This window comes from Pleurodeles waltl, chromosome 7 (assembly GCF_031143425.1).
Source record: "Pleurodeles waltl isolate 20211129_DDA chromosome 7, aPleWal1.hap1.20221129, whole genome shotgun sequence".
Classification (NCBI taxonomy): domain Eukaryota; kingdom Metazoa; phylum Chordata; class Amphibia; order Caudata; family Salamandridae; genus Pleurodeles; species Pleurodeles waltl.
The window spans coordinates 1082246669-1082535026 of NC_090446.1; the positions used below are offsets into that span (position 1 = coordinate 1082246669).

Genomic DNA, 288358 nt, shown 5'->3' on the forward strand with positions numbered 1-288358 from the left:
CTCTGTATAATGTGTGTGTGTGTGTTTGTGACATAAAGTGCTCTAACACTCTACATTGGTGTGAGTAGTGCTATACAGCAAATGAAGGTGTGTGAGAGAAGGGCATTCAATAGATGAAGGATACTGTTGGAGGGTGGTAGTGAGCAACTCCATGAAGAAGGAGGTCATTGGGTGGGTCGCTGAAAAAGATTGTCGCACGTGCACCATCATAGGCGCTATGGAAATAGTGTGTTGATCATCCTGGAAGCATACCATTTATACCATGAGCTCAATGTTTGATAGTGCTGCTTCTTAGAGATTTGTACTTATCTCATCTCAAGTCAGTTGGCACTTTTTCTTTTTTTGTAAACAAAATGTAAACAATTTGCAAAGGGTTTAATAGTGCCCCATCAATTGATGTGTGAATTCATAGTTTGAATATATGATTTTTGAAACAAAATATATAAAGTTTTTTATTTAAAATTGAATAACTGTTTTTATCTTAATGTAGAATTATCATTGTTCTTGCCATTGATCTGGGCTGGGCCCTGTGCACCTGCCAACAGCCACAGCTAGGGCTGGAAGAGCACAGCTCCAAGATCTGTTTGTGCTCTGTGCCTTTTGGGAAGGGGATGGGAGGTGTGATCGGTCAATGCTAAAAGAATTAGGGTTTTGCCTATAAAATAAATCATTTTTCCCCAACAAGTATCCCAGAAGAACAGGAATCTAGTCCAAGTCAGACTAAAACTCCAGATTCCTGCCCCAGTACTACTTTTAGCGCTGATATCACTGAAGTTCAAATAAAGACAGCTGTGCAGTATTTAAGGACACAAGGCAGTATTTGAGTAGGTCTGATAAGGCCGGCTCTGCTTAGAGCTTCTCAGTTATGTCTAATCCACTGCTGAGGCTTCGGCCCCAGCCTCTCCCCTTGAGGGTGCCCTTTACTCAGCCACCCCACCTCACCCCGTTACCTCTTTTCTCCCACTGCCAGCAGCATCTCGCTCATGCACTATCTTCCCTCCACTCCTCAGAGTCCATCATACGTAAGGGCATCATAGAAGGGGCAGGAAGAGGACGGCACATGTGCGTGATCTTGTCAAGAGTTTCAGTGTGTTGTGGCAGCACCAGACTCGCAGAGGGCAGGTTGGGGAGAGCTCTGTTCTTGGAATAGTGAGCAGGATTAAGGAGAAGTTTGGGCTTGGTATGTAAGGTAAGCCTTTCATCTGAAGTTGATAGACTGAGCACCAATGATCTGGGTAACAGTTCCTCAAGGTATAACGTTTAGCTGTCCGCTTCTGTGCAAATGAGAATGAGAATGAGTAGTGAGGCATACAGTAGTCCTAACCCATATGAAACAGAGATACGAGAATCATTCTGCTCTCACTAGAGCGCAGGAGTCAGCACTGGAGGTAGAGTTTGGAAGGCTGAGGCTCAGAGAGGGCATGTCAGCACAGGGGCAGGGGTTTGAAGGACTTATAGGCTGGCTTGCAAGGATCGCAGAGAAGAAGTATGTCAGTACTATGGAGAAATCAGAGTGAATGGGGACATCAGCACTGGGCTCTGGAGAGCTCAGTGAAGAAACCTTAGCGCAAATGGATAGAGTTACAGCTCTGAGAAGAGGGGGGACTCAGCACATGGGTCCTGAAGGCAGATTTGCACTCCTACACACTGCTCTTCACGTGTTCCATCTGGTGAAATGCAGGGCATGCATGTGCGTACAGTGAGTTTAACTTGAATAGAGGGGCCTTCTGAGGACTGGCACAGGCTGAGGGAACCCCCAGATGCATTGTAGCCAACAGGAGCCGGCTTGCAACCCAGGGCCCATATACCTACAATGGTTGAAAGCAGGTAACCTGAGGTCAGGAGGTGCAAGAGTTTGGGTCATGTTGCATAAGAGCCAAAGGCTATTCTGAATGGGGGAGGTCATCAGCGATGAGGGTTCTCATCTCGAGTGCACAGGCCAAACATTTGTTCACCGGGTTTGTGGAGGGGCTTGTCATGAGATAGAAAAGAAACAGGACAAGAGGACAGGGTGGAGGTTGATATATAAGATGAAAAGCCAATGGAAATGAAGAAAAGCAGAAGGTTGGAATGTAGTAGTTCTGGATAGAAAGAGGTGGCAACTATGAAGGAGTAATATTGAGGAAGGAAATAAGAAGGGGCACAGAAAGGTACAGTGAGAATGGGATATGACATAGAGAGAACAAAGTCATGAGAGTCCTAGTGTTTGAAAATGGACAAAGCATGTAGGAAAGCCAGAATGATAAAGATGGGAGAGTAGAGAAAAGAAGAAAAGATAAGAACGGGGGACTGGAAAGAAAGAAAAGGTGCAGGTTAGGAAAGCAGATTAATAGGAAAGGCAAAATTAATAGAAAGATGGAGAGGGAAGAATATTTAGAGGAGAGGATGAGGGAAAGAGGGATTTGAATGTAAAGAGAAAAGGGGGCATGTAAATGTGAATAAGTAAGAAATGCTGAGGAAAAGATAGAAAAGGGGTGTGAAACATAAAAAGGAGAGAAAAAAGGAAAAAAGAAGGAAGGACAATAAGAACAAACAAAAGGTGATCGGTAATCAGAGGGGAGGCAACATGATTGAAATGGACAATTAGAAGACTATCAGGGCAAAATCAGTGCACTAGTTCAATAGGTTAATCTCCTAGGTAACAAAATTAATTAGTGCAGTAGTTCAGTGGTTTTGCACATGATTGCTGCCTAAGAGCTGTCATCAAGAGGGGGGGGGGTTGTTTTGAGTTGTATTCATCAAATGTAACAAATTGAAAACTTAAATAAAACTGATTTAAAAAAAAAAAGGACATAGATAGACAAAGACGACAACCAAAGAGGTCGGAGATAAGAAGAAAAGCATAGTCAAGATATTGATTTGAAAGGGTAGAAGGAGAGAGAGCACATGGAGATTAGAGAGAGTTTGGGGAAGAGAGAATGGGAGGATGTAGATTGAAGAAAGAGTAGGCAGGATGAGGGAGTAGTAGAGTAGAATGGAATGGGAGAAAGAAAAGTGGGGAAGATAAGGTGCAAGGAGACAAGACAAAAACGTTAGAAAAGGAGAGGAATGAGGTAAGGACAAGTGAGAGAGATAGACTGGAAGTGAATAGAGATAAGAAAAGGTGCGAGGAGGAGATAAGAGATTCATGACAACAGCAAAGTGACAGGAATGGTACGTAGGATCGTTAGGGTCGCAAGATTTAGTATCACCAGTGCTTAGAAGTGCAAGGAGCTCACTGTGACCCTGTAATGGATCTCTTTTAATACCAAGCCAAAGGTGAGGGGAGGTCATTTATTTCTGGTTTAAATTAAGGCTGATGATACCTTTGCTGTGCCACTGAATTTGGTAGCTTGCACACAGCACATACTTGCGTAATAAATTGTTGCTTTCTTCAGTGCACGCCGCCTTTACTGTAGTGCACGAAGCACCTTTATTGGAGCTCATAAAAGAAAAAAATTAGAGGGAACATTGGTCATCAGACCACCATGTCTGTGACTGTGTTTTCAATAAAGCAATTCTTCGTAAATTCAGCTAGTTTACCGTAAAGGAAAATAGGATGCATTTAAAAAAAACAAAAAATGAAAAGATTCCTTTTAATTTTATCAGAGTAGACAGTGGTCCGTAGGACCACTGCCTGCTCGGAAAAAATGTTTGCACCCCCATTTACAAAGGGGAAGTCCCTCGGGGACCAATTTGAAATTGGTGGTAACTGCATCTGTTTTGTGACCGTATTCCCATCGCCAAACAATCATACATCCCCTGTGCATCACTATTAGGAAGGAACGCCCTTGGCATGCCCCTTCCTAATAGCAAATCGCAATCTCTATTTTGTGGGTCGGTTAGTGACATGCAAAATAGGGATGGCACATGGTACAAAGCCATTTTGCATTCATAAAATGCAAATTTCGCCGTTTGCCACAGCAAACTAGCTTTGTACACCTAGCCCTTTATTTTGAACATGTGTTTCAATACAGGGCTGATGAAGTTCCAATAAAAAGGGTAGGAATTGTTGAATCCATAGGCTTCTAGTACAGGTTGAGCTTCTCTTTTCTAGATAACCTGTCAAAAAGTCGGTACAGTGAAGTCTCAAGAGAGCAATCACTGAAATAGCACATTTTCTCCCATTAAACAAAGGAAGGATATTCTTCAGCAGTCCAGGGTGGCTCAAGCAAGAGGATATCAATGTGGATGCCTGGTTAGCATGCATACGTTCATTATTAATCATTAATCCCAAGCTCTTGACAACCTTTAATGGGGTTGGATGGGTATTTATGTTTATATGTATGTATGTGTTTTTGTATAACCCAAACCTAACCAAAAAACACTAGAGCACTGTATATGGTCCAAGAAAAACACACAGAGAAGGTATGATTGAGAGAGCTAGTTACTAAGAGCGAAAGTTGATTGTTACTGTGTATTGATGTAGTTATCATTAAACAGTTGTGCCTTCAGCTCTTTCTTAAATTGGAGCTGGGTTAGGGCAGTCCTGATGCAAACAGTAATGTTTTTTCAGATCCTGGGTGCATGGACTGAGGAGGTCTGTTGACTTATTTTTGCACTTCTTCATCTCCAGTCTAATGGTGTCTTGGGTTTGGGTGTGCCGAAAGCCACTGGAAATGGCAAGCTTTGAAGCTAGATTTCAGTGATGTCAGTCATGATGGCTTTGTAGATTACGCAGCTGATTTTGAAGATGGTGCCGGCTCACAAAGGTAGCCAGTGGAGTTTGATCTGGGTGGTGTGATCTAGTCATATTTCTTTAGGCCCCTGATGAGGTGTGCTGCTCCATGTAGGATGCCCTACAAGGCTCTAGTGTGTAATCCAGGAAGCCATGGAACAGAGTATTGCCACCATCCAGATGCATGACTGTGGGACTTGAATAGCAGTTTCGAAGAGTTGCTTTATGGGAGAAATGCTTTTACTCTCTTCAGTAGAGATGGCTGGTGCCAGGCCCTTTCTTTTCTTCCTTTCTTGATACTTTATTCCTTTATGGTGATATCAGTGTTGGGGGTGAATCTGAGAGACTTGGCTTTTGGCAAAAGTTGCTGTTGGAATCTGTCCAGGTTTATGCCTTTGAGACAGATTTTAAATAGTTGTTGCTTGTTCTGGGTGAACAGTAACAATTCTGTTTTAATAAGGTTAAGCTTTAGGTAGATGCTGGACATCTAGGGAAGGATGATGGGCAAGTAGTGGGTGACCCATAAGGATCATGGGGGCAGGAGGAATCAAACCATAAACTACACTGAGCTTTAACAACTATCACCTCTGTTTTATCTGCATTAACCTTAAGACAGTTATTGCCCATTCAGTCCCATATGGACCTCATACATTATGGGAATTGTAAGCTATTTGGAAGGTTACCATCCAGCTAAACAAGTAACTGAGTGTCATCAGCATAGATATATAAATTGACAAGTTCTGGGTAGAGTAGTCTTGCTAATGGGGGAACCTAGAAGTTAAAAAGATTAGGTGGTATTCCTTATTTCTGATGGACCTCTGGTGTTTTTAGGGAGGCAAATTCAGAGCCTGAATATGATTTTCCATGATTGAAGAGAATCAGTCCAGGGTGGTGCCAGTAATTACAGCTGCACGTAAATGACTGTTTAGAACTCTATTGACTGCAGTATCAAATAGGTCTAATAATAACAGCAAGCTTAAGCTCCTTCAATACACTTCCCATCTTAGGTCATCACCAGTGGTCAGTAGAACAAATTATGTGCTATCTGGAGGGCTAAAACATGCATAAGTCCTAGTAGGTGTGTAGATACCATATTTGTGTTTTTTTGTTTAGTAACATAGCTTTCCAATACTTTGGCAGCTGTCAGTAAGAAGATACAGTAAAGTTTTTTCATTATTGCGGAATCAGTCCCCGTCTTCCTATGAATGAGTGTGATTGTTTTCAGTTTAACAGATTTGGGAACAATGTCTTGTTCAAGAGAAGCTTTATTAGGCTTTTTAGATAGTCAGTGCCTATTTTTTCAACTGTTTGAAAAGGCATACTGGGCATGGATCACAAGGGGCTCTTGGTTTCAAATTAGTTAAAGGCAGCTGAAGGGACTCAACTGTGAGAAGAGCAGAATAATAGAGAGGAGACACAACAGAGCAATTGTATATAGTAGCTGGTAGGATGTATTCACATGCCTTATCTGCTGAGTTTTATCAAAGAAACAGCCATTGCGGTCATTACATAAACTTTGGGATAGACGACTTTTGGATGGCCCTTGAGTAACCTGAAAATCCCTTAACTATTCCAGAACTTTCCTTTTGGAGTATAGGGAGGCTGTGATCTTGTCTGAGTAGAAACTTTGTTTAACTGTTTTTACTATGGTTTTATATTCCATCATGGATTTTTGTTGTGATTACATTCTTTAATAGCTGTGTCTATATGCTTGAAGACACTAGTGTTTCATTCATGGATAAACACAACTTTTTTTCCAGAGATAAGCCATTCAACTACTTTTCACTTGGAAAGAAACTACATGGTTTACTTCATGATAAAGAGAAAAAAGCTGCATTGGTAGTGCGGTTCTGTGATCTTGAATTGTTAGAATGTCTTTGCTTTTCCACTATAGGAATGTGGTAAACAGATTTTGGGGAGTGTAATCTGCACAGCTAGCTCCCTGGATATAACTAGTGTTAGACTTAGCATCTTTGGCGTGGTCTCCCCTAACGTTTTGCCTCTGCTTCCCAGGTTGTTGATGTGTGCTGGACTCTGTTCTCGCTGTTTTTGATACTCCGGGCACTTTACCACTGCTAACCGGTGCTAAAGTGCAGCTGTCCCTGTGTAAAATGTATGTGTAATTGGCTAACCGTGATTGGCATATTTGATTTACTAGTAAGTCCCTAGTAGAGTGCTCTAGAGGTGGCCAGGGCCTGTAAATCAAATGCTACTAGTAGGCCTGCTGCACTGATTGTGCCTCCCACATAATTAGCCCTGTAAACGTGTCTCAGACCTGCCACTACAGTGTCTGTGTGAGCAGTTTTAACCTGCCAATTCGACTTGGCAAGTGTACCCACTTGCCAGGCCTAAACCTTCCCTTTTTACACATGTAAAGTACCCCTAAAGTAGGCCCTAGGTAGCCCCATGGGCACGGTGCAGTGTATGTTAAAGGTGGGACATGTATTGATGTGTGCTGCATGTCTTAACAGTGAAATACTGCTCAATTTGGTTTTAACTGTTGCAAGGCCTATCTCTCTCATAGGCTAACATTGGGCTACCTTTAAATATTATTTAAGTTCAGATTTTCTTTGCTAGCAGACAGAAATTTGGAGTTTGGGGTCTCTGAACTCACAATTTAAAAATACATCTTTTAGTGAAGTTGATTCTTAGATCGTTAGTTTGAAAATGCCACTCTGAGAAAGTAGGCATTTTCTTGCTTAAACCATTATGTGACTCTGCCTGTTTGTAAATTCCCTGTCTGGGTCAGTTTGATAGTTGGGCTGTTTGTGAATCTCCTCTAGACAGTGAGACAAAGGTAGCGGAGGTGTAGCCAGCATATCCTGATGAGCCGTCTGTGCTAAAGTGGAGGGAGGAGGGGTCACTTACACCTGAATGGGCTGTGCCGGCCTTTTCACAATGAAGTCTCCAACCCCCTGGTGTGTGTCTGGGGCCTGGTCTGGGCAAGGCAGGATCTTGCAAACAAGAGAGACTTCCCTTTGAAGTTTACCAACTTCAAAGGCAGAAAGGGGGATAAGTATTGGACCCAAAGCCCCTGAAAATTAGATCACTTCTGGAACCAAGAGGAACCTCTGTCAAAGAGAAGAGCTGAAGAGCTGAGGAGAAGTGCTGCCTGTGACTGTGCTTTGTTGGGCTATCCTGCAGTTGCTGCTTCTGACTGTGAAAGGGGACAAAGACCGGACTTTGTGTTTTATTCCTGCTTGTGAAGAATCTCCAAGGGCTTGAACTGAGCTTGCCTCCTGTTTTGAAGTCTCAGGGCCATCAAAGACTTCCTCTGCTAAGTCTGCTGAGAGTCCTGCCCTGCTAAGTGGTGTCCTATCCAGTCCCTGGGCCATTGAAAGGTGAAGCTGGCAGAACAAGAGCGGAAAATCCTTGCACAGAACGCCGTGTGGGGAAATTTTCAATGCACAATTTGCAACGCAACTGATAAATAACAATCTGACGGCTTTGCAGTTGAAAACGACTCTCCACCTGCATCACGGCTGGGAGGTTGATGCATCGCGGTTGGAGAAACGACGCGCAGCACCTGCTTGCGGCTCCTGATAAAACCTCATCGTCCCTGGTGGTCAAAGTCATCCTGATTCTGTATGAATCTGAGGTGAATCATCCGGAAATCGACACTTCACCCTCTTGCGAGGGAGAAAGACGATGCATCGCCAACGTGTCCAGAGAAGAAACGACACATGGACTCCCTTGCGAGGAAGGAATTGACGCATCGCTGCCTTTTCTGATAGACGCTAACCTGTGCGGCTTGGTTTTTGACTTTAACAGGTACTTTGTGCAAAATCATTGTTTCCATTGTTTTCTATGGAGTCTTTTGAAAATTCATATTTAAACTTGTGTATGTTGGAATTTTGTTGTTTTGGTCTTGTTTGATTTAGATAAATATTGCCTATTTGTCTAAACCGGTGTGGTGTCCATTCTGTAGTGCTTTCACTGTATTACTGTGTGTGTTAGTACAAATACTTTACACATTGCTTCTGAGTTAAGCCTGTCTGCTTGTGCCAAGCTAGCAAGGGGGTGAGTGGGAATTAACCAGGTGTGTTTCTCCTTTGCCCTGACTAGAGAGAGGGTCCTATTTGTACAGGGGGTAACCTGACTGCCAATCAAAGACCCCATTTCTAAAAACTGGCAATAGATCTGTTGCACGTTTGGCATACTGACTTTCTTCTCTTTCACCAATTTGCAGTATTTATTTGAGAACAAGTCTTAACTTCTGCTTCAGGCTGTCTACATAACATGGCAAAATGACAGAAAGAGGTCACGCATTCAGTTTGGATCTCCTTCAATAAGTGCCTGCATGTAAGATGTTACTGTTAGGAAGGGATAAATAACTTCTTGTGATCCCTGTTTTTTCCTGATGACTGAAAGGTTGAAACTGACCTTTTTCAGGAACCCGAGGAAGACTGTTGTTACTCATCCAATTTTTTTCACAACAATCTGAGTGCAGAAGTATGTAAGAAACGTGCATTTTTCTTCCTCCTATGCACTTACTGTAGCGCTGTGCGCTTTGGGAATGAATGTAATTTCCCTTGTGCCTTCTTCCCTAATCACTAATGAGGCTGTGTGTTCAAATAATTCTCCCTCATTGAATTTCAGGCCTTGAAAAATCATAAAAATGTTACAAGGACTGGAGGTCTGGTGATAGGAATAATCTACTCTTCTCGCTGTAATGCACTTTGCCCATAGGCCGGTCTCAAATTGTGTGATCAAAGGCAACTAGTTTATTTCACCAAGTTGCTTTTTATTCATTACCACATGTGAGAGCACCTTCAAACATGTGGATTCACTATGTCTGCTGTACAAAAAACTATTTTTTTTTAATGTAATAAAATAACTAAACTTTTGCCTAATGTATAAAAGAAACCTAGCCTACATAAAGAATATAAATGACCCCTGATTTGCTTCTTAGTTCATAGCATTAGCATTGTCACCAGGGCGGGACAGGAATGTTTCTCAATTCATGTTTACAAACTCTCAGTTTTAATAAATATATTACTAAGGCATGATGTGGCAGTGCACTGTTATTTACAGACAGCATGTGCTCCATTGAAATGGCTATAAACTTTCCCACTGACACGCAGTTTTACTGACAAAACTATATATCGTACAAACAATAATGTACGGAAATCATGTTTCATTAAGTAGTTATCATTTGCATATCATCAAGTAAAGTCTCCTGATTTATTTTGATCCTATTAAGTTCTTTGTTTCCATCACACTTAGCCTAACTGCTGGTATGTTTTAAAAAATCAATATAGTTAATTTCCAAGCTATCTGAATGTTGTGAGTTAGAAAAAAACTGACGTCCTACAGCCTTTCATTTCACACTCCCTGCACCCCAGCATAATTGTCAGACACTTCACTTTACAAAATCTTCTATCTTTCCAGACAGAGAAAAAAGTAAACACCAATCTCCTGGTTAAAATAAAAAGCAATTTTTAAAAAGACATAAGCTGACATTTGGACACACAGCAAATGCGATAAGATAAAAAGAAGATTTAAAGTCATCTTTATTGCTTAATCACTTTTTGAATGAAGGGAACACTTGTTCTTTGCCGACTTGGGCTCTTGCCAGAATGGGCTCATAAAATAGCTTGCCCTGATAAAATCTCTCTTGTCATAGAGAGTGGGTGAGTAGATTTTTCGAAGCCAGCCTGTATACTGAGCATATGCACATTTCCCTAGAACTGTTGCTCTCCACACTTTTTCTTCCTACTAATGACATTACTGTAGGCCTGTAAGTCCAGAAGGGCACTTTTTCTCAAATGCTTATGTCTGGCCTGTTCCTCATGTCTTTGGGTATTCAACAAACACTGCACAATAATCTGGAAGATATTGTCAGTTAACCCACTGTCATGCCTGGTATTGGGGCTCTTCTCAAGCCCAAAAAGATTCTAGTTTAGCCTCAACCCTCAAGTACAACTCTTGAGCTGTCAATGGTAAATTCAGGGGTAGGTGGTATGATCTGGATTAGCAATTAGGCTAAAGTGTTATACCATCAAATAAAATCCACCAACTTTCCAAGTCAAGGCAGTGCTATATTTAAAAAAAAACATAAGTTACACAACAGATGTTTGAGGATTTGGGTGTATTATATGATATGGCTATGGGGCCTTATTTTTGAAAACACTCTAAAAAACTGCCTTGTGTTTAGTCAGGCTCGTTTGTACAATCTTTAGTTCAATCCTGGGTAGATGTGGATTCAAACAGCAAGGCTTAACAAAGGAACTTAGTGTAAAGCATTTAGCAGTACGGAATAAGAAAGCCACATAACACAAAAGAACCAGTCCACCAATTTATATAAAACTAGAGTACATTTTTATGAATTTTCTGAGGCCTTCATGAGGAAAATCCACAAAAGAGGTCTGGAAGAAACAGATTTTAGAAGATAGTATTACATTTAAATGCAACTGCAAACAGGCATTGGTCAACAAAACGTTTGGAAACGTTTGAAAAGTTTGAAAGAGTTTTTTTGGCAACTCTGACCTAGGCAACCGATTCTGACAGGACACGGGTTTAGTAGGCCCGAAAGGATACTTTGGACTGTTGTGTAGTCATTTTAGTTATAGCTCCATGGATGTTATTTTAGCATACTAGGCCTGCCGCTGTGCACTTTAACCTAGATATATTTTATCCAGCTTAATTTTATTATTCTTACACTAGCCACTTTTGCGGTCTTGTTTTATTTCTCTCTATCTAGCTGTTTTTGCCTAGGCCAGCCCTGTGTTCTCAAACAAGACATGTGTAGTATTGTTATTTAATTTATTAGCTTTATATTTTCTTGTTGTCAATAATTCTCTTTACTCACAATTGTATTGTAGCTCTTATTTTCCAAAATGAGGTAGGGAATTCCAATCTCATGGAAAAGAAGATCCAAGATAATTAGAAGTGAATCATCTCAGAATTTATTGAGTTCATTTACAGGAAAAAGAAACTCTATCCACACCTGCAAGTAGCTTTCTGTCCACTAACCGACTCCCTAGAACACAGCAACATTCTAGACCACTGCCCTGAAAGCCAGTACAGAGGGATATGGAACATACCATAGAAACATAAAATAAGAGCTACAATACAATTGTGAGTAAAGAGAAATATTGACAACAAGAAAATATAAAGCTAATAAACTACATAACAATACTACAACATTCTTGCTCACTCTATGTTTCTATCAAGGCTATAAGATAGGTTGCCCATGAACGTGGTATAAGTTTTGTCTCTGACATTCACAGAAAAACACACATCCTTAGGTAGGGACATTTCTCAGAACATCAGCTGTTTGATTATAAAAAACACTTCCCTGTCCCTTACACGTTAGAGGGAGATTCCAGCCAGAGAACCACGACTGTATGCTGATTGCTGAATGCTTCACTACAGCTGCTTATGCAGACTTCAGGCCTTTGCTCCGGTTTGGGGGATGATGTCTTCCCAGGGGAACCTGAAGGGCAGAATTAGAGCTTAACACGCTGTGCTCTACTATAGCTTAGGTAGGAATTAGTCAGTTGACTCTAGTGACAATATGGTAGCGTTATTTCTATGCTTTACTCTCCTTGTCACAATTTTAATATTGTCATGCTGTATCGTCCTGGTTATTGCAGGCCATGCTTTGCTATCTAAGGTGCAGTCACTTTATTAAAGCATTAATGAAACCTATACTTCCTCTGTTTGTCATTGTGTATGTGAGCCTAATGTAACTGAGAGAAACGGATTAGACCTGAGTGACCACGATTTCCCTTAGAAATCAATTATGTCATGCTCTCGGCTGCCCAATCATCCCTGCACTTGGGTAGAGATGAGGCACTGCTAGTTAGCCTGATCAAAACCCGGACTGGAGCGACAGGTGTCACCTGTAGTGGGTCAGACTCAGTCTCCCACACCGCAGGCGATTCTGCCACTCAAAATCAAGTAGTTTCATTAGAATAATGAGAGTCTACGCGACCAGAGAATTTTAAATGTCCAGTTCCAAACTTTGCCGGGCGACCTCCATGGACTTCAATGGAGTGGTCTTGATGCTGTGGATACAGGGTGAAAAGATGCTCAACGATGCTCCGGTTGAGGTGCAGTCCATGGGAATGCCTTTGAGGTGAGTACTCAGTTCACAGGTGATGTGGGATAACTTTCGTCACACTGGTCGGCGTCCCACAAAGGTATCTTTGAGGCAGTAGCTGGCCAGCCGATGTTGGGTACTGGTCTTCTTGCATTGCCGTTGAGGCAACATACTTTGGTGCGGGCAAGTGCTCCTCTTAGGCAGTGAATCCAGACTCTGACAGCATTCCCAGGTCCAGCAGACTCAGGTGCAACTTTTGGTTGTCAAGGATTGGTCACTTTGGGCACCTGGTAGCAGATGCAGCAAAACTTCTGCAGTGGCTACCAACTTGCCAGATTGAGCTTCAAACAACTTTGATGTCCCTGGTGTTGTTCCAGGATGCCAGCTGACCGACCCTCGGAGTCACTGTTTTGATCTGGGGCTGGGAATCAACTTTTCCCTAAGCCAGAACTCACAGGCACAGTCCAAACTTCACTAGCCCAAAGGGCAGCAGGTGAAGTCCTTCAGAAACTGCAGCCTCTCTTCATGTAATTTCAAGGGCAGCAAGGCAGTCCTGAGGTCCAAGGTGCCAGGGGTGCCATAGTTGTCCTAAAAAACTACCCCAAGCTGATAAAACGGTCATTAGCCAGTTGGCTAGTAGGTCCCCTCCTATTTAGTGACAAAGGTCCAATGATGTGTGGCATTTGGCAATCCCAGAGTGCCATATTCTTGCTATTCTTAAGATGTCTGAACCTTCTCCCAACTGTGAGGAGCTTGGTAGCCCATCTCAGAGGTGTGGTTATCTAAGGGCTACATGCCCACGTGAAAACCAGTTTGGGGATGAGTTTTCCCTCTCTGGTCCTGTCTTCAACTTGTCTACCAGGACAAAAGGCAGCCGTTGCGAGTGCTAATGCCATTTGAATGTAGGAGGCTGGACTGGCTTGTAGTGAGTACCAAGGGGTACTTGCACCTTGCACCAGGCCCAGTTATCCCTTATTAGTGTATAGGGTGTCTAGCAGCTTAGGCTGATAGATAATGGTAGCTTAGCAGAGCAGCTTAGGCTGAACTAGGAGACGTGTGAAGCTACTACAGTACCACTTAGTGTCATATGCACAATATCATAAGAAAACACAATACACAGTTATACTAAAAATAAAGGTACTTTATTTTTATGACAATATGCCAAAGTATCTTAGAGTGTACCCTCAGTGAGAGGATAGGAAATATACACAAGATATATATACACAATAGCAAAAATATGCAGTATAGTCTTAGAAAACAGTGCAAACAATGTATAGTTACAATAGGATGCAATGGGGACACATAGGGATAGGGGCAACACAAACCATATACTCCAAAAGTGGAATGCGAACCACGAATGGACCCCAAACCTATGTGACCTTGTAGAGGGTCGCTGGGACTATTAGAAAATAGTGAGAGTTAGAAAAATAACCCTCCCCAAGACTCTGAAAAGTGAGTGCAAAGTGCACCAAAGTTCCCCAAAGGACAAAGAAGTCGTGATAGGGGAATAAGGCAGAAAAGACACAAACCAACAATGCAACAACGCAGGATTTCCAATCTGGGGTACCTGTGGAACAAGGGGACCAAGTCCAAAAGTCACAAGCAAGTCGGAGATGGGCAGATGCCCAGGAAATGCCAGCTGCGGGTGCAAAGAAGCTTCTACTGGACAGAAGAAGCTGCGGTTTCTGCAGGAACGCAAAGGGCTAGAGACTTCCCCTTTGGAGGACGGATCCCTCTCACCTTGTAGAGTCGTGCAGAAGTGTTTTCCCGCCGAAAGAATGCCAACAAGCCTTGCTAGCTGCAAATCGTGCGGTTAGCGTTTTTGGACGCTGCTGTGGCCCAGGAGGGACCAGGAGGTCGCAAATTGGACCAGGAGGTAGAGGGGACGTCGAGCAAGACAAGGGGCCCTCTTAGCAGCAGGTAGCACCCGGAGAAGTGCCAGATACAGGCACTACGAGGATGCGTGAAATGGTGCTCACCCGAAGTTACACAAAGGAGTCCCATGTCGCCGGAGACCAACTTAGAAAGTCGTGCAATGCAGGTTAGAGTGCCGTGGACCCAGGCTTGGCTGTGCACAAAGGATTTCCGCCGGAAGTGCACAGGGGCCGGAGTAGCTGCAAAAGTCGCGGTTCCCAGCAATGCAGTCTAGCGAGGTGAGGCAAGGACTTACCTCCACCAAACTTGGACTGAAGAGTCACTGGACTGTGGGAGTCACTTGGACAGAGGTGCTGGATTTGAGGGACCTCGCTCGTCGTGCTGAGAGGAGACCCAAGGGACCGGTAATGCAGCTTTTTGGTGCCTGCGGTTGCAGGGGGAAGATTCCGTCGACCCACGGGAGATTTCTTCGGAGCTTCTAGTGCAGAGAGGAGGCAGACTATCCCCACAGCATGCACCACCAGGAAAACAGTCGAGAAGGCGGCAGGATCAGCGTTACAGAGTTGCAGTAGTCGTCTTTGCTACTATGTTGCAGGTTTGCAGGCTTCCAGCGCGGTCAGCTGTAGATTCCTTGGCAGAAGGTGAAGAGAGAGATGCAGAGGAACTCGGATGAGCTCTTGTATTCGTTATCTAAAGTTTCCCCAGAGACAGAGACCCTAAATAGCCAGAAAAGAGGGTTTGGCTACTTAGGAGAGAGGATAGGCTAGCAACACCTGAAGGAGCCTATCAGAAGGAGTCTCTGACGTCACCTGGTGGCACTGGCCACTCAGAGCAGTCCAGTGTGCCAGCAGCACCTCTGTTTCCAAGATGGCAGAGGTCTGGAGCACACTGGAGGAGCTCTGGACACCTCCCAGGGGAGGTGCAGGTCAGGGGAGTGGTCACTCCCCTTTCCTTTGTCCAGTTTCGCACCAGAGCAGGGCTAAGGGGTCCCCTGAACCGGTGTAGACTGGCTTATGCAGAATTGGGCACATCTGTGCCCAAGAAAGCATTTCCAGAGGCTAGGGGAGGCTACTCCTCCCCTGCCTTCACACCATTTTCCAAAGGGAGAGTGTGTAACACCCTCTCTCAGAGGAAGTTCTTTGTTCTGCCATCCTGGGTCAGGCCTGGCTGGACCCCAGGAGGGCAGATGCCTGTCTGAGGGGTTGGCAGCAGCAGCAGCTGCAGTGAAACCCCAGGAAAGGTAGTTTGGCAGTACCAGGGTCTGTGCTACAGACCACTGGGATCATGGGATTGTGCCAACTATGCCAGGATGGCATAGAGGGGGCAATTCCATGATCATAGACATGTTACATGGCCATATTCGGAGTTACCATTGTGAAGCTACATATAGGTAGTGACCTATATGTAGTGCACGCGTGTAATGGTGTCCCCGCACTCACAAAGTCCGGGGAATTGGCCCTGAACAATGTGGGGGCACCTTGGCTAGTGCCAGGGTGCCCTCACACTAAGTAACTTTGCACCTAACCTTTACCAGGTAAAGGTTAGACATATAGGTGACTTATAAGTTACTTAAGTGCAGTGTAAAATGGCTGTGAAATAACGTGGACGTTATTTCACTCAGGCTGCAGTGGCAGGCCTGTATAAGAATTGTCAGAGCTCCCTATGGGTGGCAAAAGAAATGCTGCAGCCCATAGGGATCTCCTGGAACCCCAATACCCTGGGTACCTCAGTACCATATACTAGGGAATTTTAAGGGTGTTCCAGTAAGCCAATGTAAATTGGTAAAATTGGTCACTAGCCTGTTAGTGACAATTTGTACAGAGAGAGCATAACCACTGAGGTTCTGATTAGCAGAGCCTCAGTGAGACAGTTAGTCACTACACAGGTAACACATACCTATAGGTCACAAACTTATGAGCACTGGGGTCCTGACTAGCAGGGTCCCAGTGACACATAACAAACATACTGAAAACATAGGGTTTTCACTATGAGCACTGGGCCCTGGCTAGCAGGATCCCAGTGAGACAGTGAAAACACCCTGACATACACTCACAAACAGGCCAACAGTGGGGGTAACAAGGCTAGAAAGAGGCTACTTTCTCACACAACCCCCCCCCCCCCAAACGAAGGACAATAAGGCCAACCTTGGCCAGTTTAGACTTTATTGTCTAAGTGGTGATAAGTAGAGAGTAGCTCTGCAATAGACTGGTTACTCCCTTTATCATCCACTATATGGTTACTTCCCTGTGGGGATGTAAACCACCCTGTTTGAAGTTTTTTAGCTAAGCAACAATGTGAAGATGTATTTTCTGAGTTTCTATCAGTAAGTTTTAGTTTAGAGCAGTGGGAATTGTCCACTGAACCTATTTGTAGTGATGGAAATGCCAGACAGGGATGCTGTCTCAGTAAAGCCATAGCTGGGCAAAAACTTTGTCCATATGGCTGGAAGAGAGAACAGGGATGCTGTTTCTCTTGATTTGGAGCAGGGCAGGGATGCTGTCCTATGAGCTCCACACTAGGGCAGGGATGCTGTCCTGAGTGTTGTGAGGCAGTGCAGAGTTTCTGCACTAAAGTTTCTCTGGGAGGGTTGGAGGGATGCTCCATGTTAACTAAAATGGTGCTCTTTTTCTCACCAATGTTAGTTATCCCACAGAGAGGTACTTCTACCTCAGGGAGTACAGCTTTGCCAGCTGATGCTTCCCTTGGAACAGGTGCCATCCCAGGAGAGGTTTCTCCCACCACAGGAATGGTATCCTGAATGGCAGGGTGGTTAGGGAATTCTGTGATACCCTTTTTACCTGTTGATGGAGAGGGATCCTGAGTTTTCAGGCCTTCTCTCCTTTGCTTTTTCATTTCAGTAGAAATGAGAGGGAACAATTCCTCTGGGATGCCCACCATGGCTGCATGGGCATAAAACTCTACATCAGCCCAACCTGAGGCCTCTAGGTCATTACCTAAGAGACAGTCTACAGGTAAGCTAGGTGATACCACCACCTGCTTAGGGCCAGTAACTCCACCCCAACTAAACTGAATTATAGCTAAGGGAAGAAACTTAGTGGAGTTATGGACATCAATACTCTTATACTGTTGTCCAATGATGTGTTGATTAGGGTGCACTAGGTTTTCAGTCACCAAAGTGATGCTGGCACCTGTGTCCCTGTAGGCCAAAGCCTCAACACCATTTATTGAAACTGTCTGCCTGTACTTATCCATTGTAAGGGGACAAGCAGCCAGTGTGGCAAGGCCAATGCCACTAGGTGTGACAGAAACTGTCTTGGGACTGACTACCCCAGTTTCTACTATGGACCCATAAGTGAACCCAACTACACCCTTAACTTGACTGTTGCCAGCAGTCCCACCACTAGTACCACTATTGCTAGGGGCATTAGAGCTTGATGTATTAGTGGTGGTAGGCTCAGGGGGTTTACCTGGACAGGACTTATCCCCTGGCCTATGGCCTCTATTTTTACACACAAAGCACCAAGGCTTTTTAAATTGTGTAGGTTGAGAAGAAGAGGAAGAATTTGTTTTATCCCCACCCCCTGAAGAGTGTTTAAGATTTGAAGTGGGATCTTTGGTTTTACCCTTATCCCCATGCTTATCTTGAGATTTTTCACCATCTTTCTTCTTATTGTTCTCTTTGTCACCCCCTGTATGAACTTTTCTGTTCACCCTTGTTCTGACCCATTTGTCTGCCTTCTTTCCCAATTCTTGGGGAGAGGTCAGATCAGAGTCCACCAAGTACTAGTGCAACAAATCAGACACACAATTATTAAGAATATGCTCTCTCAGGATCAAGTTATACAGGCTGTCATAATCAGTAACTTTACTGCCATGTAACCACCCCTCCAAGGCCTTCACTGAATGGTCAATGAAATCAACCCAGTCTTGTGAAGACTCCTTTTTGGTCTCTCTGAACTTTATCCTGTACTGTTCAGTGGTTAAGCCATAACCATCCAGGAGTGCATTCTTAAGAACTGTAAAATTATTGGCATCACTTTCTTTCACAGTAAGGAGCCTACCCCTACCTTTTCCACTAAATGATAGCCATAGGATAGCAGCCCACTGCCTCTGAGGGACATCCTGTACAACACAGGCCCTCTCACGTGCAGCAAACCACTTGTTAATGTCATCCCCCTCCTTATAAGGTGGAACTATCTTGTGCAGATTCCTGGAATCATGCTCTTTTGCAGGATGACTATGGGGAATACTGCTGCTGCCACCATGGGTTTTTAAACCCAGTTTCTGTCTCTCCTTCTCTACTTCTAAAGTCTGTCTATCCAAATCCAGCTGTTGCTTCTTGAGCTTCAGTCTGGTTTGTTCCACTCTCAATCTATTGAGCTCCCTTTCTAACAATCTGTCATCAGGGTGGGTGGGAGGGACATGCCTTGAAACAGAAGTATGGTGAGAATGGACAGAAGGAGACCTGTCCCTTACAGAGGGCACCCTAACAGCTTGGCTAACAGAAACATCAGTACCACTGTGGTGAGAATAAATGCTTTTGCTATGATGTGAGACAACACTATTTGTATGGTGTGGTTCTACATCATTACCAACTATGCTAGACTGTCTAGTAATGGGCAGGCTAGGAAGTTTCTTTCCTGAATCTTTTCCTGGGGGAGTCCCTGGATCAGATTGGGAACCATTAGCTACGTTTTCAACAGATGGGGCACTTCTTGCCTTATCTTGTTCTCTAAGCATGTTAAGTAACAATTCCAAGGAAGGATTCTTCCCTACACTCAAACCTCTCTCTATGCAGAGACTCCTTGCTCCTTTCCAGCTAAGGTGATCATATGCAAGTTTGGACAGATCAACATTTTGGCCTGTGCCAGACATTTTTAGAGAGAGTTAAAGTGATAGAAAAAGAGAAAAAAGTTTGTCAGAGCTTTTAGAAAGACAGAGAAAAAAAACTTTTTAAACTTTTTAGAACTTTTTTGAAAGTTAGAAGTACTTTTCAGCACTTAGAAAAGAGTGAAAAGAGGAAATGCTAAACTTTTTGGCTATGTGTATATACACTGAACTTGTTTTGTATATTTTTCTCTTATGAAAAGTACAATGACAAGAGTGGTAAGTAGTCTCAAGCACTTATCCCACCGCTGCACAACCAATGTAGGAGGCTGGACTGGCTTGTAGTAAGTACCAAGGGGTACTTGCACCTTGCACCAGGCCCAGTTATCCCTTATTAGTGTATAGGGTGTCTAGCAGCTTAGGCTGATAGATAATGGTAGCTTAGCAGAGCAGCTTAGGCTGAACTAGGAGACGTGTGAAGCTACTACAGTACCACTTAGTGTCATATGCACAATATCATAAGAAAACACAATACACAGTTATACTAAAAATAAAGGTACTTTATTTTTATGACAATATGCCAAAGTATCTTAGAGTGTACCCTCAGTGAGAGGATAGGAAATATACACAAGATATATATACACAATAGCAAAAATATGCAGTATAGTCTTAGAAAACAGTGCAAACAATGTATAGTTACAATAGGATGCAATGGGGACACATAGGGATAGGGGCAACACAAACCATATACTCCAAAAGTGGAATGCGAACCACGAATGGACCCCAAACCTATGTGACCTTGTAGAGGGTCGCTGGGACTATTAGAAAATAGTGAGAGTTAGAAAAATAACCCTCCCCAAGACCCTGAAAAGTGAGTGCAAAGTGCACCAAAGTTCCCCAAAGGACAAAGAAGTTGTGATAGGGGAATAAGGCAGGAAAGACACAAACCAACAATGCAACAACGCTGGATTTCCAATCTGGGGTACCTGTGGAACAAGGGGACCAAGTCCAAAAGTCACAAGCAAGTCGGAGATGGGCAGATGCCCAGGAAATGCCAGCTGCGGGTGCAAAGAAGCTTCTACTGGACAGAAGAAGCTGCGGTTTCTGCAGGAACGCAAAGGGCTAGAGACTTCCCCTTTGGAGGACGGATCCCTCTCGCCTTGTAGAGTCGTGCAAAAGTGTTTTCCCGCCGAAAGAACGCCAACAAGCCTTGCTAGCTGCAAATCGTGCGGTTTGCGTTTTTGGACGCTGCTGTGGCCCAGGAGGGACCAGGAGGTCGCAAATTGGACCAGGAGAGAGAGGGGACGTCGAGCAAGACAAGGAGCCCTCTCAGCAGCAGGTAGCACCCGGAGAAGTGCCCAAAACAGGCACTACGAGGATGCGTGAAACGGTGCTCACCCGAAGTTACACAAAGGAGTCCCACGTCGCCGGAGACCAACTTAGAAAGTCGAGCAATGCAGGTTAGAGTGCCGTGGACCCAGGCTGGACTGTGCACAAAGGATTTCCGCCGGAAGTGCACAGGGGCCGGAGTAGCTGCAAAAGTCGCGGTTCCCAGCAATGCAGTCTAGCGAGGTGAGGCAAGGACTTACCTCCACCAAACTTGGACTGAAGAGTCACTGGACTGTGGGAGTCACTTGGAAAGAGTTGCTGGATTCGAGGGACCTCGCTCGTCGTGCTGAGAGGAGACCCAAGGGACCGGTAATGCAGCTTTTTGGTGCCTGCGGTTGCAGGGGGAAGATTCCGTCGACCCACGGGAGATTTCTTCAGAGCTTCTAGTGCAGAGAGGAGGCAGACTACCCCCACAGCATGCACCACCAGGAAAACAGTCGAGAAGGCGGCAGGATCAGCGTTACAGAGTTGCAGTAGTCGTCTTTGCTACTATGTTGCAGGTTTGCAGGCTTCCAGCGCGGTCAGCAGTCGATTCCTTGGCAGAAGGTGAAGAGAGAGATGCAGAGGAACTCGGATGAGCTCTTGCATTCGTTATCTAAAGTTTCCCCAGAGACAGAGACCCTAAATAGCCAGAAAAGAGGGTTTGGCTACTTAGGAGAGAGGATAGGCTAGCAACACCTGAAGGAGCCTATCAGAAGGAGTCTCTGACGTCACCTGGTGGCACTGGCCACTCAGAGCAGTCCAGTATGCCAGCAGCACCTCTGTTTCCAAGGTGGCAGAGGTCTGGAGCACACTGGAGGAGCTCTGGACACCTCCCAGGGGAGGTGCAGGTCAGGGGAGTGGTCACTCCCCTTTCCTTTGTCCAGTTTCGCGCCAGAGCAGGGCTAAGGGGTCCCCTGAACCGGTGTAGACTGGCTTATGCAGAATTGGGCACATCTGTGCCCAAGAAAGCATTTCCAGAGGCTGGGGGAGGCTACTCCTCCCCTGCCTTCACACCATTTTCCAAAGGGAGAGGGTGTAACACCCTCTCTCAGAGGAAGTTCTTTGTTCTGCCATCCTGGGCCAGGCCTGGCTGGACCCCAGGAGGGCAGATGCCTGTCTGAGGGGTTGGCAGCAGCAGCAGCTGCAGTGAAACCCCAGGAAAGGTAGTTTGGCAGTACCAGGGTCTGTGCTACAGACCACTGGGATCATGGGATTGTGCCAACTATTCCAGGATGGCAAAGAGGGGGCAATTCCATGATCATAGACATGTTACATGGCCATATTCGGAGTTACCATTGTGAAGCTACATATAGGTAGTGACCTATATGTAGTGCACGCGTGTAATGGTGTCCCCGCACTCACAAAGTCCGGGGAATTGGCCCTGAACAATGTGGGGGCACCTTGGCTAGTGCCAGGGTGCCCTCACACTAAGTAACTTTGCACCTAACCTTTACCAGGTAAAGGTTAGACATATAGGTGATTTATAAGTTACTTAAGTGCAGTGTAAAATGGCTGTGAAATAACGTGGACGTTATTTCACTCAGGCTGCAGTGGCAGGCCTGTGTAAGAATTGTCAGAGCTCCCTATGGGTGGCAAAAGAAATGCTGCAGCCCATAGGGATCTCCTGGAACCCCAAAACCCTGGGTACCTCAGTACCATATACTAGGGAATTTTATGGGTGTTCCAGTAAGCCAATGTAAATTGGTAAAATTGGTCACTAGCCTGTTAGTGACAATTTGTACAGAGAGAGCATAACCACTGAGGTTCTGATTAGCAGAGCCTCAGTGAGACAGTTAGTCACTACACAGGTAACACATACCTATAGGTCACAAACTTATGAGCACTGGGGTCCTGACTAGCAGGGTCCCAGTGACACATAACAAACATACTGAAAACATAGGGTTTTCACTATGAGCACTGGGCCCTGGCTAGCAGGATCCCAGTGAGACAGTGAAAACACCCTGACATACACTCACAAACAGGCCAAAAGTGGGGGTAACAAGGCTAGAAAGAGGCTACTTTCTCACACATTTGCCATCAAAAGCGGCTTCCCCTTTAAAGCTCTCCTTTTGGGCCAATTCCCCAAGTGGCTTCCTACAAGGGGGAGGTGACACCTCTCCGTACAGTGGGCTGCTACTGTTTCTAAGCTTAGGAGTCATTCACACGTCTCCCCAGGCAGGCAAAAAGGGTATCTGTTGACAAGAACCCGTGTGAGGCTACTAGACTAGCTGGGGCACAGAGTGGCAACTTTCTAAAAGTTGCTTAACTTTATTAGTGACATTAAATTTGATCTGGGTATCAGGTCGGGTTTAATGCCATAATTAATTTGATACCTTACAGTATTCAGTTAGGTAGTCTCATTTAAATGTTCGCCCAGCTGGGATGCAAGCCGGTAACCCCGTATTAGCCAATGGGGCTCTTAAACTTTCCACAGCAAAACAACAGTTTGGGATTTGTTGCTGCTGAGACATATGAACAATTTATGTCTCAATAATATATAGTTCACTGCCCGAGGGTTCTATAGGCATTTCTTAGGGTGGATATACATATATTGTTGAGGAAATGGTGGATTTGCCATTGGTTTAAATGGCAAAGTCGAACGTGCAATGAAAACACTGCCCTTCTAGTCTGCTGTAGCAAGCTGGGGGTCATTTGTGTCACATACAGGGTGGCACAATCAGTGTTGCTGCCATGTTTGGACACTCTGCTTTCTACGCCCTGAATACCATATTCCGGGACTTACGAGTAAGTCTGAACTTGACAATTGAGTGGAGCCCATTTGATATATACTTTGTAAGGGGTTAGCACACTGGCACAGAGGTATGGTTGGCAGGCCTCAGTGCACTTTCAAAGTAAAAAACCCAACAGCTAATAGTCCTAATGGGGGCAAAAAGTGGGGGAAACAATCATAAAGCCTGTTTCCTTACAAGATGTCCTTCCAAGATAAATAATATGGTAAAAATGAAAGACGACTTGAAGGACTTGCACACTCTGAGTCTGAAATATGACCCAAGAGGTTATTAAAGTGTGAATGCGATTAGGAAGTAAGGATGGTTTAACCTTGAGTCCTGGGAATAATAACATGGCTAGAAAATTGCTGATCATGATTAACATTTCCTGTGCATTGGGCCAGCGACACATGGCTCCGCTTTAGTTTAATGATATGGAATCTAACTGACAGCGGTTTGGTCACGAAAAAGAAAACTTAGAAGGATCATGTTACTTGGAAACAGTGACTTCAAAAAGGAATTAGTATAACAGTGTCTATAAACTGTAGTTAAGAAGCTCAGGACAGGGTCAGTGTTACACAACCCAATGCTTGTCAACACTCAAGTATCACTGGGTCTTTTCTGTTATGGCTTCTAATGGACTATTGATATATGGTAGAAAAAGAATGTCAAGTAGAAAAATATCCCACATATACAGCCTGATTTAGATTTAGGTGGTTCATTGTGAGGAAAGAGGTATATTTTAGACACATAAAGATAAATTGGAACACTGGAGGTAAATCTAGTGACTAGTTGCAACGACTAGCAGCTTTGACATTTATTTGGGTGCCGCAGCAGTACACTGGGCATTTTCCCGGTGTTCCACACAGGAAACAAAGGAGGAACAAATGAACTGCACTACATGGTCTGTAACATACCTGCAAAAACAGGAGAGAAAGAATGTTTTGATGGCTGATTTAACCGAGGAACATTCTGCCACCTGTCTGAGCACACGTGGTACAACTAGACAGAGAAGCACTGGATAGGGTCAAAGGCAAGATTAGAGTTGAGTGATTGAGGAGGTAGCTGAGGTCTGTACACAGAATTTTACTGATATTGCATCATGATTTAAGGTTCATTAAAGAGGTGCGTCTTCATCTCTTTCCTAAGTTGGTCGGGAAATTCTGATGGAAACAGGGAGGTTGTTTCAGACCCTGGGTTTTCGCTGAAAAAGGCCTGCTGCCTTGCTTTTCTTTTTTTACATTTCTTTGTCTCCAAAAAAATTGAAGGATGCATATCCTGAAGACCGGCTCATGCCTGTCAGTTAATGTGCTGCCTGTCTGCAAAGAGGAGAAAGTTCACCTTGAGACTGATTCAGACCTGCAAGATTATTCCCAAAGTCTGCCAAAACAAAGGTGAGATCTTTCCTGACAGCTAGCAGAACCCTGGGGTTTTCAAGGCCACTTGCCTTAAAACCCCAGGGGGTAAGCACGTTCTGACAACCTATTCATCCCTCAGACTGTGCTACTTATCTGCTGCTAAACCTGACAGCCTTAGGGTGGTCATCCCCCAACTTTTTGCCTGCCTCCCTCCATTTTTATGACCCTGCTTTTGATGGTTTTAGGACTGTGCATTTTACCATTGCTGACCAGTGCTTACGTGCAGATACTCTCTCTGAACATGGTAACATTGGTTCCAACCTAATTGGCATATTTAATTTACCTGTAAGTCCATAGTAAAGTGCACTACAAGTGCACAGGGCCTGTAAATTAAATGCTGTTATTGGGCCTGCAGCAATGATTGTGCCGCCCTTATAAGTAGTCCCTTAACCATGTCTCAGGTCTGCCATTGCAAGGCCTGAGTGTGCAGTTTCACTGCCACTTCGACTTGGCATTTAAAACTACTTGCGAAACCTTAAACTCCCCTTTTCTACATATAAGTCACCCCTATGGAAGGCCCTAGGTAGCACAGAGGGCAGGGTGCTATAAAAGTAAAAGGCAGGACATGTACTTATGTGTTTTACATGTCCTGGTAGTGAAAAACTCACCAATTCGTTTTCCACTACTGTAAGGCCTGTTCCTCTCAAAGACCTGCATTAGGACTGCCCGTAACTACTTTTAAGTGGTAGATTCTGATCTGGAAGGAGTAGCCCTATCATGTTTAGTACTGCCAGAATGGTAATAGAAAATCCTGCTTACTGGTGAACTTGGATTTCATAATACTATTTTTTTAAAAGCCACTTTTTACAAAGTGGGAAATTCTCTGCACTTATTGCGATCTGTGCCTCACAGCCCTGTCTCCAATCCACATCTGGTCTGTGCTGGTTGACAGCTCCCCTTGTGCATTCCATCCAGACAGCCATAAACAGAGGACACTCAGTCACATCTGCATTCATCTGCATAATGAGTGGGTTTCCATGGGCAGGAACGGTGGAGGGGCTATCTCTTACACTTCAAAGGCCAGTGGCCTGCCCTCACACAAAGCACTTATTACCCCCGACAGGGATCCTGGCAGACAAAACTGGGCCGAAAGGGGAACTTGTGCACTTTAAAATCACTCTTTAAAGTTTCCCCCACTTCAAAGGCTTTTTCGGGCATATAAACTGTGTCTCTGACCCCACCAAATCAGAAACTTCTGGACCTACACCCAGACACTGTCAGAGAGACTGCCTGGCTGTCCGAAGGACTCATCTGGACTGCTTTGTTGAAGCACTGCTTCAATGTGCCCTGGGCCTGTAAATTAAATGCTGTTATTGGGCCTGCAGCACTGATTGTGCCACCCTCATAAGTAGCCCCTTAACCATGTCTCAGGTCTGCCATTGCAAGGCCTGTGTGTGCAGTTTCACTGCCACTTCGACTTGGCATTTAAAACTACTTGCCAAGCCTTAAACTCCCCCTTTTCTATATATATATATAAGCCACCCCTATGGAAGGCCCTAGGTAGCCCAGAGGGCAGGGTGCTATAAAAGTAAAAGGCAGGACATATAGCTATGTGTTTTACGTGTCTTGGTAGTGAAAAACTCACCAATTCGTTTTCCACTACTGTAAGCTCAGTTCCTCTCAAAAACTTGCATTAGGACTGCCCGCATATACTTTTAAGTGGTAGATTCTGATCTGGAAGGATTAGGCCTGTCATGCTTAGTACTGCCAGAACAGTAATAGAAAATCCTGCTAACTGGTGAACTTGGATTTCATATTACTATTTTTAAAAAGCCACTTTTTAGAAAGTGGGCAATTCTCTGCACTTACTGCCATCTGTGCCTCACAGTCCTGTCTCCAATCCACATCTGGTCTTGTCGCGTAGGCTCTCATTATCCTAATGAGACTACTGGATTTAGAGTGGCAAGATTGTTCACAGTGTGGGGGACTGAGTCTGACCCACGGTGGATTACACTTGTCACTCTAAATCCGGGTTTTGCTCCGGCTAACTAGCAGTGCCTCATCTCTCCCGAATGGAAGAGACAATTGGGCAGCCGAGCGCATAACATCTTAGTACTTCTCAGGGAAGTCGTGGTCACTCAGGTCACAACCTGTTCTCTCATACACAGTACGGTCTCATATATAAATGACAAAGGCAGTTTAAGTTTTAAAGATTGGTTTAATAAAACGACTGCATTTTAGATAGCAAAGCGTGAGCTGCAATAACCAGAACTATACAAGACAGTAAAATGAGAATAGTAACGATGAGAGTGAAGCACAAGAATAAGGCTATCATAGTGCCGCTAGATTATTTTCTCTCTAAGGTATATTTCGAGCACAGCATGTGAAGCTCTAAGCCTGCCTTTCAGGTTCCGCCGGGAGGACATCAACCCTCATAACTGAGCAAAGGCCTGTATTCTGCATCAGCATCTGTAACGGGGCATTCAGCATCTCATTGTAGGTCCCTGGCTGGAATCTCCCTCTTGACATGTACTAGGACTAGGAAGTGTTTTTATAACTAACACGCAGATGTTCCAAGAAAATGTCCCTACGTAAGGATGTGTATTTTCTACGAATACTGGAGACTAAACTTCTACCACATTTACCGGCAATGTACCAGACTGTAGCCTTGACTGAAGCACAGGGCGATCAAGAATCCATTATTTGAGAACACAGTGCTGAACTAAGCTAAACAGTGTGATAGAAGAAATTAAAACAAGACTGTAAAAAAAAGGTTATTGTAAAATAACAGTGCAAAGTTGAATAAAATATATCTAGGGCAAAGTTCACATCGGCCTAGTATGTTAAACTAACGTGCATTAAGCTATATTAAAAATGGCTACACTACAGTCTGTGCTGGTTGACAGCTCTCCTTGTGCATTCCATCCATACAGCCATAAACAGAGGACACTCAGTCACATCTGCATTCATCTGCAGACTGAATGGGTCTCCATGGGCAGGAAGGGTGGAGGGGCTCTCTCTTGCACGTCAAAGGCCAGTAGCCTGTCCTCACACAAAGGACTGATAACCCCCCCACAGGGATCCTCCTCTGCGGCCCTCGTGCATCGTTATTTTTTACGTAACCCAGGTACTGTGTGTTACAGGGTTACCACTACTGTTTCTTAAGAATTGAGAGTCTTTGGAACATTTAAAAATTCATATTTCAACTTGTACTTTTTGGATCTTTGTCGTTTTGATCTTATTTTATTCAGATAAATATTATCTATTTTTCTAAACCTGTGAGGTGTATTTTTGTGGTGCTTTTGCTATGTTACTGTATGAGTTATTGCACACATACCTTACACATTGTCTTCTAAGTTAAGTCTAACTGCTCAGTGCCAACCTACCAGAGGGTGGGCACAGAATAATTTGGATTGTGTTATGACTTACCCTGACTAGGATTGTGGTCCCTTCTTGGACAAGGGTGTATACCTCTGCCAACTAGAGACCCAATTTCTGCAAAACCAGGGAACAACGCATGTCTCAATGGCTGATTCAGCTCTGTCGTAATAGTCTACCAGTCTGTAAAACTGGGAAGCAAGTACATAGTGACCATTGACTGTCAATGTATTGAATCAAGACTGAATGATAGGGCATCACTAGAGTTTCCAGATTATTTTAAAGAATCAGATTGAAAATCAATGTACTTTCAGTTAACGCTTGTCGGACTTGGGACCATTCCAAAACATGACAGCCAAACTGAAATGCGAAGAGGAACTGGACTTTCCTCATGCAGCAGTATGGAGAAGAACGCTTTCTAAAGGTCGATAACAGGCCTCAAATGGAATCTGAAACAAAATCACAGTTGAATTTGGTACCATGGGTAACAAGGAACTACAGTTTTGTTGATCTTTCTTAGGGTCCCGGGCGGTACTTGCCATTGGGCTTCCGCAGACCCATGATGGGAGAGTGACATGGTCTCCCCATAATCTCATTTAGAATCCCTTGCTCAATCATTGAGTTGATCACTGGAGTAATCCCAGCAGTAATTTCAGGGTTCAGGTTAAATTGTGAGATTCTAGGATACTCATCATTTGGCGTCACAGTTATTAATACAGGTTCAACACCTTTGATGAGACCCATGCCTTTTCCTGAAAAATCCAAGACTTCAGGTAGTACTGTTTTTCTCAGATCTGTAGGTAGAGCATAACTTGTTCATATGGGGTACTGTCTGACATCTGGGGTTTGATTCACAATTTTGAATGCAGCATCTTTGTCGCAAGTCTGGAGTTCTGTAGCTCTTACAGTACAGTAGATAGAACACTTTAATTTATACAGGCCATGTCCAAGCAGACTCATTGGACTTGAATCACACACCACAAATCAATGATTCTGCTCAAAGGACCCTATTTTTAAAGGCACAGCTTCTTTGACTGGGCTAGTCAATTGTTTATTTGGCACAAACGTTTTGCAGAGGGGGGCAGGTTGGGAACCTCTGCTGTTCTCACAGTAGAGCGGGTAGCATCTGTGTCAATTATGATACGGGGTGGCCATTCAGTTCACAATCCATGAATGGACCACTCCTGTTTACCTCTAAGGATGCCCCAAGTATGCAATCCTCTTCCCACCTCAGGCACCATCATTGTGATCAGTCAGAATGGTAATCTTCATCAGTTGGGATCATGGGGTACTGTTGGGACATTCCCTAATTCATATAGGGATTACCATTTGCATTCAGATCCTGACTTAAATTAGATCTGGGAACAGTTACCTTTTGTTAGGGCAATGAAGCTTGTGGTACCAGTATCAAGTTATTTTATGGACACTGTTACAGTGGGGTAGGTGATAAGAAGGACTCTGAGGCTCAGGTGGGTGAAAGGGTGGATTTATTTATAGATTCTGATATTATTAACAGTGTGGGTTGGTGTCCTTTGTCCCGTAATGTGTCTCTCCCAATTTTTCTTCCCAGCTCCCCTCTTGACTGGCGACTAGTGTTTGACAAGAAGGGAGAGAGAGAGAGAGAGAGAGAGAGCCCGGGTGAGAGTGTGGTAAGGCAGGAATGATATTTTGTGAATACAGTCACCCCTCTGTGTCTTGCTGTGTAGAATGTCTTTAAACTTTTAAGGTCTCTTTAAGGTAAATCTACAACCAATAGTAAAATTGGTTCTAATGCCCTGTACGTTCCTTCTCCCGTCACCTCCCTGCCCCCTCCCAGCTGCTCCCTTCTCCAACCCCCTCCGCACTGTCCCTACCCTCTCCCCTCCTGCCACCGTTCTCCCGTTTTAGCCGTATGTTGTCCTTTAGAAAGGATCGTACCTTGGTCAGCCCCGCCCCTCCTGGGACATGGCAGCCTCTGAGCGTGTCCTCACTCCTTTCCTGCTCCTCAGGGTCTGCTGCTTCTCGGGGAACACCAGAGTCCCCAGATCTTCTGTCGTTGTACTTCGGTTCACCGCTCTCCATTTCTGCCGGTTCCACCGCGTCTTGCTCCTCCGCCCCGGGCTCTAGTCCGTCTTCAGTATTTGATTTCCCCAGAACAAATCCAGGTTCATGGGGCAGGCGCCGGCCTCCTGGTCGCCATGGCAACGGGGAACGCTGTCCTCTGTAGTGCGCAAACAGCGCCAATCGGAGGTTTCCGGAGCCGCATTGGAAGACAACCGGCTACACACCCCATCCCAAGATCGGGACTGATACAGTACCGCAGGATCTGGAAAACGGGACAGAAAGTCAGCGGGACCTTGCTGAGAACCCGTAATATGTCGGATCTGAAAGGAAAAAGGCTGGAGTTCCATAAACCAGCGAAGCACCCGGGAGTTGGAGTCTTTACGCGAAGCCAACCAAGTTAAGGGGGCATGGTCCGTGAACAGTACAAAAGGGCGACCCAGTAGATAATATTTCAGGCTATCCACTTTCCACTTAATAGCTAAGCATTCCCGTTCGATAATGGGACAATTACATTCCCGGGGAAGCAACGTCCTACTGATGTAAACAATAGGGTGGTCCTGTCCCTCCTCGCCTGGTTGCGTGAGCACTGCCCCTAGCCCAACATTGGAAGTATGCGTGTATAAATGGAACGTTTTGGAAAAGTCAGGACATTGCAAGACTGGTTCAGTAGTGAGGGAATTCTTTAATTGGTGAAAACTGGATAACTGTGTATCTGAGAAGGGAGGTAATTTCGACAGGTATTGTTTCTTAAGGAGATCAGTGAGGGGAGCGGCTAACGTTGAATATTTGGGAATAAAACGACGATAATATCCTACGAGTCCCAAAAAGGAGCGCAGCCCATTCTTAGTAGTGGGAATGGGCACCTGTAGGATGGCTTCCACCTTATTTTTTTGTGGCCGTAACTGACCCTTTCCTATGAAGTATCCTAGGTATGCAATGTTATTGTTCCCGAGATTGCACTTCTTAGGATTGGCCATGAGGCCAGCTTGATGCAAGGTGTGGAAGATGTTATGTAGGTGTTTTAGATGTTCTTCCCATGTATTGCTGAATATTACAATATCATCTAAATATGCTGTGGAAAAAGATTGGAATGGTTTTAGCAGATGGTCCATTAATTGTTGGAACGTGGCAGGAGCCCCGTGTAGTCCGAAAGGAAGAACTGTAAAGTGATAGAGCCCTGACTGAGTGGAAAACGCTGTTTTCTCCTTATCTGCGGGTGCGAGAGGAATTTGCCAATATCCCTTTGTTAGGTCTAGGGTTGACATATATCGTGCTTTCCCCAACTTCTCTAGTAAATCGTCAACTCGGGGTATGGGATAGGTGTCAAATAGGGATATTTTGTTCAGTCGATGGAAGTCAATGCAAAAACGAATGGATCCGTCGGGTTTTGGCACTATGACCACTGGGAGCACCACGGGCTAGTTGAAGGCTCTATAACGTTTAATTTTAGCATCTTTTGTACTTCCTCTTCAATGAGGTGTCTACAGGCCTCAGGGATACGGTAGGGTCTTAATCTTATTGTTTGTCCCTCAGGGGTCCTGATGTGATGCTGGATTACATTGGTTCTTTCGGGGCTTCCTGAAAAGAACTGTTGATGTGTTTTTAATAAACCCACAAGCTGGGTCTTCTGACCCTCTGTAAGATCGGTATTGATGTGTGGAGTTTCCTCTATCTCCTCCTGATTTGTAGGAAATAGTTCTATTCCTGGGGGGTTCTCAGGGGTTACTAAAAAACCTGTAGCCGCCGTTGTTGGGGTCTCATTGGGTTCTTCCCATTTCTTTAATAAGTTGACGTGATATATCTGTGTTCTTTTGGGGTGTTGGGACAGCTCAATCAGGTATCTGACTGCGGATATGGTTTTTAAGATGGTGTATGGGCCTTGCCACCTGGCTAAGAGTCTGTTATCAGAACAGGGCCTTAATATTAGGACTCTATCGTTTGGTTGAAAAGAGCGGGTTCTGGCTCCTTCATCATAATATTTCTTTTGATTGATTTGGGCTTTTTCTAAGTGTTTACGGACATCTTCCCACACAGACTGGAGCTGAGTTTTTAATTTGTGTATATATTCTAACAGGGGTCTCTCCTCCCCGCCCTCTTCTTCCCACAGTTCTGCTGCCATGTCTAAGAGATTGCAGGGTTGTCTCCCGAAGACCAGTTCAAAGGGGCTGTGTCCGGTGGAAGCCTGCTCGTGGGTTCTTATGGCATATAGGACTAGAGGAAGTTTCTGGTCCCAATCCCGTCCCGTCTCAGAGACTGTCTTCGGAGTAGTGTCTTGATAGTACGGTTGTAGCGTTCGACTAGGCCATCCGTTTGTGGATGATAAACCGAGGTTTTTAATTGCTTGATCCCAAGGATCTTACAGATATGGTTCATTAGGGCGGACATAAAAGGTGTTCCCTGGTCCATCAGGATTTCTTGAGGAAACCCCACTCTTGAAAAGAAAGTGATCATCGCTTGTGCCACTGCCTTCGTGGTCATGCTAGAGAGGGGAATGGCTTTGGGTTACCTCGTAGCATAATCAACTAAGACTAATATATATGTGTATCCCTTGGTGGAGGGTAATAGGGGACCTACCAGATCCATACCGACCCGGGAAAAGGGAATATCAATAATAGGAAGGGGTTGAAGTGGGGCTTTCCTGTGGGGTCCGGGATCGATCAGTTGACACCGAGGGCATTGTGCACAATATCTTCTGAGTTGGCCATAGACCCGGGCCAATAAAACCTTCTTAGTAGGTATTCCTCGGTCTTTTCCCTGCCATAGTGGCCCCCCCCGGTTGGTTGTGTGCCAAAAAAAGGACCTGTACACGGTATGGTTCTGGTACTACTAGTTGTTTCTTTTCAATGTTGTTGGATTTTATGACCCTATATAGAAGGTTATTTTGGATAAGAAAGTAGGGACCCACCTCATTCGTGGATTCGGATTTTGCAGTCCTCCACGCATGATATAGTGTTGGGTCTTCTCGTTGACTAGCTCAAAATGATGGTGAAGGAGTGATGATATTGGCCACTACTTTCTCTGTGACCTTTCCTTGTCCAGTGGCCAGATATTTCTGTTTTGCTTTTCTCGTCTCGTCAGTCTAATGCGACATGGGTTATTTTCGATGTGGCTGTTATGAAAGGGTGCTTCTGTCCACCAGTCGGTGGACAGCCACCAGTCGGTGGACAGGGTGCGAGATTTGACCTTGTCTAAAAGCTCAGAGAACCGTATATAGTCTGTTCCCAGAATACACTCTTCTACTAATCGGTCCATGACCCCAACCGGTAGGAGGTCCTGATTCTCTTCCCATTCTACTTGAACTAGTGCCAAAGGGTAGTTGTTTTTGTCCCCGTGGATGCAACAGATGGACACTCATTGGTTGGTATGTTGGTCTGAGGAATTTAATATCTCTGCTCGCACCACCGATTGACTGCACCCCGAGTCTATGAGAGCCAGGATAACTCATCCATTTATTTTAATGGTTTGTTTGTACTTGGGATTACCCTTACAGGTACACAAGACCCTCCCCCTAGTGACCCCGATTTCCATGGGCTCCGCTCTTTCTCCCTTTCTCGGGCACAGTCTGGCTATGTGGCCCCACTCCCCACAGCTGTTACATTGTGGTTGTTGCATGGGAGGGATATCTCCGCTGCGGCCAGGTCCTGTCTCTTCTGGAGATCTTCGGGGAAAGGACTTGAAGGGTATAATAGTCGGTTTGGTTGTTATCTTAGGGCTGGGGTTTTTTAAATCGACTGACCTATGGTAGGCACAAGCCAAATCTACCGCCATGTCTGTGTTCACATTTGGGTGCTGTCTTATCCAACTCCGGGTGGATGAGGGAAGAGATTCCAGATACTGTTCCAATATTACTGCCTTGATTACATCCTCCCTCTCCGTTCCCAGAGGTCCTAACCACTTCAACCTGAGGTCTTTGACTTCAAAATAGAAGGTCAGGGGGTCCTCGGTCTGTCCCCACTTGATCTTCCGAAATCTCAACCTATAATATTCGGAGTCATGGATTACCCTTTCTAATATACTTCTTTTAATCTCTTTGTAGGGCGTGGTGCCTCCCGGATTGGCGGCTTGGTAAGCAGTTTGTAGAATGCTGGTTAAAAGCGGTGCAATGTACTGTCCCCAACGTTCTTCTGGCCATTGGGCAGAGGAGGCCACCCGTTCAAAGTTCGTGAAGAACGCGTCTGGATCCTCCCCGTCTTGGAATTTCTGCAGCAAAGAGCTAGGGACATTAGGGTGCACTTTACTCGCTGCGATGGTATCCGTCAGCTTCTGTAGAGCCGTCTCGTGCACTAATTGGTTATTGGCCATGATGGTGGCTTGGCTCTTTAGTGTGCTCTGTAAGGCTTCCCGATCTTCCTTCACCTCTCTCTGGTGCGCCTCCCATACTAGCTGAAGATGCCTTTGCCCCTCGGCTAGTTGCTGGATCATGTCCTCCAGGGTGGGCTTTTCCCCCATGTTTTCCGTGTCTCCTTCGTATCACCTTTCAAAATCCCACTTCTGACACCATTGTTACAGTGGGGTAGGTGATAAGAAGGACTTTGAGGCTCTGGTGGGTGAAAAGGTGGATTTATTTATAGATTCTGATATTATTAACAGTGTGCGTTGGTGTCCTTTGTCCCGTAATGTGTTTCTCCCGTCTTTTCTTCCCGGCTCCCCTCTTGACTGGCGACGATCCTCTGTCAGACTCCCAGACGCACTGGAAAAGGAACGAAAGGAAGGTAAGTCAGGGAATGTATTTACACAGACCGTAACTAGTGTTAGACAAGAAGGGAGAGAGAGAGAGAGAGAGAGAGAGAGAGAGAGAGAGAGAGAGAGAGAGAGAGAGAGAGAGAGAGAGAGAGAGAGAGAGCCTGGGTGAGAGTGTGGTAAGGCAGGAATGATATTTTGTGAATACAGTCACCCCTCTGTGTCTTGCTGTGTAGAATGTCTTTAAACTTTTAAGGTCTCTTTAAGGTAAATCTACAACCAATAGTAAAATTGTTTCTAATGCCCTGTTTGTTCCTTCTCCCGTCACCTCCCTGCCCCCTCCCAGCTGCTCCCTTCTCCAAACCCCTCCGCACTGTCCCTACCCTCTCCCCTCCTGCCACCGTTCTCCCGTTTTAGCCATATGTTGTCCTTTAGAAAGGACCGTACCTTGGTCAGCCACGCCCCTCCTGGGACGTGGCGGCCTCTGAGCGTGTCCTCACTCCTTTCCTGCTCCTCAGGCTCCGCTGCTTCTCGGGGAACGCCGGGGTCCCCAGATTCTGTTGTTGTCCTTCGGTTCACCGCTCTCCGTTTCTGCCGGTTCCTCCGCATCTTGCTCCTCCGCCCCGGGCTCTAGTCCGTCCTCAGTATTTGATTGCCCCGGAACCCGGAAATCCGGGTTCATGGGGCAGGCGCAGGCCTCCTGATCGCCATGGCAACGGGGAACGCTGTCATCTGTAGCGCGCGCGAACAGCACCAATCGGAGGTTTCCAGAGCCGTGTTGGAAGACAACCGGCTACAGACACATTAAAATTTTGCAATCGCTGTCTCTATACATGCTGTGACTGAACCGGGCTGTTTCCCCCATTCTGTACCTGATTCTCATTTGCCACATTATTCAGGTCAAAATTACATTCTCTCTTCAAATGGCTCACCTTGCCGCAAACGTGACAAGGATTAGTCATTGTCAAAGTTGCCACATTCACTCCTGTATTCGGGTCTATTAGAACACCTCGTCCTCTACCATGCTGTTAAAAACCATTACCTCCTTGCATCATCTGAACTTCCTGCTGATAGACTCTCTGCATAGCACCAATATTCCCTATAAACTGTGGATTCTGACTCCTTTGTGCAGCTTTCATCTGTGTCACTAGCACGTTTCCCATCAGTTTCTTCTGTTTCATCTCCAATTCATCGCTACAATATTTAGAATATCTCAGAATGTCATCAATTGACTTACTCAGCCAACAAATCAAATACTGCTGAATAATTGTGCTAAATTCAGGTTTTAATCCAAGTACAAATCTGAACATAAAATGCCCCAGGTCTTTAGTCTCAATCTTCTCTGTTCCACTATACTGTTTAAATGCCTGCAACAGTCTCTCATAGTAGGAATGTATAGACTCTTGGGTCTTTCTGTCAATCTTGACCCAATCAATGTCTTTAGGAGACACTTTTGATTTCAAGAATGTAATCACCTGATGATACCTTCTTGTCACCACTGGTGACAGGGCCATTGTCACTGGATGTCTCATAGGTTCTTTCTCAAGCCACTCAACACCTATGTTGCATTCAACCCATATTTTGCATTCAACCCATAAATCACTTGGAATGACAATCTCAAACAAGGTGTTCAAATCTACCCATTAGACCTTGGAAATATTCACAAATTGGTCAACCTGTCTCTACGATGCCACAGAACTCTCTCTCGACTATTGGAAATCATTTGTGAATGATGCAAGATCACTCCTATTCCAAGGCACATGAACAAAGCCTCTGCCATGAACTTCTCTCAGTGGAAGCAATGGGATATCTCCCTCATCCTCATCTGCTACAGCCGGAAGAAGATCTAACTTTACTTTCTTTGGCTTCATCTTGTTTACCCATCTTCTCTCCCATCTATCTGTCTCACACCATTTCCAAATGTAGCCAATTAATTCTCTGATCTGTAATTTCATTCCTGACGGTTTCATATTAGAAAGTTCTCAACAATTAAAGCTCAAGCAATAACTTCTCTGTAATTCTTTGGACTTATTCAAATCAACTTCAAATCTTTGTGCTAATTCTGCCAATCTCTCATGTGCTTGTCCTGCACGTCTTGTATTGCATTTACATACAAACAATAGTTCATCCCTTAGGTCTAATTGGGACACATTGAGTTCCAAGTATCATTTAATTAAATTATTATTTAAATGTAACCACGTCTACTGTCCTCCCACTGAATCCCGAACTAAAAGTTCTGCTGGGGTATTAAGTATTATCTCTCCTCGGTGAGTACTTGGATTTATATTGCCTGGGTTATTCACAATGGACATTGCAGAGTTTGGTGTATTCAAAGGTATTCCTGTCCTAGGAATTCTGCAGTTAGCATTTGGGGCAGTGTTTGTTCTGGTTGAGAAAAGGTGGTGATCCTTGAGGAATCCTTTCATTTGGGGAAAATCCTGTTTGGCTTGTTGTCGGATTTGTATTTGAGATGCATGTAGTGTTTCTTTGTGTTGAAACTGTATCTGTCAAAAAAACGTCAAGAACATCAAGACAGAGTTGATATCCATTTTCAGCAGACAAACTGTGTCTTTGAGGTCCATAGCTCATCTGGTGGGGCTTTTGAATTGTCGATACGGGAGATTTCCCCAGGGCTTCTTCATTTCCCACTCTTCAACGCCTCAAAATCCAGCATCTCCGCAAGACTCTTTCCTACTCGGAACAGATCATTCTGTTGGAGGAAACCAAGACAGAAATATCTTGGTGGTTAGACCACATGGAAGCGTGGAATGGCAGAGCGATATTTGGCTTGAATCCCGGAGATGATAATAGAATCCGATGCGAGCCATTGGGGGGCCCACTGCGGCCTGATCTCCATGGGGATTCACTGATCCAAAGCAGAGCTGAGTCACCACCTAAGTTGTCTGGAACTCCTGGATGGGTCCTTTGCGATTCAGAATGTTTCTCTGGGGAGAGGGAGGTATTGTATACTTCTGTGCAAGGACAACATTTCCGCAGTCCACTATGTGAACAAGTTAGGCGGGCCCACATCAGGACTACTGACGGAGATAGACAAAGATTTTTGTCTTCAAAATCATATGTGAGTAACAGTGGAATAGCTCCCAGGACAATACAATATAATTGCAGATTGGCATTCACAACATCTTCGAGACTTCAGCAACTGGAGACTTCACCCAAAAGTCTTCCATGTACTTCAACGACATTAGGGCCCATGGGCGATAGACTTATTCACATCTCACCTCAATCGTCAAATTCCGATATATATCAGCTGCTGTCTGGATCCGGGGGCAGGAGATACAGGTGCGTTTCTCCACGACTGGACCCCTTTCCTGGGTTATGCCTTTACCCTATTCATGATGGTACCGAGAGTTTTGACACAGCTGAGATGCCAGAAGGCAGAGATATTCTTAGTGATTTCTCTGTGGAGAGCACAAGCGTGGTTTTCAGTGCTCCGGAATTACTATGTGCTTTTCCTATTCTAATTCTGTGGTAGTGGAACCTCCTTTTGGACCCGGGCGGGGTTCCACACCCACTGATCCAATCAGGTAATCTCTCTCTAGTGGCCTGGAGAGTTTCAGGGAAAGAAGGAGTCTCCCTGGACTTCCATGAGAGTCTAACGACTACATTAGTCACCCGTGGTCTTCAGGAACACACAAAAGATATGTTTCAACATGGAGACATTGGTATAGTGAGAGTAGAGCAGATCCTTTTGGAGCAGATTACAGTGTAATAGTAATTTTGTTTTTTCTTGCTAGCCGTGTCAGCATGCAATATCGGTAAGTGTACAATTTTAGGTCAACTATTTCTTAGGGTCATTCCCTAATAGATGGCAGATCGGATGGAAAACATCCTGTGGTGTACACAGTATTAAGAGGTATTCAGCTGGTAAAACCTCCTCAGCCTAAATATTTGGTTTTAAGGGATATTAATATAGTCTTGCGATTATTAGATTCTTGGCGGGACAATAGATATCTTTGTAGAAAACAGTTATCACCCAATTTGACCATGCTATTATGCCTCATTTTCTGTAAACGAGTGTTGCATGTGAAAGCATTAAACCTGACAGAACAACTTTTCTCTCCTGAGGCAGTTTCATTTACCATTTCCAGATGGACTAAATGTAATTCTAGGTCAGTATCTTACCAAGCCTTTCCAGATAATCCTAAACTTTGTGTAGTGCAATGTCTGAAAGAGTATGAGGTAAGTACCATTGAATCGCATACAGATATGAGTGGTCAATTGTTGATTGCCCACTCCAGGAAATACTTCGCCCGTAACACCCTCTACTTCAGCAAGATGTATGCGCTGACTGTTAGCGAAAGCAGGTATTGACGTTACTGTGCTTGGTGCTCATTCGGCCAGAGGGGCCCTTATTTAGGTACTTTAAAAGTGCCTTCTGTGGTGGTTGCTAAGCTTTAAACAAGAATAATCGGAGCCTTCGGTCCTGACATAGAATAATTTTCGAGCATTTGCAACAAGTATTTTCAATTCTATTAATAGCATGGAGGCAAGGATTATCCCACAGATATATACATATATCTACATATATCTATATCTATGTATATATATATATATGATTCGTACAGTTGGTATATGATAAAGATTTGTACATGATAAATTATTATTTCCTACCCTGAGAGGAAGTTGTTTATAATGTTTAACGGTATTGGAGCAGTGTTTACAGCTTTGATACGATACTTCCTTTCAGGAAACAATGAGAAATGAGTTGGTTCATGCCACTGTCAAGAGTTTTATAAGAAAGGCCCATGTGCATGCCCTGGCGCATTGTGTGAGGATTCAAATCCCTTTGTCAAAGGGAAGCATTCCATTAATGAATCCAGATGTTCGAGCAAGGTTCCTGTTGGAATAATTGGTAGTTTTTTTCCAGAGAGTTGAAGAGCCTAATATTTTGGGAGCCTGGACTGTTTAACTGTTCTATATTCTGGAGCAAAGAAAGAGGAAGCTGTATTGCAATATAGTGGTTATATAGGACTATGTGCTCTATGTTTGGGCATGTGACTATGGGGTGTTAATGGGATATGTGGATTTGAAAAAAGTTTATTTGATACTATTCTAAACTTTGGCAACCTTTGACCTATTTTCCCACCTTGGAGCAGATGTTGCTCTGCTGCTGGTTTGATTCTTTTACCCCGGGTTGGACCAGGGCCTGGCACGAGGAAACTATGGTGCCTTTGTCGGGGGAGAGGACATGGTGGGGCCCAATTCTCATTTTCCAAGCTCACCCGGGACCCCATTCCCTGGGCAGATTTATGTTAAAGGGGTCTGGGACCACATCCCGGACCCCCGAGTACTTTCTGATGCAAGGAAGCATCATTGTGCTTCCCTGAGATTTTGAGGATCTGGAAGTGTCGTCATGCTCTCCCCGTAGAAGCCGGGAGAGACCCAGGACCCAATCGCTAACCCCCGAATCACTTATGAAGACAGGGCAGTGCCGCCACCCTCCCTCCTACACACCCAACGTGGTCCACTCCCCCCCATGTCCATGGGGAGCAGAAAGCAGCCACACACCAGTGCACGTCTGCCCGCTGAAGCAGGCAGACACCAATGGTCATTGCCTGCTCCTGTTGCAGCACATGATCATGCTTTCGGCACGGGGAGCCAGCGAGGCCTTTTGTATGGCCACGTCCAAGAAGGCCTACAAATGTATAAATGCAATGTTCATGTGGTTATGCCTTCCAGGGGCTGCCTGTATGGTTGCAATCCAATGCTTTTTCACTGCAATGTGTGGTATTCACGCAAGTCCACAACAGGAACAAATTTAGAAACAACAGAGAGCGATGTGCTGAAGATTTATTTCAAGTATAATCCACAAAGGAAACTTAATCCACAATGGAGAACAAGACCATCCACTCCACTCCCAAGGTCCTCTAGAGACTCCCAAGGTTCTACATTCTGAAGAGTCCAAGAGGACAAGAGATGGAAGGGAGAGAGGTGGGAGCTACCAACTAGGATAAACCTAAAACTAGGGGAGACACAATTATAACCTGGAAAGATACAACATGTAATAAATATACAAATACAATAGAAGATATGTTTAACACACCACACTATCTTCCCCCCTTTTAATTATGAAAGACAGAAGGAAAAATCCCATTTACACTTTGACAATTCTGTTCAAATTCCAAATGCGCCCATCATCCACTTTGACAGCCCCCTTAAACACTCTGATAACTTTGAAGATTTTACTGTAGCGAGAAAATCTTGTATAAATTCCTTTAGGTAGCTTAATCTTGACAGAATCTCCAACTGCAACAAGAGGTTTAACAGCTTTACAAAGATCACGTGTTAACTTCCTCTTCTCTTGCAGAGTCTTCTCTTTGGCTACAGCTAGTTCTTTAATTTTCTCGTGATTCAACTCTTTCCCAATATACTTACTCACCCAGGGGGGACTTATTTAGTGTTGGGAACTCTTTTCTTGAACAATACAAAAGGAGACTGACCAGTGCTGGTATGTGGTGTGTACCTATAACTTTCAATTTTGGATTTGACTGTATCCATCCAACTTTGCCCTGTCAATTTGGCTACTTGAATGGCTTCCTTTCACGTCCTGTTAAAGCGCTCAACCATTCCATTGGTTTCGGGATGGTATAGGGCACTTCTCTTATGTATGATACCTCTAGACGCTAAGAACTCACCCATGTGTTTCGAGGTAAATTGAACCCCATTGTCTGTAATAATGCACTTGGGGTTTCCTTCCCTAGAAAATACCCCTAAGAGGAAATTTATTATTGACTGAGATGTTATATCAGAGGTAATCAGAATTTCAGGCCAGCGAAATAACATGTCCATAAATACAACAATATACTTAGAAGCAAAACCACAGATTACTGGTCCCATAAAGTCTAACGCAAGATCCTCCCAAACCTCTTTAGGAATTTTCCTAATCTCCATGGGACAAGACCGACACTTTAGAGTTTTATCCGCAAATTTGCATTCTACACAGTCGGGAACAGCTCTTTCTAACGCTAAATCCATCCCTGGCCACCAATAAAATCCTCTCAAATGTTCTTTTGTTTTGCAAATACCATGGTGACCCAAATGTGCCAGGCGTAACAACCTTTCTCGTAAGCCAGACGGAGGCACTAGCCTCCCACTCCTCAAAACCAAACCGTTCTCAACAGACAACTCATTCCAAACCTTTTTATACACATTCTCCTTGTCACAATCAGCTGGAATGCGGTTAGATTCTATCAAATTATTTACACGTCCTAAACTTGGATCATTACTTAACTCCATTAACCACTCATCTTCAGTGATACAACCATTGGTCAACGTACACACTTTGACATCCTCATCAACCCACCATGTACTGAAATCTGTATCTTGGTCCCAACCAAGCGATCTTAGTCTTGACAAACAGTCTGCTGTACGGTTCTCACACCCTGGGACATATCTGACAGAGAATTAGAAATCTTGGAGAGCAACAATCCACTTGCAGATGCGCATGGAAATACAATCTAGCCCCTTCTTATCAAAAACTTCTTGTAGAGGCTTGTGATCGGATTGCACAACAAACAGAGATCCCCAAAGAAATTGTTTAAATTTCTTTATCGCCCAATAAATTGCCAGTGCCTCTTTTTCAATGGTGGAATACCTGGACTCCGCACCCCTCAACGCTCTGGAAGCAAATGCAATTGTGACATCCTTACTGTCGAACTTTTGTTTAAGTACACTTCCTAAACCCTTATCTGAGGCATCTGTTATGACACAACATGGAAACCCTGGACGAAAGCTGCTGAGACATTGAGCAGAAGATAACGCATTCTTTAAATCCTCATATTCCTTCTTGCACTCCTCTGACCACACAAACTCAACACCCTTCTTAAGTAACTCTCTAATGCAACTGGATCTACTAGCAAAATTGGGAACGTATTTAGAATAGAACTCAGCTATACCTAAGAACACTTGCACATCTTCCCTTCTTACAGGATCGGCTAAGTCGACAATAGTTTTAACTAAATCTTCCTTCGGTTTCACACCATCAGCAGAAATTACATGACCCAAATAAGTGATTTCGGAACATGCAAACTTGCATTTCTCTCCCTTTAGTGTAATACCCTTACTACGGAAAATCTGCAAGACTTCCTTAACTTTAAAGAGATGTTGCTCAAGAGTGTCTGAGAAAATAAGAACATCATCTTGAAAAAAACGTATGCAATCTGTCTTACCAAGGATGTTATACATAAGCCTTTGGAACACGGAAGCTGCTGAGCACAACCCGAAGGGCATCCTATTAAATGTAAACACACCAAAGGGAGTGATGAACGATGTAAGCAATTTGGATTCTTCACACAATTGAACCTGGTGGTAAGCTGAACTCAAATATAACGTTGTAAAATACTTAGCATCTCCTAGAAGACTGACCATTTCACTGATGTTGGGTAATGGAAATTTGTCTTCAATTACGGCTTTGTTGAGATGTCTAAGGTCTACGCAAAGTCTGATATCACCTGATTTTTTCACAGCAACAACAATGGGGGCAACCCATTGTGCAGCCTCGACCTCCTCAATCATTCCCTCTGATTGTAACCTTTGCAACTCAGACTTTACTTTGTCCTGCAACGTGAAAGGGATTTTCCTGACCTTGCACACAACTGGTTGAACAAACTCCTTAAGACAAATATGATGCTTGTACCCTGCAATACATCCAACTTTTGAGGTAAATACATCAGTAAATTCCCCTATTATGTCATCTCTGATACTGCACATATTCTGAACCAACACCTGAGGAACAGAATTGGGATTCAATATAATGCCTAACATTTTCTGATGTGGCCAACTTAGAATTGTGTCACTGACTACTGGCACATATATTTTCCCAGTAATTGTGTTCCTTCTGAAAGTTATGGTGGCTTCAAAGTATCCTTTCAGCTCAATGGGTTTGCCGCCATAACTGTAAGGAATGATATCAGGATCCAGTAGCGAAACTTTCCCCTTGAAGTGCTTCTCAAAGTCTGACGCTGAGACTAGAGAAAGTTTGGCTCCTGAATCCATCATCATTGAGATGGATGTCCCGTTGATCTCCACCTTAACCGAAGGATACTGACAACGTTCGTCAGCGACACAATTGACATCATTAATAATCTGAAGAACAAACTCTTGATCGTCATCACATTCAACTTCCTGAATCTTGACTCTAGATTTAGCTAACGATCTACAGTATTTTGCAAAATAACCTTTCTTGGAGCATTTGTTACACATAACATGAATTGCAGGACAATCTTTACTATTGGCCAGATGAGATGAGGAACCACATCTAACACATGAGAGTCTTGTTCTGTTGCTTGTTTGAGATCTGTATTTAGTCTTGGTGTCGAGAATCTGGACATCAACAGAAGCATTTTTAGATTTTCTCAAATTTTCGATACAAGCCATAGAGTGTTCAACTTGTTTAGCAATAATCAATACTTCATCTAACATTGGGTCATTTTTAGCCCATAAAGCTTATCTTATTTTGTCACATTTGCATTCAAGCATGAATTGGTCTCTAATACGCTCTTCCAGATTCTCACCGAAATTGCAGGACGAAGCTAATTTGCGCAATGCTGTCACAAAGTCCTCAATGGATTCATCCTCATTCTGCTTGCGTTTCCCAAAGTAGAAGTGTTGTAAAATAATAGAAACCTTGGGTAGAAAGTGCTTATCCAACCTAAGTAAGGTAGAATCAAATTCATTCAGGGAATTGTCACCCTCAGCACCGTCAGATGTTGTTATGGCAGGTAGAGTTTCCAAAATTTCCTGACCCTCAGCACCAAGACAGTGTTGTAATACGGAAGTCTTTCTTTCAGACGACAAATTGCTGCCACAGACGCAGGTCAAGAAAACCTTTTTCCATTTCTGCCAAGGTATCGGTGGGTCTCCAGGAATAGCCAGAAAAAATGGGGGTGGTGTAATATTCTGAATTTTACTTATCAATCACATGGAACAAGCTGAATTTGTTTCTAAACTCTTGAAACATTAAAAGGCATGAAACAATAGTGTAAACTTATTGTTAAATTTCCTCAGGTGAATTGATGTCGGTGAAACGCTTTTAATAAATGTCAAATTGCCTCAAGTGGTTTAAAATCTGCAAAGCGTTTTTGTATAAAAACACGATTAGCTCCTGAATTAATGTCTGATAGATGCTTTCAGTAATTGTCTCTAAGAGGTTTAAAATCTGTAAAGCGTATTTCGTATAAAAACACGAGTAGTTAATGCCACTCAATGAATTTCTATTGAAGAAACAAAGAAGCGGGCACTGCGACGATGTGTTGGCAACAGTTGCGAAGTAAGGTGTGCAGGAACGCAGGAATAGGGGAGAGCGTGCAACAGGAAGATAGGTCGCGCACCACAAAAATTTTTAGCAACTGTTGCCAAGGGAGACACGGTATAGAGAACGCGTCTCCTCGCCCGTAAGGTGGATCGGTTGCGCACCACGGAGTTGTTTTAGCAACTGTTGCTAAGGGAGGCACAAAACAGAGATCGCGTCTCCCAGCATGTCAAGAAAAACAGTTGCTGATGGGCGCATGCAAAAATTGAAACACGTGTTAGCGTTGGCTCAGGGGAATAAATAGGCAAAACATGTATCTTATTTCATTTCTCCTCTCAGACGATTGACACTGAAATAGTGCAGGTGTTGAAGTTTCCTCATAGTTTCCACCGAAAGAAAGGTATCTTCAAAGCATCAAGGAGATAGGGCATCCCATCCTCGTCGCCAAAAATGTGGTATTCATGCAAGTCCACAACAGGAACAAATGTAGAAACAGCAGAGAGCGATGTGATGAAGATTTATTTCAAGTATAATCAACAAAGGAAACTTCATCCACCATGGAGAACAAGAGCATCCATTCCACTCCCCAGATCCTCCAGAGACTCCCAAGGTTCTACATTCTGAAGAGTCCAAGAGGACAAGAGATGGAAGGGAGAGAGGTGGGAGCTACCAACTAGGGTAAACCTAAAACCAGGGGAGACACAATTATAACCTGGAAAGATACAACATGTAATAAATATACAAATACAATAGAAGATATGTTTAACACACCACACAATGCCTTCCAGGGGTTGTTGTGACAATTACAGTTTAATGCCACATACATGAAAGAATGCAAAAACACAAAGTTTATTTCTGATAAATGTTCTATTAGGCTGTCATAATGATTGCACGTTTTATTAGTTAAACATTATTGCAATAATGACAGTGCAAGAGTAATGTGTTTATTACAAAACAACTGTCTAAACTTGGTATGGTTTGGCTGACCCCTTTAGGAGGTCACCAGTGATTACACAATGTCATCTATGGTGGGCTCCATCTACCAGTATATATTTGTACATTTCTGTGTAGTATTTAGTAGTGTGTTTGTATTACATCTCCTGTTTCTAAAGAAAAAGTACTAACTGGGCAATCATTTATTGGGTGTTGTTATTGTGTGCCAGTGATTGGTGACTGCTAGCCCTCACCTCCCTTGAGGAGTCCTTGGAATGCTCCGCTTTACTACCCTGTGAGAGTCAAGCGCTACAATTGGATGTTTGGTTCCCAGTGAGGACAAATGTGGATCTATTACTTGTGATGGCCACACACTAATAGCCCAATTTCCAACAGTTACATAGTTTCAATTAATCCCTCATGGTACAATTAGAACAAATGTAATACTTATTAATACATGAACATTAATATATCTGAAAACTACATTTTGAACGTTAACTGCAAACATTAGTACACACATCTACCGAGAATCTTCTAATTTCAAAGGTGCTCTACTTATGTGTAGACGGTTTCATATAGTATATATAGACAATTACAATGTGCTTATTACGGTTAACGCACATTGGTACATATTTAACAAACACTACACTGGATGTACTCCATTCCTTAATTCGAGAGCGACACTTTACATTAATACCGCTAGAGTACACATTAAATATTATGCTTGTGAAGGCTGCAGCTCGGGTACAGTGAAATTTACGCTGTTCCCAATCGCCGATCTGCTTGAAAAATGAAAACCACTTTTGAGTCTACATGATGCGACTAAAAATGGGCAATAGCAAAATGAAATTTTGTTAGATATATTGAACGACGACTAGTGTTAAAGACCTGATCTATTTATCTTGTGCTGCAATCTGCCAGTCAATCGAGTCCTTTCAGAACCACGCCCACTTTCATAACCACGCCCAACCAGCTGCGAGAAAAGCAGACGGTCGGGGCAGCAGCATGGGCCCTGGTGGTTTGTAGGAGAAAGAGGTGACCAGACCGCCCTAGTACTCGGCAAACACGTGGATTTCTGCAGCGGAGACAGGGAAGTCCCTGGAGAACGGGCGCAGGGCCGTGGAGCGCCCGAGGCTGTGGCTCTGACTGCCGTAGTTCGTGACGCGTTATGACGACAAATATCCCGGATGGCTCTCGGCGCCCGAAGACACCACTGTTGATGCTGCGGGGCGGAGTCAGCGCCCAGTTACATTAAGGCCGCCTTGGCGAAGAGTCCGCTCACCGGCACCGGCCCCGTTCATACGGGTCGCCGAGGTTTTCCAGCTCCCTTGGTCCCGGACTTCGGCGCACGTTTGAGACTCAGGGGTCCCGCTCTCTGGCGGAAGGTCAGATGAGGTGGCTGGGTCGTGTGCTGTTGAGGGTCGGTGCCTTGAACAGTGAGGGATGGTGCTGGTGAGGGGCTAGGTAGGTTGAAGGGGCAGAGCCGGTGAGGAGCTCAGTGGGTGCCATTGACGGGTGGAGTGCTATACACTACCAATAAAGGGCAAGGGACCGTGCCGGCCGAGGGGGCCGGGAGTGGTGGAAGGGTTTTGAAATGAATGGGATATGGTTCCGCGGGGGAAGACAGTCGCCGGGCACCGTAGTGTGCCAGAGAAGGGTGGGCTAGGGTGGCACTGGATGGCGCGGAAGGTGCCAAGTAAAGCACAAGAGCGTACATCGGGCATCTCTCATGTACACATAACTGACCTATTGGCTGTCATAATTCCATATCTGAGTGCCTGTCGTTGGTTTTCTTTTGCCCAAGGGATGTAGAAGGGCACAGCACTTACCAGGGCCCTGGGAGCGTCACATTCCTGCGTTCGATGTGCTGCTGTTTCTCAGTACCAGCCCTTGTTTAATATGGAAATGAACGGGACGTTCTGCCAAACCCGAGCGAACTTAATGTTTCCGTCTACAACAAACCAGCCGCCCTGCTTCATTCAATATGTCAGCGTCTGCTTGCCTGCCAAGTTGTCTCGGTGACAGTTGCTTGATTTACACACCCAAAGATTCGTGAAATCTGTGAGACGTGTGCTCTTTTAGTTGTATCCCCCCAACCCCCGTTATCCCGGACTGTAAAATTCCCATTTCCAATGACTGCGCCTAAACATAGACTCTAATACACAGGCGAAATTTGCAGTTCTACATAGATTGCGTGTTGGAAGAATCCGGCACGCTGCATTCCCCTTTTTAGTTAGCACGTTGAGAAATTAAAAGATGTTCTGTGTGACCCCGGCTCTGATCAGGCCTACGTATTTTTCAGGCTGTCGGTGCAAAATTATCGTTGTTTCTGGTCTTTTTTTCACATTTGTGTTATTGTAGTCTGGTTTGTACAGCGCCTCTAGATGCGCAATGCCAAAACGGCAATCTGTTGAAGCCCTGAAACTAGGAAGTTGCAAATCTACGACTACCTGAATTCTGGACTTTTTTCACAGTTGTGTTATTGTAGTCTGGTTTGTACAGCGCCTCTAGATGTGCAATGCCAAAACGGCAATCTTTTGAAGCCCTGAAACTAGGAAGTTGCAAATCTACGACTACCTGAATTCAAGGAAGAATATATTTCGCATTGCTGTAATGGCATGTTTCTGTGTTTCACCCTTTCATTCTTCTCGCAAGGAAACGTTTATAAAAATGATCCTGATAAAATTAAGTTTCCTTTAGTCAAACCTGTGGATTTGTATTATTAGTCGTTTTTCAGTTACGGCACTTCCTGCATGTGTTGGCAACAGGCGACAGTTACCGTGATGAAATTAGACAATAGAAGAGGATTCACAGAAGTGACTGAGACTTTGTAATGACGCTTCTTAACTGCAAGTTTATTTAGGTGGCATTCTATTCCACTGTTTTAAGTGAAGTGGTACGAGCATACCCAAATCATTCTTGGCTCCACTCACAAGGAGAAACGTTTGATACTGATTTGCATTTTGTTTTTGGAAGTGCTGTTGTGCAGTGGTATGAGGGAGAGGATATAGCAGTACTTTTTATCGGATATGGTATAATTGCCTAGGGGATGAAAATATTTTTTTTCCTGATCAAATTGCAATACTTGTTGCTAATCCATAAGTTAACTCGCCCAGAGTTGTTCTGATGCTATTCTAGATCTGTTTGAAAATATGTCTGAGTGCTGACAGTTTTTGTGGACCATATGTCGGTGGTCTCTAGCATTCTAGTCAATGGGTGCATCCTGAAAATGTATGTGAAAGCGGTATTCTCGTGGTTTATCATTGTTACGTGCTGAACAGACGGAGGGAGGCTCCTATATCTTTTAACGTGATCCTTTTTTGTTGCTCGATGTCACAGAGGCATCCGTAGCTTGGTATTGTTTATGTTTATAAATCCAACGTTAACTGATTATAAACATTGAGGGAGATGAGGCAGTTCTCTCTCTTCCCCCCACTCCCAGTCGAGAGTGCATGCGAACGTGAACAGTTTCAACTGGTTGCTGTAAACAGCACAGCGTAAAACAAAGCGAGGAATCAATGAGCTTAAATACTTTGGGCATAGGCTTCCTGTTGGGGAGAATGAGAAAGACCAAGCCAAGATCATGTTTATCTTTGTCATTTTAAGCTCTGGCTGAATGCTTTGAAATGCAGCCAGGTTCTTTCTGGCAAGCTCTCTTTGATGTGGCAGGTTACGCTCCCATTTGTGGTGCGCCCTGGATGGTCTGGCCATATGCTGAGAATGTGAGTATAACATTAGGCAGCAGACATCATCTGTGCAGCTGACCCACACGCACGTGCGTCTGCTAGGACGTAGCCCTAAGAATGCTCCCTTGTGCCCCCACCCACCCCCAGGTTCATAGGTCACCGCCTAACCAGTCACATTCAATGTAGAAGTATTTCTCTGCCTGCCCTATCTGTACCCTATGTTTATCTCCATACTGGGTGCTTGGTAACTTGCCCTCCCCTGTGCCACATTTCTTTTGACCGCAGCATTTCTTCTGCTTTGTTACCGGAAGGGCACTTGAATAGTTCACGCTATAGACCGACAGCAGAATTAAGGAACTTCAACGTAGCGTTTGCGATGAGCACAAACGAAAAGTTAAAGTCGACTCTTACTTTACCAGCCACCGCTTTAAGCCTAAACGTTACCCTGTGAGATGGCTGAGGAAAAGGACAGTCACAAAAAGAAACCTTTTGAGGAATTTTGGTGGTGGGGAAGGAAGACCGGTGTGAGGGGTCATGAATGATTACGGATGCTGAAATTCGTTATTTACGACTCTTGCTGTACTGCCGGATGAGTTTGTAGGCACTGCATCTGAGCGCTCTAACAGTTATCCAAGGGACGGAGGAGAGTTGAAGTGCGACATCCATCAATGCACACGTTGTTTATTATGTGTTTTTAAAGACATCATGAACTTTCTCTTCGTTTGATTGGCGCACAGATGTCATTTTCAGTATGTGTGAAGTCCATCTTCTTTCTTCCCGGACACATCATGGCACAGGACTATGGGCGGGCTAAGATCCACGACGCCAGGGCCTGACTTGCCGGGCGGTACACTCTCTCTGTCATCACTTTCTCAACATGGCTCCAGCACCCAGCAGGCACGACAAAACAAGTAAGCTGCTGGCCGGACCACATGAGAACTTTAGCTGTGTGGCACTGAACCAGCATGAAGTGCTATGCAGATACCCTATTTATTCTGACAGCTCTCAGTTTCGTAATTTAAAATCGTAGTTGGCACGTTAGATTCTGCATGAGGCATCAAAACATCCAGCATGGCACGTCAAATACAGCCTGGCATGACTTGGATCGAGTCTAGCATGTCGGATGGAGCATTGTGCTCCAAATCTGGCATGATATGACTTTCATGTCCGATCCACAACAGCACATAGTGAAATTGCTTTCTTATCCGATCCACAGTGAAACATAATGAAATGATTTAAATATGTTTAGGAGCTAAAATATGGTTATCATTGATTTTATTGTCACCCGAAGAATGAAAGACATAATCTGTCGAGGATCAAACGTTGAGCTGCAAGTTCTTGGATGGTTCTCAGCCTACTGAGGTATTTTACTGGCATCACTGGGCTTTTGCCTGTCATGATTACTTTTCTTGATTAGGTTGAATCTGTCCTTTTGACGCAGTCTCCTGGTGAAATAGATGCCACTGCCCTTTTGTTTTGAGAATTCATCCAAGCGTGATAACATTTCCTACTCCGGTATACCTGTGCAGGTACTGTAAGGGTGAGCTGCTCTTCCCTAAACCGAGACAGGCAATGCGCTTTTTTTTTCTCCAGATTGCAATGTTACTTTTTTACAATGCAATGATACTTTTAGTATGAACGTTTTTATTTTTCATGTTATCGCTTTGGTGTGCAGAAGTCAACAATTTTTCTTAACATGCTTCCACAGAAGAGTGGTGTCATGTAATGATTTCTGATCTTGAACACTTAGACATAAGATTATAACAAGGAAATTAAACAGCAAACATAGTGTTACGCTAATTTGTGCTAAGTGTGTACTCTGATTTGGCAGTCTTCACCTTGTGCATAGATCTTTGGTTATGTTGAACAGCATACTTCTGCAGTCTAGTGTGTAAATAGTGCAGTTGCTGTCTTACTTGTCCCATAGGCTACTACAGAAGAAAGTCAAGGACAAACTGGGTACAGCAGTGGTTCCCAACCTTTGGACTCCCGAGGACCCCCACTGAATCACTACTGGAAACCGGGGACCCTCAAGCAATTTGTATGATTTAAATTTAGAACAGTAATTAGCAAAAAATACCCAAGCAAGTACACATCAAATAAATACTCAAATTACTAAAGATTTTATATTGGAAAAAGTATGAAAAAATAAAAAAAAATGTTAAGGGAAAGGTTGATGCTGCATCTGGGTGACTAGCTTTACAATATTTGGTTGTAGTTCGGAAAGGTGAATCCTCAGGTCAGATTCTACATTTCCCAAGTAATTTTCTATACATTTTATTTTAATCGAGGTACATAAGATCTGAGAAGTGTTTTTCACATAACTATGTGGTGGGAAAAGGAAGTAAAACCTTAAGTGCCTCTCATCTCCCTCTGTCACATGTATTTGGGTGTTGGAGCACTTTACATCACATACATAAAGAGGCAATGTGTCATACATGTATAAATGTTACATAAGGCAAAGGGGACCTACATCGTAGGATTCGCATATCATCAATACTGGTAGGCATTTTTTAACAGTGCTTGGTTTGGAGAAGCACAAACTCGAGACTCAGAACATAACACAGTTGTTAGCATTGACTTCAATAAGAATTTATTTTTTTCACAAACAAACCTTGTTTAGTAGTATCAGGATAACAAAAGAATGGAAAAAAACATAACTTTGTAACTTGCACCATTGGTTTTGCATGCAAATCTTGCACTTTTTAGTCTGTAATTGTAACTTATGAGCTGCACAGTACTAAAATAATATTTGTGATAAAAGCAGTAACCCACTGTGCTATGCATATAAAATTCTATTTATTCTTTGATAGGCATGATAAATTTTCTTTTCAGCAGGCATATTGTGCTCCTTTAGATGAGTCAAAACTGGCACTAGACAAAACTCCCATCTCTCTCCAGCAGTTACATTTATCACCAGAGTTATCTTCACACCTTTATTTTTGCCCCAAACCTGCTGGATATACAAGGAAATTTGCAATGCCTTAAAAACTGCTGCACAAATGAAATAACAAATATAAAAACACACATGTTTTTGTCAAGAGGCCCCAGCTGGAAACGTGCCTTCCTGCCGGACCAGCCCTTGAAATCCTGCAGAGCCCCTGGGAATGTCACAGACCCCTGGGGATCCGCGGACCACAAGTTGGTAACCACTGGTGTACAGTATTCAATTCATAATGGATTTTGTTTTGAGTCCGTTGGTGAAGGATCTCCTGAGAACTTTTTTGACTGCCTCGTAGTTCTTTCTCTTTTATGGGTTTTAACTCTGTGCTACAAATGTACAGTTAAGGGGAACCACAATAACATTATTTTCAATAAGATGTTCTAAGATATCTGGGCATACTTTGTTTTTTGGTGCTTAGCACAGTCTTGCTGTCTACTCTTGAGGAAGCAGCTGGCACCCGTCAATCACACCTTAAAACACAAGTGCGTGCACCACTTGTCCTAAGGAACACGGTTTAGAGGTGATCCAGACTTCAAGAAATATCCTGTACCTGTGAAGAGAACAGGAGCTGGGTGAGCCTTGCACATAGCCATTAATGTTGGAAGTGCTGATGCAACATACTAAAGTTATAGAGGGCTAAATTCTCTTTCTTCTGTTTTTTTGTGTTAGTGTCTGCAGGGGAAAACGCCTAGAAAGGAACTCAGTGAAGTGGGTGGTGATTGCAGATATAACGTCTTTAGTGATTCTGAAAGTTTAGGCTTTCTGAGAAACAGCTGAATTGTATCATTTGTATAATCCCATTATGCCCCCAACGATGCCCCAGAGCACTTCAGGATAAATGTGTAAGAGGCCAGTCTGTTCCTTGTGTGTCACTGGTAGGGTGTGGGGTTATGGAGTGGGCTATTTCTCAGCTATCCCCGCAGTTTGGATAGACTGAACACTCCCTTGTGCTGTTATGTAATGGGCCGCTGAGATGTTAATTCAAATCAATCAGGTGCTGCCCCTCAACTATCCTGGTGCCAAAAACCGTGTAACAGCAATACACAATAAATAAAGAAGGCACTCTGCACAACTATAGTTACTGTTCCAGCATGAGTCCATATTTATTTTATTGTTCAAAACAGAAAAGTCAACAAGAACAATTAGTTCACTGCTCTTCATATTCACTTGTGTAGAAGTCTGAAACGCTAAACAGCCATCATGTTTCGCACCGTGGACTTAACGAGGCTCAATGTTGATATAAAATGCGTATGTTCTGATACTTATGTGGGACGTCCACACTTTTGACATTCACCATTAGCAGAAAAAGGCTTAGCTCCGTGGTACTTATGGCATTGAAATGCTTATGTCCAATACCCCAAAGTTAGAGCATTTAGGTCATTAAAAATTTCCAGGCTACCACACAGCCTGCGTTTTTGGCCTTGTTTGAGTGAGACCTAATGGTAAAGCTTTGCACTGCCCTTCCCACCCCCTGCAAAATCCTGGATGTATTCCCGCATGAAGTAGACGCCTCGTTTCAGCATTGCAGGTACTGTCCGGTATTACATGATAACATCAGAATCTGGGCCAGGGCAAAGGAGAGAGCTGTGCAAAGGCCAGGAACAGGGCCTCTTGTATAGCGAAAGGTGTGCTGAAAGGGTTCAAGCTTTTCCAGATACACAGCATGCACATACTCTGAAGAGAACACACTGTCTGATGCACATATAATCATTGTGCTCACTCGAATTTAAAAGAGTGGTAGTATACCTGCTCTAGTGGGACGATCGATCTGACAAATTGTCCCCAGTCTTCTTATCATTTGAATCTCTTCTAGATTGCTGACAGCTGGAAATCGTGCACTCTGAGCCAAATCATAATTCCTTGAACTTAGTGGCAGGTCTGTCGCCATTGTTCTGCTTGGCCTCTATTATTTTGAGCAATTACTTGTTTTTCCATTCACTGTTTCCCCCCCCCCAGCTTGCTGAGCTCCTAATCTGTTGTCGGGGCTATCCACAAATCTCATCTCTTCCCTCAAGTATGCAGCCGAACAGCACAGGCAGCACTGGTATATAGGTTTCAGCCTTTTTTTTCTATGCATATTTGCTGACTTCATTCAGTAATGGGAACAATCATAAAATGCTTTGCATATTTTAAGATTAATTCTTCAGCCATGTTTGTTTGGTATCTGTCCAGTCCATATCATTCCAATTCACTTAGACTAGATTTAATATTTGTAATTTGTCTTTGTCATTTACAAAGATCATGCGTTTGATTTATGTTATTCATTGTTACAAACTTAAGGCAGTTCTCATAATATATATTTGATAGTTTTTGGTGTTTAACATGTGGCTAGTCCGGCCTTTTCTAAGCTACTTTTCATGCATTTGATCTCATTAAGGTAACTTTTTTTTAATGATTTTTGTACAGGTTGGATGAAGTGGGTACCAGACGCCGATGGCAAATATGTTTGTGAAATACTTTGGAATTCTAAGCAGAATGAAAAGTACGCAGAAACTTTTGAGGTCAGAAATGTACTATTTCTCTTGTCAATATGACCTGCCCTTGTTCGTGTTTCGAATATTATTTGTCCTTTTTGTTTGCGGACAGTTTTTACGTTGGTTGTTGAGACGGATTTTAATTGCAATAAGCTGATGTAGAACTTCTCATCCTGTCTGTTGAAAATATGATTACATGCACAGGCAGGTATTAATTGTGAAACGCACAAACATTTCCCAAACTCTTTAAAAGTACTTTCCAGAGGGATTTGGCTGCCGTTCAACTCGACAATTTTATTTTGTACAGTGCATTTTTAATCATAGCACGAAAGTCATCTCTTAATATAAATAAAGGAACATTTGATCTAAAGGCAGGGCTAGATCTATCTGCTGTAAGCACTTTACAAGTGTTCCACTTCTCTAAATTCAGAAGGCCCAATTCACAACTTATTTGCCCAAAGAGAATTTATGAATACAAATTCAATTTTCAGTTTGTAGACTTTTTTTTTTTTTTTTTTTTTTTAACTGCAAATGTATTTACTCATGTGAAATATTACACAATTATGGTGTAATACACAAGGATAAATCTGCCTCAGAGACAGGGATTGGATATTTGAACAACCTTAAAAGTGTAAACATTTTGCAAGGTGCTGTACCACACTGAATGTACTTATAGATTTATTTATCACGGGTAGTAGTAAATCCCTATCTAGTGGGGGATGTAAAGTAAACACCCCCTCAAATTGTTTTTGTGCAGAATAAGGACTTTGGCCTCATAGAAAACTATTTTCCAGTGGAGGGAAAAGCATGGTAAAATGCTTTTTTGCAAAGCATATATACACATAATTGCATATCACGTGCATTTACAGATGACTTAGACCTGGCATCTTTTGATGTGGTTTCCCCTGACTTTTTTGTTTTTGACCTTCTGTTTTGACTGCATACTGAACTTCGTTTTTGCTGGCTTTAGGACTCTGTGCACTTTACCACTGCTATCCAGTGCTAAACTGCATGTGTTCTGTGTCTAAAACATGGTAACATTGGTGTCTCCATGATAGCCATATTCGATTTATTAGTAAGTCCCTAGTAAAGTGCACTATGTGTGGCAAGGTTCTGTAACTTAAATGCTACTAGTGGGCCTGCAGTACTGATTGTTCCACCCACTACCGTAGCTTTTCAAACATGTCTCAGGCCTGTCACTGCAGGGCCTGAGTGCACAGTTTAAAATGCCATTTCGACCTGGCAAGTGTACCCACTTGCCAGGCCCAAACCTTCCTTTTTATTACATGTGAGTCACCCCTAAGGTAGGCCCTGGTTAGCCCCAAGGACAGGGTGCAGTGCATTTAAAAAGTTGGATATGCTCTTTTAAGTTTAACATGTCCAGGTAGTGAAAAACTCTTCATTTTTCACTATTGCAAGGACTATCTCTCATATGAACTAACATTGGGGTTACTTTGGAACATCTTCTATGTAAAATTGCCATTTGGAAAAGTATAGACATATGGAGTTTGGTGTCTCTGGACTCAGTTTAAAAATACATCTTTTGGTAAGATGGTTTTTAAATTGCAGGTCTGAAAATGCCACTTTTAGAAAGTTTGCATTTTTTTAATTAAACCATTTTGTGCCTTAGCCTGTCTCTAAATACACGTCTGGGTTTAGGTGACAGCAATGTTTGTGCGTTCTTTCCAGACAGCCACAAACAAGAAGGGCTGGGTGTGACAGGTGATACATCTGCATACTGATAGTCGTCCTGGGCAGGGAGAGGTAGAGGCAGTTCACACTTACATCTGAAAAGGCTGTGTCCTGCCTTTACACAAAGGACTGATTACCCCCAACTGGTAGACTGGAGCCAGGGTTAGATTAAAAGGGAACCTGGTGCACTTCAGAGGATTCTTTTGAAGTTTCCCCTACTTCAAAGGCCATTATGGGTATAAGTACTGGGCCCTTTTGGACTGTGGACATTCTCTACCAGGAAGAAGGACTGTTGGGCTGTCAGGAGGGACTGCCCCTTTGCTGTTTGCTCTTCTGTGTTGACTTGCTGCCTGCTACTTCTTGCCTGGGAGTGAGAGGACTGGATCTCACTCTCTACACCCTGCAGTCTAAAGTTTCTCCAAGGGCCTGACTGAGCTTGCCTCACGTTTCTGAAGCCTCGGGTATAGCAAATACTTCACCTGCATCTTGCTACCAGCACCTGGGCTCCTCTGCTATGAGTCCTCATCTGCCAAGTGGTGCTAAATCCAGTTCTGGGCCCTTTGAGGTGAGTGTGGTGCTGCAACACACAAACTGATGCAACAAGACCGGTGCATCACTTAGAACCGAAGCATCCTGCTGTAGAAATGTAGCTTTGACGCTGCCTGCACCGGAGCCGCGGACACCGGCTGCCGACTGCACGACACAACGACCCTGACTTACAACGCAGCCCCGGCTTGGCCGACCCACCGATGCATCTGAACCAGTACTCGTCAATTCTGGACATTGACGCATCAACGACGTTGTCCCATCAGGAAACGATGCATCGCATGGAAGCGCAACACCTCCCCTCCTCTGGATCAATGCATCGTCACTGAGTATTGATGCAAGAAAGGTACTGTCAACAGGTCTGCATGACTCCTGTACACAACCAGCACTCCATTGCAGTCGAACTGAACTTTTGAGTTTGCCCTGGTCCAACGCTACCAGATAGCCCCGGTCAGAGCTATTATTTTTCTAGCACTGCATTTTGATTTAACCTTTAAAAATTCATAATTAGACTAGTGTATGTTGGATTATTATTATATATATATATATATATATTTTTTTTTTAAATCTGGTTTGACTCAGATACATATTGGCAATTTTTCTGAACTGGTGTGGAGTCCTTTTGTGGTGTTTTCACTGTGTTACTGCATGTGTGCACACATACACACTGTCTCTTTAGTTTAGCCTGACTGGTCTATGCTAAGATACCAGAGGGTGAGTACAGGTAAACATTTTGTCCCTCATTATGACTTTGGCGGTCTTCTAAGAAGACTGCTGAAGTCCAGCCAGACCAAAGACTGACAGTGTTGGTGGTCTTCCGACCACCATGTTATGACTGTTGGCGACCCTTCGCCATAATTTGGGCGGAGAGCTGGCAGCAGCCATACTGGCGGTCGGTGGTGCAGTGGAGGTTGCGCCACCGTCACCACCACGTCATCACAACACCACCCACCAAATTACGTTACAGTATTCAGTGTGGCAGTGTTGTGGTGACGGGATGCTGCTGGCGGAGCCATGGAAACCGTTTCCTCCCAGATGACCACTGAGACAGGTAAGTTGATCGTCCAACAGGGGAGGGGGGGTGTTGTGTGCGTGAATGGGGGTGTGACTGTGCGTGTATAGAGGGTGTGTGTGAGTGCGTGTATGAATGCAGGGGGTGTGGTGTGTTGGGTGTATTGTGTGTGTGTGTGAGTGGTGTGTGCATGCGTGAGTGGGGGGTATGTATGGGGGGCCCATGGAGTGGGGAGGTGGGGGAGGGAGCCCTATCAGCTTTGGGGTTTGGTAGGGGGGGCCGAGGCTGTTGGGGGAGGACTGTGGGGAGGGCGAGGTGGGCGGGGGAGACCTCTATCAGTGCCAGGGAAGGAATTCCCTGGCATTGATAGTGCCTACCGCCATGGTTTTCATGGCGGTACAGACGCCACGAAAACCATGGCGGTATGCAGGGTCATTATCCCGCAGGCGGACTAGTGACAGTCGCTGGGCTGGAGACTGATGCAGTTAGTTGGCCTGCCATGTGGCCACCTAAAATGGCGGCTGCCTGACCTGTAAGGAGGGACGGGGGAATTGAGGTAATTGCGCTGGCGTTGTACACCGTTGCGGTAGGCGGACGAAGACTGCAGCGCAATTCCACATTGGTTATCATTGGGCCCTATGGGTTCCAGGAGCCAATGACGATGCACGCCTGCGGTGATGGTACGCACCGCCGCAGACGTGACTGCCATTTTCTATCCGTTCACTCACTTGATACCTGACCTTCAACAGGAGAGGACCTACACTGCAAGTGCTGCTGTGACCTTAGTCTGGAAGCGACAATGGCTTCAGTGTCTGGGGATAGGGCTCCTGCCTTCACTGCAGAGGAGTTTTACAAACTGGTGGATGGGGTCCTCCACCAGTACACGCAACTCTACGGTCCACCAGACAAACAGGTGAGTACACTGTGAGCATGATGGATGGGACATGAATGTATGGAGTGGCATTGATGGAAGATACAGGTGGGGGGTGGGCAGAGGCCAGCATGTGAGGATGGTCAGTGTATGTGTTTGTAGGCTAGGGTGGGTGGTTGTGGCCAATGAGTAAGAATAACCAGACGGGGGAGTAAAATCCATTCCTGCTTTACATTTCCTCTAGGTCAGCGCCCACCAGAAGAAGGGTATTTGGCGTGCCACCGCCAAGGAAGTGTGGACCCTGGGGGTCTACCATAGACGGAGCACCTACTGCCGCAAAAGATGGGAGGACCTGTGCCACTGGACCAAGAAGACGGCAGAGGCACAGATGGGGATTGCCTCCCAACTTGGAAGGGGTGCCTGTCGCACCATGACCCCCCTGATGTACCGGATCCTGGCGGTGGCATATCCGGAGTTGGATGGGTGCTTGAGGGCATCACAGCAGCCACAAGGCAGTGAGTACTGTCTCATGCAGCTGACTGCATGCTTTATGTGGTTTTTGGGTGTTGGAAGAGGGCTGTGGGTTCCCCTAGGGCAGGGCAAGCATGCCAGGGTAGATCCATTGTTATGCAGGCTCAGTGCCAGTCCAACCCCAAAAGTGGTAGTGGCCCTCTACACCTAGTCAGGCTCCTATGGGTTCCAGGTGTGCATCAAATGGGTCTAGGCACAGTCCCCCATGGGCATGTGATTTTCCCCTGAACTGTTAGTGCATGGCCTAGTGCATAGGGCTGCTCCCTGTGTGTTGTGTCCGCCAACGGTGTTGTTGTTACAGGCTTTGACCATGTGTCTCCTCTGTCTTCCACCCCCTCCCCCCCCCCCCCTTTTTGTTTTTTCACCCTGTCCTTGTGTGCATTAGCATCATCTGGCGGAGGAGCAGTGGCACCGGAGCAGGAGGGAGCTTCAACCCACATGGCTCTGAAGGGTGAATGTACGGAGTCTGAGGGCACCAGTGGGATGGAGGGCGAGGGGAGCTCCACGACGGGGACAGGAGGAGACACCAGCGACATCCACTCCTCCTCTGATAGGAGCTCCATTGCGGGGGCGGGCACCTCTGTGCTCACCGCAACAACAGGTACTGCCGCCACCCCCCTCATCAGCACTGCCCTTCCAGCAACCCCTCATCAAGTTTCCCGTGCCCGCTCACCCAGGAGGGTGGGCATCTCCTTCGCCCGAGTCACCTCAGGCCCTGCTGCCCTCAGTGAGGAGGCTATTGACCTCCTGAGATCCCTCACTGTTAGGCAATCAACAATTTTGAATGCCATCCAGGTTGTCGAGAGGCATTTGCAGCAAACAAATGCATACCTGGAGGGCACTCATTCTGGCGTGGCGGCCAAACAGAGAGCATTTCAGGCAATAGCCTTAGCACTGATGGCAGCCATTGTCCCTGTGTCCAGGCCCCCCCCCCTCCAACTTCCACTACCCTGACCCAATCCCCTGTACCTCAGCCTATCCCAAGCACACCATCAGACCAGCATGCACACTCATCAACACTCAAGAGTGGACATGGCAAACATAAGCACCACACATCCCACAGGCACTCACACAATCACCATACCTATGCAGACACAGCAACATCCACTGTGTCCCCCTCCTCCTCCCTCCCAGCCTCGTCTCCACTCACACCTGCATGCATTACATCCTCAGCCACTACCTCCATCACCAGCACGCCCATCACCACACACCGCTGACGTGCAATTACCACCTCTACTACCATTCACACGTCCCCTGTGTCCTCTCCCAGTGTGTCTGTGAGCCCTCCTCCTAAACTACACAAACGCCAGCACACACCCACTCAACAGCCATCCACATCACAACAGCCTCCAGCCCATGCACCCTCACCCAAATTAAGCAGACGTACACCTCCTAAAACCACTACCTCTTCCTCCACTCCCAAACCCCCTCCATCTTCCCGTCCCAGTGTGTCTAAAAAAACGTTTCCTCACTAACTTTGACCTCTTCCCTACACCTCCCCAACCCCACCCCAATCCTTCCCCCTAGGGCCAGGATGTCCAGATCCCAGCCCAGCACCTCAGCCACAAAATCCTCCAGCAGTGTGGTCCCTGCAAGTCCTGTAACATCGTGGGCCACACCCATCAGGGCTGGCAGTGAGCCACCTAATGAGGCCAAGGATCACCCTATTCCGCCACCTGCCAAGGTGAAGAAGGGGACAACATGCCTAAAGGACAAGCCGCACCAACCAAGCAGCAAGGCCTCCTGCAAGACAAAAGAGGACAGTACCAAGGTCCCAGCAGCGACTTCCAAGGTGGGGATGGCCAGTGGGCAGCCGTCCGAGGCTGCAGGAGTCGTCCTGCTGTCTCCCTCCACAAGTGCTGACACATGCACCACCGCCAGCATGTCCGCCTCTGACACCACCACCACCTGCCCCGCGCCGTACTCAGACAGTGCCATTACAGCTGACGTGGACATCATCCCCAGTGGGCAGTCGTCCGAGGCTGCAGGAGACGTCCGGGACCCTGCACAGCATACATGAGGCACCACAACCAGCACTGGCAGTACCAGCACTTGGCAGGCTGAATCGCCCCAAGGTGGAGTGTGTCTCTGCCTCCATGGAGTATCATGCTACCTCTTCCCAGGAAATCTCATGGCTCTGACACCCAGGTGCGGGAATGGGAACTGCCACACACACCATGCAAAGCATTCTGGGCACAAAGTCCCTCCAGAACCAGTGGAGACCAGCATCCACTACCCCAGTCCTTGGCAGGATGAAGCACTCTGGGCACTAAGGTCCCTCCAGAACCAGTGGAGAACAGCATTCACTACCCCAGTCTTTGGCAGGATACAGCACTGTGGGCACTAAGCCCCCTCCAGAACCAGTACAGAACAGTTTCCACTAGAGAGACTGTGGCTTTTCACTCCGCAGGACCAATCAGTGGGCATGGAGCCCCCTCGAGGAGTAGTGGCGTTGTTCCATCATCCGGCTGAGGTGACCCCCCCCTCCCCTTCCCCCTGAGGTGCCTGTTTTTTTTTTTCAACCTGGTGCCCCAGCAGTGTTCTTTCTGTTTCGAGGCAGGTATCATGTGTGGGCTTCGCCCATGCGTTTTGGGACCACTGGTCCACGGACAATGAATGGAACACTATCCGCACTTGTGTAGTTGCTGTACATATTTTTATATACTGATCTGTTACAGACCTGTTTCCATATCTGAATTTCAGATGATTACACTTGTTACAATCATTTTCTTTTGTCCTTGCTTTCTTCCAGGGGGTTACGGGGTGTAAATGTAATGTTGATGCATGTGTTTGTGTGTATGGTGTTGTGGGTGAGGGTGGGGGTGGGGGTGTTGCGTGTGTATGTCACTCTCTTTCCCCGTGTACTAGGTGCAGTACTCCCCGTGGTCGTCGCCGCCGTCTTTGCTGCTCCTGGTAGAAGAGGAGGTAAACCAACATTGGTAGCACCTGTAACTCTGGCTCCGTGGCGTCCTGGTCCCTCGTTGGGTGTCGGGAGGTGAGTGGTTTCTGTTCCAAGTACTGTTTCCGCCGTGCTTTTGATGGCGTTGGTACCGCCCCGGAAAAGGTGGCGGATTGGTGCCTAGTAATACTGTGGGCGGTACATTGTCTTCCGCCTGTCTGTTGGCGGTTACTGCCGCCGTGTGTGTTTCTACCGCTGTGGCTGTCTGTGTTGGCGGTTTCCGCCATGGTCGTGATTCCCTTTTTTACTTTTATTTTTAACCGCTGGCCTGTTGACGGTATTACCGCCGCTTTCACACCGACCGCCAGGGTTGTAATGAGGGCTTTATCTCTAAAGGTTTGTTGCTGATGGAAAATGAATGTAAATACAATTGTGAGGCGAACCTGGCTACAGCTGGCAAAAGCTGTGAATATATGAACGTTCTCTCACTGTGATTTACTTGCTTGATTTATTAGAAAGGCAAATGCAGCTGAAAATTCTGCCCTACCAATCACATTCATCATCATCATCATCATCAGCTTTATTCGATCAATGACCATAAAAGCACATAAAAACAAGATAATAAATAATTCTTAAGTAAATAAATAAATACACATCTATAAATTGGTGTAAAAACATTAAAACAATAACTTGAATTACACATATGACTCTAAAACTTATCTATAAAAGAAATGAGACCTTAAATTACTTTTTGAAGATGGCATCGTATGCGCCAAGCTGTTGCTAAATACTTGCTTACTGAAAGAATTACGTCGGCTGAATTATGGCTTTTTAGAACCCGTAGAGCCAAAGAGCAGTTCTTGAATCCCATGTCCCTGCAAATATTGCGAATCCATTTTAATCGCGGAATCGCATAGGCTGGGCAGAAGAACATGAAATGCTCAATGGTTTCGAAAGTACTGCCACAGGCAGGGCATATATCGGGAAGATTAATCGACCCCCACCTATGGATCAATGACATCAAGGGCAAAGAGCCAAAACGAAACCTTGCATATAAGCTCTTGCCCTGCAAATCCGGTATAACATCCAGATAGGATTCAAACTTTGGGGACCATTTAATATCAATGAAGGAATTAGTTAAGCGACCATGGGATTTGTGGGTTATGTAGTTATCCTTAACATAAGACCAATAGGTTAACTTTAAAACGTTTTTATGCCGTCTCTCTAATTTATGGGGATTTTCCCAATAATCACCCAGACCCAATAGCCAAAGCCAATGGGCCACATGGCGAATCCAGGGAAGAGTAATAGCGTTTTGGCATTTCAATAGATCGAGTAATGAGGTCTTATATATATCTAGTTCGGGGGTTATCCATAACCTGATCCAATAAAGGAGAGGTCTTAGAGTAGCTAGATCTGCTACTTGGCTTAACCCCAGATCTAGAAATAATGGAAGCAGGGGTGTGGTGCGTGGACATGCAGTTAAAGCCCTTGCAAAATTGTTTTCCCCCACACTGATTTTGTTACAGTTAGCGTAACCCCATACCTCCGCTCCGTACAGGGCTGCACTTTGAGCCTTAGCTGTATAAATTTTAATTGCTGGGGAAACAACTTTTGTAGAGGTGCTTTGATAGAAACGCAATATAGATGAGGCTCTGTGTTGTAGGAGCCCTGTACTTTTTGTAATCTGCTCTTCCCATAATAGTTTACTAGTTAGCCTAACTCCCAGGTAATCTATAGAGCTTACTTCCTTCAACGGTAGTCCCTCAATATGAATGGAACATTTTTTCCTAGGTCCCTTGGATAACACCATCAGTTTTGTTTTGTTAATATTAACCTCCAACCCATGATCGCTACAAAATTGGATAACCCGGTCAACAAGGGTTTGCAACCCTATTGGTGTCTTAGAAATGAGAAGTGAATCACCGGCAAAGAGCAGGATGGGAATTTTTTGTGTATTCAGGGAAGGGGCATCATTCTGGCCTATGGACACAGCCTTTACTACTTCGTTGATAAATATGGTAAACAGTAGGGGGGCTAGCACACAACCTTGGCGAACTCTCCTTCTAATTGGGATCTGTTCTGTCTGTTCGCCTTGTTCACCCCACCTCACTTGGGCATACGTGTTCTCATGTAGTCGTTTTAACAGGAGTAATAGATCCTCTGGGACTCCCAATCTACCCAGCACTTCCCACAGTTTGGCTCTTGGGACCAGATCAAAAGCCGATCGCAGGTCTATAAATACCACATACAGGCACTGCTTGGCAACAAGAACATATTTCCAATGCAATATGGCCAATCGAAAGACCTGGTCTATCGTGCTAGTTTTTGCACGAAACCCTGCCTGTAAATGGGAAAGGATTTGGTACTCCTCAACCCAATTGATTAGCCTCTGCAAAAATTTGTTTAGCAAAGATCTTTTGTAGGTTGTCTATAAGGCTAATTGGCCTATAGTTAGCTGGAAGATTAGCATTTCCTTTTTTATAAATGGGTATGATCTCTGCCCCCTTCCATGTACCTGGAATTTGCCCCCCTGCAGCTATGCTATTTGAGATGGCATTAATATACCAGGACCAGATATATGGTTCCGATCTACAGGGAGTGCAGAATTATTAGGCAAATGAGTATTTTGACCACATCATCCTCTTTATGCATGTTGTCTTACTCCAAGCTGTATAGGCTCGAAAGCCTACTACCAATTAAGCATATTAGGTGATGTGCATCTCTGTAATGAGAAGGGGTGTGGTCTAATGACATCAACACCCTATATCAGGTGTGCATATTTATTAGGCAACTTCCTTTCCTTTGGCAAAATGGGTCAAAAGAAGGACTTGACAGGCTCAGAAAAGTAAAAAATAGTGAGATATCTTGCAGAGGGATGCAGCACTCTTAAAATTGCAAAGCTTCTGAAGCGTGATCATCGAACAATCAAGCGTTTCATTCAAAATAGTCAACAGGGTCGCAAGAAGCGTGTGGAAAAACCAAGGCGCAAAATAACTGCCCATGAACTGAGAAAAGTCAAGCGTGCAGCTGCCACGATGCCACTTGCCACCAGTTTGGCCATATTTCAGAGCTGCAACATCACTGGAGTGCCCAAAAGCACAAGGTGTGCAATACTCAGAGACATGGCCAAGGTAAGAAAGGCTGAAAGACGACCACCACTGAACAAGACACACAAGCTGAAACGTCAAGACTGGGCCAAGAAATATCTCAAGACTGATTTTTCTAAGGTTTTATGGACTGATGAAATGAGAGTGATTCTTGATGGGCCAGATGGATGGGCCCGTGGCTGGATTGGTAAAGGGCAGAGAGCTCCAGTCCGACTCAGACGCCAGCAAGGTGGAGGTGGAGTACTGGTTTGGGCTGGTATCATCAAAGATGAGCTTGTGGGGCCTTTTCGGGTTGAGGATGGAGTCAAGCTCAACTCCCAGTCCTACTGCCAGTTCCTGGAAGACACCTTCTTCAAGCAGTGGTACAGGAAGAAGTCTGCATCCCTCAAGAAAAACATGATTTTCATGCAGGACAATGCTCCATCACACGCGTCCAAGTACTCCACAGCGTGGCTGGCAAGAAAGGGTATAAAAGAAGGAAATCTAATGACATGGCCTCCTTGTTCACCTGATCTGAACCCCATTGAGAACCTGTGGTCCATCATCAAATGTGAGATTTACAAGGAGGGAAAACAGTACACCTCTCTGAACAGTGTCTGGGAGGCTGTGGTTGCTGCTGCACGCAATGTTGATGGTGAACAGATCAAAACACTGACAGCATCCATGGATGGCAGGCTTTTGAGTGTCCTTGCAAAGAAAGGTGGCTATATTGGTCACTGATTTGTTTTTGTTTTGTTTTTGAATGTCAGAAATGTATATTTGTGAATGTTGAGATGTTATATTGGTTTCACTGGTAATAATAAATAATTGAAATGGGTATATATTTTTTTTTGTTAAGTTGCCTAATAATTATGCACAGTAATAGTCACCTGCACACACAGATATCCCCCTAACATAGCTAAAACTAAAAACAAACTAAAAACTACTTCCAAAAATATTCAGCTTTGATATTAATGAGTTTTTTGGGTTCATTGAGAACATGGTTGTTGTTCAATAATAAAATTAATCCTCAAAAATACAACTTGCCTAATAATTCTGCACTCCCTGTATAAAGATCTCCAGGAAGCTTGTCTGGTCCAGGTGCTTTGCTAGGTTTTAGGCTATTTATAGCCTCAAGGGTCTATTCTACTTTAAAGATGATGCAACCCTCAGGGACACACTGGGCCTCCACTTGGAGGGCCATGCTGGAATTTGATTCCAACAGTTTTGTTGGAGATTGGACCACATTGGTGTCCATTGGGCCCTCTGGTAGGGCATCAAGAGTAGTAAAATGCTCTACCCAGCTTTCTGGTTGAATATGGTTGCTGGGACAACTCCTACCTCTATTTTCTCTTTTAGACAGAAGTTCCCAAAAATGCTTGTTATTCTTCTCTCTGGAAGCATCTAATAATTCCTGCCACAGGGAATCCTCCCACCGCTTTTTTGCATTAGACAAAGTTACTTTGTATAAGGACCTAGCTTGTTTAATTTCCCCCTGGGAACCAGACATTACTGCTACTCTTAACCCAGACTTAGCCTTTGAGCACCTCTCATCAAACCCTCCCTTGCGTGCCCCTTTCCCTTCATGTGGCTTTGACCGCCTTGTTTTATAAAAGAACCCCCGTAGCTGAGTAGTCATGCTGTCATGTATTTTGAGAGTCGGAATATTCCCCACAGCCTGATCTTCGTACTCAGCCAAACTATTTAAGAAAATTTTGATATATTGCTCTAATATGGTGAGGGTTGGACATCACTTTTGGCCAAGTAATCTTAGTGAATTTGTTGTTCCAGCAAGGTGGCGGAATTATTGTAGCATAGTTGTTAAGTGTTCTCCTGAACATTTCTCCAGAAAGGGTAAGGAGCAAGGGGAAATGGTCACTATCACATCTCACTTCTACTTTCATATCTACCAAATGGGGCCACAACCTAACATCGACCAAGAAGTAATCAATAGTGCTTATAGACATGCCCCTTTTAAAAGTTGGTGCGCTGTTCATATCAGATGGAGTTCTACCATTACAGGCCCTAAGGCCATGGTTTAAACATAATGTGGCTAATTGCATGGCCACCCGAGATTTTTTGCAAGGCCGGGTAGTGGATAATTGTGGGATCCCCCACTGCTCATCTTCTTCATCAGTTAAACCACTTATGAGAATAGAAGGCTCGAAGGTACAGTTAAAATCTCCAGCTATGATTAGAATAGTTGAGGGGTGGAGGCTTCCTACAAATTCGGACAGAATAGCCAGGGTATGGGACTCAGAGCCATATGGGACCGATCGTATATAAGCATTAACAATAACAATTGATAATCTTCTGTTGAACGTAATACACATGGCTTTTAGATCTACAGAATCAATTTCCAAAAGCTTATAGTCACACTGCAGATTCTTGTTAACAAGTAATAAGAGCCCACCTTTTGCCCGGCCCCTCCCCTTCTCTGGAGGTATAGCAGGTGCGCTAAATGAGAGAAATCCATCTATATTAGTAGCATCCTCCGCCCAAGTTTCCTGAAACAGACATATGTCTATTTTTTTAATAAAAGAGGCCCAATCACCATCATCTAATTTTTTTGCCAGGCCGGCAACGTCCCATGACATAAGTTCTAACGTACATTTATCTTGGTTTATCACCACGGTTGTGCATCCAGCTTCTACCGCGCTCGGGTCATTACTACAAATGTCTAATGATGGTGCTTTATCATCCCCCGTCAAATGTAAGGCCTTGGAGCGGGCCGTCACATTAGTTACTAATTCAGTAGTCAGTCATACAGGATTAGGCAGCGGCCTGAGATTAGTAGCTTCCTTTCGTACAGCACCTCCATGGGAATTAATTAAACCATCGAATCCTGCCGGTCCCATGGCTGGTCCAGAATTATGTGGGTGTAACATGAGTCTTATTCCCCCCCTGGTTGTTGCGTTATCCAAGTGGGTACGAGAATCAAAATCCATTAATTGTGTCACCATATACTTGTCTTCAAAATAAATAGTTATTGTGTCAAAATTGGTCCCTGTGATGCTGCTTCTCTTGGCCGATATTATGTCAGAACGAATAACAGAGAGACAACTTCGGCAGGAGCGTATCCAGTGTATGACTTTGTTAATCAAGGAAGCTTGGTTCTCAGCTAACCCTGACGATAGTTTTGGAACATTAGTCAAATAGATTTTGTTTGTTCCCTGACTTGTAGGCAGGTCCTGTTCTTTAGTACCTGTACTCTCAATATTGTAGCGAGAGAGAGTGATGTTATTATAGGGGATCTTGTGTAACCTGTTAGGGGTTTGTGTAAAACTGGACTCTTGGACAGTTTCCGGTGGGTCGGGTCTACTGGTCCTACCTCTAGCTCTGTCACTGGTTAAATTACTTGACCAGTTACCTTGACGGTCTCCGTGTCTAGGTACATTTGTAGACCTCCTTCTGGGCCTCATATTATCTATGTTGGGATCACAGTGGTAATCTTCCCTCCCTTGAAGAGCTGTCCCCCCCTCTAATGGGGAGACAAGAATTATCCCTTAACTCCGTCCCCTTTGTTGGGGCAGATGATGGGAAAGCTTCTTCCCCCCTGACCTCCCCACAAACTTTACAAATCCCTGCACAAGCATGGTTGTTTCCATGCTGGTGCGCACGGTTGCTCTTCATAAGATCTATTAATACTAAAACCAATCCCTTAACTTCATCGACTCTCTGAAGGACTGTAGCCAGGTTGTCTCTACTAGCTGCAGGTTCTTTGCCTTCCGACTCGAACTGGGGGATCGGTGAGATAACACTAGGGTTGGGTGTTCCAACTACTGGCTTGCACTTGGGCACACTCGTGGGCACGGGCGAATCCTCTATTGCTAATAGAGGTTCAAAGCGATTAGTACAGAATAAGCTAGGGACCACCTTGATCACCGGGGTCAGTGGTAGGAGAGTTGGTGTGTGTGGTACATGTGAGAGACCCCACTGGGATACTGGAGGACTCGCTATGTTATGAGTGGGTTTTGGGAAGGGGCCCCTACAGTTATGCGGGCCCCCATCTCCATCAGCCCCTGTTATAGTATCTATAGAATCCCTTGACCCCTTCTTTTTAAATATCTCTGGGATTTTCCTATCCTTAGGGGGGCCTCTCTTTGGATTATTTGCCCCTATAGTTGTTTGTGTACCTAACATAGACTCAACTTCTTTAACTAGGAGGTCTATTTCATCCAATGGGTTAGACCCGTTGGGTGTACCCAGATTCAAAGGTCTACTTGGGCGTTTTTTTGCGATTTTAGTATCCTTGGATTGCGCTGGTAAATCTATAGCCTTTTTTTTCCCATGTTAAGAAGATGCCCGTAAGATAAGATAAAATAAACACAAAATACAGTGGTAAAAGAAAAGGAAGACAGCTCCCTTTCTTATGAGTTGAATGTCCTGTCACTGGAGTAACTGGCCCTGCCTAACAACCCTCTTCCGGGGGTGGCAGCTTCTCACTCGTTAGCTGGGTGCTTGTTTTGGATTTGTTTGGGAACAGCCCTCTGGATGATATCCTCCGGATGCCAGTAGAAGCTTATGGAAGAGGCCTACTGTTGTTGTAATGCGGATGAAAGAGGGGGGGCCCAGCCCAGCCTCCTCCGGTCTCAGGCGCGGCGGGAGCGCAGAACAAAGTTTAAAGGGCTCCTGCCCTGACTGCTCCTCCCCTCGAGTGACGCGCTTCCCGCGGCGGCGGGAGCGCAGAACAAAGTTTAAAGGGCTCCTGCCCTGACTGCTCCTCCCCTCGAGTGATGCGCTTCCCGCGGCGGCGGGAGCGCAGAACAAAGTTTAAAGGGCTCCTGCCCTGACTGCTCCTCCCCTCGAGTGACGCACTTCTATATACTTATTTAGTGGAGCCCTCTGAATTATGTCCAAATTGCAGTTACAGTGGGAGAACTTAGAGACTTAGAGGAGGGACTGATGAAGGAAGGGCTGAGTAAAGATTGGGCTTCTCAATTTTAAGAAATATAGAATAGTGCTATAATCTATACTCTCTTAAATAACAAGCAGATCTCTTACTGCAGGTGAAAGAGAGGGGGCCCAGCCCAGCCTCCTCCGGTCTCTGACGGGCTAAGGACGGGCCCGCACTTCGCCCGGGCGCCGCCGGGAGCGCAACGTGAATTTAAAGGGCTCCTTGCCCTGCAGCAGTGACACCTCCTCCCGGCTCCTCCAATGCGTGTCCCGCGACGGCGGGAGCGCAACGTGAATTTAAAGGGCTCCTTGCCCTGCAGCAGTGACACCTCCTCCAGGCTCCTCCAATGCGCGTCCCGCGAAGGCGGGAGCGCAGCGTGAATTTAAAGGGCTCCTTGCCCAGCAGCAGTGACACCTCCTCCCGGCTCCTCCAATGCACGTCCCCAAAATCACATTCTTTTCTCAGTGGACAATGTCCCTTCCAATTTACTATGGAACCAAAAAAGACAAAATATCATACTGGAAATTATCATTAGGCTACAGAGAGAATGGGTGCAGGCTTCATTGAATCCTTCAAACTGTTTCTCTGTCTAGCTAAGACATCCAGTTGTTTCTTGACAACCCTCTAGTCAAGCCTTCTTGGCGCCCTATGAAACAGGAGCTTACCACTGCTTTCAAATTACCTGAACCTTGGCCATGTCTCACTAGAAAGTCCCACACTGAAAACAAATAATCTCGAACATCAGTAGAGCTATACTACATCTTAACAGGATGATGTCCACACATATAACTATATCCAACCATCTAACTCTTTTGAAAAGTAAAAAGACTATAATCAAAACATATTATCATTACAACCTATTAGGGCAGCCAATGATATTTGCCCCATCAAAAGACTTATATTCTACCTCTAGACCCCTATCCTATGTGGAACCTCAATATGGCCACTCCCTTCCCAACCTTGACTTTTGCAATTTTCTAAAAATAAAATAAAATAAAAAAATATCTAAAGTTAGACCTCTTAAGGATCTTGACCCAATCCCCTTACTCAAGAAAGGGGCACTCAACAGACCATATAACCACCAAGATTTACAAATTAATCAGTATACATAATCTCAAACCCGTCCCCTCCGCGGGGAAAAATGTTTAGAAACACTGTAAGAGACTCTCCTTCAGAAAAGAACTGGGATAACAACTGCACTAACGACTTACATGATAAAATCGTCCCCTCCCTCATTGAGTCCAAACTCTTCACACTAGGTTTGTCGTGTTGGACACCGGACAAACTTTACAAAATTAAACTGATTGAGTCCAACATATATTGGAATTGTAAAGACATGCAAGGAGGCTCAGAACATATGTTCTTTAGCTGTAAACTAATGAAACCTTACTAGGAGAAGATCTATCAACTATCCAACATAGTCATAACCCACATTGCTGTACAGGGAGTGCAGAATTATTAGGCAAATGAGTATTTTGACCACATCATCCTCTTTATGCATGTTGTCTTACTCCAAGCTGTATAGGCTCGAAAGCCTACTACCAATTAAGCATATTAGGTGATGTGCATCTCTGTAATGAGAAGGGGTGTGGTCTAATGACATCAACACCCTATATCAGGTGTGCATAATTATTAGGCAACTTCCTTTCCTTTGGCAAAATGGGTCAAAAGAAGGACTTGACAGGCTCAGAAAAGTCAAAAATAGTGAGATATCTTGCAGAGGGATGCAGCACTCTTAAAATTGCAAAGCTTCTGAAGCGTGATCATCGAACAATCCAGCGTTTCATTCAAAATAGTCAACAGGGTCGCAAGAAGCGTGTGGAAAAACCAAGGCGCAAAATAACTGCCCATGAACTGAGAAAAGTCAAGCGTGCAGCTGCCACGATGCCACTTGCCACCAGTTTGGCCATATTTCAGAGCTGCAACATCACTGGAGTGCCCAAAAGCACAAGGTGTGCAATACTCAGAGACATGGCCAAGGTAAGAAAGGCTGAAAGACGACCACCACTGAACAAGACACACAAGCTGAAACGTCAAGACTGGGCCAAGAAATATCTCAAGACTGATTTTTCTAAGGTTTTATGGACTGATGAAATGAGAGTGAGTCTTGATGGGCCAGATGGCTGGATTGGTAAAGGGCAGAGAGCTCCAGTCCGACTCAGACGCCAGCAAGGTGGAGGTGGAGTACTGGTTTGGGCTGGTATCATCAAAGATGAGCTTGTGGGGCCTTTTCGGGTTGAGGATGGAGTCAAGCTCAACTCCCAGTCCTACTGCCAGTTCCTGGAAGACACCTTCTTCAAGCAGTGGTACAGGAAGAAGTCTGCATCCTTCAAGAAAAACATGATTTTCATGCAGGACAATGCTCCATCACACGCGTCCAAGTACTCCACAGCGTGGCTGGCAAGAAAGGGTATAAAAGAAGGAAATCTAATGACATGGCCTCCTTGTTCACCTGATCTGAACCCCATTGAGAACCTGTGGTCCATCATCAAATGTGAGATTTACAAGGGGGGAAAACAGTACACCTCTCTGAACAGTGTCTGGGAGGCTGTGGTTGCTGCTGCACGCAATGTTGATGGTGAACAGATCAAAACACTGACAGAATCCATGGATGGCAGGCTTTTGAGTGTCCTTGCAAAGAAAGGTGGCTATATTGGTCACTGATTTGTTTTTGTTTTGTTTTTGAATGTCAGAAATGTATATTTGTGAATGTTGAGATGTTATATTGGTTTCACTGGCAATAATAAATAATTGAAATGGGTATATATTTTTTTTTGTTAAGTTGCCTAATAATTATGCACAGTAATAGTCACCTGCACACACAGATATCCCCCTAACATAGCTAAAACTAAAAACAAACTAAAAACTACTTCCAAAAATATTCAGCTTTGATATTAATGAGTTTTTTGGGTTCATTGAGAACATGGTTGTTGTTCAATAATAAAATTAATCCTCAAAAATACAACTTGCCTAATAATTCTGCACTCCCTGTAGACTTAATATTGCACATCTCCATATCCCATCCCACTTTCCTTCACAGATAGATCACTACTAGATCTACTGAAAACCATTGTGGTCCAGCTTATATGGATGGATGATTTCCGTTTGACCAGAATATCTTTTCACATATGTTGGGCCTGGGTCATATAAATTCAAAATGCACATAGATCACAGTTCACCCTGTATGGGAGTCACAAGGACAGTAAAACCCACAAACCATGGCACTCAAGGGACCAATTTATACAGGAAATAAACCCTACATAGGCTTTATCACTCCCAAACATCTGTTCAGCAATTCAGGGTCATCTTTCCACTTGCAGTCTCATTGTCTCTCCACTTGGGTGGACATGAGCGTGTGGTTGCTGAATTTTTGTGGCCCTCCTGATTGAAGACAAGTGAAGTATGTGTTGTGCTGTAAATTTCATTTATGCACTTTCACAAATGTTTGCCATTCAGCCTGATTTCTGTTCAATTTAGGTTCACTTACTGAGGAAGGCAGGATTGACATTTGTGTCACAGTAAAAGGCAAATTGATACTCATTAATTTCTTTTCACAGATTTATGAACCACCCCGCTCCAGCAAATTGCCGCTACAAACCCACATGGTATGAACATGCTGCTAACTGTTATACACATGCAGTAAGTACATCTTTACTTTAATGTTTTGTTTCTAGTAAAGCAAAAATGAACAATATTTGATGTGTTACAAGTAGGATGTGTGAAACAAATAACTACAGCCTGGTAAAGCCAAACCACTACTGATGTATTTTTGAGTTTTTTGTAATCATAATAAACACCTGAAAACACTGCAGTCAATTAAGACCCACAAGATATGCATATAAGTCTTTATGCACTAAGGGCCTGATTTAGATATTGACGAATGAGTTACTCCATCACAAAGGTGACAGATATCCTGTTCGAAAATATTTAAATCCCATATGATTTAATGGGATTTAGATATTGGTGGATGGGATATCCTTCACCGTTTTGATGGAGTAACTCATTCGTAAATATCTAAATCAAGCCCTAAGTCTGTTGATCCTTTTGTCAAAATGTAATGTACGTAAAAAAGTAATTCACTGCCTATTTAGAAAGCTCTCTGATAGGTCCATACTCAACATATATTTGTACGTATATCCTCATACTAGCATTGGCAAGTCTTATTTTGATCAGCTTCATTTCTAACTTGACAAGGTAAGCTGCTGAAAGGAATTCTGTTCTGCATAGTCACAATCGGACACCGCTCGCATCACAGAGATGGAATTTAGAAGTATACACCAGGTTAACAGAATGAATTGCTTCAGTTGAGCAAGAACACACAAGGCACCAAATCACCATCAAGTACATATATTGTTCTCCATAAGATGAATAGGAAAAGGGATCCGCATTAGTTACCTTATTCCATTCCCTTTGTAACCTCACTGTTAAAGAAAATAAGTTCTCATGTGTCAATCATCTGAAGTAAAGCGGCTCATCCAGGGAACATAGGTAATCACAGACCCTTCAGCTGTCTTCCACTCTGACTCTCTAACTCAGTACTCACCAAACATTCCTAAGTACATTGAGGTATTGTACTTAGCATGTATTGTTAAGAATTATTTTCAGTGAGCAGCGGGTGCCCGGGGACCGTGACATAGATCAGGAAAACTCTGATATGGGAAGCTAATATTCAGGAGACCGAATACACTGAAGCAGCAATATGATTGACAAATTTTGATTAGGAATTATTTTACCCAAAGAATGCAGCAAAGGAGAAAAGACTGGTAGGACTCTTGCCTGGCTGCCGAACTGCAAAAAGGGTGGTATACTGATGTTTGGCAATTACAGGGGGGAATTGGTAGCATATCTGGCTGATAGCAAAGTGTTTATACAACACTTCAAGCCAACACATAACAGATCAGGCAAGACGGATGAAATCTTAAAGTTATTGGGTGAAACATGTTACTGTTCTGCAGAGAAAGTAGAAAGAGGCCCTGTGTCAAGCCACCACATCTGGAAATAATCCATGCGTTTCAGTTAGTAGCAAGGATCCTAGTATGAAAGGCACTTCGGTTTCTTTTTTTATTGAGTATGTTACTTGCTCCCAAGCTATAAGAGTTTTTTCATGAGGCTCTAGTTAATTGATTTCTGCTGACATTTTGCACCAGACACTGGTTATAGCGCTCCATAAACCGAATAAGGGCCCAATGAAAAGCGGCTCTTACAGACCCTATCATTATTAATTGTAGATGCCAAACCTGTGGCAACAGGGCCCACTGGTGCTGAACAAGGCACACTTGCACTTGACAGGATTTATTCTTGGTAGATTTATGATGATTAACTTCAAGAGACTGTTGCTGCTGCTCTATGACCATTAGGATCAGGATCCAAAGCCTTACGTAGTTTAAATACGCGAACAGCGAGAAAAGACCCAGAAGTTGATCCCAGTTACTTTTATATGCTGCCCCAACTGTATGCATATACTCTGCAGAGTATCATTACAGATACATATTTGGAGAGCTACAAGGCAAGGCATTCCACTTTCCAGTCTGATTTTGCCTTGGTTGCTGAGTATCTAATGTATATGGTAAAGATGTAGGCTAGCAGATTATGGTGTCTGGTGAAGGGATGTTTTACATATTCACACCCAATATATGGAAGATGTGTTATTATATGTTGCAAACTATGAGACTGTTTCCCTATTTTTATAGTGTTTAACCCTTTAGGGTCATACACAACCTTCCTCAGAACTCTACAAATGTTATCATTGGCTCTTTGCTTATGTAAGAATAATGTCCAACTGATTCAAACAGAAGGTTATTTAAATAATCCCATTGCAGTTTTCATGGCATGTAGAGATAGGTTGTGAACAAGCTTGCCTAATAGCAGTTATAGCACTGATTAACATTTTCTTGCATGTAATAGCCAACTGGGATTAATCAGTGCTGTAACTGCTATTAGGCATGCTTTTTCACAACCTATCTCCACATGCCATGAAAACTGCAATGGGATTATTTAAATAACCTTTTGTTTGAATCAGTTGGACATTATTCTTACATAAGCAAAGAGCCAGTGATAACATTTGTAGAGTTCTGAGGAAGGTTGTGTATGACCCTAATGGGTTTGCTTACACTAGAAGATTATTCTGCCACTCTGGCTTCTGCACTTTCTTCAGGTGGAGACAGTGTAGATCACCTGGAAGTACCTGAAAGAAAAAGACCATATACATATCCTTTTTTATTTATTTTTATTTTTTAACAATAACCGGTTAGAATATCATCACAAAAGCTATGCCCACCGTACTTGCATTTTTTTATTTGAAGCTCTACACTTCATTTCATAGTACACGGCCCCTCTTTGAAGCAGGTAGGTGGATGGCTGAGAAGTGTCCGATGAATTCACTTTGTGGATGCTTTTAAGAAACTATTTTGCTTATAGCAGGATAGGTTCACTCTTCTTGTGAGCTTGGTAGCAGCGGTAGGAAAGCAGGACTACGATTCCCTAACATTCCAAAGACGCATTGGATGAATATAACTCGTATCATTGGTTTGAATGTAAATTTATCAATTCTTGAAGAAATAAAAGTGGCAAATAGGGTAACACATATCAAACACTTAATTGGTAAGGGCATGCAAGCATGTACAAATAAAATAGACCTTTTCAAATTCACTCGTAAACTCAAACTCAAGTCTTTCTTTGCCTCTGTACCAGCCAAGTCTAATGTACCTCAGCAACAACAAATTTCCAGTAACTTTACAATCTAAGATTTGGAATCAATACAGTTACTCACCAATCTTTCCAATATAGGGAAACAAGACCAATCCCTTACTGAAATTGCTCAAGAATTAAACATTGATATGACACTTTGTGAACAATCTGACCTCCCAATTAAATCTACTTTCACTCCCATATTACCTGCAGGCAATTCCATAGACTTATTTTTTACAGCTATGATGGAGGTTCTTGACCAACAATATTGAAAATATGCAAAAAACAACATTACCTCCGATCAGACATTAACTGACCAAAGAAAGGCTATCACGGAACTACAAAACAATAATGCTCTTCTCGTAAAGGAAGCAGATAAGGGAGGCAGTGTAGTTGTCCTTAACAACAGTGATTACTTGAAAGAAATCTACAGACAAATCAATGATACCACATGCTATAAAAAAAACTTCCTTCAAATCCAACAAGGGAATTTCAGCAAAACTTACAACCCTATTAGATCATTGGTGCACCAAACTAATCCTCACCCTGTAAGAAAGGAATTTTCTTTTCATTCAACATCCTACTACTCCCACACTACACCTCTTACCGAAAATACATAAAGGAAGGTTCCCTCCGAAAGGAAGACCTATTATTTCAGGCATCGATTCCATCTGTTCCAATTTAGGCACCGTTATAGACTCTGAATTTCAACCTTTCATGCACAATCTTTCCAGAGTCTTCATCAAAGACTCCAAAGATATATTGCAAAAATTACAAAATATTGATTGGCAACCTGACTACATACTAGCTACCATAGATGTTGTTAGCTTATATACTTCGATTAAACATCAAGATGGGATTGAAGCTGTCAAGAGCTGTCTGTCAACAAGATCAGTGCACTTTCTAGAACGTAATGAGATGATCATTGAAATGTTATCTTTTTGTCTTAAGAATAATGTTTTTCTCTTTAAAGGAGAATATTATTTACAACTACAAGGTACAGCGATGGCCGCCAAATTTGCGCCACCCTATGCATGTATCTTTATGGGAGCAGTAGAAAGATACTGGCTTTGGAATGATGACATGGAGCACCTTTCTCAAAACATCATTTTCTGGGGTCGCTACATAGATTATATTGTTCTTATTTGGCATGGACAAGAGTCATTACTCCACCATTTCTTTACAATGCCTAACACCCAATAGATGGAACATTGATATAACATATCAAATTTCAAAAACCAAAATAGAATTTTTAGATCTCACACTGTATATTGATAATAACAAATTGCACACTTGCCTCCATAGAAAGAGTACAGCAGCTAATTCTATTTTACATGCCTCCAGCTGTCATCTACAGAGTACGATTTGTAATGTACCAGCAGGTGAATTCAGACAAGCCAGATTAAATTAAAGTAATGAAAAGGATTATGAGCATGTTTCCTCTGAAATTATTGAGCTACTAGAGTATATAACATGTTGAATTTAAAGAACAACAAGGAACAATTTGCTAAAATAGATCGCAATGTCATTCTCAAGAAGACTAAAACAATTGCTCAAAACACGCCGATCCGCTTTATCACACACTTTCACAATGGCCATCAGTTTATTCGCAAATTATTTTGCAAGCATTGGTACCTACTTTACAGTAATCCTTCAATCAACCAATGCATCTCTCGTTTCCCACAAATTGGCTTTAAGAGAGCCCCCAATCTCAGTGATAAACTTTGTTCTTCTTTTTACAACGAAAAATCAAGCTACAACTTCATGTGACCTTCTACAGGTTTCTATACCTGTACCAAGTGCCCCATCTACATATTGGTCCTAACGAAAACAAAAATAATCACCATTAATGACCAACCTTTCACGATACGGGACTTCATTAATTGTGAAAGCATCAACATAGTCTATCTTATCAATTGCCCATGCAACAAAGCCTATATAGGAAGTAAAACTAGAGCACTTAAAATATGGATACAAGAACATTATCGCAACATTCAAAAGGATGACGTTAAATGCCCATTAGTTGAACGTTTTGTGAAATCACCCTCATTCACGTTCTTTCACCTTCAGTGGTTTAATGCAACTCAAACAACATCCTCGAGGAGGTAATCTTGAACTCCAACAGAATGAAAGTAGACTTATTATCCGTCTTGATACTGTACATCAAGGTCTTAATAAGGATCCTGAATGGCACTGCTGGTTATAACAAGTAGGCTAATTTCATAATCTTCAGAAGAGATTGCCTTTGATGATCGAATAACTTACATTTTGATGTAATATTAATTCTTTATAACAACTGTTTTCTTACAATCATGGTGCTATGCGAGTGTTGTAGGTAACCTAATTTGATTGTACTACGTACATATGGATATCTTATATATTCATCGTTGTAAATACCATACTAATCTTAAATTATAACATGCACATTTAACCACTGATTTAATTTTATGCCCCTTCCGATATTTTTGGCACTCTTTTTTTTTTTATTGATTCACGAACTCTTCAAGATCTTGTTCCTCATCGTTGAAACTCATGTAACAATCATCTTCTATATTTCGCCTCTGTAATTTCCAATATTTAACATTTCATGAACAAATTCTACTAAGTTTATTAATTTTCATATTATTAGACCTGTAACTCCTCCTACACACACACTTTTAATCAATACTGTTACAACTGATTTAGGCCCTCATTACAACCCTGGCGGTCGTTGTTAAAGCGGCGGTAATACCGCCAACAGGCCGGCGGAAAAAAAATGGGATTACGACCATGGCGGAACTGCCAACATAGACAGCCACTTTAACACTCCGACCGCCACGGCGGTACAGACAAACAACATGCTGGTCACTGCCAACAGTCAGGCGGAACACAATGTACCGCCCACACTATTATGACAGCCCAATCCGCCACCTTTTCCGGGGCGGATTCAACGTGAACAAAAACACGACGGAAACAGGACTTGGAAGGGATAACACTCACCTCTACACAACCCACGAGGAGCCAGGACGCCATGGAGCCAGAACTCCAAATACTCCCTGCAATTGTCTTCCTGCTCCTCTACCAGGAGCACGACCCACGGCGGCGAAAACCACGGTGAGGGGAGGGGAGGGGAAAAGAGAGTGACACACACACGCAACACACCCACCCCCACCCACTACAACACACATACCAAATACATGCTGAAACATTACATTTACACCCCCAACCCCCCCTGGAAGAACGCAATGACGAAAGGAAAGGAGTTGAACGATTGTTATCATATAAAATCCATTAGTCAAAATTTTATATACACTATAAACAAATATGTACACCAAGAATTCAAGTCCAGGTACTGCACCAATATAGCCGTGGACCACTGGGCCCAATATGCATGGGCAAGGCCCACACAAGATACCCGATCGAAACGGAGAGAACACTGCAGGGGTATCAGATCGGAAAAAAAACAGGCACCTCAGGGGGAAGGGAGGGAGGGGGGCACCTCAGCCGGATGAGTGCACGACGCCAGCTCCACAAGGGGGCTCCATGCCCATTGATGTATCCTGGGGAGTGCAAAGCCACAGTCTCTCAAGTGGTTGGTTTGCCCACTGCTTTATCCTGGGTAGTGCAAAGCCACAGTCTCTCAAGTGGATGTCTTCCTCCACTGGTTCTGGAGGGGGCTTTGTGCCCAGAGTGCTTCATCCTGCCAAGGACTGAAGTGGTGGATGCCTTTCTCCACTGGTTCTGGAGGGGGCTTTGTGCCCAGAGTGCTTCATTCTACCAAGGACTGAGGCAGTGGATGTGATACTCCACTGGTTCTGGAAGGGGCTTGGTGCCCAGAGTGCTTCATCCTGCCAAGGACTGAGGTAACGGATGTGATACTCCACTGACGGTGGGGCAACTTGGAAGCTGCCCAGACCCCTGGAACTGACCACCAGCCTCGTACAAATGACCACTGGGGATGGCAGCCATGTCTGTGGTGGTGCCACTGGCTCAGGACGTGGCGTGGCCACTGGCGGTGGGATCAGTAGCAGCGGTGCTTGCAGTGGTCATTGGGCAGCTGTGCTGGTGGGGGGGCTCACTGACCTCTGTGCTGGCGGCGGTGTCATGATTGGCGGTGCTGGTGGGGGGCTCACTGACCTCGGTGCTGGCGGCGGGCTCACTGACTGCGGTGCTGCTGAAGGGCACAGTGTCTGCGGTGCTGGTGAAGGGCTCAGTATCTTGGGTGCTGGTGGCGGTGCCCGTGGCGGCGGAGCAAGTGCCGGTGGCAGTCTTGTCCGCCGTGCAGGTTGGCGGCGACGTTGAATTGCCTTTCTTTTTCAGGCCCTTCCCCACCTTGCCAAGGACTGAGGTAGTGGATGTGATACTCCACTGACGGTGGGGCAACTTCGAAGCTGCCCAGACCCCTGGAACTGACCACCAGCCTCGTACAAATGACCACTGGGGATGGCAGCCATGTCTGCGGTGGTGCCACTGGCTCAGGATGTGGCATGGCCGCTGGCGGTGGGCTCAGTAGCGGCGGTGCTTGCGGTGGTCATTGGGCAGCTGTGCTGGTGGGGGTGGGGGGTCCTCACTGACCTCGGTGCTGAAGGCGGTGTCATGAGCGGCGCTGCTGGTGGGGGGCTCACTGACCTCGATGCTGGCGGCGGTGTCATGAGTGGCAGTGCTGGTGGGGGGCTCACTGACCTCGATGCTGGCGGCGGTGTCATGAGTGGCTGTGCTGGTGGCGGGCTCACTGACCGCGGTGCTGGTGAAGGGCACAGTGTCTGCGGTGCTGGTGAAGGGCACAGTGTCTGCGGTGCTGGTGAAGGGCTCAGTATCTTGGGTGCTGGTGGCGGTGCCCGTGGCGGCGGTGCATGTGCCCGTGGCGGTCTTGTCCACCGTGCAGGTTGGCGGCGATGTTGACTTGCCTTTCTTTTTCAGGCCCTTCCCCACCTTGGATGGTGGCGCAGCTGTCTTGCCACTCCTAACTGTTGTCTTGGCTGAGCCCTTGGTGGCAGGTGTTTTGGCCTTCTCCCTCCGGGATGTGGGCAACGTCTTCTGTTTTGGAGGTGGGGGAATGTCATTGGCCTCGCTCCTTGGGACACTGACAGCCCTGCTGCTTGGCGCACTCCAGAATTCGGTTACTGCTGGCACCACTGTGCCCGGTGATGTGGTAGCTGAGGTGCTGGGTTGGGACCTGGAAAGGGGGGCCCTAGGGGACCGAAGGGGTGGGGGAGGTGAATTGAAGAGGTCAAGGTTTGACAGGAAAAGCTTTTAGACACACTGGGATGGGTAGATGGAGGGGGTTTGGGAGTGGAGGAAGAGGTAGTGGTTGTAGGAAGTGTTCGTTTGCTGACTTTGGGTGAAGGTGCATGGGCTGGAGGCTGTCGTGAGGTGGATGGCTGTTGGGTGGGTGTGTGACTGCGTTTGTGTACTTTGGGAGGAGGGCTTACAGACACGCTGGTAGAGGACACGGGATGTGTGCATGGTAGTGGGGGTGGTGATTGCACGTGAGCGGTGTGTGGTGATGGGCGTGCTGGTGATGGAGGTAGTGGCTGAGGATGTAGTGCATGCAGGTGTGAGTGGAGACGTGACAGGGAAGGAGGAGGGAGACGTGGAGGAGGGGGACTCAGTGGAGGCAGTAGATGTTGGTATGTGTGCATGGGTATGATGCCTGTGTGAGTGCCTGCGGGATGTGTGGTGCTTACGTTTGCCAGAGCTACCCTTGTGTGTTGAAATGTGTGCATGCTGGTCTGATGGTGTGCTTGGGATAGGCTGAGGTACTGGGGATTGGGTCTGGGTGGAGGAAGTTGGAGGGGGAGGTTGGACACAGGGACAATGGCTGCCATCAGTGCTGAGGCCAGTGTCTGAAATGCTCGCTTTTGGGCTGCCTGGCCAGAATGAATGCCCTCCAGGTATGCATTTGTCTGTTGCAACTGCCTCTCTACACCCTGGATGGCATTCAGAATGGTAGACTGCCCAACAGTGAGGGATCTCAGGAGGTCAATGGCCTCCTCACTGAGGGCAGCAGGGCTGACTGGGGCAGGGCCCCAGGTGCCTGGGGCGAAGGAGATGCCCACCCTTCTGGGTGAGCGGCCACGGGGCACACGCTGAGGGCCTGCTGGGAGGGTGGTGCTGGTAGGGGGGTGGCGGCTGTACCTGTAGGTGCGGGGGCACAGAGGGGCCCGCCACCGCAAGGGAGCTCCCATCAGAGGAGGAGTCGGTGTCGCTGGTCTCTGCTCCAGTCCCCGCCATGGAGCTCCCCTCGCCCTCTGTCCCACTGGTGAATTCTGACTCCGTAGTCTCACCCTCCAGGGCCATGTGTGATGCAGCTCCCTCCTGCTCCGGTGGCACAGCTCCTCCGCCTGATGATGCTAATGCACACAAGAACAGGGAGACCACAAAAAGGGGGGGGGAAAGAAAGTAGAAAGACATGTTCAGTACATGCACTACCGCTACCGTTGGCGGACACAGCAGCCCTCTGCACAACGCCATGCACTTAGAGTTCCCTAATTAATCATAGGGCCATGGGTACATGGCCTATGGCAGATTGCTGCACACATGGAAGTTACAGGAGCCTGACTAGGTGTAGATGGCTCTTACTACTGGTGGGGTTGGGGTGCCACTTAGCCTGCCTCACAAAAGGTCCTTGCCTACAAGGCTCGCCGTAGCCTAGGGGAACACACAGACCACCTCCCCCACCCAGACACCTCCAATGCGCGCAGAGTCAGATGGATGTGACTGTACTCACCCCCTTGTGGCTGCTGTGATGCCCTCAAGCACCCATCCAACTCCGGATACGCCACCGCCAGGATCTGGAACATCAGGGGGGTCATGGTGCGACGGGCACCCCTCCCACGTTGGGAGGCCATCCCCAGCTGGGCCTCCGCCATCTTCTTTCTCCAGCGGCGAATGTCCTCCCATCTTTTACGTCAGTGGGTGCTCAGTCTGTGGTGGTCTCCAGGGCCCGGACGTCCTTGGCGATGGCACGCCAAATATCCTTCTTCTGGTGGGTGCTGACCTACAGGAACAGTACAGACCATCCGGACCGTCAGTCATTGGCCCACGTTCCCACCCTTGCCCTGATGCACATACACTCACCATCCGATTATGCACGCCTCATCCCCTCCCCCCATCTCCCATCCACACCACTCCAACCAGGCATTGCCCATACAGCATGCTCACAGTGTACTCACCTGTTTGTTTAGAGGACCGTAGAGTAGCGTGTAGTGGGGGGACCCCATCCACTAGTTTATCCAACTCCTCCGATGTGAACGGAGGGGCCCTTTCCCCAGACACTTGAGCCATTGTCGCTTCCAGACTGAGGTCACACCAGCACTTGCAGTGTAGGTCCTCTCCTGTTGAAGATCAGGTATCAAGTGAGTGAACAGAGAGAAAATGGCGGTCACGTCTGCGGCGGTGCGTACCGTCACCGCCGGCGTACATCGTCATTGGCTCCTGTTGGCTCCATAGGGTCCAATGTTAACCAACAGGATTACATGGTGCGGCACACCTAACAGAAACTAATTATGAATGATCCGTAGAAAATTAAACACATTCAAGTATCAACTTTTAATACCAATTCAAAAAGTCCATTCTCAGTGCTTTAAATAATTGTTCCTCATAAGTATAAACATGTCTCCAAAATGGTACAACTCAAGCCAACACGTGTTTCGTCTTGGGAAAACTCCAAATCGATCCCAAACGACTTCTTCAGGGCTCTTAATTTTCAAAAGGTTGACCAAACTTCAACCATCCTCAAACAGAATCCACGAGAAATCAATCAATAGGTCAGTAATGATCTTCTATCATCACAGGATTTATATACTCCAATGTACGGTTTATAACATCAATGTCGGTAACGGGTCCGTGAATCAGTAAATGTCCGATACATCAGCCTTTATTAGGCCTCCAGATCTGCCTTTCCAGTTTACTACAAATATCAAATATTTTGTGTTTCCTGATCTGTCCCGGTTAGGAAGGGGGTGTCCTCTATCACCTGCTGGGAGCCCATGGCTGGAGCTTCTGGTGACTCAAGATAAACATTAAGGGCTGCAACTTCTTGTAAGGAAGGACTGTGTGAACCTGGGTGCTTCGGCAGTCATGGGTAAAGGATAGTTTAGTGTCCCTGCAATCACTGGATCAAGCAAACATATGGGGCTATTGCCCGGCGAAGTTCAATGGGGATGTGTTTTTCTGCACGCATGGATCAAGGGGGCGCGGACGTCGCGCGGCAGCGAGGGGGGGGGGGGGGGGGGTAAAATAAATATGGCGTTAAACATGTGAATACTTGCTCAGGGATAGGGCACAAGGGCTGGCAGTTGCTGCAGGTCCCTGTAGAGGGCTGGTCTCTGCAGCGATGGACGCTCTAAGGGCGCCTGTACGCACCGGCAGCGTGGGGTTTAATGCTTTTGCAGGTTCTCGCAAATATGGACTCACTGGGGCTGCTGCCGTCGCACTCTTTAATAGATGTAGTTTCGGGGGCCCGAGGTTCTCGAGGAGACAGGCTTGCGCCTGAAATCTGCGACGAACTCCACCAAATGTGGATTACAATGGTTTGATGTAGCCAGTGGCTCTTGCAGACTAGGTTCGGAGCTGGACAATACTGCCCGGACAGGCTAAGGTGGTCTGATGTTCTTGCAGGTCCCTAAAAATAGGAGTTCTGTAAGGGAAGCTGGTTGGATGCTGTTCCAGAACTGATCTCTGGGTCATCGTCCAAAGTGAACTAAGAGATTGGGGCGACCTAATGCTGGCTGATTCATGACCCTGTAGAGATTAGATTAATGCTGCTACTCCCCGACGGCCTGGTCTAAAAGGTACGATCTAGTGCAGCAGGGAGTTTCGGGGGGCTTATGTGCTCCTGCCTCAGGTAGTAGGCCCCAGCAGGGATGCTGCTCATCTTGTTTAATTGTTAGCAGGACCCTATCGCTACCGTCCTAGTTCTCCACAAGCCTATACAGCACAACTGCAGCAATAGGAAGCAGCGCACGGGCTGCCCAGCAGGAGACAAAAGAGGGTGGATAGGTGGGTGGCAGCAGCAGGGGAATCACCAGGGCTTAACCAATGCAAGATTGTGCTGCGGTCTTTGACCGCCTACCGTGACGGTGTAGAACGCCAGCGCAGTTACCTCATATCCCCTTGTCCCACATTACAGGTCAGGCAGCCGCCATTTCAGGGGGCCACATGGCATTAGTTTTAAATGCGTCACACAAATCTAGGCCTTGCATACACACTAAGACCGGCACATAGCGGATTGACAAATGTGTGCAATAAAGTTGTTTTTTTAGTACCTCAATGTTGGCTGACCCTCTGATCGCTGTTCTCATCCATAGAGCACGTCCGCTGGGGTAGGTGATGAGTTGGCGTCATCCTCTGGTGTAAAGACCGCTGGTGGATCTGCCGACAATGGAAGAGCGACATGTAATTGTCACCTACAGACTTGTTCGTGCCACAATCCATGAACTGTGTGCCCAGTTGGAGCCAGACTGATGTCAGCTATCCGCCATCCCGCAGGAATCCCCCCTCTAGTGCAGGTCCTGTCAGTACTCCATTTCCTGGCAAGTGGGTCTTTTCAAACTACAGTGGCCATAGCATCAGGGATGTCCCAGCCTATGTTCTCAAACTGGTTGTCCAGAGTGTTGTCTGCCCTGCTGAAACACATGCGCAGCTACATCATTTTCCCTCAGGTGGAGGATTTGCCTGCAGTGAAAGGTGACTTCTATGCCCTGGGACATATCCCCAACATCATAGGTGCTATTGATGGGACACATGTGGCCTTGGTACCCCCCCCCCCGCAGGAGTGAACAGGTGTACGGAAACCGGAAGAGCTACCATTCTGTGAATGTGCAGATGATGTGTTTGGCAGACCAGTACGTCTCCCACGTGAACGCCAAGTTTCCTGGATCAGTGCATGACGCTTACATTCTGAGGAATAGCAGCATCCCTTATGTGATGGGGCAACTCCAGAGGCACTGTGTGTGGCTATTAGGTGAGGGCAAGGACCCTATACAATGTGAATAGTTGTCTGGGGTTGTCCCTAAGGGTTAGTGTGTGTCTCACAGTTGTCCCTCAAAATTTGCAGGTGACTCTGGCTACCCCAACCTGTCATGGCTACTGACCCCAGTGAGGAATCGCAGAACAAGGGCAGAGGAACGCTTCAATGAGGCACATGGGCGAAGTAGGAGGGTTATAGACCAGGTTCCGGTGCCTCCATATGACAGGTGGTTCCCTATATTACTCACCAAAGGTGTGCCAGATCATCGTGGCCTGCTGTATGCTGCACAACTTGGCTTTGCGACGACAGGTGCCTTTTCTGCAGGAGGATGGCCCAGAAGGAGGTCTTGTGGCAGCTGTGGACAGTGCAGAAGAGGAGGCAGAAGAAGGGGACATAGACAACAGAAACACTGTGATCCAGCAATACTTCCAGTGAGACACAGGTAAGAAGACATCACTGCCTCCTAAATCTGTTAAAATTGTTTGACTTATCATCTGTCTGTCACTTTCACCCAGTGTATGGACCCTAATTTGTCACTTTCCCTTTCGATTTCACAGATGTGGGTCCCACTGTGTGACCTCTATGTTACCTGATGTACTAGAGCTGCTATTTCCCTCAGTTATTGCAAATACACATTTGTGAAAGCACAGACTGACTCCAGATTGTTTTGTGATTCAAGGGTGTTTATTTAAGTGCTAAATAGTGGAGGGGGTTGTAAAATGGTCAGGGGTGATGGTGGAGGAATGTCCATGGCAGAGTCCTGTCTATTTGTCTCACAGGTGCGTTGTCCAAAGGGGCATAGGAAGTGGAGCTGGGGCAGTTTAAGGATGGACAGGGTGACAAAGTGGGACAGAAGGATGACAATCAGGGTGGTCTCATTTCTTGGCGCGTGTCTTGACATTGTTCTCTGTCTTTGTCCTGGATCTCGGGGACCACTTGCGGGGTGGTTCTCCATCTGCAGGGGGTGGGGTGCTGATGTCGTGGTCCTGTGGCGGTGCCTCCTGTCCACCAGCGCTGGAGGAGGTGGTGGACAGTTCATTGTCCAGGCTAGTGTCAGGGGCCCCTTGTTGTGCCACAGTGTCCCTCCTGGTGTTCACGAGGTCCTGCAGCACCCCTACAATGGTGCCCTGGGTGGTATTGATGGTTTTGAGTTCCTCCCTGAACCCCAAATACTGTTCCTCCTGCAGCCGCTGGGTCTCCTGAAACTTGGCCAGTACCGTTGCCATTGTCTCCTGGGAATGATGGTACGTTCCCATGATGCTGGAGAGGGCCTCGTGGAGAGTGTGTTACCTGGGCCTGTCCTCCCCCTGTCGCACAGCAGACCTCCCAGTTCCCTGGTTTTCCTGGGCCTCTGTCCCCTGAACCGTGTGCCCACTGCCCCAGGTCCCTGCTGTTCTTGGAGTGGTGGGTTAGCCTGGGTTCCCTGTAGTGGTGGACACACTGCTGCTTGACGTGTCCTGGGGACAGAGCTATGAGCCTGCTGGGTGGGTGCTGTGATAGTGTTTCCTGAAGGGGAGGCTCTGTGGTGGCCTGTGACTGTGTGAGAGGAACCAGCTGTCCCGAGGTCCCAGATGGGCCGGGCTGATCATCTAGATCCAGTTGGACAAAGCTGCTGTCAACACTGTGGGCCTCTTCTGTGGGGGGAGTGGACATGTCTGGAACCTCCTGTCCGGTGACGTTGGGTAGGGGTCCTGCAGGGGTGTAAAGGCATGATTATTGCATCTGTGTGTGCCATGGTGTGCAATGGGTGGGTGACCCTGTACCCCAGTGCTTACATTCTTGTGTAGGACCTTGTGTGATAATTGTTTAGGGGTCTGTGTCGGTATCTGTAGTGGACATGCGTTGGTGATGGGTGTCCATACTTTGTTGTTGCATGCAGGATGTGTGGTTTGTGATAGTGGGACATATGTGAGGAGTTGGAGTGATAGGGTTGAGGGCGAGGGTGGGGGTATGTGATAGCATGCAGGTAGGGTGGGGGATGAAGTAGTTAAAGATTTGACTTACCAGAGTCCATTCCTCCACCTACTCCTGCGAGGCCCTCAGGATGCCGTATAGCCAAGACCTGCTCCTCCCATGTCGTTAGTTGTGGGGGGGTCAGCCGCCAGTCCTCTGAACCGCGATGTGGTGTCTTGAGACCACGGAATGCACATTCCCCCGTAGGGCGTTCCACCTCTTCCTGATGTCATCCCGTGTTCTTGGGTGCTGTCCCACTGCGTTGACCCTGTCCACGATTCTGCGCCATAGCTGCATCTTCCTAGCTATGGAGGTGTGCTGCACCTGTGATCCAAATAGCTGTGGCTTTACCAGTATGATGTCCTCCACCATGACCCTGAGCTCCTCCTCAGAAAACCTGGGGTGTCTTTGCGGTGCCATGGGGTGGTGTGGGTGATGTGTGAGGTGATGTGTGGGGTGATGTTTAGGGGGGGTGTGGTGTTTTGTGCGTGGATGTGTATGAGTGATGGTGTTGTGTGCCTCTGTATGCTGGTGTGGTCTTTGCTGTCTTTCTGCTTCTTCCAAATTATTTGTTGTAAGGGTTTGTGGGTAATGCGGGTGTGTGTTTTATATTGTATTGGGTGTGTGGGAGTGGTGTGTGTATGTGTATCAGGTGTGTGTTTGGAATTGTCCATTGTGGTAGTGTTTTGTAAATGTGTGTGTATTTTGAGCGCAGCAGTGTGTACCGCCAATGGAATACCGCGATTGAAAGACCACCGCGTGGATTCGTGGGTCGTGATAGTGTGGGCGTATTCCTGTTGGCGTGATGGTGGAGGTTTTGTTATCGCCAGTTTATCACTGACCTTTGGTGTGGCGGACTTGTGTGGGTGTCTAGATTTTGGCGGATTCAAAGCTGTGAGTCGTAATAGCTGTTCGCGGTCTTCTGCACTGCGGTAAGCAGGATTTACCGCCAATGTTGTAATGAGGGCCTTAGTCTATTATTCTTTAATTTTACCCATGGGATTATATCCCATTCAATACTATTGACTTTCATACATCTATTCACTTATTTATGCTATTATATTGGGTCTCCAATAATACATACTAATTACCTACTCGCTTTAACGCAACCCCGGTCCTATTAAGATTTAAAAATAACAAGTCTTTTTTCAAACTACTAATATGTCCGTCACCTTTATGTATGGAATTTGTCTGTAAAATAGAAGAAGGACTCGCTGTTACATTTTAAAGAACCACAAATATGTCTGCCAAGGGAGTGCCCGACAATAGCACAATCGGAAGTAACGAGGGACTCTCCCCTTTCATTAAATATATGGAAGGGGAAACTTCTTGCAACAAATATAAGCATAAAAATAGAAGTAGGACTCACGCCCCATCACTCATACACCATACTTAGAGTCACACATAACACGGCTTTCTTACTAACAACATGGTGCTGAATTAGAACGCCGAATTTTCAAGCTTGGAATTATTCCCAGGACTCTAGTATCTCGTACTTAGGTGAGACCCTTCTACTTTATCCTCTAAAAGTCATGCACACTAGATTTGAGTCTCTGACTGAACAATATTCTTATCACACTATTAATCAGCTACATTTCTTCATTTGACATACTTTATATACATGACAAGCATTGTGCTTATATCTCTGTGCCATGCAATATTATGATAACATTACACATATTTCCCTTTTAGTCCCAACTAGGGACTTCATTTATATTACACCTATATATATAATATTCAATGTGAAGTCTTGTAATCCATTTCTTATGTTAAATATTAGTTTTCTTTGGTACAGAACTAGTTCAGGACATATATTGATAATTAATTTCACAGTTTAAAGTCTCATCGCATAAATAATTTATATGTGCAGTTTGGTCACTCAATACACTTTCTAATCTTTATATTTTGATTGCCAACAATTCACAAAATGAACCTTATTTGATGAGTATTCTTAGGGTATGATATCTTTGCATTACAATTTATCTGATGTTTATACTTTACCTAATTCGCAATGATTATTCTGTAAACTGTGCAGGGCCAGCACTCTTCCTATCTCTCTACTGGTTCTTGTTTTGTCATCTTCAATTCACGAGTTTCTCTCATTCCTCAAAATTTCATTTTGGTGTTTACCCCCAAAAATAATCTTAATGGATGGCTAAATCTAAACACCTTCAACTAGATTCGAATTTTACATACTATCAATTTTTCACTAATCCGCACTATTATCAGGTTTTTTTTTGTTCTCACATATTCGTATAACCATTTGACCTTGCACGACGGGGTTGCACTTTTGCATGGACTTCATAGACACTTCTTTTCGAACTTGAAAAATCATTTTCTGATTTATTCTTAGCATTTACAGCCTTGAAAGAGCCCTAGGTGAATGCACCACATGGGACGAAACACGTGTCTGGCGCTGATTTAGAACGCCGAATTTTGTAGCTTGGAATTATTCCCAGGACTCAAGTATCTCGTACTTAGATTGCCAACAATTCACAAAATGAACCTTATTTGATGAGTATTCTTATCCCTTGAAAAAGCCCTAGGTGAATGCACCGCATGGGGCGAAACACGTGTCGGCTGTTCACTTATGTTATCTGCATCACAATTATGAACTTTGAATCAATAAACTGACTTGAACACAATACCAAAATCTGATGGATCATTGCCTATCTGTGACTAACATTTTCAACCAAAGATTTCTTCAAAAAATGACTTACGTGGGTTTTCAACTTTTGTATATCCAGAAGTTTAGTTATCCCGGGGGAAAACTGGTTCCAACCCCCACTTGATCACCCACAGTCTAAGCTTATACTTCACGGCATTAACCATTGGAAGAGAGCATTGGACCTTGACCATTTATACCATGTACAAATAATATTCTGAAACAATAGGTTTAAGCTTATTCTTTCTAACTGTCTTATGAACCTAAACGGTCACAATAATTCCGATTATGGATTCGAAAGCTGACAAAACCTTTTACAGCTGTGGTATAACAGGAGAACGTTTTTGGTACTTGTTGCAGAATTCTAGTGTGGTGACAAATTTCTGGGTACCTGTGAGTGACCCTTTGGCTGTTTTCCTGTCTTTGGGGTCAGCAATTAATACAAAATTATGCGTATTGGGTTTATTGCCAATAGAGGCAGCTCTGGAAATCATATTAGCTAAACAGAACATAGGTATGACTTTAAATGGATCTAAAGTCACACAGAAAAACATTGACTGGCATTTACGTAGAAACTGATTAGGATTGAAAGGCTGACTACTGAGGGAAACGCAGATGATCATGTGAAACAAGGCGAGGATGTTTCAGATGAATACCTGGAGGTCAGGGGTTAGAGGAATGTGACCTGAGGCAACTCTGAGGCAGTTCTGTTGTCTTTTAAGCTGTATCAGGTTACACTAGCATTCTTCAGTGCAGCTTTTTCTATCATGCTATTCTAGGTGGGGGTAAACATACTGCTGGCTTTTACTTAGGGACTTATTTGTTCTTTGTCTATAGTATTCCAGTTGTCTTATTGGAGTCACTTTTGTTGTCGCAGAATATTCATGTTGTTTATTGTTATTACAAAATGGTGTTAAAACATTAACAGATATTTTTGCCAGTCTTCCATAAAACACAAGTTGTGGCATTTACAGTTGCTATTAAATTCATGAAAACAAAATCCACACAGACTCGGAGTAACCACTGTCACGTCTCTTCAGCTGCATATGTCAGTCCGGCAGCCAATAACCTAATTTATTATTATTTCTGCACATTGTTAGCGCAGTCAGTGAATGCGTCCCAGTGCTTATAACAAGGAAGAGAGAAATAACGATTCAATCAGGGGTGTGCAGCATGGGACATGTGCTTCTTTAGCGGAAGAACATGTTTTTTCTCACAGTCTTCGATTATATATTGAATTATAATTGTGAGGCATACGTGACCCGCATATTTCTGACTCAACTCAAGGGCATGGGAAAGCACTCAAGAAGAGTGGCCAAATCGGAGTTGTCTAGGCCAGGTTTATTGTAACTATTGTAACAGCTTTACGTGGCAACAAGTACATTCTGTAATGTATATTTTGGAAGATCCTGGGATCTATGCAACCTAACGTAAGGTTCACATATCTTAGAGTGGGCCATAGCAGAAAAACAACTCTTGCGAAAACCGCTGACATATTGCATGTGTTTGAACAGCAACTTTAGGTACAGATGGGAAACTTATGTAAATAGACTACCAAAAAGATGTTCTTCGGTAGAACACAATTGCATTACTCTGAGCAGCTTCTCACCTTTAAAGTGTTTGTCCATGCTATTGAAAGAACACTCTTACCTAAAAATCTGGTCTTCTACTTTTCTGTGTGGCATCTATAAACATTTAAGCTTCCTTTTCTTGTTCCTCATCTACCTAGCTAAAGGGTGGTTATTGGTACATCTGTTTTCAGCCTTTTTAAGCCACTAGAGTGTTAGGATCTTGGGAAAACTTCTCTTCTAATAAACCTACAGTGTCTCCTATTATTGCCCAGTATTTCTGCTTTTTTCTGTTGATGTCCATCAGCCAGTTTACACACCGTGTCGTAATTCCTTTCATGAGAATGCATTTTACATGAAAGTTTGCCCTCTTTCAGTTCTGAGTGATGAAATGTAAACAAACTAGGAACTGGTAGATGCACTTTTTTGGAATTTTTGTTTTTTAATTTTTTTTATACCAAATGGTCAATGTCTTTCATGTATTCTTATTGTGTGTGTGTGTGTGTGTGTGTGTGTGTGTGTATATATGTGTGTGTGTGTGTGTGTATATATATATATATATATATATATATATATATATATATATATATATATATTTTTTAGTTATATTACACAGTGGCAGTCACAACGGTGTAGATAAACTTGGGTTACTCTTTCCATTGGAAGAGCTTTTTTGTTAATAACCTTAATAGTTAATAACTTTGGCGCCATTTTGTGAATCTTTACAGAATGTTCCAAACAAAGAAGTTTTTCTCATTTCAGCACCTACCTGAAAAAGATTTGCCGTTATCCGTGGAGCAGGGACCAAGTAAAAATGGGTATTCCAAAATATTGATTTTAACATGTTGATCCCCATAGAAAGATTTGGGAAACAATACAGAAAGAAACATTTGCAATGAAACGAGTCTCGCGTTCGCGAGGTAGAGCTATTAGGATTGTAAATTCATAACTGGACTTTTCTTGCCACATAAATTGACGTAAGGAAGTCAGTTCAAAGCGCCACAACTGTCCTAGCGTGAACGCGAAGGAGAGACAAAAAAGGAAAAAGAAGCTTGCTTGCAGTCAAATATATGGGCAAACGTGCAGTTATCCATGTAACTGGGTCGGTCCCCAAGGTGGTAACAAAACCACCCCATGGTGAGACAAAGTAAAATATTTACCAATGTCATCAAACAATAATTGAAAGGCAAGCCCACGAACGAGTGAATGTGATGGGTGTGAGGTGGGCGTGGTTAAAAGCCCAAATAAATACCAACACGTCAGAAAAGCAGTGCTTGTGCGCTGCTATGCTCAACCTAAACATGACTGAACAGAGTTACATTAAATTTGGCAAAAAGTTAAAACTTTACTCAGAGCGTGATTTTTGTTGTTTGGTGTAAATTCATTCAGCCATTTTTGAGAAGTCTGTATTTTAAGATGTGCTTAGGGTGGCCATGAAGGCATTTAAAAAAGATATGATTGTACTGGTGGTGTCCAGATATGCTGTGATTGGCCACATTAAAGGGGACTAGTAAATCCTGATTGGTTGGCCACAAACTGAACAATATGTTGTGGCAGCCATTACAGGACCCAGGATATGGTCCCTGTGTCGTGAAAATGAATTAAAAATATATAAAGATGCAGGGTGAAACATAGCCCGACCCCAGAGGGTATGCCTCTCGTCTCCATTTTCCTCACCAATGCATGGACAATACGTTTTGGGAGCCATTACAGGACTCCGTGCCATGATCCCCAGTGAATTGCATTGTAACGAGTGCCAGTTCTGAGAGTCACAAAAATGGAGCCCATGGAAAGGGGAATAAGAGATTTTAGTCACATTTTAAATCATTTGTGGGTCGTATGATACTAATTTTAAGACACAGTCCAAGGTGATTTTATGTAGTAAAAAATGCTGATCCTCTGCTTTGATTTGGTGAACAATGTTTGAGAGAAAACTCTTTTCTCCCAAGATTTTCTCATAGGAGTTATGTAAGGTGCTCCAGAAACTAAAATGAGAGCAAATTTTCTATAAACGCCCTCTGCTCCCTCAACCATGTGAGAATAAAATCTAATGAGTATAATATGTACTTTTCAGGGAAGCAGCAACCTGCCATTTGATTTCCTAGGGTTCAGCAGCCTCCCACAGTGTTCTAATGAACAACTAGAGGTTTAACACTCTGTATGTATGACAGAGTGTGGCACCCCTGGAGCCTTCTTGATGGTGTGAAATCTGTAAAAGTTCGTTTAGAAATGAAAAAAAGCAGTGTTTATTTTGACATAGAATTTATGGTTAATACAAATCAGAACGCATTTTCTCAGCGTTCTCAAATGTGTTTCTCTTCCATTTCAGTAAAACATTTAGATGTAGAGTTAAACGTTCTTATGACTCCAGCAGCAGCCAGGTATTTAACTCCCCAGTGTGTTATTGCTGCTTCCCACAGTATTTTAATAAACAACTAGATTGCTGACGTTGGTGTATATGACAAAAGTATGTTACACCTGAAGCCATCTTGATGGAATCCAAACTGTGAACTTAAAGCATTTCCTTTAAATGTGAAAAAAATGTGGGTGTTCTTTCTCTCATGGAAATTCTGGATAGTGCTCTAGAAAGCTAAAATAAGGACAAGCAGGTGACCGGGGCAGTTGCAACTCATGGACTGAGGAGGGAAGGAGGAGGTACATGCACACAGACAAAGGAGATCAAGGGCAGGGACAGCAAGCTGACCAGGAAAGGCTGGTACAGTGGCAGAACAATGCACAACAGAGGGAGGGGGCAAGGTGGGGAAGGGCACACATGTAGACAACAGAGTGCAGTGGTAGGGGGCAAGTGCAGAGACAGCAAGCTGATCAGACATGGCAAGTGACAGGGGCACTGGAATCCAGGAGAGAGGGATTTAACGGCATGCACACAAACAATGAAAGGGGTGGGGAAGTGACAGTAAGCTCAGCAGGAAGGGTAGGTGAAGGGCAGTGGCAGCACAACAGACTGCAGAGGGCAGTGTCACTCGTATGAACGAGAGAGCAGGGTGCAGTGGGACAGGTGCAGCAATCTGACCAGGCATTTCAGATGGAAGTGGCAGTGGCAGCACAACAGATCACAGCACACCAACATATAATGGAGGGCAGAAGAGGAAGGCAGGGACAGCAAGCTAAAGAGGGAAGGCTGGCCGGCATAGACAAGGGCAGCACAACAGTTGAGTTGTTGGCTAAATATGGTACAAACAAACAAACTCCTTGGAAAAAAAAAAAAAAAAGTGAAAGAGACATTATAGTTCGATATGGTTAATATGATCTTCCCTTTCATTAAAAAAAAAAAAAAATACAGAAATTCCTTATAAAAAAACGTTCTCATTTGAAATGTCATTAGTGATGTACTCAATGATGTCATTTCACATGCCATGAGTGAAGGTAATATGTGAGATCATAAGCAGTGCATGGCGAGGGCACAAGTTGTAGTTAGTTCACTGGCGTTTTTCAGGGTTAGGTGTTGAAATGGATTACAAACTAACTATAACATCACTTTATCCATTGTTTTTTTTTCAGTGAAAAAAAGATATATAGTTTTGTTTGCATCAATTCCACTTCCATTTACTGAACTCTGTACATCCTCACCTGTGAGCCTTGAGAATACTCTGTTTTGTAGATAATTTGATGGATGATAACCAAAAATACTTCTCCAAAGTGACTTCTTTGAAAATGTGGTAGATTTGACAATTCAAGTTCACAAAAGGATTGAATTGTTAACAAGCAAATGCCAACAACAGTGGATGTGTGTATAACTTTAATTTATCTCTTTTATTTTACAAAACACAGACAAAGGTTTTGACGTGTCTGGAGTTTTGCCTGTAGTTATTCTTTATAACTCAGTCATGGCTCAAGGACCACTGATATAGAATCTTTCCAGGTCAGTTTGGTCAAAGTATAAAATCATAAAAAATACAGAATGCTCAGAGGACTTGCAGTCATCGATAATGATCATTTTTCTATCAAAGAATCACCAGCTCTTCGAATATTAACTTCAAACCCTTAATATTTCAATATCTTACCTCTGGCTTACATACATATTATTTTAATGCTGCTGTTCTATAGACAGGTCCTCACATGTCTCATTTATGACTCTCTGATGGATTAATTTGCAATTGTTATCCTATTGTGCAATAATCTAACCATCCTCTGAGACCTAAATGTATTGGTGGATAAGACTCATCAAACTGCTGCAAAAATCTGTGTTTCAATTGAGAATCTTAATGTTGTTTGCTGAGAAAAGTAAAGGACCTAACCATAGATCTCTCAAGACTTCAGAGGGCATCTTTTGATTGTTGGATATTTCATTAGAAGTGTGCAATTAATTTTGATCTCTATTTCTTTAACATTAAGGGGCCTGTTCAAAACACATTCTCTGCTAACTGACTTACTCTGGGGCAGGGATAGGCGTAGAGTAGCTCTAAACACCACGCAATATCCACAAGAGGAAAGCGGCCTAGGTATTCCGAACCTTGAGCTATATTATGCAGCAGCCCAACTTCAATGGGTCACCAAATGGCTCAATGAGCCGTCCAATACAGAGGTTGAAGCAATATTGGGTTACATAACCCCTGCACAGATATTGGCATGGTTACTGACAGGTCTCCCTCACCTACGACATAATACTCCTCTGCTTAGCTCGGCCAGGCATTGCTGGAAGAGATATGTACAAGGCAAAATGCCGTCACTCCCCTACTCTCCCTTGATTCCAATATCTCAGCTCCCCGGCCTCCATGCCTTATCCTCTCATCATGACTTACGAACGGTTAATACCCTCTATGTGGGAGACCTATACAGCGAATCTAAAGCAATCAAGTTCGCAGATCTGCCAGCTGCAGGGGCGTTGCAGCCACGGGATTTTCTGACATTCAATGCCATTAACAATCTCCTACGCAACATATGGGGCTGTGGTCAAAACGAACCAAATGAATCCCTCCTATTTTCTGCAATACTTTCTATGGGAGAGGCAAAACACACAGTCACTAAATTATATAAAATTCTATTATCAAGAAGCTGTAAAGCTCTAACCCAGGTCAAACTCCGCTGGGATTCCGCTCTTCCTACACCAATAGCACAAAAATCTAGGGACACAGCCCTAACCTCGATCAAGTCCGTATCACGTAACTTTAGATTAAGATATACGCAATTTAATTATCTGCATCAGGCTTATCTCTCCCCAGCTCATATTCATAAAATATATCCAGGAGCTAACCCCATATGTCCAAGATGCGCTACCCCAGCTGCAACCTTTTACCATATGGTCTGGGAATGTCGCACGATCAATACTGGCTGGAACCAAATCGTCAACACAACCATAGACCTATCAGGCCAACAGCTTACCCAGACTCCAGAATCCTGCTTACTTAATATACGATACCGAGAAAAAAAAGATAAGCACACCCACAAGTTTGTAGATTTAGCATTCGTGACATACAAACGCCTGATAGCCACACATTGGAAGGCCCCAAATGCCCCTACACACTCTATCTGGCTTCGCGACCTACATGGCTACACACTGGCGGAAGCTCAAACCCTGAGGCAATCACAGCATAGAGGTCAGTCACTAAGTGGGATTGAAAATTGGGATCTCTTTGTAGTTAGAATTGAATCTAGGGATGACAAATACCCCCCATGAACCATTCCCTCTAATAAACTTGTAATACGCCATCCATAAAGTTATACACAATAACTGAATTTGCTAGGAATGGACCCAAACTATTACATCACTAGGACTAGCCCATAACACACTTACCCAATGATAGCCCCATGACACAACCATCCCTCTACACCAAAAAAAAAAAAAAATACACACAGAATTGTAGCCCTCGGAAGCAGCACAACATCACGCCCCCACAATCATTATGGACGTCAAAAGACATACCTAAGAATACTATTCAGCATGTCTAATGTTATTGGTTATTGAATGTTCATGGAAAGCAAGTACACTGAAATGTATCAATACTGTGCAATGTATAAACGATAGAAGATAGGTGACTTTTCACCTAAATATATGTAATGTACTGCTATGTTCAGGCCTCGTTTGACTTTAAGTTTAATAAACAGATTTAAAAAAAAAAAAAAAAGGGGCCTGTTCAGAAAGGTAAACTTACATGTAAATCTATATGTTTACTCTTATGCTTTTGAGTAACTTTACTATATTTGGCCTTTCATCATTTATGAGTGTAAAGTTACCGAAAGGTGTAGACTTGCATTCCCCCACCACTAGAATTCGGGGGTGGAATGAGTGAAAATGTCATACAACCCAAAAATACTAGTAATAGTGACTTTTCAACTATATTTGACTTTCTGCACACTCGCCGAGCTCCCTATGGTAAGGTATTGGAACATTTGTAAAAGTTAATTTAAATTGTGCGCCAATGTAAACTAATTTTAAATGTGTATTTTAAATATAGAATAATGTTTTTAAAATGCTACAGCACTATTAAATACATTTTAATCTGGAAACCTAATTTAAGTGTATTAAGGTAAATGTAATTTGTTTTAAAGATTTATTTAAAAGACAACACCTACCTAAAGTAAAATGTTTATATTTATTTATAATATTGAAATCTACCTAAAATTATGAGGAAAAAATATATATATTTAAGGTCCGTTTTTTTTTTTTTTTTTTTAATTTAGAAAAGTTAGTAAAGTAGTTTCTAATATTGCTTGTATATTTTTAAAAGTTGAAATAAATTATTTTGTTTAAACAATATTTCCAATGTGGTTAGTTTAAGTGCCTACCTCTGTTTTACCCATGGGAGTGTATTGCTGTATATGGAAGTAGCCATGGGTGGTGCTGGACTTATTTCAGTTCTAAGCTGTAGTACATTTGCTACTGTTTTCAGATTTCTGCTATTTCCATTCATTTTGGCTGTATTTAATGGAGACGTGCAGTTTGTGAATATCAGTGGTCTTACCCTTTTTATGAGTGGATGCATGCCCTCCCCTAAGTCCTCTTCACGCCTCCCAAAACCCCTCCCGTTTAGTAGTAAGTATTCCCCATTTTCCAGCCACCCATTTCTCTGCCCCTCCCACATTTACTGCTAAAACGTATACCTACGTGTGCAGACATCTCCACAGTTGTGGTGGAACTCTGCACATTAAATATAGGAACCCTTTGCATTTGGGTTTGAGAAAGGCATTTTGCGGTACGTTAGTTGTACTATTGTAGTATTTGTAAGCACACTATAAAATGCAGTTTGTGAATAAGCCCCTAGAGCTTTAAAATAAAGATTTTGAAGTGTTCGTGTAAAAACTAACTTATTCTGATAGATTTCACCGTTAGCCATGAATTTGATGATACCCTGAAATGCTTTACTGGACACACTTCTGACAAAGAAATTATAAATTTCACTTAAGTATTGGCCTTTTAAAATAGCCTGTTAGGCCAGAAATGGTTTACTTTTTTATTTGAAAAAGCAAAACTTTGGTAGAGACAGAGAGAACAGAACATAAAGCAGACGTGGTGGCCTATTTGGATTCTGCAGATTCTATAAAATACTTATTTCACATGTAAAACACTCTTTTCAGAGCATTTACCCAAACTGAATAGGCCATAGAACTAGTTCTATAGCATTTTAGTGTAATTTAAGAAGCTGCAAGTTTTCATCACTGAGTACTTCGTAATACAGTAAAGGATTGCTGTAATAGGAAAATACTTATACAAATATGTGGTGCAATAGTAGGAAAGAATGTGTAATCATCAATACATCAGTGAAACTCTAAATCAATCACTGGAACAGCAATCAGTTTCTGCATTTCATTTAATGATATTTAATCAAATTATAAAATAGCCTAGAACAAACAATATGCAACATGTCAACAAACTTCTAGACAAGAATTATGTCATACAAAACATATAGGACAATCATAGTTGTGCATAAGTAAACACAAACGATTATTCACACATTTCAGTTCATCAAAAATGTACTCCAATCATCCTTTCACTCTCAGAAAAGATGTTGTAATGATCTGTACTTTATACATTAATCCACATAAGAGATGGTTGCATCATGGTCACATCGAACAAATAATATTGTTCATTCTTTTGAAAAAGGATGTGTACCAAAGTCATTCCTTATAGGTATAATTTAACATTTCTAGCAACCTCTCTAAAAAAGAAGAAAAGATCGACTCGTTTCGGCCCCATCTAATTGTGGGCCTCTTCAGGACCGCAGGAGAAGGAAGTACCTCTTTGGGCCAGGATGTTCCAAAAGTGCCATATACCGGAATTGATAGAATTCAAATAGGCCAAAACTTTATTAAAGAGATTTCAGTGGCCACCCAAGGATACTCCTGTCGAGGCTCACTGATACGTTTTCTTTATAGTTCAGCTTAGAAAGCAGAACAGCGTCTGCCTATTCAATAAGGGGGTCCCGTTCTTTAGTGTGTCTGCACCCGGTTGAGAGTGCTTGAGTCAGTTGCAGTAACAGGAAAATACAGTCCATATTTAAATAGCTGTCTCATAAAGAGTTGGTAAACTGTAGGTACCAGAACCAGTCACAATGCTGTCAACCACAGTCAGTACTTAAACTTGAGGAGCAGCATCTTTACCTGGAAAACTGTGCTTGCTATAGAGCATTTATTTTCATGTAAGTACTGTTGGGTATCTGTTCATACTCACTTTTATATCTGTTCCCAACACCATTCCTTAAATGCTTACCTAAGCGTCCATCATTTGCTGACACTCATTGGCACTTGATTTTTACTGCCCTATTTCAGGGCTAAGCTTATTCCATTTTCTTTTAAATTGACTCTTTACTCAATTGTTGAAAAAGCCTTAAATACACCCTTCTGACCTGTCAAACCTTCTCCCAGTCCGCAACTTGTCACATACCTATAAGATTATAAGGAATGCAGTTGTGCAGCTACCGTCGTTTGTGAAACTTAGTGACCATGTGGACCTAACAAAAGCAGGGTTTCTCCTCCTTAGAGGCACAGAGTCAGTGAACACAACTATATGTGTGACATAAGGCGATCAAAATACAAACCCTGTCTGAACATTGATGTTACTAGACCCCTGGGCAGTGTTTGACGTCAAGTAATCATACTCCCATTATCCTCCATCTTGATATCATAAGGACTGCTTTCGAGTGGGTCTCTTATGCCAGTTGTTGAGTTGTGAAACACAAAGATCTATCCTCTCACAAATATTTGTACAAATATTTATTTTTTTACCTTTCATCAAGCAGATTTGAACGGTGGGCCATAAAGTATGACTTTATACCGCTGACATCCAATTGATGTAGCTTCCCCTAACATTTAAAACAATCCTCCACTGAGTTTCTGTGTTAATTAGTGTAGGAATGACAACCAGTAGTTTAAAGATTAATATATCTAATTTTAAAATACTGGTGTTGGAACCCTCTGATATTCCTTACCCACAACCCTTTGACCTGTTCTTAGCCTTGTTCCAGGCCCGTTCATAAGGTGAGGAATGTGAGGATTCTTTCACAGGAAGTCTTACCAGTGAAAGTCTAGCTAGTTACACTGTACAGGAAATGATTCTGATCATCCTCCTCCTTCTCTTTCACTCTTAATATCTTCAAATACTGAAGGAGGGGAATGAATGATTGCTTGTTGTTGCTCATTGCAGCTAGACTTTGATCTGTCTGCCTTCTGTGTGCTGAAGATGTAGTGGGAACATTGGAAAATGTGTTGCATTATAGGGAGGATGTAGCGTTGTTCAATGGCTACTGTAGGACAAGGCGATCTGGTGTCTTTCCTGAGTAAGGGGAAATCTTATACCTATAATATTTTTGCTTGGTGTGCTTGTCTCTAAATGTCTTACCTGCTGCTTAGATACATGATTGAAAAAGTGCCCTCTTCTGAGCTCATCAGGAGTTACGATTTGTACGCAGTGAGTTATTAGACTGGACACCTCTGGATGTTTTAGCCACTCCCAATTGTTCAGTGGTTTAACTCCAAATATAGAAGTGTGTGTGTGTGTGTGTGTTTGTGTTGTGTTGTGTGAAACTTCATCCCAGTCTGAAAGGAAACCTCTGACTCTGCTGTGTAGTGAAATGTGTAGTTTAATAAGACTGCTTCTCCCTGCCGCATTTCGGCTATAGCCTTGATCACGGGTTACGAGTGAAGCAAAAACCACCAATACAACCAGTGAAATCAGCAAGTGAAAACGGACTCTCCGCTCGTCACAGCGCATCCAGAACAACGGAGGCCATATTGCAATGTATTCAACTGATTGAAACATCATAACCCATAGAAAGCATTTCCCATTTGAAATGCTATAGTATGATATTGCCAAATCTGCTCAAGACTTGGTTGTTGTGACGTTTTACACAACACTTATAGCTATTGCAGTACTGTGACAATTCTCTATATATTAAGACCAACTCAAATGGTTGAGTGCTACTTAAACGTTATAAAGTCTAGAGCAGCAGTTGGGTTAACAGTTGATGCTTGCTGGAATGTTCTAGAGTCAGGAAATGTGTTTTGAGAGGCACCTACTTTGCAACATAAGCATCTCTCATTCGTATTGTTGTTGTCTATCCCAGGCAACTCTAATATGATTGAGTCAATGATACACAAATCACAATGCTTGGGAGTCGTAATTGGCATTTTCCTCTGAGGAAGTGATTGTTTTGGCCACAATGATGACATTTTCAAAACAGCACACACATGCTAATATCGCTCCCTGATTAATGAGTAAACCAAATATAAAACAATCATATTGGTACATAATGATAATATTTACAAAATAATACACATGAAACTAAACAAAGGTTAAATACTAACCAGATACCAATCGAACACTCAGCAGTCATGCATACTAGCCCATGTACACTAACCCGTACTGGCCCATGCATACTAGCCTATATATATTTCATTGCAGTGCTCCAGTCGTTTACTGTTTGATGCTTATGAAAATATTTATAATGACTGTTTTAAATTTTCAAAAACTGCCTTGTCTGTATTTTTATCCATTAGTTCCTCATTGTCCCTGCTATTGTGGGTAGTGCCCTACTGCATAGAATGTCAGATGATCGATGGGAGAGTATAACTGCATGGATTTATGGAATAGGACTTTGTGCTCTCTTCATTGTTTCTACAGTATTCCACATAGTATCATGGAAAAAAAGCCACTTGAGGTAAGTTATTTTAACTGTTCTTTACAAATCTATATGAATGCATGATAGATTTTGCTTTGCAATAGAAACTTGCTCATCCACTGTATGGTTTTCAGATTTATTGACCCAGTCAAAAAGTTCTCAAACCAGCATTTCAAAGAGAATGATTTGAGAATGATTAACACTTGAATATTTATCTCCAGCTAGTGGAAAGATTGTGGCACTCTGGCTTGTGCTGTAATGTTTCAACAGTTGCACTTGTATTAGTAGTCTGTCAATTTAGACAATCGTTATTCAATGTAGTCTTAATTTCTATATAAAATCAAAATTAAAAGGAAGAGTTTGAGTCCAAAATGACACATTTATTGCCAAAAGATATGTCCATTGCAGCCACAATGGCATAAGATAGTTTCACTGCATGAACTTATCGTATTTAGTTTCCATTTGGGTTGGAAAGCGTATAGCTTTTATTTGCACATACTAGCTTCGCTTCTGTGATGCAGAGCTACACCATGAAAGTATAGAGTTTAAAGTCAGCAAAATGATTTAATGTATATGATTGTCTTGCAAAAGTCCCATCTATAGGCTGTATGGTATGCATGTTTTCCTAGCCATATAGCTCCTTGATGCAATAAAGATGAAGTTGTGGGGCAGTAAACATTGCCAGGAATACCCTGGTGTTTTGTTTACTGAGTTAGAAGGAATAGACTGCTTTTCCAATTTGGCACTCCAAAAGTACTACAGAGAGCTTTAGCTATCTTTTTCACTACAGCATGTCCTAAATTAAAAATAAGAAATATACAGATAGAGAGGGTCAGTCCTTTCAGCCATTCGCTTTCTTGCATTGCCTGGATAGCCTATCTGTCAAGTACATATCATTTTATGGCTGTATACATAGTGTTGTTGACTTAACGTTATGTTTTTGTTGATGGAGTTTAAAAAGTGGTTCCTGTGTAACCCAGTACTTTCCCTTATTTTGTCTCCTGTGTCGTTGCCTTCTCCCTCTCCTGCCAACTTGGTTCTCTGCTGACAAATGCTGTTACCTGCACCTATTCTACCAGCCTCATAGTGCTGTTGGTCTGCTCTACAGACACTCCGTCCACCATAAAAAATTCCAATGTTGCTCTTTTCTAATCTGATGCATAATGCAGTGACTTGAGCAACTAGTGCTGTGTAGGCTATAGTCACAAACCCAAAGATTCCAGCCCACATAGGCGTAGACATACACAGACCAAATTAAGAACTCAAACATACACCTTAAGTACCCACAAATACTTCGACACCAGTGGATTGTGAGACTAATATGCACAAATATAGTCCTACATTTTGTTTTATTTGTGTAATTGTAATGCCAGTCTAGTTGGCATTTGACAGTTTATCATCAATCCCATTCTGCGATATAACCCTACAGTATATTTGCATTGCTTAGTTCCTAGACTTCTGTTCTTCACAAATCTATGTCTGTTGTAACATAGAGACCTGGGTGAAGACTTATTTTGGCCCAGCTTTTGTCTTAGTATTTCTCTGCCGCCAGATAAAGTGCACTAATGGGCCAGGTCAATGCTTGACATTAGGCTTTTCAGCATAGTGGTGCATTGCTAACTTGATGGCCCTTTTATTTTGCTATGACAATGATCAGTGGGAAAGATCTAAGAAATAGCGCAATAACACGCAAATGCACAAAAGAAGAGGTGCTGAAGACCTAGTGGAGGAGTGGAAAATCAATGTTGATGCAATCATCTGCTGTGCCTTAGATACCATCGACACTGCCTCAAGGCAGGCAAACACCAGTGACCTACTTCACCATCATGTGTATTTTATATTATCTGGTTTCAGCCAAGCAGTGACCTTGTTACTGTTTCCTTCTGACCACCAAACAGCTGTTGGGGACAGAGTGAGGTTGTTTCTTCCTCATTCAGAGAATATAACCTCAGACCAGTGGTTGTTCTCCACCCTCGCGCTCAGATACTGGTTGGAATTTTGCACATCCGAACCCATCATTGCACACCATCCACACAACATCAAGGGCCATAAACTGTTCACAGAGTACATATGCTTTTAACTAAAGGAGCTTTAGGATTGCTCTCATTACATCAAAAGGGACATACTGAAAAGAGATGGAACGTTGTGGTAAATACTCAGTCTTCCTCAACTGCCACATTATATCAAAACACTTAAGGATGGTCACTCACTGGAAGTAATTCTTTTGTTTCAAGTGAAAGACTATATGGCAAACTTTCTCACAGATGCCTGTTGATTTATATCCATCCATCTTGCATACAGCTCATGCCCCAGGTTTGTGATAAATGGTGTTCATTATCAGTTGAAACTACTTCCATTTGGGGTGACAACAGCCCCCAGAGTGTTCGCCATCTGTCCTCAGTAGTGGTGGTGTACTTATGGGCAAGTCACATTTGTGTCTAACAAGATGTTTTGCTGGTGAAAGGGAGCAGCTTGCACAATATCTAGCACACAAGCAAACAGCTGTTCCTCCCCTTTACCCATTGGTATTTACAATAAATGTGAAAACATCTCATACTTGTCCAAAAACTAGTCAAGCTTTCCTGGAGTCCACACTCAGAGCTATAATGGGCAAAGCATATCTAAGAAATGAGGAAGAAATGACATTGCACAGATTGCTTCCCTTTTACCAGATTTTGCCTTATCAGATAGCAATGAAACCATTAGTTACGATGACATCATATATTGCACTTGTCTCACATACAGGTTTGGACACTTGCCCTCATCCACTAAATAATGGCATGCTTCATCATAGGCGCTAATTTTCCAAGTACACCCAAAACTAGTCTTTTTAACCTGGCTAAGTGGCATACAGAATAAAATTAGGGAGGGCACCCTCTTAGACAGTTTTAAATTCATTCTGCACAGTGGATCCCTTTTAAAACAGGGGCTTTGACTCCATATAACACACTTTGCTCCACCGTGAGCCTTGGTCTGCGCCAGAGTGTTGTAGTACTCACTATTGAGTGACTGAGGGCAATTTTTTTAAAAACTCTTGGGGTTCCTAAATTGATTTTGTTTAGTTTTCCGCTTTATTTTCTTGTGTGCGTTTTGATGTTTGTCTTGGAGGACAAGGGAAGATGGATATCTCTCGCCCCTTCGTTTTGTGTGAGTATAAGTTTGGACACTGCACAAGTGTTTTATAGGACAGTGGTCCCAAGCCATTGAGTAAATGATGTTGGTGGAGCACAATGTTCGGCACAACTCAACTAGTGCAGGCGAAAGAACTTGTTATTGGGCAAGTCATTCCATGACCCACAGTCTTGAGTGATAACAGTAGTACATTTGCATCACTCACAAACATTCAGGGCAAGAATACACACCAGTCTGCTGTAGTTAATGCATTGCAGCTAGCTCCTTTGTGTTTTCAAAAACAAGTCTGCAACAGAGTGGTGCCCATTTTCACAATAAGGTATTACATCCAGAAATAGAAAGTCACCCATTCAGCACAATTAGCAAGTCTGACACAAAACATTTGGCACTGGTCCATCGAGCACAAAGTGCACCATTCAGCAGAACACATCCCATGGGTCGGCAGTGAATTTGCAGCTCTATTTAGTAGTAGGTATAAGTAAATCCACAGCCAGTTACTCACACATTTTTTGAATATTTGCACACACCTAAATAAATCTCTTTGCAACTTACAAGTGCATAGAATGCCAAAACCATGCATCCAGATACCTATAATCTCAGTCCCCGGATAATGTATTTTCCAGCAGTTTTCTTTTTTTTTTTTTTTTTTTTTTTTTTTTTTTTTTTTTTTGCTTGTGTTAAATATTGGAAATTATTTTGGCCATCCTAATTCCTTTGGATGGGTCATTCTAAATCTTGAGCTGACTGCTAGAGAAGTAGCAAGAGAGAGTAGCTAGTTTCTTGAGACAGGGTGTTACCATTCGGAAGGTAGATTTATATCATATATTTGTCTGTATTCTACATGTTTAATTTACTTGAGGTATTAGCTGTGTTTGCGCTGCTATCTGAGTAGTCTGAGGTTCTTTCCTGAAATGTGAAGTGAAGTGTGAATGTGGAGCATCGGATGCGACCGAATATGTTACCAAGTTATCAAGTGTGGCAATTTACAGAAACCTTTTGTTCTTGAAACTTTCTGTTTAGAACAGCTAAAGAGGTTAAGTGACTAACATAAATAATAACATTGTTATATTAACAAAGGAAATAACTTTATGCTTGGTGTCCCTTCAGTTTGTATATGCTGTTACCGCCAAACATCATCCAGCTTAAAATGTGCAATATGATTAAACAAGAAACTTAAAATAAAATAAACTTCATATCAGTCAAAAGATGCTGTTTAGTGAATTTGGTTTGTAAACCATGTTGAAATATGCTCATATATTGGGCTTAGAAAGGTAGTCCATGTTTAATTTTGTATCTCATTGCCTTACACTTTTTTTTTTTTTTTTGTCTTCTTTTCATTTAAGGACAATGGAGCATTGTTTTCACATGTGTGACAGAATGGTGATCTACTTCTTCATTGCAGCATCCTATACGCCCTGGTGAGAAATCAGTTTTATTTAATAAATGTTGACTAACCATTATATTATTATTTAAATGTTGTGTGTATTCATCTACATTTGTTTCTGCTGTTAAAACATCAGTAGCCAGTGGTGTTTACAGAGCAAAGGCCTAGTTAGAAGTTGGGAAATATTTAACATTAAAGCGATTGGAGACCATTTGAGATTCGTGTACATCTGGTGGGACAAGGAAATCGCAATTGCTTATGTGGTAGACATGGATGGACTTTTGGGAGATGAAAGTCATACGTACCCTACAGCAACTAATCAGATACTCTGGCATAATTGAATTTTACTTTGGTATGTGCAAGGAACCTATGCTACAATATTTGATACCGTGCCTTCATGCTGACACAGCTTTAACGTGTGGCCGTAACACAGAGTGTTGGACAATTCTAGTTGTTCTCTACATACTTTTTCTTTTTTGGCCCATTACTTTTTAATCCTTATAAAACAGCTGACCAAAACACCCTTTCTATAATCACTCCTGTCTGCCCTTTCCAGAGAGCTACAGGCATGTAACAAATTATTCTTATAGTCATATAGCTGAGTAGACAAGAGAAACCATTTAGGCCCTCATTACAAAATAAAGGCTAAATTCGGATCCCAGCAAACTAGAGGATGCACGTGGATCAGAATTGAGAGTTGTGCGATAAATTTCACACCCATAATAACTACGATCAAATCTAGAGGGCATGTAGGGCAACAGACCTCAGTGATAATCTTTAAGGGTCAATATAAATTGAAATGATTCTCTTTTGTAAATCAGTCTGTGCGGGCAATACAAGCCACCTGGGGCATTACTATTTTCAGACCTTCCTGGGGTGAAATGTGGCTAAGGTATGCTGTGTGGAAAGCAGTCACTCTGACAAATCTTTAAATTGCTTATCCCAAGTGCATTTAAGCAGTCTAGTCTGACCAGACGGAAGTCACCCCATCTCCAACCTAGTCTTTCCTACGAGCTTTGGTTTGGGTCTTTCTTCTGAGGTTTAGCCTTGGCCTCTTTCAACTATCTTGTTACTCAGCCCAAGAAGTGCTTCTTTCCATGATCAGCATTCTCGTTCCCGCAGCAGACCTTTGTTATCCATTGCTGTTGCCATTCAAGGAGGACAAGTCTTACAAAGGATAGGACCATGATCATGTGCTCACAAAACATTCAGATCTGTGGGCAGGGTGCAAACACTTGCACTCAGTCTCGACCTACTGGGAGCTCCATCTCAGACAATATGCATTGGAACAAATGCCTATATTCTGCATTTTCAACTGTCTTATGTCAGTCAAAGTGAGCGATTATATTGAATTTGTATTTTGACGTGGTGTTTGTTTATAGACATGGTGACAAAATCATAAGCTACTACAAAGCCCTACATTGTTTCCTATGGGCCTAAATGAAGACAGAACAATTTAGAAATGAACTGTAGTTGTTAGGACACATTTGCATTTGTGACTGTCAAGTATTGCACACTTGTAGAACATAAGGGTTTAAGAAAGGGTCATTACCAGTGCTCAACACGTAGACCTTTTGTAAATTTGAGCCTATGTGTGAACCTTTGACCTACGGGTGTGATGGATGTATTAGAACAGATGCAATTTCTGTTTTGATCCACAGACAAAGTTCTCGTTCTAAGAATTTTATTTAAAATCAGCCTTTTCCTGCTTTAGGCTAGTATCTTTTTTGGCTTGTCGTTTTCATACAATTGCTCCTTTAGTTTCATTTGCAACATAAGTATGGTTGTATCCCCATCTTCAGTGTCTTCACATATGCCTTGTCGGTCTTCAGTTTGCTGAGTGCTACTTGTTTAGTTGTCGATTGTTCAGTCCTTCTGATTTGGTCCTTGCTGCCGCAATTCATCCGCCGTATCACTGACCCATTGCATATCGTTTGTGTGCCCCACAGTAGTCTAGTGTCACTCTAATGAATATGTGTTTTGCCCAGACCTATTTAGTTCAAATAATAGTTTCAGGCTGTCCATTATGTTGGAAAACAAACTGAAATTTAGAATCTGAGAATTTCTGCCGGATTCTCTAATCCTTGTCCCCACTCCATTTGGCCAAATTGGCCATAAGTCTTGCATCTCATTTACCTAGCAGTTGTGGGTGTACCATCTGCTCCAGCTGAAGGGATTTATCCTTCACTGCCCCCCTTTTTCTCTCATATTGACAGTCTTATTACTGACCGCCTGTAGCGGAGCCATTTGCAGATGTTGGATGCCAATTTGACTGAGATACACAATACTATGTGACTTTTCACCAATATTTGGTTTTGTTACTCAAGCTCCTGTGTAAACATTCTAGATTCAATTGCACCATGAATTTTCAACTCTGTGCCTTCTAAGTGAAAGTGGTTGCTGTTAAAGTAATGGAAGGATTATTAGATAAGGTATTTTTTCCTGCCTACTTCTATTAAGAAGAAGTTGAAGTTCCTCTTGTTGGGAGGCTTTTCATGGTGGTTGTTACATAGAGTTCTACCTGGACCCGGCAGTGGCTCCAATTAGAAGTAAATCTGAATTTTCTGCCCCCCGTATAAACCCCTGTTTGCACAAAAATTGGAACTCTGAGTTGGATGGCTTTATACTGCATCCAGTTATTACTGTGTGTTAAAAATCTCAACCCTGGCAATATTTAACAGTGGGAAAGTGCATGGTATTTACTATACCATGCAGATATTGGTGCAGTAAACACCAAAGTCCACTTGTTACTTCCCAAAATCTCGTAATACTAATTATCGCACCTAATAAATACCATACTCCATGGTATAATCATTTATCACATGCGATAAATAGCACCTTCATTCCAACAAATTCTGGTTCGGTGCCCATGGCTCTTTGTCAGTGCTGTCACTACACAAGATTTTTAAAAGTAGAGTGTGGAGGGGAGAACAAGAGGGATCAAAGATAACATTGGTGGGGCCATCATTGATGGTATAGTACTTCTCTCTACTCAAGTGACGCGCTTAGGCCCTAATTGTGAGTTGCATGGTACTGGGGCAGATTTACTGCACAATAAACTTGCATGCCAATTTATTGTTCTTGTGTAGTGAATCTGTCCGGTACTCTGCAAAAACGAGCTAAACCTCTTGGAATTTCTAATTCCTGTCTGGGACTGTTGTTTTTTTTTTTTTTTTTTTCTGGCCGTAAAGCCTCAGTGAATTCCTAATTCTGTGGTGGGGGGAGGGAACAAGGAGGTGGTGGCGGGAGTTCTAACACATACAAATTAGCTGGTGGTAATGGGCTATGTGTATGTATAGGATGGCAAATAAGGGAGATGAGAGCAGAGGAGTAGATTAGGGAAGGGAAAGCATTTTTCTAGATTTGGAAGCCCTCTATGAAAGAATTGAGACTTGGCTGCTACTAGTTTTTTCACACACAGGAAATCTGGATGTGGAAAAATGTAAAAGCAAATAATTCGGCGGAACAGAAAAAATGTGCAAAAGCATATGATTATTTTGTTCCACCTGGTTTGTAAAAGGATCTCTCTGCAGCGTCCGCCCCAAACGCCTTGCTGTTCCCGTCCTGCTTTTTAACACTCTTTTGTTAGCTTTTGGGTCTCGCTGCACTTTATCACTACTAGCTAGTGTTAAGGTGCTTGTAGTGACTCTCTAAAACCTGATAAAATTGGCTTACACTTGATTGGCATATTTAATTTACTTATAATGCACTGGTAATATTATATAACCAGGGCTGGTAAATTAAATGCTACGAGTGGGTCTGCAGTACTTATTGTGCCACCCACTTAAAGGTAGTTGTTAAAACATGTCCCAGACCTGCCATTGCAGCCTGTTGGCAGTTTGAAACTGTCAGTTGGACTTGCCAAAGTAACCCCCTCACCAAGCCTTAAACTCCCTTTTTATCAGGTTTCACCTACACAGCGCTTGCTCTGTGCTTCTGAAATCTATTGTATTTAATATAAATCTTCAAAGGGTATTAACATCCCTCCCCCCCCCTTGCTTTCATTGGTTCCTGCACTTGCCACTTACTTTTCTTCTGTTTCGATTGGCTAGCACACTATTTTCGTGCATATACCTCTGCTTTTTCTAAGTGTGCTTCTCTTATCAGTTTCCCTGCCGAAGTACTGTTTTCATCCTTTGTGGGACTTTTCAGTCGAGCCTAGGCAGTGCTTATGCTGTCTCTCAGATCTGCTAGTAGCATTTGTTAACTACTTCCAAAATAATGTTTTGCCTCTACAGCACTGCCCTATTACCAAAGGGCTCAGCCGCTGCTCAGATTGGGTGTGCCTGGGTCCGTTTCATGCTCCGATGGAGTGCACGCCACTATTCCCCCGGGCCACAAGCAGGGACCTCCTTGCGGGCTCCTGAGTCCTTTGTGCACTTTCTGGTACCCCCGGGGCCAAAGCAGGCATCCACATCCGTGTGCTTTGCAATGTGTCTTATGGGACATGGCACAATATTCGCAATCTGCACAGTGCTCGCAGCCAGTTGTAAATACAGCCAGAGACTGCTTGTGTTACTTGTTGTATTAGTAAGAGCTCACAGATGCGGGGTCACAAGAAGAGAAGGACCGGGTCAGTTTACTCTTTCTTTTTGATAGTCTATTTGCTGTGCTTCATTCCAAGGCAGGACTGTGGCGCTTTTATCTTTTCAAAGAAGTCATTGTTTTATGACCCTCTTCTCATGTCAGTCCTTTACCCGCTCTCCTCCTGTATCACAGCTCATGTCCTGCTCTTGCAATAGCCTGTTTCTCAGCACCCCTATTCCCACCGCATTCTTTGTCCGGGCAAGGTGTGCAGGCTCACTGAGCACTCGGAGGCACGTGATCTTGAGACGAAACGAAAAAAAATTGTCAAGATGGATAATTACCATAAATCCCCGCTAAGGCCTCAAAGGTAAACTCACGTCGCACTGTAAAAATGTTCTCCCCCCCCCCACACACATAATGTGTCACACTGTAAAAATGAATAAATGCAACTGGTGCTCATGTACAGCACTCCGATACCTTTTGGTCGAGTTTGCGCTAAAAAAGCAGAAAAGGTGATTTCTTGCTGAATACTCTGAGATGTATTTTAAAATAGGCATGATCTTTTTATTTGTTGTAAAGATTTTGCAATTAAAATATTATTACGCACCCAGCTAATTTTCACACTCACACCTACAGCCATTCTACCAGTCTACAGGCTCAGACTTTATGCTTTTTTACTTTGCTATCAGCCATGCTAAACAGCAGGCATGCTGCTATTCATCATAGCTTAAAAACATTAACATTCACTAAGCCAACAGCCCTCGCATTGGATAAGCCAATTGGCTTTGCCAAAGGTAAAAAATAAAAAAAATGACACAGCAATACATTTCGCATAGGCATGGAAGTGAAAAACTCACACATTCCTTTTTCGCTATTGTGAAGTTCACCTCTCCCATTAAATGACATTGAGTTACGTGTTTACATTTAATAAGTGATAACCTTTGATTGGCAGCAGGTAGGAAAGTCATGTTTTGGTGTCTCAGGAATTGTAATTTAAAATCCTTTTTAATGGTAAAGTTGGATTTAAGTATGATTTTCTGAAAAGTGGCATTTCTTGTCCTAACCACTTGGTGCCTGCACCCTGTTCCTGGGTTCACACGACTGTGTGCGGTTGGTAGTATTCCTTTGTGTATTCTTCCCATACAGCCAGACAATAGAGGGATTTGGTCTACCTGAATGGGCCTCCTTGGGCAGGAGTGGTGGTGGGGGGGAGGGAGGGGCTGCGCACAGCCTCCCTTGCACTTAGGACAACTAACCTGCTCTCACACAAAGAACTTTACACTACCCTGTTGTGTCTGCAGACAGTGGGACCAGGGCAGGGCATTCCAGACACTTCTATGAAGAGAAACTCCCAGAGGTTTATCTCTTTTCAAAGGAGGCACTAGTTATTAAAATGGGACCCTCAGACCCCTTCTTCAATTCTCTTCTGGACATGTGGAATGACTCTCAGAGGACTGCCTGCTGCTGTGTACTGCAGAAGGACTGCTTTATCTGACCAAGAAGGACTGCTCTGCTGCCTGAAGCCTGCTCAGAGTCTCAAGAGGTCTGCCCTGCTTTTCTCCTTGAACCCAGGACTTCGAGAGTAACTTCAAGGGCTAGTTGGTTGGCCTTCTGATCAGAGCTTCAGGGACAGAAAAGGCTCCAACCATCTTCAGCCCACACCTGCCTGAGTGAATCTTGAATCTCCAGTCCTAGACCCTTGAAGTGGTGTTCAAAGTGTCCAGTTAGCCAAAATGCAAAACATACTCTGAGAGCCTAGAAGAGACCAGGATCAATCCGCTTGTCCATCCGCCCAAGGTGCATTGCTGGTCGGCCTGACATTGCGGCAGCTCCTACTGCATTCTTCTATGCGAAAACAAATCCTGTTCAGTTGCTCCTCTCAGAAGTTCTGTCTGGCCTCACGGAGACCTAGTCAGTTACAGCCTGCTGCTTCGTCCCTCTGGAGATTTTTGACTTGCATAAAAAGAGACTAAATCCGAACATAGGACTCTTCACAGCAGCTTCGTCCAGTGGCTCCCTGACAACGATGCTTCCTCTACGGACACTGCCTACTGCCCCGCCACGCTGAACTTTACCAGCGCAGTAATTTTCTTCTAAAATTTCTTTTAAGTAGAAAGCTAATTTCTTTTAAGTACAATCTACTTTCTGTATCCGACCGGCAACCCATTGTGCTTGCCCATAGCTGTCGACTGTGTCTGAGGTTAGTGATTTGATCTTTTAGGTGTTATTTTCCATTTAAAAAAGTTATTATTTCGCTTCTGCTGATTGCATTTTGGTGTCAAATAATTTTTTTAAACTTTCTCTATTTTTTTCTAAATTGGTGTTGGGCTTTTCTTGCATTTGTGTTTTCACTACATTGCTTTTTGTATACTGCATACATACTTTACATTACACATTGTCTCTAAGTTAAGCCTGGCTGCTTTTGTGCCAGTTTACCAGAGGGATAGCACATGTTAATTTAGTAACTTATTGTGGTTCACCCTGATGAGGACTCTGGCTGTTATCTGAGTATGGTTGTAGCCCTCAACCCAGTTTTCTCACCGGACCTTTAATCTTTTCATTAATTTTGAGTATAGTGGTAGTAAGATTTTCTATATGTACACACACCCAGCTCTGTTTATTATCTTTCCACTCTGTCTCACCGAACACTATTATGATATTGCATAGGAACATTGGATATTGATGGTATATGAGAACAGTCAAGCTTACAAAGCCTGGCCATTTTCCTTCCTCTTGTTACTTCATAGACTTACTTAGCTGCAGCCTCTTTCTTTGCTTCTGATGCTTTAAAACCGCCTTTGTGCACTACACAGCCAGCATTCTCAATGAGAATCTGTGCCATGTATGCCATAGAATATAGATAAATGTATACTCATTAAAGCTGTGGGCCATCAAGTAATCCCATTTTCTAAATTTTTCTACCTCCTTTAACTTCATAGACCTTATTAAGGACCCACCGGTGTCTTTGCTCAGACACTATTTGCCCTGGTTATAATTATACTTTATATACAGAAGACTGATTAACAGTGATTGCGGACACAACAAAAAAGGAATTTATCAAATTAATATATGTATTGCTTTTTTTTATTTATTTTTTAATCTAAAATAGTTTCTATATGTTCACACTGAAACTTGCCTTTCTAGTAAAATTAGGAAATAATCATGCACGGCAGAAGCCAGCCATCTCATCTGAATTATTGTGTTCCATACTTCTCATTAAACTTAGACATCTAACTTTTGGGGGTTCCTTTCATAGTGAGCAAATACTTCAGCTCGGTTTTCCCTTAGTAGTCTGGGTGTAAATACTGTTGAGGCATTTGAGGAATGGCCGTGGCTCACAAATGGGGTCAGAGGTGGGAAATGTGGGGGCCTTGAGAAATGCACAGGCCCCATCTAGGTCCACCTTAGTGGTGCACTGCACTTGTCTCCCTGTCACAAGCACATCCATGTGAATGGAGTAAAGGTCAAGGCAGCATGTCTTCACTTACCCCATCCTGCTTCGTTCAAGATCGTCTGAAAATCAGACACGTGGGAAACTTCGTGTGGGTCACTTGCAAAATCATTTTATTAAGTAAATTCTAACCATAAACCCTATTTGTATTTGTACATTAAATAGGTTAAATCTACGTGAACTTGGACCACTGGCATCTCACATGCGCTGGTTTATCTGGCTAATGGCTGCAGGAGGAACCATTTATGTGTTTCTTTATCATGAAAGGTAAGAATCTATTTAATTTTTTATTGAAATTGAAACAACGCTATTTTTCTATGAATGACTGATCTGCAAACTGAATATGTAAAAAGAAAAATAATTCTAAAAAAAATGCAATCATTGGCCAGATTAGCTAGAAATAGTCCAGATTATATACAGTGCTAGTATGCTGTGTATTCAGTAAGGCAGTGTAAGTAAAAAAGTCTAAATTGGGCCAAGATATTCTAGATGACCAACTGGTTTGAGGGAAACTCTGCCCTTTATCTCTACCTCTGGCTCCCTCTGAACCGTGCCACTTATTCCCCGCCACCCCCCCCCCCCCACATTTTTAGGGCATGTGAAAATATTGAGTGTTAACTAACTTGGATAATGATTCCTCAGCTGTTGACCCTTACATGTGAACACATCTACAAATTAGATATCCGGGTGTATTGGGATAGTGAGGAAAGTTAAATAAAAATAACACAAGTAAATGTGAAGCAGTAGATAGGGCAAAGAGCATGGGATGATAGAAAAAGCAGGAAGCACCAAGGAATTAACTACTAGAAAGTCTTCTACAAGCAGCATGTGCCTTTTCTAGGTTTCTTGATGGCTAAAATTAGGTGTTGCAGAGGCTTGCAGTTGCGATGAAGATAGGTTGGGATAACAAAGCAGAAATTACAGAGGAGATTCCTTCCTCCGCTTTTTGTATTGGTGGATCTAAGTGAGCCTCTACCTGGGACTCCCTAAACTTTAACAGGTGCAGTAGTGAGGACACACCCTACCTTGGCATGCTGAGACCATAGGGAAGGGGGACAAGTTCTAAAATTGTGTACTAATACTCGAAAGATGGTGTGATGTTGATTTGTCAGTACATAGACCAATTCAGGTTACACAATAAATCTCACTCTAAAATATTTGAGCAAGGGGAACTTAACAAAAAAGGCGTGTTGATTTTATGTGGGGCCTAAGGAGTTGGAACTGGAATGAAGACAGAGTGGAGAGCCTTCTGTTTAGAAATACAAATCTATAGTCGTACTGGAGAATAGAAGGAGGGAGACATCTAAAGCCTTAAGGTTAAATCAACAGGGTGCAGTGATGATGAGACAGGAAGTGAGTTTGCTTTGAACCCACATTGTACATACAAACTTCTTTTTTTTTTATCAATAGGGTTTAATGTACTGATAGGGCAGTCTTCTTCTCTTGGCCCATCTTAGTAAGGAGCTAATGACAGTGGTTGGGGTAAGAAATTAGGCATCACAGTCTGATCAGGGTCCCTGTTGCCCCCAGTGGTGATAGGAGTTCCTGAGGGGAACAAATCAACCACTTTCCCTCCCCTGCCCAGCCACTCTAATTTCTACCACCCTTTCCATTCCCCCCTATCGTCTTACCTTCTCATAGTTTTCATAGCACACTGAAACGTAACTTTTCCTGGTTTTTAGGAAGTATCCCTCAAACGAAGATATGCCCTGCATCCTCAGAGGCAGTTTTAATAGCATTTCAGTTACCAATATTTTGGTTAAATATAGATTTCTGTCCGTTTAAGGAATCCAAAAGGCCTCAACCCCCACTCCCCCAATTTCTGATTAGTTTTTGATTTTTGTTCAGGCTGTTTTGACTGGGCATATTTCCATTACTTTATTAAAAAAAAAATATATTGATTTTTTCAGCATATATAATATAAAAGAAACAATGTGCCATTGGTTGTCTTGAATCGAAAACACACATTACAGGTGTAATATATTAATAATGCTGTCTATACCACAATACTGATACCCTCACCTCCCGGGCACCCCTCCATATTATAAAGTATGTTGAACTATGTCAGGGTTTGACAGTAGAAGAACTGTTAGAGGGGCCCAAATGTCTCTGGGACGCAATGGCGTCGGTAGTTCCTCAGCATAGGTCTCTAATTGTTTTTTACAATAAATCATGTCAGTCAGCCATTGTTTATGGTTAGTTGCAGAATGCTTTCCTCAGTGCATGCCACTCGTCATTTTCCTAATAATTCCATTACTTTATTAAGAGCATCTGTGTCGTTTTTAACAGTGGCATCATCCCAAGGGATCTTATGTTATAATATATTGATTTGTATAGCACACTAATCCCCCAAGAGGGATTCAGGCACTTGGGCAGGTGTGTGGTGCCCAAGGTGCTTTACGAAGAGCTAGGTCTTTAGCTTCTTACGGAACTTGAGAAGTTAGAAGAAGGCACTGATGTGTTGAGAGATATTGTTCAATTTTTTGGGTGTGATGTAGGAGACTGAGCGACTTCCAGTTTTGCTTTTGTGGATGCGGGGAAACGTGTACGAGTGAGGCCGAAAGTAGGTGTCTGCATAGGTATGTTGGTGAAAGTGTTCGTATCTGTTCAGGTATTATGGTCATGTGTTGTGTAGGCCTTTGTATGTGTGCATATGAAGTTTAAGTTGGCTGCGCTTGTGAATGATGAGCCATCCCTTAGGTGCAGTGTGTGGTGTATGCAGCATGGGAAGCCGAGTATGAGACTTGCAGAGGTATTCTGGATGGTCTGGAATCTGTATACAAGTTGTTTGGTGATTCAGGCATAGTTCTGTCTGCCATTTGACTTTCGGTAGTAGTCAGTCCATAACCTCAACAGCCCTTATGACTGTCAGTAACTGATTGATGTCAGTCCTTTTGAGATGATACAAGCATTAATGGGCTGGAGTTCTTCCTTAAACTATTAACATTCTTCTCTAATTTTGCAAAACTGCTCACTTGCGTTAAGATGGTCAGCTGGTGTTGAATAAATGTAGACTGATCATCCCTCCAGCACAGTTGCTTAGATACTGTGTAAGCGATAAAAGGTGAAAGGCATCGCATTGGTTATCCTCATCCTCCTCAGTTGTGGAAGGTGCTCTTCTGCTAGTTCTGCTTTTCTGTTGCCTACCTTTTGCCCTTAACTCTGCAACTTCTTTAAGGCTTTCATGGTTTTACTTTTTTTTTATTAATTATTGCATTTTTGAAACATTTTATAAACAAGACAGACTGTCATCAAACAAAAATCAGAAGGCAGGGCACATTGGCAAGCCATCGTTCTTGCACCATATCATGTTTAGCACTCATCACGTCAGTGAAACCAAACTAGAAGTAGTTGTAAATTGACAGAATGTCTCCTATCGCAAACCTTAGCCATCTCACAGTAATCCTTTTGGCTCCTCTAGGGAGGTTAGCCCTCCTTGACATTAAGAAGATCACTTAGTCAAAGTAAGTCACACAGCAGTGGAAATGGGTATTATGCAGAATGTGTATATCCATTTATCAGCTTTTGACCACATTCAGGTCCATCCGTCAGGATTAGGATCCCTATTATCCAGTGGCACCCATAGCCTGCGAAGAAGCGCCTCCCTCCTCCTGTGCCCCTGTGTCCAGTCCAGAGAGGTAAGTCTAAAAAGGTCCCCAGATGTCTCTGGCACGGCTACAGCTGGGGAGGAGTTCACCATATGTATCTGACTGTGCGTTAGAGTATGTCATGTCCCTTATCCATTCTTTTATCGTCGGCAGAGGCCCCCCACCCCCAGCACACAGCTACTCGTTGTTTCGCAGGTAGTAGCCCCATTGCAGTCAGGCGTCGAATAGTTGCTTGTAATTGCTTATCGTAGCCAAGCAATGCCAACCAGGGGTCGGGGTCCAATGGCTCATCACCAATAATAAACAACTGCCTGAATGCTGCTCGCCAAAAACTGTATATGCCCGGGCAACCCTTAGCCAAGTGTAGAAAGTCGGCCACTTCCTCTGTGCATCGGGAACACGCTGCACTATCGCGAAGCCCATACCCCTGCAATCGAGCTGGAGTGCAAGATTCCTGGTTAATGTATTGGAAATGAATTAGTCTGTGCCTGCTATTGAAGGAGATAGTCCTAGATACTGTCTGCCTTGTCTGCAAAAGCTGTGATATTGGGCGATTTTAACATGCACTTTGAGACGTCAACTCCTAAGATCTGTGAATTAATTGACTTAATGGAGGCCCTGGATTGGACCTCCAGAGTCTCGTCGGCCACCCATATTGCAGGGCATATTCTGGATGGGGTGTTTGCACGAGCTACTCACCAGGTGGAGGTAACCATGATACAGTTGAGTTGGACGGATCATCATCTGCTGAAATTTAAACTCGCCTCAAAGAATGTTGGGGCTGCTAACGTGGAAACGAACAAGGTAGACAGGTCATGGAAACAGGTTAAAGTAGAGGAATTAGGCCCAGCTTTAGAAGCTGGTTGGGATAAGGCTAAAGCTATGGCCTTGCCCCTGATTGACAGCTTTCTGAAAGGAGTGGAAATGACCATGGAAGAAATGGTACCCCCCGTAATTAGAAGGCCCAATAGTCAGAAGAAACCAGGTCACCCTTGTTTTACAAAAGACCTCAAACTCTTTCAAAGAAAGTATCGACAGCAGGAAAGATGGTGGAAACTTAATCCAGTACCTGAGGAAAGGGTGGCCCTTAAGTCCACTCTAAAGGCTTATAAAGCAGCACAATTTATGGCCAAATCTAAATTTTATACTACCAAAGTAAAGGAGGCTACTAATGCCCACAGGGAACTTATTAAGACTATTAAGGCCCTAACTGTGCCCATGAAGCCGGCTGGTCTAGAAAACTCTCAGGGTTTCTGTGACAAAGTTGCTTTTCATTTTGAAAATAAGATATTGCAAATACATAGCAACTTTGACACCCAGATTATTCCCGAAGTATTACCCCCCATGATAACCGAGAGTGCTACAGCAGATGACCAGTCACTAATGTCATATTTCCAACCCCCTTCCATGGATACTATTAAAAAGAAGATTCTTGAAATTAAATCGGGCTCCCCTCTGGATCCGTGTCCTCCTTCCATTTTTCACTTGGTTCCGGATTTAATGGCACGGATGTTGGTCCCCATTTACCAAGAGGTAGCTATGTCTGGGGAGTACCCATCTATCTGGAAAGAAACAATAGTAGTACCCCTCAAGAAAAAAACAGAGGGGGATAATCAGGACATGAGTAATTTGCGGCCAATAGCACGTCTCCCATTTTTGGCAAAGATTCTAGAAAAAAAATTGAACTCTGAATTGATCGAGTTTTTAACAAAAGTGGATGCTCTTGATATCTCCCAATACTGGTTCAGAAAAGGGCATAGTACTGAAACTGCCCTAATCTCATCCTCTGATACTATTCGAAGGATGGTGGATGAAGGCAAGGGGGCCGTTTTGGTTCTTTTAGAATTATCCGCTGCCTTCAACACTATCTCTCCCACACTATTAATGTCCTGTTTGCATCATGTGGGTTTGAGGGACAAGGCGCTTAAACTTTTGAAGTCTTTTCTTACAAATAGATGGACCACAGTTAGCTGTGGTGATTTCAAATCTAGACCTTATCTTCTGCCATGTGGGATTCCGCAGGGATCTTCCCTCAGCCCCACATTGTTTAATGTGTATGTAGCGCCTTTGGCTAGTCTAATTCGTACTTTTGGTTTCATTCCATCTTCCTATGCTGATGACTCACAGCTTATTATTCCTATTAATCAGCCATGGGAGGAGGTTGCAGATCAGTTTAGTAATTGTATGGTGGAAGTGAGTAAATGGATGAAGACCAACTGGCTAAAGATGAATGCCACCAAAACTGAAGTTTTATGTTTTGGACCTGGAAAGAATTTACGGAACTCACGGTGGTGGCCCTCTGAATGTGGTAACTGCCCTGTGCCCACTACTGTTACTAGAAACCTAGGCATCTTGTTCGACAAACATCTGTCTTTTAAAAAACAGATTAATCATGTGGTAAACATCAGTTTATGGTCAATTAAAATGCTCAGAAAAATCTTCCCCTATCTGTTACATGAATGGAGAGTATCTGCTATCCTGGCATTGGTAATGTCCAAGATAGACTACTGTAATGCACTGTTCCTAAATCTGGATAAGGGGCTGATAAAAAGACTCCAATTAGTTCAGAATTCCGCTGTCAGAGCGGTTCTTAATCTCCCATGATGTATATCAGTTAGAGAGAGTCTTAGGAAATTACATTGGTTACCAGTGGCGCAGCGTATCCAGTTTAAGTCGCTCTGTCTTACTTTTAAGGCAGTTCATGGAATAGGACCACGGTACCTGACTTCCAGACTCCTCCTGCATGTACCTAAAAGAAGCTTGAGGTCTTCCCAAGCTCACTTGATTCAGGTCCCTCGCACACATAAAGCCAAATGGGGAGACAAAGGCCCTCATTCGGACCTTAGTCCCGCCGTCAAAATACCGTACCGCGGTCGCAAGACCGCGGCGGGTATTTTGACTTTTCCCCTGGGCTGACGGGCGGCCGCCGAAAGGCCGCCCGCCAGCCCAGGGGAAAACGACCTTCCCACCATGAAGCCGGCTCGTAATCGAGCTGGCGGAGTGGGAAGGTGCGACGGGTGCTACGGCACCCGTCGCGTATTTCACTGTCTGCTATGCAGACAGTGAAATACTAGCGGGGCCCTCTTACGGGGGCCCCTGCAGTGCCCATGCCATTGGCATGGGCACTGCAGGGGCCCCCAGGGGCCCCGCGACCCCCCCCCCCCCCCCTACCGCCATCCGGTTCCCGGCGGGAGAACCGCCGGGAACTGGATGGCGGTAGGGGGGGTCGGAATCCCCTCGGCGGCGCAGCTAGCTGCGCCGCCTTGGAGGATTCCAATGGGCGGCGGTACACTGGCGGGAGACCGCCAGTGTTGCCGGTCCGACCGCGGCTTTACCGCCGCGGTCGGAATGCCCATTGGAGCACCGCCGGCTTGTCGGCGGTGCTCCCGCGTGCCGCGGCCCTGGCGGTTCTATACCGCCAGGGTCGTAATGAGGGCCAAAGCTTTTACAGTAGCTGCAGCCAGAGGATGGAACTCTCTCCCACAGAATATTAGGCAAGAATCAGGTTATATAAAATTTAGGAAAATGGTGAAAACTTGGCTCTTTCCTCGTTAATTTTTTGGTACATCAAGATCAGGGTCTTTGATTTAGTTTGTTTCAGTTTCTTCTATTGGATGTTTTTCTGTCTTCATTATTTCTGTTATTTTTCTTATCCTCTGTCTATTTTTTTACTACGTGCTTTCTTCCCAGCGCTTCGATGCTCTTTGAGTAGGAACGCGCTTTAAAAATCTCGAATTACATTACATTACTGAACGACAGTTTGTCCATTGTTTTGTCGTCAATCAGTGCCTCGCGCATGGTGGGTGGCAAGCACCCGTCGACTGCCATCTTCTCTAATAAGGTGACTAGGGGCCAGATGTAGGAAAAAAGCAATTTGCGACTTGCAAATTGCGAGTCCCTGCGACTCGCAATTTGCAAGTCGCAAATTGCTATGCAGTACGGTGTCTCAGACACCGACTGCACCTCGCAATGGGGTCGCAATGACCCACCTCATGAATATTCATGAGGTGGGTCGCAAATTGCGGCCCCATTGCGAGTATAGGCACTCGCTAACATGGAGGCCTGCTGACGTCAGCAGACCTCCATGTTAGCGACCTGCTTTTAAATAAAGCATTTTTTTATTTTTTTGAAGTGTAGCCCGTTTTCCCTAAGGGAAAACGAGCTGCACTTAAAAAAAAAACCAAAACCTTTAGTTTCGGGTTTTTTTCAGGGCAGGGAGTGGTCCCTTGGACCACTCCCTGCCCTGAAAAAATATTTTGGGCTCCAGTCACAAACTGGAAGGGGTCCCATGGGGACCCCTTCCAATTTGCGATTGGGTTACCATCCACTTGAAGTGGATGGTAACTGCGATGCCATTTGCGACCGCATATGCGGTCGCAAATGGTATTGCATCCCAATGCGACTCGCAAATAGGAAGGGAACACCCTTTCCTATTTGCGAGTCTGAAATGCATTTTGCGAGTCGGTAACGACTCGCAAAATGCATTTCTGCATTGGGATACGCATTTTGCGACTCGCAAACGGCAAATTTTGCCGTTTGCGAGTCGCAAAACGTTTGCTACATCTGGCCCTTGATTGGGTATGAGTAGCTCCTGGTAAGCTTCATAAAAGACCACAGATTGCCCATCAGTGCCCGGTGCTTTTCTAGACGGCATATCTTTTGATGCAGCTTTAATTTCTTCCGGCATCAACGGGTCCATTAATCGTTCTCTGTGCTCAGTTGTGAGCCAATACATGGTTATGAGTAAGGTAGTCAGTGACTGCGACCTCATCAAACTGCAGACTGTGTAATAGTTGCAAAATGACTCCACCACTAACTCAGTGCTGCTCAGCACTCTACCGGCATAATCCTGGATTTGTAGGATCATGTCATTCTTTTGTTTGGGGCGTAGCACTGTTGCCATAAACCCACGCCACTGCAAATTTCCCTATATGTGTTACTTCACTTTAGGCCGTCTCCTGAAATTCTACTAATTTTCTCCCAAGGGTGTGCGAAACAGCCTCCTCGCTACTTACCTGCCCCGTACTAGTCGACGGTCTATGTCTGCAATTTCTGAGTCTAGTTGGTGAAAGCAAGTACGCAGCACTCCTGCATTTTTTGCTATAGTCACGCCCCAAATGTATATTTTAAACGCCTCCCATAAAGTGGCGAACTTCGCCACTGTGCCTACGTTCAATGCAAAAAAATCCTTTATGCTCGATCCAAATCGGCCTTACAGGCCTCATCCAGAAGTGACTTTGGCCAAAACCACCACAAGAATGCTGGTGGGGGGAGACGTACAAAAATCTAGGCTCAGAAGCACAGGATAGTGATCAGAGTGGGTACGCATTAGGATCTCACAGTCCTGTATACGAGGGGCCAGCTGCCGGGAAAGCAGCCAATAATCTATACAAGTGTGTATGTTGTGCACGGACGAGTAGTGGGTGTAACCATAGATTGTCGGGTATTCGTGGGGCCAGGAATCCAGCAACTCCTCGCGCTGTATAATCTCAATAGTGGCTCAGGCTGCTGCAGAGGGCTGCCTTGGAGGGCCCTTTAATCTGTCACATTGAGAGCTGAGTAAGCAGTTAACATCTCCACCCCATATCTGTGGAAGGTCGCCATTCCCTTAGTCTGGTGTTGAGGGAATTATATAAGTTTGGGTTGTCATGATTAGGGCCATATACGCCCACTAATAGAATTGTGAAAGTTTCTAAAAAGCATTTAGCAACTATGTAACAACCATTTGTGTCAACACACACTTCTGTAGTCAAAGCTCTGTGCCTTTCCTGGCCCAAAAGAGTACACCCATGGCGTGTGTTGTGAATCCGACCACACAAATCTGTCACTGCATTCTACGCTGTATCTGATCATTTCTATCTGGGGCTACGTGCGTCTCCTGCAGTATGGCAATAACAACCTTATGCCTGCGCAGGTAGGCTACCAGCTTCCAAATTTTCCAGTGGTCGTTAAGTCCTCAGACATTCCAGCTGATCAGTCGTAAAAGTCTAGATTCTGTTTGACAGCCTATAAGTGCTTGTGAATCGTTGAACATCCATCCTTTTAATGAGCGGTGTGTGCCAGTAAGGGTGCAGTATGTGTGGAAAATAGTACATCTACCCTACACCACTGAAAGCTCCGCCAACCCAAACAGCCTCCCCCCCCTCCACACTGCCCTGCCCCAACCTGCGCAAGTTGCTGAGTGCCCCCCAGGACCCTCCTTTAAATCCCCATAACCACAATATACAACAAGCGAGTGGTGCACACATGGAGACCGATAATGTCCAGCAATTCGTACAATTTATGAATACTTCAATGGCCGAGAAAGTTAATGCACTTCCAAAGCATCTAAAGTAATAGTGAAACAGTTTGCCTTCAGGCTCCCAGAACTATACACCCCCCGGGACACCTCCCGAAGGACCTCACCGGTGCCTTACTCAGTAACATGAAAAGTCGTAGCCCCTGGACCACCTTACCAGCGAGGATTTCCAAGGTTTGCCAAGAAACGGGTACACGATGTGGGCCCAGCAAGTCTCACCAGTCAGCGCGGCCTGTGTGTAACCATAGACCGGCTAGGGTGCCTGCAGACCCACCAGTTATAGCAGGTCCAAATTGGCGTGGGGATCCCCCCCATACCCGAGACCGGAATAGGTGAAGCATTGCACTATCCATCTTCTCCGACAGTGTTACTCTACATTGTTCATTGTAGTATCTGACTCTACGCCACCAGATTTCAGCATCCCTTTTCGTGATGGACTGCTGTAACTTCTTCTGATGAGTGAAAATACATAAAAAAACATAAAGTAGGGGGCATGGTCTGGCCACGAATGGTGATGGCCGCCTAGGAGCCGAGCTCTGCTAGGCGGCAAGCCGTAGACCGTGGGCAGCGGCGCCAGGGGTGCACCGAAGACCCCACAAACCAACAACAATTAGAGCGCCGAGGATCGGCGACATGCGGATGGTGCGCCGCCCGTGGAAAAAGCGTGCTCCCCCCTCCGGGCGCACGGGGAGCGAGAAAGATGGCGTTGAGGCCTGCGGCAGGAAGCTGAGCCGCGGCCTCAAGTAGAAAGAAGACCAGGATCTGGAGACTCGCCTCCCTCCTCTGGCCATCGAGGGAGGTGGGAGCCTGGAGGCTTTCCCCGCTCGCTTCGCTCCTTTCCTCCCTCTCCTCTCTCGGAGCTTGGAGGACCTCCGCCCCCGCGGGCGTGCCGGAGACCTAGGCGGCCTGCGGAGAGCGGTAACAACGCCATGGGACCCTCCCTCCTCCCATTACAGGAACCGGGACCTGCGGAGTCCCTTCTTCAGAGATCCCAGGACCGCTGCTGCCTCAGGGGGAGTGGAGGCATCGCTGGTGGCCCCCCGCTTGCCCCCCCACACCAACTGTACAAAGCCAAAAAAAAACTACAAATACAAAATAAAAAGGGGAAAAAAATAAAAATACTATTAAAAAAGTTAAAAAGAACTGAAACCCTGCCCACGTCGAACACCCGTAGGACTCTTGGACTGACGGGGCAGGTGGCACAAACTCTCTCGGACGGGCGAGCAAAGGAGGGAAGGGTACACTGCATAAGCCTTGGTGCCTAGTGGATTCCACTCTCGGCGGCCACAACACTCACATCTGGACGGCTCAACGGGAATGGTGACAGCTCCGGGGATCCCCCCCCCCTTCCCTTTCCTGGCTTGGAACAGAGAACCACGGAGCTCCTTCCCCCCCTCCCTCCCCCCCGGGACCCCAGACGTGCCAGGACCTCCAGGTGAGTGGGGAAGCCGCCGGTGCCTACGCAGAGAACACCTATGGCCCCCACATCTCCAATTAACGCCCATCCGGACTTACTACTGTATTGACCTCCTCCCTCCCTTGGACACGTGGGGGGAGTGCCTGAGACTGTACCTGTGCCTGGATCTGCGCTCTGCCCGGATGCCCAGAGGCCTGATTCTTGAGATTTTGCGGCAAGCATCTGTTGCGTCACAGTCAGACACTTTTTGGATCCCTGCCTGAACAGGGGAACCCGCAATGCCCAGGGGCAAGACGACGGGCAAAGCAATGGGTAAACCAGCCCGCAAACTACTATTCTCTGAAGCCCTCCGCCAGCAGAAACATTCCTCAGAAGCGGACCCTCCACCCCTCCCTTGCACCAACATGGCAGACGACACACAAGGTGCGACAATGGACCGTATATTGCAGGAGATATCGGCGGTGAGCTGTAAACTGGAGGGTATGGACAACGCCATGGTGGCGCTGACGACGGAGACAAGATCTATGTGCCTGGATATAGCCGGTTTCCAGTCGCAGATATCTGGGCTCGACTAACGTGTGGCAACAGTGGAAAATCAAGTAGCCTTCTGGACCGATAGAGACCCAGAACTTTTGCACCTTCGCAGCAAGCTGACGGATTTGGAGGACAGGAGCCGCAGGAACAACGTTCGCCTCCTTGGGTTCCCGGAGGGTGTTGAAGGCGCAGACATATTCTCCTACTTGCGGGACATACTACCCAAACTAACGGACATAACATTTGACCCCCCCCCCTTGGAATTCCAAAGGGCGCACAGACTGGGCCCCAAGGGACAGGATGGAAATGGCCGCCCGTCCAATTATAGTCTGTATGCTACGACATCTGCAGGTCCGCCAACTACCACAGACGGCTCGAACACAAGGGCCGCTCCGATCGGATAATCTGGAAATCCGGATATCAGCTGACTTTTCCAAGGAGACTGCAGAACGAAGGAAAGCCTTCCTGTCTTTCCGCACCCAACTCCATCGCTTAGATGTGAAATTTGGTCTATTTGAGCCGGCCAGGATGTGGATCACCAAGAATGGGGAATCACAGAACTTTTACAACCCGGAGGACCTGAGAGCATTCTTAGAAGGACTTCAAGACCAAACCCAGTCCATGGAAACGACTGCCCAGACCCCACAGGACACACAGGGCCTACCCTCGGGAACCGGCCACCCGGCACCCGCATCTGAACCTGAAGTGCATTTTACCATAGACCCCCAAACCAGGGGAAGAGACCTAGAGAGACTCACAAAAAGCTATGACGACAGGGGCCAAGTACTTCAAGCGGTGGTGATGCACACACAGCTATTGGAAAGAGACAAATCCCGCTCCCCCTTGAAACTCACGATGGACCCCACCTGACGACAAGAAAACATTGTGCCCCTCAGGACTCTCCCTACTGTTGACCACAGGCTGACACGACCGCACTAAAGGGACCTCGCTGCGGAGAAGACTAAATGGAGAGATGAGTACCTGTGTTTGTGAACTCATAGACATATTATCACTGGGGGGCCATCGCCTCTGATTGTTTTCAAAAGTGTTTGAATATTCTTGCTTATTATCACGCGTTTTAGTATACTCTTATTCGTTCTCCCTCTTCTTAGAGACCTAGTAATACATCCTCTTTCAGTAGCATGACTCCCGTTTGTTTTCTAAATAGATATTGAGCATCTCCTTAAAACTGTTACACTGTTCCCATCCGTTAATAATTTGTTTTAATTTTGATTGCCTTCAATGATGGTTGGTAAACATAAATAAATATATATATATCCCTCGTGTCTAGAGGTTTCTGCCCCCCGCCACCCCCCCCCCCCCTCCCCTCCCGGGCCTCAAAATATTTTGCCCTCCAACCCCCACAGACCACCCCCACGGGAAGCTGCCCTTGCCCAAAGGGCCACTCCTCTTATGCGTTAGTATTTAAAAAAAAAAAAATCCCTGGTGTCTAGTGGCTTCTGCCCACCCTGGGGGCAGAAATGGTCTATAAGTAATTTGGCCACCCGGGGAGCGACCCTTGCCTAAAGGGTCGCTCCCCACATATAACAAAAAAAATAAATAAACAAAAAATAAATAAATTATCTCTGGTGTCTAGGGGTTTTCTGCCCCCCTGGGGGCAGATCAGCATAATTATATTAGGCCGATCTGCCCCCGGGGGGGGCAAAAATGGCCTAAAAACAATTTGGCCCCCCAGTGAGCGACCCTTGCCTAAGAGGCCGCTCCCCACACATTAAAAAAAAATAAAAATTCCCTGGTGTCTAGGGGTTTTATTTCCTCCCTCGGGCAGATCTGTCAGAGGGGGCAGAAATGGCCTAAAAATTATTTGGCCCCCTGGGGAACAGCCCTTGCCCAGGGGGCCACTCCCCTTATGTCCATTTAAAAAGAAAAAAAAAAAGTGTCTAGTGAGCAATTGTGCTACCCGATCGCATTGCGATCGGGCAGCAGAAATGCTTGCAGATACATGAAAGGAAAGGAGAGGCCTTTCCTTTCCTTTCATGCCTCTGCTAGCCCCCTCCTCCCGAGCGGAAGAGAAATGCTTTTGCATTTCTCTTCTGCATCGCGCTGGAAGCATGCTTCCAGCACGATGGGAGGTGACCTCTAATGAGGTCAGCACGTCATCGTGTGGTGACGTCATCAGACGTCACTGGGGGGGCTGAGGGAGGGGTCAGGGGGTGGAAGGGGAAGCAATTCCCTTTCCAGCCCAGACCTGGTGGGGGCGAGGGGGGTGGCCCTCGGGGGCAACGCTAGTACTTCCCCAGAGGGCCGGTAACCGGACTTAATGGTTACGTCCGTGGCGCCTGAGAGGCGCAGCCATGAATGTAACCATTACATCCATGGTGGGCAAGGGGTTAAATGTTTCTAATGTTTTTGGACTCAGCACATTGGGACACTGCTGTGAGGTGCCCAGTGTATGTGCTCTGAACCCTAAAACATGTCAAATTGGTATACTCCTAATTGGCAAATTTAACCTATGTACAAGTCCATAGTACATGGTACCAAATATGCACAGGGCCTGTGATCCAACTGTCACTAAAGTACTGCAGCACATATTGTGCCACTGCTAAAGTGACAAGGAAAAACATGACTAGAGGCCTACTACTAGTAACCTGGCTGTGAAGGTTTCAAGTGCAAATTCAGCCTGTCAAAATAACCACTTTTGACAGGCCTACACGCTCCTTTTAAATATTAATGTCACCCCTACATATGCCATAAAAGCCCATAATGCAGGGTAATATTTAAAAGTAGGGCATGTAAATATTTAACGTTAAGCATTTGCTTACAATTACAATACCCTGTAAGCTATTTTTAATATAGCTGGGTTAGCTGTTTCATAGGAAACCAATCCAATTTGTTGGTGAAGTCTGATTTGTAACAAATACTTTACAAAAGTTACCTTTTTATAAATCAACTTTAACCTACCTAAAGCTTCTAGAAGCCTATTTGTGTGAGCTTCTAGATGTCACCTAGGAGCTGAGTAACTTTTTGATGATGTGTGAATTGGCTCCCAGGGCTCAGACAAAGGCCTTGGGTATGGGGTAAGTTATCTTCACCTGACAGGATGGCCTGGGGATTCAACCTAGCCCCTTTCATATATTCAGAGGATACCCAGTCTTTCACTGGTAGATGTAGTTCATACGTGCATCAGCCTCTTTTTCGTCTAACTAGCCAGCCAGGCACCAACCCCAGCAGTAGAGGAGCTGTTCATCAGAACTGGTTTTGAGTGACCAGAGGGTAGAGTTTACACCATTTCCCTGGCCACGCCTCCACAGTGGGCATAGTAGCTCCACACAAGTATGGAAAGGTTTGACCATGTTGGATTTAGGTAGAGAGGGGCACTGTGGGATTGTATGCAGTATGGCACACAAGAACTGCTACAAACTTGGCTAGGGTTACCCCTGGAATTTGTTTCCATATTGGTCAGAGAGGGACCAGGATCCTACCCAAAGTCAAGTGGTAGGCATAAATTTAGCACCATTGGACACTCTCTTCAGAACGCTACTCGACCTGTGGAAGACAGAAGGAGTGCACCGGCTGTTGTGACCTGTGATAAGACCTGAGAGGCTGGACCTGTTTCCACTTGCTCCAGGACAAAGAAGTGTACTCCAAGAGTCAGTTGGATGACCTCCTGTTAAGCTGCAGGAACACAAGAGCTGCAAGAAGCCCTCTTTCCTGAAGGATCCTAGCTGGACCTGCACTAGACACTGCTGGTGGTTTTTGTGTTGTGAGTCCTGATCCCCAAGTCCTGTTCCTGAGTGTAGGAAGTTGGCTCTGTATATACTATATCAAAGTGAGAGATAGTGTGCACACAGTCCAAGGGTTCCCCTTAGAGGTTCATAGTGGCAAAATTAGATACTTCTAATGCTCTATTTTGTGGTAGTGTGGTTGAGCAGTAGGCTTATCAGAGGGTAGTGTTAAACATTTGTTGTACACACACAGGCAATACATGAGGAACACACACTCAGACATAACTCCAGGCCAATAGATTTTATATAGAAAAATATATTTTCTTAATTTATTTTAGAACCACAAGATTCAAGATTTGAGGTAAGTACACAAAATGCAAGGTACTTCACATAGGAAGTGATAGAACTTTGATTTAAAACAGTAGTACACACAGTTTTGGTTTAAATGGCAATAAGCTGTTTTAAAAGTGGACACAGTGCAAAAATCAACAGTTCCTGGGGAAGGTATGTTTGGTTAGTTTTTGCACAGTCAGTCTCCTGGGCATAGGCAGCCCACCATTGTGAGGTACTGGGTTTTTCAGAACCGGTACTGATCCGGTAACCCAGTGGTGCCAGGGTACACCCAAAGACCTCGGGTACTTTCCTGATTCAGACCACAGAAACTCAGAGTCTTCTAGGTGAAGTCAAAGATCAAATTTATTGGCTGCAACCAAGTGACAAGCGTCCTAGAAGTACAACAGCACGGTTTGTATGTTCTCAGGAGACTGTTTCAATGCAAAGTCAGGTTTCCTTATATACAGTTTTTTAAGCTTCAGGCAAACATTCTTGACATTTTGGTTGGTCATTCACATGTTTTCACTACAAAGGAAAAAACAGTGTCATGATGAAACCTCATATTTCATGTCATCCAACCCATAATAAATTACCCGGCAAGGCCTAGTATTTTACATCAGATAAGTGTGGACCCCCAATAAAAACGGGCACCTCCCCCTCGTAAAGTAAGAAGAAGAAAAGAGCAGGTGCAGGTGTGAGCAAGATTAGGCAGGGTGTGTGAGCGATAATAAGGGTTTTATGGCATGGTGTGCCTTGATGCTATCTGATTCGGCCACTGGGAGAGGGACTGACCAAACAGGTTTGGCCTGAGGCAATGGTTCCAGCTTGCCCAGGTCAGAGAAAAGTCAATCAAGGTGTACGTGTCCTTGGAATCAAATCTGACTGTATTATAAGCCTATGTGAGGGCAACTTTTAAAAATGGCTGCCGTGTATAAAATGGGAGCCACGAGTGCAGGACGAAAATGGCGATTTCGAGGTGAAAACGCTGCTGGAATTGAGCGAAAATGCTCATGCTTAGTGTACTAGTCATTATCGGTCTTTTGATACTAAAATCGTACTGCTGTGGCAAAGTAAATTACATGGGTCCAGAATTTTTAGAACCACAAACCCTCCTTTTGCCCTTACATAGGCAATAAACCTATTCTCATGCTAATCTGAGTCCATGTCTATGTTTCTAAAGTCGTTGAGATGTTGCTGTAACATCATCCTAGTATTTAGCTTGTCTCTTGGTGCAGGTTTCCTTGTGCATGATGTAACACAGAGGCCACATATGGCAGGACAAAGTAAGGAATACCTCTATCTGCAGTAGGTGGCATAAGATCACACACCCAACAATTAGTGATGTTCACTACTAACTAGTGTTGATGCAGAAGCTGTACAAAAGAATTGCTTACGAATTCTGATCTTGTAACCTGCTCATGTTCAGGAAAAGGGTGAAAAGAGTGCAAAGAAACAATAGTAGGAAAAGACATAGGTTGGGAAGTGGGTGCAGAAGTCAATTGAGTAGAGAAAAACAATCCCACCCATAAATGACAACGTCATGTTTAAAAGACACTAGAAAACACGTTATTAAGAACATATAGACAACGGGAGAAAGTAGTGACCACTATTACAAATGAAATAATAATTTTTCACAACCCTAACCAAAAAGCAAATCCTAAAATTATCTAGTAACATTTTTAGGGCTCCTCTGCATTTCAGTAATTTTGGTATGTTCAGGTGGAACAGTGGTGACTCATCAATGCTCTAAGGTGAAAAGGGGGTACTCTTTCCACAGAAAATTGACTTTATTCTGCTTTTACTAAACAGAATAGTACTTTAAAACAATGCCAGCAAAACAATCAGTCTCCTAACACCTAGTCTATACAATCACACGGAAACCTCTTGTGAAACCAACTATGCCCAGAGTCCGTTCAAAAAGCCTCTCTGGCAGGCTTCTATTGTCCATCAAATTTTCTTTTGTTGTTTTCTTTCGCATGGGCCTCTCAATTCAGGCCTCTTCGTGAGAAAAGTACTGCTTAGTTGGAGTGCCCTCCTGGCAAACACCCACAGCTCACTCGAAAGTCTCAATGTCTTAACGCAATGCACCAGTGTCTCTCCTCTGTGGCAGACACTACAAACAATGTGCTCTTCATTGATCAAGGGCACAAATCATCTCGTGCAGACCCAAGCACCATTAATTGGGAAATAGCTCAAGCTCAGCAGTACTTTCAGACTCCAACACTCATTATTTAGTGTCAGAGGACGCTCAAGCTGCTCTTTCATGGGCACCACAATATAGTGCCTTTTTCCAAACTTGAAATCTCCGGTGCACTGCCCTTCTTCCGTTGGAGCAAAGAAAAGGGGGTGTGTGGCCAAAACTCAGGCCAAGGGGCTCAAGGGATTGCACACTGTCAGAGGTTACCAGCACATGACAGGTAGAGAAATGAAACCTCAAAACAGCTCTGCCATCAACAACAGGAATCCTTCTCTTTAGCTCTTTTACACTGAAACTTTGGTTTTGTGATGTCCAACGCCGTCTGATGGAGCAAGTACGATACCATGCGCTGGCGATCGCTGTCCAGCTTTGCTACTTTCTGGGTGCTGAGACTGTAGGGCCAAAACGTCCGTCTTTCATCTGTAGCTGTCACTGATGGGAATTAGGCTTAAATCAATGTCCTGCAGGTTATTATGACTTGATACCCGCAGAATCTAGTGACGTAGGAAATGTGCCACAGTTGTTAGTTCCCTTCAATTTAGTACAAAAACAGTTCATGGTTTTTAACAAGGGGACTGCAAGCAGGTGGTCTGCAATCTTCAAAGGAGTAGCCATACACCATGGGCATAAAATACAAAGACAAAGGCAGAAGGGCAAAACAGGGTCTCTAGCATCTTTAATTGGGTTCTCTCCATTATTCTCTGCCATCTATAGCTACATGAGAATTCTATCTGAATGGATTTCCTCACACAGTGGCATTGTCTAATGGGGTAAACACATATTCTAGTTTCAGAGTGCTTCCGGTTCACGTCGCGGCACCGGGTGGTTCACGTCGCAGAGTGCAGCGGAGGAGGACAGAGCACGAACGCTGCCGCTACTGCCCCCACCGTCATTGCTGCTTTTGGGGGGCCTGAGGAGAACTTTGCCTGTGGTTCACGCCTGGAGCACGGAGTACGGAGTTTGGAGCCCGAGAGCTCGGAACTCACTGCGGTGTGCGGTGCAGTGTGCGGCTTTTGGGGTCGGAGGATTCTGTGCGCCTCGGCTGGGTTGGCATTCCGGCAGGGGCGCCCCCCCTCCCTGCACCTTTTCACCGCTGTGTTGTTCCTGTGCGGCGCGGCTCGGCACAGCGGGACCAGGCGTGACCTGGGCGTGACCTGGGCGCCGGAGGAGCCAGAAGCCGGAGCCGGAAGGAGAAGGAGTCAGAGGGAGTCAGAAGGAGAAGGAGTCCTGCCATCCCCCTGTGGACCTCCTGTGACCTCCTGCGGCCCCTCCTGAAAAAGACGCTGAGCGGGAGCGCAGACCGGGGTGAGACCAGGACCGACCGGGAGAGACCAGGACCGACCGGGAGAGACCGGGTAAGCAGCCTTCCAGGGGGGGGGAGGTCCCTGTTCATACACTGTATACCTGTTATACGGGACCCTTCCTGGCCTTTGAACCCCTCTCCTGCTCCTGTTCCTACCCTCGGCCTGGCCCCGGTTCCAGCTCAACCGCGCCACGTCCGCGCCACGTCGTCTCACCCTGCCTCACTCAGCCTCACCCAGCCACAGCAACAGCAACAGCTCTAGCCACAGCCACCCCTAGTCGGCCCTACTTGGCCCTTGGCCTTGGCCTTGGACTTGGATCTGTCGTCGTTGGTGGTCTCTTCTAAAGATTGAGCAAGGAAGGAACCCAGTAAGGAACCAAGGAGTCGAGGGGAGCGGTGAGCAGTGAACGGTGAGCAGTGAACGGTAACCGGAGGATGGTTGGGACAAGAGGAAAAACAAAGAAGGCTAAGGAGGCCAATAAGGTGCTCACTCACCTAGCGGAATTCCAAAGATCAGAGCAGGAGCTCAAGAGTTCACAAGGTCTAGGGTTAGACCAGAACCAGGATCAGGATCAGGACCAGGACCAGGACCCCAGAACCATCCAGCAATCCCAGGGGGGATCCGCAAACCTAGGTGAGGACACAGCAGAGGGTGTCCAAGTCGGGTCTCCCGCCAACAAAACCGATTCCGACCCAGGAGAAGTGTCAGGTGGGACATTAGAAGCGGTGACACCGCTTTGCTTGCCAGCCCATACTGACTCTGATGATACAGGGGGTGCCCTGCTGAACGCAGGAGAAACTGTAGGCGAAACTGTGGGGGGCCTTCTAAGTCCTCCGCGCAGGAGACTTAAGTATACACCGACGCACCCGGGCCCGGGTGGATCCACGGGAGGAAGGAAAACTAGACCAAAAATAAACACTATTACTAATTATTAGAACCAAGTGAACTTGAACTCTGAACAGCCGCAAACGCAAAGTCCCAAAGCCAGTGGCCTCCGATCACAGCCACCGGGGGGAGTGGGTGGCTACAACATGGGGGGGGGGCGAACTGGAGCTACCAGTGACCGGGCTCCAGGACACTCGCCTACTTCAACAGCAACCGGTTGGTTTATCGCAATTATTCTGCCCAATGAGTAATCCTCTAGGGGACGGTGAAGTGGAGTTAAATAACCCCCCAAAGTGGAGCAACTTTTCGGGAGAGCAAAGAAAAAGCAACGATTTGCCTTATCCTGACCCCCAAAGGGGACTATTGAACTCCGGGAATTTTTCACTAACATTCTCTCCACAATGTGCCCAAGCAGAATTCATAGCACTCCAAAATGTAATGGGTCCAGTAAAAGATTACTCGCCATCTAAACAGACCCATAAAACTCCAGCGCCACAGTTTCACTGCGGAAGTCAAATTGTTAAAACTAATTTAATGCTGGGCAGATCCAACAGTAGTTCCTTCAGTCTGGAGCTGTCCTCGCTCGACAACTCCGTTATTGGCAATATAGACCCTCAAATAAACAGCATAACATCAGAAGATCTAAACTTCCTGGAATGTAGTATAATAAAAGGCCACAGAGGAAAGGAAGGTAAGAATCCAGAAGGTCAGATAACCAACAAGCAAAGTGGAAATAGAGATGACCTCTCATTAGATCAACCAATTCTTAGTATCATGAAAGTTATATGTAGAACACTGGGCTCAATTGCAACAACGATTATGGCCCAGTCTCAAAAATTTGACGATCAACTTGAACTGACCAAACAACTTACATCCTCAATACAGTCTATAGATTACAGGATGGCTCTAGTAGAGGGCGTAATTAGGGAAAACCTGTTGCATCAAGCAGTGGCCGATAAAATGGACAAGTTGGACGGACAAGTCTGTGGACCACTGCTGGAAAAATTATTGGAAGTCCCAAAAGTAATCAAAGACATAATCGAAGACTGCAAACATAGCCTTAAAAGCACACATGGGTGCAATCACGAGCTAGGAAAAACAGAATCTAGTTTAATTGAATGGCCAACAGACAGAGAAAATATAGAAAGGCACTCCGTCCTAGGACGAGAGAACTATCCAGATGCAAAAAATCAGACACCTAAGAGGGAGAGAACAAACGGAAGTCCTGAATTTGGAATCAAAGTCCCAAACACAGTAGAAAAAAGGCCACCGGGTAAAAGGCCTCAACGAACAGGCAGATGGAAAAACACATGGAAGAAAGCTAGAGGAAAAAAAAAAGCACCAGCAGGAAAGGTCTTAAACATGTTACAACAGATAGGCCCAATAGGTGAAATCAGGAATACAGGTGATGAGATCGCCCAACATCAGTATAAAGATAAAAGCATTAAGTCGGAGTTTTTTGAGGAACCCACTGATAAAGTTTTTAAATTTATAAATAAAAATCCCGGATTACTGTGCGACAAAAGTTGCACTCACCACTCCCATATAAACCGCATACCCACTGGCCCCAGGGGACACCAAGCATCTGGGCATGACTTAGACAAAGAAAGGTGGTCTGGAAAAGATCCTGGAACAAATCATGGGACAAATGAGGCAAACGAGGTAAAAGATCCTCCAGCCAACGAACAACCCAAATGGAGCCCAGGAACATCCAAACCTAGCATTGGTATCGATAAGCACCTCCCAGTTACAAAAACTGAACATTTAGTTCAGGTACACTACTTAAACACAGTAGAAGACCACTACGGAAAATGCCAGCAGCCTCCGAACTTCATTAGTGAGGGGGCAGAACAAGATAATAGCAAAGGCGGAAATAGAAGGGTAGAGACCCCAGAGTTTATACGAAGCGAACAAAGTATAAGAACAAACATGTGCGTGGACAATACAACAGCCCCAATTCCCGCACCCCGGACAAAGGCAAAATATTGTTCTCAGGGCAGCCCTGGAAATTATAACCTTAGTAACCAGCCTGGGTGGATCATTGATTCGCCTGCACCATCGCGCCCAGCACTGGACCTGGAAACCAATAAAATCAAAGGAAAAAGGGACAATTGGCCTCCAAAAAAGCAACCCGACGAAGAACAAAGTAACAAAGAACTGCAACTGGGGAGGGAAAAAGGCCAGGTAAATCGAACATCTATTAGTCGGGCAGTTACCACTCAAGACAGACAAAATGAGAACACCCAATTCCAAGGAAGACTGTCGCAGGAAGGTGGCGGGCACACTGAGATCCGGTCTGAAACAACTAAAAAGCCTGAAGCCACGATCTTGTTTATGCCTGAGTACTCCTCAAGAGGAAGTCACGACATCCTGAACAGGTCTAACATCTTATTTCTTGTCAACTCCCTGCCAGCCTTACAGAATGTAACAACTAAAGATCGCCTCTCAGTAAGATTCATACCAAAAAAAGAATTAGAGAACGGGGAATTAACAGAAACAGTCTGGGCCTCACCTTGGATAGCGGAACAGATCTTAAAATGTTCAAACACGATGAAGACCTGGGGAATATCCATCGCTACTCCGCAAAAAGAACTATATCCAACAATACTTTTTGAGAAAGCTTCAAACCGAAACATGATGCGTAGGCAAGAGGCAAAAGGCAATTTTGGCTCGATACTTCAGGGAGCAATCAGCTCCAAACAACAACTCCCTGAACGAATAAACTTGAGTAATATGAGGTTTTGCCTGTTGGCTAATTCCCCTAGAAACAGTAGGGGTAATCCCCCACAGTTACAGAATTGCAAAGAGCAATCTTTTAGAAGCTCGTAGCAAAAAATGGATAGCTTGAACATAAAAAATAAAATCAGTCCCATATTAAAAATTCTAAGCTGGAACATAGCAGGTTTAAAAAACAAAATGGAAGATAAAGACTGGGTTGAATTTATTAAAAAACAAGACATCAGCTGCTTTCAAGAAACTTGGTCTACTCATGCTATTGACCTAGATGGGTTCTCCACCTTCCACTTACCTGCTATTAAGCAAAAAAAAGGAAGACCCTCTGGAGGTCTGAGTATTTGGATCAAAACTTCATTACTGAGGAACTCCGTAGTAACTCACACCGTACAAAGCAAGGGAATCCAGACGCTTGCAGTCAAACACGAGGAATGGTCACTCGAAATAGTAAATTTGTATTTCCCACCTATCAGCCGGGCTCAAGTTATGCCAGGGGTGCGGCTCCTTAAAGAACATATCCTAAATAAAAGAACCATGGATCGGAGGATCCCAGTACCAGGTCACACAAATAATCGCTCTCTCCAACTTTGTAAAACCTTTTTTTTGATATGTGGCGACTTCAACACTAAACCTCATTCTATCCTCTGGGATGAACAAGTAGCAGAGGAAGATTATGCTTGTAATATCCCAACGCCTCTTATCCAACGTTGTAATGACTCCAAGAAAGGAGAATTAATCTTTGAAGCATTAATAGAAGGAGGATTTCGCACATTAAATGGGAGAACAAAGTCAGATAAAATTTTTAAATCTACCTTTCGAACTGGAAAAAGGCAAAGCATAATTGACTATATGGCAATAAACATCGAAGCCTGGCACTATGTCATCGATATGGAAATAAGGGACAGAATCGAGAGTGATCACGACCCACTGCTAATGGAGATAGTCCATCCGGACACGAGCCCAGGGAAGGCGAAGTCTCCATTCAACGGAAATAGCCTAACAATAACTATGAGACCAAACAGGAAAAACATATTAAGGTCAAATGAGGATGAACCTTATATGAGTGTTCCCAGCCAAACCTGGGTGTCATTACTTAGCACGTTCTTAAACCCATTAGTTAATGACGCTATACCCCTCCTGTACAACTTTAATAATTTGCTATTGCAAACAAAAAAGGAAAAGATCAAGCATCCTCAAATCAATCCTAAAATGATGGAGGGCTGGTTCGACGAAGAGTGTTTAAAGCTAAAAAAGACCTTATCACAAGCACTGAAGAACCGGCACTTGAACGATTCCAATGAGCAACATTTTCATGGATGTAGGCAACAGTACAAAAAACTATTAAGATACAAAAGGAAGATATTTCAACATAAACTTTGGAAAACTTTACTGCAAGCAATAACGGCAGGGAACTCCAAAAAGTTTTGGGAGATTGTCAGGTGGGGATGCGAAGGTCCTCCGAAAAACCTAGAACCGAATATCAACCCTCAACTTTGGGTAAAGCATTTTACTGCCTTGTATCAGGAAGTGGCCAAAACAGCACCAGGGATGACCAATAACCCAAACATCCTCACTCAAGGGCTGGCAGGCAGAAAACAAAGATTAAGTAAAGTACTTCCTCTTCAAAAGACCCACGCAGCATCTTCAAATCGTCTTGTTAGATCGGTAAACGGAACCCAGAATGTACTAGTCTCCAACGAATTTCCCTGCACAAATTCCACGCAAGTAGCCTATGTCATTCCACGTGCAACGAAGTTAATATCGGAATTCAGCGAAAAAGACATCAAACAAGTTATCCTTCTCCAAAAGCCGCATAAGGCTGCAGGCCCAGATGGCATCCCTTCAGATGCTTACCGTAACCAGCTAACGTCATGGTTACCTGCTCTAGCCCGTCTATTCAACAGTGTTTGGCATTATGAGGTAATCCCTCCTTCTTGGAAGGAATCAATAATCGTTCCAATTCACAAAAAAGGGCCTCGGGACATGGTGAGCAATTATAGACCTATCTCGCTGCTTGATAGTGTTGGAAAGATTTTTGCCAAATTGATCCAGTCGCGTCTAGACCAATGGCTAGAGGATGGAGATTTAATATCAACACACCAAGCTGGTTTTAGGTGAGGCCAAAGTACAACAGACCAACTTTTTAAGCTAAACATGATCTGTGCTAAATACGCCACCCTTAAAAATTGTCCATTATACCTGGTCTTTGTGGATCTCCAAACAGCCTTCGACAGCGTAAATCGCCAAACATTATGGCAGTTATTGTCGGACATGGTCATACAGGGAAAAATCTTAAGGCTGCTAATTCTATTGCATACAGGAAACACTGCCAGGGTCAGATATTCTACGAGAAATGATTATACGGCCGAAATTCCAATTGAGCGAGGTGTAAAACAAGGCTGCGTTTTGGCCCCAACCTTATTCAACTGTTATATAAATAAAGTAAGTCAGGTTTTGAAGGAATTAAATCTGGACGTGCCAAAACTAGCCAATGAAAGTATACCTATCTTGCTCTTTGCTGATGACTCCGTACTACGGGCAAGAACAGAGATAGCAATGCATGGACTACTTAGGGGCTTCGAATCTTTCTGTACCTCAAGGAGCATGGTAATCAATGAGGGGAAAACAAAGTTTATGATTCTCAACCAAAAACAGACGTTGCAATCGACTTTTAGGGCAAATAATAAGCCTTTGGCCCGAGTGGCCACTTATGATTACCTGGGCTGCAGATTAGATGAAAAACAGACATGGAAACCACAAATCTACAAAAGCAGAATTTCCTTGGCCCAACAAGCCGGAGCAGTTCTCAGATTTGCAAAAGCTACAGGCAATCACTCCGTGAGCTCCGCACTGCTTGCATATAAAACAAAAGCAAGAGCCGCAGCACTTTACAGCGCAGAGATCTGGGGATTCAGAAAGATTCCATCAATACAAGTAACCGAGAACAAATTTTTACGCCGATTACTTTGTCTAGGCAATGCTACACCAATGAATGCAATAAGAATTGATCTACAGATGAGAAAGGTTGAGGACTACATCGCTCTGGCTCCAGTAAGATACTGGATCCGTATTTGGACAAAAGAGGCTCTTAAACCATTTAGAGACGTACTTAAGGATATCATGAAGTTGCAAAACCATCGGAAACTGCCCTGGTTCAAACATATTTCAACTATCCTGGCTGCTATTGGCCAGGATGACTTTTGGCTCCATCCAGAAAAAATCGGAAGGCCTAGTCTAGCTGTTATAAAAAAGGCATATTGGGAGCGAAAGACAGAAACTATGTGCGAGTCTCTTAGCCCTTTATTCAAGCGGTATATTTTGTTTAACCAAGAGCTTAAACCAGCAATATTCATAGACAGTATTTATCCGGAGGAAAAAAGGGCTCTCTACTTTAAATTCCGTATGGGCATACTACCAGTGACAGCGGTGGTTAACAGATGGCAATCCGCTCCTCCGGGTAGACTAGAATGCTGTCCATGCCTTCATGGCGGTCCGGAAACACTTTCCCACTTCCTTTTATTATGCCACTTTACGCTCAGACTCCGTAAACTGTACCTTCGTCCACTTTTCAGATCTTACGGAGTTAGGAAGTGCAAGGAGGCGGAAGCGCTATGTATGCGTTCAGATGAGAAATACATTGTGATAAAGGTCTCAACTTATATCTTGGAAGCATGGAAACTTCGTCTATCAATGCACCCACAGTTGGTACAGGCATAATAGTCTATGTTATCCCGTAGCTATTTAGCCTGGGAAATCGGTGCAGGGTAGTGAAAAACTGGGTTAGGCCTCAGGCTTTTATTAAATGGTTGGAAGGCAATGCAAGGCCCCAAATGATTCGTCCCATAATAAGATATTTTAAATATTAGACTTATAATGTTTTTCTAGAATAAGTTAAGTTTTTATGTAAATTATGGTCAAATTAGGTTTTACGATAATACATGGTAAATTGGATACATTTTTGGCACATGTTAAATCAAAAATTCAAGCATATTTTTCTTTTATTGAGATGTTTTATTCGATGTGATTTTTATTGAGTTTGATGGATTGATATCTATTGTGTGATTATTGTTAAGGCCGGATAGGCTAATAACAATTAAATAAATGGTAATGGTAAAATGGTAAACACATATTTTCCTCAATGATTTAGTCTAGGTGTTCCTCCTTATCTTAGAACATCTCAATAGAGAAATCACATGATACTGATTATCAGGGACATGTAGAAACCTTCCTTTAAAAACTGTGCATCAGGTGCACTATGCAATACACAGGCTAATAGTCAAATGTGCAAACAAAAAGACAAGAACTAGAGGGTCCTGATATTTGCATGATTAGGACACATCTGATCCCACCAAAAATTAAAGTAGCAGGAACAGAAGGGAACCGAAAACCGAATTAAAATAGACATTGAAAATTCGTCATGTTCAAAAAGGTAAACATAAGATATCTCCTATTGAGATGGAAAACTTGTCTTACTATAATATTGAGTCAGTTAACCAGTCTATCGCTACCCTGACAGTCAGGCTGGAAAACATTGAAGCAGGCCTAAGGCAAATTCTTGAAAACCAGTCTGGTCATACCAAAGGGAATTATACATAACATGGGGGTCCCTGGTACATCACTGCAGTCTGGAAATGTGAACCTGAACAATACATCAATAATAATAAAAGGTCTGACTGGTGAAAGGAATTTGAAAAAGAGAAATGGGACTAGGACATAGCTAAAATCTCAATAACTAAGCATGATGCGACATTGGTCAGGGGAAGTAACAAAAGAAAAAACCTATAGGAAGAACAAAAAAATTATTTGGGTGATAGTCAGGCATGTGACACAACACCGAGAGTACGGGTGATACACAAAGGCCAAAGTTACACAAATTTTAACTCTACCGTTGGTGACTACACCATATACGGTACTTATAAGCTAATGTTTCAGTTCCTTCTTCAGGAAAAAATGAAAACCTGGTTTTCTTTTAAGGAACAAAAGCCATATGCTACTTAGGAAACAGAACATCATTAACTAATGTAATATAGAAATTAGGCCACCTTGAGTCACAGATCTATAATTTCGTCCTTAGGTCCAATCAAGGCTACATAAATGTAGGGCTGCCTGTTCCTTTAAGGGAAGGGGCAGTAATGTGACTAACTGCAGGTGACACACTTTGATCCTGTATATCTCTTTTTATTTTCCTTCAATACCATTATAGCCAAATAGACATGCACTGGTGAAGTGTTGTCTCTTATGTTCACAGCATGAAATATCATTATCTGTGGAATTTAGTAACCAGAACAAGTTCAACCAACTATTGCGTAGCGATGGGCATCGTCATGACCATCCCCTCACAACACAGGGGAGCTTGTAATAGTATCAAAAGCAGCAACAAACGTGCAAAAAAAAACAAATAAAAAATAATAAAAACGCACAAAACGTCAAGCTATCAGGTATACTTGCTGTGTATCAAACACAAAAAGCATAGACAAAACAATAGCATGTGTGAATAAGCGGTAACACACAACACCATGTCATGTACTTTATGCACTGTAAACCTGCAGCCCAAAACCCAATATTTGGGCCTGTTTAATTTGTCAGGTTTAAAATCCTTACCCTCCTTTTGACAGTAGATCACCAGGCAATGGAAATCTGCTGTCAAATATAACTTTACTGTTTCTCTTCTAACATACAGGACCAGCAAGAAAAATTCATGATAGGACCAAATACACAAAAATAAATTTCCATTACTTAACTGTTACCCTCTTGTCAGTTACTTCGCAACATCAAGCCACCTTAGTTTTACCTTTCTAAAAGTAAAAATTGTTACACTGACACTCCATATTAATTTGGCACCTACAATTTCCACTGTGAAAAATAAGTCTTAATTGGTAAATCGTTCTCATTAAGGCATGTAGCCTTCAAAATTTTAGAAAAGGGCTGCATCTTATTTTCTGTCTAAGACTTAATGCAACACTTCGTTTTCTGTCAAATAAAAGCAACTAGCAGGCATCATTTTATTTTTTTAGAGCGGAGACACAAATGTATCAGTTCTGCAGAGCATTTAACATGATGTTGGGACTTTCGAAGAAACCCCTTTTTTTTATATTTTCCCTTTGGAATTAAGTTCTTTAATTGTATTGATGTTCTTCTGGAGAAACCAGAAATCCCACTTTTAGAGGCTTGTAGGGTCATTCTGCATTTCACAGAGACAAGGCCCTAATTTAAAAGGTCACAAGTGTCAACATGACAGCCTCCTCCATTGTTTATGGGAAAACTAAAGATAGCATCTCAGCAGCGTGACTTGAGCCAGCCTCTGTAGCTCTCCTAGCTTCTGCCACTCTGAATCTGTCAAAGACAGTAGGCCTTCCTATTTTCCTTCTAACCTGCAATAATTCACTCTATTTAAAAATAAAAAAAAATTCCTTTTTAGGCGCTAAAAAGAATTATCTCTATTTCCAGATTATTAAACTACATTTACTGTGAATAATTCACAAACCTTAATAACACACATACCAGTTGTTAGAATAAATGCTTGTTGCAATCCCATGCAATGGTACATATTTCATCAACCTCGAATGAATGAACGTCTCAGTAGGCCCAGCTGAAGTTAGAACCTTCAACCTTGATATTAAAACAAGCCTTTGTACTGGCACATTGACTCATTGAATCATAAGAAGGCACAACCTGCAAATATATATCAAACCTAAATGTATGCATTTACTGAAGCCTGAGACACTTTAAAAAGTACTCTGAATGAAAGAAAATGCAGTTTAAACAGTGCTTTTGCCCAAAATCGACTTTGATATTTTAGGCATTAAAAATCAATATCCTACAATTTTCTTGCATAATATGCATTACCAGAATGTCTATTACACAATCCATGAGTCAGCCATTGAAAATATTAACTTTATACTTTATAGAAATGAGCTTGTTTGCTCCTGCGCCAAGGGAAAATTGCACATACAAATGTCATTTTAGCGGTGCAACATAACTGAAATTAAATTTTAATGCTAGGAGGTCATAGTATAGGTATTAAGCTTTATAAATATTAAAAAACGATTTTGAAAGGCACTTATTTTTTTAATAATTTTTCCATAATTAATAAAAATTTTTTTTTTTTTTTTTAAAACAATTATTCTTTTTTTTGGGTGATAATTCCACATATAAAAGCAAGCTGCATCCCTTGCCTATTATTTGGGATACATTAACTCACAAGCCTAAGCGCATAAGCCTAACTTCAAATGCGTCACATTTTTGCGCCACTTTCATTTAAAAGGAAGGTTATGCAAAATTCCACCCGTGTTTAACTGGGAAAGTGCTGGCTGAATTGAACATTCCTATCAAATATACTGCAGCTGAAAAGTTTGCCTGTGAACATCTAATACAATGCATCTAAGAAAAATGCTGCAAATGTATTTATTTTTTTGCAAAAATAGATAATTTCGTTTTTTTTTTTGGGGCCCTATTTATATCTATTGAATGTGTTTTCTAATTTATTAAGCATTTAACGGCAGTTTTGTATATGTGCACAATTGCTCATTCTATAAATTAAAGAGCAACATATAGCTATGTTAGCACATCACATGGTTCATTTCAAGTTTCTACTTAATATTAATTAACCAACATTTTACTTAACAAACTGAAAACATCAAGAAGACCCACAAACACACATTGAGCTCATTTCAGATATAAACAGAAAACACTCAGGACACACAATACAGCGCGCTTTAGCCATTTTTCATAAATAGCGCCGTCGCGATTTACTTACAGAACCGTTTGCAGATCCTAGTTGTAAGTCATATTTACAAGAGAAAAGAAAACTTTTCTCAATAGTGTTCCAAAAAACTGCAAAAACAGCCTCACAGACATTTATTTCCAAGAATAGCGGACCCATACTTTATTAAACGTGATGGGGCCCACTCCGTGCTTCGCATATAGTTCATAGGTTGGAGTTCCAATCGGAGGAACCGGACATGAGTCCTCCAACCGGGAGTCCCTTTTACAACCAAGACAAAACAAATTTCCAAGTCTGCTAAGACCAGGCATCTTCGCTCACTAGTCTAGCTTCAAACTTCAAAGGATTATCGTTTACGATAGTCTTGTGAATACACGAGTCCTTCGGCTTTGGTACTTGCAAGTTCCAAATCAAAGTGATCCCAAAGGGATACCAAACCAAATGTCCAACTAAGGACCAAACCAAGTGTCCAACTAAGGACTGGGAGACGCTCCACTTATACTTAACTGAAAATATCGATGACGTCACCAGAAGACTCGTCTTATCGTTTCGCTCTACCAAACATCAAGGGTCCAAATCAGGGCGATAGCCAGGGCAGCAGTCCTTCGTAGCCGTCGGGAAGCGGGGAACCTCGCAGCAAAGTCTTTCGGACCACGTCGACCTGCAGGGGTCGATGAAGTGGCGGCCTTCCTCCAGAATTTTCACACGAAGCTCCCCACGGACCTCAGGCTTGGACCGGTACCGCTGGTATCGCCCCACGTTGGGCGCCAACAGAGGTACTGGGTTTTTCAGAACCGGTACTGATCCGGTAACCCAGTGGTGCCAGGGTACACCCAAAGACCTCGGGTACTTTCCTGATTCAGACCACAGAAACTCAGTCTTCTAGGTGAAGTCAAAGATCGAATTTATTGGTTGCAACCAAGTGACAAGCGTCCTAGAAGTATAACAGCATGGTTTGTATGTTCTCAGGAGACTGTGTTTCAATGCAAAGTCAGGTTTCCTTATATACAGTTTTTTAAGCTTCAGGCAAACATTCTTGACATTTTGGTTGGTCATTCACATGTTTTCACTACAAAGGAAAAAACAGTGTCATGATGAAACCTCATATTTCATGTCATCCAACCCATAATAAATTACCCGGCAAGGCCTAATATTTTACATCAGATAAGTGTGGACCCCCAATAAAAACGGGCACCTCCCCCTCGTAAAGTAAGAAGAAGAAAAGAGCAGGTGCAGGTGTGAGCAAGATTAGGCAGGGTGTGTGAGCGATAATAAGGGTTTTATGGCATGGTGTGCCTTGATGCTATCTGATTCGGCCACTGGGAGAGGGACTGACCAAACAGGTTTGGCCTGAGGCAATGGTTCCAGCTTGCCCAGGTCAGAGAAAAGTCAATCAAGGTGTACGTGTCCTTGGAATCAAATCGGACTGTATTATAAGCCTATGTGAGGGCAACTTTTAAAAATGGCTGCCATGTATAAAATGGGAGCCACGAGTGCAGGACGAAAATGGCGATTTCGAGGTGAAAACGCTGCTGGAATTGAGCGAAAATGCTCATGCTTAGTGTACTAGTCATTATCGGTCTTTTGATACTAAAATCGTACTGCTGTGGCAAAGTAAATTACATGGGTCCAGAATTTTTAGAACCACAGTTGGGGTGTTCAAGGCAACCCCCAAAGTCACAGCACCAGCAACACAGGGCCGGTCAGGTACAGAGGTCAAAGGAGGGCCCAAAACACATAGGTACCTATGAAGAACAGGGGTGCTCCGTTCCTAGTCTGCTTACAGGTAAGTACCTTCTTCCTTGGGGAGCAGACCAGGGAGGTTTTGTAGAGCACTGGGGGGGGGGGGGGACACACACAGGCACACAAAACACACCCTCAGCAGCACAGGGGCAGCCAGGTGCAGTGTGCAAAGTAGGTGTCGGGTTTGCTATAGAAAGCAATGGAGGGACCAGGGGGTCACTTAAGCGATGCAGGCAGGGCACAGGGGGGCTTCTCGGGCCAGCCACCGACTAGGCTAGGGTGAGGGCCGCCTGCTGGTCACTCCTGCACTAGTAGGTGGTTCCTTTCGGTCCTGGGGGCTGCGGGTGCAGTGCTTGGTCCAGGCGTCGGGTTCCTTTGTTACCAGGCAGTCGCAGTCAGGGGGAGCCTCAGGATCCTCCCTGTAGGTGCCGCTGTGGGGGTGTAGGGTGGTCGACTCAGGGTGTCTATGTCATTGGCGTCGCCTGGGAGTCCTCCCTGCATTGTTGGTTGTCCTGAACTCGAGCCGGGCGTCAGGTGCAGAGTTATGAAGACTCACACTCCTGGCAGGAAGTGAGAGTCTCTTTAAAAGTTATTTCAAATTTGCAAAGTTGTTGCAGTTTCTAAACAATGCCGCTGTTCTCAGGAATTCCTTGGTCCTTTAGGTGCAGGGCAGTCCTCTGAGTCCTCAGAGGTCGCTGGTCCCGCGGCATGCGTCGCTGTGTAGGTTCTTTGAGTCTGGAGACAGGCTGGTAGGGGTAGGGCCAAGTCAGTTGGTGTCTACGTTGTCTGTGTGGGGCTTTCAGGTCAGCATTCCTTCTTTCTTCAGGTTGCAGGAATCTGATTTCCTGGTTTCAGGGTTGCCCCTAAATACCGAATTTAGAAGTGTATTTAGGTCTGGGGGCCAGTAGCCAATGGCTACTGTCCTTGAGGGTGGCTACACCCTCCTTGTGCTTCCTTCCAGAGGGGAGGGGGGGCACATCCCTATTCCTATTGGGGGAATCCTCCAATCTCAAGATGGAGAATTTCTAAAGGCAGGGGTCACATCAGCTCAGGCACCTTAGGGGCTGTCCTGACTGGTAGGTGACTCCTTGTTTTTCTCATTACCTCCTCTGCACTTGCCGTCAAAAGTGGGGGCTGTGTCCTGAGGGGCGACCATCTCCACTAGCTGGGATGTCCTGGGGTGCTGTAACAGGCAGGAGCCTTTGAGGCTCACCACCAGGTGTTACAGTTCCTGCAGGGGGAGGTGAGAAGCACCTCTACCCAGTGCAGGCTTTGTTCCTGGCCACAGAGTGACAAAGGCACTCACCCCATGTGGCCAGAAACTCGTCTGGTTTGTGGCAGGCTGGCAGAAACCGGTCAGCCTAGCAGTAGGAGTCGGACTGGTATTCAGGGGGCATCTCTAAGATGCCCTCTGGGTGTATTTTACCAGACATCCTACACTGTCATCAGTGTGCATTTATTGCGCTGAGAAGTTTGATACCAAACTTCCCAGATTTCAGTGTAGCCATTATGGAACTGTGGAGTTCGTAATTGACAGACTCCCAGACCATAAACTCTTTATGGTTTCCCTGCACTTACAATATCTAAGGTGTTGGCTTTGACACCGTAGGGGCATTTTGCTCATGCAACTGTGCCCTCACCTGTGGTATAGTGCACCTTGCCTTAGGGCTGTAAGGCCTGCTAGAGTGGTGACCTATGCCACAGGCAGTGGGATGTGGGCATTGCACTCTGAGGGGAGTGCTATGTCGACTTACACATTTTCTCCCCTCCAGCACACACAAGCTGTGAGGCAGTGTGCATGTGCTGAGTGAGGGGTCCCCAGGGTGGCATAATATATGCTGCAGCCCTTAGAGGCCTTCCCTGGCCACAGGGCCCTTGGTGCCAGGTGTACCATTTACAAGAGTCTTAGCTGTGTGCCAGGGCTGTGCCAATGTGGGAACAAAAGTACAGTTTAGGGAAAGAACACTGGTGCTGGGGCCTGGTTAGCAGGGTCCCAGCACACTTGCAATCATAAGGCAAAAAGTTAGGGTAACCATGTCAAGGGAAGCATTTCCCTACACTGAGGTACTAATACTCCTGGCTGGTGTGAGAGTGTACTCTTCCTGCCTAGCCCTAAAACCTGGGACTTACTAAACTTTCTCAAGTGTTTGCGCTTGGAGAACTGATGACCAGAATTAACCTTCCAAGCTGATTCACTGAGGGTGCCTTGCCAGTAGTTTGACTTCACCTGAGCTCCCACTACATTCTTCTCTGCAGCAGTAAATCAAATTCCATGGACCTGACCAGCATCCAGTTATGTCAAATCCTCTCCGGCTTATACCTTTCTAAATTTGTATCTTCTATTCCCCTTATTGGACTCTTGGTGTCATTTTGTGCATTAATATATTCTTTATTTTCACAAGTTGTAGTGGGATTTTTAGTGTAGTTTTAGTGTGCTCGACTTTTAAACTGTTTTTGGTACTTCTGAATACTTTATGCATTTTCTTAAGTTAAACCTGTGTGCTCTGTACGATAGCTACCAAGGATTGAGCTCAGGTTTAAATCCTGAAACCTTTACTAGACCTCACAGGAATAGTGCATTAATATTGTGTATCATTCACCTCAACTAATCAACTTTCTCACACGCTGAATGCGAACATGTGCTAGAGAGAGGCACAAGTATGGTGGGTCAGTTTGATATTCATTATAGTGAAGGCTGTTTTTTAACAGCTAACCAGTTTCTTCAAGTAATATCATTAAAGAGAATGTTAAAGTATTACTTTACAATAAATGTATCCGGTATATAGTGTGCATTCAAAAATGTTTATTTTTTTATTTTTGTTTTTTAGATATAAGATTATTGAACTCCTCTTCTATTTGGCAATGGGTTTTTCTCCTGCCCTAGTTGTGACATCAATGGTAAGAAATTGAAATGTTAATATGATGAATCTATGCTTCAAATTTAGATACAAGATGAAAGTTATTAATCGAATAATTTTTTGTGTATTCCCTTCCTCCTCTCTTTATCATTCCTGTGATTTTTTCCTGCTTAGCCCTTTCATTTAAATTTTTAGTATAGTTTGACAAGCCAACAACATTAAGCTCAGACATAAAACCTAGTATGTATACACAGAAAGCACAGGCTATTTCTTAAACATATGAAGTTAGTATTGTACTTTACCAGACTGAATGACTAAGTTAAATATTTTATGTAAAACAAAATGTGTACCAAAACACCCAAAGCCCTCCTCTGGTATTTCTCCACCTTTATGATCATTGCATTTGGAGGCAAATTCAACTTTACAACTTAGATATTCTTTGCAACTCGTTGCTTTTTTAGAAAGGTGTGCATGCTCAACTTGAGTAGATATTGCTTCTACTTCTTGATCTTAATTGAAATGCATTGAATAATCCTATTAACTCTATATATATATATATATATATATATATATGTTCGATGGCATGTGTAGCTGCAGATACACATGCTTTGCACATCCCGCCATCTAGTCTCGGAGTGTTACAAGTTGTTTTTCTTCGAAGAAGTCTTTTTCGAGTCACGAGACCGAGGGACTCCTCCCCTTTCGGCTCCATTGCGCATGTGCGTCGACTCCATCTTAGATTGTTTTTTTTCCGCCATCGGGTTCGGACGTGTTCCTTTTCGCTCCATGTTTCGGTTCGGAAAGATAGTTTTTTATATATATATATATATATATATATATATATATATATATATATATATATCCGAAAAAAGACTATTGTCGACCGACCTTAGGGTTCGGCACAGAAAAAGGCCACTCTTCCGTCGGTATCGGAGTCGAGTAAGTCCATAAAGAGTTCTATTTCGGACTAGCGCAAGTGTCCTCACTCCTCGGAGTCGAAGCCTCTATGCCCTGCTTTGGAGCCGAAACAACCGACTCGATTTTCGGGACCGAAAAAAACTTCCATCTTTGGAACTGAAAAAATCTTCTTATTCAGAAGAGCAAGGACTTTTGATCCATCTTAAACAGAGCTCAAAATCCCTACATGAACAATCTTATAGACCTTCTGATGAGGACACTGAGATTCAGCCTATCCTTGAGGTTATGGATGAAAGACAATCCAAGATTCACATTCACAAAGAGACTGGCAGAATAGTAACTGCACCTCCTCTGCAAACCAAAAGGAAGCTGGCCTTTCAGGAACAATTAGACACTGTTCAACCACCAGCAAAAATGTATAAACATAAGGAGAAGCCAGCACCTGCCCATACTTCTCCCCCCTCATTCATTACAACTTTCTTTTTCGCCTCCACCCACTAGCCTACCAGCTTTACCTTCACCAACTCATTTGCAGTATTCACATGGTGATACAGTGGATCCTTGTGATCTATATGACCCAGATCCTATTCCTGACAATGACCCTGATTTGTACCCTTCCAAGCCTTCTCCAACAGAGGACACTACTGCATACACGCAGGGTGTTTCCAGGGCAGCAGCATACCATGGGGTGCTTATGCACACTGAGCCCCTAGAAGAGGATTTTCTGTTTACGTGTGTGTACGGGAACACCCACACCCTAAACTAGATATCGATGCCTTCCTATGCTACCTGGCATGGTTAAACATGGAGATCAAATATTTTGTGAGCCAGTCAAACCTAGAGTAATTATTCCACCCATTGATAAAAAGTATAAACCTGCTCCTACAGACCCTGATTATATTACACACCAAGTTCCTCCAGAATCAGTGGTAGTAAGTGGGGCTAGAAAGAGGGCTAATAGCCAGTCATTGTGGGATGCTCCTCCCCCTGATAAGGAGAGTAGGAAATTTGATGCTGCTGGCAAGAGAGTGGCCACACAGGCGGCCAACCAATGGCGAATTGCCAACTCGCAAGCCTTGCTAGCAAGATATGATGGAGCCCACTGGGACGAGATGCAGGAACTCCTACAGCACCTCTCAAAGGCACATCAAAAAAGGGCACCGCTAATTGTAGAGGAGGATCAGGCCATTAGCAATAATCAGATACGGTCTGCCATTGATGCTGCAGATACAGCAGCTAGAAGTGTCAATACTGCCATTACTATACATAAACGTGCATGGCTACGTTCTTCTGGTTTTAAATCATAAATCCATCAGGCGGTGCTCAACATGCCTTTTAATAAGAAGCATTTGTTTGGCCCTGAAGTCGATACGGCTATAGAAAATCTGAGGAAAGACTCCGACACTGCCAAAGCAATGGGAACACTATACACAACACCTTATAGAGGCTCCTTTTGCTGGTAACAGTTCAGAGGAGGATTCAAGCCACAATCCACTGAGGCTTCTACCTCCCAGGCGAAGCAAGGGCAACAGCAGAAGCAATACCAGCGAGGGTGTTTAAGGGGTCTTACAGAGGCCAATACTTTAGAAACAGAGGCAAGTTCCAAACTTAAAAACAAGCCACTACCCCATCTAAACAGTAACTTTATTTGCCATCCCTGAACTCCACACATCGCCTCTGGGGGTAAGACTGCAGCAGTTCCACTCCCATTGGCAAAACATCACCACAGACCATTGGGTACTGTCAATTATCTGCAATGGCTATTGCCTAAAATTGATATCTACCCCTCCAAACATTCCTCCACTATACCACAAGCTGTCCCCAGAACACAATGTTCTATTACAGCAAGAAGTACATTCGCTACTACTAAAACAAGCAATAGAATTGGTCCCACATTCTCAACAAGGAATAGGAGTATACTCACTATACTGCCTCATTCCCAAAAAGGTTGGCACTCTTAGGCCCATCCTAGACCTCAGATCTCTAAATTTATATATCCTGTCATAACACTTTAACATTGTTTCTCTACAGGACGTAATTCCACTACTACAAAAACAAGATTACATGACTGCATTGGACCTCAAAGGTGCGCATTACCATATATCCATCCATCCAGCTCACAGAAAATACCTCAGGTTTGTGATAGCAGGAAAACATTATCAGTGCAAAGTTCTACCATTCGGCATAACAACAGCTCCAAGGGTATTCACAAAATGTCTAGCGGTAGTGGCAGCCTTCCTAAGAAGGCAGCACATACATGTCTTTCCATATCTAAACAATTGGCTAATAAAATCAAGCAATTTTATACAATGCCAACAACACACTCAGTACGTAATAGAGGCCCTACATGCACTAGGGTTCACTCTCAACTATTAAAAATCTCATCTTCAGGCTAAAGAGCCTTAGCCTATCCAAATACACAAAGGATACAAGCTTTCCAAAATATCATACCACAAATACAGCCAAATCAACAATACACTGTAAGATTTATCATGAAAATCTTAGGAATGATTGCATCCTGCATAGCAATAGTACTGCATGCAAGACTGAACATGAGGACACTAAAACACTACCTCAAACAGCAACGGTCCCAAGCACAGGGACAATGGCAAGATCTAGTGTTGTTGGACCGCCAAACTCACAAGTCCCTTCAATGGTGGGATCTCTGCAATTTAATGAAGGGGCGGTCATTTCAAGACCCTGTGCCTCAGACCACAATAACAGATGCATCAATGATAGGTTGGGGAGCTCATCTCAACAACCTTACCTTCCAAGGGGAATGGGATTCAAAACAGCAAAATGTTCACATAAACCATTTAGAATTATTAGCTGTATTACTTGCCCTAAAAGCGTTTCAACCCCTTCTCAAACACAAGATTGTGCTGATAAAAACAAACCATATGACAACCATGTATTACCTGAACAAACAAGGTGAGACACATTCATCTCAACTGTCCCTTCTAGCCCAAACTATATGGAAATGGGCAAATCACAATCACATTCATCTATTAGCAGAATACATTCTAGGAATACACAATCAGCTAGCGGATCTCCTAAGCAGGACCCACCAACAGACACAAAAATGGTAGATTCACTTTTAGGTATTTCAAAAGTACTTTCAAAAGTGGGGAACACCCACACCCTAAACAAATTTTTTGGATTCACTTTTTTAAAGGAAGAGTAATTTCCTAACTGTTTTTGGCAGGATGTCAGCTTTTTTATTTTGACTGCTCTGAAGCACAGGAGGTTTTGTGTTCACAGTGGCTGACGAGATGTATACTTAAAGTATTTCCAAGATATGAGGCCTTATTTAGTGCTTAGTGGACAGGCTACTCTGTCACAAATAAGACTGCTATTCGAGCCACAGTACAAAAAGTAGCCCCTGGCACGTTGTGACGGAGTATCCCATCTGACAAACTCTAAACAAGGGCCTTGGTTTGGAGGAACTCCCCTACATTTCTTAATGTATAAAGTCATCCTGAAAAACAGAAAAGTGGGTCAAGAATAGCCTTGGCCCATTATGACAGTCTTACCTTCACTGTCATCCCTGAGCCCACATAATGCTTGTTCAGTGCACAGCTAAGCATCTATTCACCAATCCAAACTGCTCTCCTTTGCAGCAGTACTGTAAAATTTCACGGATAAACATTTGGAGCTGACACCTCATCTAAAGATAAAGGATTCCAAAGTTGTGGTCATGGGTGACTTCAACTTAAGGGCTAATTAACCAGATTTGTTACCTTTAAAAGAACCTTCCAACAGATCAGTGGACAAGCACACACATCTAGACGCACACTTGACCATTAAACATCAAAATTGATAGTGCAGCCTCAAATATGGTGCGAACATTCTTTCAGCTGCAAAAACACTGATAGACTAATTTACGCACCAACTGCCACCAGATCTGCCACTTCGGGGATTGTCAGTGTAACTGCCCTACACCTCCTTTTTCCAGAAAAACTGGTGCTGAGGAGTCTGGCTACCTGCTTGGGCAATCCATCACCCTGCCAGCATTCTTCTCCCATCAAAGGAGGAGGAGAGGCGGCTTCTTCTGGACCCCAATAGGGCTTCATTGTTTTGAATTGATCTCACCACAGACCATTGGGTGGACGATCAGCTTTTTGTGATATTTTTGTGGAGCAAAGAAAAAAAAAGACAATGCAGAAGAGGACTCTGTTGAGGTGGATTGCTCTCTGCATTAAACTCTGCTATGCAGTAGCCATGACACATCCTAAGGATTGGTAGGGAGTCCAAAGACTAGGCTCTCACCACTGTGTTGGCATGCAGTGTGCCTGTCCTTGATTTCTGGCTCTAGCATTGGTGTTGGTGCACATGTTCACAAAGCACTACTGCTTTGACAGCCAGGTCCAAAGGGAAGGACCTTTCGCCTGTTCGGCCTGCACTACTATTTAGTCTGAGCCTACTCTCCAGACCCTTCACCCTGGGAAAAGTACAGCTTTGGCATCTACTTTAAGGTGAGGAGTATGTGGTTAGAAGTACACATTATAAGAACATGCAACTTAACCTTCGGTAACGCTTTCTGGGGAAAGCTCTATCTAACCGCAGATTTCCTCAAAGCCAGCCCACTTCCCCTTTCTGTAGAATGACCTCATTTGTAACATCTAAAAGGTCCAACAATTGTTTCACGTTCTGCATCTGAGAGCACGGATAGAGTCAAGCAAGTAGCTGATGTCAGACCATAGGGCATAGGGGTAGCGCTAATATGCGGCTCCACTCCATTGCTTTTGTGGCAGCACAGAGGCAGAGGTGCACAACACAACCTAGCAGCAGCCTGGAGCATTGTTGAAAAAGATTACGGATCCACTCGGGCACCTGGAGAGTGTTCTTCTGTGAGGAGCCTGCAATTAGATGGAGTATCCACCAGGAGGAGCATTACCAAGCATAAGTAACTTGTTAATTACGAAGCCCATCCCCCAACATGCCAGAACCATCTTCACATAATTCTGTCTTGCATCATTTATTATTACCTCTTTTCACACTCTTTGAACCTTTTGAGATGAGATCCGTAGCCTGGCTGCCAAAATAGTAGTCCATTTCTCATTTAGCCCCCTGCGCAGCTGCAGGTCATAGAACAAGTTCTCACTACTGTTGTTATGTCACATGATAGGCGACAGCCTCCATTTTGGAACATTTGTCACCCTGTTAAGAATCCCATTAACACCCCATGTCTAAGATGAGCATTGGCAAAGCCAAAATGTCTGCCCTTGGCAGGGTGGTGGAATGGCAATTTTTAAAAATATTTTATTGCAAGCAAACACCATTTAAAAAAAGAGGAAAAAATATTTTGCCACTAAGCATTGCAGCCATATGCTTGCATTAAAAATGTTACGTTTAAAAAGATTTACAGCATCTTTTATACTGGTGTGTGTGTTTTTTTTTTTTTTTTTTTTTTTTTTTTTTTTTTTTTTAAACAAGGCTTTCTGTTTGAAAAGCAATATGGTGGCTGTGTGAGGACGGCTGTTTTTTCACTCCTCTCCGAGCTCTTGACCTAGATGAATTGCCCTTTGGCAGTCGGCATGAGAATTGGATGCAGCTCCCGCCTCCCACTTGCTGTGTGGCTGATTTTTGCCGAGCTGCGGTCTCCATGCCTGTTTACCTGGAGGCGGTTTCTGGCCCAGTCTGGTGTGCAGGGAGCAGCAGTGCTGTCTGGAGGCACCAGCCATGCTAGCTACACTGTGGCCCGGTGGAGAAATATGCTTCAGAAGCCTCAAGAGGGTCGAAGATCCGAGGGAGTACTATAACCACAGCTGTGGCAGCAGGAATGAAGTCAGCATGACATCGATCTGAAATACTGGTGGGAGGAAAAATTTTATGAGAAAAGGTCAGTGGGGAGGTGGAGCCCCAGGGGTCCAGGTATATAAAAAATTTACTGTGGACTGTCGTGCTGCAGATCGAGCCGAACATTCGGCTCGGGCCACACCACTCGTCTGCAAGATGCGGCACACCCCCAGACTGCTATGTGCTTTGCAAGGCCCCAAATTGGGCATGGGGCCTCGCTCTGTTTCTGTGCACTGCGTTTTTCGGGCATTCTGACCCCTCTTACCTGTTCTTTTCTTCTTTTCCTGGGACATCTGGTTGTACCTTCCTTTGTTTTTTTTTCCCCCTTCCCATGTTACCTTTTTCTTCCCAGCATTCCTTGTTCCCTATTCTCTATGGTTTCTAGTCTATTCTGTTCTATGTACTTTTCCCTATCTAAGATGGTGTCCTTTTACTTCCTGTTGGTCGTTTCCTGTTTAGTGGAATTTAAGGGCTGTGTTTCTTTCTCTCCTTGCGCTGCAACACTTTCTGTTTGGATGGTGTCTTCGCTCCTGTTTCTTTGCCTTTCTGTGCTGGTTCTCGTCAATTCAGTGTATTTTCCTATATTTGCCTCTGTTGATTCCTGTTCTTTTGTTCCTGTTTCAGGAATCTATCTGTTTGGAGGTTTTTTCCCCTTTTCAGGTTTTTTTTTCCCCCTCTGGCACTATTTCTGAAGGGCACGGTCTGTTCTTGGCGTTTCCATTGCCTACAGCACCGTGGCTACCAGAAAGAGTCGCCCCTATCTGGGCCAAAGCTGAACATTCAAGACCCACGCCACTCGATCTGCGGACTCCAGGTGTGTAAGGAAATGCCTCCTTGGCATGGTTACCCCCTGACTTTTTGCCTTTGCTGATGCTATGTTTTGAATTGAAAGTGTGCTGAGGCCTGCTAACCAGGCCCCAGCACCAGTGTTCTTTCCCTAACCTGTACTTTTGATTCCACAATTGGCACACCCTGGCATCCAGGTAAGTCCCTTGTAACTGGTACCCCTGGTACCAAGGGCCCTGATGCCAGGGAAGGTCTCTAAGGGCTGCAGCATATCTTATGCCACCCTGGGGACCCCTCACTCAGCACAGACACACTGCTTGCCAGCTTGTGTGTGCTGATGAGAACAAAACGAGTAAGTCGACATGGCACTCCCCTCAGGGTGCCATGCCAACCTCACACTGCCTATGCAGTATAGATAAGTCACCCCTCTAGAAGGCCTTACAGCCCTAAGGCAGGGTGCACTATACCATAGGTGAGGGCACCAGTGCATGAGCACTGTGCCCCTACAGTGTCTAAGCCAAACCTTAGACATTGGAAGTGCAGGGTAGCCATAAGAGTATATGGTCTGGGAGTCTGTCAAACACGAACTCCACAGCACCATAATGGCTACACTGAAAACTGGGAAGTTTGGTATCAAACTTCTCAGCACAATAAATGCACACTGATGCCAGTGTACATTTTATTGTAACATACACCCCAGAGGGCACCTTAGAGGTGCCCCCTGAAACCTAATCCAACTACCCGTGTAGGCTGACTGGTTCTAGCAGCCTGCCACACTCGAGACATGTTGCTGGCCACATGGGGAGAGTGCCTTTGTCACTCTGTGGCCTGTAACAAAGCCTGCACATCACCTCCCCCAGGCAGGAGCTGTAACACCTGGCGGTGAGCCTCAAAGGCTTACCCCCTTTGTTCCAGCACCGCAGGGCACTCCAGCTAGTGGAGTTGCCCGCCCCCTCCGGCCACGGCCCCACTTTTGGCGGCAAGGCCGGAGGAGATAATGAGAATAACAAGGAGGAGTCACTGGCCAGTCAGGACAGCCCCTAAGGTGTCCTGAGCTGAAGTGACTCTAACTTTTAGAAATCCTCCATCTTGCAGATGGAGGATTCCCCCAATAGGGATAGGAATGTGCCCCCCTCCCCTTGGGAGGAGGCACAAAGAGGGTGTACCCACCCTCAGGGCTAGTAGCCATTGGCTACTAACCCCCCAGACCTAAACACGCCCTTAAATTTAGGATTTAAGGGCTTCCCTGAACCTAAGAATTTAGATTCCTGCAACTTACAGAAGAAGAAGACTGCTGAGCTGAAAACCCCTGCAGAAGAAGAAAGAAGACACCAACTGCTTTGGCCCCAGTCCTACCGGCCTGTCTCCTGCCTTCCAAAGAAACCTGCTCCAGCGACGCTTTCTCCAGGACCAGCGACCTCTGAATCCTCAGAGGACTGCCCTGCTTCCAAGAGACCAAGAAACTCCCGAGAACAGCGGCCCTGTTCAACAAAGACTGCAACTTTGTATCCAGAGGAGCAGATTTAAAGACCCCTGCAATCCCCGCAAGAAGCGTGAGACTTGCAACACTGCACCCGGCGACCCCGACTCGACTGGTGGAGAAACAACACCTCAGGGAGGACCCTCCGGCGACTCCGAGACTGTGAGTAACCAAAGTTGTCCCCCCTGATCCCCCACAGCGACGCCTGCAGAGGGAATCCCGAGGCTCCCCCTGACCGCGACTGCCTGACTCTAAAATCCAGACGGCTGGAAAAGACCCTGCACCCGCAGCCCCCAGCACCTGAAGGATCGTAACTTCAGTGCAGGAGTGACCCCCAGGAGGCCCTCTCCCTTGCCCAGGTTGTGGCTACCCCGAGGAGCCCCCCCCCCCTTGCCTGCCTGCATCGCTGAAGAGACCCCTTGGTCTCTCATTGAGTCCTATTGAAAACCCGACGCTTGTTTGCACACTGCACCCAGCCACCCCAGTGCCGCTGAGGGTGTACTTTTTGTGTGAGCTTGTGTCCCCCCCGGTGCCCTACAAAACCCCCCTGGTCTGCCCTCCGAAGACGCGGGTACTTACCTGCTGGCAGACTGGAACCGGGGCACCCCCTTCTCCATTGAAGCCTATGTTTTGGGCACCACTTTGAACTCTGCACCTGACCGGCCCTGAGCTGCTGGTGTGGTGACTTTGGGGTTGCTCTGAACCCCCAACGGTGGGCTACCTTGGACCCCAATTTGAACCCCGTAGGTGGTTTACTTACCTGCAAGAACTAACATTACTTTACCTCCCCTAGGAACTGTGAAAATTGCACTGTGTCCACTTTTAAAACAGCTAAATGTGTTTTATGTAAAAAGTATATATGCTATTGTGAATATTCAAAGTTCCTAAAGTACTTACCTGCAATACCTTTCAAATGAGATATTACATGTAGAATTTGAACCTGTGGTTCTTAAAATAAACTAAGAAAATATATTTTTCTATAACAAAACCTATTGGCCTGGAATTGTCTCTGAGTGTGTGTTCCTCATTTATTGCCTGTGTGTATGTACAACAAATGCTTAACACTACTCCTTTGATAAGCCTACTGCTCGACCACACTACCACAAAATAGAGCATTAGTATTATCTCTTTTTGCCACTATCTTACCTCTAAGGGGAACCCTTGGACTCTGTGCATACTATTCCTTATTTTGAAATAGTGCATACAGAGCCAACTTCCTACAAGGTGTAAGCAGCACGTGAGTCGTGACAGATTGCAGCACCAAATTCTCCCAACGTCATCTAACACCATGGATGATACAGTGGCGGCTGCTGCAGATCCTGATCAATCTCTTCTGGCAACTATTCAGAAACAGGCTCAGGAACTGCAACAATTACGCAATGAGAATGCTGCGTTACGACAGGCTTTGGCTTTCCGCAGTGGCGATGTTCCGACTGTCTCCGCCTCTACTCCTCGTTTCTCCAGTGAACCAACTAAACTGTGTGAATTCCTTGATTCATTAACTGTGTATTTTGCCTTCCGACCTACCCAATTCTCCCATGACAGGACAAAGGTGGGATATCTTATCAGTGCGTTATCTGGTCCTGCCCTGGCCTGGGCAACCCCGATGGTATCATCCAACGACCCGGTATTGTCTGACTATTCCGCCTTCGTGAATCGGTTTAAACAAATGTTTAGTCGTCCAGGATTGGAGGGCTCTGCGGAAGAAGCCTTATGTGACATCCAACAAGGCTCCCAAGATGTCCTTCAATATATTGCGCGCTTTCGTCAGCTAGCGGCTGAGACCACCTGGGTGGAACAAACTCTGGTGACTTTGTTTCGCAGAGGACTTAAAGAAGAAATAAAAGATGTTAGTACACTCCACTAGAGTTGAAGATCTTCGTGGTCTGATGGATCAAGCACTTTCCATCGAATACCGTCTCCAAGAACGACGATTGGACAAGAGAAAGAGTAGAGGATCTTCCCAGCCAAGCACTTCACGGGTTTATCTGCATCGTTCCGAGGAACCTCGCCCTCCTGCTAGAGACATAGAGGGAGAACCTATGCAAGTGGATACCACTCGAGGCCCACTTTCCGTTGGCGAGCGGGAAGACAGACGTAAGAAAGGATTGTGCCTGTACTGTGGTGCTGCTGGCCACATGCTTCGTGCCTGCCCCGTGCGTCCTCAAAGGCCATCGGGAAACGCCACTTCCCGTCTTCTGTAATGTGATCGGCTATACCTTCCATCAGTTCATTTAAGGACAATGCCACGTCCTTGTTCAAGTTACCTGTCATGTTACAACTACCTGACGGCTGTCAAGAAAGAACAATGGCATCACTAGATTGTGGTGCTAGTGGTATATACATGGATAAGACTTGGGCCACTACTCAACAAATTCCAGTGGATGGATCCTTAATATCCTCTGGTCCAGTCGATACTACCACCCTGACATTAAGTTTACAATTTGGTAACCATCAAGAACACATCTCCTTTGATCTCATATCATCCCCCAACCATACCATCATTTTAGGAATTCCGTGGTTCATAAGACATAATCCGTATGTGAATTGGGAAACCCGGACTATTTCCCTGTCTTCAAAGTTTTGTCATGAGAACTGTTTTGCTTCTGACACATATTGGTCACCTAAGAGATTGACACCTACTGAAAGTACTACCGGATGTTCCATCAATACTGTCCAAGGAGTCCCTGAACACTATTTAGAATTTCAAGATGTGTTCCAAAAACCATCCAGACCTGTGTTACCTCCACATCGAGATTACGATTGTGCTATTCCCTTGGAACCTGGAACTGTCATTCCCTTTGGGAAGATGTATTCACTCACGGAACCCAAAAAGGAAGTCCTAAAGGAGTATCTGGAAGAAAACTTACAGAGTGGTCTTATTGTACCATCGTCCTCTCCGGCAGGGGCTCCCCTCTTTTTTTGTACCCACGAAGACGAAGGATCTCCGTCCTTGCCTGGATTTTCGAGGCCTGAATAAGATAATTATAAAGGACCGTTATCCTTTGCCCCTCATCAAGGATATACTAGAGGCAGTCAGAGGGGCTCAACGCTTTACCAAACTGGATCTAAGGGGAGCCTACCACCTTTTACGTCTTAAAGAAGGAGACGAGTGGAAAACAGCTTTCAGGACCCCATTTGGTCATTATGAGTACAGAGTTATGCCTTTTGGTCTCACTAATGCCCCCGCAATTTTCCAAAGATTTATGGACTCTGTGTTTTCTGATCTTTTGAACCAAACAGTTGTCATCTACTTAGACGATATTCTTATTTATTCTAGACATCCTGAACTGCATTCCTCTCACGTGAAACAAGTCCTTCAAAGACTCAGGGAACATCAACTATCTTGTAAACCAGAAAAGTGTGAGTTTGACAAGACGGAAGTCAAATATGTGGGTTATCATTTAAGTCCCACTGGCATAGCTATGGACCAAGAAAAGGCACAAGCCATCCTAGATTGGCCATCTCCTTCTTCTATTAAGGAGACACAATGTTTTCTAGGATTAGCTCATTTTTATCGGCAGTTTATCTTAGACTTTGCAAAACAAACCAGCCACATAACTCACACTTTAAAAAAGGAAAACTTAACGAAAGGTTTTGTCTGGACTAAGGCGGCTGAAACAGCTTTTCAAGGTCTAAAGAAGGCTTTCACTCAAGCTCCCATCTTGAGACACCCAGATACCAACAAACAATTTATTGTTGTTACTGATGCTTCCGAAAGAGCCATCGGAGCTGTCTTACTCCAACAACAAGAAGATGACGGTCTTGAACATCCAGTTTTCTATTTGTCCCACGTACTCTCTACATCGGAACAACATTACTCAGTACTAGAAAGGGAGTTATTAGCTCTGAAAACAGCCTGCCTAGAGTGGAGACAGTTTCTTATGGGTTCCAAGGAGCCTTTCGAGGTGAGAACAGACCATCGTAATCTACAATGCTTACGTAATTTTATATGCCAGAATAGTTGCCAGGCTCGTTGAGCCTTTTTCTTCAGTCAGTATGATTTTTACATCACCTATATTCCTGGATCCCAAAACATTCTGGCAGATGCTCTGTCTCGCCATTATCCAGATTGTACTCCTACCCCATCTCAGTATCTACTTGAGCCTAGTAAGATCATCGGAGTAGCTCAGTCTTTCCTGGATGAGGTACAACTGGAATACTCCAGCCTGTCTGACCACCAAGTAGAGAAATTAAACCCTCTTATATGCAGAAGGCAAGGATATTATTATTATCGGAACCTGTTGTTCCTCCCTACTAATAGAGTAAGAGAAAAAGCACTACAAATGTGCCATGATTCGCCGGTTGCTGGTCATAGAGGCATCAAGGCCACACAAGAACTTCTCTCGCGATCTTTCTGGTGGCCTACCTGGAAATCGGATGTTGAAAGATACGTTCAGGCTTGTCCCATATGTGCTCAAGTAAAGATTCCCTGTACCAGACCTGCAGGATTACTACAACCATTGCCTGTTCCACCAGCTCCCCGGCACACCATTTCTACTGATTTCATGTGTTCGCTCCCTCCATCAGCAGGAAACTGGGTTATCATGGTCACAATCGATTCCTTTACTAAGATGGCTCACTTCACTGCCCTGAAAAAGTTACTTACTTCCCAAGAACTAAGTCACATATTTATCCATCATATTTTCCGTCTCCATGGACTTCCACATACCATTGTATCTGACAGAGGACCTCAGTACATTTCCCTGTTTTGGAAATAATTTTGTAGGACACTGAATATCAATATAGCACTATCATCGGGTTTCTATCCTCAAACCAATGGACAGACTGAGCGTCTTAATCAAGGATTAGAGCAATACCTTCGCTGTTTTTGTAATTCTACCCAGAGCGACTGGAACACTTACCTCCCTATTGCTGAATTCTCCTACAATAATACTGTCCATAGTGCCTCCAAGGTCATTCCTTTTTTCTGTTCTCCTGGCTATCATCCCACCTCTTTCCCAACTTCTCCTCAGTCTACCTCTCCTCTGCCTGCTGTTACTTCCCTTTCCAGACGACTTCTACAGATCCATAGATTAATTCGATCCAACTTGTTGAACACCAAGAGATATATGAAGAAAATAGCAGACAAGAAACGTAGGAACATTCCAGACTATCACCTTCAGGATAAAGTCTGGCTTTCATCAAGATTCTTGCCTTAATGCCTTTCTCAGAATAAGTTCACACCCCGCTATTACGGTCCTTTCCGTATCCTTCAGCTGATTAATCCTGTCACTGTCCGTCTTCACTTGCCTCGTACATGGAAAATTCATCCGGTTTTTCATGTTTCCCAGCTCAAACCTTACGTACCTGATCCTTACTCTCGTCAGTTTCCTTGTCCTCCTCCTGTGTTAGTGGATGATGTACCTGAATATGAGGTACAAGAAATTTGTGACTCTCGTATCTTTCACAAACGTCTTCAGTATCTGATTCGTTGGAAGGGTTATCCTCTCAGTGAATGCTCTTGGGAAGATGCATCTTCTGTTCACGCACCTCTTCTGATTCGTCATTTTCACAGCTTATTTCCGCACAAACCTGGGCCTTTGGGGGGGACCTACTGTCGCGCTGCGTGTTGCGGCACGAGCCGAACATTCGGCTCGGGCCGACCCACGCGTCTGCAAGACGCGGCGCGCCCCCAGTCTGCTGTGTGCTTTGCGAGGCCCCAAATAGGGCATGGGGCCTCGCTCTGTTTCTGTGCCCCGTGTTTTTCGGGCATTCTGACCCCTCTTACCTGTTCTTTTCTTTTCCTGGGACATCTGGTTGTACCTTCCTTTATGTTTTTTCCCCCTTCCCATGTTACCTTTTTCTTCCCAGCATTCCTTGTTCGCTATTCTCTATGGTTTCTAGTCTATTCTGTTCTATGTACTTTTCCCTATCTAAGATGATGTCCTTTTACTTCCTGTTGGTCGTTTCCTGTTTAGTGGTATTTAAGGGCTGTGTTTCTTTCTCTCCTTGCGCTGCAACACTTTCTGTTTGGATGGTGTCTTCGCTTTTGTTTCTTTGCCTTTCTGTGCTGGTTCTCATCAATTCAGTGTATTTCCTATATTTGCCTCTGTTGATTCCTGTTCTTTGATTCCTGTTTCAGGAATCTATCTGTTTGGAGGTTTTTTCCCCTTTTCAGGTTTTTTTTTCCCTCTGGCACTATTTCTGAAGGGCACGGTCTGTTCTTGGCGTTTCCATTGCCTACAGCACTGTGGCTACCAGAAAGAGCCGCCCCTATCTGGGCCAAAGCCGAACATTCAAGACCCACTCCACTCGATCTGCGGGTTCCAGGCGTAAGCAGCACGCGAGTCGTGACAGGGACAGATCTAGCAGCTTCAGTGGCAGTTTCGTTTAAAAATGCCAGCAGTACCTAAAGACTCGACTGCTGTATAGGGTGTTGATACTCCTATATATGATACTCTGTCTCCTGGTCAGCAATAAATTTGGTGCTAGATAGTTAACAACCTCTTTCTGAGCAAATTAATTTGGGGTCCCCACTTGTCGCAGCTGCCCCTGTATGGGAAGAAGATACTCTAGTACCATGTTCTAAGCCCCACGAAGGTCATGAGGTAACGCTTAGAATTCAAAGGATTACACTTACAGGGATCACAGGGAATCCATCACCCAGATTATTGGAGGCTTGGTGAGCCATTCATCTGCTATTCAAAGTAAGAGGCCCAGACCACAGACCTTTTTGGGCGCTATGGCACGGTGGCCACCGATGCTAGTGAACCAAAGGGACTGGGGACTGGTTGTAACTGCTTATGGATGATAACGCTAAGCAAGGCATGGATGCAGATTCAGAGGAGCATTTTTTCTTGCTCTCTAACTGGACTGAAGATGAGAACGCAGATCACCTCTGGGAGCGCTCTTCTGTTAATTTAATGGACAGTGCTCTTAGACAAGCAGCCAAGAGGAAGAACTGGAGCCGTTCTCCTCTACAGAAAGCTTGGATGGTATGGTCACAGATAACAAGAAAAGGTCTGTACAAAAGAAGAAGTTGTCGCTAGGAGGGAAGTAGGCTCCTTTGGGACTAGTCTGCACCCCCGCGCTTGGAGGGTTTCGACTCTTGTATAGGCAAAGCTTCTAATCAGAATATCACGTCACTGGATGTGATCTATCAAAGTATAATGGCACACCGCGATGAGACGTGGATAGAGAGACACAGAACATAAGCTGCCTGCCGTAAATTGCAGCACTCCATTCGTAGAGTCATCAAAGTCTGCTCAGAGCTCTCCGAAAGGATGAGGGAAGCTGAGAACAAGATTTTGTCCTTAGAAACAGCCACTGGATCCTAAAAGAAAGTTGCGGAGGCCATGGAGGCACAAATGGTAGACACCAAGTGGAATCTTGAAGAGCTGGAAAATAGACTCAGACGTAAAAATGTAAGAGTCCTTGGCATCCCTGAAGGACTTGAGGGTAATGATACCTGCAAGTTTATAGTGGAGACTTTCAAAGATAGTTTCCCTGAGCTCTATAACTGGAATTGGAACACAGAAATCCAGAGGACTCACAGGTTCTTCTTCAGATAACATTTTCGAGGCCCGCAGGAAGGCTAGAAACCCAGGGCAATTCCTGTTTACCATGGCAATTTTCTGCTATGCCAAGCTCTTTCAGACTTGGCTATTCCAGATCGTCAGCCCTCATTTGATGGGGGAACATTCTTCATTTGCCCAGGCTTTTGCTACATCACGGTAGAGAGGCACTGGAGGTGGCGTCAGTTGATTCAACCATTCGAAGATGGAGGAGCTCAGGCCTTTTTTTGCTGGGAACATAAACTTAAAGTGATCTGGCAGGATAAACATTACATTGTTGACTCTGAGATTAGAGCAAAGAACCTTTTGCAGTGGTTGGACCCGGGACAGACTACGGATGCTTAATGTGGTAAACTTTATGCAGTCTAGCTTTACTTTCTTAGGGCTTTCTTAATACTGGGTGTTCCCTCTTTATTCATCTTTTTCTTTTGATTTTCTTCTGACTTTATATTTTAGGGCAGACCCTGGTGTCTGTACTTTTTTCGAGTAACAATTTGCATTTCACTGGCTGTTGAGAGCACATAGTGACCACGGGTACAATGTGTTTAAAAATGTATGCTCATGGGGTTAGACTTACACTATGTTAAGAAGTGAGCTTGGGGGAGGGGGATTTCATATCAAGGACCTGGGTGGTCCAACTGCTTTCAAGAGTTGGGAGTGGGTGGAAGTGGGGATTGGGCAAGGGCAGGTGGCACTGTTGCCTGGGAGAGGGGTGTTGGCTTAAGGTTAGGGGCAAGGGTGGAAATCCTTTTTGTTCTTACTTTGGAACGCTCAGCAGACATGATATTCAATATTTAAGCAGTATGTTTTGGTCATGCTTTTTTCATCGGGTAGTAATAGAGGCAGGATTAGTGGTGGTATTGCTGGGGCTCTTACAGATGGGAATTATGGAGCTATGGCTGTGTTATTTCGCTACCTGGTATTCCTAACAATCTTCCATCGTTAATGACCCCTTAATAAAAATGTTTGTCCTGTTGGTAAGCTTTTGGCTTATGTGGGTGTGACGGGCCTTTTTTTTAGGATGTATGGCAGGCTATAATCTACTAATATGTTCTTTAAATAGTTGAGGCCTTAATGAACAGGCCAAGCGAACAAGTGAACAAATACTGTCCTGGTTTTGAAACATTCAAAGCCAGATTTGTTAAGTTTACAAGAGATCCACATCCCATGGGATAAGTGTGGGTGTTTTAATGATTTAGGACTCTTGGCTGGTGTACTCGCCAAGAGGTAACTTCAAAGGGGGGGGGTGCTAGTTAAAAAGTCAACTTTCACCTCAAATCATGTTAAAGCCGACAAACTTCGTCGCTAGACTATAGGTGAGTGTGTTGCTTGTTGTTTAAAGTTCACGCTTTGCTCAATATATGTTTCCAATTTGGATGAATCTGATACTCTTGAGTGTTTAAATTGAGAATTGGCTCTATGGCCCGCACCTCTCATTTTATGTGGGTATCTTAATATACATATTAATGTTCATGATGATCTAACTGATAGTCAGCTTTATAGTGGCAGGAAACCAAGGGTGTATAGGGCCTTACAGCGCTTGGTTAAGGATCACAGCCTGATCCTGGTTTTACATTTTATTGAGTCCTCCATAATAAGTTAGTTTGGCTAGAGTGTTTTTGCGTCCACCACTATAGTCACCCAAACTGTGATTGAGCTGTTTCCTAGAGTCCTCTCGGATCATAGCCCGTTAGGTTTGAAAATTTCAATAACAGGCATGAATAGGCCTCAGCGATTCTGGACCTTTTTAATATACCAAGATCATATGCGCAGGTGGATTCAACAATTTTTTGAAGTCCATAGTGGGACAGCGTCTACTGGTATGGGATCCTCTGAAGGCAGGAATTCACAGGGAGGCTCTGAGCTATAGCCTGCAGCAGCAGAAACAGAAAGAAATTCAAACCCTCTATGGCCAGCTGAATCTAATTGAGGAGGAGCTTACTAGAGGGCTACTTAAGGGATCAGATGTTCAGGAATTGCAACAAAAGTTAGTCATATTAAAATCTAAAATCAATAGGCACCTGGGGATGGAAGTCACGCCAAATTCCACCTCTTTAGAGTAAACTGCTTCTGAAAGCATTATCCCTGCTATACAGGATTGTCAGGGGCTGCTACATGAATCATTTGAAATTTTAAAAGTCTTTAAAGACTTTTATGAAATGCTGTACACTGAAAAGCTAAAGGGAGGGCTACAATTTTCTCCTTAATGATCTAGATACAGTAATTTTAAACCAAGATGACCGGGCAATGTTGGATGCCCCACTTACCTCAAATTAGCTATTGGAGGCAATTAAATCACTAGCTAGAGAAAAGGCCTCAGGCCCCGACAATATCCTGTAATTTTATGCAGTATTTTTTTTCCGTGAACTTAGACAGGATATGCTGTAGACTTTCCTCCAATGGGGGACAATTTCCCCCATCTTGGGAGGCTACTAACATAATTGTATTTAAAAAGAGCGATAAACCAGCAGAACTTCCAGGATTGTATAGGCGGATCTCTCTTAACAGCTGTGGGAAAATATACGTCAAACCTTTGGCAAATATTTAAGTAGGATTATTGTGCCCTTAGTTTAAGTGCACCAACATGGCTTTATTCCTGGCCACGGTATGGCTGACCATATTAGGAGGGTCATTGCATTGTTAGACTTGGCCGCAGCCCAGAACTTGTCCATAATTTGTTAGATTCTGAGAAGGCATTTGATCGGGTGTCATGAGCTTTTCTATGGGCAGTAATGGAGTGGAAAGGCTTTGGGGAATTCCTCATTCAGACTATAAAAGCATGGCATAAGTCGCCAGGAGCTACTGTTTGTACAATGGGTCAGGTGTCCAACAGGATATCGATCTCAAGGGGGACCCGGAAGTGGTGCCCCTTCTCACTACTACAATTCGCCCTCTTTATCAACTCTTTTTATAATCATACTCAAGAAGAACTTGTCTATGAAACCTGTTACTGTAAGCCAGGTGGAATATCGAGTCTTGGCCTATGCAGATGATATATCGGAGATTATATCTGACCCCGTAGCTGCACTACCTACAGTAGAAGACCTAGCGAAACAGTTTGGTTCAGTCTCCAGTTACAAGCTGAATGAGTGTAAAACACAGATCTTATGCAATGAGGGGATGAGATTCTTGTTGTGGACGAAGTAGTATAACTTGGGGTTAACTCACAACAACCTTAGATGAGAATGGTGGAAAAGAACTTAACACCGAATATTAGAAGCAATTAAACAAAGCTTGGAAGGAATAGACCTTTTACACTTATTATTTGGGAGGTGTAATGTCTTAAAGATGTCTATTCTTCTTAAAGTGCTTTGTTTTTAGGACCATCCTATTGAAAATGAATAAGTTGTGGCTCTCCATCCTGCAAAAAGCTTGTTTTAGATTTTTGGGAGGATATAGGAGTTCAAGGTGGGTGGCTAAGTACGTGGTTCTTCCGAGGTGCCAGGGGGGTCTGTTCATAATCTTACATTTTACTTGTGGGCATGTACGCTTCAGCATATGGGTATACTAATTGATGGTGGCTTTAACAGGCTTATCAACTGCAGACGGTTGAACAATCTATGAGATGGCTCTTGGGAGCGATGCTGCTACATGCTTGGTCAAATTCCTAGGGCCTAGGTACTTCAAGAAAACCAGGTTCAGGATCATTAAAGCAGCATACAAGGTATGGGTACAAGTCAAATGAAGGTTAAGCATTTCTAAAATTAACTCGCACATATGGCAGCTCCTGTGGTACTTCCAGTGGTTTTTCATGATACAACCAGGTCTAGCTGGGCTCACAAGGGTCGCATGGCTGTGCACAACTTAGACAGTAATGGACAACTTTGGGCTTATTGTGATTTACAGGTGGCACATGGGTTGTCGAAGGGAGATTTTTTTTTCAAATTACTTCAATTCCAAGATTTTTATTTAAGAACTTAAAGGATACAAACAAACCACTAAAAAAAATCCCTTAGTTAAGGCAGTAATTCATGAAGAAAAGATTGGTTTGATTTATGAACTATTAATACAGGCAACGCCAGATGACTTAGAACTACAGAATAGGAAAAGAGAGACTGGGCTAGGTGCCGAGGGTCAATGGGCTCAAGAATCTCTTGAAAAAAGGTCTTTGTTAGCAGCCAATTTCCAGAGTCAGCATTTTAAAACTATATTTAATTTGTATAGCACCCCAGTAAAGGTGGTCAAGCGGCTGGACAGATCTGGTGCAAATGCTGAAATCATCCATATGTTTTTTTTCATGCCCATAATTAACAATGTTTATACAGGAAATGTAAAGATTTTTGGTGTTAGTACTGCGTATTGATGTTTGTATTACACCTTCTCTATTGATTCTGGTGGTGCTCAAGGGGTTGAATAATGATAGATTACTCAAACAGGAAACATGTTTATTATTTATTGCCTCAGCTGTCTCCCAAATTTGTATAACATCAGCATGGCTAAGTCCTGACCCCCAATATTTTCTATGTGGAGATCAAGGTTGTTAGCAATCTATCATATCAAAACCTCTCTGTATAAATTTAAAGGACACAACAAACGGCATAGAGGGGCCAAGATTTGGGCTCCGCTAACTACCTGGATGGAGGCAGCTGTAGAGCAGCATATCTGCACTTTTTAAGCTATTTGTACTTTATTAGGGAATTCTGGGCACTGTTTTATTTTTTACGAGTAGACCTTGAATCAATATTACTATTAATATTACACAGCACTTTTAGTTGTATGGGGTCGTGATTAAATCTTGGTCAGAATTCAACGATATAGTATCATATTTGTGAATTATTAGTTATACTAAAATTAGGCAGTTCTTAAAACCTAGATTAATGGTTGCCACTACAGATATGTGACCTTTGGTTATCATCTACTTCATAATCTATTGCTGCTATCCGTGGTTGGTTATCAGTCTTGCTGCTAGAGTTTTTGCACTGCACTTTGTATCATCCACACAAGTCACAGCAACTACAATGTTACAGTGTCACTTACACACTTTATAAGTGCAGCTTTAAAATAAAGACTGAAAATAACTTCCCATCAAACTGGGCACACCATGTACAGACAAAATAGAGGCAATATTCAAAGTTATTACAAAAAATAAATAAAATAAACAAACACATTAAACCAGTTTTACTAGTGAAAAGAGCAGCAACAAGAGAATTTTAGAGCCCAATGGATGAAGCCCAGTGACCAAAAGCCCCTCTACATATTAATATTTTGTTTGACTTTTTTGGGGAACACAATTCTGAGCTGCAGCTGCCTTAAAGATTAGATCTAAAAACCAAATGCATACTCCAGATAAACCCAGTTCTAATTGTCACGTAATTTTCCAAAGCAAGATACCGGAAAAGGCAATGATGAGACTGTTCCAAAACCTTGTATATTTAAACTATCTTCTTCATAACCATCAGCCTGGATTTAGACTTTTAAGGTGCACCCAAAAAGCCATGGCCCTTATAAGGGAGGAATTCCTCTTGGTGGATGGAAACAATAAAATAATATTTTTACGACAAGACATGTGTTTGGCATAGGCACTGCTGAACGTGCAGTTTTGTTGGACAGGATAGAAAATGGGCAGGAATAGCAGTCCAATCCTTTTTTTCCAACTGCAGTCAAAAACATTAAGATGACAACTACTGAATCCTCAACTTGTTCAGTCCCCTTAATGCCTTTCAACACTTCTCCCTTTCTTTTTGTTCAACATCTACATTCCCCCTTTTGGAGAGCTCCTCGAGCAGTACCATGTGAACTTCCAAATGTATGCAAGTAGCACTCAAATTTAATATTACACACATTTACATTCAAATACCTACAACCCAGGCAATAGTAATATAACCTCAGGCTTGTACCACATCCTGTGCGCTGTGAAGAACTACAATTGCATTAACAGGACATGGTCTGAGATCCTCACAGTGGGAGAAAGTTAGCTCATATCAGTACCCATTGACTGGCCTCGCCCACCACACACAACCCAATAGAAGCTTGGGAAATGCTCTTTAACCACAAGTAAATGCATTTGTTAAAGGGCTCACTGTTTAGCTCTCTTATTTCGCAGAACTCATTCACTAAATAAATTGACTACTGGGTGGACCTTAGCAGATCCCTTGCCTTGTTCCACTTGTCATAACAGTCTCATTTACACCAGACTCCCCCCAAAACCAATTGAAAAACTATTAAAATTGCAAAATCAGGCTGCCGGAATTTACCATAACCTACACAAGTAGGGACAAATCATCTTTGTGTTAAAGGTACTCTGATAGTCATTGAAGACACGATCAGATTCAAGGATCTCTGCATCTTCCCCCAAGCACATGGGGAGAACCCCAAATATTAGCAAAACCCAGATATATGTTGTATCTTAGAAACTTCTGGTCACTAGCAAATATTGTAGAGGCTATTCAAAGATGAAGGCAGATCCCTGGGAGTACAATCCCTAAGACTATGGAATGTCCTCTACCCTTATCTGAAATTAGAACCCAACCACCTGCGCTTCAGGAAAATCTTCTAAACTCAACTGTTCCAATGCACTTTCTAAATGGACCTTCCTGACAAGGGTCACAATTGTACTTCGTCAGCTCACACCCTACCTGATCAGATATATTAGACCTGCACATCAATCCTTATCCAGGTCCATATCTGAAGTATCCAAAAGCTTACAAATAGCATTTTATTGAACTCTTGAATTATAAATAGAAAAATCGAGGTTTTACATTGGATGTATACGAAAAGGCTGTAATTTGAAGACTTTTTCCAGCAGTGGAAGCTGAATATAGGTCTTTCAAAGCGTGTGGGTCCCCATTTCAGCCTATGCATCAAGTCTCCCTTCAGCACATTTCTAGGAATGCATTCATCATAGTGTTTATCATTTCCACCCTTATGGGTGCTGTTTTTGAACATTCGCAATAAGGAGCTGCTAAACCGCGCCTCCCTGCATGTGTCTTTGCCCAAATATAGTAACTATTTTGACTAAATTAATTGGCATTCTGAACTGTCCACTATAAATGTGAGCCCACCTCTTAGGTGGCGTAAATGTCACATAACCTGTGGACCCCACCCAGGCTCTTAACCTACATGATGGCCACTTAGCAATATTTAGCACATACTGTTATTGTCTATGCCAGTATAATGAGAATAATGTTGCAGCTTCCTTGTCTTTAATCTGCCCAGTTTAATCCTGATTCCTGTATCTGCTGCCTTAGCCATGCTCCCTACACCAGTAATTCTTTTTTGCTGTAACTTCCTCCTGTAAAGGCAGGCATGAAGAGGTGTGAATGGACTATATTTCTAAATGCGAAGGGTCCCTCTCACAATCTTATAATGTTGGGATATAGTGCCTTATGTTAAAGGCTTCATAAGTCACAGCAGCTGTGAAATAAATGTTCAGAAAGGCGGAGGACTAGTGCAGGAATTTGGGTTCACACTATACACCACTGCTACATCAGTTAGGACTGGGAGTGTCTGGAATCACTAGAAAAGGGTTATAGTAATTGTTTTTAAAGTTCTGAGTATCTCAACATTATCTTTAATCAGAGTTTTTTTTTTAACAACTTTATTTAGTTTTAGCTTTACAGTTACAGGATTCAAGCAAACACACACTTATAGCTTTCGGTTCTGAAAAAACTATGTTATTGTTGCTCTGTGCAGGTAATTTCTACCATTGTGTAGGCAGAAAGGTTATTTCTATCCGTTTCTAATTCCCAAATAGAGCAGAGACCCAAGGAGTGAGTTCATTGTCTGTCGAGCTTACACATGATGACGAATAGCCGCATAGATTTGAGTGGTGTAATACATCTGACATGGTAGTTTGATCTCCTCCAATCACTTTCAAGTGAATTTTGAATGGGAGCCATGCACGTGAAAGCTATAGTGCTGATAAACTTTACATTGCAATCCTATTTTACCCACTACAAATATATAAGTGGAATGGCCTGGAGCTTTAAAATGAGCTATCACTAGCTGCATACCTAACAGGGGCATAATTTACTTTTTGGTTCAAGTTGATGGTTGAAGTGGTGTCAGTGTCCAGGTCCCTAAACTGCAAGATTGTGGGATGAAGCAGCAAGGTTATTCCTATGATGCATTTAATGGGTGATGGTATCTCTTTCCAATAGGACTGGATATGCAGACATGACCACCACATGTGAACTAGGGTTTGTGTTTTTCCGTAGACCTTCAAGCGCCTAGCTGATAATCTGAACATTGCTTTTCGTCTAGTTGGGACCAGATACCACTGTATCATTATCTTGTAGGCATTTTCTTTTTGCTTTACTCACATTGAAGACTTGATGACTTGCAACCAAATTTTGCACTATGTTTTGCTTTTGTTATGATCCCGTGCGCAATTGAGTGCATAGTTTTGTTTTTGTGGGAGCCTCAAATTATTAATGTGACAGTGGAGAATAGAAATATCCATACATCCTTGTTTGTGTTTGAACATTAATTCTGTCTGGGTTTTCTATCCCTGTCTAGTCTCATATCTTCTTGGAACCAATCCAATGTACCTGGTAGAGTAGGAGAAAATCGTTCTCTTGCATTAGGCTAAATTCTTTCTTCGCAGTCCTCCCTTATGACCAGCTCTGTCAACAAATAGGTTTTCTTAAAGGGGTGAGGGGTAAGTTCTGTTTTTTAAAGTCTGCATCAGGTATTCTGGGCACAAAGTGTGGGATGTTCATCTGTACAGGCAGCGGTGAGGAGAATGTAGTTACTCCTGCTGTTCTAGTGATGTGGCCCAGTATACTAACACCTTTGTCCTTGACGTGATGAGATGCTTAGGGGTTTTAAGTCAGAGTCTTGGAGGGAGCCATAAAAAATAGCGAATTGGAATGGGGGAAAAAGCTTTGTTTGTAGCATTTTCTGCCAGCTCACTAGTGTTGGATGCGGGTGTTGTAAGTTGTTTCTCTCCAAGAAACCCCTCCACCCGAACCCACAATGTGCCAGGACAAAATCTCCACCTTAGACTGTTATTATTTTTTTCCAGCCATCAAGTTTAGACATACTTCTCAAAATCTGGGATCATTAAGCGACTATCAAAATACTTTCAGCCCCAGTGAGTGCATAGTCTGCTGTAGCTTTGAAGTATCCATTTTCACTGGCGAGACATTGAAGTTGACCAGGAATGAATTTTTCCTCTAGGTGCCAGGTTATATGAACATGGGGAGAACTGTTGGGGTATGGGAGGGGATATAGGAACACACCTGTACTAAATTGGATTATTATTCTGGAAGGGACTACCCACATCAAGGAATAGTCACAGCCCTCTACATCAATAAATTAACCCAAGCTCATTCCATTTAAGCTATGGCACAGAGCAGACAGGCTTAACTTAGGGGTATGTGTAAAGTACTTGTGCAGTGCCAAAACACTAATAAGATCCACATGTAAAAGAATACAAATCCCAAACTGAAGTGGAAAAATAGAGTGCAATTTAATGAACAAAATGACAACAAAATATAAAAAATCTAATAAGTGAAGCCAGAGATAAGAAGTTTAAAATGTTTAAGTAGGAACATCAAGAACAGTAAAGTACTAATGATAGTCAGTAGTCAGGGGAGACCAGGACCTAAACGCAGTGTGGCACTGACTGTATTGGCACACAAGTTAGATACACCATCCAGGTTTGTTGTGGTCAAATATTATACCTTCTGATTTTAAGGAGTCCCAATCCACCTCAGGAATACACTTCTACAGTTCCCCAGGACCTCTGAGGAGGCAATTAGAGACTCATTGGTTGTCAGTTAGAGAACAAGAGCAGGGTCCAGTCTCCATTGATCACCTGAGTGGATGCATGGAAAGGCCTTTTCCAGCTTACTGAATCCCTGTAGGTTTTTTCAGGAGGTCCGCCTTCTGGCCAATGGTCCAAGTCTTTGTCCTATGTACAACAGAGAGCAGGTCTAGTCCTTCAGGGCTCTTCTTGGGTTACAGAGAGCAGGTTATATCCTTTTCTGATCTTCTGAAGGTCAAGGAGTGTTCTGAAGTGGGTACTTGGAGGTGCCCAATTTATACTTGCATTAACTAGTAAGTAAAAATGACTCCTAGGCACACCTTAACCAATAGAACAAAAATGTAAGGGGTCAGCACTATCCACTTTGGGCGTTCCTGGGATGGCTTAAGTCTTCAGCCACACTACATTTGGGCTCTGAGAGGTTGGATAGTATTTGAGGAGATTACTGTGGTATTTCTAGTGCCCCATTGTGGGTCCTAGTAGCAGCCACGGAACCCCCCAAAAACACTAAGATCGAGAAGTCTGAGTATCCGGGCAGTGCTTTCTCAATAATTGCTTTTGACATCATGTTTCCCTTCCTTTGAAGTGTATCCCAACATGTTGTATGTAAACCCAGTCAACATGTCAAGCATATTTTAACACAAACAGGACTTGCCACTGTAATGTCAAAAAAATGCTCACACCCTCCACCCTGCATATTCTGGTAGGTTCAGGAGAGTCCTCTCTGCTCATTCAAGTCATCTTTTTGTTTGCTTCTGTGAGCCAATTCACACCTTTTTTACACCTATTCAAATGCTATTTACTGGCTGACAGAACTGCAAGAGCACATTTAACCCTCAGGAACTTCAGACATTGAAAAGGTAACTTTCTTAAAGTTACTTTTGTGTAATATTTATTACTAATCCAACATCAACATTGAATTGGGGTCTATGAACTATTAAAAATAATTGTTGAATTAATTTTTTTAAGTAAGTCCCATTCACCGGATACAGAAATAGGATTTTAATCCATACTCTGGTTTTCTACAAAGGACAGCAATACCTGCCACAATAGAAAACAGGTTTTGGGTGCTAGTCAATGTAAGGGCATGTTAACTTTAAATGTCTGCATATCCTACTTTAAATACTATGCATCCTGCCTTGCAGACTACAAGGCCGGCAGAGGGATGACTTAATAATATTTTAAAGGGAAGTTTTGACTTGTGAAGAAGGTTTATTTAGAAAGATCGAATTACAGTTTTACACTGCTGTAGACAGGCCCGGCATGAAGCCATGTTTGCACTGCCACTGTACTGAATGACACTATAGGTGCTGCAGTCTTCTAGTACCATTAACCTTTTAGGCTGTGGGTACATCTTGTCATGCCAGCTAGGAATATGGCAATTCAACCATGTTTAAAGGTGGGCACAGGCACTTCAACGCAGGTGAGCAGGGTTGAAATGCACAGAATTCTAAAGTCAGCAAAAACATAGGGTCCAGCAAAAGGTAGAAAATACAGGGTGACCATGCAGTGTCCATCCAGTTTTGCCGTAAGTGCAATTCAGAGTTCCCATGGTCGGGCCATCCCCTCCGGACCATGAGGATGTACTTGTTCAGCCTGCCAGGCTTTTAAATATAAAGGCCATCTGCTGCAGGAAAGGGCGGTGGCAGGATCATGAAAATATGCAGTTCAAGGCCCAACAAAGTAGACTCCAGTCTTCGGGCGCAAAGACCTAGAGGGAATTTAGTCGAGGGAGACTCTAAATCCGGGTTGCCTCAAGGTCAGCAGGAGCAAAGCCATGACACTCTCCTAGGTGGGAATCAGGTTTGAGAAACCACAGATTCAGGGGCCCTCTGGAAACCTACACCCAGGACAAAGTCAACACGGAGGATGCAGATCCTTTGACAAGCATGCAAGGATCGATCCTCCAGGCTTCAACCATGTAAGGAGTCTTGATTGGAGGCCATATATCCATTTAAGTAAGCTGGTCACTGTGCCCTGAGGCTATAGCAATGAGACCTCAGCTATCAAGTAGGGGTACTGACTCTGAGCCTGCTCTGCACTGAGAACCACCCTCTGCTTCAGAAAAGACTTGAGCCAAAGGCTCCGAGCCTCGATTCCACACCACGCCTTTCAGACCCTGAGATGGTAAAGTCTGCCTCAAAGCTGGCACAGAAAAAAATGTCAACTTCACCCTGCCATCGAGTGACAGAACCCTGGTCTTCTATTTTTCGAAGGAGCCTGTTATCTGGCAAAGGACGCTTTACATTCAGCCAGCTTCAGAAGATTCTGGCTAGGAGCCCCTGCCCCCCAACCCCCCCACAACTGCAAGAGGCTAACCCTGCACGCATTAAGAAGAGGATTACCTGGAAGAAGGCCATCTAAGAAGACCTCCAGTATTACCGAGTCTACAAATAGCACAGGTAGCAAGTCACCAGCCCTGCACCACTGCCGCCACACAAATTCCTCCCCCAGCACACTCATCTCACAAGTCACCTTCACAACAAAACCTAGTTTACAAGCACGTGCAAACCTCAACTACAGCGCTCAATATGACTCAAGGGACCCATACTTTCAGCCAGACCCACCAAATAATGGGGATGACTCATGGAAGGACTACGGTGCTGACCCTCAAGACTGTTCAAATCTTGCGTCCTATCCATTTAAGTTTTTGCCTCCTGATTACACACCAGTCTATTCCACTGTCATTCAGAGTGCAGCAAACCACAAGAAGATGAATCTTCATGTCAAGGAGAACTTTCTAGTTGAAGCACTATCCAAGGTTTAAAAGGCCAGTACAATTCCTGCCCATGTTCATGAGTATGACTGCATACACAACCAAGAACTTAAATGAGCCAGTCTGTGTCAGTACCAGAATGGTTATAGACAGGATTGAAAAAATATACAAACCATGCCCTGATGGCCCAGGCTACATCATCCACACGGCTAACAAGTGAGCGTTTCCCCAAGGCACGGGGGATGAACCAACTTCATACAAAGAATGTAGGAAGATTGATGCTGCTGTAAAGCACATTATTGTGTGGGCATCAGTGTATAGTCACAAAACCAATTCTGTAAGCCTCCTGTCGGGATATGATAGGTATCTTTGGAAGGAGATGGAGCAGCTAGTCCGACATCTGCCTGCGGCATTCTGTAAACAAGATAATTAACAAATACAAGAAGGCAAAGTAACATCTTAGTTAAATATTTGCTGCATGTTAGATATGACTGATATTGCTCCCAGGAAGGCTATCAGTAACATTATTTTCCACAGGCATGCTTGGTTGAGGATGTCTGGATTTCAACCAGATTTCAACAACACTTGATCAGTGCCCCCTTTGACAATGAGCATCTGTTTGGGCCCTAGGTGGACACAGTGGTTGAAAAGATTGAGAAAGACACTGATACGGCCATGGCTATGCGAGCCCTCCAAACAACCTGATAAAGGATGAGAGGGAGTGCAGAAACTTTAACATCACCGAATTGCAGCACTGATTGTTTCAGCAGCGTCAGCCCTTTTAGTTGGGACAGACCCTAAAGTCCTATACCAGAGGTGGCTACAAAGGTAACAAACGAAGAAGGGTTTGAAGTGGCTCTGAAAAGGGGTGCTTGTATATTCAAGAAGTGATTTATTTAGCATTCCCCTCGATCTTACAATACCTGTCAGAAGAAGAATTGGGGTATTCCTTTCACCCAGGGCAAGTGGATCCTAGAGGTACTGATTAGAGTTCCACACTACACCACCAAATATACCATCATGCGGTCATGTCATCAGTTGGGAACATACAAGACTGCTACAAAAGAAACTAGCACTTCTCAGCAAAGGTGCCACCAAATCTGTGCCCACACACCAGCAAGGTCAGGGGTGTATTCCATGTACTTCTTCATTCTAAAAAAAAAAGAGCCATACCCAGCAGTCCATCCTTCTTTTCATGGTACTGAATCACAACATCCTGATTAAACATTTCAAGATCAAAAACCTGCAGGATGTCATCCATCTGCTCTGCATTAAAGATCACAGGGTGTCTCTCAACTTCAAGGATTCCTACTCCCACAGCCCCAGTATTCCGGCATCCCATCGCTTCTTCGGGTTAGTGCTAAGTGGTCAACAATATCTGTTTAAAATTCTACCCTTCGGCGTCACAGCAAGCTAAAGTGCCTTTATAACTAGCAGTGGTTGCTGCACATTTGTGTCGTAATGCTAATCATGTGTATCTTTGTCTGGATGGCTGGCTGAAAAAGAGCATCAGCTGTCTGTATTGCCTAGCTTTTGCTCAGGCGACTTTGTTGCTTCTGCAAGGGCTGGAGCTCACAGTCCATGCCAAAAATCGCCATCTCTGCCCTCAACAAATTGAGCTTTTTTGTGGCTGTTTAAAATCTCAAAGGCAGCGCCTATCCCATTCAAGAGACTGACTGCATTTTACATGTTGCTACCCCCTTTTAAGACATTATGGACGATAACAGTGAGCATGATCATGAAACTGTTGGATGTTGGCCTTCTATATTGTCCTAGTGCTTCACATGTGACTTCACACGCACCCATTAAAGGAGTGTCTACCCGGTTAAGAGCGATGGGTGAATGGGAGGATCTACTGTTAGTAGAATCCAGAGTTAATCACCGTCTTACATTGTGGAAGAAGAACTTGTTGCTGGGCAGATCATTTCTGGACCCACCCCTGCGGGTGTCCGTTTCCACAGGTGCCTCACTCGTGGGTTGGAGATCACATCTGAATGACATAACTGTTTACGAAACCTGGGTGCAAGAACAGCGAAAGTGTCACATCCACTTCATAAAGCGGACAGTGGTTCAATTAACACCAGGGCATTTTATCCACTGTTTTTAAAGAAATCAGTTCTAGTGAGGGCAGACAATATGACCACCGTGTGTTGCATTGAAAAACAGTGTGGTTGTCACTTATCCTCTGTCAATGTTAGTCCAATTGATTCTGCACTGGACATTCTTGATGAGATTCAGCTTAAAGCAAGGGTCAGGGGTGGACAACTTTGCTGACCTGCTAAGCATTATGTAACAAAAAGCACACATGTGGAAGTTAAATCCCCAAGCAAATTGTGGATACTTTCAGAAATGGGAGGCACCCACAGTTTCTCAGTTTACCACCACAAAAACATAAAATGCCGAAGCTTCACCCACATATACCCAAACCCACAGCCAGCAATCCACTATGTTTGAACTTGTCAGGATTAATACCATATACATTTCCTCCACTACCGCTTATCATTTACATAGTGAGGAAGCTCACCAAACATGCATGACTAATTTTTTTATGCTGACATGGGCAGCTCAGCCCTGGTACTAAGTGCTTTAAGAAATTTCTGTTAGTCCACATGAGAAGCTGCACATCATAGGCGATCTTCCAACTCAACATCTGCATCATCAAAGACATCCAAACCTCAAAAAATGAATATAGCAATTTTGCACCGGAGATTCTAGATTTTGGGTAACTCAACCCACAAGAGTATTGCATGCTAATCCTGAGGGATGCCTATCATGAACAGTGCCTGTTATTTAGCACAGTGGGAACTCTTAGGGCATTACTGTCCAAATAAGCAGAGAGATCATCTGAAAGCATTGGTGCAAGATATCATCATTTATTTGCTGCACTTTTGTAAGGGCAGTGAACTGCTGTATAGCCTATGCAGAGCATTTGTTCTACAGCAGCACACCTTACAAACTGAAAGTTATTTAATCTGTAATTATCAGGTTGTAGTGCGGTATATTGACATGTACCCTCCCAACTCCCAGGATGCGAGTGCAGATGTTTTCTCACATTATACATTAATTTGCAATGCACCTCTATACATTTACTGCACTCTATTTACTTATTTAGTCATTGGTGGGATGGGGAATACCAGTCTGAGGCCGAGTCTTTATCCTGGTGAATTTTTTATTTTAGCAAGGGATAACTAGCTGCCTCAAAACTGAAACTGAATCCTCCGGAAAAGAAACCCCTATCAAAGTCAACATCCAACACTAGATGGCAGGAATTTGCAGAGTATTGGAATCTTCAGCACTAATAGCTGCAAACCAATAGTTATAGGGTAAGTAATGTCTTCCTTAAAAAAGCACACAAGATTGTGTGTATGGCAATAGTTCTAATCCAATTGCGGAAGCAGTAAATTTAGTGTTCAGTGCTAAATGTTAAAAATAAGGTATCTCTGGCCACTCCTAGAATCTTGTTACCTCACACGAATGCTAATCGCTTACTCTGGATCTGTGTTAATAGGGTTTTGAAACCTGAGTGGCAGCTACTTTGTTGTGTATAAAAATCTTGGCCAAAAGTTAATTTTAATACTGTTAGGTTTTCCTATCTATGTGATATCTAACTTGCACCATCTGTGTAGATTTTTGCATAGAACTTGAAGCAAGGTGAATGTTGCATTGGAATAAATTGGAAGTTTTACGTATAGTTATATGCCTAAATATGTGATGCCTTCTAGGAAAGCCTTGCTTTCATCTAATGGATAAGAATAAGGTAGCCAGTGAGACTTGGAATAGTTTATCTTGAGGCCTGGTACTTTGGAAGGTGTTAGTAAGACATGTATTGAAATCTAAGGCTTAGTTAGGAAACGGAGAACATCATCAGGGAACAGTGCAAGTCTGTGCGCCTATATTTATGGTGGGTTTGGCAAGAACTTTCAGGACGATAGGTTCCATTGGCAAAGCAAATTTTACGGCAGAAGGAGGGCATTTGTGCCTTGTGCTTATGGTAAGTGAATTTATCTGGGAGAGTGTGCCATTCCCCTTAGCTTTTACAGCTGGTGCCACAAAGCTGGCTAAAACCTAGTTCTTCATTTTGGGGCACATCCTTGTTTTAGCCAGGAATATGAGCAGATTTTGCCAATGGACCATTGTCGGAGGTTTTTTCTGCATCTAATGATAGTAGGATCATTTGTGTGATGATCTTTAACAAAGCCAAACTTGTGAATGGAGGTTAGCAAGGGTATGTCAATGTTGGACTGTAATAGAGGCGAATATTTTCACATCATAGTTGACCAAGGCTCTTGGTTGATGCAGTGCACATCATTCAGTATCCATGCCTATTTTACCATTAGGTCGGTCTTAATTCAGATCTATTCTGTCACTGAGCCTGAAGTTAGAAAATGGTTATAGACTTTGGTCAATGGCTATATTAGTAAATCTGCTTATACTGTATAAAATGTAACAGAGAAACCTTCGGGGATGGGCCCTGTGGCTGGGGAAGGCCTTTTCTGACTGTTCTAACCTCCTTAGGAGTAAGTTGACTTTTGAGTGTCACAGAGTCTAATTGTTTCCTCACAAATCAAGAAACTTCTCTGTGTAGTGGTCTTGTAAGCCCTGTATGTGGTATAGCTGTGAATTATTAGAATGGCATGCATTCAGGAAATTCACTTTGTCATTATTGCAGATGATGCTATTGCTATCTATTACTATCTTAATGTAATTTCTCACCTGGTCTTTTCTCGAGTTTGTAAGCTGGAATTCTGTATGCTTTGTTGGATATTTTTAAAATTAGTTTTTATTTTTTTATATATTTATGATCCAAAGAGAGGTCATAGTCATGCGCCGTGTGCTCTAACCCCTACGGATTCGAGAGGAATATGCACAGTATCACAGAAAGAATGTACGACACAGCTTAAGACACAAAGACATTCGGTTAGTATGTAACCATATTAAAAAGGCATTTTATCGCACCTCCCTCCTCCAGTCATCTCCAATCTGTCTACCAGTCAGGCCGAGTGTTGTGGCAAGGCTATCCTCAGCAGACTGCAATCCATAGTATGCCCTCCACCACCTCTATATCTTGTAGAATTTACAGTTGCAGCCAATACTATGGTATGTAACCTTCTCCGCTGCCATGTAGGGGTCCATACCTTTTCTCCACTCATGTATGGTGGGTATTTCTGGCACTCCCCCGTACCTGGTCACATCTCTTTTGGCCACCACTAGCCCCAGGGCACTAAAGAGGAGCTTAAAGCGTGGGATATCCATGTTGTTCGGGATTCATAACAGAACATCTCTCTGGCAAAGTTGGAGCGAGACCTCCAGTACGGCTGAAAGTTCTTAGATCATTGTGTTCCAGTAGGCTTGTATGTTGGGGCAATCCCATATTGTGTGCATAAAGGAACCTATTGCTTCAACACATCGCAAACAGTGTGGTGAGAGCACTCTCCTCATGGTGTGCAGTCTGCGGTGGTCATAATCGACCATGTAAGGAATTTTGAATTGTATCAGGCATTGGTGTGACTTGATAGTAACCTCCTGCGGCAACATCAGCGCCGCCTCCCAGTTTTTTTGAGGTTGTCCACATCCTGTGTCAATCTCTCTCTTAGTTGGCCTAGTGTGTCCAACATATTATTGTTGATAGTCCTGTATGTTTGGGAGTCCTTGGTTCCCTATTAGTCTTGGTGAACACGGCCTGAGGAACTGGATAGTATATGTTCTGAAACACCTATAGGCCCTCATTATGACTTTGGAGGTCTTTTTGTATGACCGCTGAAGCTGCAGGCGCCGAAAGACCACCCTATTACGACTGATTTCTGAATTCTGCCCGAAATTGGGTGGAATTCCGACACCAGTCATGCTAGCGGTCAGCATTGAAGAGGTGGTACCACTGCGGGCACCGCCACACCAAAGGGATGCCGCATGCCGTATTATGACCCGTAATACAGCGTGACGGTGCGCTGCCAGTGGTGGAAGCGCCGGGACCCGTCCCTTCCCGGACTATTTCCTCTATGGACGACATAAGTAGATCGTCCGATAGGGGAGGAGGTGTGTGTGTGTGTGTGTGTGTGTGTGTGTGTGTGTGTGAATGTCATGAATGCGGGGAAATGGGGTGTTTGTGGGTGCGTGTGAGTGACTGTGGATGAGGTGAGGGGAGTGTGTAAGTGTGGATGGGGTGGGTGGGTGGGAGGAAGGGGGTGAGTGCATAAGTGCGGGTGCGCGAGTGAGTGCATGAGAGCAGTTGAGCGGATGGAAGGGGTGAGTGCATGTGTATGTAAGTGGACGGGGAGGGGGTGCATATTTGTATGAGTGAACGGGGAGATCGGGGTGAGTGTCTATATGCGGTGTTGGGGAAAGGGGTGAGAATGTATATATGCGCTGGGGGAGGAGGGAGTGAATGCGTGGAGTGAGTGTGGTGTTCGTGTATGAATGTTATTGTGAATGGGGGTGTATGACGCAAGTGCATGGGTGTTTGTGTGTGGGGATATGTGGGTGCATGTGTGCGGGTACGTGGACATGCGCGAGTGTATCCTGTCACCGAAATGACCACCAACTTTTTCTGGTGGTGCGATCGCCAGAGAAATGCTGGCGGTCTCCTGCGTCATAATACCGCTAGCGGTATTGTGGGGTCTCCCGTGCTGGAGGTGCTCACTTCCAGCCTGGCGGGCTGCAGAAAAGAGGCAGGACGGGCAGTGTATCAGTGGTTTGGCTTCAACCAAACCGCCAAACTGGTAATTTGGTGGTCTTTACCACCAGCCCATCGTTGTGATCATCTTGAAGAGAGCTGCGCACCCCATCAGGAAGAGAGGAAGTCCCCTCCATCATCCGATGTTGGCCTGGATGTTCGACAGCACCCTACCAAGGTTACAGCTGGCTCAAAGCTCCTTTTGCAATGTCCCAAAGATCCCCAGGTATTAGAAGCCATCCTTGTGGTAGCAGAGATTGGTCTTGCAACCCCTGTGGAGTACAGAGCACCAATTTATCCCAATTAATTCTATATTCCGAGTGGGCTCTATCTTCCCCTGCTATCTGAAAAAGTACCAGAATTGTGGTCTCCGATTGTGAAGGAGTATGTCATTGGCATATAACAATATTTTTTTCTCTAGATCATCCGCTGTTGAGATACAGAACTCTTCCACTCCACAGTGTAGCCTCAGCTTACATGCTAAGGATTCTACTGTTCAGTTTGTTTGGCAGCATGGAAGACCACCATCTCCGTAAGTGTGTCCAAATAATAGCCTCATGTTGGTGTTGGTGTTGGCCTCATCGTTCTTTCTTTGCTGATCACCGCAACACAGAGAGAGGATCACAACCAAGCACAGACTGTGGTGTAGTCAATGCTGATGCCAGTGTCTGCAGTCTTTAGCGGTGACCATCATGGATTTGGCTGTGGGGATTTACATCCGAATTTGGTCTCAGTATCCCCCAGGTTATTGATCTTTCTTCTTTTAGAGATCTTGTTTCGTAGTTATTCCATATTTTATGATCTAGTACCTCAAAAAAGGCAGGAAGGAGTCTATTTCAGGAGACAAGCAGCTGGAGGTCGGTAAGGAACACATCTTGTCAGCTCCCCATCCTGGCCACACCCCCTCTTATCAAGTTTCAAAACAAAAGAATTTGCTGCTTTAATTAAAGTTTCTTTTGGAGGGAAAGCATCACCTAAGAGAATCATTTTGTCAACTATGTTCTTATAACTCTGGATTTAATCAGATCCAGGCATTTCATTTCTAAGTGAATGGTCTTGTGCATTATTTTATCTTTTGAGAAAACTGACAAATTCCTTTCGGGAAGATCAAAGGCCCATTCCACAATAGGAACCGTGGCCACTTCACACCTTTTAACAAATGGCAATTTCAGAAAATACAAGATTGCTACTTGGAGATCTGTTTGTGTATTTACTAGACATTACTGTTTGGTTCAGACTACAGAATCTGTATCCAAGTGAGTAAATCCTCCTTGAAAGAAAATTAGGTCTCTTGCTTGCACACTGCAGCTTGATATTTAGTTTGTTTCTTACCTGGCTATGTTTAGCATCCGAGGTAATTCTTGGTTCACTTTGTCATCTACCAGTTCCTATATGAATTCTGGAGAATTTTTCATTTCTACATAACACTGTTGTCAAGTGCCTTTTAATGCTAAAAGTATTATAAATTGGAATGACAGGTCGCTCCAGTAATTTGCTATTTAGTAACTGCATGGTGTTAGTGTTAGCTAGTCACTAATTTGCACATACCCCAGCAATTGCCATCAATCCTTTATATCAAAATGTTTATCCTCATATTGCTCAAAAAGCTTTTTATAGGCTTGATGAGTCAGCATTGAAGTACCAGTTTTGAATTCTACATCTCTTTCAGTTACATAGCACTTGGAACTGCAACTACCTTGACTCCCCATACCACGTTCCTCTTCACAATGTAAATTTTTGCCTCCATTTAATGTGCCATCTGAAACCTGTTGTATTAGATGGGGTGTGTGCTTACATGTTTGAATAAACATGGCCAATGGGAAAACAGTATTGTTCGAGGCATGTGTGGCTTTAGGCACACATGCTGTGCATATTCTTGCCATCTAGTGTTGGGTCCGGATGTGTGCAAATAATTTTTCTTCAAAAAAAGTCTTTCAAGTCATAAGGTATTGTGGCTCCTCCTCTTGGCAATAATGAGTATAATAAAAACGTCCTTGTTTGTTTTCTTTCCACCATCAGGTTCAGTTGTGTGCTCTGGGTCAAAACCATTGCGGTGCTCTTTTCTGTGGACACTGTTCCTTCCCTCCATTGGTATTGTATTCCCCCTTACTTACCGTCTCAAATCGATGCTGATTACTTTGCTCGATTGAGGTTTGGGTCACCCAGAGCACCTCTTGGTTCTCGCCTATTGGGGTCTATTCCAGTTCTCCATCGTTTCTCTTCACCATGCCTCAAAGGTGATCGAACTGACACCATTTTGATATTGTCCTTGCTGCCACTCGAAATATCCTTGGACTGATCTCCTTCAGGTCTGCAGTCTGTGCCAGTGGCCAAAACACAAGTCTACCTGCGATGCTGGCCGCTCCTTACGCTTCAAAAAGACTCTTTGCGACGATCGTGCTCCTCAATTCGAGATGTTGCGTCGGGGCAGAGACACCCTGGGCCCTTTTGGTCCCGAGGCTGCTGATGAAGAGACTTTTTTTCCCCTGGAGAAAGTTCTGGCTTTGACCTTAATATCAAGGACCTTCCCCCAGTTCACTAGTCCATGAGTAAACCCACCCCCCGCCAGACATCGCGCTCATCTTCAGTCTTCAGCAAAGGGGCACTCAGCCACTCTGGAACACCAGAGACAGGCTTTTGGATGGCCACAGCCTTCTGGCCATGGTTTGCATGGACAAATCATTTGTACGCCCTGCCCAGCAACAGCTCGCCACCGAAGAAGCCTTCAAGGTTGATCACTTCGGCGGCGCCCACCCTGACACTCTGCACTAACCGCATCCACCACAGCACCGTCTGGAATCTCTACCCTAAAACCGACGGCACTCTCTGAGTTAAGGATTTCAGAGTCAGCAATTAAGTCTGGCTTAATTAAGCCGCTTCTCCTTAAGAGAAGTAGCAGCGCAGCTCAAGGCAGAAACACCTGGTCGTCCACCCCCATACAGGCTGCATCCTGACCCACCTTTCGGGCCCTGCTGCTCCACCCTCAAAACGTGGCTGTCCTTCGAGGAGGCCTAGGACATTCAAGTTGCGGTAAAACAATGCAAGAAAGCAGATCAGGCTACCAGCCCCTTAACCAATTCACCACCATCACCTCGCCCTGTTCCTCAGCCTTCCCCCTCCCTGCCTGCTACTCCAGAGGTCACTCCTACAAGACCACTTTAGGGGTTTCCACACTCACATGGCTGAGGTGGGGATGATGAACACATTTGACACTCCCCCACAGGGTGAGCCATGAGCCTCCTACGATGTAGACCCACCAGCGGAAACAGACTCAGACTTTTAACCAACTCCCTTCCCCCCCCCCTCCCCCCTCCCTCTCCATGAGATGATTCCACATCCTTTCAGGAACTCATTAGTAGAACATGCCTCCTTACATAAGGTGGAACTCCACACTTCAAAGCCCTCTCCTCAATGCACCGCTCCACTCATTACCTCCCCATGCCCAAGGGCATGGTATGTCACATCCGTGACATTTTTAATGACTCTGTCCCTGCCAGGGTTATAAAAACTAGGGTGGATGAAAATTATAAAGCCTCCCATTCTAACTCCATCTATATTTGTGCTCAGCCCCCACCCAGTTCTCTGGTAATCACCACTGCCTGTAAGTGAGCCAACTTCCAAGCCATCAGGAATGCCTTGCCACCAAATAGGGAAAGCAAACTCCTAGATCTGGCAGGGAAACAGGTGGCTAATTCTGTCGGCCTTCTTGCCAGATATGATTGTGCCCACTGGGATGAAATGGAGGAGCTCCTTCAATACCTCCCTGAAGAGCATAGAAAATGGTGTCGATAGATAGGTGAGGGCAAACTGTTCTCAAACACCTCTGCTCGCTGTGTCCTAGATGCAGCCGACGCCGTTGCCAGTCTGGTAAATTCTAGCATTCTGCTACACAGACATGGATGTCTCGTATCTCTGGCTATAAGATGGAAGTCCAGCAGTACCTGCTGAGCATGCCCTTTTATAGCACCTCTTTGGTCTACAAGTGGACCAAGCTTTAGAAAAATTTAAGAAAGCATACAAAGACATCCAAAGCGATGAGGACACTGCAAACACATGCTCCTAACAGCTCCTTCCACTGCACCCCTTCCAGTGGAGGCTTAAAGACCACCTCCCCTGAAGCCTCCATGTCTTATCACTGCACCCAGGGCCAGCAATCCTCTCCCATGGGTTATTTTATAGGGCCTTATAGGGGCAACAGTTCCAGAGGCAAGGCTAACTCCTCAAATGGAACTACACCCGACATGAAAACCTTACTTGCCTCTTCTTCCCCTTGACCACACAACACCTGTTCGGGAGCACTTACAAGGCTTCTTTCCCACATGGCAGACCATCACCTCAGACCAGTGGGTAATGGATGTTTTCCAACATGGTTATTGTCTGGAGCTCACTTCCACGCTTCCCACCATTCCATCTCTCAAACACAGACTCTCACTGGAACATAAAAGTCTGCTGATGGAGGAGGTCAAAGCCCTCCTCCTCAAAGGGGCTATAGAACCCGTCCCCCAACATCAGCAAGGTACTGGATTGCACTCAGTGTACTTCCTAATATTAAAAAAAGAGCATTCCTTCTGGTCCATTCTGGACCATAGGCACCTACATGAATTCATCCTGTTGGAGTATTTTCACAAGGTGACCCTTCAGGATGTCATTCCACTTCTCCAGCAAGGCGACTCTATGGCCCTGCTTGACCTAAATGATAACTGTTTCCACATACCAATACATCCAGCTCATCGCCGGTATCTCAGATATGCGGTCAGTGGAAAACACCAGTTTATGGTGCTAACCTTTGGAGTCACTACAGCACCTCGTGTTCACCAAATGCCTCGTGGTGGTGGTGGACTGCACACCTGCACTGATAGAGCGTCCACGTTTTCCCATAGCTGGATGATTGGCATATCAAAAGTACCATCCATCAGCAGTGCCACAAACACACATAGATCACAGTACATCTGCTTCATCGCTGAGGGTTTACTGTAAATGCCTCACCACCTCCAACCCCTACTATTCTCAACTTGAAGGCAGGCATAGCCTAGCCATCCTTCCAGGATCCAGTGTTTTCAGGCACTGATCCCTTTGTTTCAAGCAAATCAAAAATTCACAGTCATAGCAGTTATGCGCCTCCTAGGCATGATGGCCTCCTGCATTGCCTTAGTAACTCATGCCAGACTTCACATGGGTCAGTTGCAAGAATGTTTAGCACAACAGTAGTTTCAGGTGGAGGGTCATTGGGATGATCTAGTGTTGATAAGCCGCTGCACTGATCATTGTCTGCAGTGGTAGAACATCAACAACCTGTTGCAAGGACGGCCTTTCCTTGCTCCACTTCTGCAAAGGATTGTTCTAACGGATGCCTCTCTTACAGGATAGGGTGCACACTTAAAGGATCTGACTGTACATGGTTAACGGGAGGCCCAAGTACCAGGGCCTCCACATCGACTACCTCGTCCTTCTAGCTGTTCACCTAGCGTTCAAGGCTTTCCTACCTCACTTGATAGGCAAGGTTGCCCTTGTCTGGACGGACAGTATGTCAGCCATGTATTACCTTCAGCAACAGGGAGGGGCACACTCTCCACAGCTGTCTCAGATATCCCAGAGCATTTGGTGTTGAGCTGCCTGCCACAAAATTCATTTATTAGCGGAGTACCTTCCGGGGACGGAAGAACCACCTGAGCTGGATGTGGCAACATGTCCACAAATGAGCACTCCACTTGCAAGTCCTCCTCCGTTACTTTCACAGATGGGTGTTCCCACAGATAGACCTGTTCACAACAGTAGAAAACACCAAATGCCCAAACTTCACCTGCCGGTTCCCACACCCACAATCCAGAGGCAATGCACTATAGATAAACTGGTCAGGGATATTTGCCTACGCTTTTCCTCCTCACCCTCTTCTTTCATTTGTGGTTTGGAGGCTTCAGCAGACGTCCTTCACATTCATCCTGGTGGCACCCACAAGGGCCTACCAGTCCTGGTTCATGACTGTTTGAACTCTTACTGGCTCCTCACGAGAGGCTCCCCAACAAGCCAGACCTTCTCACACCTAACCATGGTGAAATCAGACACCCAGATCCCTCAACCTTGCCATCTTGCTCCTGAGGTCATAGACTGTGGATACCTTAATCTTCAACCTGAATGCATGAGCATTCTCGGGGATGCGTTCAGACCTACCACTCCTGCTATGTGGCCAAGTGGAAGAGACTTGTCTGCTACTGTCATTCTAAAGAAATTGACCCATTGAAAGCCACAATACAAGACGTTATCTGTTACTTAATTCACTTTCAGGTTTCTGGGATAGCCTAAACCTTCAGATGATTGTATCTATCTGCTGTGGCTGCTTACTCTCAGAATAGACAACACATCTCTCCCTTCAGGATATTGGTTATTAAAGCTTTTATGGAGGGCCTCAATGGTCATTCCTCCCGAGGTCCCACCGGAACCCTTATGGAATCTCAACATTGTACTCACAAGACTCATGGATCCTCCATTTGAGTCCCTTGACACCTACCCCCTTCAGTTCCTCTCTTGGAATGTGGCATTTGTAGTTGCTATCTCCTCACTCAGGCATGCCAGTGAGCTTCAGGAATTAACCCTGGAATAACCTTCCTTCCAAGTGCGTAGGGATAGGGTTGTCCTCCGCACCAAGCCCCAAATTCCTCCCTAAGGTAGTTTCTCACTTTCACCTTAATCAGTCCATTGACCATCCCATTTCTTTCCCACAACCTGACTCAGTTGCGGAATGGGCTTTCCCTACTTTAGACGTAAAACAAGCCCTTCTGTATTAGGTTGATCGAAACAGACCATTTAGAAAAACACAACAACTTCTGTGCTTCTCCAAACGCCACAAATGAAAGGCTCTATCCAACAGTTAAATGCATCTAGACATGCTATGCTAAAACCAAGAGGACTCTACTCATTCTTCCTGCTCGGAAGAAAGGAACCCCTGTAGCCTTCTTGGAGAGCATGCCAGAAGCTGATATATGGAAAGCAGCTACGTGGTCCACACCACAAAAAATTACTATGTGGATGTCCTAGTTTGCCAACAAGCTAATGTTGGCCAGGCAGTTCTTTGTACACTCTTTCAATCTACTGCAACACCCAAGGGCTAGCCACCGATTTTGGGAAGGCTGCGTTAGTCTATATACAGCATGTGTATCTACACCACACATGTCTCAAACTGAAAATGTTAGCTTCCCTGTAAGCATCATTTCGTGACACGTAGTACTGCAGATTTACATGCACCCACCCTCCTCCCTGGATTCCGGTGGCCATTGCAGTCTCTTACTTTGTTTTTCATCTAACATATGAGTCAATGACCATGCACATTATTTCCAGGAGGGGGAATCACAATACTGCATGACTAGAAAGACGTATCCGCACACATCTGAGCCCAACACTAGATGGCATGAGTATGCACAGCATGTGAATCCACAGTTTGATATGCCACAAACTGATGCTTACTGGGTAAGTAACATGTTCCTTACAGTGCCTTGGGGGCTTTAGATTGCTACTTTCATGTCTTTGTACACAGAAATAAACAAATATTTGTGACTGAAAATGTATTTTGTGCTGAGTATTTGTATTGTTCTTTATGCTATCATAACTTAATAAATGGCTCATGTATGTACCTTCTGGTTGCAAATAATGACCAGGATTTTTGAGACCAGAAAGGTGTTTTTTTTTCTTCTTGCAAACACTTGTTTATGTATAGGTCAGTTCTAAAATTTACAAAAAGGGTTCATAATGGGTCACAACCCTGCCTACCCCATTACTATTCATGAGATAGGTTGAAAATTGTGACTCACTCTGATTGGAAGCCATCACAGGAGTGATGGTCAAATAGGATCAGCCCTGGTCAAGCAGCAACCACATTCCTTGTCAAGGTAAGACACTTGCAAACCCAAATGAACTTGTGCTCAAACCCTGGTAGCTTGGCACAGAGCAGACAGGCCTAAATTAGAGGCAGTATGTAAAATAATTATGCAGCAGTTTAAACAGTGAAAACACCACACAAAACTGATTCTATGCCACCTTAGGAAAATAAGGTAACATTTAATAAAACAAGACCAAAACAACAAAAATGAAATCTGTAGAACTGGAGTAATGAGTTTGTAAAGAATTTAGTGAAAATGTCACCAAAAAGCAGAAAGCACCAACTCTGGATATTTGGTCATGCTGGACCACATCTCAAATTCAAGCTGACTGCAATAGAGCGCAGGTATGCTACAGTCCCCTGGTTAGTCCTGCTGAAGTTTTTCTTTCTCAAAGTGTCCTGTTCGCGTTGGAGAGGGCTGTGATGGCATGAGGGGCATTGCGGGAGGCTGTCTGCATAGCGCAAAGAGACGCAATGGGCAGACTGGCTTTTTTTTTTTTTTCTCTTTTTGCATTGACGGTCGTCTGCAAGTAATCAGTGCTGAAGTGCGAAGAGTTGGGCTGGCAGCTCTTTGATGCAAGTGGCAAGGTCTCGGTGCAAACAGGCCCATTTGCGGTTGTGAAGAGGCCATAAGCTTGATTTCAGCTTACTGAGCCACACCAAGGATCCAGGTCCTGAGGGACTCCACTTGGGGTGGGGGGGGGGGGGGAGGTCAGGAAGTAGCTGCAGTTGGGTCCAGGGACTTGTACAGGATGTTGGAGAACCATTTATGTCCCTGAATCTCAGATCAGGAGGCCAGAAGACTAGCCCTTGGAGTCACTCTGGTATCCTGGGTTCAAGATGAAGTTGCAGGTCCAGTTATTCTTCCCTAGGCAAGAGGGCAGCAGGTTAGCACAGCCGGACAGCAGTTCCTTCAGAGCAGCAGTCCAGAAGAATGGCAGACCTTGTAGCAGCCCAGTAGTCTTTCTTCCTGCCATAATATCCACAAGTTCAGAAGTGTACTGCAGATTTGCTGACTGAGGTACAGTATTTGTACACAGTTGTGTCTTTAAAGTGGAGAGAAGGTTCTAGAGGCATGTCTTTGAATTGCACAGGTGCCCTGCCTTGGCTCCAGACTAACTACAGGCTGTATGCAGCCCTATGTGTGGAGGCAGGACACAACCTGCCAATGATGGCCCATCCACTCACATTTAAACTCTCCATTGTGTGTGGCTGTCTAGGAAGAATACACAAAGTCCAGCTTCACCCACTCCTAGTCATGTGACCCAGAAACAGGCTGCAGGCACCAAATGGCTAAGGCAAGAGCATGCAAACTTTCTAAACGTGGCATTTTCAGAATTGCAATTTAAACTCTGGCTTCACCATAAGTTATCATCTTAAATTGTGATTGCAAAGACTCCAAACATGAACTGAATTTCCTATTCCCTATTGGAAATTGTACTTATAAAATGTAATAAGGAAACGTCGGTGTCATCCTTTGGGAGAGGTAGGCTTTGAAGTAGTGAAAAACGAATTTAAGAGTTTTTCACTGCCAGGACTTGTAAAACTTAAAAGTACATGTCCTACTTTTTATATACATTTCTTTGTGCTCTCTTGGCTGTCCAGGGCCTACCCTTGGGGTGACTATGTATTAAAAAGGAAGGTTTGGGCTACTGAAGTGGGTGGCACAATCAGTGCTTCAAGCCCACTAGTAACATTTAATTTATGTGCCCTGGGCACAGGTAGTGCCAATTTGCTACAGTCTTACAAATAAATCAAATGTCAGTTGGGTATAGCCAATTCTACCACGTTTTAAGGAGAGAGCACAAGCACTTTAGCACTGGTTAGCAGTGGTAAATTGCACTGTTGTAAGGCCCAAAAAAACGAATTCAAGAAAATGGAGGAGTAAAGGCAAACATTTGGGGATGACACTGCAGAAAGGGCCAAGTACAACACCTCTCTACAAAGAAAACGTTTTTTATTAAATGCATCCCATTTCTAAAGTTTGAGTATTGGCAGTAGTCCCCTGTACGACTGCCTACTTCCAAACAACTTTTTTTTTTTTAAAGATTCACAAAGGAGAAGGGGAGCCATGGATAATCCTTTCCTTTTGCAAATGCCTTTCCACCCCAACTCAGGAGTCTATATTTCAGAATACGGTTGCAGAACATTGATACATCTCATACTGATTCATAATATGCAAGTAGCTCCTAAAGCACAGTCCTTCCAGACTTCAAATTTGCAATCATTCTCAATCCTGTCAAAGAGGTGGGTAAAATTTACTAACTACTAAAATGTTTTTCATACAGTCAAATCCTGTTTTGCAGTCACAAACACACCAGTTTTGCAAATCTCAGTACCTGCAACCAGAAAATAAGTTTACACATCTGTTCGACAGTCTCAAAGTATTTTGTGTAGACAGATAAAATAAGGTAGAGGTGCCAGAGGATCAGCAAAAAAGGCACAAGATAAGTTGTCTCATCGGACAGCTTATATGTCACCGATTGACCTAAATAGTGCATTTTTTGTGGTGATGGCATCAGTGTGGTTAAATGTAGAACATCTTAATGTCCCTTGCGATTCGGGCTTGGATAGCACATAATACTAAGACCCCAGCACTACTGCATCACATGCTGAATAAAGACTAACCATTGAAAACAGAAGAGGGGCATTCCCTGAGAGGGGGGTCTCTTTGTGCTTGTACTATAGAACCAGTGTTGAAGGTTAATAAATAAAACGGTGCTCGTAGCAATGTTGAAATGATGAGTGTGACTGGCTTGCTGAGATATTACCCTATCCTATGTGGTAAAATGATGCTTGAGTCCAGTGAGCCACCACCAGCTTTGTGCAATATTTTGACACATTACAAAAAGGCTGTACCTAAAATGTTGTTTGCTTTTACTTTAAGTGAGAAAACTAGGTTGACTGGAGACTGTATGACTAGTAACTTAGGACCTGATTTAGAGTTTGGCGGATGGGGTTACTCGATCAAAAACGGGACGGCTATACCGTCTGCCATGTTACGAGCCCGTTATAGCCTATGGAGAACGTAATATGGCGGACGGGATGTCTGTCATGTTTGTGACGGAGTAACCTGCCCGCGAAACTCTAAATCGGACCCTTTGTCGCTTTGCGTGCAGGACTATTAGCAGTTTGTTGATTTTTCAAGGCGTGAAACCTGGTACTGCTTTCCCTCCTTCCTTTTCTACGATGGAAACATTTAAACTTTACATGGATTACAATTTTTGAAATATGAGTGTGCTCTTATTTTACTAAACGTCATATTGTATCCATTTTTTACACAGAATAACACGGATGGGCTCCAGGAACTCGCCTGGGGAGGATTGATTTATTGTTTGGGAGTGGTGTTCTTCAAGAGTGATGGCGTCATACCCTTTGCACATGCAATTTGGCATCTTTTTGTAGCAACTGCTGCTGCTGTGCATTACTATGCCATTTGGAAATACCTTTATAAATGCTCCTCTGCTGACCTGATACGGCACATATGAGAACATTCGCTACCAAAAGTATTATGGGACTAAGCTGTGGAAACGAAGATGGATGTGATGGAAGTGTGCACTGATTTGTGTCGATATCAAAGCACCTTTACTGTGAGGTGACGTTTTTGTTGTAACATGGTGTCGTGAGTTGAACTCGGCTCAGCAAGTGAACAACAAAAACTGTATCCAGAAACACCATTCCAAATTAAGCCTTTGCCGCTGGTAACCGTAATCTGTTCCAGTCATTACCACATTTTCCCTGACGTGAACTAGACGCCAGCCCAAAGGGTTAATTACAAAAGCTTAAGTTTCGAACTGGCTACCTGATGTTTACAGAGCAAATCTTTTCTATTTATAGATTCATTTTACACATTTTAAATTATGGATTTGTACTAACGACTGTCAACAGTTCAGATAATGTACCTCAGTTTGAATGTCGGCAACTAACAAAAGTTCGCTTCTTTCACTTTCTTAAACCGTTTTACAAAATGAAAATGATCTAATTTTACAGGCACTTCCATTTTTGTAAGTAAACTGATGTAATATGTGCAGCATGAGGTTCTGCAGAGCACCAGTACATTCCAGACATGAAACAGTTAATTGCCAATTATTAAAAGAACGATTTCGTTTTTTTCTGTCAAGCCACGGCATCGGCAGGCAGCTTGATGAAGTACACTTTGAATTCACCTTAAATGTTTTGCCATTTATGGAATCGTAAGTATTTAAGAGTTAGCACGTTAGAATCGATTTGTTTTCCTTCGAGCTTCGAAGGTTGTTGAGAAATTATACTTGTTAGCAGTATTAACGATTTCCGCTTAATTGTTAAAAATGCATAAACGGGTCAGTATCGTGGATTGCCAAATTTACAGTCGCTCTGTCCTGTTAAGTACGCTGGTGAATCTATCAGTAGGCAGGTTCTTTTGCATTTAAACATGTTGAGAAGAAACTCGCCTATTTCCTTCCATGTTGATAAAATGGATTCTGGTAACCAGACAAACTATGCTAAAGAGAATTCCTGTTTTTTCCAGTTCAGCCTCCTTTTTCAACCCTCATTTTATAAACATCTTACATTAAGATGATCTTACATTCATATTCAGTTTTTTTTTTTATTATTGGTAGCGTTTGAGAATATCCTGTTGAATTGTTATTTTTTTTCCTCATTGTTTCCTGTGGCTACACAGCTGTGCACGCCAGAGGGACTAGTATGCATTTTTAAGTGCAGTTTTCAGTTTTGTTTAGTGTTCGGCATGTTTGAACACATTTTTCTGAGTGAGAGAAAGTTGAAAGAACCAGTTGAAGTTAATCGGCAAAACAGTATTAGCTGATAAAACCAACCGTCTACTTTCAAGAAGTATGTATACACGAAAAACAGCGGTATCGTGCCAGTGAACGAAATGTCTAGCTCGTACTATGTATTGAGTTTTGTTTTGTTGTGTTAATTTACGAGTACAGATGTTTCAATCTAAAACTGTTCGACCACTAAATCTGTAGTTGCTGCTGCAGACTTTGTATTAATTGTAGTGTCATGTTATTTAATTCTTACAGTGGGCCTAATTGCCAACCTGTTTTCTGAAGCATTAAAAGTAACAATTAAATAAAATCTAAACGTTGTGCGCATTTTTAAAATTTCTATGCTGTTGCTGTAATTTTAAATGTAAAGCATTTTTCTATTTTGAAACCACCACCAAAAATCTGGAAACTCTCTCTTTCCTGTAGGTCTTTTATTAAATTTACCCTAACTTATCCAAGGACTTGTTTTACAGAACTTGTTGAACTAGAGTGCCCTCAAAGCACCAGGGTTTTTTTATGCACTGCTTTAGAGACTAGATGCAGGAACCATATTTAGCTGTTGTTGTTTTGCTTCTGTTACCTCTCGCCGTAGCAACGCGTAGTCATAGGTGATGCTCTAAGAGGGTGTGGTGTTCTCTTGATACTTTGATAGTGAAGTTTACAAAGATTTTTCTTTGAGCTCGTGGCAGTACTCCAACATGAAATCCATAAACAGAATATCAAAGGCCATATGTATGAACACTTTTTCCCATAGACACAGAATGGGTAAAAACCTTTGCTACATCTCGCCCCAAATTCTAGTTCTCTCGGATGCATTCTTTTTGCAACAGCTCTGTGAGACTTGTGTAGTAAGTACATTAACATATACACTTATATATCTACTAGTAAATATGCCACAAAATTAAGCATATGCATTGTACAGTGTTATTCTCGCACAACTCCAAACAGTATTGTAACAATAGCTTCACTCAAGGTGGGAGAGAGAAAGAGGGTTCCCGTAACTATAGTTCCTCCCACGCCTTTCCTTTCAGGCAGTGAGGTGTGTAAAAAAGAACCCAATATCTTCTCATCGATTTTCATTTGGCCATTGATTCTGCAAATGATGCATTCACAGATGGGTCTCCATAATAATTTGAAACATTCATCTTGGCCAGTTACTGTAGTTTGCCTCCAGATGCACACTTTGGCAACTGCTAAGGACATTACTATCTGTTGATGTGTGTGTCTAGATAGCCCCTCCAGGTCTACAATGTTGTGCAGTATAGCCACATCTGCTAATAGGGAAATGGGATATCCATTGTATTAAACATTGTATCCCAGATAGATGACCAATACGATGCAAGAGTACGGCAGTCTCAAAGAATATGGTATAAATCACATTCTGTTTGATCACATGCAATGCAAACAGACACTGCTCAATTGATGGCCTGAAACGCCATCCCACAGGAGTCTACTGCCAGAAGGCAGCGAGACCAACGCACACAAAAGATGTCCTTGGTTCCGGCAGAGTGGGACTCGCCCGGGGCGAAGAGCTGGCCAATCTGCTCCTGGACAAGCCTGGGGGACTTCTACAGGTACTTGGTTTTTAGGGTTGAGTGCGTGCAAGCTCTCTGATCCCTGATGTAATCTCTCTGTGGGCTTTTTACCATGCCCATCAGTTTGGTTAGTTCATGGGTTGCCTTTTAAAATTCACTTGATTTCATTAGTGAAAGGCATGCATACGTAATGCCTTTTCTGGTGATCAGCTCTCCGTTACCGGAAACTGCTGAAAACATACAAGGCTCTGTTTTCCGAATAGCTGCTGCACTATTTCTTTCTATTTTCTATGCAGTGCGATCTCGCTGGGCAGAAGTCGAGTGCTTTGCATGATATTGACCCTGTTACATGGATAATTCTACTTTTGCTGGCTACATGGATAATTGCACTTTGTTGATATGTTTCACTGTGAGTGAACTTCTGTTTCCTTTTCTGTGTCTCCTTCATGCTCATGGCGACCGTCGGCTCACATGTGAAACTGTTTTACTATTCATTATCAGTTTATGTGGCAAGAAAAGTCCGGTTTGGAGTTTACAACGCTAATAGCTCTAACAAGAGCAAATGTGAGACCCATTGCATTGCAAATGCTTATTAACTTGTGTGATAATCTTTGCGGTTATTTTACCAACAGCCAGTCTACCTGCAAGGAGAAGTGTGCAGCAGTGCTTTGAGAGTTGGCTTTTTGACCTATTTACTTGCTGCACTGAAAATGATTTCGGGTGAGCCCACTCTTTGACCCCCCCCCCCAAATTCAAGACTTATAGATTTTGACTACTTCAAGACTGGGACAGTGCCCATGCTTCGATAAGGGTCCTTGGGGCCGTGTTCAGTCTGAACATGGCTAAAAAGAGAGTCACTTTCATTAATAAATCTCAGGATTCTCGTATTAGCACGCTGGACTCTTTTATTGCGCTTGCCGTGGGAGTAATAAACAAAGAGATTGTCTTGGCTGAGAGGCAGTTGTCTCTGGACTTAATAGGTCCACCTATAAGTCAGTCGATCTCTACTTGCTCAAGGGATGTCCCACATCAAACTGGAAATCAGACCTTTTCATTTGCTGTGTGCCTTTGTTGTAATAGCACTCCATCAGCGGTGTGTAGTGTGAATTCCGAAGGAGACAATACCTTGAACACAGAAATTAGGCCCGAGAGCAGGCCACTGGGCAAGTGGAAAGTGAGACATGAGAAATCCTAGTCCCATTTTCAGTCCTATTCGCAGCCCTCGACTGCTTTTCAGCCGAATCAGTTACTGCTGTGTACTGCCTCTAGTGCTCCTGGTGCCACGGGCAGACATATTAGTGACTTGAAATAGGATATGGTACTTACCAATTTGAGATTAGTGATTGAGTGATATATCAGCCTGCTAATCGAGCACCTTAATGTATTGGGAAAGAAGGTGGCCAAACTAACTACTGCTGTAGAGGTTGCCATAAGTGTGCAGAGGGTAGTATCACCTACTCTTGTCACCCAATCCACCATGGTACACCTAGTACTGAGGGCACCAACAAGCTTGTTGCCATTACAACACATACCGGCAGGAATAATGCAGCACTATTTGATTCCCCTAGACAATGGAGGGGGGGTGAAACACAGCATCTGGTCAAGTAGCTAGCAAGGGTGTGTATCCAGGGGAGCTCCGGGAGCGACTGTCTGGTAGGGTTACCTCAGTTTTTGTCTACTGGTGGCCTCCTCCCACTCTGGAAGACCTAAGGGAGGATTCAATCTTCTTTTAAGTTCCATTTTATTTGCCAAGGTATTTTTGATTGGATTTATACATCCTGTGTAGGAAAATGCCACTGTTGGCATGGTTACCCCCTAACTTTTTTCCTTTTGTTGATGCCAGCTTTGATTGAAAGTGTGCTGGGACCCGGCTAACCAGGCCCCAGCACCAGTGTTCTTTCCCTAAAATGGTACCTTTGTCTCCACAATTGGCACAGCCCTGGCACACAGATAAGTCCCTTGTAAAAGGTACCCCTGGTACCAAGGGCCCTGTGGCCAGGGAAGGTATCTAAGGGCTGCAGCATGTATTTTGCCACCCTGGGGACCCCTCACCCAGCAGATGCACACTGCCTCACAGCTTGTGTGTGCTGGTGTGGAGACTGTCAACGTGGCACTCCCCTCAGAGTGCCATGCCCACAACTCACTGCCTGTGGCATAGGTAAGTCACCCCTCTAGCAGGCCTTATAGCCCTAAGGCAGGGTGCACTATACCACAGGTAAGGGCATAGCTGCATGAGCACTGTGCCCCTACAGTGTATAAGTCAATTCTTAGATATTGTAAGTGCAGGGTAGCCATACTGAGTATATGGTCTGGGAGTTTGTCAAACACAAACTCCATAGTTCCATAATGGCTACACTGAATACAGGGAAGTTTGGTATCAAACTTCTCAGCACAATAAATCCACACTGATGCCATTGTGGGATTTATTAAGAAATGCACACAGCGGGCATCTTAGAGATGCCCCCTGCATGCCAGCCCAACTACTAGTGCTGATGGGTCTCTGTCAGCCTTCCACTTCCCGGCAGGTTTCTGGCCACATGTAATGAGTGCATTTGTGCACTCTGTGACCAGGAACCATGCCTGTCCTGGGTGGAGGTGCTTCACACCTCCCCCTGCAGTAACTGTAACACCTGGTGGTGAACCTCAAAGGCTCAAGCCTGGTGTTACAGCACCCCAGGGCACTCCAGCTAGTGGAGATATCCGCTCCCCAGTTAGCCCCCACATTTGGCACCAAATCTGGGGAGATAATGAGAAAAACAAGGAGGAGTTACCCCCTCAGCCAGGTCCACCCATAGGGTGACCAGAGCTGAAGGGACCCCCTGCTTAGAAAATCCTCCATCTTGTTTTGGAGGATTTAGCCCAGTAGGAATAGGGATGTGCCCCCCTCCCCAAAGGGAGGAGACACAAGGAGGGTGTAGCCACCCTCACGGACAGTAGCCATTGGCTACTGCCCTCCAGCCCTGACACACCCCTAACTTTAGTATTTAGGGGCGACCCTGAACCCAGGAAATCAGATTGCTGATGACCTACAAAGGAGGACTGCTTAGCTGAAAAGCTCAGCAGAGAAGGAGGAAGATGACAACTGCTTTGGCCCCAGCCCTACCGGCCTGTCTCCAACTTCAGAGAACCTGCACCAGTGACGCATCCTGCGGAACCAGCGACCTCTGCCGACTCAGGACCATCTTTAAAGGGACTCTCACCTCACTCCAGAAGTGGGAGTCCCCACCACTCTGCACCCGACGCCCCTGGCCCGTGTCCAGAGAAACCAACGACCCAGAGAGGATCCCCACGCGACTCAGACGATGTGTCCACCCTGGGCTAACCTCTCTGTACCCCCACGATGACGCCTGCAGAGGGAATCCCGAGGACCCCCATGACCGCGACTGCCCGGGACGAAGAAATCAGACGCCTGGAAGAAGCACTGCACCCGCAGCCCCCAGGTCCATGAAGAACCGACCATCGGGGCCCTGCCTGCAACATTTGAGTGACCCCCCCCAGGACCCTCCATTGAAATCTCTTTCAAACCCGAACTTGTAAGTGCTTTACTTACCACATTAACCTTACAGTACTTCCCTCCCCCAGGAACTGTTGAATTTAGCATTGTGTCTACTTTTAAAATAGCTTATTGCCATTTTATGAAAAACTGTGTACATTAATGTTTTGGTTCAAAGTCCTAACTATACCTAGGCAAAGTTCCTTACATTTAATGTACTTACCTGCAACTTGATTCTTGTGGTTCTAAAATAAATTAATGAAAGAATATTTTTCTATATAAAAACCTATTGGCCTGGAGTTAAGTCATTGAGTGTGTGTTCTCATTTATTGCTTGAGTGTGTACAACAAATGCTTAACACCACCCTCTGATACGCCTAACTGCTCGACCACACTACCACAAATAGAGCATTAGTATTATCTATTATTGACTCTGTCAAGCCTCTTGGAGAACCCCTGGACTCTGTGCACACTATCTCTCACTTTATATACAGAGTCAGCTTCCTACATCCTGGTATTCTGGTTGGTTGTGTTGTTTGTCATAGCACTTTTAATGATTTGATAATTCATTTTTATAATGCTGTAAGACAAATAGAGAAGGGTGAAAGTGTTGCCATTTCAGTTAGTTATTTACGTTCTTGACCACAGATGCTCTATCATAATTGTATTGGACTGATTTTTGGGGGCGATTTTAATTTTTAAAAATGGTGCAAGTTTAAGAAGGCAGAACTCGTTCATTCTTACCTAAGTATGTGCCATTGGTCCATGGATGCTAGGGGGATGCTACTTAATCATGGTTTAGTCAATCATACGGAAGCTATTGGCTCCTTGTGTAGCCAAATTCCTACGTCCTATGGGTGGGGGTATTGTGATTGACTTTTATCTCCTCGGCCATGATTGTCATTATTGTGGGAGAGAGCATAATGGAGAATTGTGTTAGTGACAATATTCCAGGCACCTTAAGCAGATACAGCACTTCGTCTGAAAATGACATACTGTTAATTTTATGATACTGAAAGACTAATCAGTTCCAATATTTCGTTTTGATTCATTATGTAACTGGTCCCAAGTCTGAACCTATCTGGTTCAATATTTGTTGATCTGTTAATAAGCGCCTATGGGCTGCTTTTAATAAAACTCCCAGGGGCAGTGTTGCCATTTTCCTTTTTGCAGGTTGAGTATAAAACAGCACCGAAACAAAGGAAACAAGAAATTAAAAGGGATACCTGAGACAGGCTCTGGAAGCCCTTGCATTTGAACATGTTGAGAAGAAACTCTCGCTCCCCTCTGGAGGCCCTAGAGAGCTCTTTCGGACCTGACAAATATTGTAACAGTTATCCTTCGTTCTCAAATACAGTGTGAAGAAATTGCCATTTTTTTTAAATTTATTTAAAAAGTGGCAAATACTAAGGCTGCCTTCTCCAACACAGTAGAAGCTAATACTCAAGTAAGTGTCCCTAAGATAGACAGCATGCTGCAGGGGTTCCACCCTTTAGAGCCCTCCTTATATCCATCAAATCAGGATCCCCATTGGATCCCTGTCCCGTAGAAGTACTGTGGAAGCTTTCTGACCCGGGTGTGGAGCAGATTACCCAACTATTAAATCCGTCATTGGTGGAGCGTGTCATTCCAAAAATCTGGAAAACTTCTTTGATCACCCATCTACTAAAAAAATTTAATATGGACCCCCTCATGTGGTCTAACTGAAGGCCCCATCATGTGGTCTAACTATAGGCCTGTATCTTTGTTGCCCTCTCACACTAAGGTATTAGAGAAACATGTAAATCAATATCTTACAAGATACATAGAATTTAATATCTTACTCCACCCTTCACAATCTGGGTTACGAGTAGGTCATAGCAGTTCTTGAGGCATCAGAGGGAGGAGGGTGGAGCCACTGGACTGATTCTGTTAGGCCTCAGTGCAGCATTCAACACTGTTAATCACAATACGCTCCTACAAAGGTTAGAGGGAATGGGTGTATAGGACATTGCTTTAGACTGGCTTAAATTTTTCTGTATGATCGCACCTTTCAGGTGCTTACTAACCAATATAGGTCAAAACCTCATCGTTTAGCCTCAGGTGTGCCTCAGAGATCCACTTTGAGTCCCCTGCTGTTTAACCTATATGTCATACATTTGGCCGATATAGTGGGAAATTGTGGCCTTTCACTCTTTTCTTATGCAGAAGATACACAAATTGTGGTATCTCTGTCATCCAAGGACAACCATAATGGGATGGCCTTGCATTCTTGTCTCACCCAGGTTTCAACATGAATCTGTGCAAACTCCCTAAAGATAAACATGACAACATGGTGGTCTTGTAGGTGGGTATCCCTCTCGCCCCTTGGGGCACACACTTGTGGCTGGTGACTGTGGGCAATCCCCTAACCCAGTGCCAGTTGTAAAGAACTATGAAGTCTGGCTGGATCATAAACTCACTATGAGTCAGCAGATTAACAAGGTAGCAGCCACTTGCTTTGGCATACTGAAATGGCTCGAGAATATTCTCTACTATCTCCCCACCTCTGCTCAAAGAACCATAGTCCTAATTATTTCTGGACTGGACTATGGGAATGTCTTATATTTTGGTGTGGCAAAATCACTACTCAAATGCCTTGAGATTGTGCAAAATGTTGCTGTTCGTCTCTCGTTTCACCCCCTCAAGTTTTCCTCCCTAGCCAGTTTGTAAAAGACCCTCCCTTGGCTACCCATTGATCAGTGTGTGCAATTTAAGGATTTGTGCTATATGTACAAAATCCCTAAGTTACCGGACCCTACTGTTTTAGATCATTGGTGTTTCGATATTCCCCCACACGCCTGTTGTACTCCAGCCATTTGAGGCTGTCGGTAATTCCTAGAATTAGGAAATCCCGCCAAGGAAGCTGAGCATTCTCTTATCTCAGACCAAGACTTTGTAACGACCTGCCCACAACATTAAGAGAATTTGATTCACTCCTGTTTCAGAAACTTTCGAAACTTGGTTGTTTCCATCGCCGGATTCAGTAAAATAGGCTCCGTTCTTATCTGGTACTTTGGAGTTACCCATTCCACAACTGAGCTAGTGCTGGGAAACCTGTTTAGGTAGCTATGCGCTTTACAAAATATGCATAATAATAATAATAATAATGCTAGCAACATCCAGTGCATGTATCAGCACAACAAATCTAGACCAGCTGGCTTTGCCACTGCTTTTCTCCAAATTGTTGCCACGTGCGGAAGGGGAAAAGAGAAGTTCTCAAGGGAGACGGCTGGAAGACACCAGCACTCTCAGAGTGCTTTTTTTTATTTTTAACTTTAAGTAATTTTTCAGATAATGAAAACGAAGCGTGCTGGAGGGAGGGGGAAGTAGAGGAGTTCAGGGACAAGAGACACTGCAGTTTTCGTCCATGACGGGTAATATAGAGAAATATATGGTACATTATTTCTCATTTGGAGGAAACAGGATAGTACATAATATATATAACACATCACATAGAATCAGCGAAGTTCTAAGAAGCACTTTCCACAACACTTGGTATTGTAGTGGTGTCGATCGAGTTGAGTCCTACTGTAGGTTCACAAAAGGTCTTTCGCTACCAGACTGCTTGTGCTGTGTGGTAGGCAAGACCTAAAAAGCAGCTGCCCCCATACAGTGCCCATTGTGTTCTGAGGGGCTTTCAATTAGTGTTCTCCCTCAGCTGCACCCAGGATCCTTCGCTTGGACAACCCTGGCATGTGGTGGTAGCAAGCCCTCACTTGACTATGCCACAAAATCGCTGACAGTTTGAGACACCGGCTACCGCTGATACAGTACTGGCAGAGAGCATCCAAGGAACATACCTGCTTCCTACTGCTCACAGATGGCGCATGGGTACTCTTGAAATGAAACTTATAGAACCGAAAAGAAACATACATGCAGATGGCAGAAAATGAAACAATTCAGTAATATAAAATGCCTTATCTGATGTGGTAAATAATAAACAAAATTTTTTCGCCATCCCATTGGTCCTCACTAAGTGTGAGGGAAGCGAGGTAACCAGAGCGGTCAATTAGGTGTAGCCCTAGGAATGCATAAAGGAATGAGCAGTAAGGAATTAGTTAGCTGTTGCACAAAACACTATTTTATGTCTTGCCAAATACTAGATGACATCTTCCTCTGCAGTCCGCTCATACTTGACACCGACAGTTTTGACACTGCCAACTGTTGTGGAGACTAGGCCAGTGGTTCCCAACCATTTGACTTCTGTAGACCCACACTTTATCATTACTGGAACCCGGGGACCCCCACTGAATCATAATTCGAATCCTGTGACCCCGTCACTGAGACATTACTGAAAGCTGGGGAACTAATCTGTTAATATTTAATTTTCAAAGCATTCGCGGACCCCCTGAGGAGGCTTCGCGGACCCCCAGTTGTCCCCGGACAACAGGTTGGGAACCACTGGACTAGGCTACGGTCTTTTATGCCTGCCAGATAAACCTGTTGAACGCTGCAAAAAGGATTTTTCTTAAATATTTTTATCCTGATGTATGTGAAGGAACTGCCACACCTGTACCTATTTCAATCTTCACAGCTGAGATTGTCTTCAGGTGCTAAAAGTTTTGTATAGTATACGAACTGAACTGCTTCCGTTGCTCACAAAGTTGTCCTAGTTATTCAGTCTAAGAGGGAGGTGAATATAATAAATGTAAATACTGAACGTATGCATATCCTAGCGAACAGTGCAGGGTGGAAAGTGTGAGGTACCACTAACCAATCTTTTTTTGGACTTAGCGAAAATGTGTGTGAATTTACTGCAAGCGCTGCTCTTACAGTGCCCTGAAATTGTGGTATACTGCCTGCTGTACCGAGGGACATTTTTGAAAAAATCGATTTGACAAGGTCATCTGAAATATATCCTTATGATATTTGGAAGGTGCCTACATTTGAATTTTGTTTGAGCCATGGCAGATATTCCTTTTATGTTTTGTAGTTGTTCTCTGCAAATATACTTGGACAGACGAGTGTAAGCTTACATTCATTGTCATTCTGGCCACCCTCTGGAGGCTGTGGGTGGGAAGTAGCAATTTTCGGTCACAGGGAGTGGGCCTGACGCACCATTCTTCTGAAAGCAGGACTGGAAAGTGCTTTGGCTAATAAGCGGAGTACCTTTTTAAGGAGGAAGTGTTGTTTCCAGTGGTAAAAACCTTCATGGAACCTGCATCCTATGGTATATAGATACGATCATCTTTCATAAGACCATGAATTTCTCAAAGCCACCAAATCGGACACAAGCAGGAGTCCGGTTTAGCCTCTTCACCCACAAAATATCCTGCACATTCCTGCTCTGGAATATGCACTACATTAGTTCACTACATGGAGACAAAAACAAAGTTTGAAGGCCAACTGTGCTACGGAGTCTGACACCTCTTTCTGGCACCAACACGCTCCAGTGTTGATTCCTCAACAATAGGTAATATTCGAACAAGTTCTGTGTAGGCCATCAAATATGTTACACAAACCGTAACACGTGGTCTTAAGGAAAGGCCATATTCAAATGTAGGCAAGGATTTTGATAAAACTACCCTTTCTACCATCAAAGAAACAACTAAGGATCCAATATCGAAACCAACTCCCAAGAGGAATTGCCCCAGAAAGCAGGCTCCAAATATAACACAATATTTTGACATACCTAATGGGGAAGACCCACAAGTAATGGGACCTCCTGGGAGGAGGTCTCTGCACCTTAGACTTGATCTCCTTATACTCATCAGATAGTGCACTGATGTACAAGGCTGCGCATCTCTAGGGAAGTAGTTACACTTTCCTCAAGAAACCAGTATTTCAGTGTCCTGGCATAAATTATCTAGTCTTCAGGTGTATTCGGAAGTCTGGAGCCTGTTCACACTAGGACTGAGAAGATTTTTAAGTTGGCCCATCAGGATCCAGTATTTACTGTAGTCAGCTGACCCATTTACAATCACAGTAGCGAAGAGTACAGTAGACGGACTAATTTCAGGGAATAAGAGATTGGCGGTACTGGGAGGTGGGTTCTGACAACACAACATAAAAATTGCCAGTTCTATGGCTTTATTGGTGAGGTATAACAGGCGCCAGTGGGATTAATTACATCTCCTTCTAGAACCTTAGCAGAGGCAAAGCTCACGCTATTGCACAAATGTCCTGGCTATTATTATCACTATCATCTAGATATTTCTGGACCGAACTGAGAATACATATGGGCAGTTCTCACTGAGACGTCAAGGCATAGACAGCCGGGTGCACAACATGCTCCATGAGATCATTTTATTCGAGAGACATAATTGAATGGGTCTAAAAAAAAATAAAGGTCGGAAATATAGGTTGCACCCTCCTTGGGTGACCTCTGATGTAGGACGTAGTACAATAAATATATTTCCTCATCCAAATGCCTGCAAACACCAAGGTACTTCTTTCTAGCACACACAATAACAGGTCAATAACAGCACACTACCTAGTACAGCTAATAACAGCAATTCTCTATTGGACCAATAGCGGGGGTATCCTTAGAGGAAGAGAAAGGGAAGGCCTTGGCCCTGGAATTGGCTCAAGTCCAAAAATCAACAAAAAGCACAATGTCCTCTGGAGATTCCAGATTTATGCAGACCTATAGGAACTCAGCTGTATGCAGTATGCCAAGTATAGAATATCTAGTTTGTCGACCTAACAGCATGCACACACTGGATGCAACATGCACAGGAAAAAAAGGTTTAAAACTCATAAAGGAAATACAGGAGTATTTAAAGGACCCTTGAGCAAAGACGGTTATAACTCTCGGACTAGTCTTGGACTGAAGACCTCTCAGTAAGTAGTTTGGTATACAGAGGTTCAGGGTCATTTCAGTGGTTCAGTTCAAGGAAATTTCCTTATGTGCACTGACAGAGCTCATACAAAGCCCAGACAATCGTTACTTATAAAATGTGAATTAGTTTTAGTGTCCCATTCCTAGTTTTGCCATGGAAACCTATATTCAGCAGCAAATCCTTTCTATGTTAAATGCATGTGGTACATGTGTAGTAGTCCCAAAACAACAATGCTTCAAACAAATAAAGTACTTAAAATTCTGGATCAGGTTAAGTGAAAAGAGACGCATTTAATGAGCAAAGTAAAATACAAAATAAAAAATAGATATAGGAATGACGAGGTATATCAATAATTGTTCACTTAAAAAAATATTTAGTGATAAAAATGTGGTGGTTGCAGTACCTATGCATCCTACATGATCTGTGCAATCCAATGTGCCTAGATAAAAATTGGTAGTTTACCCCAGTGGAAAGATTTACCTTTGGATTTAGAAACTGTTCCAGAGGCTGGAACATGAAATGAGGGAGGATACACTGTTTTGTGTAGTTTAGCATATTTTCCCAATCCTTTACCACTAACAATTTTTCGAGGTTGCTACTTGTGAAAAAGTAACTTTGTTTCTTGTTTTCTCTGCCCAAACGCTTGAGGCAGGCTCATCAGATACAGCTTCAAGTGGATCCTCACACCACCAGTTCATGTCTGCCTCAAAATATCTGGTTTGTGGGATTTCTCTGCAGCAACACCGGTTCCCTTTATTCACAGGACCCACTGTGTTCAAGAAGAACAAATGATCTGTTTCATAGCAGCTGATAGATACAGGTCCATTTGTAACAGGATAACATTTTTTTTCCAGGCATTCAGTTTTCTCTACTCCAGGACCCTCTTTACTGTCTAGGCTCGAAAGGAGAAACAAGCTTTCACTGCAAGACATGGAGCCCTGTGCCCTTGGAGATAATCAGGATCCTAGCAAACCTAACATTTCAGATTTATATTTTTCCTGCCTCGCCTGCTGAATAATCACAGACGCTAGATTGGATCCACAAAACTTCAAAGCTCTATTAGCCTGGTAGGGGCTGCTGGCTTTTTATCGATGACGGGAGGTGGTACCAAAGCCAATCAGTGCCTGCCTCTGGCAACATTGTCCATTCCCTTTTTTCTGCTCCTTCTTTGCGGATCTGGAGCTTACTCTCTAAAAGGGCTGTATGACCTTCTGTTAAAATACAAGAAAATCTAAGTAGCATTCCCCTGTCTCTCCCAAAATGTTTAATCTTCAGGCGTTTTAGAAACTTCAAGGACCAAATGTCACTCCTCACCAAACTCCACTCTGTCTTTGGTGCTTGCAGATCAAACCATGACTTAGTTCCTGCGAGTATTGTCTCAGCGTGAATCCTAAGCCAATCAAGTAACAGGATGCCAAACCTTTCATGGCTTAGGGCCATAATGAAAAGAGAGGATATCGTTCGCAGGCCCAATCTGTGTCACCTTCCTCTACTCCTCGAGTAAAAGGAAGAAACCTATATAAAACACTAGAAACATCCCAATAGTAAGTCTCCTAGGTATCCTCCAAATTCCACAGGATTGTTATCAGGATCTCCCAATAGCCGAACCAGTGCCACAGCTCAAATCCAAAAGAGATGCTGAAAGAATATAAGAGGCATACCACCATGAAGCCATGCCCTGAGGCCAAACGATTCAGGATCTCGTAAACTCAGATTCTGATCCGATCAACTTGTATGGGATGGAGGAAGCCTCTGATCAGTTAAATTTGCGGCCATCTCATCTATTGACCAACAATCTGGATATCTTCCCAGAAGTGGAAAAGGAGTTCCCTTTTGGCCTCTGCCCCCAGAAATTACATCCTTTCATACAGTGGTGAAGAAGGCTGCTAAGGTGCTAGTCTTGCAACGGCTCTCTGTGCATGACAAGACTAATGTCCTCATGGAGGTCCTGCTGCTGTCAATCCTGATGTCTAAGCACTTGCTTCATTTCAATGATACCATATTGGAACCAGTCCTGGCGCCAAGGAAGAAGCCTGCTTCACTGCTGGAAGTGAATAAACTAGTTGTGAGGTGATATAGACCTGGACCAGGGGGCCAAACCTCCCTGTCCACTCACCCATCCATCGACTGCCTAGTTATTCAGGCTTCTTGCTCCTCGGGCAGGTGGCAGTGACCTTTGTTATGATACCAACAGACTGGGAATCCAAACACCTGGAGGCTTGAGGCAAGAACATTTTCTCCACCTGAACTATGCCATTACAATCTGTGACTGACTGCCACTTACTATAAAGTATACTTATGCCCTGAGGGACATGGCCCAGCTAATCATTCCCCAGGTCCCCAACGATATCAAGGTACACTTTTCAGAAGTCATCAAAGATGGCCAGAATGCCTTGTGCCACATCATTATGCTCAGTTACAACACTGCAGACTCAGTGGCACATGCAGTGAGTAGTCCATGCTATGGGGCCCTTGATAGTGGTCCTCTGTCATGCTTGGTTTTGAAGGTCATGGTTTTCCACAGATGTGCAGGCCACCCCTCAAGAACCTACCTTTTGATGGTGCTTGTTTATTTGGTAATTAAGCTAAGTTCGCTCTGGAGTGATTTTAGACTAGTAAGACTATAGCAAGATCCTTATGCCTCCAACACACTCAGCATAAGCGTGCTTACAGATAACTTCACCACTTTAGAGGATTCAGCTTTTGTCAATGCCTGTCTAGCCAGACACAAGTGCAACAGCCCTGAACACCTGTGGTCAGGCAATACGTAGGCAGGGCCACCTCCTCTGCTTCCTCCCTGCATGACATGCAAGCATGCCTAGTTTGCTTCTACAAGCACACCAGGAGTCTGTGAGATGCTGGGCGTCCTCCTTTCTAGCAGTATAGAAGGCAATTACTTTAGACCAGTGGGCCCTTCAAGTAATTAAAAGGATATTCCCTACCCTTACTACATGCTCCTCCATCCAGCACTCTGTCCAAAAACCATCTTTCCAAATTTCAGTAAGAAGATTGAGTTATTCATGATACTTCCTTGTTCCCAAAAAGGATGGCAGTCTGCATCTGATGCTGGAGCTTAGGGCCCTGACCCTGTAGCTCAAGAAGGAGAAGTTCAAGATGCTGACCATAGCTCAAGTCCTGTTGAACTTGGAAGCGGGGGACTTGATGGTGTCACTAGAATTATAGGATAAGTACTTCCACATTCCATTGATGCAGTCACACTTAAGTATCTGCCTTTTGTGGTGGGTTCCACCCATTACCAATTTGCAACACTCCTGTTTTGTTTGACATTTACACCTCAAGTCTTCACCAAGGTGATGGCAGCTCACCTTAGACAATTGCATATTTTAGTCTTCCCATACCAGTAAGACTGGCTGCTCAGTGCACAGCCGTCGGAGTTGGTGGCTCCCCATCTGCATTCAATGGCATCTCTGCTGTCAACCTGGGCTTTTCAATCAACAGACCCAAATCTCATCTGGAGCCCTTCCAATCTCTCCTTTTCGTAGGGTTGGTCCGGGCACTACCCTTCTGCACGCATCTCCTCCTCCTCCGGTCCATGACATCCATAAGATGGTTCCATCCTTCCTGAATGGCACAGGAGTTCCAGTCCTGATGGTCTTAGGCCTGCTGAAATTCTGTATGCCCTGGTCATAAACATGCATTAATATATGAGGGCTTTTTAATGGTGCCTCACCAGGCAGTGGTTCCAACACTGGAGACGTCTGTCAGACCATGGTGGTCTAATGGGATACTGCAGCTGATATGGTCTAGTGCCCTTCAGTCCCACACAAGCCATGGCCACGGTAGTGACAGATGCCCATTCTCTAGAGTGAGGAGTGCATATGGAGGGGCTAGAGATCGGGGGATGTGGTGTCCTGAAGAGCATGTGCTTCATATCAACCAACTAGAACTGTGGGTGATTCAGTTGATGCCCAAGCCATCTTCCCAGCCATTCAATGCCGGTCTGTCCAGATCTGGACAGACAATACAACTGTGATGTGCTATTTGAGCAAACAAGGGAGAGTCAGGTCTCATCTCCTATGTCTAGAGGCTGCGTCTCCTGGACCATAGATATGTGGTCACTTTTTATTTCAACCTCATTAGGCACATCAGATTGGATAACTAATTCATTGACGGTTACTGTGTCAGTAGTCACTACCTGTTTTTGTTACTGCTTGCCACTGGATGGTTTAAGCAGCCTTTTGCTTTATATATTACGGTGCCCGAATGTATTTGTTGGGTGTGGTGCTTTATGTATAAGACTTGTATATATTTAGATTTTATCTGGTGTTTTAGTTTTTCTAGCTGCACAGGTAATTCATTGACACTATGATTTAATTATTTTGACTATATTAAAAGAAATTAAGTTCCAGTGAGAAATTTAGTTTTTCGCTTGGATAGTTGTGTCTACATTTTTTCCTTCTGGATATCTTCTTTGTTGTACTACATTTGTCCCTGTTCCAGGGGGGTTATAGGGACGCCCCCTCCCTTTGCCTTTTTTACCTTAAGGAATCTGGGCTAACTCCACATGAGCCAAGTCCTAGTCTTCTGTACTTGCAAGAGTCATTCATACTGCAAAAATGTGCAAGTCAGCGACATGGTGTCTCTACACACCTTTGCCAAACATTACTGCTTGAACTTGTAGGTACATGGGGATGGACACTTTGCCAGGTCTGTTTTACAATACATTGTTACCTAACAAACCAAACCATCAGCCCTCCTGCAGGAAAAATACTACTTGGGAATCTAATCGACAGGTGAGGAATCTGCAGGTTGATGTATCTATCAGAAGAAAACATTACCTTCTGTAACAGTCTTTCTGGTGGTTACTCTATCTACCTGAAGATTCCTTATCAATTTATCCCTGTACGTGCTTCCATCAGAGGGGAAGGTTAGATTAATAAATTCCAAGAAGAGGTTTGACACTGCACGTTATCTAATAAATTTCTCTGTCTGCTCACCTTGAAGGCCTGGAAAATAATGGATGGAAACTGACATAGTTGGCCGGCTGCTGGTGGGTGCTACTTGGCTTTAGTGACATCTCCTGACATCAATTCTAACATCAGTATGAAGCCAACGCCCCATACTGACAACATAGAGACTTGAAGTCTTCTGGATCCACTCTGGTGTTAGTCAACATGTGAGGAGTCTACAGGTAGATAGAGTATCCACCAGAAAGATCTTTGCCAATGGTAAGTAATTTTGTTTGTTGGCACAGATTTCCTAGTGATTCAAGGCTATGATAGAGACAGAGCTCTCCCAGTTATCAATTAGACATCAATAAGTTCTACTGTGCACCAAATATGTATATTGTTAAGTTAGTAGATATGTAGGTCTTTAGTTAATGTCAGTTCTCTTCTGGGAGGATTTCAGCAGCACATTTTCAAGGGTAAAACCAACCAGCGAATGTAGATAAGCCTTTAGCAAATAAAAAAAACTCCCAGGCTTTTACTTCTGATCTTGTTCAGCACTATCATCCAGTTCTTGTTCTGGGGATATGCTTTGAGGCCAAAGCTATCCCACAGCCCATTTCACCACAGAAAACCGAAAATGGGTAAATCTGTGTACCTTTCTGCTCACTTCATCCATCCTTATACACTCCGAGCCCAGCCCAGTTACTCCGTTAACAATGAAATATATTATTTACTATGAAGCCCCCATCTGCCCTAGCGCCCTTGTAGTTCTAAGCTCAGAGTATCTGGGGTTCTGCCGTAGTTCCATTGAAAAGATTGCCACCAAATACATAAGCGGCACCTCGGATTTGGTAAGTGTAAGGCAGTTTATAGTGTTGCCCTCTGAGATCAGGTTTGCTATATGTGTTTCTTCAAGACGTCTGTCGGCTGTGGGACGACTTCATATGTTTCACTACCAAGATACATTTCTGGTAAAGAGGGAGAACAGTTCTTTCCTCGAAACTCTTCAGCAGGCAGAAGACATTTTGCACAGGTTGGGCTTCGTAATCAACCAAAGTAAAGGCAAAAAACACCAGCCAACAAAAAATATTTCTGACAGCAGTCGTACACACCCAGAAAGCATTACGTTGTCACGCATGCAAGCAGATTCTCTCTACGGAAATATTACGAATAATAAACACATTGTCACAGAGAACTGGATTTTTAGTAGCTCTAATGGAGGTAATGGAAGGTGCAAAGGTCCCAATCGAATTACAGTGCAGACGGCATGAACAAGCGGAATGGACTTTCCTGGATCTGCAGGTGACCATTTCTACGGATGCATCCATGATGGAAGATGCCGCCTATATGTGGGACCTCGCTATTCAGATTATGAGATCTACATTGAAATAACCTTGCATATAAACAATTAATTGCCTCTCGGGATAGTAGCACTTGTTTTTTTTCAAAACTGCCCTATAGAACAAGGAAGACTATAGCCCAACCATGTACTAAATTCTAAAATGAGCTGAACACCTTCACCCCAGCTACCTACAGAGGCCATAACTTCTAGAACTGGGCTATAGAAGAAAACTCACACTTTTGGCACAACGCAAACCCATAGTAGAAAACAACATCAGAGATATTCTTTACTTCTTCACTATGTAGACTCTTATGAACTTATTATAGATAGCTCTAGCTTTCAAGAGATGTTTAGAATATGAAAATAACCACACAGAATTGTATGCTGCAGAAGAAAACAGACAATGCGATGATTATTCATCCGGGTGTGCTGCCACAAGGCCCATAGGGAATATGCTATGAAATGGAAGGTATAAGATAACTGCTTACACTTTACTACCAGTTCCACTGAGGCGGATAGTGTGAAGTAAGAAGTGGGTATCTTCCATTACACTGAGAACAATGGCAAGCCCGTCTGGGTACTCTCGGTCTTAAATCAAACTTTGATAGAAACTCATTTGAACATTGTGGTGCACTCTAAGCCTACCCCGAGGCACATTTGCAACAAACCTCAGTTAACTTAGGTGCCTAACTTCAGAAGTAACAGGTTGAATTCCTCAGACCCCCATAAAAATGCAGAGACATACTTGAAAATATCAGGAAGTTTAATGGTAAAACACCTCACTTCAAACTATTCGGTCCTTTTCACTGGAATGTACCTGCTAAACATTTCAAATAAACAGCACGTACAGCTCACACACACCTTAACGTGAGTGAGACCACCGATGGTGAATTGAGATTAATGTGGAGTTGTGCTGACCTTTGGGGGTGCATACAAAGACGTCATTAGCACGCTATGTTTTTTATGACACATTTTATTGAGTTTTGTAAATGACAGTACCGGTGGTAATGCAGCTAACTTTTAAAACCACCTTCAAACTATGAAAATGTAGAACAAAAGCGCTAAAATTAAGTGGTGCAGACCATTTGTCCACAAACTATTAATGCCATAGCGGGCAAATAGCCCACACGCCGAGAAAAGATTCAGTTTTGGATTGCTCACAATGAAAAACAGCTAGAAGCTCTTTATCCCCACAAATCACCCCAAGATATACATAGGAGGTTAAGCTTGTGTTCCGCCTGTTGAAGAGTGTACTATGGGGGGACCAATGTTTGCAAGCATTTGTGCTATTATGCGTGGCACATTTTCATTAGTAGTGTTACAGGAGATGTTAAACACAAGCGAACGTGGAGCTGCACCCGCCCTGGATTTAAAGGTCAATTCATCATCAGCAGACCTGTGCCGGGTCTGTATGCTCCACTTGGGTGTGAGGAACGGTGGGGGAGGTTGCAGTAGGGTTTCGGGGGTGGGGTTGGGGATATGTTTGAGATGGGCGGGGTGGGCAGTTGTGAGCTGGAGGATGATGCGGGGGCACTAGGTGGGAGAAAAACCAAAGGAGCCAAACGCTGGGTTGGAAATTTAAAATCTGTGTTGAAGATGGAGTTTCTTTTGAAATTAAGCAAGTCATGAAACTTGATCAAAGATATGGAAGGAAGGTGTTTCTATGGCATGGCCTATCGCGATATATGGAGTCAAGGATGAAGGTTAGTAAAATACATATATGCTCGGCTAACCTATTTAGCCATAATGTTAGAGCAAAGAGGCAAAGAGTGGCTGAAGTGTTTCAACATTAGGGCCAGATCTGATTTCTGAGCGAGAAGCCCATATACTGTGGGAAAAGAGGGACTGGTTACAGATTAGGGGATATTTGCTAATTGCAAGCACCACTCAAAGTACCTCTACGAGGGACGTGGCAATTTTAGCCAAGGGTAATGGTTGACAGGTGAAAGGTACTCTAACGGATAAGCTTGGCAGATGGGCGATAGTGGAATGTCAGGTGGTGTGGGTTAGTCTCACCATCTGTTCAATGTATGGCTCCAATGTTGATGAAGCAGCAGTTATGGAGGGGCTGGGGGTCGAGCTGGCATCCTGGCCCACCCTCTGGTCGTATGCGGTGATCTCAATAGCCACATGATGGTTGTAAATAACAAAAGCCCAGAAGAAAATTGCGTTGCGAGGAAACAATCCGTATACAGCGTGGTGCAACACTTCATGAGTAATCTTGGGTTGGTGGATATATAGGATCGTTTAAAGTCTCCTGACCCGGGATAAACTTATTTCTCTCATCCACATAAGAAGTATGTCCGGTTGGACTATTTTTTTATTTCGACAGGCCTGGTGAGCAAAGATCACTCTCGAGAATTGTTTCAGACCATAATCCACTGATTCTATAAATTTCTGATTTGCCAGTAGCCAGGAGGCAGATGAACTGGATATTTGATGGGAAACTGCTCCTAGACACCACCCATATCGAACATATGCAAAAATGGATAGTGGACTTATTGGGGTTTAATAGAAACAGTGCTACAGGACAGGCAGTCTGGGACTCATTTAAAGCAGGACTTTATAGAGAAATCAATAGCTTCTCGTATAGTAGGAAGCAGCAGGCCAAAGTAGTTTGGGCATGCATGCAGAGCTTTAAGACAATAGCAAAACGAAGCTTATGATCGGTGGGCAGGACGACGACAGAGAGATACAGCAAAGAATAGGGGTGCCTAAGGCTAAGATTGATAGCTATTACTATAGAGCTATTGCAGAAAAGTTCCAGGCTCATAGAGTGAAGAGCTATGAGTGCGGAGAGACAGTGAGGAGATTGCTGGCCCTTCGCATATGACAACGAGAAGTAGACAGGGACATTGAAACCATAAAATGAAAGATGGTAAACTGGTAGACAGTCCTGACACCATAATTAAAGTTTTCGAAGAATATTATGGGGGATTATATCAAGAAGAAAAACTCCCCTCAGGCTCAGATAGTAGAGTTTTTAGGGGTAACTAGTAAAGACTATCTAGCCAGTGAGGAGGTCAAAGTACTGGAGTCTGCCATAACTCTTGGTGAAGTCAGAGAAGCCCTTAAAACCCTTGCATCTGGTGAAACCGCAGGGCCAGATAAGCTGCCCTCGGAGTTCTAGCAGGTATTTTTCTTGGAACTGGCAAAAGGCTTGTTAGATGTGTTTCTTGGAGCTCAACAGGAGGGGGTTCCCCCAGCCTCATTGGGTAGTACCAACCTTGTTATCTTTAACCCTTTTGTTGCCAGGCCTTTTCTCCCCTCAGGTGGCAGGCCTTTTTTTTGCCATTTGGGGCAATTTGCGCTTAGGCCCTCATAACCTTTTGTTCACTTAAGTTACCCATGCTGAATTTGCGTCCTTTTTTTTCCAACTTCCTAGGGATTCTAGAGGTACCCAGAGTTTGTGGGTTCCCCTGGAGGACACCTAGAAATTAGCTAAAATACAGCAAAAATTTAGTTTTAAAAAACAATTGGGGAAAAAGGGTTGCAGAAGAAGGATTGTGTTTTTTTCCCTGAAAATGGCATCAACAAAGGGTTTGCGGTACTAAATTTACCACCTTCCCAGCTTTTGGGAACAGGCAGACTTGAATCAGAAAATCGAATTTTTCAACACAATTTTGGCATTTTACAGGGACATACCCCATTTTTACTATTTTTTGTGCTTTTAGCCTCCTTCCAGTTATTGACAGAAATGAGTGTGAAACCAATGCTGGATCTCGGACAGCTAAAAATTTCTAAAAAGTAAACAACATTTTGAATTTAGCAATTTGTGTAGATCCTACAAGGTTTTCCTACAGAAAATAACAGCTGAAATAAAATAAATCTTGCAATTGAGGTGAAATAAACAGCATTTTTCTCCACGTTTTACTCTGTAACTTTTTCCTGCGATGTCAGATTTTCAAAAGCAATGTTCCGTTACATCTGCTGGACTCTTCTGGTTGCGGGGATATATAGGGCTTGTAGGTTCATCAAGACCCTTAGGTACCCAGAGCCAATAAAGGAGCTGCACCTTACAATGGGTTTTCATTGTATAGCGGGTATACAGCAATTCATGTGGTCAGATATAAAGAGTGAAGAATAGGTATCAAGGAAACTTTTGTATTTCCAAAATGGGCACAAGATAGGGTGTTGAGAAGCAGTGGATATTTGCACATGCCTGAATTCCGGGGTCCCCATTTGAATTACAGGGCATTTCTCAAATAGACGTCTTTTTTGCACACTGTCTTACATATGGAAGGAATAAATGTAGAGAAAGACAAGGGTCAATAACACCTGTCCTAATATTCTGTGTTCCTCCAAGTCTCCCGATGAAAATGGTACCTCACTTTTGTGGGTAGGCCTAATGGCCGCAAGGAAACGCAACATGGACACATCACATTTTTACTTGGAAATCCAACGTGTTTTTTGGAAAGTGCCTAGCTGTGGATTTTGGGCTCTAGCTCAGCCTGCACCTAGGGAAACCTACCAAACCTGTGTATTTTTTAATACTAGATACCTAGGGAAATCCGGGATGGGGTGACTTGTGGGGCTCTCTCCAGGTTCTGTTATCCAGAATCCTTTGCAAACCTCAAAATTTGGCAAAAAAATAAAATTTTCCTCACATTTCGGTGACAGAAAGTTCTGGAATCTGAGAGAAGCCACAAATGTCCTTCCACGCAGCATTCCCCCAGGTCTCTTGATAAAAGTGGCACCTCACTTGTGTGCAAAGGCCTAGCGCTCATGACGGGAAATGCCCCAAAACACTACGTGGACACATCAAAATTATCAAATACAAAACAACCTGTTTTTGCAAGGGGCACCTATGTTTTTGGTCCTGGGCTCAGCAGGGAAACCTACCAAACCCAGAAATGTCTGAAAACTAGACACCTGAGGGAGTCCACGGAGGTGTAACTTGCGTGAATCCCCCAGTGTTTTCTTACCCTGATTCGTCAGCAAACCTCAAATGTAGCTAAAAAATCACATTTTTCCCACATTTCTGTGTGGAATCACCACACCAGCACAAAGTTTCTACCACCCAATCTTCCCTACAGTCTCCCGATAAAAATGATACCTCACTTGTGTAGGTGGGCCAAGTGCCTGTGACAGGGAAGAGCCAAAAACATGTCAAAATTGAGGGGAAACCAAGCGAGTCCAAAAGGGAAGTTTGGAAAAAAAACATTTTTAGGCTGACAAGTGGGGCAGAATTTTTATTGGTATAGATGCAACAATGCTGGGTGGTAGGAATTTTGTGGATTTCTGCTGATTCTCGCAAGTTCCAACACAAAATGTGGGAAAAATGTGTGAATTTAAGCAAAATTGGAGGTTTACAGGGCATTGTGGGTAAGAAAATGGTGCAAGGTGCATGTAAACCACACCACCCCGGACTCACCCAGATGTTTAGTTTTCAGATGTGTCTAGGTCTCATAGATTTTTCTAGATGGCAGCGTCCCAAAGTCCAAAAAGCGCAGCCCTCACCATTCCAAGTGGGACGATTTTGAGAGTTAGAGAAGCTCTCCTGATCTAAATGTAAAACCAAAACCAAAAATAGTCAAATGTCCTCTTGCTTGCTGTAGGATAAGATCTTTTAGTGTGTGGGGGTAGAGCTGAAAGAGTTGGGGTGGGTGCAGAACCATGCCCATACTGGTTGGTAGCCACCACCCCACTATTTTCTGTTTCATTTCCTTTCATCTTGTAGGCTTTCTGCTCCCCCCCCCGGGATGTGGATCGGGGGTAATTGCCCCATTTACCCACTGGTGGAAAGAACAACTTTGTCCCCATTTATTTGGGGTGGGGGTATGGCCATACCCCAACCCTCTTCTTTTGAAAAAAAAATCTTCCCTGGTCTCTGGAGGGCTTTCCCCCCCCCCCCCCCTTTTGGGGGCACTCTCTCTGTCTACTTCTAGAATGGACAGAAAACACAGATTGTCTGTACCAACAATATCACTGTGACGGATAGTCAAAGGATAGAGCACACAACATATTTAGGTATCAGAATACCTGCAAAGTTACTGAAATTAATTATGCTCCACTACTGGGTGAGGTTAGCCAGGATCTCAGGAGAATCAATGGTTTACATTTGACGTTGGCAGCCAGGTGTAATATATTCAAAATGAATGAATTTCATACCTTTTTTATCTGTTTAGGGCAATGTTTTATTTGTAAAATTATAAGTGCTACTGTTTAAAGCGCTGCTCAGACACAGAGGGCTGGCACTATAAAATGTCAGAGCACAAATAGCAAGGGTTCGTAGTCCCGAATCCACTTCAGGCCTCTTCAATTCATGCCAGGCCCTCCCTGCTCCTTTATCTCATTCTTACAGGTGTCTGCTTTCTCCCTTGGCGACACATTTTCTATATTTCCCTTCCTCCTATTTTTCCCTTTGTTTGTTTTTCCCTATGTTGGTCTCTGAAAATGCCGGATGTGGAGAAATAAGTGCCGGCCCTCAAAAACAAGTGGCGGTCCCCGCCACCGGCAACCACTGGCTCAAATTAAGCACTGGGTTATAGCTATACATTAGAAGTGAAAGCACTATGGCTCAAAATACTAGATTTTGTCTGTACAAATTTCATCTTGTAGTATAAAAGAGCTCAATGGGCACTGAAATACATGGTTCTTCCTAGAACAGGGGAGGATGGCCAGTCCCCAATTTTAAATATTATTACTAGGCTGCTTTGCTGCAATATATTGGGATCCTTTTCACAGACTGCAGGAGATTGACTCCACTATATGTTGAAATACCAACCATTTTCATGCTGGCTTGGGGAACGAAACCCAGGGAGTGTTTCGCCATAAACATCGAGCACAGCCACTTTAAGAAGATAAAATTCAAATTAATTGAGCAGCATATAAGATCTGAAAGCATCTCAAGAGTAATGGAGTTGTAGGAAAGTCCTCCTTTTTGCCTTGGTCACCCGCAAACATTTTAACTGATACTGGTAGTTACCAACTCTAACTGTGCCCTGGGTATTGCTAACCAGTCTCAGGGCCAGTGTTCTGTTTAAGATGGATTATGCAAATTAGGCTAATTATAACTGGCTGTGTCAACCTCCCTCTAAGTCCCTAGTATATGGTAGGGCATTTAGGTTTAGGGACCCCAGCATAGGTAGTACACCTATAGGTGCACTGCTGTTGTGCCCAGTGTAATTTTAAAGGCAGGCCTGCCTTGCTGGCTGCTTTTAAGTTAAAGTTAACCCCAAATTCGACTTTGGAATTAAAAGTACTTCCAAAGTCCTAAGCTACCTTATCTTTACTTATAAGTCTCCCCTAAGGTATGCCCTAAGTGCCCCAAGGGTTGGGTGCAGTGTAACTATAAGCAGGGGCTTTATAAAAAACGTTATATAAGCCCTGGTGAGGGAAAAATAGATAAACTCGTTTTTCCCCAATACAGTGAAAAGGCTCCATAGGCTAACATGGAGAGACTTTATTTGAAAATAATAAAATCTTATTTTCCATAACAAGGAGATAAATATTGCATGTTTAGTATCAAATTACAAGTTATAATAAATCCAACAACTTGCCACTGCCAAATTTAATATAACTTGTACCTAGATAGAGTTTTAGAACTCTTTCTAAAAGTTACCAGTGTCATGTCGGGACGGGCCACTCACCTGAAAAGCAGGCTGTCTGCAGGGGCAATGGTATGCCCCCCAACCTCCTGGAATACCTCTCTGCACTTCCTGGGGGACACAGAAACCCCGGCAGGTGTCCCAAAAGGAAAGGGGGAGTGGAAGAGAAAGAGACAAAACACTGCCACGTCTTGCTGGTCCAGCCAGGCACCCTGTATGTTCGGGGGGTAGGTCATTGTTGACAGAGTGGTAGTAGAGTTAGTGCACTCAACTTCCTTGAAACTGAATCTCTCTTTCCGATATGGGCACGCGAGCGGTAGAAGAACACCGGGATGCTCCAGCACTTTTCTTGGATAATAATAACTGTTGGCACAATTGTTAACACTGCATTACCAAAAACCCAAACTGAGTACCATAACAACAAGTACTGTGACACTAGGGCTGGCTTCACAGAGATTCACTGTTGCATACTACAATTAGAACTGTGGTTGCACTTATCATGCACAAGAAAGACAAACCAGGGCATTAATTATATCACATATAACTTTCCTATATGCATAGGTTAAACTAAAGGGAACAAAAACAATCCAAGAAATACAAATGTCCACTCTGGGTTTAAACAGTTAGGGTGGCACAGTTTGGTTTGGTTTCACTGTGTGTGTGAAAAACCCTTCAAAAGCAAACTCCTCAAACCTGAAACACAGGCACGAATGACACAATTTAAATCCAAGAGTTATGCTATTAGAGAAAGAAAAATCATGTAAATGCTCTTTTAAAATTGCATTGTCACTTTTTGTGGTACTTGAGCTCAAGCAGATTTCCTGAAGCACATTTAGGCAAGTAACTACAATCATAATGTAGAATGTTCAGAAATGCATTTGTCTCTTCAAGATAAGCACTCTGCCAAAATACGAGGTCTGAAATACACCAGCTGTTCTAGGAAAGCGCGGCTTACAAAGAACAAACTCCCTGGAGAATACTAGTCACTTAGCTGCAGTCTTTTCCGGAGTGCTGGAGGAATGCCTAATGTCAGCTGGTACGAAGAAAAGAATTGCCTCAAAAGTCCTGAATACGAGGATGACAGCAGGGGCTGGACTGCCAAATCAGATGCTGAGATCAGGAAGCAAAACAAAGCCAAGCAGGGAGGCATGCTTCACTCTGCTATTTATAGCCAATCAGGAAAGCAGTTGAGTTTCCACATGTGGATGAGTCACCACACCCAATTAGAAGCACATGTCTACACCACACCCAATTAGAAGCACATGTCTACACCTGCTCACATTAGCAAACAAGCATTGGTAAAACAAGCTTTGATAAAGCCAATTGTGTAACACAGCACATTATGTTTACTTAGAAACATGAAGGTTTAACCAAGAACAGAGATATGATTTATCCCTAATCCCTGGGGATGCTGACAGATAACGCAGGAGGCACCTTGGGGATTCCTGACAACCAGCTTCTGCCCTATAGTGCCCTTCTCTGATTGTTTAGCCTCTGGCAGCTTGAGCCAGGCTGCCTTGATGAGGTGTGAAGTGGAGTGGCCTGGGCTAAAACAAATGAAGCATCTGGTGGGAGGAAATCTGCCTCTGCAGATGGTAGAACAGGATGGGGGAGAGCAGCCAAACTGGTCTTCAAACTAGGAAGGACATTTGGGACAGCAACTGTACCTCCCCCATTTCCTGCAAACCCAGACAGCCAGGTGCCCCCTGATTAGAGTAAGAGAGGGCTGGAAAGGGGTGTAAGTGAAACATAGCCACACCAGTGGGTGGGCTCAGCCAGATCTAAACTCTAAGATTTAATTTTTGCCATCTTGGATTTTGGAGTACTGTTGCTCCTTGGGATTGATTTTTGCCACACTTCCCAGGAAGTGGTCACTCAAGAGGGTGGTGGTCTGACTATGATTAGACAAGAGCCCCACCCCTTCTTTCCTCCACAGGAGCAAGGATAAAATTGGCAGAGATGCACTCCCCCTCACAATCCTACTGGAACAAGACAAGGAGAAGAAGGACTGTCCTGCTATACCCCTGGCCTGCACCCGGACACTGATCTCAGGACTGCACAAGTTGCACACTTTGGGCTTCACAAAGAAAATGACTTTGCCTGACTTTTAAGACCTCAAGAAGGGACTCCCTGTAAGCTACAGGTAGAAGGGGGCTGACCAGAGTCCCCTGCTACAATTCCTGCAAAAATAGCCCAACTAACCAGGTGTTATTTTTGGATTTGAGCCCGGTGCATTCTGGGAGTTGAAGTCCCAATCCATAAGGAGCAACTCAGATCTTCTGGAATGTTGGGGTGAGTTCTGGACACCTAAAGAACCTTAAAAGACCATCTGGAAGAAGATCCGACGTCGTGAGTCAAGCCGGCCAACATTGACCGTGACCCGGTCTGACTTGCACGTTCGTCCCGTTGAAAAACTCCTGAGCCCCAGACTTCCAGTATTTTACCAGGTGCTAGTGGACAGACAATCCGACGACGTCACATCGAAATCAGCTTGCTGTGGAGGGTCATCTGATGTTAGAGAGAAAAAGCTCCTAAAAACGTTCTAAGTCCAAACTTAAAAAGCTGACGAGGCTTCCAGTGCAATTGATCTGAGGAGGCCTCCAGGGAGGTCGACTTCAATTTCGGTTTGGTCCTGGACAAATATTTCCATCCCGAAAAATCATTTGAGTTCGAATGTAGAGTTCTTGACCGAGGCCTCCTGCAACGTGTATCGGAAGCAGGCACCAGGGAGGTCGGCTTCAACAGCTGACTTCATCCCAGTTCAGAAAATCTTCAAGAAAAAGGCCAAAGGTAAAACTTTTATAGAGGCCTCCCGCTCACTGTAGCCGAGCAGGGCTCCATTGCGGTCGACCTTAAATTTTGACTTTGCCTCAGTTGACTGTGACCAGATGTCCAGATGGCGCTTCTGATTTCTAAGAGCTAGAAAACATAAAAATTAATATCCCCGGTTCCCTTTATTGGATTTTTGTCATTTTAGTGTCCTTTTAATGATAAAAATCTATTTTCATAAATTGGTGTTGGATGTTTATTGTATTTTGTGTTTTACTTATTTAACTTGTTTATGCTTTACACACCTGTCTCCTAAGCTAAGCCTAACTGCTCGTTGCAAAGCTACCAATGGTTTAGCTGGGATTAATTTATTGAGATTCTGACTGGACCTAGTGGGGTTTGTGCCCTATTGCTAAGTGTAGGTACTTACCTGTGCTTACCAATAATCACTTTCCAACAGGAGTAGTCGCAAGATACAATAGATATACCCCGCTCTGGCGATCACTTATATTTACCTCAATATTTAATGATGGAGTCTGTAACATATGGGAAAAAGCAGGGGTGATCAGATTGGGTGATCTTTTAGCCAGGGCAATCTATGCTCGTTCGGTGATCCCCAGTCAAAGTTTGGTCTGGGAGGGCAAAAACCTTTTTCAAGTACTTGCAGATTAGGAATTTTATCTCTAAACTAGGCAGTGGGGGTATTGTTTGTAAAAAAGATACCGCTCCTAGAGTGTATGATGCAAAGAACTAAGATCAGCCGAATTTACAAGGTGCTGAGGGAGGAGAATTCGGATGACCTTGAGCTTCACAGGGACACATAGGAGGCAAAACTAGGAATTCAGGGTATAGATTTGGAGGAGTTGCTTGAGGTTGCCATTGTAGCTCTGCTTACATTTATCCCTCATTACAACCCAGGTGGTCGGTGTTAAAGCAGCTGTAATAACGCCAACAGGCCGGCGGTAACAAAAATGGAATCATGACCACGTCGGAAACCGCCAACACATACAACCACTTTAACACTCTGATCGCCACGGCGGTAGCAACAAACACCGCGGCGGTCACCGCCAACAACAGGCGGAAGACAATGTACCACCCACCCCATTACAACCCGCCCATCCGCCAGCTTTTCCGGGGTGGTACCAACGCCATCAAAAGCACGGCGGAAATAGTACTTTGAAGGGAAACCACTCACCTCTCGACCTTCAAGGAAGAACCAGGACGCCATGGAGCCCGAACTACAGGTGTTGTTGCTGGTGTATCTTCTCATCTACCAGGAGTACCAACACCGGCGATGACGACCACGGTGAGTACTGCACCTAGTACACAGGGGAGGGGGGGAGGAAAAAGAGAGTGACACACACACGCAACAGGCACCACACCCACCCTCACCCCAACGCCATACACACAAACAGATGCAACAACATTACATATACACACCGTAACCCTCAGGAATAATGCAAGGACAAAAGAAATGGAGTCAAATGAGTGTAATATTAGAAAGTTAGAGAAAAACGTTCATAAATAAATCAACAGTATGTACAATACATAAACTATATACACAATGAGGGACAATGTCCACACAAAAATAGTCCGTGGCCCACTGGGCCATAACACGTAGGCCAAGCCCACACTTGACTCCTGCCTCAAAACGGAGAGAACACTGCAGGGGCATCAGGTCGAAAACACACAGGCACCTCAGGGGTAAGGGGAAGGAGGGGCACCTCAGCTGGAAGATAGTACTATGCCACTGCTTCTGGAGGGGGCTCCATGCCCACTGTTTGGTTCTGGGGAGTGCAAAGCCACAGTCTCTCAAGTCTCTCTAGTGGGTGGTTTGCTCACTTCTTGGTCCTGGGGAGTGCAAAGCCGCAGTCTCTCAAGTCTCTCAAGTGGGTGGTTTGCCCACTGCCTGGTCCTGGGGAGTGCAAAGCCACAGTCTCTCAAGTCTCTCAAGTGGGTGGTTATCCCGCTGCTTGGTCCTGGGTAGTGCAAAGCCACAGTCTCTCAAGTCTCTCAAGTGGGTGGTTTGCCCACTGCTTGGTCCTCAGGATTGCAAAGCCCCACTTGGTCCTGGGTAGTGCAAAGCCACAGTCTCTCAAGTCTCTCAAGTGAGTGGGCTGCCCACTGCTTGATCCTGGGGAGTGCAAAGCCACACTCTCTCAAGCGGGTGGTTTGCCCACTGCTTGGTCCTGGGGAGTGCAAAGCCACAGTCTCTCAGGTCTCTCAAGTGGGTGGTTTGCCCACTGCTTTATCCTGGGGAGTGCAAAGCCACAGTCTCTCAAGTGGGTGACATGTTCCACTGGTGAGTGGATGCCTTTCTCCACTGGTTCTGGAAGGAGCTTGGAGCCCAGTGTGCTTCATCCTGCCAAGGATAGGGTGAGTGGATGCCTTTCTTCACTGGTTCTGGAGGGGGCTTGGTGCCCAGTGATGCAGCACATGGGGGGGTTCCAGGTCACAGTCCCTCACCTGGGTGTCAGAGCCACAGGATTTGCATTGGCCAGGATGCATGATAGTCCATGGAGGGAGGGCTACAGTTCATCCGCCGGCGGCTACGGCTGCACAGTGTTGGTGCTGGTGCTGCCAGTGGTGGGGGGAGGCTCCAGCACTTCTCCTGCAGCCTCGGACGGCTGCCCACTGGGGGTGTTGCTGCTGACAGTAGTGGTGCTTGCGACAGTGCAGGTGGCGGTGATGGCTGCGGTGCAGGTGCTGCCAATGGTGGGGGGGGGCTCAAGCCCTTTTCCTGCAGCCTCGGATGGCTGCCCACTGGGGCTGCTGCTGCTGACAGTAGTGGTGCTTGAGGCGGTGCAGGTGGCGGTGCTGGCCGCGGTGCAGGTGCTGGCGGTTGTGCTGGTAGCCACCAGGCCTTCACCTGCAGGCTCGGGCGACTGACGTGGCTTGGCTGGTGTTTTGTGCCCCTTCCTGCCCTGGGCAGATGGTGGTGTCACCTTGGGTCTGACAGCTGGAGTCATTGAGGTGGCCTTGCTGGGCGGTTGTGGCTCCTTCCCCTTGCTGGATGCTGTCCCCTTCTTCACCTTGCCAGGTGGTGGAATGTTCTTGCCCTTGGCAGGGGTTGGTGGCACACTGGCTGGGCTGACGGGTGCCCCCTTTGAGCCTCTGACAGCTGCAGACACCACAGCGGACGTGAATTTGGTGGCTGAGATGCTGGGCTGGGTTTTGGCCACCCTCACCCGAGCTGAAGGACAGGGGGAGGTGTAGGGAAGAGGTCAATGTTTGCTAGGAAGAGCTTCTTAGGGACATTGGGGTGGGAAGAGGGTACAAGTTTGGGAGTGGAGGAAGAGGGAGTGCCAGTCTGCTGTGTTTGGGTGCAGGTGCATGAGCTGGATGAGGTTGGGAGGTGGATGGCTGTTGGCTGTGTGTGTGCTTGCATCTGTGTACTTTGGGAGGAGGGATCACAGACACAGTGGGAGAGGACACAGGGGACGTGTGCATGGTTGTGGGAGTGGTGACTGCCAGTGAGAGGTGTGTAGTGATGGGCGTGCTGGTGGTGGAGGTAGTGGATGAGGATGTAGTGCATGCAGGTGTGAGTGGAGATGCAACTGGGAGGGAGGTGGACAACGAGGAGGAGGGGGACACAGTGGAGGCAGTGGATGTTGGTGTGTCTGCATGGGGATGGTGCTTGTGTGACTGCCTGTGAGATGGAGTGTGGTGCTTATGTTTGCCTGAGCCACTTATGTGTGTTGATTTTGGTGAATGCTGGTCTGAAGGTGTGCTTGGGATAGGCTAGAGTTGAGGGGATTGGGACTGGTTAGTTGGAGGTGGGAGGCTGGATACAGGGACAATGGCTGCCATCAGCCAGAGCCTGAAATGCTCTCTGTTGGGCCACCACACCAGAGTGAATGCCCTTCAGGTATGCATTTGTTTGTTGCAAATGCCTCTCGACACCCTGGATGGCATTCAGAATGGTTGACTGACCAACAATGAGGGATCTCAGGAGGTCAATAGCCTCCTCACTAAGGACAGCAGGGCTTACTGGGGCAGGGCGTGAGGTGCCTGGGGCGAAGGAGATGCCCACCCTCCTGGGTGAGCGGGCACGGGAAACACGCTGAGGGGCTGTTGGGAGGGCAGTGCTGGTAGGGGGAGTGGCAGCTGTACCTGTTGTTGGGGTGTGCACAGAGATGTCCGCTACCGCCAGGGAGTTTCCATCAGAGGAGGAGTCACTGTCTGTAGTGTCCCCTCCTGTCTCCGTCATGGTGCTCCCCTCGCCCTCTGTCCCACTGGTGCCCTCACCCTCGGTGGATTCGACCTCCAGCCCCATGTGGCATGCAGCTCCCTCCATCACCGGTGCCTCGGCTCCTCCACCAGATGATGCTAATGCACACAAGGACAGGGTGACAAAACAAAAGGGGGGGGGGGGAGACAGAGGATACACTTGGTCAATACCAGCAACAACACTACCGTTGGCGTACACAAAACACAGGGATTGGCCCTATACACTAGGCCATGCACTACCAGTTACAAAGATAGTCACCAGCCCATGGGTTATCTAGTATTATGCCATCAGTTGCACACCTGAAACAAACAGGGCCCTGACCAGTGGGAGATGCCCACTAACACCATTGGGGTTGGAGTGCTTCAGAGCCTGCCCAAAAAGGGACCTACCATGCCATGTTCGCCCTGGCCTAGGGGTACCCAAAGTCCACATCCCCACCCAGGTAAAACCTTAATGCGCGCTAAGTCATGATTCTGAATTTGTACTCACCACCTTGTGGCTGCTGTGATGCCCTCAAACGCCCGTCCAACTCCGGATAGGCCACTGCCAGGATGTGGAACATTAGAGGGTCAGGGTACGATGGGCACCCCTTCCTCGTTGGGAGGCCAGCCCCAGCTGGGCCTCCGCCGTCTTCCATGCCCAGCGACACAGGTCCTCCCACCGTTTGCGGCAGTGGGTGCTCCGCCTGTCAAAGACCCTCAGGGTCCGCACCTCCTTGGCGATGGCACGCCAAATACCTTTTTCTGATGGGCGGCCCACCATATCCCTCCCATCCCCTTATGCACATACATGCAGCACTCTGCCCAGGACACATCAGCCCCCCCCATACATGTGACTTACACAGACACTTACATTCATGGCCCACTCATCATGCTCTTTTGTCTGGAGGACCATAGAGTAAAGTCCACCAGTCTCTCGAACTCCTCCGAACTGAAGGCAAGGGCCCTTTCCCCAGACACATGAGCCATTGTCGCTTCCAGACACAGGTCACAGCAGCACTTGCAGTGTAGGTCCTCTCCTGTTGAAGGTCAGGTAGCAAGTGAGTAAACAGATAGAAAATGGTGGTCACGTCCGCTGCGGTGCGTACCGTCCTCACCAGCGTACATCACCACTGGCTCCTGGAACCCCAGGGCCTAATGTTAACCAATGCAAAGTTGCGCGGTGGTCATCGACCGCCGACCGCAACAGCACACAACACCAGTGGAATTACCTCCTTTCCACTTGTCCCTCCTCACAGGTCAGGCAGCCGCCATTTCAGGGGGGCACAGCCCATGGCACCTAACTGCGTCACAGCAGACATTGGCACATCAACTGACTCTCGGATTCACATACTGATTCTGTAAATGAAGATATGCATCATTATTACAATAGATGTGTGAATATGACCCTCTGCTCACCGTTTTCACAGCAGACATTGGCACATCAACTGACTCTCGGATTCACATACTGATTCTGTAAATGAAGATATGCATCATTATTACAATAGATGTGTGAATATGACCCTCTGCTCACCGTTTTCCTCCCTAGACTTCAATGAGATGGAGACATCCTCCAGTGTACAGACCCCTGGTGGCCCTGGCGACAATGGAGGACAGACACATTATCCTAACCTACTGACTTGATTGGGCCACAACCCAAGAACTGTGTGCCCAATTGGAGCCAGACCTGATTTCAGCTGTCCACCACCCCACAGATACCCCCCCTCTAGTGCAGGTCCTGTCAGTTCTCCATTTCCTGGCAAGTGGTTCCCTCCAAATAACAGTGGCCATGGCATCAGGGATGTCTCAGCCAGTGTTCTCCAACTTGTTGACCAGAGTGTTGTCTGCCCTGCTGAAACACATGCGCAGCTACATCGTATTCCCCCAGGTGGAGGATTTGGCCACAGCGAAGGCTGACTTTTATGTCCTGGGACATATCCCCAACATCATTGGTGCCATTGATGGTACACATGTAGCATTTGTCTCCCCCCAGAGAAATGAACAAGTGTTCAGGAATAGAAAAAGCTATCACTCTCTGAATGTGCAGATGGTGTGTTTGGCAGACCAGTACATCTTTCATGTGAATGCCAAGTATCCTGGCTCTGTGCATGACGCCTTTATCTTGAGGAATAGCAGCATCTCATATGTGATGGCTCAAGTACAGAGGCACTGACAGTGGCTAATAGGTGAGCCCAAGGTCCCCACCAAGTATATATTGGTGTATGGGTATGGGGTTGTCCCTAAGGGTGAGTGTGTGGCTAACAGGTATCCCTCTATATTTGCAGGTGACTCTGCAGGTTCATGGCTACTGACCCCAGTGAGGAATGCCTGGAGAAGGGCAGAGGAATGTTACAATAAGGCACATGGGCGAACAAGAAGGATAATTATAGAGCGGACTTTCGGCCTCCTGAAGGCCACGTTCCGGTGCCTCCATCTGACTGGTGGATCCCTGTACTACTCACCCAAGAAGGTGTGTCAGACCATTGCTGCATGTTGCACAACTTGACCTTGAGACGCCAGGTGCCTGGGGATGAGCCTGGAGATGGTCTTGTGGCAGCGGTGGAGCCTGTTGCCAGTGAGGAAGTGGAGGCAGAGGATGAAGATGTGGACAACAGACATTCTCTCATACAGCAGTACTTCCAGTGACACACAGGAGGACACTGTAACTTCACTTTACATTGCAGTTTTGCGTGGGACATTGGAAATGGCTGCATGATTTCCCTATGTCTATGGCCACTTACTGTACCCTTTGGCATCTCTATTTTCAGGTCTCTGTGCCCAACTCTGGCTCCTGATGTGTTTACTGCTGCCCACTAAAGCTCATACCAATGTATATCTAACTGTACATATGAATTGCAATGTTTACAAATTGTTGAACCAATACATTTTTCAATCAATTGACAGACTCCAGACTTGTATTTGTTCCAAGGGTGTTTATTTAAGTGCTAAGAGGTTGAGGGGGATGTGCAATGGGCTTGGATGATGGTGGAGGAACTTCCAGTTAGAGTCTAGTCTCTTTGTATCACAGGTACATTGTCCAAGGTGGCATAGGAAGGGGAGCAATGGCAGTTCAAGGTGGACAGGGTAACAGAGTGGGACACAAGGGTGACAATCAGGAGAGTCTTATTTCCTGGCGGGGGTCTTGGCAATGTTCTCTGGCTTCTGCCTGGATCACAGGGACCATTTGCGGGGTAGTTCTCCTTGTGCAGGGGATGGGGTGCTGGTGGCCTGTTGTTCAAGTGGAGGGGCCTCCTGTCCACTAGTGCCGGCGGAGGTGGAGGGCTGTTCTTCGGTGTGGCTAGTGTCAGGGGCCCGTTGGTGTGCCACTGCCTCCCTAATGGCGTTGGCCATGTCAGCCAGCACCCCTGCAATGGTGACCAGGATGGTGTGAATGTGTTTGAGGTCCTCCCTGATCCCTAGGTACTGTCCCTCCTGCAGCTGCTGGGTCTCCTGCAACTTGGCCAGTATCTGGCCCAAGGTCTCCTGGGAATGGTGGTATGCTCCCAGGATACCTGCAAGTGCTTCTTGGAGGGTGGGTTCTCTGGGCCTGTCCTCCCCCTGTCGCACAGTAGTCCTCCCAGCTTCCGTGTTGTCCTGTGCCTCTGTCCCGTGAACCGTGTGCCCACTGCCACTGACCCCAGGTCCCTGATGGTCTTGGGTTTGTGGGGTTACTTGGGGTCCCTGTAGTGGTGGACACACTGCTGATTGACGTGTCCTAGGGACAGTGGTATCGGCCCACTGGGTGGGTGCTGTGCTGGTGTTTCCTGAGGGGGAGGGTCTGTGGTGGTATGGGACTGTGCCTGGGTACCCGAATGTCCAGAGATCTCTGATGGGCCAGGTTGGTCTTCCTGATCCAGGCATCCAGAGCTGCTGTAATCACTGTGGGCCTCTTCTGTGGGGGGACTGGATGTTGGTGGCACCTCCTCTCCGGTGACGTTGAGTGGGGATCCTGTGGGGATGTAAATGCAGTGTTATTGTATCTGCGAGTGCCATCTTTTGCATGGGTGTGTTTCCCTGTATGGTTGTGATGATTTTTTTGATTTCGTACCAGGGCAAGATGCCTGGCTTTAAAACTGAGGGTCTTTCACCAAACAATCTTTGGTACGGTCGCTACTTTCTACTGTATACATGACCTCTGTCATCTATAAGGTATTGTGCCTCTTAAAATAGGGAAAAATAAAAAGGGGTTCATGCTATGTTTTGTTTAGACGTCTAGTAAACTATTTGAGAACGTGGGGATGTTAGGTGCAGGAGTGAACAAGTATTCGCACTCACAAGTATAAGTCAGCCTACAGATTTAATTGGTTTTTGCGATGTAGCGTTATGAAATTGTAATATAGCTGCATTTTGGTTTCACTTCGTTTGAAGTCTGCGACAGCCTTTGTTGCACTAAGTTGTCTAACCTTTGGCACTATAGTCTATTGTTCTAATTTCTACCTGATAGGAAATTTAAAGCCTTGGAGGGCCCTGTTTGGGCAATTTGTTTAAATTAACTGATCAAAAAGAAGGTTTGTGAATAGATATTATGCTGAAATACGAATGTTGGAAAGTCTCTCTGGATTTAGTCCCCTTGTGGTGTTTCTCCCCCTTTTTTTTTAGAGATGGAAGGGCTACGATGAATAGAAGCTATGGGAAAGATGCCCTGATATATTTATTACCGCAAAAGTTACCATTGGTGGTGAATCAGAAGGTCATTGTCTATATAGGTATGAGTGTGTATGACACACTTTTTTCTTTTCTTTTTTTCATTTTTGGTTAACATAGTGATGGTTTGAATGTGATTATTAAGTGTTTTAATGTGGATTGGTAATTTTATGTATTTTGTGTTTCTTGCATAAGGAGCATCCGCGAATCAGTATTTGAATTAGAAAGTTGATGTGTCTGCATCCTCTTGTTGGAATTAACTTACATATTTGCCTTGGTTCCAGGTATTTACTCCTAGTTAAACGGCAGTTGGGATCTTGTGTTCATGTGGTTTCTGTATGCACTGTTTATATGAGCACGTATATTTTTTTATTTTTATTTTTAATTTTATTTGCTTTGGTGATGGCGTTGACACCGGCTTGGCACTGGTGGTTCACCGTATCTCAAGAGCTTATATTTATCTAATTATCTTCTAGATCCTTTGTTGTATTTTTTTGTCAGGTTATGCATCATTGGGAAGGATCACAGAATTGGTAGAACCTATGATATATTGTATTGAAGCATTAAAGGAACTGCCCTGATGAAGACGGCCTCCTAAATGAGAGGATCACCGCCGAAACGCGCGTAGGCTTGGTTCCTACTTTTGTTTGTGTGGATGACCCATGAATGCTTTTAGGTCACTACTGGACAAGATTAAGTGACAATAGTTATTAAAATAATAGGACTGTATCAGTTTGTGAAGTATTACGGCTGCAGCCCAAAAATAATTATTTATATTAATTGTATTTAAACGTATTTGTGAGGTTTAAAGTTTCATGTCCGTTAACTGTTGGGATATCACAATTATATTGTCTTGTCTTGTGTGGCACTTTGTCGTTGTGAGTAAATGTTGTTATATGTTTTTATATTTGTAGATTATTTGTATCTTTTGTATTGAATTGTTTTTCAATTTGTAGATATGACTCAAGTTTAGTTATGTTCACTTCCCTGTGATATATTTGTATATCTATAAAGTTAAGGTACTTTTGTTTGTTTTTATGTACATACACACTTTATAAACATTATCTTTGAAATCATTGTATTGTTTTTTTCTGTTTTGTATATTATTTGGATTATGTTGAACATTTAGTGTAGCTCACTTCTCTCTTCATTGGACCCTGTCAGCTTTACCTTGTGTGGATGGTGATTTTGTGGGCTAGATTATTCTCTCTAATGGGCATGCTTTAGTGATGGGTGTCCATGCAGGTCTGTGATGGGTGTCCATGCATAGGTGTTGCATGCAGGGCTTGGTATTGGGATGGGAGGGTTGTTATGGTGGGGTATATGTGAGGTGGTGGAGTGATTGGGTTGAGGGTAGGGGTAGGAGTTTGTGATGGCGGATATAGTAGTAAAGATTCGACTTACCAGAGTCCAGTCCTTCTGCTACTCCTGCGAGGCCCTCAAGATACATTATTGCCAAGACTTGCTCCTCCCATGTTGTTAGTTTTGTGGAAGGAGGTGGGGGTCCACCGCCAGTCCTCTGTGCGGCAACCTGGTGTCTTGCAACCACAGAAAGCACTTTCCACCTCTTCCTGATGTCATCCCTTGTTCTGGGGTGCTGTCCCACGGCATTGACCCTGTCCACGACTCTCCACCATAGCTCTATCTTCCTTGCAATGGACATCTGCAGCACCTGTGATCTGAATAGCTGTGGCTCTACCCGGATGATTTCCTCCACCATGACCCTTAGCTCCTCCTCTTAAAACTTGGGGTGTCTTTGGGGTGCCATGGAAGTGGAGTGAGTGGTATGTGTGAGAATGTGTGGGGTGATGTGTTGTGGTGTGTGCTGTAAGGTGCATAGATGGTGTATGAGTGATGGTGTTCTGTGGCTCAGATTGAGTGGGTGCTACTGACTTGTCTCTCTCTCTGTTAGCTATCTTTTTTTTCATTGAAAGGGTTGTGGGTAATGTGGGTGGGTGTTTTATAGTGGTCTGAGTGTGTGGGTGTGGTGGGTGTACGTGTGTCAGTTGTGTGTAGTTTGAATTGTCCAATGTGGTGGAGTTTTGTAAGTGTGTGTGTATTATGAGCGCAGTGGTGTGGACCGCCAATGGTTTACCGCGTTTGAAAGACCGCCACAGTGATTCGTGGGTCCTGATATTATGGGCATATTCCTGTTTGCATAACAGTGTGGGTTTTGGTACTGGCAGTTTATCACTGACCTTTGGTGTGGCGGACTTGTGTGGGTGTCTGTATAGTGGCGGATTGCTCTGTGTGGATCATAATACCTGTAGAGGTATACCGCTGCGGTTACGGTATGTTGACGGCCGTCAGCACCGCCATTTACCGCCAATGTTGTAATGAGGGCTTTAGTCTGAGAATTCAGTATTACAAGACTATTTTTAGTTTATACCACACCCCACACCAAGCTTTTTAGTTGGGTGAAAAGACCCTATGATAGATGTCATCTTTGTTGGTGGGGGGCAGCAAACATGGAGCATCTGTTTTATGGATATATGAAGATACAGGCAGTAAAAGAAGAAATCAGAGTCTTTTTCAAGGGAGCTCTTGATTTAGAGGTTAGCTTCACTACGTCATTGATGTTAATTGTTATTGATTGAAGCATCTGCAGGGACAGGCGGGAAGCTCTATTTTGTTTTTACTGCTATGGCGGTAGGACACCTCCTCATCGAGGCAGCAAGACTAGACAAGAAATCCCCTTACAAAGCAGCAATGGTTTACACGGTGCCTACGTATGTATAATATGGAGAAAGCCCTCTATAATTGTAAGGGAAAGAGTGCTTGGAAATGCTGGGCCTTGATCTGGGCACCAATTGGGCATCGGATTGAGAACAAATCAGGGAATATGGGGTTGCCTGACATCTGATCAATTGTTAAATTTGGTTATAATTTGTTAGGCTAAGCTATTTGGAAATTTTATTGTATATGTGATTGCACCGATAAACCCCTCTGTACTGTTTTTTTCAGCTCAATTTGTTCAAATTTGCCTACCATGTGTTCATATAATAGCGAGCATATGCTCCACATAAAAGGAGAATGATTCATTTGTATTAATTTTCTGTCTTTTTGCTTTTATTGAAATTACATATCATGATTAAGTTTGTAAATTTATGAAATTGGCTGAGTAGATGTCATTGCCTTTGTATGTGGATAAGATCTCTCATACTTTACTTCATAAAAAAAGAAATAAAAAAAAGAAAAATATGGAGAATGGGCCTTAAAACAAGCTCCTGAGTTATATAGAAATCTAGCGGGTGGGACAAAGAATCTGTTCCACATGTGATACCCTTAAGGAGTAAACCCCAACTTCAAGCTCAAAATCCTGTGAATCCAGAAGCTACTTGCGATATAACAGTTATTTTAGATCAGCTACAATATCAATGGATAGTAGTGCCTCACTATTCCAGCATGAGCACTACCCTTCACTGGTGATACAACCTGATATTAATTCAGAATAGTTTTAGATTATAGAATTGGAACACACACACACACACACAAACATGCTCTACCAAATGCTCACAGGACTGGATTAATGACTAATCTAGTTAGGATATATATTAAACCTTAGATTTATCTAATGGATTCTTTAGTCCAACTATAGCGCCTGAATCACAATATCTTAACAGTTCTCATTCTGCAGTTTCCAATATGCTTATACAAGATTGCCCCAGGGATATAATAACAGCCCTATGTTTTTTGCTGCAAGTATTATAGAGATCTCACAAGTAGATCCCGAGGCGTTATCATTTATAGTTGACATCTATATAACAGACAATGACTTGACAAAATACCTGGCTAAGGGGAACAGGAAAGTATCCGTTTAACCTGATATACATATGTAATTAATTTTAAGAATTCTAAAATTCCATATCTTCATGGGATTTTTCTTGGTTATGAGTTGTCTAGCTAGAAATTGGCACCAGACGTCTTGCTGAAGTATGCTACTTTACATACTCTGAATACATTAAGGAAGTTATCAATGGGGTTTCTTCACCTTGGCAGAATTTACTTGCAACATTATGCTGAGTAGGTTAAGCACTCATATGAATTAATTACTCGAATGTTTCCTGAGAAGAATTAGATGAAAACACACACAGCTATCTTACATGGACATCAAGCAGATATGTTAGATTTGTTTATTTTCCTGTAACCAGAGTGTACATACAATACTGTCACGTAGGCTTTCATTATTCTAATGAGACTACAGGATTTTGAGCTGCAGAATCGCCCGCGGTGTGGGGAGACTGAGTCTGACCCACTACAGGTGACACCTGTCGCTCCAATCCGCGTTTTGCTCCGGCCAACTAGCAGTGCATCATCTCTACCCGAGGGCAGGGATGACTGGGCAGCCGAGCGCTTGACATAATTTGTTTCTCAGGAAATCCGTGGTCATTCAGGTCTCATCCGTTTCTCTCAGTTACATTAGTCTCATATATACAATGACAAACAGAGGCAGTATATGTTTCAATAAACAACTGCATCTTAGATAGCAAAGCGTGAGCTGCAATAACCAGGCCGACACAGCATGACAGTATTAGAATTGTGACAAGGAGAGTAAAGCATAAGAATAACGCTACCAGATTGTCACTACAGTCAGTAGACTAACTCCTACCTAGGCTGTAATAGAGCACAGCGTGTTAAGCTCTATTTCTGCCCTTCATGTTCCCCTGGGAAGACATCATCCCTCATACCTGAGTAAAGGCCTGCGGTCTGCAAAACAGCTGCACCGAAGCATTCGGCAATCAGCATAAAGACGTGGTTCTCTGGCTGCAATCTCCCTCTAACGTGTAAGGGACAGGGAAGTGTTTTTATAATAACACAGCTGATGTTCTGAGAAAATGTCCCTACGTCTGGATGTGTGTTTTCTACGAATGTCAGAGACTAAACTTATACTACATTCACCGGCAATGTACCTTGCTGTAGCCTTGGAAGAAGCACAGAGTGAACAAGAATGTCTTGTTTGAGAACAGAGTGCCGGACTAGGCAAAAACAGTTAGATAAACAGAAAATAAAACAAGACCGTAAAAGTGGCTAGGTTCCCAGGTTTGTCTCAGCTTCCTGCATTGCTTATTAGTCTCTGATATTTCCATCTCCATACCAGCCCTTTTTTTAATATGTTTTTATTGATGTATCAAGAAGTTGTAACATTGTCCTGGCAAAAAGAACATCCTATACAATACATCTTTTGAGGACAAAATGACATTGCCAAAAGTTAAAAGAAGGAAAAAGAAAAGAAAAGGAAAGCTAAAGAGAAAAGGTGAAGCGTAAGGGAAACAAGAGAGTGAAGAAGAAAGAGAGAAGACAATTTTCTCAGTATTCATGCAATCTATAGCAGTTTTTTTTGCAACAATATAGCATTACTGACCTGTATGCAGCATGAATTCCAAAGTATAGAATTATTTGTGTAGGTGGCATATAGATAGGTACGCATTTAAAAAAGTCTCAGAGGCCTTCCTTCAGTCCCAGGTTGTCACCATTATGTCAAAACCAAGGAAACATTTAGGAGCTGTCCAGGCAGTGGACGTCGGCAAATGGCACATCAATATTCTCTGATTTAGGCTCCCGCATCAAGAAGGACATTCATCATTTTTTGTCTGCACCTTCACCACATACACATCCCAGCCATTCCCTCCTCCCATTTTTACGCCTTGCAGCCTCATTCTTGTATAGTAGTCAGCTTTGGTTGGAATCCACATCAAGAGTGATATCAACCACTCTTTGATATCTGGAGCAGCCGGAGCTTTACAATTTTTCATTATTTGTTGCTTAAATAGGATAATTGTCAACAAATGTGTTCATGTATTTGTCTTCAGATGTCAGTCTGCATCCACAAATTACACGAATCTGCAGTAAATGGCAGAGTGCGTTCTACTATCGTACTAGTGATCTCATTGGACTTTCCTATATTTGATGGAGCAGCAAGCACTCCCATGTCATATGGTAGAATCCCTTGTCTGGGGTTTTACAGGGGGGGCAGACAGAGGACGCTCACGGGTGCAGATGTTGCATCTTATGTGGAGACAGCTATATCTGATGTCCGTAATTGAAGTGTGTGAATTGAAAGCGTGGGTTGCGAGATACCTCCTTGACCTGCCGCAAGGTCTGTGTCCATTGTCTATTGGTCAGTGGGGAAGGCAACCCCATGTGCCATTTTGCCCATGCTAGTGGTAGCCCACTGGGCGTCTTATTTTGTATGGCCATGTATAGGTTTGTGATAGCATTCCATGTACCCCCCATGTGTAAGCAAAGTGTGCAGTATATGACAGTACAAAGGCTCTCTCCCCTCTGCCCCATGCAGCTAGTAATTTATGCGGGATTGGGATAAGTATCTAAAAGTGCCTTACCGGTATTCCACTTCTGTCCCTGAGGTCTTGGAAGGACATAGAATCTTCATCCCTATATAGGTCTCCCAATGTTGAGACGCCCACTCTTACCCATGTTTTCGCATCGAGTTGACTGATTATATCTGTTAAGCCTGGCATTTGCCAAATTGGGACAATAGGCGAGGAAGGCAACTCCCCCTTGTGTCTCATCACGTATCTCGACCAACACTGTCGGGCCACCCTCATTTGGCTGCTCTCTTCTATGTGTCAGGATTTCAGTGACCATAGCCATATATATATATCTGGGTGCCATTGAGTGATCTCAGAATTGTTGGTCTTTCGGGGACAGGCACCTGTGCTTAGTCACCACATTGGACACTGAAGCTGGGCTGCTGAATAGTACTATTCATAACTGTGTGCACCTAGTCCCTTCTCTAATTCCGGACTCTGTAGAACTGATAAGAACACTTGCAGTCTAGTTTTTCCCCATGTAAGCTCAATTAACACACTATGGCCCTCATTCTGAGTTTGGTGGTCCGACCACCACATTACGACCATGGCAGAGCCGCCACGGTCAGACCGCTGACACTACCAGGTTGTCGCCAGCCAGCAGACAGCCTGATGGTTTCAGTGGTCTCAATCCGGCAGGGCAGCGCTGCCCTGGGGATTACGAGTCCCCTTTCTGCTAGCCTTTGCATGGCAGTAGCCCCGCCATGCAAAGGCTGGTGGAAAGGAGGTGCCCAGGACCCCATGGACTGCCCCGTCATGCTTTTCACTGCCTGATTATGCTGAATGCTGCACCCGCCACGCTGCCACATTGCCAATATTAAGGCCCCGTTCACCGTAGGGCTGGCGGACGGAAACGCTGTTTCTGCCCACCGGCCCTGCAGTGACCTCTTAATAGGGTGGGTGGTGTTCAGACTCCGCCGCCCGCCAAACTCAGAATGAGGGCCTATGTATTTCCTTAAAGAAAGCTGTGGGAAGGTACAGAGGGAGGGCAGCAAAATAATATAGAAGCAGAGGCAGTGCCAGCATCTTTGCTATCGCCACCGTTCCTCCTGGGGACAGAGGCAGGGAGATCCAGAAAGGAATAGACCTGTTGATTCCCCTCACGGCCCTGCCCAGATTGCCATCAAAAAGGTCTTCAGGAGTGTGATAAATCTGTACTCCTAAGTATTTGAAGGTGTCGTAGCACCACTTCAGTCAACGTCCCAGGAGGAGGACTCATTTCGGCACTGGTACTGGTGTCAACGGAATATACACGACTTATCCCAATTCATCCTCATTCCAGATAGCGCCCCCAAAGTGATCCAAAAAGTCCATCAAGACTGCAAGCGTGGAAGGCGTATCTCAGAGGAACACCAACATGTCGTCAGCGTATAATGAGATAAGATGGTGTTCCCCCTAATCCAGTATACCCCAGTGCCGTGCCTAAAGATGCAGTTTGCATGCCAGGGGTTCCATGGCCAGGGCGAACAGTAAAGGGAATAAAGGGGAGCCCTGCCTAGTGCCTCTTTGAACATCAAAGGCGTCCAAAATGGTAATGCCCGTATGTACTCTTGCAGTTGGGTTCCCATATAGAGTCCTGATCCAACTCACAAAAATGGGGCCGAAACCCATTTGGACAAGTCTGGCCATGAGAAATTCCATCCTAGAGTATTAAAGGCCTTCTCTATGTCAAATAGTATTGCACACAATCCTCTGCCATGTTCAAAAGTCATATCAATTAACCGAAGAAGATGCTGAATATTATCAAAGGTGTTGCAACATGGAATAAAACCCAAGTGATCTGTGTGCACTAAACTATCAACAACCAGAAGCATTCTATTAGCTAAGACCTTCCCTAACTCCTTACAGTCTAAGTTCAAGAAGGATAGTGGATGATAAGACGGGACGTCCAGAGGATCCTCGTTAAAGACCTCTCACTATGTAGGTGCCAGTGTGGCTGCAGATCAAGCATAGTATTCGATGGGGAGCGCACCAGTGCCTAGGGTCTGATTCCTGGCAATCTGTCTTATGGCTAGTTTGATCTTAGCTAGCTACAGAGGTGTTTCTAGTTATTTCCTGTGGCCATCGACAAAGTAGGCAGAGCCAGTCCACAGAGATACATCTGCATAAGATCTGTTGACGGCATAGGCACTGCAGTGTATAGTGACCTGTAGTATTCCTTAAATGCAGTTTTGATGGCCTCCTTCGTAATAACTACTACATCTCCATACCAGCCATTTTGATAAATTGATACCACCATTCCCTAAAAGTCGTGGATGCTTTTCTAGTGAGCTAAAGGCTGCTATTAATCTGGCTGAGATGATCACTGCCATCAGTAACCAAGTATCATATGGAACGACTATCTGTGCTGATCCGGTGTTAGAAAAATGTTAATATTAATCAGCTTGCTGTAGTCTCTGAAAACCTGGATCCAAATCTCTGGATTGCCATTCAGTTAATAAAAATGTGGGTGGTGTCTGGGTCAAAACATTGAATACAATTACAGTGTGGTCAACAGCCCAATTTATGTAATCTTTTGGAAGAATAACAAATGTTGTGAATTCATCTTCAGTGATGGACTTTTAGCCGGAATGTGTTTAAGTACTAGTAACAATTAGAAATAGTGGAAATTACTTATTTTATTTTAATAGGCTTAGATAGTATGTCCAGTTCAACAATCCAAACATGAGCCCAGTGTTGTAAATTACTGTCCTGATTGTCCAGTAGAAGCTGAAAAACACTGCAAATAGTGTGGTTTTGGACAGTGAATGAAAATAAATCTAACAGAGGTATACACAACAGTAAATTACCTTCGCTGTAAATTTCTTTAAAAAAAAGGCTCCCACATTTGCAAGTACTTAAACAACCCAGTGGTTGGTATTGAGAATTGAGAGGAGACGGCACTAAAGGATTCTAATATGTTAATGTTAAAGAGCTGACCAATGCTACTTAACTGCGTGCTGTACCACTGATTCAGAAAGATGTCATGAGAGAAGCTAGGAAGACTAAGGTTGTGCTAGAGTGATCTATAAAACATAAGTTTAGGTATCTTCAACTTCTTAGAAATAAGCTCCCAGAGAGGGCCATAAGTAGATAGTGTTTTTAATGAGGTGTTAAGGTAGGATGGATCAAAAAATTAAGTGTTGTGTAAATCTGGGTAAAAGTTGAAGGGGGCCATCGAGGGTTTCTCATTACGAACCCTTGTGACAATCTTGAGGATAGAGAAGCTCAAGAATATTATTTTGATGACAGGAGAGCCCAACCCCACCTTTCAAGTTGTTAGTTGCGGCTGAGTCATGGCACAACAGGCTCTTAGTGGCTCCAGATAAACCATGACCAATACAATTTTATTTTATGAAAGGACAAGCTGGGTATTAAAATGGGTGGTGCTCAAAACAGAATTAAAATTTTAGGTAACATTTTTATTTTTATGACATTACAACAACCCTAAATTCTAAAGTTTAATCTATTCCTTTTGTTTAAGCTGCTTAGCATTTTTAACGTGAGTGCATCATATTTTAAGCAAAATGTAACCCCAAGATAGATAGTAGGTGTATTACAGATGATGACTTAGAACAACACCTGACTAGAGTAGACTAGAGAGTAACGATACTGACCACACATGGTTGTAAAATTAACTGCAAAACATCTAAAATCTCTTACTTGTGTGTGATTTTCTTCAGATCTGAATCATCCACTGTGGGTAAAGGTTTGGTGCTGGACTACTTGCAAATGTGTTCCATCTTACAACAACCAAATACATTAAAAGATTTACAAGCCCTGATGGGATTTCTTAACTTTGGAAGGACTAACTTGCCACATTATTTTGAGCGAGTTAAACCCTTATACACCCTAATTTTTCCCACTTTTTCTGAAAAACAATGTACAGAAAGACATGCAGCTATCTTACAATGACCCCAAACAGACATGTCAGAAACTAAATAATTACAGACATGAAACAGCAAGACAAATCTATTGACTAAGATTGTTCCTACCACTTCAGGCTGTATATATGTAGTATAGATGGACAAAAAACTCCTGTAGCATAAAGATGACATTTGTATTCGTCTGCTGAGGAACAATGTACACCTACTGAAAATAAAATCACTGCAGTTCAGACAGCGATCCTGAAGTTACACCCTTTAGCACAAGGAAAACATATAATTATTTTTCCAGTATGCGTACGCTGGAAGCAGCAACCAAAGCTAGTATTCTTAACAGGCAAGCTCTACACATTTGGTGGCTGCAGTAGGACACTTCTGTAAATACTACTGTAAAATTTGAATATAACCCTATATGTCACACTCAAGAGTTTCTACAATACACACAAAATATTACACAAACTCCAAATGTTCTACCCAAACATAAGTTAAGAGTGTGTTCTAGACAGATGTCTCTTCACAGCCTGCTGTTGGCACTAAACAAAATACACCAAGGGCCATGCTGCACTGCAGGGAGTTTTTGATGAGAGTGATTTCAAGACACTACGCGCACACTAAAGTTCAGGATGATTGCACTGCACAGCTAGCAGAAATACATGTCCTGTTACTTCCCCTTACAGAAGGCTACTCTGTAAGTTCCTACATTTATTTGGTCAGATTCAGCATTTTGTGGACAATGTGGATTTACCGCATTGATGTTTAAATGGCTGGAGAGATTCAAAGGGGAAATAAACAGTACACATTGTTGGGGAAAGGTAGCTGTTCTACAGGACAAGCTCCTTTGATCCATGCACAACATACCATGGGTAAAAAAATGAAGGAATGCACACTAAAGGCAATAGTGCAGGAGATGTGGCTGAAAAAATAGTGATACAAACCTCGATCTCAAACTAAGATTGAGTCAGACATTTTAATAGAAATACAAACAATGTTGAAAGGGGAAAAGCTCCTGCTGATTCTCCTTCTAAATACTCTTACATTCTCACAAAAAATAATGTTCCTTTGGCTTTTATACATGGAATATGACATAGGCGTATTCATAAGAGACTAGCTAGATTAAATCTAAGGAAGTGGGTTGTAGTTGGCTACATCATATAAGGAAGAGGCAGATGGAGATGAACAGAAGGATTCCAAATTAGCCAAAATATAGCATTGTTATAATTCCCTTTAGAGCTCCAACTATCAAGGTGATAGGGACTGAATTTGATTTGTTGATGACGGAATCAACTCAGGCTTTACTGATCATAACATGTTAGATGATCATTTGATGGTAGAAGACATTGTGGAGGCATTGTGACAGAGTAATGGAGGCCACACTCTAGGCCCAAAAGTCTACCAGCCCAGGAACTTAAGCAGACATGAGGCAAACTGTCAGCACCTATTCTTCATTTCTTCATAAGTTAGGTGCTGCAAGAGAGCAGAGCTGTCTCCCACCGGACATAGGAATGCCTACTGTAATCATTCATAAACCCGACCAGCCCTCTGAGGAATGTGCCTCCTTTAGGCCCATACTTGAACTAAATGTATAAACTAAAATATTAGAAAAGGTTTCAGCCAATCTGGTGGTTGAGTGCTTCATCCATCCTGGCCAATCTGGGTTTATGCCACATAGACCCCCCCAACAACTTAATTTGGGACATCTTTAAAGCTGTTTGGCATGCTGCTCTAACTTGCCTTAACAGGCCATCATTCTGCCATTGAATGCCAAAAAGGCATTCAATTGTACTGAATGGCTGCTTATGATAATTATTCTACGCTCTCATGGGTTTCACTGCTGTGTACACATCCAATGGTTAGAGTAAAGGCTAATGGAATTCTGTTGTCTATGTTTTCTTTGGGACATGGTACAAGGTAGGCTTTCCCCTTTCCCTAGTACTATTTTGCCCTTCTTCATAAAACCTCTGTATACTGGCTTCAGAAGGATGCCTTTAATAGGGGCATAAGATGGGTGCCTAACTGGGAATATGTTATTTCACGGTATGCCAATGATTTACTCTTGACTGACTCTGCACAATCAATACAAATTCTCAAAGTGGTGTAAATATATGTCAGTGACTCTGGCTTTCACATTGATTGGTCCTAATCAGAAATATCCTCCATTAGGAGTTGGGTACTTGCATCAAACATGGACTGTCTGTTTCAAATTTATAGAAAGGGCTTTCAATATCTGAGTATGTACTTTGCCATGGAAAGAGAGGCCTGCATAGACAGGAAATTGCAGGCAACAACGAAACAGGTTACTGGCAATGTGTCACATTGGAGGGTACTCCCACTGTATCTTATAGATAGAGCTGTGCTCTACAACATGATCGCCCAACCCACATTTCTATATTTTTGTCAGAACACTACCTTTTGGAAAGCCTATGCCTATTTGACCAAACTGGAAGGGCAGGTATCTAACCTTTTACGTGAATGGGCATTGTTAGACCTGACAGCCTTAGGGTGGTCACCCCTAACTTTTTGCCTGCCTCCCTCTACTTTTTGGACAGAGTTTTTGCTGGTTTTAGGACTCTGCGCACTTTACCACTGCTAACCAGTGCTAAAGTGCATATGCTCTCTCCCTTAAAACATGATGACATTGGATCATGCCCAACTGGCTTATTTAATTTACTTATAAGTCCCTAATAAAGTGCACTATATGTGCCCAGGGCCTGTAGATTAAATGCTACTAGTGGGCCTGCAGCACTGATTGTGTCACCCACTCAAGTAGCCCCTTAGCCATGTCTCAGGCCTGCTATTGCAAGGCCTGTGTGTGCAGTTTTACTGCCAATTCGACTTGGCATTTAAAAGTACTTGCCAAGCCTACAACTCCCCTTTTTCTACCCCTAAGGTAGGCCATAGGTAACCCATAGGGCAGGGTGCTCTGTAGACAAAAGGCAGGACATGTACCTGTGTAGTTTACATGTCCTGGTAGTGTAAAATTCCTAAATTCGTTTTACACTGCTGTGAGGCCTGCTCCTTTCATAGGCTAACATTAGGGCTTCCCTCATATACTGTTCGAGTGGTAGCTTCTGATCTGAAAGGAGTAACAAGGTCTTATTAGTATGGCCAGAATGGTAATCAAAAACCCTGCTGACTGGTAAAGTTAGTTTTAATATTACTATTTTAGAAATGCCACTTTTAGAAAGTGAGCATTTCTCTGCACTTAAGTCCTGCTGACTGGTGAAGTTGGATTTAATATTACTATTTTAGAAATGCCACTTTTGGAAAGTGAGCATTTTTCTGCACTTAATTCCTTCTGTGCCTTACAATCCATGTCTGGCTAGGTTTAGTTGACAGCTCTCTTGTGCATTCACTCAGACAAACCCCAAACACAGGATGCTCAGTCACCCTTGTCTACATCTGCATATTGAATGGGTCTTCCTGGGCTGGGAGGGTGGAGGGCCTGACACTTACATGTCAAAGGACAGTAGCCTGCCCTCACACAAAGTACTGCCACACCTCCTACTGGGACCCTGGCAGACAGGATGGAACTGAAAGGGGACCATGTGCACTTCTAAGCCACTCTTTGAAGTCTCCCCTACTTCGAAGGCACATTTGGGTAGTTAAGCAGGGTCTCTGACCCTACCAACTCAGACACTTCTGGACAAGATACCACTGGAGAAGAAACCCTGAACCAGAACCTGCAACCTGCCAAGAAGAACTGCCTGGCTGCCCAAAGGACTCACCTGACTGCTTTTCTGAGAAGGACTGCTGCCTTGCTGTTGCCCTGCTGCCATGCTGCTCTCTGGCTGTGCTGAGAAGTGCTCTCCAAGGGCCTGGATACAGCTTGCCTCCTGTTCCCTGAAGTCTCAGGACCAAAAAAACTTCATTCCTGCAAAAAAACTCCTTGTGTGTTGGAAATCGACGCACAGCCTGCAAGAAACAACGCACAGCCTGCATCATGGTGAGAAAATCACTGCACGCCGAACTGGACCGACGCAGCCTGACTTCGCAAGGAGAAGATCGACGCAGCACCAGTGTTGCGACCAGAAATTCGACGCACGGTCCACTGGATTGACGCAAAGCTGAGCCAGACCGATGCAACCCGACTTCCTGAGAGGAATCGATGCAGCGCCTGCCATGCTGTAGAAATTTCCACGCATCCCCCACCGGATCGACGCAGCCCCTGTGACTTTGTCCTGCAAGCGCCGGATTTCAACGCATCGTCCTCAGGGCATCCAAAAAAAAACACAAACCAAAGAGGATCCCAGTCTACGCGCCGGAAATTGATGCAAAGCCTGCCCTGCGTGAAAACTCAATGACGCATCGTCTGTGTGCGCTGGAAAAATTGACGCTCACCTCCCCGTTTTCCATGCATCTCCTCCTCTGCGGTCCCTTGCAGAGAATTTGAATGCAAACCAGGTACTTTGTGCTTGCAAGAGACATTTGTTGCTTTTAAAAGACTAAAGACACTTTATATCCTTTTTACAGTGATATTTCAATGTACACTCATTGCATCTTGATCGTTTTGACCTACATCTTATCAGATACATATTATATATTTTTCTAAACACTATGTGGTGTATTTTTGTGGTGTTCTACTATGTTTTTGCATGATTTATTTCACAAATAATTTACACATTGCCTTCTAAGTTAAGCCTGACTGCTCAGTGCCAAGCTACCAGAGGATGGGCACAGGATAATTTGGATTGTGTGTGACTTACCCTTATCAGAGTGAGGGTCCTTGCTTGGACAGAGGGTAACCTGACTGCCAAACAAATACTCCATTTCTAACAGGCAGACAACAGGGAGGTGTGCCTGTCAAGTTACTTTGGGGCCACCTAATTGGTGGATGTAAATATTTTGGCTTTTGCCCCTTGTTAGACCTGACAACCTTAGAGTGGTCTTCCTTCAAACATTTTGCCTGCTTGCCTCATACTTTGCTGATTTGTTTGCTGACCAGTGGTAAAGTGCATGTGCTCTCTCCCCTATACATGGTTTGATTGGTACATCCACAGTTGGCATATTTAATTTACTTATATGTCCCTAGTAAAGTGCTCTACATGTGACCAGGGCTTGTAAATTAAATGCTACTGGTGGGCCTGAAGCACTACTTGTGCCAGCCACTCAAGTAGCCCTTAAACATGTCTCAGGGCTGCCATGACAGAGCCTGTGTGGGCAGTTTACTCTGCCATGTCGACATGCCTTTCAAAACCCCTTGCTAAGCCTTAAACACCCCTTTTATCACATATAACTTACCCCAAAGGTAAGCTCCAGGTAGCCCATACGGCATGCTGTTATGTAATTGAAAGGCAGGACATATACTTTTAAGTGTTACATGTCCTGGTAATGAAAAACTCCCAAATTCATTTTTCACTATTGTGAGGTGTACCCCTCTCCTAGGTTTACATTGGGGATTCCTTATAACATTTAATAAGCTGTAATTCTCAACTGAGAATGAGTAGATATGTCATGTTTAGTACCCATGGAATTGTAATAAGAAATCCTCTTTAATGATAAAGTCAGATTTATTATTACAATTTTGAAAATGCCACTTTAGAATGTTGACATTTTCCTGCTTGCTCTTAGCCCTGTGTGCCTGCAGCCTGTCTCCAATACACATCTGGGCTGAGTGAAAGCTGTACATTGTGTATTCCCTCTAGACAGCCTCACACAAAGTGAGCTTAGGCGTGACTGATGGGGCCATCAACATCCTGATGGGCCATGCTGGGCAGGATGGGAGGGAGGAGTTGACACTTACGCCTGAATGGACAGTGTCCTGCTTTAACAAAAAGAGCTGCAAACCCCCCTGTACTGGGTCTGGAGCCAGGGCAGGAAGAAAGGACCTCTTTACACTTCAAAGACCCTTCTTTGATGTCACCTTCACTTCAAAGGCATGACTGGTTATACGTACTGGACCTATAATCCTACCAACTCAGTACACTGCTAGAATGTGAAGAACTCTGTCATTAAGAATGCCTGTTGTGCTGCTTCAAGGACTGCCATCCTGAACTGCAGCTCTGGAAGTACTGCTTTTCTGCTGTGCTGTACTGCTGCTCTCTGCCCTGTTGAGGAAGGACTGCACCCATCTCACTTGAACCTAGAGTGACTCCAAGGGCCTGCCTCATGTTCTTCACAAGTTTCCGGAACACAAAAGACTGACTCATTATCACCTAAAGCACCTGAACTTTGCTTGCTGCAAGTCTTGCCCTGCCAAGTCGTGCCAACTCAGTCCTGGGTCCTTGGAAGTGAATATAAAGTGCTGCAACTACCACAACCCATGCATCTGCATTGGAAAAGGCACATATTAGCCTTTGGGTGAGTCGGAACCAGCGCATAATTGCCATTGTGGGGATTGGACTGTTGCATTGCACCTGGTACCTGTGCATCACCATCAGAACTGTTGCATTGCCACCACTTCATGGAGACAATCAACACATCCCCTCAGCTGCATGGAGGAACCCAGTGCATCGGTTTCGGAACTGGTGCATCTTGGAACCAGCGCTTCATCTTCAGAACTTGGGCATCACAATTGTTGCGTGGAGAAACTCAACGTATCACCTTGATTTTCCCCAAAACATTTTGCAGGTATGCGTCATACTTAGCTGATTCGTTTTTTTTGGACCTAGGACTCTAAGCACTTTACCACTGCTGACCAGTGCTAAAGTGCATGTGCTCTCCCCCCTAAACATGGTTTGATTTGTACATCCACAATTGACATATTTAATTTACTTATAAGTCCCTAGTAAAGTGCACTACATGTGCACTCACTCACCACACGTCTATCATTCTTACTTGGTTTGTGAGAAGGAATATCGGTTCAGTGGTGACGATGCACGCCATGACGCTGAAACGCCGAGTTGCTGGTGGGTGGGACCGTAAGGAGCAGCGCAGTCCTGAACTCCGAGAGGGGTCTCCTTCTCTCTGCCGCCTGCTGCTCCCCCCTCAACGGATAAGGGAACAGTGGTAGTGCCAGCAGTGACTGGGCTCAGCCCCCCGATTTATTGACCGAGTGGAGTACCGAGGGGTTTGGTGTTTCTCTGGGGCTTCTTTGGTGCGCCTCTTTCCCTGTGACCCATTTCCTCACCTGTTCTAGGGCCAGGAGCCAGAACACAGGAGCCAGGAGCCACTCGTTGCGGTCCTGAAGGCAGGGAACTGGTGGACCAGTGTTTACCGGTGTTCAGTGGATTTGATTCACGCATCACTATTATTACTTTGATTTCAGGGATCCACTAAAGGAAGAAATTATGACCTTAAAGAAACTTTGCTCTTGATGTCTGCTGTCTGGAAGGTCTTGCTTAAATCCTAGATCTAAGCCTCTTCGAAATAAAGGCATCTCGGTTTTACAGCTGAAAGGTCAGAACCTGTTATTCTCTTTCTGGGAGAAAGGTAAATCTTCCAAGATGGAGTTAAAGTGTGATCCCTCTGGTGGCTCTTCAGAGGGCATGGAGGTAAGTGCTCAGTTGCCCGAAATAGCCCTAAAAGACGTCTGACCGGTAGAGAAAAGTTTAGGGAGGAACATAGAGGAGCCAGATATTTCGTTTTTGCCAACAGTAACTTCAGAGCACAGTCAGAGTTCCCAGATTATCCAAAGTTTGTTTGAATTACAATCTCCTCTACCCTCCCCCTCATCCCAATTGTCATTTAATGACTCTTCCTCACTGGCCCAGCTTATGGCAGCACCCCAAGACCCTGATGCTCATACAAAGGTGGTGGACTCGTTGATTACTGACTTTCAAGATTTTACATTGCCCAGTTTGGATCAAACGTTTTGCAGTAGACACGGGCTCATAGTAAAAGACCACTCTTCGCTTTTTGGGGGGGCCTTCGTCTGCGCTACCTCCTACAGGACTTCATCTGTTTGATAGTTCTACCTCCTTACAAGACTCTGTATACTCTCAATTATCTGTGAGCGCAGTCCAAGATCCAAGTGATGTTTTGCCTAGCCAACCCCCAGATCAGGAAGTTAGGTTCTCTGCCTCCTTGAAAAGTCTGGAAAATCTGCTCTCTTCAATTGAAAAAAATCTGGTAGGTGGGTCTGATTGTATTCTTGAATCTGTGACGGCTATACTGAAGGAGCTGACCAAAGGTAATAAAAATTGGCATTTACCCCTAAATCCTTTAGAGGCACGGTCTGTGTCAGCAGGGTTAATAAAGGATCAGGCCCCCCTTAAGAAGGGCCTCAGAATTGAGGCAAGTACACAAACTTCTTAACCTCATAGAAATAAGCAATGTGATAAAAGGTCTTTGCAGGAGAGTTCGATGGACTTTATCAGATTTATTTTTGATTCACCCCAAGTTACTACCAAGCAAGAGGAACTACTTAATCCAGGAGATATTTCCAATCTTAAAAATCTCGTCAAATCTGAAAAAGGGCTTCCTGGACTCGCAACCTCCTCTAAAAGGAGTGGAAGAAAAGTAAGAAAAGTAAGAGGAAGAACTTAAACAAGGAGATAAATTGGAAAAGGCTGACTAGAAGGTTCATTAAAAAAGGCAGAAGAAAGGAACACTTTCCTGAGATAAGTGATTCTTCCAAAGCTCGACTGGAGTCTTCAAAAGTGATTACTTAACCTACTCTGGAGCTTTGCCCTATACCAGGGCTTACTCTTTCATCTTTGCCATCCCAAAAGGAGTATGGTGGGGTCACTGGGCAGCTTCCTGTTTTGAACACAACAGCTCCAGCATTTCTGCCTCCAAGGCCTTCGAGAGACTCTGATAGCCCATTATTGGAGGGCTCCCCTGTGAGGGGACACTCTGGGGATTCTCTTACTCTAGATTTTTCCCCACTCTTTGATGGTGACTTAATTTTGAACAGATCTACCATGTTAAGTTGTTTTTCAGATTCTAGTATATTGAAGTCAATCCAAAGTGAAGACATTGCTTTGGTTTCATTATTGGATTCTGAAGTAGGTTGGAAATCAAGGATTACATTTCGTTGCAAGCGGGTGATGAACTTGGGCCTTCAAAATGCTGACTTCCTGCAATGTTAGGGTATTTATATGGTTCCTATTTTAGACTCAAGTTATACTGGGTTGGGCGATAGGAGGGCGAGGAAATGCCTTCAAATAGGCTTACAGACTGTCATTTAGTCTCCGAGGCTTACAATCTGCTGAGCCATTATGAGTTCAGGCCCAGTTTGGATACAAGGACCCTTAAATCTCCCTAGTGGGGAATGATAAGAAGGTGCTCCTACGAGAGATATGGGCTGTCCCTGATCAAGGTGTTACTGATTTGGATGGGTGGAGCTGGCTCCCGGCCGTCTTAAGCCAGGCACGGTGGCCTAGACACCCATACAGTCACTTTGACTAGCGCAGGCCTAAACATTATCTCTTTGAATATAGCAGGGGTAAAATATGCGAAGGAAAACATATTTTCCCTTAGCTCCCTAAAACCTGATTTGATTTGTTTGCAGGAAACATGGCATTATAAAGATCTAACGTGGGATGATTATTATGTCATTGAATGTAAGGCTACCCCCTCGAGGAAGGGGCATGCCAAGGGAGGTGTGGCCTGCCTGCTATCAACTAGACTCAAGTGGAATTTTGAATACTTTAAAGAACCCAGTAACCTTTTTATGGCCTTATCTCTACAGTTGCTAAAAAATACCGGCATTACCATTCTGGTATTGGTAAATGCTTATATCCCTCCTGATGCTGACTATGATGCTCTGCTACAAAAGGTCTTTTTGTATATAAAAAAATGCTTTAGTCAGTAAGTCTCCCTCATCTATTATCTTCGTCGGTGACCTAGTCGTAAGATACCTAGCCCTGCTTTATCGCAGGTTCGCGAGGCTGAGAGAGAGACATCCTTGCGAATTCCTTCCTGCCTCTTCTCTTCATCAATTAGAACAAATAAAAGAGGAAAACTTTTGCTTAAGCTCCTTAAGGAAAGCGACTGTATTATTGTGAATTGGAGATCTCTATCTGATCCCCATGTCTCTTTTTGGCATGTGGCTCCAGGAGGAAAAGCAATTTTAGACTATAAGATATTGGGGTACTGTGACTATTCCTTGCTAGCTTTGCGAGAAAGGCCTGTAACAAGCTTTGGATTTGCCTCGGAGAAGCAGCTATAAAGGGGCAAGTTAGATGTTTTTGGGCCCTGGTCGGGAAGGAGTGTGGAGATAAAATTGGGTCTTCTCTCGTTGCTTTATCTCCTGGCCAGTGGTCTGAATTTATCTCCCCGCTGTATGCTCCAAATGGGGGGGCATTTTCTTGGCCCCTTAGGAGTAAGGAGATGTATCCCATCTCCTTCCCGACAGTGAAAGAGATAGAGCAAGTCATAGGCTCTATGCGTTATTCTGCTGCAATGGGCCCTGATAATGTGCCCATTTCTGTACTAAAACAAGACAGCGGCCTTTGGAGTAAGATTTTATTTGTGGTTTTTCGTAGGTGCTTCCTTTCTCGAAGTGTTCCTCCCTCATGGACTGGTAGCATAGTATTCCTCTATTTAAGAAGGGTGACTGTAATTGCCCGGCTAATTATCCAGATCGCCCTCTTAGATGCCGTAGGAATCTAGGGCCACATGTAGCAACCCGTTTGCGAGTCGCAAACGGCGAAATTTGCCGTTTGCGAGTCGCAAACGTGGGTTTGGCATGCAGAAATGCATATTGCGAGTCGTTACCGACTCGCAATATGCATTTGCGACTCGCAAATAGGAAGGGGTGTTCCCTTCCTATTTGCGAGTCGCTGTGGGATGCAATACCATTTGCGACCGCGTACGCGGTCGCAAATGGCATCGCAGTTACCATCCACTTCAAGTGGATGGTAACCCACTCGCAAATTGGAAGGGGTCCCCATGGGACCCCTTCCAGTTTGTGAGTGGACCCCAAAATATTTTTTCAGGGCAGGGAGTGGTCCAAGGGACCACTCCCTGCCCTGAAAAAATACCGAAACAAAAGGTTTCGGTTTTTTTTGCAGTGCAGCTCGTTTTCCTGTCAGGAAAACAGGCTACACTTAAAAAAAAAAAAAACTGCTTTATTTAAAAGCAGGTCGCGAACATGGAGGTCTGCTGACGTCAGCAGGCCTCCATGTTAGCGAGTGCCTATACTCGCAATAGGGCCGCAATTTGCGACCCACCTCATGAATATTCATGAGGTGGGTCATTGCGACCCCATTGCGAGCCGCAGTCGGTGTCTGAGACACCGTACTGCATAGCAAATTGCGACTTGCAATTTGCGAGTCGGATGGACTCGCAAATTGCAAGTCGCAATTTTGCTTTTTGCTACATCTGGCCCATATTTCCCTAAATGGTGCTCTCTTGACTTGTTTATTGGGTAGAGGAGAATAAAATTATCCCCCTGGAGAAAACGGGGTTCAGGCGTAATCATGGTACAAAGGATAACATTACAATGTTACAACTTATTTCAGAAAAATATGTAAGATTAAGAGGTGGAGCGGTCTATGCCACTTTTATCGATTTTACTGCGGTATTTGATAAAGGAGATAGAGCTTTATTATGTAGAAAACTGGCTACTCTGGGTAGGCGGACATTTGATTTGTTGTTTACTGTACGCCAATGATATTATTATCTTCGCTTTAACACCTAAAGGCTTACAGAACTGCCTTCAATCTTTGTCTCAGTTTTCTGAGTCCCACTTTTTAAAGATCAATGTTTCGAAGAGTAAGATTTTACGCCTCCATCGTAACCGGAAAGCGAAATTCTCTCATTTCCATTGGGCATTAGGTAACCAAGAATTGGAAATTTTGAACTCATACTCCTTTTTAGGGAAAATTGTATGTGGGAATCTTAGTGATACAGCCCATATTACTTCTAATAACTCTAACGCTGAGAGTCAAGCAAAGGGTTTGGGGGCACTGTATTGGCTACAGGAAGAAGGCACTTTGCCCATCTTTTAGCAGTCTATCGTGCTAAGATTCCCACTTCTCTCCTCTATGGCTTGTAATTTATGGATTTTTTTTTTTTAATCTTTTGGAAGGCACAATTCTCAGAAAGCTCCTGTCGGTAAATACAGCTGTATCAGTGACTGCACTAAGGCTAGAACTGGGCTTAAGAGGTGTGTTTGTCCAGGGACTAGTTAGGGTTATACGTTGGGCTGTTTCCCTCCATAAAGCTGAGGATAACACTCTGAGGGCCTTTTTGCAAAAAGAAATCTTTGTGCAAAATAATGCCTTTAGGTATACCTTTTGAAAAAACTTTACGTACGCCCTAGAGATGCTTGAGGTAGAGCGTAATCAGGTCTTGGCTACCTCTTCTTTGCAAATGAAAAGTGGCTTAAAACAGGCAACATGGTCCTTGAGTTATCGACTGGATTTAGAGAACTGGGCGAAAATAAGTTTTTCATCAATTGTAGCAAAATCCTCAGTGGTAAAAAAGCATAACCATATGCAGCATGGAATCTGCTGCATGGGTGGAGGCGTTTTTGGTTGTTGCTGCATTTGAGATTGCTACCACTGAATGTGTTGCTGGCAAAATGGTATGGCTCAGCTAAAGAATGCAATTTTTGTTTTGCCAACACCCAAGATCTAAATCATGTTTTATTGGTCAGTCCTTCTTTCGCTTCCTATCGACGCAAATGGCTAAAACCTATTTGTTTCCAGCTTTCAGTGATGTGGGGATCTGAGTTATTTCATGCCTTGAATGTTGCACCAAATGAATTGTTTTTTCATAGAGTTTTTAATTTTTTTTAATGTTTTTTTACAGCTATTTTAAGCATAATAGCACTTTATGAATGGATGGAGAAAGTTGTGTGGGAGCTTTGTTCGATTTGACCTGTGATCAATTTGTTCTCCTATCATATTGGCTCATGTCGGGCAGTTAGCCATTGTTATTGTATGCTTTAGAGACTTTTTGGATAGTCATGTACTAAGGGACAGTACATGTTCCGTTTTGTCTGTCCTCCTTGGGTGGATCCTGCTAAATTGGACAGTAGTATAAATCACTTTATGGTATAGATGGGTTGTTTGGGGAGCTCTCCTGCTCTTCGATTTTTAAGTATGTTTGTTATTTATTGTATTGTTAATTTTATCCTTGTTTTATTATGTGGACCTCGCTTAAGAGTTCCTAGGCATAAATAAATAAATAAATTGAATTGAATTGAATGTGCCCAGAGCATGTACATTAAATGCTACTAGTGTGCCTGAAACATTGCTTGGGCCAGCCACACAAGTAGCCCTTAAACATATCCTAGGACTGCCATTACAGAGCCTGTGTGGGCAGTTTACACTTCCATGTTAACTTGGCATTTAAAACTCATTGCCAAGCCTAAGCTCCCCCTTTATTACATATAAGTCACCCCTTAGATAGGCCCTAGCCAGCCAATAGAGCAGGGGTTTAGATAATTAAAAGGCAGGGCATATACTTTTAAGTTTTACATGTCCTGGTAGTATAAAAAATACCATTTGTTTTCACTACTGTGAGGTGTACCCGTCTGATAGGTTAACATTGGGGGTTCCTTATTACATTTGATAAGATGTAATTCCTAATTCAGAATGAGTAAATATATCATTTTTAGTGCCTATGGAATTATAATAAGACATGCTCTTTAATGGTAAAGTAGGATTTATTGTTAAAAATTTGAAAGTGCCACTTTAGAAAGTTTTCCTGCTCTTAGCCTTGTGTGCCTGCAGACTGTCTTCAATACACATCAGGGCAGAGTGACAGTTGGACTTTGTGCATTCCCACTAGACAGCCACACACAAAGGGAGCTTAGGTGTGACTGATGGGCTGCCAACATCCTGAAGGGCCAGGATGGGAGGGAGGAGTTGACACACCTGAATGGGCAGTGTCTTCCTTAAACAGAAAGGTCTGCATATCCCCCTGTCATGAGTCTGGAGCTAGGGCAGGAAGAAAGGACCTCTGTATACTACAAAGTCTCTTCTTTGAAGTCACCCCTCCCACCCAATTCAAAGGCACAACTGGGTGTAACGTCTGGACCTCTGACCCTGCCAACTCAGTACACTGCTAGAACTGTGAAGAACTTTGTCAGGAAGGACTGCTGTGCTGCTACAAGGACTGCCCCTCTGGACTGGTTTTCTGGAAGAACTGCTTTTCTGCTGTGCTGCCGTGCTACCCGCTGCCCTGCAGAGGAAGGACTGGACCTATATCATTTGAACCCAGAGTGACTCCAGGGGCTTGCTGGCTTGCCTTCTGTTTATTTGAAGTCTGAGGGACACAAAAGACTTTGATTCATCATCACCTCTAGCACCTTGATTTTGCTTGCTGCAAGTCTTGCTCTGCCAAGTGATGCCAGCCCAGTCCTGGGTGCTTGGAAGTTGGTATCAAAATACTGCAACTGCCACAACCCATGCATCTTCATCTGAACTGGCGTAACTTCGCCTTCACGTGCATCAGAACCAGTGCATCCACATCATTGCACGGATCGGACCTGGCACATTGCAACTTGAACCAGCGCATCGCCATCGGAACAGCCACATCAGAACCACTGCATCGCTGCCACAGGGAGACGATCAACACATCCCTTCGACTGCGTGGAGGAACCTGATGCATTGGCTTTGGAACTGGTGCATCTCGGAACTGGTGTTTCGTCGTTGGAACGGACGCATCTCTCGGCTGCACCACGCATTTTGCTGTTGCGACCAGGATCAAAGTACTTTTGTTCAGCGGGCCTCACGTGTTTCCTGTACCCTGCCCATGCTCCAATGTGGTCAGCCCAAACTGTTGTCTTTGCCCTGGTCCACTGTGACTGGATAACCCCATAGGCGCTTATTGCTTCTAAGTACTATTTGTACATTTTAATATTTAAAAATTCATACCTCCACTACCACATATTGCATTTTTGTTGCTTTGCTCTTGTTTTATTTATAACAATATAACCTATTTTCTAATATGGTGTGGAATCTTTTTGTGGTGTTTAATCTGTGTTTCTGTTTGAAGCATTGCCCAGATACTGTACAAACCTGACTTCTCTGTCCCAAACTACCAGATAGTGAGCATAGGTTAATTTAGGATACGTATTTGACATACCCTGACTAGAACTGTCATTCCTGCTTGGGCACGGTGCATACCTATGCCAACCAGAAACCCAATTTCTAGCACTCCCCCGCAGAGTCCCCCTTCATGTACATTCCATTAGAGACAGGGGCACTCCAGGGCTAAATATGGGGGAAGGACCCCAAACACTTTGTGAACATTACCCAAACAATTTTACAGGTCTGGAAAACACCCAGTTGTAAATTAAGTTGGCAATGAGTGTTGACACTTCTCTACTTGGTCCTTCATAATTTACATCAGGGATATAGAATTTGGAAACAGCAGGTATATTGAGTCTAGGGGACATATGGGTCTTGAAAGGTGTTGAATCATAAGTGATTCTGTAAGAGAAATTCTCCCTGCATGACCCCCAATTCCAGAACACCTACAGGTCAAACCCATTCTGCTGAAAAATGCGAAACTGTCAAATAAAGTCAAAGTTTAATTTAATTTATACATTTATTTTATTATCTTTTCAAAACAAGATAAGCAGCACAAACATTGTTTCACCATAGAATAATACTGTAGACATATTCAGCCTTAATACACACCTCATGCTATTAATGCAAGAGAAACACAGCATAGTTAATGCAAGGGAAATCAAACAGTCTGTATAGGGGGGCGTTGCTGCTAAATCTAGATAGCCAGGTGGTAGGTTCATTGTTAGTGTCCATTTCCAGTGTCAATACTGTAGATAGGCCTGGAGGGGCTGCCAAATATCCCTGGTTCTGGAGGCAAGTGGTTCAAGGGATAGAGTTTGCTAATCGAGTCATAGAAGATGAAGTCACAAATCCAGGCATCTGTCGTGGGGGCTCGAGCGCTACCCCCAGTAAAGGGCTATGCAACTGCATAGCATTGAAGACCTAGTGGTAAAAGTTTTACATAGCCCATAAGGGCCATCATGGGGTCTGGTCAATGGTGTGTGGCAGCATGGAGGATAGCAGAGTGAATTTCACCTCTCTGTAGGTATGTATCACAGGACAAATCCAAGTAAGGTGAGAAAGGTTGGCGTGAGCAGCAGCACATTTGGGGCATTGGTGCCACCTGGTGGGACCAATGGAAGCCAGGGCATGGGGGTTGTGTACGCCCAGTGTAGATATTTATAATGAAGCAATTTGAGTTTATGATTTAGTGACACTAATTTAGTTTGTGTACAACAGTATTGCCAGGTTTTGTCTGTTATAGAGAGGCCCAAGTCGTGTTCTCAAGCCTCTTGTGCATGTTTGCTGCCCGTGGGTTACCTGGCTAGGCTCACGTCGGAGAGGCGAGGGACTAATCGGGTGCTGTTCGTTGTGGTGATGAGTAATATCAGTAGGGGAAAGTCAGTGGCTTCCTCAAAGTACGTGGGTATTTCTTCACGAAGAGTACTTTGCAAGCGGTGGAATACAAAGTGGTCCATAGGAATGCGTCTAACATCAGGGAGTAACATCGGAGCTTAGTTGCCTTACCATTCACAAAAAGATCATCAATTGTGCGTATGTGATGGGTTGACAGAGTCCATTGAACTAGTTATTCCTAGGTGAGGGGGAGCCACGGGGTAGTGGCAAGGGATATGTTGAAAGAGTAAAGGGGTTCACGTCTCAGGTAGTATGTCAGTCGTGACCATGCTCAGCATGCTGTAGCAAGGGTTTGAATATCCCTGGGGTCCCGCATCAGACTCTGGGTGAGCAGTGACGACAATGGGATGCCATGTGCTTGGTGCCCAGGAGTGAGGTACAGAAGTCTGGCATCAGGATGGTACCAGTGATATGCATGGTGGCATTGCGCCACTAGATAATTCAATTGAAAATCAGGGACACCAAAGCCACTGCGTTCAAAAGGAAGAATGAGCGTCTCCCACCTTCCCGCAGTAGTCTTATTAAGAGGCTGCAAAGGGTGGTAAAAAATGCTTAGTCAGTGCGATGAGGATATTGATGAAGAGGTATGAAAAGCATGGGAGGACAAACATTTTTGGTATCACTGTCCTATCTGCCATGGAAAGTTGAAGATTAATCCTCGTTTCCACTTGAGTGGTGAGTTTATCAATGGTAGTTCCGGTGAATTACTAATCCAGCTGCCTCTGGATCACGTTTCCCAGATACTGGGTAGAGTCTGGTCGCCATCGCGGGGGTTAGTCAAGTGTGCAGTGAATGGTGGAATCTGTCAAGGGAAACAATTCAGATTTAGCCCAATTAATGGAGAAACCGGACCAGAGTCCACATTGTGTAATTTCATCAAGGAGGGGCGTGAGGTGTGTGAGTGGGTCTCAAATTAAAATATATGTCATCAGCATATAATGAAGCTTAGAGTTGGCCGCGGTGGAAGCGGAGACCCCTGTGTAGATGCCGCTCCTGCAGATGCCGGACCAATGGATCGAGGGCAAAGATGAAAAGGAGGGGGAAGGGGACAACTCTGCCTTGTCCCCATGGAGATGGAAAAGTTCTCTGTAAGAGTGACATAAATCTGCTGTCAGGGGAGAGGGCATGTGTATAAGAGCATGATAAGGTTGCAGAAGCCATGAGGTATGCCTAATTTAATCAGCATTTCCTAGAGAAGTGCCACTCAAATGCCTTCTTGGCGTCGAACATGGCGGCTGGTACATGGAGATCCCGGGACAGCTGGTTCAGCACCACAAAGGTGCAGGTTAAGCACTCTAGATTGGTGTGGGATGAAAATGGATTGCATAAGGGAGATTATCTGCTTTATTGGAAGAACGAGGCAAGTAGCAATAGTAGCAATGATTTTTGCCAGTATTTAATTGTCATAATTTAATAAAGACAGTGGTTGTATGATGCACAAAGATTGGCAGTCTTGCCAGGTTTGAGTAAGAGTGTGATGACGGCCTCACATAAAGTTGGAGGGGGAATCTCTTTATGTAGGGCCTCAGCATAGTAGGTGAGAGACCATGTCATGTTTGTAGGTTTATAAAAGTGACCCGTAAGGCCATCTAGACCAGCAGGCTTGGAGCCACTAAGTGCGTCAATCACTTGGACTATTTCTTTACATGTAATGGGGCTCACAGAAATTGTTGGTGTGCCCCTGTGAGCCACACCATGGCCACCTCCTCCAAATACTCAGCAGTGGCCTAAGTGTCATCAGTAGCATGCAAGGAGTAAAGTTGTTGATAGTAGGAAAGGAAGGTGCTGATGATGCTAACACTGTCACGAACCGTCGTGTCACCCTCAGCTAGTAGGTTGGTCACGTATCCAGAGTGGTCTGGGGTTGCAGTAAGCGGGCAAATATGGGGCCAGGGCGTTCCCTCTCCCCATACTGTCACGCTCAGGCATATTTGCCCAAAAATACTACCTCGTGCTCAGCCAATTTGCAAAATTCCTAGAGCAGCACAGAGCGCTGGTGAAGGTGAGTATCAGGGGGATCAGGAGTCACATTGAGAGTCAAGTGCCTTCAATTCCCTCCCAACCCTGGAGAGGTGAGCACGGATACTGCGTAAGACCCCAGCATGTTTAGATGCCACAGATGTAGGCTTTGAAGGCCACCCAAAGGCTACCATGGCTATCAACCATGCTGATAACAATCACAGAGTACATGGTAATAGGATCTCGGAGTTCAGATGCAAATGCAGCATAAAAGAGAACATTTTCGGGGAAGCGCCACTGCTGAACGCAATAGTCAGGAAAGGGGACACTCAGGGTCAGCTTAATGGGGGTGTGGTCTGAGAGGGTATGAGATAAGTGAGCAATGTCTGTCAGCCATAGCAAGGGGATGCGGGACAGGAACCAGTGATCAATGTGGGTCCAGACATTATGCAGAGCTGAATAAAAGGTGTAGTCCCTTGCACGGGGGTGGTGGGCACACCAGGCATCTGTCAAATTATATGTCTCAGTCAGATTAACCAGAGCTCGATGTGAGTGTGGCTTAGAGACCATGGGCTTGACAGTGGCATCTATCTGCAGGTCGCATGTTATGTTAAGATCTCCCCCTAGGAGTATGATGTCTGTCTGAGTGCGGCCCAGGAAGAGATGTGAGTCACAATAGAAATCGGAGGCATCTATGTTGGGTGCATATACATTGGCTAAGAGGGCAGATTGCCCAGCAAGTGTGCCTGACACTATGACACAGCGCCCCTCAGTGGTGGTGATTTTGCTATGACATTGAAAGGAGATACTTTTGTGAATCAGGATGCATACCCTGCATGAATAGGAGCTATAGGAAGCTAAGAAACAGTTGGGTCCCCATGTACAATTGTCTCAGGGGAAAAGTGCATTTCCTGAAGGAAGGCAAGTTTAATGTTTGCCTATTGAGGTAAAAGAGGACTTGCTTTCTCTTCGTAGGGTGGTTCAGCCCAGGAATCTTCCAGGTTTTGCCAGAGATATCTACATTACCCTTGTTTGCCTGTGCAGTAGGCATGTGCTGTGAGAGGGCAAACGGCAGCATGGTGCGTGTGTCGCACCTGGATGGCAATGGTGAGTAATCGTGGCGAAACAAACAAATATAACTTTAACATTACAAAGCAACCCCCACCACCACACGGATGCCTTAAGTGCCCGGTGAATCCCTTCAACACAAAACACAATAACATGTATAGTGTGGTGTACACCAAGGGGGTGAGGCAATGCCATTAGTGTCACTGCCCATAATGGTCGCAGGCTATGCCAAACAGAGTGTGTGAGTCAACGATCTGCACCACATACAGCAGAACATGGGGATGTTGTGAGGTGAGACAGTCTGGAGTCATGCAAGTATCAGCAGGTTGAACGTGAGTGTGGTGTCAAGTCTGCCTGGTATTAAGCGAGCTGGCTATCCTAATGAGGAGATGCCAGGAAAAAGAAAAGGCGTTCTGGGAGGTCAGAGGAGGGGTGCCGCACTCGCCCATTTGTCCTTTGCAGAACTGGGCCACATCAGCAGGCATGTTAAAGACGAAAGCCCATATTTATAATTTCTTAGCGCTGCATTTGCGTAATTTTTTTATGCAAAAACGGCACAAACTTGCAAAATACAATTGTATTTTGTACGTTTGCGCCGTTTTTGCATAAAAAAATGTCGCAAATGCGGCGCTAAAAAAGTCTAAATATGGGCCGAAGTGTTTACCATTCACTTCCACCCAGAGGCCAGCCGGGTAGAGCATGTTGTATTTGAGGCCCAGTTTCCATAAAGTGTTCTGGATGTCTGCATGTTTGCGATCACCCTCTTAAACCTGCAATGGTAAAATCTGGGAAAAGGCTGATCCCTGGTACTGGGGGAGGTTGGTGGGGTGGAGGGGCACTCGTGGCCCAGGAACAGCATTGTGTCCCTGAATTTCAGGAGGTGTGCAATGATAGGCTGAGGTGGTGCTCCAGGAGAGGGGTTGGGGGGAGACGCAGTGAACTGTGTGGATGCTGAACTACCAAAGTGGAGATGAAGGCCTGGCCATCGAACAAGTTGGTAAGTAGTCATTCCACAAATTCATCACAGCGGTCCACATTTGCGGTTTCAGCTACTCCTATAATCCAGATTTTATTTCGGCATGACCTTGCCTCCAAATCCTTAGATTTTAGTATTGGTGGATTTGAGCATGTGTTCCCCTTTTTCTAGACATCGCTTAGTAATTGCAGATTTGTCTTCGATGCTGGGGATTCTACTCTCGGCCCCTCGATTTGACATGTTGGCGATCCAGGCGCTCATGTATGCGTTCCAGGCAAGAGTCCAAGGTGTCCATCTGGGCGTCTATGGACTTAAAGCCAGTGTGATGTTCCACCACAATCGCAGTGGATCCCTCGGAGGGTGCGTCTATGACTTCTGTAGGTGTCTGGCCGGCTGCCACAGGCTGAGAAAGAGCTCTCCTGGACCTACAGAGTGGGTCAAATGTGAACGTCTTTTGATTAGGATCAGTGCGCTCATGATCCCCGCAATATCAGGAGGGAGGAGGCAGACTACAGGTCGAGTGGGCTAGGTGGCCTGGTGCAGGGAGGGGTTCTTTGCAGCAAGCAGGCACAGGGATGTAAGTGCAGAGAGGACAGTCAACGCAGCAGAGGTGTATATGCACCGCTCATTGGCATAGTAGTGGAGCAGAGTGATACAGGCCAGGAGGTGCAGCAGGTGGGCCCAGAGCAGAATGCAGCAGCAAGTCTGTGGCGTGGAGGACCTACCTGAACAAGAAGGCAGATCCCCCCCTGTGTGCAGGTGGAGTAAGGGAGGTGCTGCATTCGCAGCTTTGCCCTGCCCACTGCCCAAAGGTGCTAAGGTGCCAGGGCAAGGTGCCATGCCAGTGGTGGTTCTAGGTGGTTGGCAGCACCAGCTGCAGGGAGGCTCCCCAGCACATTTACTGAAATTTACAGGCAGACAAGGCACTAGGAGCGTCTCCTCCTCAGCCCTGCGTCACAGCCCCACCTCCAGTCTCACCCGCGGCCTCTATCGCCGCAGAGCCTCCGGAGGCCGCATAAGGCCGCAATGGCGCCATGCATCAGCAAGCGGTCTGGGCATAGGATTCAGGACTCCGGTACTTCCAGGGAGGTTAATCAATGCAGGGTGTCATCCTGGGTCTCCGATGGTCGTGGATGGCCTGATCTGCAGCAAATTTGGGCTGGTGGCTCCGAAATACAGAGCTGAGCAGCCATCTTGATCGCTGGCTAGGCCACACCCCCCAACAAAGTCAAAGTTAAACCCCAATAGAATACACAGTGTTTCCAGTCTGATTGATGAGGCATGGAAGATCACTGATGTACCTATCCCTAACAAATAACTCCCTAGATACAATAAATCTGTTCGAATCCCAATGTGAAACAGACACAGGATCTCTCAGTGAAAGTATTGAGACACGCATGTCTTCCTGGGGGGTAGTCATTATGTCGGTAATTACACTTTGGCAACTGAAACTACTCCACTGGATTACTACACTCAAGAACAGCTAATTAAATATGGCATTATTACTAATAAGTGGATTTATGGGGTTAGTTATCCATATAATTTGGAAGCGCCCTTGGGTCCAACAGCTCTGGGAAAGAGCAGCAAAATTTACAACCTGTGTGTTGTTGAACATTTCACATTTAACCTTTAACATTTGTCTGTTAATCTGGCAACCCTGGTTTTAGGGTGATGAAGCCATTCCCACTTATGTGATACCGCTATATTTCTCTGATGGTTGCAAGATAGGGAATCACTCAGCAACTGGAAAGCTGGTCACACCCAATGTTTGATAACTGGTGCAGGAAGATACACTGGTGTAGGACGGATGAAGAGGTTTTATGTGCATCTGAGGATTGTCTCGAAAAATGATAAAGAATAGGAACAAGGAATGCCACAAAGTTGTTTGAGTCTAATCCCACTACCAAATTCTATCCAAAATGCATTGCATGACCAGTTAGACAAACACAAGACTGTTCTTTTAGATATGCTTGTACTATTGTTTACTGTTAGACTTGTATTTTGTTGAGGTAATGTACAGTAGATGATGTGGTGAAGGCCCAAATCCTAAATATATATGTCATACTCAAATATGTTTTCCAGATTTTGTTGGAGAAACAGTAAAAACATTAGAATAATTGCAAGTACACAAGCATTGCTTAAGTTTAATCATTTTATGGGTGATGTCCAGTAGCTCCTTGCTGAAAGCTTTTGCTGCAAGGTTTAATGCGTGATTTTGAATATGGCGGATGGACTGCCATCCATCAGGGTGGCCGAGGTCATTATCTCTGCCACTCTGGACAGACCACCGTCCACCATATTTTGACATCTCTGCCATCTGTGTAGAGGTTATTATGCCTTCGAAGTAGCTGCCACCACAGTAGCTCCTCTGAAGGCATTAAAAGTTTGCCACCATGTTATTAGAGCCTGCTCAACAAACTTTAGTTTTTCATAAACAAACTCCCAAAAGGGGATTTGTGTCTGAAAAACAAAACAAATGACCATGGAAGGTTTCTTCCAAGATGTGAGGAACATTTTTTGATTTTTTTTCTGTTCAGGACTCCCAGTATTTCCCTGGTAATTGAAACTGAAAAAAGTACATCAGACCTTCCAGTCTATGGCCCACATTATAACTTTGGCGGTTTGTACCGCCTATCGCCGCCAAAAGACCATTGCCGCGGCTAACATCCATCCCCCATAATATGACCACAGCCGGTTTCTGCCACAAGAAGGGCAGAAATCCGGCTGTGGCCATGCTGGCGGACGGTGTTAAGCTGGTGCTGCTACCACCAGCAGCGCCATGCCAGTAGACCGCTGCCTGCCGCGTTATTAAAAATAATACAGCCTGGCAGTGTTCTGCTGGCAGGTGCTGCTGCCGAAGACCCCCTGGATTCAGGTAAGTTGGGTTCTGACAGGGGAGGGGATGGGGGTGTTGTGTGTGTGTGGAGGTGTGTGCATGAATGTGTGAGTGTGCATGCATGCGAATGAGTGTGTAGAAGTGTGTATATGTGTGAGGATACGTGTATGAATGCAAATGTGAATGCGTGTCTGCGTGTGAGTTTGGGTGTGTGTACGGATGTGTGCATTAATGACTGGATGCATGCATGTATGAATGCCTGTATGCCTGTGTGAGTGAGTGTGTGAATGCGTGGTGTGTGCCTGCGAGTGTGCATGTATGGGGGAGGATTGGGAGGGGGAGCGTGGATGGATGGGGGGGTGGGAGTTATGTGGGGAGTGTTTGGGGTGTGGTCCTCCTACCAGTGACAGGGAAGGAATTCCCTGTCACTGGTAGGGCCTACCGCCATGGTTTTCGTGGTGTTACAAATGCCATGAAAACCATGGCGGTAGGCAGGGTCATAATGGCGCCGGCGGGACAGTAGCAGCCCCCGGGATGGAGATTGTTATCTCCAGACCAGCGGCTGCTACCGCTATGGCGGTCGGTTTGGTGAATTGGAGGGTTGGCTGAAGCCATCCTGCCAATGTCATAATGTGGCGGTACATACCGCCAGCCTGTTGGCGGTACTACCGCCTCATTTCCACCGACCGCCAGAGTCATAATGACCCCCTATCTAGGGTGGATGGTTTGATGCACCTACACCAAAGGTCCCAAGTCTGTTGGGCTATAGTTGTAGTGTTACTGCCAGCAGGAGCACCACCGGCAAAAACATGATGTCAGCCCAAATCAAAGAGAGCCATTGCATTTTGATTTGAAGAGTTCATTCTGCAGTAGTCACTTTGTAATTTTTATATGAACTGATTTTGATGTAGTTGTACTTTATATTGTGCTAGAATGCAGTAGATGTAGGATTTGTAGGGTGTCTTTTTAACTACATAATGAAACACAATACTTTAAAATCAATATGTTACAGGACAGTATTCACAAAAGCCCTTATCCAGCGTGAAATTGTCAACTATGTTCATAACAGTTGAATATTTCTACCCCATTCAGATCCATAAAATGGTTATTTCAAATGGAAACATCTATTTTAAAATTGCTCCTTTACCTCCCTGGTGAGGGTCACGACCAGTGGCCGACACCAGGGAGGGGGTTAGAAAATCCGCACCGAGGATTTTTTTATTCAACTCCCCGGGAGACACAGAAGCTTTTCTGTGTCTCGCCCCACCCCCCACCCACCCCTTTGTGATGTCAGTGCGCTGCGAGGCGTGCTGACGTCACATTGTTGTTTTCCCCATTGGAGCAGGAAGGGGCCGTAAACGGCCTTCCCCACGTTTGGGAAGACCTCGTATGAAAGGGGAGACTCTCCCCTTTCATACGACGCCTTCCTGAATGCGTTTCCTGGCCCTGGATCGCAGAACGCCACTAGACACCAGGGATTTCCCTTGGGGGGGGGGTCGGCCCCCTTGGAAAACGGCCCGGCTCCTCCCCCCGGGGTCATTTTTTTTTTATATTGAGGTAGGTGTCCCATGGGGGGGTGCGATCATGCTCCCCCAGGGGCTATTTTTTTTTTTTTAAATAAGGCCATCTGTCACACAAACTACAGGAATATGCTGGGATCCACAAAATTCCTACCACCCAGTGATTCCTCACCTGTCCTGATAAAACACTACCCCGCTTGAGTGCCTATACCTAGTGCCTGCGTCAGGAATGGATCACCCCAGGGTCAACAGTTGCCTCATGTAAGGACAAACATTGACCATTGTGTGATCTATTTCTGTCACAGGAGCTAGGCCTACCCACAAAAGTGAGGTACCATTTTTATCGGGATACTTGGGGGAACGCTGAGTGGAAGGAAATTTGTGGCTCCTCTCAGATTCCAGAGCTTTCTGTCACCAAAATGTGAGGAAAAAGTGTTTTTTTGGCCACATTTTGAGGTTTGCAAAGCATTCTGGGTAACAGAACCTGGTGAGAGCCCCACAAGTCAGCCCATCCTGGATTCCCCTAGGTGTCTAGTCTTCAAACATGTGCAGGTTTGGTAGGTTTCCCTAGGTGCCTGCTGAGCTAAAGGCCAAAATCTACAGCTAGGCACTTTGCAAACAACACGTCAGATTTCAGTGTAAAAATGTGATGTGTCCATATTGCCTTTCCTGTCGCAAGCATTAGGCCTACCCACACAAGTGAGGTACCATTTTTATTGGAAGACTTGGGGGAACACAGAATAGCACAACAAGTGTTCTTGCCTCTTGTCTTTCTCTACATTTTTTCCTTACAAATGTAAGACAGTGTGTAAAAAGATGTCTATTTGAGAGATGGCCTGTAAGTCACATGCTACTATGGGCACCCCGGAATTCAGAGTTGTGCAAATAACCACTGCTTCTCAACACCTTATCTTGTGACCATTTAGGAAATACAAAGGTTTTCTTGATACCTATTTTTCACTATTTCAGCAAATGAATTGCTGTATACCCGGAATAGAATGAAAACCCATTACAAGGTGCAGCTCATTCATTGGTTCTCAGTACCTAGGGATCTTGATGAACCTACAAGCCCTATACATCCCTGCAACCAGAAGAGTCCAGCACACGTAACGGTATATTGCTTTAAAAAATCTCACATAGCAGGAAAACGTTACAGAGTAAAACGTGGAGAAAAATCACTGTTTGTTTAGCTCAATTTCAATATTTTTTTCTTTCAGCTGTTATTTTCTGTAGGAAAACCTTGTAGGACCTACACAAATGACCCCTTTCTGAATTCAGAATGTTGTCTACTTTTCAGAAATGCTTAGCTTTCCATGATCCAGTATTGGTTTTACATCCATTCCTGTGACTAACTGGAAGGAGGCTGAAAGCACCAAAAATAGTAAAAATGAAGTATGTTCCAGTAAAATGCCCAAATTGTGTTGAAAAATGTGTTTTTCTGATTCAACTCTGCCTGTTCCTGAAAGCTGGGAAGATGGAATTTTAGCACCGCAAACCTTTTGCTGGTGCCATTTTCAGGGGAAAAAACACAAGCCTTCTTTGGCAGCCCTTTTTTCCCATTTTTTTGAAAAAATAAATAAATTTAGGTGTATTTTGGCTAATTTCTTTGTCTCCTCCAGGGGAACCCAAGAACTCTGGGTACCTTTAGAATCCCTAGGATGTTGGAAAAAAAGGACGCAAATTTGACGTGGATAGCTTATGTGGACAAAAAGTTATGAAGGCCTAAGCGTGAACTACCCCAAATAGCCAAAAAACGGCTCTGCACTGGGGGGAAAAGGCCCAGCAGCTAAGAGGTTAACTCCTTCTGTGTGTTGGACGGCTACAATGCTTATGTGCTTCAGACTGCTCTCTGCTGTCCGCGCTCATGGCACCTAAAATCTCTCTGGTGCGGGCACCAGAGGGATTTCTTTAACAAAGAAACAGCCTTCGGGAGATGGGGGAGAGCTTCCCCATCTCCCGAGGCTGTTTCTTTGTTTATATTGAAATGACGATCAGCGCACACTTTGTGCTGATCTCATTTCAATGAAAACAAAAGTGAAATGAGCCAATCGGCTCACTTCGCTTTCCGTGCCTCGGTGCTCAGGGGGCTATCTCAGTCCACCAGAGCAGAGAGGCAAATGGGAGAGGTATCATTGGAAAGGGGAGAATCTCCCCCTTACAATGGTACCCCTCCATAGTGGATCCCTGCTTTGGGATCGCTGCAGGAGGCCGATCCCCAATCAGGCATCCACCCACTAGACACCAAGGTGGAGGGAGCAGCCCCTTGGGCAAGGGCTTCTGCTTCCCCTGTTTATTTGTGGTATATTCAGTCTTTCTGCCACCCTGGGGGGCAAATAGGGGCAGAAGCCCCCAATCTGCACCCCAGGGGGCAGAATGGCCACTAGAAAGCAGGGATTTCTTTTTTGTTTACATCTAGGTGTGGGGGCTGTCCTAAATGGGCATTGTAATGCCCCCCCCTCTCCCAAAAAGCTGCACAGTCTTTCTGCCCCAGATGGGAGCAGAAAGCGTACTAGTCACCAGAGATTTTTTTCTTTCATTCTCTTAGTGGTGGGGGCTGCTCAGAATGGGCATTGCAATGCCCCCATCCCCCATAAAAATCAGAACAGTCTTTCTGCCCCCCCCGGGGGGCCAGATGGGGGCAATAGCTCCCAGTCTGCCCCAGGGAGGCAGAAAGCCCAATAGGCACCAGGGACAAATTTGTTCTTTGTGTAGGGATGGGGGCTGGCAAGAATGGGCATGCCGATGTCCCCCCCCAAAGAAAAAAATGGGTATAGGTTTTCTGCCATCTGAGGGGCAGATGCTGGTTATTACACCTGATCTGCCCCACCCAAAGAGGACCAAAAAGCCCACTAGGCACCAGGTATACATGTATGGGCATGTCAGGGAGTGGTCTCATAGGCAAGGGTCGCTCCCCTTTTCCTTGGGTGCATATTTTGGACGTTTCTACCCAGCAATATTTTAGGCTCATCTTCCTCCAAGGGGGGACAGAACACCACTAGATACCAGGGAAAGTTTCTGTGTGTATGAACTGGAGTTTGGCTGACGGTCTGCATGTACTGGCAATTGGCTGGCTGTGTGCCCTGGCATTTTCCTGGCAGTGAGTGTTGACTTACGCTTGACTGGCAGTGTGTGTGAACTGGGGATTGGCTGGCAGTGTGGCCAGCATGGATCCCCCAGTGTTTTCTTACCCAGAATCCCTTGTAAACCTCAAATTTAGCTAAAGGGTTACATTTCTACCACATTTTTGTGTGGGAAAGTGGTCGGATCACCGCACCGGCACATACGTCCTACCACCCAGCTTTCCCCTCAGTCTTTCTATTCTAGGTAAGAAAACTTTGGAGGATCCACGTAAGCCACACCTTCTTGGACTCCTTCAATTGTATAGTTTTCAGAAATGTCTGGGTTTGGTAGATTTCCCTAGATGGCCGCTGAGCCCGGGACCAAAAACGCAGGTTACCCATTTGCAGAACCAGGTTGTTATGTGATAGATAATTTTTATGTCTACACAATATGTTCTGGGCCATTTCCTATCACAGGCACTAGGCCTATAGACACTAGTGAGGTGCCATTTTTATCAAGAGACTTGAGAGAATCCTTGATGGATGGAAGTTTGTGCCTCCCCTCAGATTGCAGAACTTTGCATCACCAAAATTTGAGGAAACAGTGTTTTTTTAAACAAAATATTAGGTTTGCAGAGGATTCTGGATAACAGAACGTGGTAAGAGCCCCACAATTCACCTCATCCTGGATTCCCCGAGGTGTCTAGTTTTAAAAAATAAACAGATTTGTTAGGTTTCCCTAGGTGCTAGCTGGGCTAAAGCCCAATGTCCATAGCTAAGCACTATACAAAAAAAGCTTCAGTTTTCAGTGTAAAAATATGATGTGTCCACGTTGCATTTTTGGGCGCTTCCTGTCATGGGCACTAGCCTACCCACACAGGTGAAGTACCATTTTTATCGGGAGACTTGAGGAAATGCTAGGTGGAAGGACATTTGTGGCTCCTTGCAGATTGAAGAACTTTGCATCACTAAAATGTGAGGAAAATGTGTTTTCAGACAAACTTTATGGTTTGCAAAGGATTCTGGGTGACAGAACCTTGTAGATTGGGGCATTTCCAGCTGCGGTCACTAGGCCTACCACCACAAGTGAGGTGCCATTTTTATCAGGGGACATAGGGGAACACATAATAGCAGAAGAAGTGTTGTACCAATTGTCTTTCTCTCTATTTGCCCCTTCCAAATGTAAGACAGTGTGTAAGAAAGAAGTAATTTTGAGAAATGCCCTGTTATTCACATGCTGCCAATGTGGGTACCTCCAAATTCAGAGATGTGCAAATAACCACTAATTCTAAACTCTATGGGCCCTATTTCAAGTTTGGCAGATAGTAAGCCCGTCTGCCAAACTCCTAACAGGGTGGCTGCCGTCTATACGGCAACCTCCCCGCCGGAGTTATTAGGAGTTTCCTGCTAGGTCCGTGGGGGGAAACCTGAGTTTCTGCTCACTGGCCGAGTGGGAAACAGGCTACAGCATTGTCTCTGGGTCGTAATCGAGCCAGCAACAATGCTGTAGCCTGCAGGATGCACCAGCAGCCTCGCAATGTTCACTGTCTGCAAAGCTGCCCATGCCAAGTGCATGGGCAATGCAGGGGCCCCCCTGATGCCCCCTGTACCCGTTCTCCACCAGCCTTTTCATGTCGGTGCTACCGCCATGAAACGGCTGGTGGAGAAGGGGGTCATATCCCCTAGGGCAGCGCTGCTTGCACATTGCCGGCAGTCCAGACGCCACCGCGAGTGTGGCGATCTATAGACTACCACACTCGTAATCAGGCCCTATATCTTATGCCCATTTTAGAAATATATAGGTTTCCTTGGTATCTATTTTTCACTCTTTATATTTTACCAAATTAATTGCTGTACTGTACACAATGAAAACCCATTGCAAGGTGCAGCTTATTTATTGGCTCTGGGTACTCTGGGTTCTTAGTGAACCTACAAGCCTTATATATCCCGACAACCAGAAGGATCCATTGGACGTAACGCTATATTGCTTTCGAAAATCTGCCATAGCAGGAAAACGTTACAGATGAAAACATAGACAGAAATGGTTGTTTTTTGCAACTCAATTTCAATATTTTTTTATTTCAACTGTTACTTTCTATAGGAAAGCCTTGAAGGATCTACACAAATGAACCCTTGCTGACTTTAGAATTTTGTCTAGTTTTCAGAATTGTATAGCTTTTAGGATCCACCATTGGTTTCCCATCCATTTCTGTCACTAACTCGAAGGAGGTTGAAAGCACAAATAATTGGAAAAATGGGGTTTGTCACTGTAAAATGCCAAAACTGTGTTGAAAAATGTGTTTTTCTAATTCTAGTCTGCCTGTTCCTGAAAGCTGGGAAGATGGTGATTTTAGCATTACAAACTCTTTGTTGATGCCATTTTGCAGTGAAAAAAAAACCAGATGTTTTCTTCTGCAGCACTTTTACCCCATTTTTGCCCCCCAAAAAATGTTAGCTGTATTGTGGCTAATTTCTCCCCACCAGGGGAATCCACAAACCCTGGATACTTTTAGAATCCCCAGGATGTTGGAAAAAAGGACATGGAAAGACTAAGATAGTTCATGTGCTTTTGTGGACAAAAACGTATGGGGGCCTAAGCGCAAACTAACCCAAATAGCCAAAAAAAGGCTTAGCACAGGAGGGGGAAAAGGCGTAGCAGCTAAGGGGTTAAAAGCATCATTTTGTTTCTTCTTTTTAAAAGGTTCATTTAAATAACCTTTAAGAAAAAGCTCAAATGGCCCTGAAACGAAAATTTTTCCACTGTCTTAAATATAGAATGTAAGGTATGCAATAAACACAATCTGGGTCTGTCCTCAGAGCAGCAGGGGTCAGATTTCTGGCCCTCCTGATGCAATGACTCATTTCAATGCACCAATATAAATATGAATTAGACATCGAATTGGACTATGACCCATACATTAACTGAGCAGTACTGTGCATGAAGTGTTTTCTGCTTACCATAATTTCAACTAGATGAATTCAGGGACAGATTGAAACTCCAAATAATTTTAAGCAAGGAAATAACGCACTCAAAATAGCAGTAAGAAATAGGGGATGACCTTTAAAATGTTTATTTCTAAACCCCAAGTCTAATGCATGAAAAATGAACAGTAACCAGACAGATTGAGAAAACAAATACAACAATGCATGCCATGGCCGGTGAAAACAATATGAAAATTCCTAACATGATTAGCAAGTTTTAAGCATCCAACACCCTATCAGCACTTCTAAGCGCTATGCAAAATTTTAGTAGAAACACAAAATAGCAAGCCTTTAAATCAAGTTTCTTTAGATAAATATAGCTGTTTAGCTACTCTTTATCACAGCTCTTGCCTGGAAATCATAAGCAGTGTAAGACTAAAGGCCACTACTCTGAACCACTGCCAGACTGTTTGTCATTGTAAACCAGCCTGACCTCTAGCATTACAATCCTAGTGTGAAGCCCCTCCAACTAACGGTTAGATAACCAGAGTTTTATAGTATCTGATTGTCAATTTTATCTTTTATTTATAAAATAAAACAGTACTTGAAGACACCAAAGCATCAACAAGACTAATCAAATATGGCGATAAATGTGTCATCTTGATTTACATTCAAATATGCTCCTATAACTAAAACAATAAAAACATGCCAGCTTCCACCATAAGCATCCATGGTTTTATGGAAGCACCTCAAACAAAAACAATAAAAATATGCCAACCTAGCTAGAAACATTACATGATACTAAAAATTCTGTACATGTCTAAAATGTCAAGCTTTCTTCTAAAATAAATGGAAGAATATGCAAACAAGCACATAATGAAAATATAATAGGTCTAAACATGCCTTATCACAGTGTTCATAACATAATTCAGATTGTTAGTTAATATAACTGCATTTTAACAACATCATGAAGAACATAATACTTGTGTATCATTTATATAAGAAGTAATATGGAACATATTTCACAAAAGACTACATAAAAGGAAAAAAACAGCTTATCATATGCACATTGATAGACCGAAAGGCATACCAGATGAGAGACCAGAGCATGTATTTCAGTAGCTTAACACATATTTTCATATACACATATGTTAAGATATTGAAATGTATGCTCCGGTCTATGGTTTAAACTAAAATATCTATATAAGTACAAATGAATTGCACTCATTGAGTACTGGTTTGCATTTTGGTTGTGGGGATTGACTGATAGTAGCAGTTGTCTTTTTTATTTTCTAAAACCTTTCTTAAGCAAGCAGGATAGGCCTTTGTTCAATATATATAATGTTTTGATAGCCCTGCCGTCTCCTGCTTCACATAGGCCCACATTAATTTTCTGGTCACTTAAGACAGTCAGCCTCTCATCCCCAAGATTGATCACCAGGGTTTCTGTGCACTGCCTTTTGGTAGGATATTCCATTCAAAATGTATTTTGAAGGCTGGACTGGTTTTATTTTTTAAGTAGAAGGAAAATGGGAATGTCACAACTGCTAATCAGAAGAATTGTTGGAAATCAGCCAAACAGACTGGAGCAAATTGAATGGAAAATGAGGGAATTAGTCCAAAAACAGTATTAAAGCAAGTCAACAAGCCAAATCCAATGTCTTTGAAAAATACACTATAACAGTTGTATTAAATGAATTTAGGATAATGTGCAAAATCTGCAAAAAGAGTAGAATACTGAGTTTGCAGGAGTTTTTGAATCTCTGATGCAGAACGGCTGACTGTAAGTCAACGATTTCTGCTTCTAAGAGTGAGGGATCCTCTTCCTTTCATAATATCGCAAGACGTTTGCTCAGCTCATCAAGGTGCATTTTATTCACATCTATTTTGGACCCATGGCTATTTTCAAACACTCTTTGGGGACGAGGCTACAAGGTTATTCACAGCATTTTATATTTTCTGATACACTTTACAAATACAGTTGTTCTGGGGCCATTCCGCAACATGTTTAATTTGTGATTATTAAATAAGAACCTTGATTCAGAAATGTGCAATAGACTGAAATGAATGCTACAGATGCAGTTACCAATTTACAGCTTAATCCTTCTTACAAAATGTTACACACATCATACAGAGTGATGGAATTCCAGATGAGTAAGTGACCTACAGGCTTAGAACATCCAGATATACACATAAATGCAGGACTGTCTTGGATGTAACTGTAGAATTCAAACAGTAACTACCACAAATGATGGAAGAAAGTGTTGTGCATCTTTTCATCCCAACTCATTGACATATTTCTAGCACTTATGAAAGAAAAAGGTGGTAACAGGCAGTGAGATTTCGTCATATAGGAGTAAAGTGATATGTGGGTCCTCTGCTACAGAAAATGGGGCATCTTCCATTTCTTCTATACCTAATAAGGTGTAGGTGGGGTCTTTTGTAGTCAGGATTCTTTGGGAGGAGTGGTCAGCGGTTCAATTATGGCACTTTTTTACATTTTAGTATTTGTAGTAGCCAGTTTAGCTGTATAATAGCTCTCAACTGATGTTATAAACATTATATTAGCTACAGAATATACCAGTTTAGAGATTGTCAGAAAGCCATTATCAATAAATGTAAATGTTGTTTGCATATTTCTCTTTCAATTTCTCAAATTATTACAGCAGCTTTTTTTCTGAGTAGCTTTGTGTTTCGTTATCTTTTGCATATCCTACTACAAATATGAAACATTTAAACACAGCTGGATGAGGACCCTGGAGGAAGTAATGAAATCCATGCTTTCACTAATTGTAGACAGGTGCTCCTTAAAGCCCAATATGCGAACCATCATTGGCACAGCTTGACTAATATTTGGTGACAGCCACACATGTATATTTATTATACCTGGGGTTGTGGGTGATTAGCTAAAGGTTCTAGAGTCATGAAAAAAACAGTGTATACATTTATCAATATTGATTGGTAATAGGCTATCCATTCAGGGTCTATCATGTTTAAATTGTAAATACCATACTGGATCTTGTTATTTAGTTTGGAATCTATAATGTTCTCTTTTCTTTGTCAATTTGGAAAATGTGTTGAATTGACTTTTGGAATTAAAGGCCTCTTTAAATCTCTAATGGATTTGAATGCCACACACATGTCTGCTAGTTTGTTTTGTCAGAAAAAACATTTAATTGGGAATTATGTATGCTCTAGTAAAGCTCAGATTTGCCCAAATTTGGTTCCCCAAGTACTTTTCTTCTCAATATTTTCATTGCAATACTCATAGCCTTGCATTGCATATTTCTATAATCTATGGGGATGTATCAATTTGTGATTAGTTATCAGTATCTTTTGAGGTTCTTCTTCTGTCTGTAAATAATAAAAGGTTTATGGATCTGACTTGTCTACAGTGTTGAAATAAAATACTTTCTTTAGAACATTTAAATGGCTATTTATGGGTGGAACCAAGCAATGTTTCCACTCTGTGATACATGTATTTATGATGGTCAGCATTTAAATGAGGGCTCTCATTGTCTAAGGTAGTAGATGCCTGTAAGTCTTTCAACATCCTTTTAGTAGTCTCTATGTCCCATAGATCTGAAAATAAGCCAGGTAAAATTGTGCCATCAAGATAACATAACATAAGGGGGCTGTAACAGTTCAGTGGTCCCATGATCTGATAAGGAACCGTTTTCCCAAACTACACTATTTATTGTAGGATAAGGGATGATATTCACTGCATGATAATCCTGACATTCACTGTGAGGGGTAAATACATTTACAGTGCTTGAACCTCCAGAAATCACACAGTTTTATAAACAATGTAATGACCATTTATTAAAGGGACAATGTGTTCAGCATGATGAACCGCATTGAAAGGAAAAACATTTTAGCAGCAATTTAAACATAGGATCACTGTAGTATAACATGTGTGTCACAAAACCAGTAATATCGTTAGGAAAGTCTAACAACCAGTTACTCTTTGCATGAAACGGTGCGATTAGGGCAGACATACACCCAGAGTAGACATAGGATCCCTAAATGCCTTTGTGGCATGCAGGACCATTGCCTGAATGAAAGGTATTAACTACACCCATTGCTAACATGAACTGTAAGTCTTTTATGGCCCCTCAATCATCAACATTTCTTTGTAGTCAAACCCATAGGAATTTGGAGCATGAATAAACAGCAACTAATATAACTTATACCAGTTTACTGAATTGATTGGCCCCATACAGTCGAGGTCAATTAACCTGAACAGGCATTTGGCGATAGTAAGGGGAGTCTGAGCTGCCCTTGAAACAGTAGAATAATTTATTTGTTGGCAGATGTTATATTGACATACTTAGTTGTTAGTTTGTTTAGGTAAATATGACTACCAGTTTCTTTGCTGGAGTATGGCTACAGTGGCACTCATGCCAGCATGAGCGTACACTAACCTCTTATGTGTAGCTTTAGTCAGGACTAGCTTAACCTGTTCATAAGGAATATGTCTATCTCCCACTACAATTAAGTAAACCAACTTAAGTGTTATCTTGTTTGAGGGTGTAGGAGTATTTACATTGAAAGCCATCACAAGGCTTTCCACCATTAGCTGTTGTTTGACTCCCTGCCAAAATGGCTGTGTTGATTTTGGTTTGAGATCTGGTTAATGATGACACTTTAAAAGTATGTATGGCTGCCTTTGCAGCTAAGTCCAGTGCACAGTTCCTTTTAGCTTGAATTTGTTCACCTTCCTGGTCTATGGTGCGTTAAACATGCACCAAAGGAAGCTTGTCTTATCAGACATCCACCTTACCCCAGACCTGTTTATTTATTTTTTTATTTCCTTTTTGTACCTCTGAATCCATTCAATTGTCAACGTGCTAAATTAACAAGATTTCTTTGTGCATTAAAGGACGAATCCAACACTATTAGTGTGGAGATCGATCAATCAGTCTTCTGTAGGACAAGCAATAAGGCATGAATTTCTGTTACTTGTGCAGTACAGTTACTTAATGTTTTGATGTGGGTGTATAATGCTTTAAATTCAAATTCACTGTTTTAATAAATTCCCTGCACTGCAGCTCAAGCTGTGGAGTATTTTTGCTTAGTACCAACCACAGGCTGTGCGGAGCCATCCATACAGAACATGCTCTTATAGTCTTCAATGGGCAACAAGTTGGGGTTTTGCAGTATATTTTGTGTGTATTGTAGAAATTCTTGTGTGCAGAGAGAACAATTCTACTCAATTTTTAATGTCAACTGCACTAAAATACACAGCTAATAGCACCCAGGGAAGGTGTTGAGTGCAAGCATAAGGAATGCTTGCTTTAATCACTGCTTCTAGTGTAGGAGTAGAGGAAATTATAATTATTAGCTTCCCCTGCCCCAACCGGCACTTTTTCAAAATGTCTGTCTGTGCCAATGTAAAGCGTGCTTCAGCTGTAGAATATAAATGTGATATGTAAGCATTAGAACGTGGAAACAATTCTAATAACAAGACCCCTTATGGCTGTATATTCCTTACCTATATTCTCCTACTTTCCCATCACTTTTTTACCTAAATAACTATGTCCATTTCCAACATACTTTATGGGGTTATTAAATGAGTACACAGGAAAACATTTGCGCTTTACGTCTTTTACATTAGGGGTTTTCAATAATGGAGTACGAGGGCAAAAAAGTAAATTTATAAATATGAAAAAAAAGTATGTGCTTTTACCATTTTCTTTAATGTTCTCTGTGTGCTTATTTGTGTTTTTATCATAAACAAAACATTAATTGTCACTAAAACATTCACTATAACTACGTATTTTAGAATCATTTTACTCTTTAAAAGCAATTAGGCCTTCCTTCATGCATTTTATTGGGAACACAAGTACAACGGCCCAAATTACTGTACTGTGAAAAATAAAAATCATAGACTTCATACGTTTATCTCAATCACACAAGCTATTAAGCTGTGATCTGAAACTATTTTGTATGTGCTGGACTTTTTCCCTTTTGCAGGGTCATCTCCATTATTTTTGCCTCCCTCCTCCTATTTTTTCTGACCTGTTTTTGTTGGCTTTAGGACTCTGGGCACTTTACCACCGCTAAACAGTGCTAAAGTGCATATGCTCTCTGTATAAATTATATGTGTACATTGGCTTATCCATGATTGGCATATTTGATTTACTTGTAAGTCCCTAGTAAAGTGCAGTAGAGGTGCCCATGACCTGTAAATCAAATGCTACTAGTGGGCCTGCAGCACTGGTTGTGCCACCTGCATTAGTAGCCCTGTAAATATGGCTCAGACCTGCCACTGCAGTGTCTGTGAGTGCAGTTTAAATTGCCAATTCGACCTGGCAAGTGTACCCACTTGCCAGGCCTAAACCTTCCCTTTTTATACATGTAAGGCATCCCTAAGGAAGGCCCTAGGTAGCCCCATGGGCAGGGTGCAGTTAAAGGTGGAACATGTTCTTATGTGTTTTACATGTCCTGACTGAAATACTGCCAAATTTGGTTTTCACGGTTGCAAGGCCTATCTCTCTTATAGGTTAACATGGGGGCTGCCTTTAAATATGATTAAAGCTCAGATTCCCTTTGGGAGCAGATAGACATGTGGGGTTTGGGGTCTCTGAACACACCGTTTAAAAGTACATCTTTTAGTGAAGTTGGTTTTCAGATTGTGTGTTTGAAAATACCACTTATAGAAAATAGGCATTTTCATGCTTAAACCATTCTGTGACTTTACTTGTTTGTGGATTCCCTGTCTAGGTCAGTTTGACAGTTGGGTTGTTTGCACCTCTTCTCTTGACAGTGACACAAAGGGAGTTGGGGTGTAGTCTGCATATCCTGATGGGCCATCTGAGCTGAGGGGAGGGGAAGAGTGGCCACTTACACCTGAAAGGGCTGTGCCTGCCCTCACACATTGCAGTCTCCAACCCCCTGATGTGTGTCTGGGGCCTGGCCTGGGCAAGGCAGGATCTTGAAAACAACAGAGACTTTTCTTTGAAGTATGCCTACTTCAAAGGCAGAAAGGGTTATAAGAAGGGTACCCAAAATCCCTGAAAATCAGATTACTTCTGGAACCAAGAGGTACCTCTGCCAAGGTGAGGAGCTGGAGAAGACGGAGAAGGAGTACTGCCCCTTTGCCTGTGACTGTGCTTTGCTGGGTTGGCCTGTAGTAGCTGCTTCTGCCTGAAAGAGGACAAAGACTGACTTTTGTGTGACTTTCCACTGGTGAAGAATCTCCAAGGGCTTGAACTGAGCTTGCCTCCTGTTGTTGAAGTCTCAGGGACATCAAAGACTTCTCTCTGCCAGCACCTGGGCTTTCTGGTGAGAGTCCTGCCTGCAAAGTGGTGCCTTAACCTGTCTCTGGGCTCTTCAAAGGTGCAGCTAGTAGGCCTCGTGCTAAATCGGCACTCCACCTGCATTGCGGCTGGTAGATTGACGCAACATGGCTGGAGAAATGACACACAACACCCTCAGCGGCTGCTGTTAACAACGCAGGCCCCCACGCATTGCGGTTTCTTGACACTGTGCGACCGGATTTCAACGCAACATTGTTGGGCGCAGAAAATCAACGCAAAGTCTGCCCGGACCCGAGGTGCCTGCCCAGATTGACGCATCGCTCTCTTACAGAAGAGAAGAAACAACTCACACCCACCCGACTGGAGGAGGAACGCTAACAATATTCTCACTGTTTTCTAAAGGATTTAAGACTCTTTTGCTTTTTAAATTCATAACTTGACTTGTGTATGTTAGATTTTTGTCGTTTTGGACTTGTTTTGTTTAGATAAATATTATCTATTTTTCTAAACCTGTGTTGTGTCATTTTGTAGTGTTTTCACTGAGTTACTGTGTGTGTTGGTGCAAATACTTTACACCGTGCTTCTGCAGTTAAGCCTGCCTGCTCGTGCCAAGATACCAAGGTGGTGAGCAGGGGGTTAACTGAGGGTGATTCTCTTTTACCCTGACTAGAGTGTGGGTCCTTGCTTGGACAGGGAATAACCTGAACTGCCAACCAAAGACCCCATTTCTAACATTATGATTCATCAGGTATTAAACAGGAAACAGAGAGATGGTCATTGTAAATTTCAAGGTGCCATTATACCTTGATGTTGTAGCTTACCTAACATAGCATTTATGTCTTGTTTAGCTTCTGGCTTCAGAGGATATTGAGCCTGTATTTGAGACTCACTGAACAAAGACTGGCCCCAGTTGGTTTCTATATAATGCTGGAGCTTGTTATAAAGCCCACTCTCATGTTTATCTTTCCCTGAGGTTTTCAGGTATGAAGGAGGAAAAAGCTAATATTAATACCTCCTCCCCTTGGGGCATATTCTTTATAAAAATTGAAGGTCAGTCATTTTCTGCAAGAATAATGTCATAAATATCTAATAAATGTGTCCAGAATATTGCTTTAATTGTGAGTGCTAAATCCCCATAAACTATATTTTAAAATATAAATCCTGTCTAGAGGGTTACATGCCCATCTGGAGTTTCAACCTGTATAAATTCTTCAATTCCCTGCTCATCTTTTACTTATTCTAATACATTTGGTAACATCACCAAAGAAGGTGTGCCATGTGTAGCACCATAAATACAGACATGTACACTTTCCTGATGTTGTAATCCTCTACTGGTGGCCCCATCCGAAGGGGAAGGCACATGATCACAATTCTTTGCTTGCTCTGGAATGTTGTGAGAGGCAAGACTACTCCCAACTGGTTGGTCTTGCAAGCAATTCATAAGGAGATTTTGTTGCACTTTAAGGGCAATTTGCTCATAATAGCATGTATAGGCTGTGCACTGATTGCCTGTATGGCAACCTGTGCCTGCTATGCAGGTTCTACTGGAACTGCTCTGCATGCTGTTGTCTGCAGTACATATCATCTAAGCCTCCTATATAAGGTTACTGCCTGATTTAATAAACTTACTACTTCACTAGCCCTAGGTTTTGTGGATTAGGAAAAGGTGTATGCCTGGCAAACGCAGGCCAGATGGCCCATAACTACTTAGGGGGCCCAGTCTGACATTCTAATTTGTATGTGGTAGTTGACCACCAAATCAATTTTGGTGTTCTTGATAGGTCAAAAGGACTTCCAATTCATCATATGTCTGGTATTGTGCAGGAACGGCTGCAGCTTTGTATGTATGAACATGCCCAGAATTGGCAATGACAGGATCAAACTCCGCTTATGAGTAAAAAATGTCAAAATTGAAGTTAGTAAGGGAACCCGAGCATCGCCGGGGACTGTCGGTAAGTACATGTACAGGAAACACTATTCCCACAGTTCAAATGCAAATTAACCAAATTGTTATTTTAATAATTAGTTCTAATAAATCATATATAAACACTTTTATAAAAAACTTTACTTTGTGATGACACACTGGGTGTGTAATGAGACATTTGCTCGATGCTCTCATCAAAATTATATACACACATGAACAAATTCAGTGATCAAAATTGTGTATGTTCTATTTCTTATATATAATCTGTCTAGGATCTGTAGTAGTACTCGACGTTTCGATCCCTCATGAAGAGGGAGGGATCATCATCAAGAGTTGTACGGTAAAGAGGACCCTGATACAGGGAGAAGGCGGATGAACGAGAGCGAAAGCATCTAGAGGGAAGG

At 44.2% G+C, this 288358-nt stretch overlaps 1 protein-coding gene across 3 annotated transcripts; it reads left to right on the forward strand.

Annotated features, from left to right (window-relative positions):
- Positions 1–47104: 47104 nt before the first annotated feature.
- MMD (monocyte to macrophage differentiation associated) lies at positions 47105–201044 on the forward strand. 3 transcript variants are annotated; one of them, XR_011194192.1, is made up of 9 exons: positions 47374–47593; positions 55166–55260; positions 74328–74409; positions 104549–104709; positions 109146–109220; positions 117330–117431; positions 152454–152523; positions 184587–184731; positions 199233–201044. XR_011194192.1 is itself a non-coding variant. In XM_069200023.1 (8 exons), the coding sequence occupies exons 2-8, from the start codon at positions 55193–55195 to the stop codon at positions 199434–199436; spliced, it is 762 nt and encodes a 253-aa protein (XP_069056124.1). In that variant the 5' UTR covers positions 47105–47593; positions 55166–55192; the 3' UTR covers positions 199437–201044. The 3 variants fall into 3 exon arrangements, 2 of the variants coding, with proteins under 2 accessions (XP_069056124.1, XP_069056125.1); XM_069200023.1 differs by lacking the exon at positions 184587–184731 and having other exon boundaries at positions 47105–47593; XM_069200024.1 differs by lacking the exon at positions 184587–184731 and having other exon boundaries at positions 47374–50726.
- Positions 201045–288358: the final 87314 nt, after the last annotated feature.

Bases quoted from the DNA above. Each gene is read 5' to 3' on its own strand.
- MMD (XM_069200023.1), top strand. From the start codon at position 55,193: ATGGCAAATATGTTTGTGAAATACTTTGGAATTCTAAGCAGAATGAAA. The intron at 55,261-74,327 runs GTCAGAAATGTA...TTCTTTTCACAG, and splicing joins AGTACGCAGAAACTTTTGAG to ATTTATGAACCACCCCGCTC. The intron at 74,410-104,548 runs GTAAGTACATCT...TTTATCCATTAG, and splicing joins CTAACTGTTATACACATGCA to TTCCTCATTGTCCCTGCTAT.